This window comes from Symphalangus syndactylus, chromosome 7 (genome assembly GCF_028878055.3).
Source record: "Symphalangus syndactylus isolate Jambi chromosome 7, NHGRI_mSymSyn1-v2.1_pri, whole genome shotgun sequence".
NCBI classification, from domain to species: domain Eukaryota; kingdom Metazoa; phylum Chordata; class Mammalia; order Primates; family Hylobatidae; genus Symphalangus; species Symphalangus syndactylus.
The window spans coordinates 35,242,810-35,517,693 of NC_072429.2; the positions used below are offsets into that span (position 1 = coordinate 35,242,810).

The 274,884-nt window shown below is 44.0% G+C and overlaps 3 protein-coding genes and 1 pseudogene across 12 annotated transcripts; 2 read left to right on the forward strand and 2 right to left on the reverse strand.

Annotated features, from left to right (window-relative positions):
- The first annotated feature begins 11,588 nt into the window (after window positions 1-11,588).
- On the forward strand, window positions 11,589-98,282 carry FAT2 (FAT atypical cadherin 2). Of its 3 annotated transcripts, XM_055285568.2 has the most exons (24): window positions 11,599-12,181; window positions 34,557-37,835; window positions 39,840-40,154; window positions 45,825-45,883; window positions 47,603-47,914; window positions 48,894-49,104; window positions 50,663-50,802; window positions 51,398-51,679; window positions 52,781-52,991; window positions 55,892-59,944; window positions 61,467-61,663; window positions 64,239-64,392; window positions 67,576-67,809; window positions 70,232-70,615; window positions 72,788-73,002; window positions 74,053-74,190; window positions 74,809-74,952; window positions 76,227-76,424; window positions 80,261-81,071; window positions 84,575-84,720; window positions 89,776-90,217; window positions 92,147-92,300; window positions 94,769-95,226; window positions 96,267-98,282. In XM_055285568.2, exons 2-24 carry the CDS (start codon window positions 34,577-34,579, stop codon window positions 96,797-96,799), a joined length of 13,050 nt encoding a protein of 4,349 aa, XP_055141543.1. In that variant the 5' UTR covers window positions 11,599-12,181; window positions 34,557-34,576; the 3' UTR covers window positions 96,800-98,282. The 3 variants fall into 3 exon arrangements, with proteins under 3 accessions (XP_055141545.1, XP_055141544.1, XP_055141543.1); XM_055285569.2 differs by lacking the exons at window positions 89,776-90,217; window positions 96,267-98,282 and having other exon boundaries at window positions 11,591-12,181; window positions 94,769-94,918; XM_055285570.2 differs by lacking the exons at window positions 84,575-84,720; window positions 92,147-92,300; window positions 94,769-95,226; window positions 96,267-98,282 and having other exon boundaries at window positions 11,589-12,181; window positions 89,776-89,858.
- Window positions 76,431-159,216, reverse strand: SLC36A1 (solute carrier family 36 member 1). Of its 7 annotated transcripts, none has more exons than XM_055285578.2 (12): window positions 159,104-159,216; window positions 149,872-150,019; window positions 145,169-145,259; window positions 144,207-144,295; window positions 143,640-143,735; window positions 141,530-141,614; window positions 140,890-141,108; window positions 135,143-135,241; window positions 131,850-132,016; window positions 129,122-129,291; window positions 104,146-104,197; window positions 76,431-78,521 (listed from the first exon to the last, which is right to left on the reverse strand). In XM_055285578.2, the coding sequence occupies exons 1-12, from the start codon at window positions 159,171-159,173 to the stop codon at window positions 78,494-78,496; spliced, it is 1,314 nt and encodes a 437-aa protein (XP_055141553.1). In that variant the 5' UTR covers window positions 159,174-159,216; the 3' UTR covers window positions 76,431-78,493. The 7 variants fall into 7 exon arrangements, with proteins under 7 accessions (XP_055141553.1, XP_055141554.1, XP_063498754.1 ...); XM_063642684.1 differs by lacking the exon at window positions 76,431-78,521 and adding an exon at window positions 88,530-90,094; XM_055285579.2 differs by lacking the exon at window positions 104,146-104,197.
- Window positions 159,217-190,365: 31,149 nt separating this feature from the next.
- On the forward strand, window positions 190,366-266,259 carry SLC36A2 (solute carrier family 36 member 2). 2 transcript variants are annotated; one of them, XM_063642687.1, is made up of 11 exons: window positions 190,366-190,618; window positions 226,327-226,444; window positions 233,187-233,355; window positions 236,442-236,532; window positions 237,111-237,199; window positions 237,726-237,821; window positions 241,590-241,674; window positions 245,249-245,467; window positions 247,484-247,582; window positions 255,360-255,526; window positions 258,592-259,091. In XM_063642687.1, the coding sequence occupies exons 3-11, from the start codon at window positions 233,192-233,194 to the stop codon at window positions 258,767-258,769; spliced, it is 1,188 nt and encodes a 395-aa protein (XP_063498757.1). In that variant the 5' UTR covers window positions 190,366-190,618; window positions 226,327-226,444; window positions 233,187-233,191; the 3' UTR covers window positions 258,770-259,091. The 2 variants fall into 2 exon arrangements, with proteins under 2 accessions (XP_063498757.1, XP_055141558.1); XM_055285583.2 differs by lacking the exons at window positions 190,366-190,618; window positions 226,327-226,444 and adding an exon at window positions 263,507-266,259 and having other exon boundaries at window positions 232,965-233,355; window positions 258,592-258,761.
- On the reverse strand, window positions 211,630-213,805 carry LOC129485723 (RUN domain-containing protein 1-like; annotated as a pseudogene).
- Window positions 266,260-274,884: the final 8,625 nt, after the last annotated feature.

Sequence of the window (274,884 nt, forward strand, 5' to 3'; positions counted from 1 at the left end):
CCCCTTCCAATTGATATACATCTCTACCTTTCAAGGTAACCACTATTCTTTCTGCTGTCACCTGAATCAGTTTTATCTGTTCTTGAACTTCACATTCATGGAATTATACAGCATAGGCTATTTTGAGTCTGGCTTCCTTTTCTCAAGATTTTATCTGAGATTCCTCCATATCATCATGTATAGCAGTAGCTTGCTGTTTTTCATGGTTCTGTAGTATTGCTCAATTTACCTACTCTACCGTTAAAGGACATTTGGGTTGTGTCCGGTTGTTGGATTTTATGAATAGCAATGCTATGAACATTCCTATGCATGTCTTTTTGTGGACATAGGCACTTTTCCCTTGGGTATCTCCTCAAGAGTGGACTTGCTGGCTGTATGGCTTATGTGCATGTCAAAGGAAATGCTGTGGCTGCTGTCTGTGGTTTCAGGCTCCGCTCCCAGCCCCCCAGAAAACCAAGTCCAGTCTCTTTTGCAATTAAGTGCCCTTGGTGGGAAGTTTGGGGCACACTGATGTAAGGACAAGGGTAAGGAATGAAGATCCAGAAGACAGAGCTCAACATATGCTACCGTTGTTAGTACTGTTTTGTAGATAAACACACTGAGGTTCAGAGAAGGAAGCTGATTTGTCCCAATCAAGTAGCTATTGAGAAGAGACCCTGGATTTAGTCCAGATTCATCCAACTCCAGAGTCATGTTATTAACTACTCTACACTAAAGCCTCAGGGAGTGGGCACCTGTATTTTCACCTGTCTGGCATCCATTCTGCTCCTTCTGCTAACAGTCGCCAGTCATCCTTTGGGGAGGCACCAGCTGCCACCTGATGCAGTCTCAGTGGGCTGTCACTTCAGGTGCCTTCTAAGTTGGATCAGGACCAGCACTATGGTGGGGCAAGTATGGTGCCCAAAGCACCTGTGGAGCAAAATATAAGAGGGCACTCATTTTCAGGGTCAGCAAATGCCTGGTCAGCCTGACTCTCCTCACAGCCCTGCATGGGACCCAAGCTTAAGCAGCCTAACCCCTCTTTCACAAATCTGGATCTTGAGAGGACCAACTCCGGTGCATCTTTCTGGTGGTGATGGGTGATCACCTGAGCAGATTGCACATGTGTTGTTCCTGGTTCTTTCCTAACTATGAGCCCTATGCTGTCTTTTATTCTCCATGTCACCCATGGCTGTTCATTAAATCTCCCTTTTGCTTAAGTTAGGTGGGGTTGGTTTCGGTGGCTTTTAGAGAACCTAACAGAATATGTGCTTTGGAGCATGTTGTCATGTTGCTAAGCACTCTTCCCTTGGGTATATCCTCAAGAGTGGACTTGTTGGCTGTATGGCTTATGGCTTTACATATGTATGGAGTGGGCTTGGGTGCCTGGGGGCTGGGTGCATTGTTTCCATCTGGGAAATGGGGATTCTATGCTTGGGACTTCAGCTGGAAAACACAGAAAGCCCCTAGGCAAGGATCCTCAGCTCCACAATGGCATCAGCTGGGGAGTTTTAACAATCTGATGCCCAAGCTTGTATCATATCCCAATTAATTCAGAATCTCTGGGGGTGGGCCCAGGTATCAGTAATTTCTAAAGCTCCACAGATGATTCCAATGAGCACCAAGGGATGAGAACAACTGCTCTGAACTACCGGGGGATTTCTGTGGGTAATTAGCAGCTCGACTTCACCGACATAGCCCACACCTTCGTGCCTGGGACTTCAGCATAGGCATTAAGTGGCCTCCATCTGGGCAGCAGCCAGATGGGAGGAGAACAAGAACCACTTATCTCCATTAGGCCTCCTTTATCCCCAGGTTCTGCGAGGATCCCCACAGAAGCCTGGTGAAAGCTGGAGGGCTTAGCTCAAAATCCTCAGGCAATTTGAGTGGCTTGTGTCTGGGAGCTGCTGAGGAGTCTGAAATCTTAGGGCCAAGGGCTATGGAGAGGTCATTGAAGTTATTTTCTTGCCCCTGGCCAAGAGGCACTGACAGGGCCCTTGCAATAGTGAGATGGAGAGCTGGGTTCAAATCTCAACCTTGCCAGATGCCAACCAGTAAATGTGGGCAAGCAACATCAGCTGCAAAACAAACAGATGTTTATGGAACAATCACTGTGTGCAAAGCACCAAGCCAGACAGCCTCAATCTGGACACATCAAAGTACTCTGATTTAGGGGACTGAGGTAGAACCCCAGAATTTGCCTTTGTCAGTAGGCATCTGTCTTAGTCTGTTCCTGCTCCTATGACAAAATACCTGAGACTGGGTAATTTATAAAGAACAGAAATTATTTCTCACAGTTCTGGAGACTGGGAAGTCTAAGATGAAGGTGCCAGGCAAGTTCAGGGTCTGGCAAGGTGTCTGCTTCTGAGATGACAACTTGTTGTTGCATCCTCCGGAGAGGATGAATGCTGTGTCCCCACATAGCAGAAAAGATGGAAGGGAAAAAGGGCCTAGCTATTTCCCTACAGCCCTTTCACAAGGGCACTAATCCCATTCATGAGGGTGAAATCTTCTTGGCCTAATCAACTCCTAAAGGCCCCATCTATTAGTACAGTTGCATGGAGGATTAAGTTTCAACAAGAATTTCGGAGAGGACACAAACATTTAAATGATAGCAGCATCCAAGTGATTCCAACATAGGTGGCCTCTAGATATGAACCCTGAAGCTGGTTTATCAAAGTGATTCTAAAGAAGGAAGCCAGCGTTGAGCATCATAGCAGAAGATGTGGTATCAGGGAGGAACGGCATGGTTTGAATGGCAAGATAAAGTGAGTAAGCCAGATGCTGACTTCAAGCAGCCCCAAAATATTAGGCCCTCAGCTTTCTCAACTGTTATTTGATGGAGTAGGACCTACTGTTGTGTAATATAAATTCCAGCTCCTACATCCTATTCCTCTAAAAGTCACACTTCATATTACCAGCTCTGAATTCCTTGCATTGCCCTGTTGGTGTGTATCTAGGACTGAGATGTTGTTTAAATGTGTTTATAACCACTGTCCTCTGACAATGGCATACAGCTTTGTGCAGAACTCCCTACCATCTGCTATTTCAGGTGATTCTCATAATTTCCTGGGGTGGCAGGCTGGACTGGTTATCTCTGTTTTTCAGCACAAAATCCATATTATCACATGGCCAGTAAGAGTCAGTAAGCAGAAGGGCCAAATTCAGACTTGGATGTCTGGGCCAAAACCAGATAAACCTGGACCAAGATTATCTGTCTCTTTGTTTGCCCAGCAATTTGTTCATCATCCATCCATCCATCCATCCATCCATCCATCCATCCATCCATCAGTCCATCCATCCTTGTGTCCATGAATCTGCACATCTGCTTATATCTGTCATCTATTTAATACATTCATCTATTTCTGTGTATTCATTTATTATGACTTGGTCTCTATAAAAATCTGCCTATTCAATTTGGCAAACATTTACCCAGAGCCTGCCATGTGCCATGCACTCTCTCTACTTGTACCTCCTGGCCCCACGCTCCATCTAGCTCATCTTTCCTGACTACTCCAGCCCCCACTGAATGCTTTCTCCTCTGGCCTTTTTGCAGGACCCTTAGTCTATGTGACTACGGTCTCTGCTGTCTCCTGGGCCGCGTTCTTCTTTGATTGATTGTGAGTGGACCCTTTGTCCTTCCTTGATTGCCATGATCTGGCTCCATTCCTGCCCTATGTCAGACTCCAGGGAAATACTCACTGGGTGGATGACTGGACCCCCAACTAGACTGTTTGCAACTCAAAGGCAAGGACAATATGTTTTCAAGAGTTTCATTCCTTCCTCAGTTTCCAGTCTAGGGCTACACACAATGGCAAGCATTTTGCTCACAATAGAGGGCTTAAATTCACAGTCCTTAGGAGGTGGAAGGAACTTTACAACTTTTATTCTTTCAACAAATCTTGCATACATATGTTTGCTAGATGCTCTTGCTAGGCACAGAGATTAGTGAAAACAACATTTTACAGAGGAGGGTGGGAAACCCAGAAAAGGACAGCCTGATGACAGTGAGGAGAATACCACCTCTCTGCACCCAGATAGTTCCTAAGCCCTCACAGAGCCAGATGGTGTGTGCCTGAAGATCCCCAGAGAGGAGGTATTGGGAAACCACAGCTGCCTCACCAAGTCAAACCAGTCAGGCCCCATCAAGAGCCCCAGAAAGCCAGTTTCCGGGTGGCAGAGAGAGCCTGAGTCAGCTCTCACCTGCATGGATCACATCAGGATGACCAGGGGCTGGCAAGGGATGGAAGGAGTGGCCCTGAGAGTGCTAAAAGAAGGTAAGTGGAGGTGCCCCAGCTGGATCTTGGGGAACCATACCTTTGACAGGGGATATCTGAGCCATGAAGTCCATGTGCAAGTGCCGAGGATACTCCAATCAAGCCAGGCTTTCCCTCGCTCTTGGGAAATAGCTTGCTGATTTTGCCCTCCATATGTTAAAAGCAGAGACTCCAAAGATGTCAGTTTGTCAAGCACAGCGGTTCTTAAACTTGAATGAGCCCCAGAATAACCTGGGAAGCTCAAAGCATGGGTAGATCTCTGTGTACTCCATGATAGAGACCTTAAGACACACTGTAGAGTAAAATAAAAAGTTGCAAAATGACACATAAGATGTTATTCAGCAACCCCCCCTTGCCACAACCAACCCATTTCCGTATATTTCCCCCTGGTATATTTATATATGAATGTAAATATTTAGGAAGATTACATACCAAAATGATTATATTGGCTGTCTTCAGAAAGGGTATTGGTAGTGATGGCAGAGAGGGCTTTAGCCTTAAATGTAATGTTTCATTATTTTGATTAGGAAAAGGTATCATGTATTATTTGTGTAAATACATTTTTTTAAAGTTCAGATTTCTTCAAAAATTTTCACCCATTTCGTCTGGCTGGAGGTCCAAGAATCTGCATCATAGCAAAGTTTCTGGGTGCTTCTTTGGAGTGCTTCTGTGGAGATGATCACTTTAAGAAAAGCTGGTCTAGTCCAACCTCTTATCATAAAAAAGAGCAATTTGAGGGTCAGAGAGGGTAAGGAACTTGCCCAAGACCACACAGCATAGTGTGGTGAATAAGATGGAGTTTGATCCTAGGATATTTTACTCCAAGATGGTGTGTTCTCTTGCATACAATGACAAGAGAGGAAGCTCACTAGGAGAGGTGGGTGGTGGATGTCCACAACCAGAGTGTGAGGGGTCTAGGGCTCTGTGCACTGCTGAGTTAGTCCAGTTAGCAGTTTCTGGCTGGGGGAACAGGGATAATGATGGGGCAGGAAGGGTGAAGAAGGGGAAGGGAAACACTGCTCATCTTCTCAACTTTTCTTTGAGCTGCTCTGTTCCCAGACCTCCTCCTGAGGCTCCTTCCTGTTTCCAGCAGGGGCAGTGGCTCAGAGAGAACCACACAGACTCTACCCTGACAGCCTTGTTGCTGGGTGACCTGGGGCAATCTCCTTCCCTCTCTTAACCTCAGCTTCCTCATCCATACAGTGGATTGAATCAGTCTCCCAAACCTGGTTTGAGCATCCTCTTGGAGGCTCAATTAAAAATACAACATATTTCAAAATGACATGTTGTACACCATAAATGTATACTTTTTGTCAATTAAAAAAGTAATAAAACTCAGAATCCTGGGCCCCTTCATAATGCGCGTGGGGCCTGGAATGTGCATTTTTCAACATCTCCAAGTCTCCCACCTCCACGGATGATTCCTACAAACTCTGAAGTTAGAGAACCACTGGGCTACTGAGTCTCTTTTCCCTGAGCAATCCTCCCTGCACTGTGGGCCTTGGGTGGGACTGAGGCCTGGCCTGTGAGGAGAGTTTGGAGTGGCCCAGTAATCCCCACTCCCCAGGAGACCCCTGCCTCTCTTCTTGCTGTCTCTGTCTAGGTTGGGGCTCCCCATGGTCTCTCCCCTCAGGGCCAGCCTCTTCCTAGCCTGGGCAGAATGTCTGGAATGTGGCTGCCCAGGGAGACAGGGCCAGTCCAGCTGTCAGAGCTGCCTCAGGAATTTAGGCAGCAGAGAGCAGACTCCTGCCCATGAGGGCCCCTGCTCTACCGGCCTTGAGGTGACCTGCGGAAGCCAAGCCCCCACCAAGGGAGGGCTGTAGGGCTCTGAACAGACTGGGATGTCTTGTTAGGCCTCAGTTTCTTCACATAAAATCATGTCCTCCTCCTCTACACAGGTGGTATTTTGGCACCTCCAAAGCAATTTTGCATCTATAAATCCTCTGCCCCATCACATATCATCAGCACTGTGCAAAGAGCTATGGGAAATCTACAGATAAATTAGACACCAAATGGATCCAGGAAGCTTCCACTTTTTGGCCCTAGGCATGGTGCTTAGTGTATTACCACCAATTCATCACCTTATGTAATCCTCATGATAACCTATGCAAGATAAGAACTGTTATCATCTCTATTTGGCAGATGAGGAAACTCCTCAGAGAGTTTTAATTGCTTATCCAAGGCCACACAGCTGCAAAGCTGGGTTTGAATCCAGATCTGCCCAACTTCAAGTTCAAACTTTACCCTGTGCTCCGCTTCCCTGACAAGCGCAGCAAGGGAATGAGGACTACACAGGAATATCTTGTCCTGATTTCACTGTGAGGCCTGAACAGAGCAATCTGTGCTCCACGATGGCAGGAAACCTCTAGTAATTCATAGAGATGGTCCTGAGCAGACGATCTTATGATGAACCTGGTAGGTGTGAGTGAAAGACAGTCTAGGCAGAGGGACAGCATAGGCATTAGAGGGTGATAGGCTGTAGCTGGGGACCCACAGGCTAGCTGATTTGCAGAACTAGCTACATAATTTGAAGGGCTCAATGCAGAATGAAAATATGGGGAACCTTATTCAAAAGTGATTGAGATTTGTAAGACAGAGACAGCAGAGTAGGAATCAAGTGTGGGTCTATCTACAGGTGCAAGTGGCATGTCCATGAATCCAAATCCTGTGATTTGGTTGGACTATAGCCTAACAGTGGTAGCTAAGAACATATATCTTGAAGCCAGATAGACTTAGTTCAAATCCTAGCTCTACCACTTAAAGGTATGATAAACTTAGACAAGTCACTTAAATCTCTCGGACTCTGAGTTCCATCCTCTGCAAAATGAGAATGATAATAATAGTATTATTATTTTCAATGGCAAAAACCGCAATTACTTTTGCACCAATCTAAGGCCTCATAGGGAAGATCAATTTCAGGATTAAATGAGATGATGCTCAGCTTAGTACATAATAAATTAGAACAAATATTGTCATTATTACTGCAAATATTGTTATTGTTATTATTACTATGCAATCGTGAAAAATGGGAGATGATGCTGGAAATACAGTTCATGGTTATGAAGAAAGGGACAAGGAGGGGGTACTGGTTCCCTGGGCCATGGCCACATCAGAGCTGCAAGTCTCAGGGCAGGTAAGGGTGGGGATAACATCAGAGGTTCTGTTTCAAGTCTTCAGAGTGGCGTCCCACTGGGGAGACCTAACCAAGGCCATTGAACCAGCAGCCCAGCTCCAGTGCACTCACCCTGGAGCCCCACCCACCAGCAGCAGCCTGGGCCAGGCCGACTGAGGACTAGGCTGGCAGCAGATGAGCTCATGCCCACAGACCTGGCCAACAAGGCCGGACGCTTCTACTGGTAGGAGCCTGTCAGAACTGCCGGCTGGGGGTCAGGATGAGCTGGAGAGCCCGGTGGTGCCCAGATGCCTATGGCCAGCAGGTCTGCTGAGTGTTTGATTACATTCCCGGGCACCCCAGGCAATGCCAGGGCTGGCCGTTCCCACTCCTGCTGAGTTCCGTCTGTCAGCCACAGAGCTGCCATCCCAAGCCCGGCCCCCACGGCCCACCTACCTTCCACCTTCTGCTTCTCCTTTTCGGCAGCAGCCCTGGCTGCAGAGCCAGGTGGCCTCATCCCCCGATGACTTCATCCTCCTTAAAGGCATCAAGTCCCTTTGACAGTCAGGCCTCTAGAGGCTTTTCTGCCCAAAGACCAGGCTTCAGGGTCTCTGCTTTGTTCCTGTCTCCCAGCTCCATTCTCATCCTGCTCTATGACCTTCCCCAAGGAGAATGCAGTGTAAAGGAAGGGGCCTCAACCTGGAAGAACAGTTTGCACTTCATAGTCACTGAACGTGTCGCAATGTAACCAGTCCAGCAGCCAACTGTCCCCAGTGGGCTGAATCCTCTCTTGAGACTGGTCTTCTAAGGTGGACGACACTCACTTGGCACCTGCCTTGTGTATGCTATGCATGCGGTGCAGTCATGCAGCAGTTCCCTCAACTAGGGTGACCAGCCATTCTGGTTTTCTTGGGACTGTCACAGTTATTGAAAGTTCTGCATCCTGGGAAACCCCTCAGTCCCAGGCCAACTGGGACAGTTGGTCAGCCAACCCTGTACATGCATCCGTGACATGCCTCCTCTGATGATTTGTGTTTGGTTTGCACTGAACAAATCTGAGCATTCAGCCTGCCCCAGAAGGAGTCAAGGGGGTTCAATCTTAAAAATTAAAATAATGTGGTCTATGCTTCCAGACTTTATGGGCACCCTGAAATCTGCTGCCTGGTCAGAGTGCCCTCTGCTCCGTCCCCTCATTTACATCATTGCTCATTAGGTGAGTGTGGCCATATTGCTCTAGAAAGAAAAGCCCAGGAGGGAGGGAGAAAGAGCTCACCCAGTTCATAGGGAAGAAGACAGCCTTCCCCAGGCAAATAGGGGAAATGGACATGACTCGTCTAGTTCTTTCTTTAGAAGCCTACAACACTCCTGTAAAAACTTTAGAACTCTAGAATGTTAGAGGTGGATGTTAAAGATCAGAGTTCAATACCTCCTTTATTGAAAGAGGGACGCTGAGGTCCAGGAAGGGGCTTCGGAATCAGTTATGAATACTGATGCCTGGGTCCCACCCACAGGGAGTCTGATGTAATTGGTTTGGGTCTGGGGCCTGGGCTTCCCAGGTGATGCCAATGTGCAGCCTTGATTGAGAACCACTGAGTTAGACATAGACCCATCCCTGAGGAACTTCCAATAGAGTAGGGAGGGAGTTAAAGTGATGAGAGGCACACGCAACGCCAGGGTCACACGGGGTTGTGAGGAGAGGGGAGACCCAGGCAGTGCACAAAATGCTGGGTTAAGGGCTTCAGACAGACCGGGGCTTGGATCTTAGCTTAGTCTAGACCAATGACCTTGGCCAAGTAATTAAAGCTTTTCTGAGCTTCAGTTTCTTCATCTGAAACACAGAGAATGATAATAGCACCTAATCCATTGTGGTGGTATTCAGAGAAATTAGATAATTCATGCAGAGTGCTGACATAAAGATGAGCTGTTGTTGTTGTTGTTGTTTTATTATTATTATTATTTGAGACGGAATCTTGCTCTGTCGCCAGGCTAGAGTGCAGTGGTGTGATCTTGGCTCACTGTAACCTCCACACTCTGGGTTCAAGCGATTCTCCTGCTTAGCCTCCTGAGTAGCTGGGATTACAGGCACACGGCACCACACCCAGCTAATTTTCTGTATTTTTAGTAGAGACAGGATTTCACCATGTTGGCCAGGATGGTCTCGATCTCCTGACCTCGTGATCCACCCGCCTCAGCCTCTCAAAGTGCTGGGATTACAGGCATGAGCCACTGTGCCCAGCCTATGATTGTTATTATTATTACTTCTTGGTCAGGTCAGTGGCTTGGTCAGGATGTGCTCACAAAGGGGAGTTGAATATGAGCTATACCAAGACAGAGAGGTACAATTTCAGCAGGAAGAGAGAGAATTTTAGATATCAGGGAATGAGAAGTTTCTGAGCATGCTTGGAGGGCACTAGGAGTGAATTTCCCTGTTGTACAGGAGACTGGAGGCTTGAAGACCCACCAGAAAGGTCCTGGGGCCAGCAGGGAGAAGGACCAGGAGTGGGTCAGGAGAGTGGTAAGGGAGCTGGGGAGAAGGGGATGGATACCAGCAGCCTTATGAGGCTCCGAAATCCATCCTGATACCCATCTCCCCCTCCTGCAATAGGCTGCAGACAGTCCCTGCACTGGACAGGCTGGAGCCCAGCCTTGGCCCCAGTGAGGGCCCCCGAGGGAAGACAGTCGCCTGCCACTCTGCACATGACTAATCAAAGGGCCCGTGGGGCTGCCCCACCACCATTCCTCTGGTTAATGCCTAATTGGACCAAACTTGGAGGCTTGGGTGGCAATCAGCCAAGTGGATAATTGCTCAGGTTAGCCTTGATCACAGGCTCCCTGGGAGTCGATCACAGTAGCTCCTCTCACACTGCAACTCCCTGGGCCTCTCATCTGGGGTGGAGGCAGTTTGTAGGAGGGAAGCCTCAGAGAATCCTACCGGTGGGGAATCCCTCTGGACATCTTGAGCAACACACCATAGCAGCCTGCTTGATGCCTGTGGTCATCCTGGATGCTGGTGACAGGTCCCTGAAGGCACAACTCACAGTGGCTGCAGCAGCTGCATAAACATCTCACTGAGAGCCAGGAAACAGCAAAAAGCCTCATTGCTCCTGTATAAGCAACAAGACCAGAACCTTCATGGTTTCACTAATCCATAGGGTCCAGCCTAAACTTCTAGACACCTAAGTCCTAGCCATAGAACCAGGCCTCAGTTTTGTCACATGGCAGGGGAAACAGATCTGTTCTGAGTGGTCCCAGCACAGCTGTGACCCCATTTAACAAATGCGGAGACAGAGACTTAGCAAATTTAAGTCATTTGCCTTGGGACACATAGCTAATAATAATAAAAGCATTAACAATGATATGAATAATTCTTATTTATTAACCAGGTGGAAGAGTTGCTGCTCAGCTGAACATCAACTAGAATTGCTAAGAGTTCAAACTGATTGCTGGGAGAGGTGATAAGCTCCTTGTAATTAGAGGTATGCAAGCAAAGACTCACTTATTTGCCAGGAATGTTGCAGAGGGGCTTCAAGACCTGGGGGGAGGGAGGGGATTGGACAGAATGATTGCAGAGTTGCTTTCAGCTTTGTGGGGCAGGAGCCACTTCGTTTACCTCTGTGGCCCCAGGGCCTAGTATGGGGTCTGGGAAAAGGCAGACATGGGCCTCACCTGTGCGTCAACACGCAAAACAAGCAAACAAATGTGTTCTATAACTAAAAACGTGGTAGCAGGGGAGAGGAGTGCTAACTCTTGTCTAACTCTTCTCCCTTTCCCTTAAAACACTGGTTCTCAACACAGGGTGCATAGTGGAATCATATGGGGAGCCGGAACAGAGAGGCACCTCATAAAATGCATCAAAGCCGAGGCATCCTGCACCCCAGTGAGCCATTACTCACCATGCTTTGTGATGCACACATAATCGGTCTCATGAATCTGTACAACCTTATGAAGCAGGTATTCTTGTTACCCCCATTTTATAGATGGGGGAGCCCAAACTTAGAGAGGTTAAGTCAGGTATGGGGAAGTCACAGCTGAAAACAATAAGAATAAGAATTACCTTTTATGGGGGACTTTCTCAGCTAAGTCCTTACTGGTTTCTTAGCAACCTTTATCTCATTTAATTCTCATAACAACCTTATGAGGTAGGAGCTATTATTATCCCCATCTTTTCAAAAAAGGAAACTGAGGCTCAGACTAAGTAACTCACCCAAGCTTACTGAACTAGTAGGTGGCAGTGCCAGGGTTTCGAACTAGATCTGTCTGGCTCCAAAGCCTTGGGGAAGGGGGTGCTGTGGTTGTCAATCTCAGATCCGAAGCATGGAGGAGTGGAGAGAACACTGTTCTGAGAGCCAAGTGACCTTTTCTAGTTCTCTCGTGGTCTCTGTGTGAATGTGTGACCTGGGGCAACACTACCTGTCCAGGGCCTCAGTTTATCCCTCAGTGAAACCAAGAAGGGAGGTGGAGATGGGCCTGATTTCTCAGCTCCTTTCGTTTTCCATGACTCGATTCCCCACCGTGAGTTCTGGGCCACAAACCAGTTGGCTTCCTCCCTCCCTCTCCGTGAGACAGAGAGCTGGCAGGAGGGGATGATCCGCCTCAATTCTCCCACCTCCTTTTTCCTCCTCCTTCTCCTGGGCTGGGACACACCTACTCCAACTTTCTCAGCAGCCTCTCCGGCTGCTGCGGCTGCGGGCTGCGCGCCTTCCTGCTCCGAGTCTCTGCACCTCCCTCCGGAGCCTGTCAGCCTGGCCCTCGTGAGAGGGGCGCCAGCCCAGCAGCCCGCTCTGGGGCACCCTCCCCTACCTGAAGGGCACAGGTAAGAATTGCTGGAGGAGGGGAAGATGCGGGAGGGGGGCAGCAAAGTTAATCCATTCTTGAGTCTGGTTCCAAAGCAGGCTGGAGTTGGGGGCTCCTGGAAGGTAGAGAAGGAACCAGGAGATGGCTGGAACAGGCACAGAGAGGGAAGACAGGGACATCTGGGCCTGGATCATCTAGGTACACTGAAAGAAGCCAGTGAGGTAGCCAGTCCGCGGCTGGGGATCGGGGCCCAGCAATGGGCAAGGCTGAGACTGTGATCTTGTGGAGGAGGAAGGTCACATTTGCACACGTGGAAAGTTGGATTCTTGTCCTGCAAGAATCAAATCCCCCACTTGAGCTTTCTGGAGATGAGCCTTTAAGAGGACATGGAGGAGATTTCCTCTGTAGTTTTAGGGGGAAGTGCCAGGGCCAGGAATTGAGAGTTGCTGGCTTCTTGTGTGTGTCCAGGTGGGCATAGGAACCTTATCACAGACAAAGCTACCTGGCAGCTAAGGGAGAGTCAGATAGTCTGGTCAGCCCTGGTTCTCCTGTGGCTGCTGAGATTAGGACCTCAGCTTCCCTGACTGTAGAATGGGGTCATGCATAGTCTCTAAGGGCTGTGAAAGACCGTGAGTCTGAGTGGCACCAAGACGGCCCTGGAGTTGTTGGGGTGGGAACAGCCCTGTTCCCCTGTCTTGGGGAAAGCAGAAATCTGATGCATATCTCTGGAGGCAGGAGAGCCAGAGTGGAACGCCGAGCAGAGCCACTGGGCTAGAGTTCAGTTCTCAGAGCGGGTGCAGTGCCATTTGCCCCAGCATGGGGAGCAGTGAGGCAGAGCAGAAGTTTGCCAAGGGCTCAGAAATGCTGCCTCTGTGCCCAGCCTCAATCTGGAGCTGGTGCCTGGACTCAGGGGAGAGGAGGAGGTGGAGAAGCAGGCTGGGAAGTAGGTGCTTCTAGTCCTTCAGCCCTGCTTTATAGGTGGGAGCAGAGACTGGACAGGTGAAGATGCCTTGCTTGCAGGACCCTCCTAAGAGTTATCACAGCTTATGCTCGTTGAATGCTTCCTGTGCTCTGGGGAATATGCTGAGCATGCAAGGTCTTTTGAAATTTTTGAGTTTTCAAATCCAGGCAGCGTGGCAGAGTGGGAAGAGAATTTCATTAATCATGTCTCTGTGACTCACAGGCTGTGTGGCCTAGGACAGTTTCTTACCTCTCTGGGCCTATGTCTGAACATATAAAATAAAGGCAGTTGGATGTTTGTTAAGATCCTCTCCTCCCTTTATTTATTTATTAAATATTTATTTATTTTGAGACAGGGTTTCTGTCACCCAGGCTGGAGTGCAGTGGCATTATCATGGCTTACTGCAGCTTCCACCTCCTGGGCCCAAGCAATCCTCCCACATCAGCCTCCTGGGTAGCTAGGACCACAGACAAACACCACCACACCTTGCTGATTTAAAAACAAATTTTTTTTGTAGAGATGGGGGTCTCACTATGTTGCCAAGGTTGGTCTTGAACTCTTGGGCTCAAGCAATTCTTCCACCTTGGCCCCCTAAAGTGCTGGGGTTACAGGCGTGAGCCACCACACCCGGCCAAGATCCCTTCTGAATCCATTCTGTTGGGTAGACAGAGCAGGAGTGATTGTCTCCATCTTGCTGATGAAGAACCTTGAGAGGCTCAATGTTCCATGTCCCTGTAAGAGGCAAACTAGGGTCTTCCCCCAGGGCTCTCCATAGAGTACATGTTAGACTTCTGGCAGGAAGATGCTGAATCCATGATGTCAGCTAGCCTGATGCTCAGCTTCCTGCATACTCTAACTGAACTCACCTTGGCCTGTAAGTTCTCCTTCCAGATGCTTTATGACAGGCTGTGGCATTGGCCTGGTGCTGGCCAGTTAAGGCCAGGTGGGAGAGGCTGTCAGGCAGGCATTAAGTTTTAGAGACAGCCTGTGTGTGTCTGGGGGGAGATGGAGTTGGTACGGTTGGGGACATGCCTGCACCCCCGGGATAAACCCTGTCTTTTGGATTCATGTTGAGTGGGGAAGAACATGACCTCTAAAAGCCTCCTATGATCCCTGGGCCCCTAGAATGCAAACTGAGCTAGCTCAGAGCCTCAATACTAGTATTTCTAGGACTAATAGTACTAACACTCACATTTATGATGGAGGTTTATAGACAGGTTTACAAAGTAAAGTGTGGGTCCAACTCCCGGATATTATTAGCCATGTGACCTGGGCCTCAACTTCTCTAAAAACCTCAGGCTCCTCATTTGAAAGATGGGGATCATCACAGTTCTTTCTTCAGAGAATTGATGTGAGAAATGAGGGGGTGCATGGAAGGTAATGCAAGAAATGTGTAAGGCCTTATTTATTATGTTCACAGTCATCAAATAATTGATTCTTCTCTCTTCCTCCTGGAGTGGGTAAGTGTGACCTAAGACTGGTCACAATTATAACTATTAATTATTTGTGTAACTTATTTTATATTGGCTCTCCTACTAAGATAAGCCATGGGTCTATCTTGCTCACTGCCCTAGGGCCTGGGTCCAGCACAGTGCCTGGCACAGAATAAAAGCTCATTGCCTACCTGCTGAATGAATGAATGAATCTTCATTTTGAATTCATAGATGAGAACTGCTGCTTACTGGAGGACTAAGTATTAGCCCCAACCCATTCATAGATAGAGTCCAGTGGAAGGGCCCTTAGAGATCACTGAGTCAGACAGTTGGTAACGGTGAGGCCTCACCAGGGAAGTCTGGTAACTTGACTAAGGTCACACAGCAGTGGGGAAAACCAGACCACTAAGCAGAACTTGGACTTGCCTCTGTTTCACTTGCCTAGCCCAGTTCAGGAGATGTTCCTGTTTTTCATGTAAGTGGCAGATCAGTCTTGAAGGCCAGCTGGCTCCCACATCCTCCAGAGGCAATGTGGGATCAGCAACGAGGTTGATCTCTAGATTGCAAGCTGCCCTCCAGGGAACAAAAACATCATCAATCAGACTCCTCTCTCTCAACATGCACCAACACACACATACACACGCACACACATACACACACACAACTCCATCACTATTGCCAGTGAGTTAACAGATAGCTGTAACTGTACAACTTGAAGAACCCTTGGGAATTCTCTGAAGTCTCCCTTGAAGAATCATTGCTCCCATTTTACAGATGGAACCATAGCTTTTAAACTAGTTGCCTAGAGTCACATAGCCAGTTTGCCTGGGTCGGCATGCACTCAACAGTGAGCTATTTGTGGGAATTCTCAATGACTTAGACCCTCTATGTGCAGGTCACCAGGTTAGGCCCTTTTACAAACTTCTCTTCTACTCTGCACAACTGCCCACATCACCCTCTACTGCTTCTTGTCGTTGTCATTGTTTTCAGTGTGGAGACCATGAATAGAGACTCAGAAAGGTTAAGCTAATCCCTGCAAGTCACACGGTTCTGTTATCTTAATAGACACTTAATGAGCAGTTACAATGTGGCAGACCCCCAAAGACTCACAGTTGATAGAGGCAGGCCCATAATGGGTGGTTTAATATCTCGAGATAAGTGGTAAAACACAGGCAAACTCAGGCTGGCATGGGGACCCAGAGGAGTGACAGACAGTAGCTGGGTTATAGATTCAATGAAGCTCTTGGAGGAGTTGGCACTGAACATCAGTTTTAAAGGCTGAATGAGAGTTAAATAAGGAAAGAAAAGTGGGAAAGGCATTTAACAGAGGGAAAATAACATATGCAAAGGCGCAGCAGTTAAAGAAAACAGCAGATGTGTGCAGGAACCTATAAACTGGGTGGGGAACATCTGGAGACATGGTCTGAGAGATAGGTTGGGGCCAGATCATTGAAGGCCCCAACCTACCTCTTTTTTGTATGTGTCAGGCCAAGGAGCACGGCATTTTCAAAAAAATGTCACATATATATAATGTACTATTGAAGGAAAATTATAGACATACACAGAAGTAAACAGAATGGTGCAAAGAAGCCCTATCACTCAGCTTCAACAATTATGGTTTTTGTTTTTTTTTTTTTTTTTGAGACGGAGCCTCATTCTGTTGCCCAGGTTGGAGAGCAGTGACATGATTGATCTTGGCTTACTGCAACCTCCACCTCCTGGGCTCAAGTGATTCTCATGCCTCAGCCTCCTATGTAGCTGGGACTACAGGCGTGTGACATCATACCCAGCTAATTTTTGTATTTTAGTAGAGACAGGGTTTCACCATGTTGCCCCAGGCTGGTCTTGAACTCCTGACCTCAAGTGATCTGCCTGCCTCGACCTCCCAAAGTGCTGGGATTACAAGCGTGGGCCACTGCGCCCAGCCTGAGCCACTGTGCCTGGTCAACAATTTTGTGTCCTCTATACCTCCACCAACTCTTCCCCTATCAGATTATCTTGAAGCAAAAATCCCAGATATATGATTGCACCTGAAAATATTTCCATATATCTCTTTAAAACAGAAAGAATTCAGAAAGTATTTTCAGGAGCATGGCTTTTATTTTATAAACATTGGAGCACTCTAACTGTTAGGAGTATAAGTTAGAGTGCTTTGGCTAGGTAGACCTACCTGCCCGTGAGGTAGAACACCAATTTAAGGAAAGGAGTCAGATTAGAAGGCTAAGATATCCTGTTTTTTCCCCCTTGGCTGATCACAGTGCCTGATACTCCACCACTACCCATTGATTAACAAATTATCTTCTGAAATCCATCTCTTCCTGAAAGGGGCAATGTCATAAGCATTTTTCCAGTGTGGGTCTGCAAAAGACAGAAATCCTGCCTTGCCCCTTTTTCCGTTCCTGGGCGGCCCCTGCAAGACCACCTGAGGCAACAGGAAAATGCCATCTATCCTTCCGCTGGCTGGGGGCAGGGAGCTCACAGAGGAGAATTCTCTGGTTCCCATTTGGCTCCAGTGCCCGCAGCAGTTGGCCTGGGCACAAGCCAAGCAGGATGAAACACGCCAGTGGTACGGTAACGTCAGCATGTGTGCACGTGTTGGCCTGCATGTGCTCACGTGTCCAGTGTCAGAGCTGCTGCCTGTCCCTGCAGCATCCTCTCCCCTCAGGGTCTTCCCATCAAATGCAAGGCTCAATGGTGCCAAACGTATCATTTTGGACCCTTGGAAGCTTAGCCTGAGGAAGTGGTAGCGATCGCTATCAGTATGGCACGTGAGCTCTGGAGTCGGGGTGCTTGAGTTCCAGTCCTGGCCTTAACACTTTCCATCTCTGTTACCTTAACACATGATTCCACCTTTCTGAGAGTTGTATAATGCAACCTATCGCACAGAGCTGCTGAGAGTTGATGTGTGTAGAGTGTTTAGCATAGTCGGCACAAGCTAAGAGCTCTCTAAATGTTAGTTACTATTATAGATTTGGGGGCTCCTGAAGTCTTGGGAATTGACTCAGAGAATTATAGCATCTTGAAAAATTCCTAGAAGCTCAAACTCTTGGAAGCGTATATTAGAGAACCCTGTTGGATCCCTGGTACACTCTCTACTCTGTCCTGGTAGTGTCTGACAAATTCAAAAACAGAGTGCATAAATTTTAAGTTACAGCTGATAATTTTTTTTTTTCCTTGAGACTGAGTCTTGCTGTGTTGCCCAGGCTGGAGTGCAATGATGCAATCTCAGCTCACTGCAACCTCCACTTCTCGGATTCAAGTGATTCTCCTGACTCAGCCTCCTGAGTAGCTGGGATTACAGGCATGTGCCACCATGCCCAGCTAATTTTGTATTTTTAGCAGAGATGGGGTTTCACCATGTTCGTCAGGCTGGTCTCAACCTCCTGACCTCAAGTGATCCAACCTGCCTTGGCCTCCCAAAGTGCTGAGATTACAGGCATGAGCCTGGCCACAGCTGATAAATTTTTATAAAGTGAACTCGAATGGTGGCTAACCAGTAACTGGCACAAAAAGCAGACATTCCTAGCCCACTGAGACCCCCCTGGTGCCCCTTGCCAGTGACTGGCCCCTGTTGAGTGACTCTTATTCAGATGGCCCGGCTATTCTCAATGCCTCTGAGGATGGTCATGTCACTCTTTCTTTAGGGGCTATTTACTCTTGTTAGGAGAACTCCAATTATTAGAGAGGTCCAGTGAGTTAATTTGGAAGTTGCTAAATTAAACTTTACCTTAAATTATTTCATTTTTACTGTCATATTTCAGGGGCAGCCTAATTTAGAGGCAAGTTTCCCAAATGTCTGGGGGCTGTTTTTTAAAAAATACAAATTACTTAGCCCCACCCTAAGTCTACAAAATTAGATGGAGGAGTGTGAGGGTGAAGGACAGGAATCTATATATTTTTTTAAGCTCCAAGGGGGCTCGAGGTGAGGTCTAACTGGGCTTGGTAGCCATTGGACTAGCTGTTCAGAGTGTGGACTCAAGTCAGATAGATCATTTGTTCCAATCCGTGCTCCACCCTGACTGGCCATTGACCTTGGACAAGGCACATGGCCTTTCTGACCCTCAGTTTTTTCATTTGTAAAATAGAAATAGATGAAAGGATAGTACCTGCCTTTGTGGGTTGCTGAAAGGCGCTGAGACATCCACAGCACAAGTGCTCACTAAGTTCTAGGTGCTATAATCAACGTTACTATTATAATGGGCAGAGACCGTATGTGGTGCAGCCAAGGGAGTACTGAATCTGGCATCTGAAGTTTTGTGTTTGGGTCTTGACCGGGCCGCTTGCTAGCGGTATGACCTTGGACAAGTCTTTTGAGCCCCCATCTCCTGACCTTGACTTCTCCATCTATAAAATGGAAATACTCCTTGCTTCCTTCATGGGGTCTTTGAAGGAATTAAATAAGAAAACGGACCAGAATATTGCTCCAAGAACAGAAAAATGCTGCAGAAAGTAAGCCCCAATGAGCTGGAACCCAGCTAAGCCTGGGAACCCTGTGGAAAGTGGGCTTGCCATTGTCCTCGCAGTTCTGTGTGGGCAGGCCGGGCAGGGGAGGGTAAAGGGAATCATTGAGGTGTCGGTTTTCCACAGCCCTGGTATGCCCTGGCATGGTTCCTGAGCTTCTTGGTTTCTGAGAACTGTCTCCTTCCTGGTTCGTAGGGCAGAAAGGGTCCAAGATCCCATAGCTGTGAAATCCTATGCAATTTGCAGGTAGTCCAAATGCTTTTATTATTTTAATGTCTTCTTCTTTTTTAATTAAAGTCTTCTTTGAAGTCCTTTACTAGTGTTTAAAAACACTTTTTTTTTTTTTTTTTTTTTTTGAGACGGAGCCTCACTCTCTCACCCAGGCTGGAGTGCAGTGGTGCAATCTCAGCTCACTGCAACCTCTGCCTCCCAGGCTCAAGTGATTCTTGTGCCTCAGTCTCCCAAGTAGCTGGGATTACATGTGTGTGTCATCACACCCAGCTAATTTTTTTATTTTTACTAGAGATGGGGTTTCACCATGTTGGCCAGGCTGGTCTTGAACTCCTGATCTCAAATGATCCACCCACCTTGGCTTCCCAAAGTGCTGGGATTAGTGGTGCAAGCCACCATGCCTGGTCCCTAAAAAAAAAACTTTTTAATGAAGTATAATATGCATACAGAAAAGTGCACAAATCATAAGTGTACAGCTCAATGAATTTTCCAGAAACTAACCAGCTCCCAGATTAATAAATAGAATATTACTACTATTCCAGAAGCCCTCTTTGTACCCTTTTCAGTCACTCACCACTTCCCTCCCATGTAAGAGTGACATTATCTTAATCTAATCTATAGATTTGTTTTGCCTGTTTTTAAACTTTATAAACATGGACTACCACAGTATGTACTTTTTAATACATGACTTCTTTTGCCCCGTATTATGTGAATGGGATTCATCTCTATTGTCACCTAGAACAATAGTTCATTTGCTTTGCTGTATAGTATTCCATTATATGACCATACTGAAATATACTTGTCCATTCTGCTCTTGATAGCCATTTGGTTTGTTTCCAATTTGGGGCTGCTATAACTAGTGCTGCTTTGAATAGTCTTGTGATGAATCTTTTGGTGAACATATGTTCACACTTCTGTTGATCTAGGAGTGGAACCGCTGGGTCATGAGGTGTGCATATATGAATGGAACTCTCTTATTTTCAGGTTAAGTTCTATTTATTACAAGTAGAACATGGGTCCCCAGAGTTCAGTCTCTATCTAGGAGATAGAAAGACCTCAGGAAGATGAACAGCTGCCTCTAGGGTTGGAGATGCTGATGAACAGAGGCGTGTGCAGACAGTGATACGTGTAGGCTCAGAGACTTCCAGGTGATAAAGTTAGGCATGAAACTCAGATCTGTTGCTTTCTCTCTCCCGTCTGCTCTTCTGTTTGACTTTAGTGGTAATGTTATGTCCACTTTGCTTGAGGGCCAGTGTTCCCCCCACCAACAGTCAGCAGACCACCTACAGAGGAAATATGAGTCCCACTTTGAGTCCCACAGCAGCCCTCCTGAAACAGGCTTTTTGAGGAAGAGATTGTGATTTTTAACACAGTGATGTTTGGGAATCACTTCTCTAGCCTGAGCACTTTCTAAAGACTGCAGTCTTTTCCTGATGTCCTCCATCCCCTCTCCGCCAGGGCATAGGATCAGGCCACATTTGGGATATCAAGTTTGAAAGTAGGCGTGGTAGAGCCTAAGATCCTAAAGAAAGAGATGGTTCCCTTGTTCAGCAGATCTCAAACACCAGTCACACCAAAATCACCCAGGGAACTTGTTAAACATCTATTTCTGAGCCCCACCCCTAAGGATTTTGATTCAGTAGATCTGGGGTGGGGCTGGGAATATATATATTTTTAACCTTCACCCCCATGCCCTCAGGGAACTCCTAATGGTGGGAATCACCAGTTCAATTCACCAGCCAGCTTTGTAGATGAGAACACAGACGGGCCCAGCTGCTCTGTTGAGTTTTGTGTCTGCTGATGGCTGGGTGGAGCAGTTACCTTGGCTAAGAAAAATCGGTGTATGTGGACAGAACCCAGGGAGGCTTGAATGTTGAACACGGGGACTTGGCCTGCAGCCCACCAGCAGAGGCTCATTTGCATCTCATTAGTATGCACCTTGGGTTACTTAGGGTGCTCCCAAATCATCTCTGACCTCTCTCGTGCCTTGGCTCTGCAGTCAGGTTCAGCCAGCTCAGCAGCAGGACTGGGTGCCTCAGACAGCTGAAAGCCTGTCTTGCCCCACTGCCAGAGCTCAGCTTCCACCTGCAGCAACCCGCCTGCCTGCCTGGCTTTGTCCTAAGCTGTTCTACTCAGAGGGGAGAGGACAGACAGATGGCTGGGCTGGGCTGGGCTGGGCCAGGCTGGAGGAAATGGGAATGAGAGAGAAGATTGGAAATTAAACCTATGCCGAGAATCTGTGTTTGCTGGCAGGAGTGCATCTGAGGTTATGTGAGCCCTGATATGGGGGAGGGATCATATCATCCCCCCCTTCACAAATGCTCTTTCTAACCCATGGGCATGGGGAGCAGGCCAGGGGGACTGTTGGACACACAGGTGATCTGAGTTTTATCCTGGCTTGGCCCATGCTAGCTGTGTGATCTCAGGAGTTAAATAACCTCTCTGAGTCTCAGTTATCTCATCTACAAAATGAGGATAATTATAAGGTTGCTGTAAGCTAGCTTAAAAGAGATAATGCCTGCCAAGTGCTCACCACAGGGCCTGGCACCCAATAAATGTTCAATAAATGTCAGCTGTGAGCAGCTGCATGCGCCTCTGCAAGCACTCCATAGTTCCAAACCTCACCATCTTCAGGGCATCTGGTGATAGCTCAGCAGAGGGTTAGCCCAGGGAGGTAGGAAAGCAGGGACTAGTCTCCATTCCCAGATGGATGGGTGGAGTCTCCATGAAATGAGGGGATTTGCTCGGGGCTCTCTCACTGGGCCCCCTGCTTGGCCCTCCGATATAATACCAAAGGAGTAGGGGCTGAGGTCCCTGGATTGTCATCTTCATCATAGCAGCTACCTCAGGGGGGCTCACATGCAAGGCACTGTGCCCCCTGCTTTGTGCCCTTCATCTTAGTTCTGATCCTCATAACACCCTGATGATTATGTTCCCTCGTTTATGTCTGAAGAGACCAAGCCTCTGTCAGGTCCCATGATTTGCTCAAAATCATGCACAACCAGCAGTGGGCTGGGGCAGGACTCCAACACAGGCAGCCCCTCTCCAGAGCCTGAGTGTGTGGCCTGACTGTAGGCACCCCACCTCCTGCAGGTGCCTGAGTTAGAGGCAGAACCTGGTTGGGAGTGGCCACGTGAGACTGATGGGCTCACGGAAGGGAACAAGGAGAAACTTCTGTTTCAGCAGTTAAGAGGAACAGTATTCCTTTTGCTGTTGGCCACAGGGCCTGCTGGATCGTGGGAAGGCCATTTATTGTGTCTTGGATACAGACAGGAAGGGGGCCTAGAGTGGTCACCCCAACATGTCAGTGGCAGAACACAAAAGATCGGGAGATGTATGTTTTTATAGAATGTGCAGGACATTTTCTACCTGGTGTTTTCACTGTCAATACTCTTCTGACCACTTCACACCCACCCTCTGCCCCATCTTCAACTCTGAAGGAGGTCACATCTGTTATTATTTTAATTCTGCTCAACTTGCTGCTTGAGCTTTGCTGCAAATCACTGCAAAGAGAGAAGGAATGTCACAAAGACCCACGTGTGTGTGTGTGTGTGTGTGTGCGCACGCATGTGTGTTAAGGGACCCTCCCACAAGGGTCCGAGTGAGGGTCCGCACACTTACAGAAAATAATTCCTACATTCTACACATATTTTTTGAGCACCTACTGTAATGGTAATAACAACCACCCACTAGCGACCTTCTGCATGACTGGAGCTGTGCCAAATGCCATCCATGCATGTGTTCATTAAATCCTCCAGGAAGGTTAAGTGTTACTAGCCCCATTTCACAAATGGGGAAACTGAGGCTTAGATAAGCTCAGCTTTGCCCCTCAATGCAAGCGGAGGCAGTACTGAGGGCAGGTCTCACTCTGAAACCAGTTCTCTCTCCCTGCACTCTCCTCTTGACTAATTCAGAAGACCTTGGCCTTGTGGGTTCCTGAGGAGCCCCTAGGTTGACAGTGGAGCTGCTGGGGTTGGGGGAACAGCATGGCCAGTGCCAAAATGCCAGGATGGGGAGCCAGGGTTCTGGTTCCAATTCTGCCACCAACATGCTATGCAAATTAAAGTGACCCCTTCCCTTCTCTGGGAATAGTTTTCTCATCTTTATTAAACAGAGCTTGGGCTCATAGTAGTCTTCAAACTGCAACCTAGGGAGGCTGGGGATTTCACTGACAAAGGGACAATGCATAGGGGATGGGGCTCTGGGGCTCCTCTCACATCTATCATAGCAGGTCTATTTCAGTCTACTTAACATAAGAAGAATGATCGTTATAAAATAACAACAGCTAGCATTTATTTAGCAACTACTAGGTGCCATGCATGTGCTGAATGTTTAACAGGCACCATCTAGTTCTACCTTCAGAACACTATCTGAGGTGGGTTCAGTTAGTATTTTTCTCCCTTTTTTTTTTAAATGTATTTGCTTATTTATATTTAAATTGACAAAATTTGTATATATTTATGGTGTGCAACATAATGTATTGATAATGTATGCATAGTGGAATGGCTAAATCAAGCCATTTAACACATCCATTAACTCATATGCCTTGTTAAAATTATTTATTTATTTATTTATGTTTAGATATAGGGTCTTGCTCTGTCACCCAGGCTGGAGTGTAGTGGTGTGATCATTGTTCACTGCAGCCTCAAACTCCTGGGCTCAAGCAATCCTCCCACCTCAGCCTCCTGAGTAGCTGGGATTACAGATGCAAACCACCACACCTGGCTAATTTTTAAATGTTTTGTAGAGATGGGATCTCGATATGTTGGCTAAGCTGGTCTCAAACTTCTGGCTTCAAGCAATCCTCCTGCCTTGGCCTCCCAAAGCTCTGGTATTACAGGCATGAGCCACCATGCCTGGCCCCTACATGCTTATTTTTTTATGATGACAACATTTCAAAGGTATTCTCTTAGCAATTTTCAAGTACAATATACAATGTATTTATTAATTATAGTTACCATGTTGTACAATAGATCTCTTGAACTTACTTCCCTTCCAACCAGAGAGCCCCAGAAGTGGGGCTGGATTTGTTGGTCCCTCAGAATTCCTACTTTCCCTCCCTCCTACCCCAAGCCCTGTGTTCCTGGTCTTCCCTCTGGCTTAGGAATTTTTCACCTCCAAATGGAAGTTTTGTATTCTTTGACCATCTCCCCAATCCCCACCCTCACCCCAGCCACTGGTAACCATCATTCTATTCACTGTTTCTATGAGTTTAACCTTTTTAGAGTTCACACAGAAGTGAGTATATGAGGTTTCTAAAAAAGTATTTGCAGTATTTGCCCTTATGTACTTGGCTTATTTCCCTTAACATAATGTCCTCCAGGTTCATACGTGCTGTCACAATTGACAAAATTTACCCACCTTTTAAGGCTGAATGACATTCTTTTGTGTATATAGTCCATATTTTCCTTATTCATTCATCTGCTGATGGACATTTAGGGTAATTCCATATCTTGGCTATTGTGAATAATGCAGTAAACACGGGCGTGCAGGTATCTCTTTGACATACTGATTTCATTTCCTTTGGATATATACCCAGTGGTGGGATTGCTGGAGCATGTGGTAGTTCTATCTTTTATTTTTTGGGGAACCTCCATACTGTTTTCCGTAATGGCTGTACTAATTTGCATTTCTACCGACAGTGTCTGATGGTTCCCTTTTCTCCACATCCTCTTCAACAGCTGTTATCTCTTGTCTTTTTGATAATAGTCATCCCAACATAATCTAATTGTGGCTTTAAGCATCTCTCTTTCAAAGGTGAAGAAAAACATAGGCTCAGAGATCAAGTTATTCAAGGTTACCCCAGTTGGGACTTGAGGTCTGTGTTTGAAAACTCATCCTTTTGCGAAGGATTCCGTTGGATCGAAGTGGCAAGAACCACAGGAGAGTAAGCACCCCACAAAACGAGGCCCATTCAGCAGGGACATTCTGGCCTTTGCATTTTGTTCTCTTCTGCATCTGAAAGAAGCTTTCTGGTCCTCCTGGAGACTCTATCAGGGCACAACCTTCCTCACCTAGAACCTAGGGGAGGATCCCCCGTTCCCCTGTTCTGCGTTTAGAGCTTCTAATGAATAAATACCAGGCAGTGTTCTGCTAAGCTGGAGTTGGCTTTGATCTTTTTTTTTTTTTCACCTTTCCCTTTTCATGGATTTCAATGGTTTTCATCTAACAAACTCCTCCTACCGGAGAGCCCCAGAAGAAGTGGGGCTAGTGTCGTTGACCCCTCAGGATTCCTCCCTTCCCTCCCTGCCACCCCAGGTCCTCCAGTTCTAAGGTACCCTCTGGCTTAGGGATTTTTCAGCTGCAAATGCAAAGCTCATAGATCCATATAGACAGCCCTAAGAGGAAGAGACCCCAGACACGCCTCCTCCTCTCTCTGGGCCTCACTGAGTATCAGGATCTGCAAACTCGAAGACCCACAGCAGCGTTTCCTTGCTGACATCTCAGGGTCTTTGCATTGCCTCTGTCTGGAACTCTCTTCCTGAAGATAGCTCTCTGGCTCTCTTCCTCACTCTGTTCACTCCCTGCCCAAATGTCACCTTGTCATATAGGACTTCCTGACTCCCCTTTAAAAAATAGCATCTCCCCTCCGTGCTCTACCCCTTGCCCCACATGACGTTTCTTTATATCGCTTTTCATCACCTGACACAGTCAATATTTTCTTGTTTATTGTCTCTCTTTGCTACTAGAATACAATACCCACAAGAGCAGAAACCTCATCTCTCTTGTTCTCTGCTCTAGATGCCTGGCACAGGGCAGGCCCTCAGTCAGTATTAAATGAATGAATGAATGGCTTTGGTAGAGGAAGCTCAATAATAAAACACTTTCTTCACATCCCCCACTTTGTTCCTTTTCTTCCCCAAAGCCCAGGCCACTGGAAGCCCTTTTCTTCCTTCAAATATTCATTTCTCCAGGGTCATACTATGACTTTTGAGAGCTCTAAACATCTTAGTCTTTGTGGGCCCCTTCTTCCGTGAAACAATTACAAATGATAATTATGAAGTAATACATTAAAAATTATGTTCTATGACAGCATTGGTATAAAGATGCATATATAGTCATGTACCACACGACATTTTGGTCAGTGTGGGACTGCATATATGAGAGTGGTCTCATAAAATTTTAATACCATACTTTTACTGTACCTTTTCTATGTTTAGATACACAAATACTTACCATTGTGTTACAATCACCTACAGTATTCAATAGAGTAGGATACTGTACAGGTTTGTATCCTAGGAGCAATAGGCTGTACCACATAGCCTAGGTGTGTAGTAAGCTTCACCATCTAGGTTTGTGTAAGTGCACTCCATGTTTGCACCATAACAAACTTGCGCAAACTTCTCAAAAACCATGAATGGTCACAGTCTTCAAATTATCCAAGCCTCAATTTCACAGTTACAGATTCAGAGTAATGAATGTCATAGTACAGATGATGATGGTACATCACTAACTGGTACTGAGTGTGTTCCATTTCTCTCCCTACTACTAAGGAGAGAAATTATTTCAGTGGCTAAGACTTGACTAGCAGGTACCTAGAATGTCACCATTCTTTCACTTACAGTTTTTATTCTGGTTCAAATAATGACATATTTCTCAGAATGTATTACCATCGTTAAGTGAGACATACCTGTGTTATTATATATCCAAACTCTTCAACCTAAAAGTTTTTCTTTCTTTTGTATTTAAAATAAACTAAAACATTTATTGTTGATTCAATTTTCAAATTTAAAAGGAAATTCTCAATAATTTATTGACTATAGTAACTTTCTACAGTAGTCCTCATTCCTGAAAAGATGTTTAAAAACCCAAAAACCTATAGTATAACTTAATTGATTTAAACTAGGGGTGAGTGAAAAGCTGTTTTTAAATGTTCTCCTGGTAATTCTAATATGCATTAATAGTTGAGGCCACTGTTCCGGATAATATATCCCAGTTTGCTCCCTCAGATCATTCCCATCCTCCTCTAAGACATAATTTGAGGACATACGCATTCCAAAAGCCAACCATTTTAAAAATACCCCCTTGTTCCTACACCATACTGCTAAATATACATGAATTTTAGCTTTTTCCCTTCCGTATCTTTCTAGCCCACATATTAAGATCTCAATTTTTCTTAAGAGATTCTCCCTTTTCATTCTGCTTTAATAGTATGTGTAGTCCTGGGTCCTGGGTATGCCCTCTCTGCCTTATAGATGAGTGGACCCGGCATTCTTCTCTGAATCTTGTGAATCCTGTGGTTCCTATGCCGTGCTCTTTAGAGCTGGGCTGTCCAATGTGGTAGACACAAGTCACATGTGTCTTTTAAAATTTAAGTTAATTAAAATAAGATGAAATGAAAAACTCAACTCCTCAATTGTACTAGCTGCATTTCAAGTGCTCAATAGCCAGCCATGCATGGCTTGTGGCTCCCACCCTGGACAGCACAGAGACAGAACACTTCATCACTGCCGAAAGTTCTGCTGGAAAGTGCAGCTCTAGAGTGAGCTCCAGCTACTCCAGGTCTCTGGGATGTCTCTCCTCTTAGAATGTGGATTCTTATTCTGTGCCGGTGCTTGCATCCATCACCCTACTAGATGAGTGAACCTGGGCACAGTCTTCAAATTATCCAAGACTCAATTTCACAGTTACAGATTCAGAGTAATGAATGTCATAGTACAGATGATGATGGTACATCACTAACTGGTACTGAGTGTGCTCCAGTGCTAGTATATTTGCCATACTTTAACTCATTCAGCCTTCTCAACAACTCCATGAGGTAAGCACCATTATCTTCTCCCTTTGGCTGAAATCAGCAAGGTTAAATAACTACCCAGGGCCACACAGTTGACAAACTGAGAGCTCGGATTTGAAACCAGGTCTGTCTGATTCCAGAGCCCGCTTTCTTAACTTTTAATTCTGTCGAGTACTGCATACTCTACCCGAAGACCAAGTGAGATAACACATGCAAATGCTTACTTGAAAATGTATAGGTTATCATACAGATGTAAGACAGAATAATTTTTGTCATCAATAATAAAAAAATACTAATAAATAATGGGACCTCGTGTCCCAGCTCTCTTTCATCCACATCCTAAATAAGGATTTCCTTTGTAGTCATGTCTAATTCCAGACTAGGACAGGCCTGACTTTTACAGTCAACCCCCCTAAGATGGCCTCTCTGCCAGCTGATACTTCAGACTGCTGTTTACTGCGCCATTATTTGTTCTAATGAGGTGTTACTCTGCATCTTTCCTCCCTGTGCTTTCACTGTCAAATTATCGGTTTTCCCTGCAGTCCTGGGAAGTAGGTAGGAGGAGCTATTATTATCTCCATTTTATAGACAGGCAAATTGAGGCCCAGGAGAGATTCTGTGGCATTCTCAAGTCACAGGACCCATCAATGGCTCAAGCCACTGGCTCCTCTCCTGGCCACATCCAGTTATTTGTTTTGTTATATGAGAATCTGACAGTGGCTGCCTACAAACTAACAAATGACTCACATGTTCATCCAAGTTTCTTGGAAGTAAATTAAGTCTCTCTACCCTCAGTGAATTCCAGTTGTCTTAAACCAATAGAGCTGGTGTTCAAGCCCTATCCACACCAGAGTGGGAGACTTGAATGCGAAAATCCCTTTCTTGGTCTAATGTCAGATTATTCATCCCAGTGATGTAGCCCTGTCCTGGTTCTGCTTCTCAAAAATCATCAATGACTGACTCCCTACTACTAAGAAGAGAAATTATTTCAGTGGCTAAGACTTGACTAGCAGGTACCTAGAATGTCACCATTCTTTCATTTACAGTTTTTATTCAGGTTCAAAGCACAGTCCCTCTTAATTTATTTATCTCACCTTTTTAAGGTTTTTCATAAACAGAATATGTTAAGGATTCTTTCTTGAGAGCCACAAGAGCCAGTCTTAGCACTGAACACCTGGGGCAGAGGGGTAGGACAATTAGAGGGGTTTGGAATCACCCGTCCATTACAGCCCTTCCCTCTATATGCACACACATTATTTACAGACGAGAAAAAGGGTCCACGGGGCTTAGGTGACTTACTTGACCAAGAACAGACAGAGAATGAGTGACTTTAGGTCTCAGCCTCCCAGAACCCAGGTCAGGGATCAACTTATTACACTGACTCTCAAACAAGCATTGGCAGGTGTATAACCCTGATCCACAGAGAGGAAATCCCTTCGCTGCCTTTGGGGGGCTCGTTTAGGGTCTGATAGAGACCATAGGCATGCACAGGCCAAAGAACTATGCCTGTATGAGTTGGAAGGGACTTCCGAATGCTTCTTATCTCCCCCAAGGACAAATATCCTCCTACAGTAGAATATGCTCCTCAGGTGGCCACCCTGATTCTGCTTGGATTCCCCCAGTGATGAGGAGCCCTCCACGTTCAAACTTTTATCAGTGAGTTGGATAAAGACATGAGTATTACAACAATCAGGTTTCTGAATGTCAGAATCAAGATCCTGAGAAGCTGGAGTAGAGAGCTGAAACACAGGGTGAACTCAATCACAGCCTCTTTAAAGCCCTATGGCACTAACCTGCAGAAAATCAGCCTGCACAAGCAGAGATCAGGGATGATGGAATAATTTGTCTGAAAGTGTTTTTTGTTTTGTTTTGTTTTGTGATGGAGTCCTGCTCTGTTGCCAGGCTGGAGTGCAGTGGCACGATCTCGGCTCACTGCAACCTCCAACTCCCTGGTTCAAGCAATTCTCCTGCCTCAGCCTCCCAAGTAGCTAGGATTATAGGCACATGCCACTGCGCCTGGCTAATTTTTGTATTTTTAGTAGAGACGGAGTTTCACCATGTTGGCCAGGATGGTCCTCATCTCCCGACCTTGTGATCCACCCTGCTTGGCCTCCCAAAGTCCTGAGATCACAGGCATGAGCCACTGCACCTGGCCTGAAAGTTTTTATTATCCACAAACTCAACAGTTAATAGTATAAGCCGGGTGCTAAAAAGTAGTATTACTGGGTAATATTTGTTGAAAACTGTATCACGTATTGTGCTCAGCACTTATGTGCATTAACTAACTTTCATTCTTGAAATGATCTGAGGAAGTAGGGAAACTAAGGATCAGAGAAGGCAAGCCATTTGCCCAAGGTCACACGGCCAGAGCCTGTGTGTTGTTAACCACCTTCTCCTGCCTTTCACATCTTTGAAATGGGGCTAGGAGTTACATGGAGGCAGAGTTGGTTCATACATATATCCTAAAAGGGCCCATTCATGGCCAGGTAGACACAGAACTAATGTACCCACACAATTATTCAAAAAATTGACTACTGAGTATGCATGTGTGCCCTCTTGTAAATGTGCACATTCACTCAGATGCAGGTCTCTTTCTGGGCCTGAGGAGCCAAGGAGCATGAGGCCCCACCCCAGACAAGCGCCTGCTCGCAGCTTCCCGAAACAGTCTGTGGCTAGGCCAGCAAGCTTAGACTCGACCAGAGACCAGTGGCTTCCTGCTGTGTTGGGGCACAGGCTGGACCTTCTCCAGAGGCTTCAGCGGACCCCACCCTCAACCCAGCCCAGGCTTTGATTCTGCCTTGGCATTAAAATCTAATAACGAATATATCTTGAGTTTTGTCTACATACCAGGCACTGTGCTGAGTACATTAACGTGCATGATCTTATGTAGTCTCCATAAAACCCTATGAATATGAATGCAGTACTCTTAATAGCCCTCTCTCACAGATGAAAAAGCTGAGGTTCAGGGATATTGAGTAACTTTCTAAGGTTGAACAGGTAGCAAGTGGTAGAGCTGTGATTTCAAATCAAACAGTCAGATTCGTAAATGACCACAGCTCTTTCCAGAAGCACAGTCAGGAGGAAAGAACCTGGCTCTAATTCTCACCCTGTGACTTTGGGCAAGTCTCTTTCTTTCTTTGGGACTTTATTTTCCAGCTTCCAAAAGGAAGGAATGATCATGAAAGGCTCTTTCAGTGTTCATTCTGTCACTGTGTTTCCTAAGTCTAGATTCTTCCATTTTTCAACTAGTATTGATTGAGCCTGGTTCTATACCAGGCACTGTTCTAGGCACTAGGGAATTCATCTGTGAATAAGATACACAGAGCTCCTCTCTTCGTGGAGTCCATGAAGACAGTCATTAAACAAATAAACAAGAAAATATTGGGTAGTGATATATTTCATGAAGAAAATAGGGCAAAGTGATAAAGAGGGGAATTGGAAGCCTACTCCAAACAGGGGCTCAGGAGGTGACATTTAAGCTGAAAACTGAATGACAAGAAGGAACTATTCATGTGAGAATCTTAAGGGAGGCAGTAAATGCAAAGGCCCCGAGGCAGGTCCGGGTTTTGCATGGCTGCAGCTTGTGAACTGGAGAAGTAGCATGGGCCCAGGTGGTACAGAGCCTTCTAGGCCAGGGCAAGGAGTTTCTATTTTAATCTAAGTGCTATGGGAAGCCACTGGAAAATGTTAAGCAGGTAAGTCATATGAATTGATGTATGTTTACACAAGATGTTTTAAAATAGTGGTCCCTGGGTGTCGTGAACTAGGAAGGTAGTACAAGGAGCCCAACGTGCCTCTGCGCCCTGCAAGCTTGTTCACTCATCTAAACCTGGGGCCAGGAAACAGCTGTGCAGACACTGTTTCCTCTCTCAGCAAACTACTCCCCAGGTGTGCAGGTCCTACAGCCTGGGCAGGCCATGGGCACCAAGCCACCATCCAAGGGTGCATTCTCTCTGCATTTTATCCTCCTCCAGGGAGACCCCTCCCCTTCCCCTTCCCTACAGCTCATCTTAACGGCGCCTGCGCTGCAAGGTGCCAGTGCAGCCATGGAGCAGAGTATCTTGCTGGGGCCTGCCCAGTACGGGTGCTGACCTGGTGAACAGGAAGCTCTCCACACAGCAGGGCAGGCAGGGCTGGGAGGCTGCCTGCACCCTGGCCTCATAGAGCTGTGGAGCCAGTGGACCTGGGACTGGGGTGAGGACTCATTTTCCCTTGGGGTTTCAACTTCAAAAGCAATGCCATCCTGCAGGGGTTGGGGGCCAAATGACTCAGGGGTCCCCTTCTGCTTATGGGGGCTGGGTCAGGGGTAGGGTGAGTGTGGCTTTTGCCTGGGGCTGGCCCCACTATGGGCTGCAGCCCTAAGCATGGAGAGACAGCAAGGGGCAGGCAGGGTGGGAAATGTACAGCAGCTCTTTCTGCCACTAGCTTTCAGACCTCGAATGAAGAATCTGCCTCCTTCCTGCCCTCTCTTCTCTGAGGTGCCTGAGCTTAGGGCACCACCAACAGAACCTCAAGTCGGGAGGCAGGTGGTAGGGAAGCTTGAAGGGTGGGACATATTGAAATTATTTTCTGTCACGGGCCTTCAGACCCCGATTTAGGCAGACTTTTCTATTCTTGCCTCTTACCTCGGGATGCTGTCAGCACGATCTTGGGGAACCCTGTGCCCAGTTCACACAGGACTCTGGCATGACACGGCTCCAAGCCTCTCCTTCCCCCTTTGCCTTGGAAGCTTAACTCTTCCTTGGCTTTGAAGAGCAAGGCAACTGGAAAATCAGGTCTGGCCAGTTTCATCCAAGAATGCTCCAGCACATCTGGCTGGCAGCCACGAAGCTCCTAGGAATCAAGGCTCCCAGGGGCAAGCCATGCATCAGCCTGGTGCACCAGCCCTACACATGGCCCTTCCAAACCCTGCCCCGCTTCTCCTGCCCCTTGCCCCATCCTTGGCCCTGGTGAGTCTCACATTTTCACCCAGGCTGGAGTTCAGGGATGGGCTCTGTGGGAAACAGCAAGGGTCTAAGAGAGGCAAAGCATTTATTTATTATTAGTTCAACAAGAACTAACTCCCAGGGACTAGTTCTTACCTGGCCACACACTGTGTGACCTGGAGCTTGACTGATCTCGACTTTGGGGCTCTATTTCCCCATCTATACTCATCTATGATGAAAAGCAGGGACAGAACCCCATCATCTCTAATGTCCATTTCAACTCAGACATTCCAGGAGCCTGGGAGTTTTCAGGTTCCAGGTTATAAGATGAGTCAGTCATGCCCTGTCTATAAGGGACATGTGGTGAAACAGGTATAAATAGGACTGGGGCGGGGAGGCAACCCTGGTCTGTGCAAGGAGCTCCCACTAGCTATAAGGCCCTGGGCAGCTCCCTTCCTTTTATGAACCTTAGTTTCCTATTATCAATAATGGCTGATATTAAATTAGAACTGACAATAAACTAGGCACTCTGATAAGTCATTTACCTTTATTATTTCACTGAATTTTCACAACAATCCTATGAGATTGATGATTTCCTTATCCTTATTCTACAGAAGGTCAAATGAAGGCTCATTGAGGTTAAATAACTTGCTCTAAAAGTCACCTATCTAGCAAATGACGGAGGCAGGGCTGAGAGCCAGGCAGCCTGATGCCAGGCCTGGGATCTTGGTCACTTTGCTTTCCTGCAGCCTCTGCATATGTGGAAACAGCTCAGTTTGGCTAGAGCTCAGCCCTAGTGGAAAGGCCTTATAGGAAGGAGAGAGAGAATAGTAGTTTAGAACCAGATTGCTAAACTTGGTTCCTGGCTAAGAGTTGGTACTATCTCACCATCACCCAAGGAGTCACAGAAAGTTTTTGGGAAAAAAGAGTAAGAGTTGAGGACTGTGTTCTAGCTGCTGAGTGCCTTTGAGAGAGCATTTTGAACTAGTCTGCTATTCTTCAGCCACGGGGTTTCTCAACCATGGCACTATTGACATTGGGGCTGGATAATTCTGTTGCAGGGCTGATACGGTTTGGCTGTGTTCCCACGCAAATCTCATCTTGAATTGTAGCTCCCATAATCCCCCAGTATCATGGGAGGTATCCAGTGGGAGGTAATTGAATTATGGGGGTGTGTTTTTCCTGTGCTGTTCTCGTGATAGTGAATACGTCTTATGAGATCTGATGGTTTTATAAAGGGGAGTTCCCCTGCCCACGCTCTCTTGCCTGCTGCTAAGTAAGATATGCCTTTGCTTTTCCTTTGCCTTCTGCCATGATTGTGGGGCCTCCCCAGTCATGTGGAACGGTGAGTCCATTAAACCTCATTCCTTTATAAATTACCCAGTCTCAGGTATGTCTTTATTCTCAGTGTGAGAACTGACTCATACAAAGGCACTGTCCTATGCATTGTAGGTTGTTTAACAGTATCCCCAGCCTCTACCTGCCAGATGCCATTAGCACCACCACCCCCAAGCTGGGACAGCCAAAAGTATCTTCAGACATTGCCAAGTGTCCCTTGAGGGTCAAAATCACCTCCAGTTAAGAACCACAGCAGTAGAAACCATTTTTTTTTTTCCTAACTTGTGCCCTGTCTTTTATTTTCTGCCCAGGGTTTCGGGAGTTTTCCACCATGACTATTGCGCTGCTGGGTTTTGCCATATTCTTGCTCCATTGTGTGACCTGTGAGAAGCCTCTGGAAGGTATTCTCTCCTCCTCTGCTTGGCACTTCACACACTCCCATTACAATGCCACCATCTATGAAAATTCTTCTCCCAAGACCTATGTGGAGAGCGTCGAGAAAATGGGCATCTACCTCGTGGAGCCACAGTGGGCAGTGAGGTACCGGATCATCTCTGGGGATGTGGCCAATGTATTTAAAACTGAGGAGTATGTGGTGGGCAACTTCTGCTTCCTAAGAATAAGGACAAAGAGCAGCAACACAGCTCTTCTGAACAGAGAGGTGCGAGACAGCTACACCCTCATCATCCAAGCCACAGAGAAGACCTTGGAGTTGGAAGCTTTGACCCGCGTGGTGGTCTACATCCTGGACCAGAATGACCTGAAGCCTCTCTTCTCTCCACCTTCGTACAGAGTCACCATCTCTGAGGACATGCCCCTGAAGAGCCCCATCTGCAAGGTGACTGCCACAGATGCTGATCTAGGCCAGAATGCTGAGTTCTATTATGCCTTTAACACAAGGTCAGAGATGTTTGCCATCCATCCCACCAGCGGTGTGGTCACTGTGGCTGGGAAACTTAACGTCACCTGGCGAGGGAAGCATGAGCTCCAGGTGCTAGCTGTGGACCGCATGCGGAAAATCTCTGAGGGCAATGGGTTTGGCAGCCTGGCTGCACTTGTGGTTCATGTGGAGCCTGCCCTCAGGAAGCCCCCAGCCATTGCTTCGGTGGTGCTGACTCCACCAGACGGCAATGATGGTACCACCTATGCCACTGTACTGGTCGATGCAAATAGCTCAGGAGCTGAAGTGGAGTCAGTGGAAGTTGTTGGTGGTGACCCTGGAAAGCACTTCAAAGCCATCAAGTCTTATGCCCGGAGCAATGAGTTCAGTTTGGTGTCTGTCAAAGACATCAACTGGATGGAGTACCTTCATGGGTTCAACCTCAGCCTCCAGGCCAGGAGTGGGAGCGGCCCTTATTTTTATTCCCAGATCAGGGGGTTTCACCTACCACCTTCCAAATTGTCTTCCCTCAAGTTCGAGAAGGCTGTTTATAGCGTGCAGCTTAGTGAGTTTTCCCCTCCTGGCAGCCGCGTGGTGATGGTGAGAGTCACCCCAGCCTTCCCCAGCCTGCAGTATGTTCTAAAGCCATCTTCAGAGAATGTAGGATTTAAACTTAATGCTCGAACTGGGTTGATCACCACCACAAAGCTCATGGACTTCCACGACAGAGCCCACTATCAGCTACACATCAGAACCTCACCGGGCCAGGCCTGCACCACGGTGGTCATTAACATTGTGGACTGCAACAACCATGCCCCCCTCTTCAACAGGTCTTCCTATGATGGCACCTTGGATGAGAACATCCCTCCAGGCACCAGTGTTTTTGCTGTGACTGCCACTGACTGGGATCATGGGGAAAATGGATATGTCACCTATTCCATTGCTGGACCAAAAGCTTTGCCATTTTCTATTGACCCTTACCTGGGGATCATCTCCACCTCCAAACCCATGGACTATGAACTCATGAAAAGAATTTATACCTTCCGGGTAAGAGCATCAGACTGGGGATCCCCTTTTCGCCGGGAGAAGGAAGTGTCCATTTTTCTTCAGCTCAGGAACTTGAATGACAACCAGCCTATGTTTGAAGAAGTCAACTGTACAGGGTCTATCCACCAAGACTGGCCAGTAGGGAAATCGATAATAACTATGTCAGCCATAGATGTGGATGAGCTTCAGAACCTAAAATACGAGATCGTATCAGGCAATGAACTAGGGTATTTTGATCTAAATCATTTCTCCGGAGTGATATCCCTCAAACGCCCTTTTATCAATCTTACTGCTGGTCAACCCACCAGTTATTCCCTGAAAATTACAGCCTCAGATGGCAAAAACTATGCCTCACCCACAACTTTGAATATTACTGTGGTGAAGTACCCTCATTTTGAAGTTCCTGTAACATGTGATAAAACAGGGGTATTGACACAATTCACAAAGACTATCCTCCACTCTATTGGGCTTCAGAACCAGGAGTCCAGTGATGAGGAATTCACTTCTTTAAGCACATATCAGATTAATCATTACACCCCGCAGTTTGAGGACCACTTCCCCCAATCCATTGATGTCCTTGAGAGTGTCCCTATCAACACCCCCTTGGCCCGCCTAGCAGCCACCGACCCCGATGCTGGTTTTAATGGCAAACTGGTCTATGTGATTGCAGATGGCAATGAGGAGGGCTGCTTTGACATAGAGCTGGAGACAGGGCTGCTCACTGTAGCTGCTCCCTTGGACTATGAAGCCACCAATTTCTACATCCTCAACGTAACAGTATATGACCTGGGCACACCCCAGAAGTCCTCCTGGAAGCTGCTGACAGTGAATGTGAAAGACTGGAATGACAACGCACCCAGATTTCCTCCTGGTGGGTACCAGTTAACCATCTCGGAGGACACAGAAGTTGGAACCACAATTGCAGAGCTGACAACCAAAGATGCTGACTCAGAAGACAATGGCAGGGTTCGCTACACCCTGCTAAGCCCCACAGAGAAGTTCTCCCTCCACCCTCTCACTGGGGAACTGGTTGTTACAGGACACCTGGACCGCGAATCAGAGCCTCGGTACATACTCAAGGTGGAGGCCAGGGATCAGCCCAGCAAGGGCCACCAGCTCTTCTCTGTCACTGACCTGATAATCACATTGGAGGATGTCAACGACAACTCTCCCCAGTGCATCACAGAACGCAACAGGCTGAAGGTCCCAGAGGACCTGCCCCCTGGGACTGTCTTGACGTTTCTCGATGCCTCTGATCCCGACCTGGGCCCTGCAGGTGAAGTGCGCTTTGTTCTGATGGATGGCGCCCATGGGACCTTCCGGGTGGACCTGATGACAGGGGCGCTCATTCTGGAGAGAGAGCTGGACTTTGAGAGGCGAGCTGGGTACAATCTGAGCCTGTGGGCCAGTGATAGTGGGAGGCCCCTAGCCCGCAGGACTCTCTGCCACGTGGAAGTGATTGTCCTGGATGTGAATGAGAATCTCCACCCTCCCCACTTTGCCTCCTTCGTGCACCAGGGCCAGGTGCAGGAGAACAGCCCCTCGGGAACTCAGGTGATGGTAGTGGCTGCCCAGGACGATGACAGTGGCTTGGATGGGGAGCTCCAGTACTTCCTGCGTGCTGGCACTGGACTCGCAGCCTTCAGCATCAACCAAGACACAGGTACTGGGGGTGGGGTAGGATGGGGTGCCAGGGCCTGGGGTAGATGGGCTGAAGGAAAAAGAAGTCAGCCTGCAGGCTGAAATGAAAGGCAATAAATAGGGATTCTTTTTCTTGTGTATTTTATTTTTAATTTGTTTTTACTGGGAATATATGTCTATATATGTGCATATACACATACACATATATGCACATATATTGCATATTCTGTTTATAAAAGTAATACATCTGATTATAAATTTTTTATATAAAATTTAAAAATGAATGCTCCCCCATGTTCCATCACCCCAGATATAATCTTTATTAACAATTTGGTCTATAATCTTCTAAAGTTTCTTTCTTTGTATCTTATATATCATATATTGTTCATTTTATTATTATGAAAATACAGTATAATAGACACTATTCTAAAATTTACTTTTTTCATGTCATATAACATCAAGACATTTTGTCAGTTCATTTGTTTTAATTTGCCACATATTATTCTACCATATAGGTGTAATATTCTTATTTATATACTTTTACTTACATGCCTGAGTCTCTACAGAAAAAAATTCTTTTCTTTTTTTGAGATGGAGTCTTGCTCTGTCACCCGGGCTGGAGTGAGGTGGTTCGATCTCGGCTCATTGCAACCTCCGTCCCCCGAGTTCAAGCGATTCTCCTGCCTTAGGCTCCCGAAACTAGCTGGAATTACAGGCACCCACCACCATGCCCGGCTAACTTTTGTATTTTTAGTAGAGACGACTTTTGCCTTGTTGGCCAGCCAGGCTGGTCTCAACCTCCTGACCTCAGGTGATCCACCCGTCTTGGCCTCCCAAAGTGCTAGGACTACAGGCATGAGCCACCATGCCCGGCCGAAAAATTCTTAAAAATGAAGTTTCTAGGTCATAGGATAATGTGCATTTTCTGTGTTAATAAGTATTTCCAAATTGCTCTCCAAAAAGGTGACACAACCACGTTCCTTTTTTTAAGTTTCAAGGAAAGTAAGTGTGAGTCAGCACTGTTTGAGTGCCCACTACTGGTAAGGCCCTAAGATAGGTACCTGGGAGAGATCCAAGGTGAATAAAGGCAGATCACTGCCTTCAAGGAGTTTGCAATTTGGTAGGGGATTTATTTCCACCAAAACCAAGTTGTAATAACTTGTTCTCAATGTTGGCTTTCAGCAACTTTTGTCTCTTAACGCCAGCCACTGAAAGAAAACAGCTTAATCTAATTAAGCTGTTTAATTAGAAAGAGCATTAGATTGAGAGTCAATCCCAGACCCAGTTCTTCCACATACTTGCTACATGATCTTGGTCAAGTCATGCTCCCTCTCTGAGCCTCAGTTTCCCCAGCGGTTGTCTCTGTCATGCAATGGCTGTGAGCATGGGCCACGCCCTCTCACACAGGCCCTGTCAGTACAGCATGATCCAAGAGAGCTTGAGGTGTAAGCTTCTTTTACTCGTTCTTGGACCCTCAACTTCTAGAACAGTGCTAGCCCATCGTAAGCAATTTGTGGAGGGAATGAACTAAAAAATGAAGCTCAGCCCCTTAAAATCATGAAAATGATGGAGAAGGGAATGGCAATTTATTCATCAAATTCCTAACCCTGAAATTGATTATCTACCAGGACATAAAGTGTGAAGGAAACAGTTTAAGGACAAATATAAGAAAACCTCACTTACAGAATGTGAAATAGATCAATGGAACTTGGGTTTAAGTAGTCAAGAGAAAGTAGATAAACTACCACTGTCTTCTGAAAACCCTAAATATGCTCACCTGCTAAAGGCATGGGTCCATTTTAGCAGAGGAAGGCTCTGAGAGGTTCTAGAATAAGGATATTAATTCCCCTGTGTTCAACTCAGCACCTCCCACATTATATTGGTAGAAGCAGTTCCTTCTTTTCATAGAAAATCTACTTATCAATATCCTTTCCACAGTGCAGTTTGGGGAATGGTGGGTAAGGGTGATTTCTAAAGCCACTTTGAGCTCTAAAGCATTTTGGGTTTGCTGACTTACTGTCCCCAGGAATGATTCAGACTCTGGCACCCCTGGACCGAGAATTTGCATCTTACTACTGGTTGACGGTATTAGCAGTGGACAGAGGTTCTGTGCCCCTCTCTTCTGTAACTGAAGTCTACATTGAGGTTACGGATGCCAATGACAACCCACCCCAGATGTCCCAAGCTGTGTTCTACCCCTCCATCCAGGAGGATGCTCCCGTGGGCACCTCTGTGCTTCAACTGGATGCCTGGGACCCAGACTCCAGCTCCAAAGGGAAGCTGACCTTCAACATCACCAGTGGGAACCACATGGGATTCTTTATGATTCACCCTGTTACAGGTAAGGATCCAAAAAGCTGGGTGAACAGGGATCTCTACAATGGTGGTTCTCAAATTGTGGGCCCAAATCAGCACCATCAGCATTACTGTGAACTTGGAAATTCAAATTCTCCAGCCCCACCCTAAACCCACTGAATCAAAATTTTGAGGGTGAGGCCCAGCAATCCGTGTTTTCACAAGATATGCAGGGGATTCTGATGTGTTTCAAATGTGTACTAACATTTGACAATGCTGTTCTACAAAGTCCATCTCTGTGTGAAAATGAAAAGGATCTGTCTTCACGTTTCTTTCCTTGGGGCTCAAGGAAACCAAGCAGGTTGCCCATTGGTCAACCTGAGACTAGTTCAGACCTCCAAGTGGTCCCAATCTGACTCTCTCCTGAGTCATGAGCCACAGGTTGAATCCCTTAACCCTAGTTCCAGACTGATTTCAACCCCGCCCAGAGTGTTGGCAATGTGAATCCACTTATGTTGTCAACCATCTCAGGAGCACCTGCCCAAAGCCTTCTGGGACAAGGATGGTGGATGGCTGGGAGAAATCCAGACGTTGGAAGCTGGCAACAGTGAGTCAGACATTGCCCATAGAGGTGTTTTGTTTGATTTGCTTAAACTTTAAACAATTATTTTTAAGTTGCAGCCAACACATAAAATTAGAAAATTCCACAAAACGTGCCAGATTTCTGGTTGTTCTTTAAAAATGGGAGGGTCGGGGCACCCTGTCTTCACAGTCCCTCTGGGCCACAGTGGTCCAGAGCCAACAGCCGCTCCCTTTGTAGACCTGGCACAGATGCTCTGGTCCCTGCAGGTCCTGCCATCCCCTGTTGTGTTATTCCCAGCCTGCGTCCCTCATTGACACCACCTGCCTGGCTTTCCTTGGTGCCGCAGTGTGAGAGCTGGGTCCGGTTGCTGCAGACACTTCTTAAAGCCTCATCTTCCTCTTGGGGGATGAACAACAATCCGATTGTAAAGAAGGCTGACATATTCCCCACTGAACCCAACATCCTGTTTTCCGTCTCCAATAATTTACTCTTGTCGGAGAAGGATGGAACCTGGTGAGATTGGAGGAAAGGAAGAATGCAGTCCCTTTATTCTTAAGACAAAAGGTAACCAAGAGGAGGATGACGCTGGGAGTCCTGGAGCAGACAGAGGGGTGGGTGAGATATAAGTGCCTATTTGCCTGGTAACATTTATTGCCAACCTTTCCTGTTAACCTTTGACCTCAGGGTGTGGAGTAGTTCTAGGAGGAGGATGCTTTTCTCCTGGAAAACAGGCTGAAGCTGGCTCTCTACCTGGGCCTACCCTGTCCCTCCCTCTTCAGGAGTGGGAAGAGATCTCTCACCTAAGGCATTAACTTCTCAGCTTCTTCCAAATCATTGTTCTGTTTACTATCAACAGTTCCCTGACAGCAGGTCTGGCAAAATGCCCTAGAGGGCAGAGATGTTCTTAGCCTTCCTGCAGTTGAAAGGAAGAAATCTTTATAAGCATGAACATTTTCAAAAGTAGAACAAATCACCAATGTGCCCCCAGCCCACCTTTCTCATCACCACCATTACTCTGTCCCACTTCCCTACTTGGATGCCTTGTATGGCTTCCCTGTGCCCTTAAGATAAAGTCAGTAAGCCAGACACAGTGGCTCACACCTGTGATCCCAGCACTTGTGGAGGCCGAGGCAGGAGGATCGCTTGAGCCCAGGAGTTCAAGAGCTGCCTGGGCAACATGGCGAAATCCCATCTGTACAAAACATACAAAAATTAGCCTGGTGTGATGGTGTGCACCTGAAGTCCCAGCTACTCAAGAGGCTGAGGTAGCAAGATGGCTTGAGCCTGGGAGGTTGAGGCTGCAGAGCCTGGGAGGTTGAGGCTGCAGTGAGCCATGATCACATCACTGGTCTCCAGACTGGGTGACAGAACAAGAGCCTGTCTCAGAAAAAAAAAAAAAAAAAAAAAAGATTCTGCTGTGTCCTACAAAGTCATGCCTGGTCTGTCCTTTCTGACCTCTCTGGCCTCATCTCGCCCCTCTCCTGCTGCCCCTCCCCATGTTCCAGTCACATGGCCTGCCTCAGTCCGGACCCCTCCACGCAGGACTTCGCATGTGCCATTCTCTCTAACAGGCGACTCTTCAATCCTTTTGTCTGGTTAATTCCCGCTCTTCTTTCAGATTCCAACCTAGCTGTTCTTTCCTTAGAGAAGTTTTTCCTGATACCCTAACACGCTTTCCAGCACCACCTACTCCTTTTTGCGACGTTTATCCTACAGGACGTTATATTCACTTGTGTGATTATCCCATTAATCATCTGTGTCCCTCACTAGACTTCAAAGTTCCCTGAGAAAAGGGACCCGAACTGTTGGTGCCACCATAATTTCTTCAGTACCTGTCACACAGTAGGAGCTCACCAAATAATTGCTAAATGGATGAATGAGTCTCTGCCAGCATCCACAATGTTTTGTTAAGCCCAAGATTCATTCACATACTCAGCAAATGTTTAAATGTGTCTGACCTTACTAGGCTTCTAAACAATGTGCCGTGGAGTTATATGAAGATAAATAAAACACAGTTTCAGGTCTTGAGAAATTCAGTCCATTAGGAGCATGAAGATTTGGATATAAACACGATAGAACCAGTTTGAAAGGGCATAACATTGTAAAATATGTGTAGATACAGTGCCCTGGCCACTCAGAAGAAGGAGGAAGCTGCTCTGGGTGGTGGATCTGCAAGGGCTTCACGGAACAGGGGTGGTTATGCTGAGCTGGAGGGTGGGAGGATTTTGAGAGGCAGCAGTCTGGGAAAGCAAATGGGCGAGGATGATGACACAGGTGCTATCTGAGAGGGAGGAAGACCCTGATCTTGTTGAAGACATGCAAGTAGATGGACTTTCTCAAGGTTTATCTCAGTTCCACCACTTATAAATAATGAGATCTTGGGAAAGTGAGTTACCTGCTCTATGCTTGAGTTTTCTCACCAGCGAAATGGAGATTATAACAGAGACCACCTGGGCTGTTGTGAGGATTAAATGAGTTAATATGCAGAGCTATAGAAAGAGCTTAGCTGAATGCCTGTGCATGTGAGAGTTCCAAAAGGATTGGTTCTTTGATGCTGCAGGAGGGAAGAAGAGGAAGATGAAGATGGAAAGGCAGCTGGGGCAAGACCTAGATTGTGGTGACTCAGGATAAGAGGAGTTAAAGATCAGGAATCTATCAGAGGTGGAATCAACAACAGTCAGAAAACTGTTGGATGTGGGAAGATGAAGGGTCATATATGGATCTGAGATAGGGTGTTGGGGAAACATTTGTTTGGAAGAGAAAAATGGTAAGAGTGAAGTCCACTGAGCGCCACCTTATCCAGGAAGGCTGAGAGGGGTTTTCTATGCACCTTAGTGAACATGCACACAGCCCTATGGAGGTGGTTCTGCTATGTCCCCATTCTATTCAGGCACTTCCTGGGAACCCTGATACTGACTTCAGAGAGGAGGATGAGGATGAGAATAGGGGCAGGTAAGCCTTCTATCTTGGCTCACTGCAACCTCTGCCTCCTGGGTTCAAGCAATTCTCCTGTCTCAGCCTCCCTAGTAGCTGGGACTACAGGCACACGCCACAACATCCAGCTAATTTTTTTGTATTTTTCGCAGAGACAAAGTTTCACCACATTGGTCAGGCTGGTCTTGAACTCCTTACCTCAGGTGATCCGCCTGCTTTGGCCTCCCAAAGTGCTGGGGTTACAGGTGTGAGCCACCATGCCCAGGCGACAAGCTGCCTTTTTTACTCAACAATACATTGTGTGCAGCATTTCCCCATCTACGGAATGTATTTTGAATAGTTGCTTAAGATTTCTTTTTATGTAAAATGTATACAACTCTTCCCTTATATGGATTGTGTCCAATTATTGGCTTTTTAAAATGTGACTCAGGTGAACACCGTGTGAACTCATCTTCCCAGATGTATGCACTGATTTCCTTAGAATACATTCCTTAAAGTGGGATGAGAAGTTCAGAACTTAAGCCAGAAAGATGTTAAAGGTCAGCCAATTCAACTCCTTTTGCAGAAGAGGCTGGGGTTGAAATAAGGTTGGGAGAAATAAGCAGGAGCTTCCTGGAGTCAAGGCGAGGCACAGAGGGGATTAGTGGGTCCCCTGTAAGGAACCTGAGGCTGGAGTTGGGGGTTGGCAGGGCCATAGGAGGGGAAAGGAGAGGCTGAGGCAGGAGGTAGCGTCCTTCCTGGAGGCCTCCCAATCCCAAAGACCCTGAATGCTTTCCCAGCCTCACCATGACCCGTAAGCCATTCCTATCCCAACATATGAATTCTCAGAATTGAATTGGTTGTCAGGAGTTTTTCAGATGTAAAGATAGAAACCCAATGCAGATTAGCTGAGGCAGTAAAAGACATTTGTTTTCTTACTTTACAGAAAATTCCAGACATAATATGGCTGCAGGCACAGCTGTAGCCAGCATTGGAATAATGTAATGAAGGTGCTGCCTCTGCTTATCTCTTGGCCTCATTTTCTCTGAGTGGGTCTAGCCTCAGGAGTCCCTCGTCTTGTTGCTGTCAGGCTTCCTCCTGTTCTCTCAGCACAGCAGCAGAAAAAGTCTCTTTCTAGAGCTCTTGCAAAAGTCCCAGAATGGATTCTCATCAGACAGACTGGTCCCTTGTCTATTGCAGAGCCAGTTGCAAGGGCCAGGGGGATAGTCTGCGCTGACTGGCTATCCTTGGACTATAAACTTCTCCCCAGGTGGGTCAGCCTCACCCCAGATAATGAAGGACTAAAACTAGGAACGGTTTTAATTCCTAATTAGAACCTAATTCTCCTGGTTTCCCGTCAGGAGAACTGGGGTTTGTTTATTAAAAGAAGAGGGAATGAATGATGAGCAGAAGACATCCAGATGCAAACATGTTCCATAGATTTTAGTGACAAGGAACCAAAACTGCATCACAGCAGTGCTGACATTGACCCTTGTGCACCAGTAACCCTACTGGTTGCTTCCAGCTGGCAACCATCCTGACTGGGGAGGCTGCTCGTGGTGGGCCGATTGCTGAAGTTTTGATGTATCACCCCTGCCTAATAGAGAAAGCAGGAAGTAGCTGGGAACTTCACCTGACACATTATCTCTGCTGTTCTCTCCCAGCTCCTCACTTCCCCCTTCCTTTCCCCCGAGTTTCATTTCCCCTTAGTGTTCTGATGCTCCTCAGCCTACAGTGAGGTCATATTCCAATAGATCCATCATAAGTTGAAAATGCTGTAAGACTAAACTGTGTTTAAACACCAAACCTACAGAACATCATAGCTTAGCCTTGCCTACCTCGTATGCGCTCAGAACACTTGCATTAGCCTACAGGGGGCAAAATCATCTCACATAAAGCCTATTTTATAATAAAGTATTAAATATTTCGACATTTCAGTATTTGTACTCAATGCTTCAGTATTTGAATACTGAAGTGAAAGTAAAAAACAGAATGTATGGGTACTTGAAGTATGGTTTGTACTGAATGTGTATCACTTCCACACCATGATAAAGTAGGAAATTTAAGTTGAACTATCCTAAGTCGGGGATGATCTTTACGTGTTCTTCAAAGATCAGAAGAATTCTTATCTGAGATTTGAATGTAATTCTTGAAGTTGCCTCAGTAAAGTGGCCCTGAAAGCCTTTTGCTCATGTCTCTCCGCTATCACCTCTCTCCCAGGTCTCCTATCTACAGCCCAGCAGCTGGACAGAGAGAACAAGGATGAACACATCCTGGAGGTAAGTAATGGTGGTGAATCCATCCACTGGGTTTGAATGCCTCCTACAGAAGGTGATTTGTGGAGCCACGTTAGGCCTTGGAGCCACGTGCATGTCTAGCACTGTGGCTGAGGACGGTCTGGGTTCAGGGAGGAAGATATATGTGAGCTGAACCTTGCTGGATGATCCTTGGATCTTTGCTAGCTCCTCAGCACGGAGAAGGGAAGGAGTCTGAAACTGTGCCCAGGCTGGGTAGGCACCATTGATTGATTAGTGATGCCTGCAGGGAGTGAAGGAGAGGGGAGCAGTACATGTGTGGTATGTACTTATCGAGTCCAGTCCATCCCTCCTGGCTCAGGGAGACAGAATCATTCTTGGTCAAACACTAGGTCAGTAGCAGAGCCAGGATGAAAACCAGACCTTTGCCTTCTAGATCTGTGCTCTTTCTAGGATGCCTCTAAAATCGCATAGGCATTCCTGGTGCCTATTCCAATGATAGGCTTTGGTTAGTGACCTAGAGGGAATGAAATCAGAAGAGAAGGAGATCAGGTGGAAATTAACTATTTCCCCTACTGAGCTGTCTTTCACTGATGATCTCTTCTAGTTTTAAAAGTATCAGGAGGGGGGAATACATATTCCTCAGCAGGAAACAAATTTTTGCCTTTGATACTTCCAGGCTCTGCATATTCTTTTTCCTTTGGTAAGAAACAGGTATTATTGGTCAGGTGCCGTGGCTCATGCCTGTAATCCCAGCACTTTGGGAGGCTGAGGCGGGCAGATCACTTGGGGTTAGGAATTCAAGACCAGCCTGGCCAACATGATGAAACCCCATCTCTACTAAAAATACAAAAATTAGCCAGGTGTGGTGGCAGGTGCTTGTAATCCCAGCTACTGGGGAGGCTGAGGCAGGAGAAGCACTTGAACCCGGGAGGTGGAGGTTGCAGTGAGCTGAGATCGTGCCACTGCACTCCAGCCTGGGCGATAGAGCGAGACTCAGTTTCAAAAAAAAAAAAAAAAGAAGAAACATATTATTAGTAAGAAGTAGCTAAATGGCCTTCTAGAATTCCTAGGGACTGAAAGCATTCTCCACAGTTCAGTAACAGATATTTACCTTTAAACACCAAAGTGTTTTTTAAAATTCGAAACCATTCCAGGTGGAAGTGTTCTGTCTGATGTGATGCCCTTGGGGCTATTGATGCATGTGATTATTTGCCCCTGCGTTAAATAGCTACTGGTTCTGAAATGGTTTTGGGGCCTTTTCTCACTCTGGATTTCATTGCATGCATCAGGCCACGTGTCTGACTCAGAAAGTACCACTCATTCCCTCATAAACATTTTCTCATTTGTTTTCTCTGATCTTGAGCAGCTTAAGGAAACCAGAGAGCTAAGATTATGAGGAACACAAGCAAGTGAAAAGTAGGTAGCCTCTGAGAAATGGCCCAGGGGTTGTCCCACATAAACAGCACCAGCTTTTGTGTAGAGACTCTGACTCTGTCTTCTTCCAGTTCTTTCTGCTTCCTTTCTCTGTTCTCACTGGCTTTCCCAGAGGCAAAGTTGCCAGAGAGCTGAGTTCCAAGTAGGTGAAGTTATGATAATAAAAAGTACAAGCTTATACCAAAGAATAAACTGACTACTATTTCCAGGTTGTTAAAAGTGGTGGTAGGGCTGTGGTGGGTGGCAAAGCATAGTCACTAATTTGCAATTGTCAGTTCAGGTGCTTATGCTCAATTCTGCTCCCAGGTGACTGTGCTGGACAATGGGGAACCCTCACTGAAGTCCACCTCCAGGGTGGTGGTAGGCATCTTGGACGTCAATGACAATCCACCTGTATTCTCCCACAAGCTCTTCAATGTCCGCCTTCCAGAGAGGCTGAGCCCTGTGTCCCCTGGGCCTGTGTACAGACTGGTGGCTTCAGACCTGGATGAGGGTCTTAATGGCAGAGTCACCTACAGTATCGAGGACAGCGATGAGGAGGCCTTCAGTATCGACCCAGTCACAGGTGTGGTGTCATCCAGCAGCACTTTTACAGCTGGAGAGTACAACATCCTAACGGTGAGCAGACAGAAGGAAGCCACGGAGGCAGGAGTGGCATGCTGGTTAGTGGCCTTCTTTGAGAATTCAGGAGGAGGGAGACAGCCCGCCAGCATAAGGGAAATGGTACTCTCCTTCCTGGCCTTCTCCCAGAGAAACTGGGAGTCCCAGCTTCAGCCAAAGGATCAAATTCTGGGTCCTTCTCTTTGAGGGCAATAAGGTCTTTGCCTGGGAAATCCCCTCTATTCTTAGAGAGAAGGATTTAGTGAGAGTAACAGGGGCTTTGCAATCAATAAGCCTGGGTTCCAACCCTAGTACTGCCATTTTACACCTGTGTGACCTTGGACAAGTCATTTAACCTTTGTTTTATCATTTGTAAAATGGAGATAAGAACATCTTTCTTATGAGAAGCCAATATGTCGGGTAGCTAGTGCATGGGTGCTTACATCAGTCAGCCTGAATTCAACCCCAGTCTCATTGCTATCCAAGCATTTCAGCTGGCAGGTGAATCGACCACGCTGAGCCCTAGTTTCTTCTTGTAAAAGACAGATGATAACAGGACCTCTTCCAAGGTTATTGTGAGGATTAAATCAGATATTGCTCACAAAGCTCTTAGAACAAGGCCTGATAATAGTGAGTGCTCAATAAATTCTAGCTTGTTAGGTTTATGGTAGTTGGGAAAAGCAAAGGGCATATGTATGTAAAGTTCAATTTAGGAAGTAGCACACAGTAAGTCTTCAGTTAACAGTGGCATTTATTATTTTTATACTAACCATGAGGTTCTTGAGCACAGGTTATATGTTTTGTTCACCACTGTGCCTGCAGCAACTGGTAGGGTGCCTGTTTACAGCAAGCCCTCAAGTGTGCATCAGATGAATGAATGACTGGATGAGAGGCCTGCTTGGTCAGAATCACAGGACGCTCTGGTTCTTGTCCTGGCTGCTTGGGTCTTCTTGTCTCTTGGCCCCAACCCTCAGTTTTGGTGTTGGCCTCCTTTCAGATCAAGGCAACAGACAGTGGGCAGCCACCACTCTCAGCCAGTGTCCGGCTACACATTGAGTGGATCCCTCGGCCTCGGCCGTCCTCCATCCCTCTGGCCTTTGATGAGACCTACTACAGCTTTACGGTCATGGAGACAGACCCTGTGAACCACATGGTGGGGGTCATCAGCGTAGAGGGCAGACCCGGACTCTTCTGGTTCAACATCTCAGGTGAGGCAAGTCCAAGGGCCCAACAAGGGCCAACCCCTCTCATCCTTATACACCAGCTCTAGTTTTCCTACTACAGTCCTTCTGACTCTTCTCAAGGTCAGGCTCCTTGGCAGCCCCTCTTTCAACCCTGAGTGGGGACTGCCTCTTCCCTGGTTCTCTGGGAGCATAGGCAGTAAGAACGCCATGTCTGCCAAGCTTTCCTTTCACTCCAGCCACGATCTCTAACCCCAGCCAGAGTTGGCAGTGCCTCAGTTACCCCAAGAGCCTAGGAGACCTAAGATGGTTCAGGAAGACCCAGAGCAGAAATGCTTTGTGTTTCCTTTCCTGCCTCAATGTGAAAATCATAGTTGACTGTGAGCCTGCCATAAGCTATACCCTGGAGCCATGCTCAATGTTTTGGCTCCAGGTTTCGCCCTTGAGATCAGGGGAAAGTGCCCATTCTCATTCTAGGAGGCACTTGGATCCGGGCTCTGATGGCCTTCTCTGAAATTCCTCTTTGTCTCTAAATCAAGGTTTTGCTTCAACATCTGGGGGTCACAGAACCCTTCAGGAATCTGACGAATGCTTAGGTCCTCTTCCAAGAAAGTTGTGTGCACAAACACACACAAACATAAATCTGCATACAATTTAGAGGATTTATAGGTCCTTTGAAACCCATCCAGGGATTCCAGGTTAAAAATCTCTAAGAGTTTCAGCACCCACATGAACATGGAGTCCTGGTACAGTTTTCCATCCTGGCTAAGAGTAGGATAGGATATATGCCCTTGACCCAAGCTCTTTGAACCTCCTGGACTTACTTCCAGTTCTGGTTTACTGCTCTTTTGTTTGCCTTTTTTTCTTTAATACCAAATTAATGCGTGTACCGTCTAAAACATTTCAAAAACATAAATGGGCTGGGCACAGTGGCTCACACCTGTAATCCCAGCTACTTAAGAGGCTGAAGTAGGAGGATCACTTGAGGCTGAGTCCAAGGTTACAGTGAACTATGATGGCACCATACACTCCAGCCTGGGTGACAGACTGAGAGCCTGTCTATAAATAAGTAAATAAGCACACACAAATGAATGCAGAGAAGAAAATAAAAATCACCTAAAGTTCCACCAATCAGAAGATAATCCACTGTTATAATGTTGATGTGTTTCCTTCTTGTCATTTTTCCTTTACACACACACACACACACACACACCCCCTTAGGGTTATATTAAAATATTGTTTTATAATATTTTTAAATGTAATATATCATGAACATATTTCCATGTCACTAAACATATTTCTATATACTAGACATTTTAAAAACATGTTATTTTATATTTGGATTCTTACAGTTTATTAATCAATTTGATTTATTAATAAAATTCAAATAATAACTTGACAACAACTTGACAGAATAAATTACAGTTTTGGGACTCCTTGGTGGAATAAACTACAACCTGTCACTCAGATCTTGTACTGTGGAATTTACCACCATGTCCTCTGAGCCTGACAACCAAAGCCTATCTTATGCTATGCTGCCTAAATCACTGAGGTTGTGTGTGCTTTCTCCCCACTCCCACTCTAGGTGGGGATAAGGACATGGACTTTGACATTGAGAAGACCACAGGCAGCATCGTCATTGCCAGGCCTCTTGATACCAGGAGGAGGTCGAGCTATAACTTGACTGTCGAGGTGACAGATGGGTCCCACACCATTGCCACCCAGGTTAGAGGCCTCAGCTGGGGACCCCTGTATTGAGAGGAGATGGAAGGCCTTCTTGGTTGGGATGAGGCTACAGAGGTTTTCTGTGGATGTGGTGTTCCTCAAGGAACACTGAATTTAGAATCAAAGTTCTTGTCTCATATACTCTCTACTTCTGTGATCCTAGGAGAATTCTTGCTCCCACTCTGGATCTGTCTATAATTGGAAGCTTGTTTAAATGAGCAGTTTTAATTAAAGATAGAGTACAATGGGGCTACCATAGGTATAGGGGGATGATGGTTGGGTAAGTGGGGCTCTGAATTTCTATTCTGGCTTCAGCCAGAGTTTTATCTGTTTCTTACATTTGGATTTCACACAACATTTCACTTGATGGAAAGGCCCTTCAGGAAAATTTTTGTTTTTGAGAAACACTAGACTGTGCAGCATCTGAAGGTCTTTTGATTTTGAAATACTGTCATTCATTCAACAAATATTTATCAAGTGATGGCTGAGTGCCAGGCACTGTGCTAGGCCTGGGTGGTACAGGGAGGTCCAGACAGACCCAGTCCCTCTTCCCCTGAGGCTCGCAGTGCACCTTCTCCCTCACCTCCCTCCCTAGGTCCACATCTTCATGATTGCCAACATTAACCACCATCGGCCCCAGTTTCTGGAAACTCATTATGAGGTCAGAGTTCCCCAGGACACTGTGCCAGGGGTGGAGCTCCTGCGAGTCCAGGCCATAGATCAAGACAAGGGCAAAAGCCTCATCTATACCATACATGGCAGCCAAGACCCAGGAAGTGCCAGCCTCTTCCAGTTGGACCCAAGCAGTGGTGTCCTGGTAACGGTGGGAAAATTGGACCTCGGCTCGGGGCCCTCCCAGCACACACTGACAGTCATGGTGAGTAAATGGAAAAATCTGGTGAGAATACGTTTGCATGTAGATGTGTAGGGGTGGACATGCTTGGAGACATGCTGAAGGTCCCCCTTCCCCTGGTGAGCCAGGCGTACCAATGCTCATAAGAACCATGCACGAGACAGAGTTGTGACATTTCACAGCTGGCTAAGGGCACCTTCCATAAGGGATGCCTGGAAGTGAAGGTAGAGATGGGACGGCTGCCAGGGAAACTCCTGTCAACCTCAGCTTTCTCTGGACTCACCCCAGATATTCCCCAAGAGCTCTCTCCCTGCTCAGTGACTTCATGACACAATGTGGATTCATATAGTGTCAGAGATGGAAGGGACACGGAGCCTCTCCCACTGAGAGCAAGGACTAGGGTCAGGCCAGCAAGGCATGCAGGACACAAAATGTAAGGAGGGCTCACTCTCTGGGCCATGTGCCTGCATTTTTATCACCCCAAGAGTCAGGGCCTCTTTAAATTTTGCACCCTGCTTGCCTCACTTGTTTCCCCCTAGTTCTATCCCTGACCCTGCCCATTTGTCTCATCTTACACCTGAGGCCCACAGAGAAAGACAGACTTCCTCACTGTCATACAGTTATTTATGATGGAACCGGAATTGGAGCCTGGCCTCCTATCTTAAAGATCAGGGTTCTTATGTGCTACTTGATCATCCTCTGTGCATATAATATGTATTCAAGGCTCTGAGAAGTCCTGCAACAAAGAAAACTGACTGCATTTAATTCAGTGCTCCCCAAATTTATGTGACCATATAATTTTTTTCCTGCATAACATGTTAACATCTTGAAGAATGAGTATTCTCTGAGATGTAATTTGGAAAACACTGCTTCTCTGCCTATTTCTGCCTTTCTCCTAAAATAGAATTATCCATTAAAACAGCTGAGCCTAGGAATCATTGACTGATCCATTTACATAAATGAAGAAAAAGAGCATATAGATTAGAACAACATTTAAAAGAATACGGAGAGTTAGTTTCAACTGGGCATATTTTCAATTGGCATTCTAGTTCATTGACCTTACCCTAAACCCTGCCTCCTCCTATTCCATTTGCTGCTCACCCAATTACCCCTTTGGGCCCATAGGTCCGAGACCAGGAAATACCTATCAAGAGGAACTTCGTGTGGGTGACCATTCGTGTGGAGGATGGAAACCTCCACCCACCCCGCTTCACCCAGCTCCATTATGAGGCAAGTGTTCCTGACACCATAGCCCCCGGCACAGAGCTGCTGCAGGTCCGAGCCATGGATGCTGACCGGGGAGTCAATGCTGAGGTCCACTACTCCCTCCTGAAAGGTGAGAGGCCTGGCCACGAGCTCAGAGGATGGGTCAAGATGCCTTAGAAATAAAAGAAAGCTCTAGAGGCATGAATTCGCAAATTAATCAAGTACCAAGCTCATTAAGCCTTGGCAAACAATAATTCTAGAGCACTCCCTGGGACTACCTAAATTAATGCACTTCCAAAGGTAGTAATAACATGATTACTACAATATGAGTAAGGACCATTCATGCCATGGGAGAATTTGCATATATATTATATAAACCCACCATGCAACATTTAAAAATGTAATAACTTCATGCATGTATGTTAGAACATTTTATGAAGTGTATGGCATAGTTTTAGAAGTAATTTTTATTTTCTGATAAGGCTCTACAGTGATTTAGTATCTATTATATGGATTTCTTCATCTCAAAAACGGGAATAATCTTACCTGTGCCAGAAAGTCACTGCAAAGATTAAAAGAGAAAATGTATGTTGGCCAGGCACAGTGGCTCACGCCTGTAATCCCAGCACTTTGGGAGGCCAAGGTGGGCGGATCGCCTGAGGTCGGGAGTTCGAGACCCGCCTGGCCAACATGGTGAAACTTCATCTCTACTAAAAATACAAAAATTTGCCGGGCATAGTGGCATGCACCTGTAATCCCAGCTACTCGGGAGGCTGAGGCAGGAGAATCGCTTGAACCTGGGAGGCAGAGGTTCCAGTGAGCTGAGATTGCACCATTGCACTCCAGCCTGGGCGACAGAGCAAGATTCCTTCTCAAAAAAGACAATGTATGTTAATACATGTTGTAAATTGAAATATTATACAAATGCCAGGGCTATTACTATCATTGATAAGTGTTAATTATAAGCAATTACTATAACAAAAGCGATAATATCCAGTATCCAACTAATTATTAATAATTTGTAATAATTGTAATACATAATTAATATTTAATAGTAATAATTATATTTAATAATAATACTTCATAGAGCTAGTTGCTGCGAGAAACCAAGAAGGACATAATTTGCTGTCTGCCCTCGCAAGACCTAATGTTCATTTATTGCATGCCAGTAGCTTATACAGTAGCTACTGGTACTGTATAAAGCCAGTAGCTTTACCTTTTCTTTTTGGAAGAAATAGTTGCCATATAACAGAAGTCTATTCACCCCTGAAGAAGAATATGGATTATAATGCATTGCTTGCTTTTTGTGATTTATGAAATGAAATCACACCTTTTATCTCATTGACAACCTCACTGATGAAGATAATGACTTTATTGTCCAGAAAAGATTAGTTTTAAAATATTATTCTGATTATAGAAGTAACACATGCTCATTTTTGAAAACATGAAAAATGCAGGAATGTATAAAGAACACAACACATAACCATCATTTTTATCACCCCAAAAGAATGACTTTCTGTCTTTCCCTCTCATCTTCCCCTATGCATATTTTTGTAATATTGAGATCATAATGAATATACAATTTTCTGCCCTGATTTATTTATTTCAGCAGTGTGATATTATATAATAAATTATAATCGGAATTACATCTAGGTTGTTGACTTAGCTGCTTTTAATGGAATCACTTTAAAATGGCTGCTTACTCATTAAAACCATGTTCTTTGACTGAATTTAGCGGTTATATGACAAATCAACTAACCAGTCAGCTGGAGAAAGGCTTCAAAGGTGGAAGAATCAGATTGAAAGTTTTATGACAAAACTTAGCCATTTGCTTTGCCATTGAAATAATAAAATATGCACTTATGTGATAGAGGGAATAAGACATGTAAAGTGCAATATTTTCTCAAGTGTAAGGCCTGTACCTGTGGTGGTGAGCAAAACAATTCAAGTATTACTCATTTAATGGCATTAAAAGATTATTGGGCATGGAGAAAGCACTCCTCTTTAAATTATTCAAGCTCCCTGATAGAATGAAGAACAAAGCCTCCGTTGGGTTCTAAAATGTCTTTTAGTCTTCTCTAACACCTGCCACTCTTTGTTTACCAAAGAAAGAGGGTAGCTCACAGGCTCAGACATTTTGGCAAGCAGTAGATTTTATCTCAGTTTTAATACGGTATTTTCTCTTTGACTTCTTTTTATGGTAACTTCTGATTTATGGTAAGCAATATGGTGCTTTTATTTAAAGAAGCAACATAATGTTACCTTTAAAAATATTTATCAAATTTTGAGTGAATTAATTTAAACGAAAACATCAATTAAATAATAGTGTAACATAACATAGGCAATGCATGGATATTGAAAAAATTATAAAGATGATGTGAGAATGCCTAGAGTTTAGGAAATACAGGCATGGGGCAAAGATATTTGCTCAGGAGCCTCGAGATATGGGTGTTCTATATAACCAAAGCTATTAAAAATTATACAAAAAATGTAGCCAGGCACGGTGGCTCACACCTGCAATCCCACCAGAGGCTGAGGCTGGAGCACCACTTGAGCCCAAGAGTTTGAGGCTGCAGTGAGCCATGCTCACATCACTACACTCCAGCCTGGGTGACAGGAAAGACCCTGACTAAAAAAAAAAAAGTTATACAAAAGATGGTTAAAAATTCTGTATAATGCAAACTGAAGCTTTTCCTACAAAAGGCATCACAGAAATTCAGGGTGGAGTGTGCTTTTCCTATGGAGTCTCCTTTTTTGGTTTCAAAGACCTACTATAGCTTTGGTTTGTAGCTTAAGTTGTGTCCCAGAAACTTAGTGATAATTGATAGTGATATGAAGTACCTACTACGTGCACCATATTAGAGATTTTATAAAGTATCTACTCTATACACTATATCCAGGGTGGATATACACTATATGCAGATTTTGCTCTGTCCAGGTTTTGTGTGATAGCCCCTTTACTGATCTAGAAAGCCTAGGTGATACCTGTGGAGGGTGTGGCAAACTTGTTTGTCTTGTCTTCTGTTTCAGGGAACAGCGAAGGTTTCTTCAACATCAATGCCCTGCTAGGCATCATTACTCTAGCTCAAAAGCTTGATCGGGCAAATCATGCCCCACATACTCTGACAGTGAAGGCAGAAGATCAAGGCTCCCCACAATGGCATGACCTGGCTACAGTGATCATCCATGTCTATCCCTCAGATAGGAGTGCCCCCATCTTTTCAAAATCTGAGTACTTTGTAGAGATCCCTGAATCAATCCCTGTTGGTTCCCCAATCCTCCTTGTCTCTGCTATGAGCTCCTCTGAAGTTACCTATGAGTTAAGAGAGGGGAATAAGGATGGAGTCTTCTCTATGAACTCATATTCTGGCCTTATTTCCACCCAGAAGAACTTGGACCATGAGAAAATCTCGTCTTACCAGCTGAAAATCCGAGGAAGCAATATGGCAGGTGCATTTACTGATGTCATGGTGGTGGTTGACATAATTGATGAAAATGACAATGCTCCTATGTTCTTAAAGTCAACTTTTGTGGGCCAAATTAGTGAAGCAGCTCCACTGTACAGCATGATCATGGATAAAAACAACAACCCCTTTGTGATTCATGCCTCTGACAGTGACAAAGAAGCTAATTCCTTGTTGGTCTATAAAATTTTGGAGCCAGAGGCCTTGAAGTTTTTCAAAATTGATCCCAGCATGGGAACCCTAACCATTGTATCAGAGATGGATTATGAGAGCATGCCCTCTTTCCAATTCTGTGTCTATGTCCATGACCAAGGAAGCCCCATATTATTTTCACCCAGACCTGCCCAAGTCATCATTCATGTCAGAGATGTGAATGATTCTCCTCCCAGGTTCTCAGAACAGATATATGAGGTAGCAATAGTGGGGCCTATCCATCCAGGCATGGAGCTTCTCATGGTGCGGGCCAGCGACGAAGACTCAGAAGTCAATTATAGCATCAAAACTGGCAATGCTGATGAAGCTGTTACCATCCATCCTGTCACTGGTAGCATATCTGTACTGAATCCTGCTCTCCTGGGACTCTCTCGGAAGCTCACCATCAGGGCTTCTGATGGCTTGTATCAAGACACTGCGCTGGTAAAAATTTCTTTGACCCAAGTGCTTGACGAAAGCTTGCAGTTTGATCAGGATGTCTATAGGGCAGCTGTGAAGGAGAATTTGCAGGACAGAAAGGCACTGGTGATTCTTGGTGCCCAGGGCAATCATTTGAATGACACCCTTTCCTACTTCCTCTTGAATGGCACAGATATGTTTCATATGGTCCAGTCAGCAGGCGTGTTGCAGACAAGAGGTGTGGCGTTTGACCGGGAGCAGCAGGACACTCACGAGCTGGCAGTGGAAGTGAGGGACAATCGGATACCTCAGCGGGTGGCTCAGGCTTTGGTCAGAGTCTCTGTTGAGGATGTCAATGACAATCCCCCCAAATTTAAGCATCTGCCCTATTACACAATCATCCAAGATGGCACAGAGCCAGGGGATGTCCTCTTTCAGGTATCTGCCACTGATGAGGACTTGGGGACAAATGGGGCTGTTACATATGAATTTGCAGAAGATTACACATATTTCCGAATTGACCCCTATCTTGGGGACATATCACTCAAGAAACCCTTTGATTATCAAGCTTTAAATAAGTATCACCTCAAAGTCATTGCTCGGGATGGAGGAACGCCATCCCTCCAGAGTGAGGAAGAGGTACTTGTCACTGTGAGAAATAAATCCAACCCACTGTTTCAGAGTCCTTACTACAAAGTCAGAGTACCTGAAAATATCACCCTCTATACCCCAATTCTCCACACCCAGGCCCGGAGTCCAGAGGGACTCCGGCTCATTTACAACATTGTGGAGGAAGAACCCTTGATGCTGTTCACCACTGACTTCAAGACTGGTGTCCTAACAGTAACAGGGCCTTTGGACTATGAGTCCAAGACCAAACATGTGTTCACAGTCAGAGCCACGGATACAGCTCTGGGGTCATTTTCTGAAGCCACAGTGGAAGTCCTAGTGGAGGATGTCAATGATAACCCTCCCACTTTTTCCCAATTGGTCTATACCACTTCCATCTCAGAAGGCTTGCCTGCTCAGACCCCTGTGATCCAACTGCTGGCTTCTGACCAGGACTCAGGGCGGAACCGTGACGTCTCTTATCAGATTGTGGAGGATGGCTCAGATGTTTCTAAGTTCTTCCAGATCGATGGGAGCACAGGGGAGATGTCCACAGTCCAAGAACTGGATTATGAAGCCCAACAACACTTTCATGTGAAAGTCAGGGCCATGGATAAAGGAGATCCTCCACTCACTGGTGAAACCCTTGTGGTTGTCAATGTGTCTGATATCAATGACAACCCCCCAGAGTTCAGACAACCTCAATATGAAGCCAATGTCAGTGAACTGGCAACCTGTGGACACCTGGTTCTTAAAGTCCAGGCTATTGACCCTGACAGCAGAGACACCTCCCGCCTGGAGTACCTGATTCTTTCTGGCAATCAGGACAGGCACTTCTCCATTAACAGCTCATCGGGAATAATTTCTATGTTCAACCTTTGCAAAAAGCACCTGGACTCTTCTTACAATTTGAAGGTAGGTGCTTCTGATGGAGTCTTCCGAGCAACTGTGCCTGTGTACATCAACACTACAAATGCCAATAAATACAGCCCAGAGTTCCAGCAGCACCTTTATGAGGCAGAATTAGCGGAGAATGCAATGGTTGGAACCAAGGTGATTGATTTGCTAGCCATAGACAAAGATAGTGGTCCCTATGGCACTGTAGATTATACTATCATCAATAAACTAGCAAGTGAGAAGTTCTCCATAAACCCTAATGGCCAGATTGCCACTCTGCAGAAACTGGATCGGGAAAATTCAACAGAGAGAGTCATTGCTATTAAGGTCATGGCTCGGGATGGAGGAGGAAGAGTAGCCTTCTGCACGGTGAAGATCATCCTCACAGATGAAAATGACAACCCCCCACAGTTCAAAGCATCTGAGTACACAGTATCCATTCAATCCAATGTCAGTAAAGACTCTCCGGTTATCCAGGTGTTGGCCTATGATGCAGATGAAGGTCAGAATGCAGATGTCACCTACTCAGTGAACCCAGAGGACCTAGTTAAAGATGTCATTGAAATTAACCCAGTCACTGGTGTGGTCAAGGTGAAAGACAGCCTGGTGGGATTGGAAAATCAGACCCTTGACTTCTTCATCAAAGCCCAAGATGGAGGCCCTCCTCACTGGAACTCTCTGGTGCCAGTACGACTTCAGGTGGTTCCTAAAAAAGTATCCTTACCGAAATTTTCTGAACCTTTGTATACTTTCTCTGTACCTGAAGACCTTCCAGAGGGGTCTGACATTGGGATTGTTAAAGCAGTGGCAGCTCAAGATCCAGTCATCTACAGTCTAGTGCGGGGCACCACACCTGAGAGCAACAAGGATGGTGTCTTCTCCCTAGACCCAGACACAGGGGTCATAAAGGTGAGGAAGCCCATGGACCATGAATCCACCAAATTGTACCAGATTGATGTGATGGCACATTGCCTTCAGAACACTGACGTGGTGTCCTTGGTCTCTGTCAACATCCAAGTGGGAGACGTCAATGACAATAGGCCTGTATTTGAGGCTGATCCATATAAGGCTGTCCTCACTGAGAATATGCCAGTGGGGACCTCAGTCATTCAAGTGACTGCCATTGACAAGGACACTGGGAGAGATGGCCAGGTGAGCTACAGGCTGTCTGCAGACCCTGGTAGCAATGTCCATGAGCTCTTTGCCATTGACAGTGAGAGTGGTTGGATCACCACACTCCAGGAACTTGACTGTGAGACCTGCCAGACTTATCATTTTCATGTGGTGGCCTATGACCACGGACAGACCATCCAGCTATCCTCTCAGGCCCTGGTTGAGGTCTCCATTACAGATGAGAATGACAATGCTCCCCGATTTGCTTCTGAAGAGTACAGAGGATCTGTGGTTGAGAACAGTGAGCCTGGCGAACTGGTGGCGACTCTAAAGACCCTGGATGCTGACATTTCTGAGCAGAACAGGCAGGTCACCTGCTACATCACAGGTAAGAACACCTGTCATAGACTTCAGGTTCTGAAATGTATTGAAAAACATCCAGGAAGAGGTGCTCTAAAATGGGTTCATGTCCTGGATTTGCCACTTATTAGCAGTGTGACCTTGGGCACACTTAACCCCCTAGGACCTCAGTTTCTTCACCTATAGACTTGGCATGCATGTTCTCATTCACCTCACAGGCATGCTGGTAAGATCTGTAATTTATAGAAAGCACCTATATTTTAGAAAGTGCTTTGCAAAAAGTATGTCTCATTATTTTATGTGAGTCATACTCTAACTGCCGTCAGTTGTCTTTTGAAAGATGGAGGAGGCACCAAGAAAGTTGCATGATCCATGAAAATTCTGTCAAGTGACTGTCTTTATGGAGAGTGTCCTAGCCAGGTAAAGTTGTGAATGATAGAAAACACTTCTTAGTCAATCACAGGTCCTAAGTGTAGGAATGACAGCACTTCCTTAGATATAATTCCCTCATTTCACATATATGGAAACCAAGGCCCAGATGGAGAAGTTCAACCAAGGTCAAACTCTTGTGCTTGCTCCAGGGCTGGGATTAAAACCCTACCCTATAAGCTGCTTTCATTAGTGGATACCTACTGTAAAACTAAATTACCCTATCCCCAATCCAGTGGCTAAGCCAACTTACCAGTGGCCATGAGAGAGTTTCTTCACTCCTGTGTCCTTTTTTTCTCATCCCCAGGTGCCATGTCCCCCCATTCCCATGAACATGGCTCCTTCTGCTATCACAGCTGTCCAGTGAAAAGCTCACGAGCCTGAAATTCCAACCAAGAACCACAGACTCCTGAAGACATAGGATCAAAGCTGTTTGAAATACAGAGTTGTAGAAAAACAGAATCTTATCATCTTAAAATATCAGACTCCTAAAAACACAGAAGTCTTAAAATCTCAGGATAATAGAGTAATAAATGTCAACATGTTATCAATTCTTGGAGTAGTTGGATCTTAGAACTCTGGAATCTTAGGATCTCAGAGTGAGAAATCCATATTCCCACATTCTTGTCAGTGATTAGTGTCAAGGAAAGAAAGATGACTTACAAGCAAACCCTAGTGCTCCTACAGAACCTCCACTTAGGGTGGGTCCTTAGTTATAAAATAAAACCTTGGAGTGTTTAGTGTTTTTGATTGCTTCCTATCTCTCCACTGTTGTATAGCTATGCATCTTAGACATTTATATAGAATTGAAATTTGTTTCCCTTCAACTTCCTCCCATGCCTTCTGGGCCACAAAAACAAAAAACCCTGCCTTCAGCCACATATTTTGAAGTGATGCTCCTTGCATTGACAATTTCATTTAACAGGAGGCATGTGAAGTAGAAGTAGCTTCATAACACCAAAAAGTGGACTCAGTGTAGAATCGTGGGTTCCTGGTTAAGGAAGGAAATGTTTGCTTTCCCAGCAATTCTAAAAAATGCGTCCAATGGGCAACCACCTGTGACACAAAGCCTAGTTCATTCCTATTGCTTGGCTTCTGAAAGCTCTGCCCCATCTGTTTAGAGGGAGACCCCCTGGGCCAGTTTGGCATCAGCCAAGTTGGAGATGAGTGGAGGATTTCCTCAAGGAAGACCCTGGACCGCGAGCACACAGCCAGGTACTTGCTCAGAGTCACAGCATCTGATGGCAAGTTCCAGGCTTCGGTCACCGTGGAGATCTTTGTCCTGGACGTCAATGATAACAGCCCACAGTGCTCACAGGTGAGAGCCTGGCGAGGGGCAGAGTGGGTAGTGAAGGCAAGGAAGATAGAGTGAGGGGTGGGAGAACAGAGAGTGAGGAGCAGGAGAAGGGAGATTGAGGGGCAGGAGAACAGAGTGAGGGGCAGGAGAAGGGAGATTGAGGGGCAGGAGAACAGAGAGTGAGGGGCAGGAGAAAGGAGGACTGAGGGACCCATCTCTGAGGCTGGCCATTACTGACCTCACCTCCCTTGCTTCTCCCCAGCAAGCCTCCGACTTGTTCCCAGGGGCAGAGACCATTCTAGGTAATTCCTTGGCCCCCACAGGGATATACCAAGCTGTTCAAGACTCATGGCCCACATCTCTCCCCTTACATTGCCAACAAAGGTCTATTTCTCTGCAGAACATATCCAGAAGGAAAGTAACATATGCATTCTCCAAACACAGCCAGCCATGCCCAATGGGCAAAACCCTGGCACTGCTCAACTTGTTGACATGGCTCACTATTATCAAATACACTAACAGCGACCTGACCCCAGACAAACTCCTCACCCCATGCCCATATATGCACCTCCCCACATCTCCTGGGGTAATTTAGCCCACTGAGATGCCTTCCTTCACTTATACAGAGACACAAACATGAGACAGGGCAATTTCATTTGGTGAGGGATACTTTCCTAAGGATCTCATGTAATTGAACTCTAAATTTCCAGCAGGAACAAATGTTGAGTGGGGTGTGTGTGTGTGTGTTTGTCAGGAGAGGAGCTGTGTTCCGAGAGGCATAAACCAACAATTGCTGTCATGGAGCTTTGCTTTTAAACATATTTTTTAAAACACAGTAAGTAGTTTTTAACTTTGGGAGGATTTACATTCTTTCAAAGTTTACAGATAAACTACTAACATTTTAATTTTATAACATCTCAAATTATCATAATCCAGCCATTCAGTATATATATAAAAATGCACAGTTATACATACCCACACATATACACAAAGGATCATCTACAACCCTATACACACAGGCAAATACCTATACATATATACACATAAACATATAAGCATATACCTATATACCTAGCACAATCAACCATATGCTCACCCACACATGCAACTATACATAACAAATTCACATGAACATACTTACATATGCATTTGCATATATACAAACTTCGACTTGCTTGCACACACATATAAATGTATAGACACATACCTTGCAACACACATAAATACATATATCTCCTCACCTTTTCTTCCTCCACTCTTCTACATGCCAGTCACATAAAAGCACAGTAGAAAAAGAGAGTCTGGTTATTGGTATGCATGCAAAATGTCTTTTCGGGATCCAAGATGACCATATCTGGGGTGGTCTCAGAAGGGAGGCTTTTTTGGGGAGAATGGTGGTCACCTTCCTTCTCTTTTCCCTCAGCCATCATTACGAGCAACCTCTGTCCTCCCCATTCTTGGAGAGGCTGAGATCAGGCTCACCCTGGCCCTCCCAGAGATGGTTCACAGCATCACTAGAACCAGAAAAAAGAGGCCTGGGGAACCATCTCCACACATAAAACTTCCATCCACATCTGTAATACAAGCACTTTGGGTGGCCGAGGCAGGCGGATCACCTGAGGTCAGGGGTTCGAGACCAGCCTGGCCAACATGGTGAAACCCCGTCTCTACTAAAAATACAAAAAAAAAAAAAAAAAAATTAGCCAGGTGTGGTGGCACGCACCTGTACTCCCAGCTACCTAGGAGGCTGAGGCAGGAGATTGCTTGAACTTGGGAGGAGAAGGTTGCAGTGAGCCAAGATCGTGCCACTGCACTCAAGCCTGGGCAACATAGTGAGACTCTGTCTCAAAAAAGAGAAAACAAGAAAATAAATAAGGCTTCCATCCAGGGCATGTAGGGGTCCATGCTTGCCCACACTCCACAGTGGTGGAAACCATAATGCTTGGAGGCTGGCTCACAGCCAGCCACTGAAGAAAAATTGAATTCTCAGGGAGCTCCAGCCTTTCCCCTCTGCCACTCCCTCAGATGCCATGATGGTACCTGCAGCAAAGGGAGGGTGGGCCAAGCGATGGGGTCACTGGAGTCCAGACCCAGCTCAAAAGTCAAGGGTCTGTCCTGGGGATACGGTCAGGGAGATGAGCTTAATAGCATGGCCTCACCACAGAGGCAGGGGAGCTTGACCTGACACCTTCCAGAATGCCTATATCAGGCCCATCTTGCCTTCCTTCTCCAAAAGCCTCAAAGGACTGGGTGGAAGAAGTTGTAGCAGTCCCTTCTAGCCCTGCCTGGGGCTTTTGGATGACGGAACTTCTCCATTCTCTCTTTTCTGACTCGTTCTCTTGTCATCCTCTTCCTGTTTTAAACCTCAATTTTCCTTGCGTGTTTCATCTTATTCTACCCCCTTCTGTTCCCCTCCCTCCCTCTCTCTGCTTCTCTTTCTCTCTCTCTGTCTCTGTCCTTTTTTCTGTCTCTGTTCATCTCTGCCATCTCAGTGTCTCTCTTTCTGCTTCTGTCTCCCTCAGTCAGTCACTCTGCTTCTCTCTGGATCTGAATGCAGTTCCCACAATTTCCCTCTTCTTTGTCTTTCCATCTCTAGCTTCTCTATACTGGCAAGGTTCATGAAGATGTATTTCCAGGACACTTCATTTTGAAGGTTTCCGCCACAGACTTGGACACTGATACCAATGCTCAGATCACATATTCTCTGCATGGCCCTGGGGCTCATGAATTCAAGCTGGATCCTCATACAGGTGGGTTTCCTGAGCTGCAGGATCAAAATAAGAACTTCTTTACTGAATACCAAGTGCCCAGTGCCATGGTATTCTCCTTGGAAAAGAAACAGGAATTCACTCATCCGTCAGCAAACATATATTGGCCCTATGTGCCAAGCATTGTACTGGGGACATAATAAATAGACTGATAAGACAAGATTTGGGTCTTTATAATCTAGTGGGAAAGGGGGTCATTGAATCAGTGATTTTAAATGTGCTAAATTAAGAAAAAGTGCAGAATGATAAGGGGATTTATTTTATTCTTTTAAAATTTATTTTAGCACAGCTGACACCTTGGTTTCTCCTTTCCTTCCCTCCCCTCCCCTCCCCTCTCCTTTCCTTTCCTTTTTTCCTTTTCCTTTCTCCCTTTCCTTTCCTTGTTTGTTCGTTCTGTCTTTCCTTCCTTCCTTCTCTTTCTTTTTTCTTTTTCTTTTTTCTTTCTTTCTTTCTCTTTCTTTCTTTCTTTCTTTCTTTCTTTCTTTCTTTCTTTTCTTTCTTCTTTCTTTTTCTTTCTCTTTCTCTCTTTCTCTTTCCCTCTCTCCCTCCCTCCTCCTCCTCCACCACCACCGCCGTCTTCTTATTATTCTTTTTCTTCTTCTTCCTCCTCCTCCTCTTCTTCTTCCTCTTCTTCTTCTTTCTCTTCTTCTTCTTTCTCTCTCTCTCTTCTTTCTTTATTTCTCTCCCTCTTTTTCTTTCTTTCTGTCTTTTTGCTAGCTATGGGAATATTTGACAGCAGAACTTGACTTGGGCTACGGAGGGGGTTAAGTAAAAGTCACTGAGGAAATGCCACTTTATGTGAGACTTGCGGACACAGAAGTGTTAGCCAGGGGTAAGAGAGTGGGGGAAAGGGCACTCAAGGCAGGAGAATTTATACAAAGACCTTCTTTGGGGAAATAGTACACACACTGAGGACCTGACAGAAGGCCAGAAACTGGTGCCCAGAGAGGGAGGAGAGAGGACAAAGAATGAGGCCCCAGGGTGGGCAGAGCCAAATCCCACCTTTAGAGCCACTGGAGGATTTAGGCAGGTGAGTGTCATGGCCAAGAACATGATCTCCAGGTATCTATGCCGCAAACCAGGGATAGAATTGTTATAACACAAGTGAGAAAGCATATGGAAGCCTAGCCCAGGTCTGGCTCAGTGGATGGGTTGCCATTATCATTGTTACTCGCCAAGAGACAGAGCAGAGTGGGAAGCAGAGATTCCTGCAGGGTAGGCCAGGAGTAGCCAGGAGAGGCTGGGCTGTGAGAGTCTGGTGGAGTGGACTTCCTTTGGAAGAGCAGCCCACCTAGGAGGGATTCCTGCCCTGCTGCTGCAAGGGAGGGTGTGGGGATGGGCAGCACAGAAGGCCCAGGTCACAAGAGCCAGCTGCTGACATTTGGCTTGGGACCAATAGCTCACAGGATGACTTGGAGATACCTGAGCAGGGGGTGGCAGGGGAGAGGGGTGTCGCAGGAAGCTGTCTGGGTAGATAGGGGACAATGTTGTCCTTCCTAACCCCAGCAGGGACAGGCAGAGTGACCCAGGCAGGTTATTTAACCTCTCTCTGCTGCTCTTTGTTCAGCTTCAGGATGAGCAGTAAGGACTTAAAAAAATGGCGTTTTCTTCTGAATATGGAAATAATACATGTTCATGGTATAAAATTCAAGCAATGTAGGCATGTATTATGTAGAAACTGGAACATCTGCATGATAACTCCTTCCTCCACAGATAAGGACTCTTGGTATATATTCTATCTGACTGGTTTTCCATGCATCTCCAAAATCTCTATATAATTACTTCATGAAAGTAGAATACTATTTGTAACTTGCTTTTCTTCACTCAGCAGTATCTCAAAGCTCTATCATAATTCATTTTTGGTTATATGGTGTTTCGGAAAAACCTCTGTCAAATGAGGTTTTTCCTCTGCCCTCACACCACACCAATCATCAGCAAAGAAGACTTCTGTGACCAAATGTGTGTGGGTTTTCCCCATACAACAAGCAGTGGAGACCCCTCAGGTGTCCTCTAATTCAATTCCAACACTATCTACCTGGAGATAGTGTCAGATCCCACGGGTTTAGGGCTCTGTCCACAAGACTGTACCCCCTTACCCAGACACCAGTTGCAAGTCCAGGCCTTCAGAATGTCTGACCAACCAGCTTCAAGTTGGGGCTCCCACGACTCCTCCTTTGGGTTCGATTAATTTGTTGGGACAGCTCACAGAACTCAGAAAAACACATGTGTTTACTGGTTTATTACAAAGGATACTGCAAAGGATACAGGCGAAGAGAGGTGGAGGGCGAGGCATGAGGAAAGGGGCTCCCATGTCCTCCCTGGGTGCGCCACCCTCCAGGAACCGCCATGTGTTCAGCTATGTGGAAGCTCTCGGACCCCAGTCGTCTTGGGTTGTTATGGGAACCTCGTGATGTCAGCATCATCTTCCCCGGGGTATAAAAGGCAGGAGCCTTTCTGGGGAGGGTCTTAAAACCCACAATCAGAAAAGGGGGGAAAGATGGGAATCTTGCCTTGGGGCAGGTGAAAGGAGAGCAGGAGAAGGTCAGAGAGATTGTGCTTCCTGAGGCCTAACATAACACACCCAACATTATAACAAAAGACTGTGTAACAAGGGCTGTGAGAGTTACGGGCAGGAGCGATGCATGAAAACCAAGATACATGTAACACCACACATGGTATTTTACTGTGTGGCTGAATCATAATATACTTAACCAGTCCCCTTTTGAAAGTCATGTAGGATGATTTCAATAGCTGCTATTATAAACAGTGCTGCAGAGAATATCCTTATATGTAGATTTTTATCTTTGGGTTGATTATTCTACAGAATATATATATATGTTCCTAGAAGTGGAATTATGAACCAAAGGATAAATGCATTTTATATATTGTTAGAAATTCCCTAATTGGCCATTAAGAATATTCCTATTTTTAGCTTGTTGATGATTATCTTAAACTGGCAATGTGATGAAGTGTGTTTTGGAGAATCAGGGAGGTGAATGGGTGTGGGGGGATACAGGCTTAGCTGCTTTCCTGACTGTATTGATCCCTCCTTGCTGTGAACAAAACTCTGTGTGGCTGGGTTTGTCTCCTGTAGATATCTAGAGGGCACATGCTTGGGTAATATTTCCCCAGAGAAAGCTCAACTTTTGTCATTTCTCTGGCCAGGAGAGCTGACCACACTCACAGCCCTAGACCGAGAAAGGAAGGATGTGTTCAACCTTGTTGCCAAGGCGACGGATGGAGGTGGCCGATCGTGCCAGGCAGACGTCACCCTCTATGTGGAGGACGTGAATGACAATGCCCCACGGTTCTTCCCCAGCCACTGTGCTGTGGCTGTCTTCGACAACACCACAGTGAAGACCCCTGTGGCTGTAGTATTTGCCCGGGATCCCGACCAAGGTGAGTCTGAGAAAGATTGAGGCCATTTCCAATGATCTCCTGGGTCACCTTGGGCAAGGATTTGGTCCCCTTTGTGTCTCTCTAGGACTGGTAAGGGCGGTGCCTCCTTGTTGAGTCTGTGGACACTTAAAAGTAAAAAGTATTTATCCTCAAACTGCACACCTAAGTGCTAAATGACAAATGATTTTAGCAATGTTTTGAAGCAGGAAAAAGGTATTTCAGCCTTGTTTCTCCCCTTCCACTTAGACCTGGGGACTTTTCAATACTGCCATTTAACCACAAAGGCATTTTTAAGTACAAACATTTAATCAGAAATATACCAATCAGACTTCTTCAATTCTGACTGATTTGCCTCAAGAAAGGAATTTTGGGCACCAACCCCAGTAAGCCCATTAAATTCCTTGATCAATTTTCTGAAGAGTGAAGCTGAACCACTTTCAATATTTTACATTTTAACTCCATATTTTCATTGGAGTTAATTCTTTTTCTTTTAAAATTTATAAGGTAAATTGCATTCATTCAAACATATTTGTTCCATATTGTACCAATTATAGCTTCTGCTACAACAAAGTGTTCTATTCTGATTGTATATATATACGTGCGTGTATACATATATATATAACTCATTAAGGTGATATATATATATCACATATATATCACACACACACACATATATATATATATATAAAACCTGTCCAATTTTCCTGAGTCAAATTTTATAATTCAGATAGGGTAAAAAAAAATGCTCTCAGCATCAGAATAGCCAGGTCAACACAGGAAAATGATGATGATAAAAGTGGGATCAAAACGCCGTGCTCTGTTTGACACCAGCAGGGTAAAATTAAGATTTCCTAGAGAAAGTGAGTTTTAGCTTGGCATTGAAGGAGGTGAGATATTCGAGGGATGTAGGGGTTCTAGGGAGGGCAAACAGTCAACACAAAGGCAGGGTAGCTGGACCTGGAAAGCGTGTGTGTGTGTGTGTGTGTGTGTGTGTGTGTGTGTGTGTGTTGGAGGTAGCAAGTGCAAGTGGAATAGAATTGCTTGAGATACAGAAATGGGTTTGATAGGAGAGATCTGGAATACATCAGAGCTGGAGTGACCCATAAGCCATCTTATTTACCTCCCCATCTCATGGCTGCAAGGCTCCATAAGTGCTCCATTAGCCACTGCTTACACACCTCCAGGGACAGGATGCTCCCTATTTCCTAAGCAGCCCCTTCCTTCTATGGTTCCTCAGGCCATTATCAAGTGGGACATCTGTCAGTCCTGGTCCTGCCCTCTACAATCACACAGATCTCCTAGACAGCTCCTAGAGTGGCCTTATATCAATTTACCATTAATCTTTCCAAAATGGTTATTCCAACCCAAATATTTCAACTAAATAATCCAGGTGTGGTTTGACCAGCATCTCTCTGTCTCTAGAAAAATTATGGTTTCTTCATATAAGTGCCTATAGGGGGAAGTTGCATGGCATGTGCATTTAACAGATATAAATTCAACTCTTCTCAGAGGCTACTCCTGTCACCGTTCCACCAGAGGAGTGTGTGTTCCACGTGTGTGGGAGACGTGAGACCCTTAGGCTCAGGGCCTGTGTTCATCTCACTAGAGGAGGACCTCACAGCTGAGCCTTAAATGTTGGTATTTTTCATACACTATGGCCAACTGCTTCATCTGGTACTTAACCAAAGAAAATAACAGAATTGGAGACAAAGCTGGAGAAACACTGTGTGTTTTGATTTACTAAGAACTTCCATGGGTCTTTTCTTAACTTTTTATGTTGACATAATTATAGACTCCATAGGAAGCTGCAAAAATAGGACTGGTGGGGACTGTGTGCCCTCTTCATGCAGCTTCCCTAATGGGAGCATCCTACATAGCAGCAGGATAATATCAAAACTGGAAAACTGACATTGGTCCATTGTTGGTAACTAGACTACAGCCTTGCTACTCAGATTTCACCAGTTTCTATATGTACTCATTTGTGTGAGTGTGTGTGTGTGTGTTTGTACACGCACACTTAGTTCTATGCAATATTATTCCATGTTTAGATTCTTGTAACCAACACCACAATCAAGATACACAGCTGTTCTATCTCAGTCAAGGAACTCTCTATGGGTGGTTTTATCTGCATGTTTTTCATTAATAAACTGATATTAGACCTTAATCCCCACATAATATTTTCGGATAGTTTGATAGATTTGCAGATTAGGTTCCCCCAAAAATCTCTTAGTGAGGCCTTGGGTCTCCCTGCCCCAGTCAAGACCCCCTGCTGGAGAGACCCTCACTCTTCATATACCCAAGCCAGCTTGTCGGCCTTCATGGGAGCCCCCTCCCCAGCCCCTCCTGTGGCTGCAGGGTTTGCTGCAGGCAGGTCCAGAGGAGGCGCCCTCAGTGTGGATCACACCGTTGGTCTCCCTGCCAGGCGCCAATGCCCAGGTGGTTTACTCTCTGCCGGATTCAGCCGAAGGCCACTTTTCCATCGACGCCACCACGGGGGTGATCCGCCTGGAAAAGCCGCTGCAGGTCAGGCCCCAAGCACCACTGGAGCTCACGGTCCGTGCCTCCGACCTAGGCACCCCAATACCGCTGTCCACGCTGGGCACCGTCACGGTCTCGGTGGTGGGCCTAGAAGACTACCTGCCCGTGTTCCTGAACACCGAGCACAGCGTGCAGGTGCCCGAGGACGCCCCGCCTGGCACGGAGGTGCTGCAGCTGGCCACTCTCACTCGCCCGGGCGCAGAAAAGACCGGCTACCGCGTGGTCAGCGGGAACGAGCAAGGCAGGTTCCGCCTGGATGCTCGCACAGGTGAGAGCCTGATCCACCAAGCCCCGAAGCATCGCGTACAGGGTTTCTGGGAGCGCTGCGTTCCTCCCGTGTGGGTATCTACCCTGTGCAGCGCCTCCCAGAGCAGACCTCCTCTGGTCGTTTCTCCATTCTCTTCTGCTTCTCTCTGAGTACCACGTCCCTCCTTCCGCCCTGGGGCCAGCTTATGTGGGAGCCTCCCTTAAAGGGAACCCTCCCACGTCCCCAGCCAGGTCTCTGTGTCCAGGATCCTCAGTGATCCACTCTCTTCCCACACAGTGAGCGGCTTCATGGTCTCAGCTCAGGCCCAGCGCAGGAAGCAGAAACGGCTTGGCTGCAGAGGCAGGGAGCCCTTGCTGGAATCTGGGGCTTAAGCAACCCTGGACAAGGCTGCCTGCTTCCCTCCTGGAGTCCCCACATCTGCTCCAAACATCCTGGCACCCCTTAATTTTCCCTTATTCTCGTGAAGAGAGAAAGAACTAGGAAACCGTCTCTCTTCTTTCCTACTAGCCGCAGAAGAGTCAAAGTCAGGCTCACAGAAACTCACCGAAGGGCCTCAGAGGCCACCCAGGTCAGCCTGTGTCTCACGCAGATTCCTCCCCGTGGCTCCCCTGGAATGGTGCTCTCTACCTCCCCAAACAGCTGCCTTATCATTGAGCAATATTTTTTAAAATTTACCATGGAGATTTTGAACATATTAAAAAATAGAATAGTACAATGGGCCCCATGTTCCCACCACCCAGCTTCAGTAATCATCAGCAGAGGCCAGCCTGGTTTCCTCTTTACCCTTTGGCCCCCACATCCATTCAATCGCAGACACTGTGTCATTTCATTCGTAAGGACTTCAGTGTGTATCTCTGTATAATAAGAACTCTTTTTCTAAACAAAACCACAATACCTTATCACACCTAAAAGATAACAATTTCTTAATATCACCAGGCCATTTTTCAGATTCTCATAAACGTCTTTTCGAAGTTGGTTTGTTAGTATCCCCAAAACATCTACATATTGAATTTGGTTGATATGCAAGATTTTAAGTGTCCTTAAATCTCTAACATTTTCTTCTTCCTCTTTATTTCCCCCTGCCATTTATTTAATGAAACAGTTGAGTCATGTGTCTGATAGAATTTTCCATCGTTTGGATTGGTTGGCTCTTTATAGTGTCATATAGCATATCCCTCGGGTCCTTGTATTTCCTAGGAATGCCATTTGGATCAAAGGCCTTGATCAGGTTTAGTTGACAGTGCTTGGTCAACACAGTGCTTCATAGATGATGCTATGCTGTTTGCATCATGTCTGGAGGCACATAAGAGCTAACTGGCTTTTTTGTTTTTCTGGTGTTAAGATAGATGGTAAGTTCAGGTGTTGTCAACCTGATCCATTATATATAAATATATAGTTATAATTTGGGTATATAAGGCCATTATAGACTTCTTCATCAGCCTTTCTTCTAATGGTTTTAGCAGGCTTTGCTGACCATTTCCTAGATAGATACACCTTTTCATTAAGGGCTGTAAAATGGTGATTTTCTAATCCTATTATTCCTCATTATTTTCTGACTGAATTACAAAAAGATGTTCATTGGCATGTGATGCTGTTGAAAGAAAAATAAAACAAAAAGCAGAGTGTCCACCATTAACCATTTGGTTAGCCAGGAAAGGCAGGATAAATCCTTGTTCTTTTATTTCTTTTTTCCAGTTTTCAGAATAATAACCTATGCCCTAACAATTTGTTGGCAACTTTGAGTATTAATGAATCTCATTTTATGACCTAAGGTCTGTCATTTACTAGCTGGGTGAGGTTGGACAAGTCATTTGCCTATTAGAGCGTCTAGGTCAATGGACTGACCTATAAAATGGGAATCATCATTGTTCCTGCTCCACAGGGTTTTCATAGATCTCAGTGAGATAAATTTAGCATCACACATTTAAATGAGATTTAAATCAAATATTACAGAAGTAAGTGAGGGAAATATAGCTGTCGTGAATAATAATAAGGAAAATAAGGGAGATGACGGGGAAGGGAGTCAAGGGGATAGCAAAGGGAGATGACAGAGGACACTCACCTTGCCTAGCCGTGTTGAGCTGCCTCTCCTAGGGCTGGGCTCAGACCCTCAGTCCTGCGCCTTTGAGGGCCCAACTGCCTCATTGCTGCTGTCATCTCTTGCTTCTTCAGGGATCCTGTATGTCAACGCAAGCCTGGACTTTGAGACAAGCCCCAAGTACTTCCTGTCCATTGAGTGCAGCCGGAAGAGCTCCTCTTCCCTCAGTGACGTGACCACAGTCATGGTCAACATCACTGATGTCAATGAACACCGGCCCCAATTCCCCCAAGATCCATATAGCACAAGGGTCTTAGAGAATGCCCTTGTGGGTGACGTCATCCTCACGGTAAGGATCTGCCACCTTGCTCTTTGTGGGGCAAGAACTCTGGGGTGGGTTCTTATCTCACCCCCACACCCAGCCATCTATGAGCATGGATTAGTTTATTAAGTTAATACACTGTGGACTTGACTCTGGCTTGTCAGAGGTTTATGTGAGATGTGAGTATAGCCAAACCATGCTCGGCCAAACTTTCTCTCCTGAGAGAATGTCTCACAGCCAGATGATAAGATCAGAGACGATGGAATGGGGCATGGGATAGGTGAGGTTTATTAGGAGAAGAGAGAAAAGAGACAGACCCCGGAGGACTGTCAGAGGCTCCCAAGCCTGGGAAGAGCCTGGTCATAGCGGATGACATGGAATGACAGTTGTGGGGCAGGGACTGAGGGGACATCAAATAATACCTCTTTGCATTTAAATATGCAATAGCTCCCTCATTCAATGGAGTGAAACCCAATTCTGTCCACCCATACTCCCACACTCTTCATCCCACCTTCCAGTCTCTCCCTCCACTCCCTGCTATGGTGCACCCTATGCTCCAAGCACACAGGAATATCTACCTTTCCCCAAAACATCGTGTGCACTTCCACACTCTCGGCTCACAGTATTTCCTCTGCCTGGAATGCCTGCTTCAGCCCCCAAAGCCCTCCTGATCCTTCAGGGCTTCATGAATCCTTTTCTAATCTCCCCATTGTAATGTATCACTGTGTGCTCTGTGCTCTTATAAGGCTGATCATACTTTACCCCAAATTAGAATTACCCATAAAATTAGACATTAAACTTCCTGCAGGCATATTCATTTTAGCACATTCCTCACATTCTAGGACAGGGCCTAGCATGCTATTAGCAAGAGTTAATGGTGAGTGAATGAATAAACCATGGCATGCTGAAGTCCACACGAGGATGTAAGTGAAGAGATTACTTTGGCAGGGATAACTGTGATCCAGGCACTGCTAGCCCAAAGGCAGTCACTGGGGCAGGGACATATCTGTTTCCCCCTACACTCCCAGGGGTCAAGATTCCTGTCCCTCCATTTACAATCCCCCTACCCCACTGCAGGTATCAGCGACTGATGAAGATGGACCCCTAAATAGTGACATTACCTATAGCCTCGTAGGAGGGAACCAGCTTGGGCACTTCACCATTCACCCCAAAAAGGGGGAGCTACAGGTGGCCAAGGCCCTGGACCGGGAACAGGTGAGTCATGTGGGAGGGGCGCACCCTGAGCTCATTAGAGCACAGACACAGTCCCACTGCAGGTCCAGAAGATGAATCGCAGTCAAGACCCCATCCTGAAACTTCCTCAGACCTGCCCAGAATGTCTCTCACTTGTTTTCTCTGTGGGGCCTCTGTGAACTGTGAGGCCAGAGGCAGGAGAGGGACTGAGTGACCCTGTAACCTTCCCTAGAGGACCTCAGGTGGCTTCTCACAATTGAGCAGGGATCATTAGATCATTATAAAATAGCCATATTTTTTGAGAACCTACTGTGTGCCAGACAATTTCCTAAATGTTTTATAAGGATTTATGCCATTTGATCCTCAAAATAATTTAAGGAAGTGCATCCTGACATTATCCTCACATAAATTCATTCACTTTCCCAAGGTCTCATTGCTAGCAAATGATTGAGTAGGGAATCACTACCTATTTCTGTCTGACTCCAGAACCTAAGCCCTAAAATGCTATGGGTGGGCAGTGGGGGTGGGCATAGGAAAGTGTCTCCATCTTATTTTTTTGAAAATATTAGTGATGACTCAGGGGGCAGAAGTGAGGGACAACTACCTCATTGCTAACCTCCACTGGACATTTTGCAATAGGCCTCTAGTTATTCCCTGAAGCTCCGAGCCACAGACAGCGGGCAGCCTCCACTGCATGAGGACACAGACATCGCTATCCAAGTGGCTGATGTCAATGATAACCCACCGAGATTCTTCCAACTCAACTACAGCACCACTGTCCAGGTAAGCTTGAGCCTCTAAGGCACCCTGAGCCCTTCCTCCCTTCATTTCCCTCCTAGCAGAAGATGCCCCTCAATGGTATTAGTCCACATGAACAATGACTGTGACCTTGCCACTGATGTCCCCAAAGGCAACACAGGCTGCTGGAGGGCATTATAGAATTGAAAGGAATCAGGCACTGTGTTAGGCACTTTCATATCCATTACCTCATTTGAGACTCATAACAGCCATATGAAGTAGGTAGTACCCATTTTACAGATTTAGAAGATTGAGGTATGAAAACATGCTGTACCTAGAATGTGGCAAACTTGGGATTTAACCCTAGGGATTTTTTTGTTTGTTTCCAGAACCCAAGCTATTCCCTACTAATGGTTTGCAAATAGGATTTGGAGAGGGCCTTGGGATTCTGAGTAATTTTCAGGGCTGTAAGTGGTGAAGGGAGGTGAGGGAGTGAATAAAAAGGCAGAGTTCTGGGTCCCACTATGCATTACCTAGGGCTATTCCACTTTTACCTGTTTTATATATTATGGGCATGGGTTAGGATGCTTTGGTTGCAAATAATAAGTTACCCGACTAAAACGATCTTTTCTGAGAATATCGCCAGTCCACATCTGAATAAAAGCAGGATTTTATAAGAACGGAACAGAGAATGTCTGTTGGATAGGCAACAATCAGTTTCTGCCCATTAGATTCTGTTTGTAGATAATATTGTGATGCTAAAATGTTAGCAACCATTGTGTTATAGTATACTAAATGCTCATGTTATACAACAAAGGCTAAAATGATACTCAGGGAATCTGGTTTTTCTTAATTAAATTCCTAGTCATCTTTAAGTGTGCTTATCAGATGCATATTCCATGCAGGTCCTCTAAGGAAGAAATCATTTATAAGTGTTCAATTGGCTTTGCAAATCACAACATTCCCTTATGTAACCCAGGTAATAATTAATTTAAATACATGATTCAGCAGTGTGTGATCTTGAGCAAGTCATCTCTCTACAGAATAAAGGGTTTAACCTTTGTTCTCTAAGGATCCTTCCTGCCCCAGTGGGCTGTGTTTCTAAGACCCAACACTGCCCTTGGGGAACTCCTGGTCTAGACAGGAAAGTCAACAACTACCTCAAAGGCAGGCAGAATGACTGAGCAGCAGCTTGATGTCCAGGCACCATCTACAAGCAGAGTGCTGAGGACTCATTCCAGATGACATACCCAGACAGGTACGAAAGGAAGGACCAGGACTCATTCTGCTCTTTGCCTTCCTGTCACTCTCGGTCTCAGGAGAATTCCCCCATTGGCAGCAAAGTCCTGCAGCTGATCCTGAGTGACCCAGACTCTCCAGAAAATGGCCCCCCCTACTCGTTTCGAATCACCAAGGGGAACAATGGCTCTGCCTTCCGAGTGACCCCGGATGGATGGCTGGTGACTGCTGAGGGCCTAAATAGGAGGGCCCAGGAATGGTATCAGCTTCAGATCCAGGTGAGAGCTGTGCTAGGCTTCTGGTGGTGACCATGGGGACAGTAAAGATGCTGGCAAAAGCCCCACCAGTGCTTCTATCATTAGGGAAAAAATGTACAAAGCACTTAGGATGCATCAGGCACTGGGCTAGGTGCTTCTCAGGACTAAAGCCTCATAACACTCAGGGCAGGTATAATTACCACCCCACTTTACAGATGAGGAAACTGAGGAACACAGGGGATTTAAGTGACTGGCTTAAAGTAATACTGGTAATAAGTGGCAAAGGTGGGTTGCTTCAAACCCAAGCACTCTGACCCCAGAGTCCAAATTCTTAATCCCTGCTCTGTGCCTGGGCAAAACATCCTCTGGCTGTAGCTCCTAGAGCTGAGCCAGAACAGCTCTCTGAACCTCAGGAGCTAAAACAACCTACCTCAGAGAACTGGCTTGGGGCTCAAGTGAGATATTGTATGCACATGTGTGTAGGGGATTCTGGTGGTGATGTTATGGGTTGCATAGGAATTGCTAAAGAACAGTGGCCAAGATGGTGGTCCGATATCTCGCCCTCACTTTATTTCCCCAAATCCCTTTCCTGAATCTCAAGTCCAGTGGACCCTACTATTCTGTAAATTTGTGGGCTGGGAATGATGTATTCATTCTTTCAGTCAGTCAGTGCATCTCTCAACAAGTATTTATTGAGCATCTACTACACGCGAGGCTCTTTGCAAGCTGCTAGGAACGTAGCAGAGGGTAAGGAGGGAATGATTCCTGTCTCCAGGGGCTTTCCATTGTAATCATGGAGATAAACAATAAACAGATAAAGAAATAACATCCTTACAAATGATGATAAGGAAGTAAAGTGATGAGAGACTCATAAGACAGGGGGACACACATTCAGAGGGAGGCTGCCCCCAGGAGGTGACATTTGAGCAGAGAGCCGAGCTGCCAACCACGTGAAAAGTGGGCAGGAGAGTCTTCTCCTGCCAACCATGTGAAAAGTGGGCAGGAAGAGCAACATGAGTTGGGAAAGAGCCTGAAGTGCCTTGAGGTATGGCTGAGGTACTCAGAACATCATGAGCAGGGGTGGGAATGAGACTGAGGAGATAGGCTGGGTAGATCGTGTGGGCCTCGTGGCTTGGATGACTGTATTATCTGAGGTCCAAACTGGGATCTTTTGAGAGTGAGAGAAGCACTGACTTAGTCCATTTGGGCTGCTGCAACAGAATACCATAGGCTGGATGGCTTAAAGGACAGAAATGTATTTCCCACAGTTCTGGAGGCTGGAAGTCCCAGATCGGGGTGCCAGCATGGCCAGGTTCTGGTGAGCGCCCTCTTCTGAATGGCAGACTGTCAGCTTCTCATTGTATGCTCATATGGCCCTTCTCATAAGGGCCCTAATCCCATTCACAAGGGCTCCACCTCCAAATACTGTTACACTGGGGATTAGACTTTAACATATGAATTTTGAGGGGACACAAACATAGAGTCCAAAACAGGCACTAAAAATAATACTTAGTAGTAGCTGATTTACAACAGGTAAAAATCAAAACTGTCCTTGACAAACCAGGGCATACAATCTTCTAAGTATAAGCCTTGGTAACACTTTTAGATTCTAATCTAAGTACAATGAGAGGTGGTTGGAGGGTTTCAGATGGAAAAGGGATCCTCTTTGTGTCTCAGGAAGCTCATTTTTCAAGCTCTATAGAGTGGGTGAGGGAGACCAGTGAGAAGTCATCCAAGCTGGAGATAGTGGGGCTGAGACCATGGAGTGATGGAGAAGATGCAGGAAGTGGACAGATTTGGGACATATTTTGTATGTAAATTGATAGGAGTTGGTGGAGTGGATGTGCAGTCAGAAAGAACAGAGACGATTCAGGGATGATTTCTAAATTGTTGGCTCCCGTGAAGACTTGGGTGGTAGTGCATTTATGAGACTGGAAAGGCCCAGACAGGAAGGCAGGACAGGTTTATGGGCTAAATCGAAGCTCTGTTTTGCACATTATTTCCCACTTGTTTGTGAGACATCCAAGCGGAGGTGTCCAGTGGGTAGCTGGGAATTGGAGTTGGCAGCTCAGAGGATTGGTAGATGGCCCTCAAAGCCAAGAGCATGGATGTGATTGCCTAGGGAAAGATGAGAGAGAACGGCTTCCTGACCTCTGTATTCTCAGACCCAGGCACACGCCCTGCCTAAACAGAAGCTTAGTAATGACTGGCATCATCACCATCAATTGCATTTGTCCCATATTTCCACTTCCATGCACTGGGAGGCACCATAAGCCAGCAAAGAAAAACACAGGCTATAGACACAGATAGGCATTCAGATTCTGCTCAGGCCTTACCTGCTGTATGACCTTGGGCAAGTTACTTCACCTCTTTGAGCCTCAGTTATATTTTTTGTAGGATGGGTGACTTGATAGTACCTATCTCATAAGAAGGATAAACTAGGATAATGCATTTACAGCATTATCATAGTTTATCTATGATAATGACCAGCACATGGTTTGTACTCAATGTTAGCTATGTATTATATATAATCAGTAGTAGTAGTATTGTAACTAATGTTAGCTATACATTATAATTAATAGTAGTGTTAATAATTGTTGCTATTAATATCTCTTCAGTGTTATGCATGACTTCCAGCAGTAGGTGTAATCTTAACAACTTTCTTGTACATTAAAAGTGTTGGAGTGCAGGTGAACGAGATATTACTACAGGGAAAATTGTGGAGACCCTTGTTGACAGCTGAGGGAGTGATAATATCACTGAGGAGAGGAAGGCAAGCTTGTCCTTTCTAAGTCAGGCAGGAAGTTGCAGGGATGTGTGGTGAAACATGAAAGGAAAATGTGTTTATGATTTACATTCTTTTCCCTACTTAAGTGAGGTCCTGTCATCCTCACGGCTTTTCACAGTTCTGACATAAACTGCAACCCTGCGCGTGCCAGCCCAGCAGTGAGGTCAGGCCTGCTTCCCTGCCCACTTGCTCCAGCACCAGTGGCCCCGTCTGTGCTGTTGAACACACCGCCTTCATTCCTACCCCAGGACCTTACACTTGCTGTTCCCTCTGTCACCTCTTCTTCTCATCCCTCAGGACTCAAATGTCACTCCACAGAGACTCCTTCCCTTCTACCTGATCAAAGTTAGGTCTCTGTTTATTTCCTTCCCAGCATTTTATCCAAGTTATTTGGTAACTTATTTATTGTCTCTTTTCTCCTGGCCACAACAGAAGACTTCGTTGACTGACTAGAAGGACAAATCCCGACTCCCACTCCAATCGCATAGCAAAAGGGAATCCAAGGAGAATTTTCTTAGGCTGAGCAGGGTGCATGGTGCATCAGAATCGCTGAGACATCTGAGGGCGCACTTGAGAACAGGGACGTAATGAGAAAGTTCATGAGGAAGTTAGCCCAAGTCTATGGCTGGAGAGATTTAGGAAGAGGCTCAGAGAGCTGTCACATGAGGAAACTGCATTGTTTTACTGCATGGTATAGGATGTAACTCCCTCCTTCAATCTCTACAAAACCTTCAGAAAATCTTTCTTTTTTTTTTTTTTTTTTTTTTTTTTTTTTTTTTAGGAGACCTAAGATCTGTAACTTTTATTGCATGTGGTTTTTTTTTTTTTTTTTTTTTTTTTATTATACTTTAGGGTTTTAGGGTACATGTGCACAATGTGCAGAAAATCTTTCTTATATCTCAGTGCTTTTGGAGTTAGACTTTTTTTTCTAAATGTGACAATGCACTGAGCCAGCCCTCAAATTGGGTGTGGGACAGAGAAACATAGCTCCACAAGGAGACCCTGCCTCAGTCGGGCCCAAGAGCACTGCAGTTCTGTTGGGTGACAACAGTGTTTGTTTTGCCCACAGGCGTCAGACAGTGGCATCCCTCCCCTCTCGTCTTCGACGTCTGTCCGTGTCCATGTCACAGAGCAGAGCCACTATGCACCTTCTGCTCTCCCACTGGAGATCTTCATCACTGTTGGGGAGGAGGAGTTCCAGGGTGGCATGGTGGGTAAGATCCATGCCACAGACCGAGACCCCCAGGACACGCTGACCTATAGCCTGGCAGAAGAGGAGACCCTGGGCAGGCACTTCTCAGTGGGTGCGCCTGATGGCAAGATTATCGCCGCCCAGGGCCTGTCTCGTGGCCACTACTCGTTCAACGTCACGGTCAGCGATGGGACCTTCACCACGACTGCTGGGGTCCATGTGTACGTGTGGCACGTGGGGCAGGAGGCTCTGCAACAGGCAATGTGGATGGGCTTCTACCAGCTCACCCCCGAGGAGCTGGTGAGTGACCACTGGCGGAACCTGCAGAGGTTCCTCAGCCATAAGCTGGACATCAAACGGGCTAACATTCACTTGGCCAGCCTCCAGCCTGCAGAGGCCGTGGCTGGTGTGGACGTACTCCTGGTCTTTGAGGGGCATTCTGGAACCTTCTATGAGTTCCAGGAGCTAGCATCCATCATCACTCACTCAGCCAAGGAGATGGAGCATTCAGTGGGGGTTCAGATGCGGTCAGCTATGCCCATGGTGCCCTGCCAGGGGCCAACCTGCCAGGGTCAAATCTGCCATAACACAGTGCATCTGGACCCCAAGGTTGGGCCCACATACAGCACCGCCAGGCTCAGCATCCTAACCCCGCGGCACCACCTGCAGAGGAGCTGCTCCTGCAATGGTAAGTAACACATCTTCCCTAGGGACGAGCAGCACTGCTGGGCTCAGCCCGCCTGACTCTGAGCATGGAGAGTCCACTGAGGCTCTGTGGGAGAGTTCAGGGAAGTTTTAATAAGCCCAAAGGCCACCGATCACTGTAAGACAGCTAGTGGCCTCACGAAATCTAGTTATGGAATAATACCCAATTCTCAGCTCCCTTTCGAGATTTAGAAAATAACAGTAAGACCACAATATGCGGTTTAACATCATGGCTAAGAACATAAGCTGTGGCTTCAGTCCTCATGGGTTAAAATCCCAGCTCTACCACTTACTAACCAGGTGACTTTAGGAAAATTAACCTCTCTGTGCCTTGGAGCCAGGCTGCTATAGGAATTACATCAGTACTATGTATCAAGGGCTTGCTTAGAACAGTGCCTGACATATAGAAAGTGCTCAATACATGTGAGTTACTAATACTGCTACTATTATTACCGTAGTCTGGTGGTTATAAGCTCAAGGCTTAGACTCAGACAGCTCAGGTTGAAACCCTAGCTCCATCAGTCACTAGCTGTGTAATCTTGGGTGTGTTGTTAAAACCCTCTGAGCTTTTTAGTTTCCCATCTATAAAATAGTGAAAATAAATACATCTGCCTCCTGGAGTTGGGTTCAGGGGGGAAATTACATAAGAGTTATAAAAGCATTTAACCCATGGCTGGCCCACAATAAGCCCCAGATCAACGGTGACTGTCATTCCCGTGGTAGCAGTTGTTGCTATAAGGAGCCTGCTGTATGCCACGCTCCTTGTAGATGTCACCTACACTAATCGGCACCCCAGCCCTACCAAGCAGGGTCGTTAGCCCCCTCTGCAGTTGAAACTGAGATATGAGATTTAGTTTGCCTGAAACTGTACAGCTTCCAACGAAGGCCTCATTATTCAAATATCTGTGTGTCCCACTCTAAAGCCTGAACTCTTCACTAAGCTCTTCAGGCACTCCAAGACTTACCCAGCACCCCTGGCATTAAGACCAAGGGAGCAGCTCAGGAGCCTTGGCTAAAGGAAAGTGACATGACCTTCAGCTCACCAGCGCTCCTGCCTGGCCTGGCCTGGCCTGACCTGCCCTTTATGGGTCCAGCTGCCTGGCATTCGGGGTATCATTTCTCAGAAGATTTGTGGACTTTGTCCAGGGACCACTCGATATAGGCTGAGTGGGCTTCTCTCTGTCGGGGAGAGGATTTCCTTCTCTGTGTTTCTTGCCCCAGGGCCTGCTGCAGGGAAAGCCAAGAAAGCTGAAGGGTCTCTCTCAGCCACCTGGCATCAGACAGCAGAGGTTCTAAAATTCAAGATTTTGCAAAGTCTTCTGGAGAGCGTGATTTTAAAGAGACATGCTTCTGGTTGTCACCTCCAGAGGTTTTTATTTAGAAGGTTCTGAGTGAGTCCTAGAATTGGCATTTAATTCTGAAGCAGCAGGTGCAAGGGCTTGCATTGAAGAAATACTAGATAAACTCATGTATCACCAGAATCAGTTGAAAAGAGGTTTTTTATTTTTTAACATTTTAGTGAAATATAAAACATACAGGAAACCAATTCATGTATCATAAGTACACACCTCAAATAATTTTTATAAAGCAAATATATCTATGTAGCCAACACCCAGATCAAGGAAAGAATATGACCACCATCTCAGAAGCCTCCCTTGGGCCCCCCTTCCAGTTGTTACACCCATGATGATAAGATTTTTAAAATACATATTTCCACGTGCCACCCAGAACTACCGAATCAGACTCTCTGAGAGAACTTAGGATTCTGTGTCATAAAGATTCTCCAGCTGATCCTGATATCCAGCCAGGGGTGGGAATTTCTGATCTAGATCGTCTTCAATATCCCATCCAATAAGTACCTACTACAATGGAATTGCCAGTGTCAGGGAATTTTGGATTTCTTTGGATTTTTGTTTTTGTTTTTGAGATAAAGTCTCGCTCTGTCACTCAGGCTGGAGTGCAGTGGTGCGATCTCGGCTCACTGCAACTTCCACCTCCCAGGTTCAAGCAAGTCTCCTGCCTCAGCCTCGTGAGTAGCTGGAATTACAGGCGAGTGCCACCATGCCCAGGTAATTTTTGCATTTTTAGTAGAGACGGGGTTTCACCATGTTGACCAGGCTGGTCTCGAACTCCTGACCTCAGGTGATCTGCCCATCTCAGCCTTCCAAAGCTCTGGGATTACACGTGTGAGCCACTGCATCCAGCTGGAATCTGTGGATGTTATAATCCCTTGTGCCTCATCTTTTCTGGTTCTTTCTTCTCCTTTTGGCTTTTGTTCTCTCCCTTCAACAATTCCTCTTTGCTAGGTATCTAGAGGCTGGACCGCTCATCCTCTCCCCTGACAACTGACAAGCTTATTTACACTGGGGTTTTGGGGATTTCATAGCTGGACTCACTTCTGGGGAGGGTGGATTTTTTTTAAATCTGGGGAGGGCAGTGCTTCCCAAAGGGGGTTCAACAGAATGCTATTCCCAAGAGTGGTCCACATAAGAGTGTCCCACAGTCAAAGAAGCTTAAGAAACTCAAGTTTACTCCATACTATGCAACTGTGCATTAGCCATTGCTAAGGCGGGATGGAGGATGCCAGACTTTACAAAAGTTTTGGCCATACAGTCTATCACTGCCCCTCTCTCTATCATAGAGTGGCTCTTGACCTCTCAGCCGCATTTTATTGTTTACCTAAATGATTAACTCCTGCTGATACAAGGAACTATCCTGAGGCAAAAACCCTTGTGGGTCTAAAATCACACACACATGCAAAATCTACATTCCCAGTGTAGATTCCCAAAGCCAGAAATAACATGGAAAGTGTGTAGAATAAAAATTTTGATTTTCACACACTTGATTCATTACATTTCTGGCCTGATTTTTACTTTCTTTTAAAAATTATTATTATTATTATTATTAGAGACATGGTCTCTCTCTGTCACCCAGGCTGGAATACAATGGCAAGATCATGGCTCACTGCAGCCTTGACTTCTTGGGCTCAAGTGATACTCCTGCCTCAGCTGAGAGGATGTCATTCCAAGTAACTGGAGTTAGAGGCATGAGGCACCATGCCTGGCTATTTTTATTTTTATTTTATGTTTTAGAGATGAGGTCTTGCTCTGTTGCCCAGGCTGGTCTCGAACTTCTGGGTTCAGGTGATCCTCCCACCGCAGCCTCCCAAAGTGCTGGGATTATAGGCATGAGCCACCGCACCTGGACAACTTTTGCTTTCTTAATGGTTTAAATTCATATTTCTTGACCCAGGCTGGGACCTAAGGCAGGGGTCCCTGCAGCCAACAAAAGGTAGGGTGAAGGCTCCTGTCTGGCTCTGTGTGTGAGACTAGAAAGGTATGGCACACCCCACACCCAGCCTAGTTTCTTCATGTATAAAATATGAGCAATGATTCTGTCTGCCACCCAAGGATTAAATAAGACAAAGTCCAAGGGCTCAGTGGGGACCACTTCAAGTAGAGGTGACAGCTTTGGTTGCTTTCTCAGGTACTGCTACAAGGTTCAGTGGTCAGAGCTATGTGCGGTACAGGGCCCCAGCGGCTCGGAACTGGCACATCCATTTCTATCTGAAAACACTCCAGCCACAGGCCATTCTCCTATTCACCAATGAAACAGCGTCCATCTCCCTGAAGGTAAGGCACTGCCAGCCTGAGAGATTTCACGTGGGTGTCCCAGGCTAGGGAGGTAGGGGGTGAGGCATGAGGAATGTCAGGAAGCCCATTTCTGCCAAAGAAATCCCTGCACAGTTTTCAGGGATTCTGGGTGTGACTGTTGGGCCACATGATTATCCTGTCCTGGATGGCCACAGCCACCCAACCTGGAGATATACGTCCAAGGACAGTCACAAGTGGGGCTGCTTACTCTGTGGGGTAAGATAGAAAAGGAGATGGATGAGGTCAACTAGCCCTGGTGCCGTTATCATTTTTGCTGAGTAATAGGCCAGGGTTTCCCAGGGAGCGGGGGGATTGCTTACCACTGGGGGTGCTCAAACCCCATGGAATCACATGGAAGAAAAATAAATTTCCTTTGTAATAATCATTCAGTTATTTGGATTATGTCATGTGGAAGGTCACAGTCTGCCTGTCTGATTTTAACACCTCTATCACATATGCCAATCTACCATTTCTTTCTTTCTTTTTTTTTTTTTTTTTGAGATGGAGTCTCTCTCTGTCGCCCAGGCTGGAGTGCAGTGGTGTGATTTCAGATCACTGCAACCTCCGCCTCCCAGGTTCAAGCGATTCTCCTGCCTCAGCTTCCCGAGTAGTTGGGATTACAGGCACACGCCACCATGCCTGGCTATTTTTTGTATTTTTTTAGTAGAGATGGGGTTTCCCCATGTTGGCGAGACTGGTCTCGAACTCCTGACCTCAGGTGATCCGCCTGCCTTGACATCCCAAAGTGCTAGGATTACAGGCATGAACCACTGCCCTCAGCCCCAACCTACCATTTCAACAAAGAGAAAGCCAACTTTGGCCATTAGATTTTAATTCATTCAACACAGATTTATTGAGCATCTACTATGTGACAGGCACTGTTCTAGGTGCTTGGGTTTTATCAGTGAAAAAGACAGAAATCCCTTTTAAAGCTTTTGTTCTATGGGGGAGAGACTGACAATAAACATAAACATAATAGCTCAGAAAATTATAGAATTTTTTCAAATTTGATAAGTATTATGAGCAAAAAGGAAAAAATGGAGGGGCATCAGGGGTGAGGAGAGGTGCAATTTTTATTTATTTATTGATTGATTTATTGAGACAGAGTCTCACTCTGTCACCCAGGCTGGAGGGCAGTGGCATGATCTCGGCTCACTGCAACCTCTGCCTCCTGGGTTCAGGTGATTCTTGTGTCTCAGTCTCCAGAGTAGCTGGGATTACAAGTGTGCGCAACCATGCTCACTAATTTTTTTCTTTTGCATCTTTAGCAGAGACGAGGTTTCACCATGTTGGCCAGGCTGGTCTCAAACTCCTGGCCTCAAGTGATCCACCCACCTTGGCCTCCCAAAGTGCTGGGATTACAGGCACGAAACACCACGCCCAGCCAGAGTCACAATTTTATAATTTTAAATAAGGTGGCCAGGGAAGCTTTCATTGAGATAATAATTGAGCAATAATTTGGAGAGGGTGAGAAAGTTAGCTCTATGGACATCTGGAAGGAACAACATTCTAGGTAGAGGGAATAGCAATGCAAAAGCCTTTTGGCAGGAGAATGCTTAGCATGTTTAAGCAATGGGTTGGAGTTCTACCTGGCTCCAGTGAAGTGAGTAAAGGGAACAGTAGGAGGAGGAGTTGGTCAGAGATGTAATGGGATGGGGCATATCTATAAAGGTCTTGTAGGACATTGTAAGGACTTTGGCTTTTATTCTGAGCAAAATGGAGGCATTAGAAGGTTTTGAGCAGATAATTGCAATGATCTATTTTAAAAGGGTCATCATGGCTTCTTTGTTGAGAATCAACTTTAGAGAAACAAAGATAGGAGCAGAGAGACCCAGTCAGGAGGCCACTGCAATAATTTGGATAAGAGAGAATGGTGGTTTAGACCAGGATGATGACAAAGGAACTGGAAAGAAGATAGATTCTACAAAGATTTTGAAGGCAAAGCCAACAGGATTTCCCAGTGAACTGAATGAAGGGTGGGAGAGAAGGCAAGTAGTGAGATTTTGGCCTGGGCAACTGGAAGAATGGAGTTTGTGCCAGCAGGCCTGGGGAAGGGTATGGGTGGATACAAAGTTTGGGGAGGGGAGATCAGGGTGCAGTTTTGGATGTGTAAGTTTCAGATGCCCATTAGACCTCCAAGTGGATCTGGAAAGACAAGCCTAATGTTGTGAGGGGTGTATGCTGGAGATGGAGGGAGATGGAGATCTGGGAGTCTTCAGCGCATACATGGTACTGAAAGCCATGAGATGGGAGGAGATCACCAAGCAATGTAGACTGAAAAGAGAGTAGGCCAAGGATTACTCCTTGAGACCCTCCAATATTAGCAGGTCTTGGGGAAGAGGGGATTCAACAAAGGAGACTGAACATGAGTAACCGGTGATGCTGGAGGAAAACCCAGGGAGTATTGTATGCAGGAAGCCAAGTGAAGAACATGTATCAAGAAGGAGGGAGTGATCTGTTGGGTGATCTGCTGCTGAGAGGCCAGTAAGATGGAAAGTGATTTGGCAACACAGAGATCATTGAATCCCCTGACACCAATGGTTTCTGTGTATGGTGGGTTGGGGTGAAATTTTGCTGAAAAGGGACAGGAAAGAAGGAAAATATCTGGCTGGAAAACTGAGGTGAAGGCAATCCTTTTTTAAAAAATAAAGATTATCATCTGTAAAGAAGGTATATTTTTGAAAATAAAGATTACAGCAATAACAGCATGTTTGTACGCTGTGCAATGATTCAGTGATGAATGAACAAAGATGTAGGAAAGAGGAAGGAGAATTAGTAGAGCCTTGAGGAGGTGAGGAGGTAGAATCTAGTGCATAAATGGAGAGATTGGCTTTAGCTAAGGTGGATAGACGTGGTGGTGAAAGTGCCTGCAGGTTCCCCCATCTGATGACTTCAGTAGGATGTGAGATGATCAGCTGACAGTGGGAATGAGGAGGGAGGCATTAGGGATCTCAGGAGAGAGACGTAGTGAAAACAGTCATCTGGAAGAATGGATGGACTCAGGAAGGGAGTGTGATTGCTGGGCAGCATTAAAGGCTCATTTGAGAGCCATGGTCGTGAAATTAAAGAGAGGCTGGTGAGCAAAGCTGCACGTTTTTCTCCAGCCATGTTCTGCTCCATGTCTGTATAGAGCAGGTGGAGAGTTAGCTTCTTCCATAGTTGTGGGTTTACCAAGAGAGTTCTACAAAGTAAGAAAGAGATAGGTCAAGAGTATGTGAAGGGAGTAGTTAGGATGATTGACTATGGAACTTAAACTAGATAAGGAGAGGAACGAGGACATTACAGAGGTGGGAGACAATGAAAAGACGGTGGGATCAACAGATTTGTGGTCCCAGACAGATAAAAATAAATGATTTCATTGCAATGTTTTACTTGAGTTGCATTCATTTTTGTTATCCCCCTTTCTTAATGGCAAGTGTGTTGGTTTTCTATTTACCCTAATAATAGTGTCTCCTTTTTAAGTAAATAAAGGTATAGGTAGTACTCAACCAGGGCAAAAATCTGAGAGGTGGTCTACAGATGGCCAATGTATAAGAAACACTGGGTTAGATCTTCAAATTTCTACAGAGAAAACTCTACCCAGCCCAAAGTGACCAGAAAAGTATTTGGTCACAGGCAGTCCTACCTCTTGGGAATGAAGTGAATTAAAATGTTTTAACCCAGTGGTTCTCAGACTTTTTGACTTCAGGACTTTTTACACCCTTGAAAATTATTGAGGATTCCAGGGAAGTTGTGGTTATGTGGATTATAACTATTAACATTTTCAGTATCAGAAATTAAAACTGAGATATTTAAAAATATGTATTAATTTATTTAGAAATAATAAGAAACTATATGTCAACATAAATACCTTAATTTTTTTTTTCTTCCAATTTTTAGTTTAGGTTCGGGGGTACATATGCAGGTTTGTTATATGGGTAACCGATGTGTCATGGGGGATTGGTGTACATATTATTTCATCACCCAAGAAATAAGCACAGTACCTGATAGGTAGTTTTTTGGTCCTTACCCTTCTCCCCACCCTCTGCCCTCAAGTAGGCCCTGGTGTCTATTGTTCCCTTCATTGTGTCCCTGTGTACTCAGTGTTTAGTTCCCACTTACAAGTGAGAACATGTGGTATTTGATTTCCTCTTCCTGTGTTAGTTTGCTTAGGATAATGGCCGCCAACTCCATCCATGTTGCTGCAAAGGACATAATCTCATTCTTTTTTATGGCTGTATAGTTGTCCATGGTGTATCTGTACCATATTTTCTTTATCCAGCCCACTGTTGTTGAGCATCTAGGTTGATTCCATGTCTTTCTTTGCTATTGTGAAAAGTGCTGCAATCAACATATGAGTGTATGTCTTTAATTATACATTTTTATGAAATATAATTACTTTCCAAAAGAAAAAGAGTGGCATTGTTTTCCATTTTTGCAAGCCTCTCTTTTGTCTGGCTTAATAGAAGATAGCTGGCTTCTCATATTTACTTCTGTATCCATCAGTTGTGACAACATGTGTCTGCAAAACTCTGTTGTATACTTGTGAGAAAACAAAGGCAAATCAACTCTTAGGATTACTATAAAAATACTTTGCCCTTGTGGCTTCCCTGAAAAGGTCTTGGGGACCTACTTTGAGAACTGCTAAGCTGTTGAATAAGGAAGTGGGAGTGGGAGGGAGGTTTTTCAAATCCCTGAAGGCCGATATTCACAAGTGTGGAACTCTGGACAGGCCTGTGAAGAAGCATCCAAAATACAGAGTCTTGATCAGCAAAGCATCTCTGGGCCTCAGTTTCCTCATCTGTGAATGGAGATGTCACCCCCTACCCAGACCATCCCATAGGGTGTGGTGAGAGCAAAGGAGACCATCAATACAAAAGCACTTTGAGGGCTTTTATGCTCTGCAAATGCCATGTCTAAAACAGCCTTGAAAATCACCAGACACCCCCCTCCTACCCATAAAAATACAAACAACATTCTTTGAACTGGCAGCCTGTTAGCAGGTTTACAAGGACTCCTTGGCTTTGCTGATGGCTGTTTGGGTTTCCTTTGCAGCTGGCCAGTGGAGTGCCCCAGCTGGAATACCACTGTCTGGGTGGTTTCTATGGAAACCTTTCCTCCCAGCGCCATGTGAATGACCACGAGTGGCACTCCATCCTGGTGGAGGAGATGGATGCTTCCATTCGCCTGATGGTTGACAGCATGGGCAACACCTCCCTTGTAGTCCCGGAGAACTGCCGTGGTCTGAGGCCTGAAAGACACCTCTTGCTGGGCGGCCTCGTCCTGTTGCATTCTTCCTCGAATGTCTCCCAGGGCTTTGAAGGCTGCCTGGATGCTGTCGTGGTCAACGAAGAGGCTCTAGATCTGCTGGCCCCTGGCAAGACGGTGGCAGGCTTGCTGGAGACACAAGCCCTCACCCAGTGCTGCCTCCACAGTGACTACTGCAGCCAGAACCCATGCCTCAATGGTGGGAAGTGCTCATGGACCCACGGGGCAGGTGAGGGCTGGGGTGCCAGGCTGAACCCAGGGTTTATCCCAGAAGGTTCTTCAGGTGGGAAAGGCATGTCAGGGTGGGGATCTCAGAGCCTCCTGGTTCCAAATTTCTCTCTCTTCCCCTATCTTGTGAGTAACAGGTTGGAATCTGCAATATCTAGACTAGGGGAAGCCAGGAGTCTTCCTTCCCTCTCAACAAAAACTATCTTTCTACTTCTGGGGGGATGAGGGAGGATATGAATGGGGACCTCAGGGACAGAGGGTTGAATTAATCACATACTTTAGTGTCATAATTGGTCTATGCACAGTCTCCTTCTCATTCCCCTTTAACTTATATTCCACTCCCTTCCCCTTCCCTAACACTAGAGGCAAACATTTACAGTTTTTGAATGAGTTCTTGCAAAATACATGTTGTTTTTCATATGCTTGAATTTCCAATTTATATAAGTGGTATATGTTGTTTACACTTTCGCTCAGCACCATATTTTTAAGATCTGTCAATGCTGCCATGAGCAATTCTCATTAATTGCTTCTAATTGTGGCTCAGTACTCCATGATGTACACGCACTCACATTTTCCCTCTCTCCATCCTTGCACTCCAAACACCCATCTCCATCATCAATGCTGCAGGGAGCATTCTCCTATATGTCTCCTTGTGAAGCTGTGTGAGAGTTTCCTTCACACACACACACCCGACACCCAGGGGTGGAAGTCACAGGCTCACAGTATGCAAATAATTATTTTGACTAAATAGGGTTACGTTGCTCTCAGCATGGCTGCAGCCAACTATCTGCATATCACACGCAACATGAGAGGTTCCTATGTACCCACATGCCTGTCAACACTTCGCATTACCCCATTTTCTGATTTTTGTCTGGCCAATCGTGTCATTTCTACCTGCAAAATATCCAAGGAATCCATCACTTCTCTCCTTCCCCACTGCTGTCCCTCTGTCCCAAGCCCCTATCACCTCTCACCCTGGCACCAGCCTCCTCCCTGTTCTCCGGCTTCTATCCCTGCCTTCCACCTTCCAGCAGGAGCCAGGGTGATCTTTATCCAGCGCAGACCTGTGCATGGCACTCTTCTGCTGAGAACTGCTCAGTGGCCACCGTGCTGTTAGGATAGAGTCCCAATCCCTGCATGTGGTTCCTGTACCTCCCAGGCCATAGTTCAAACTCTCCCTGTCCCTCACCAGACTGGCCCACCCTGGTGTGGTTTGAGTTCCTTGACTGTGCCACACCCTTCCCTAGCCTTTGCACACACTCTTCTCTTCCGCCTGACACACCTTTCTCTTTGCCCTCTATCTTCTTGCCTAGCTAATTTCTACTCATCCTTCAGATCTCAAATGAAATAGCTCCCGGGTCCCTAGAGTAAGCTAGCCTCATCCCCCACCCCTCCCAGCATTTCCCTTTGATAAAACTAATTTTATTATAATTACTGAGATACTGATATTATAGCTAGCTGTCTAGGTTTGAACCCCAGCTTTGCCATTTACTGGCTGTGTGACCTTGAGCAAATTCTGTCCATTCTCTGTGCCTCCTTTCCTCATCTGCCATCCCTTTGTGCCTGTCCCCTGATGAGGATGGTGACAGTCACCAACCTCAGGGTGGTCGTGAGGATCAAATGAGCCAACACAGGAAGATCCTTGGAACAGTGACTAGCACTAAGTTAGTGTCTATGGTTATTATCCTGTTTATTACTGTTCTTTAGGTGACTGTTGTCTATGGTGGGCTGTAAGTTGTTTGAGGGCAGGGACCAAAGTGCTCTTGTTCAGCAGGGCACCAATGCCCAGCATGGTATTGGGCACAGAGGGGAGCAACCAAATAAATAAATGGTAACTGAATGGCTGCACGAACACATGAGTCTGCCAATGCCAGGTCTCCTTTAACTGCTAGGCCAGTGCGGTCTCTCACCTCTCTTCTTTTTCTCCCAGGCTATGTCTGCAAATGTCCCCCACACTTCTCTGGGAAGCACTGTGAACAAGGAAGGGAGAACTGTACTTTTGCATCCTGCCTGGAAGGTGGAACTTGCATCCTCTCCCCCAAAGGAGCTTCCTGTAACTGCCCTCATCCTTACACAGGAGACAGGTAATCCCAGGAGAGGCCACCTGCCATGGGCTCCGGCTCCTTACCTTGGGTTTTGCACCATTAGGGAAAGCGCTCTGTACTCTGACCTCTAGAAAGTCCAATGGGAGGCCAGGGGAGAGTGCTGTAGGGACCTGGCTTCTAGGTTAGGGCAGTGGTCCCCAACCTTTTTGGCACCAGGGACCGGTTTCATGGAAGACACTTTTTCCATGGACCAGGCAGGAGAAACGGGAGATGGTTTCAGGATGATTCAAGCACATGACATTTATTGCACACTTTATTTCTCTTATTATTACATTGTAATATATAATGAAGTAATTATACAACTCACCATAATGTAGAATCAGTTGGGAGCCCTGAGCTTGTTTTCCTGCAACTAGACAGTCCCATCTGGAGGTGATGGCAGACAGTGACAGATCATCAGGCATTAGATATATGCTCCTTATAACAAGCATGCAAGCTAGATCCCTCACATGCACAGTTCACAACAGGATTTGTGCTCCAGTGAGAATCTAATGCCCCCAGTGATCTGACAGAAGGCGGAGCTCAGGTGGTAATGCTTGCTCACCCATTGCTCATTTCCTGCTGTGCAGCTCGGTTCTTAACAGGCCACTGACCAGTATGGGTCCGTGACCCAGGGGTTGGGGACCACTGTGTTAGGGCATCTCTCTCTAATCACCTGCATTACAACACTTCTGGAGGAGGAAGCTGCTTATCAGAGATTTCCCCAGCCCTGTTCTGAACCTACTGCCTCAGATTCACAAGCTGGGGCTTAGGAATCTGTACATTTAACCAGCTCCTCAGGTAGTTCTGGTCCTTGCTGCAGTCTGAAAATGGCTGAAGTGCTTATTCTCTCACTCTGGACCCGAATTTCCCAGTGACCTGGGGAAAATGGTTCCACTTGGGCAGGTGCTGCTGTGCCTGGAACCCCACTGCCAGCTGTCTGTGCCTCATACTGTGGGGGGCTGCGGCAGTTGCAAGGGAAACTATCATTCCTAGAATCCTAGAGGGAAAGAGACTTTGACAATTACCTGGTTTTAGGGCTCCCAAACTTGGGAGCCTTTAAGGAATCATGAAAGAGACATGAAAAATATAGATTCCAAGATCCAGCCTAGACCAACTGAATCAGAATCTCCAAGAATGGGCCTAGCTTCTATTTTTAACAAGCTCCCAGTGGATTCCTTTGCTATTAGCCCGTGTATAAGAGTCAGTGATGTAGCGATGTAGTTCACCCACTCATTTTACAGCTGCAGAAACTGATGCCCAGGCAGGGAAAGGGCTTTCCCATGATTACTCTGGGTATGTTGATCACCCCAGTCCTTTTTTTTTTTTTATTTTGTTTTGTTTTGTTTGAGAAAGAGTTTCACTCTGTCTCCCAGGCTGGAGTGCAATGGCACAATCTCGGCTCATTGCAACCTCGACTCCTAGGTTCAAGCCATCCCCCTGCCTCAGCCTGCCAAGTAGCTGGGATTACAGGCATGCACCATCACACCTGGCTAATTTTTGTATTTTTAGTAGATATGGGGTTTCACCATACTGGCCAGGCTGGTCTTGAATTCCTGACCTCAAGTGATCCAGCTGACTCGGCTGCCCAAAGTGCTGGGATTACAGGCATGAGCCACTGCGCCCGGTCGACCTCAGTCCTTTTTCTCAGCAACTGGTGTGTCCTGCCCTGCTTCCTGCCCTGCTTTGCAGTAGGGAATGCTATTCGTTCATGAGATGTGTTGGGAGGACATTTCACAGCTGAAAGTGTTGTCTGCATTTTAAAAGAGGACCTTGGGGAAGACAACATTTAACCCAGAATAACAACTGGTAGTGAAATTTCAGGCACTGAGAAATGTTTTGGACTCAAATGGGATGGGGCAAACTTTCCCAATAGCCCTCAAAAGTGGATAAAGCTGGCCACGGAAGTTTCCCTGGAGCTTCACACCATGGAATGCCAAGCTAGAGGTACCCTGAGAAATCGCATGCTTTCTCTGAGCAAGCTGCCCATTGTAAGGTGGCTGATCTGTGCAGTACCACGTTGGCTCCTGTGACCTCCTGGTGAAGCACAGCAGGGAACATGGGTGCCTGGCTGCTATAACTGGGCAATGCTGACTTGTATCTGGAACCCTGACATCATTGCTAGAGGGCAGCTGGTATGTCGATGTCTCTACTGCAGTGATATGGGAGGAAATCCGACCTCATGATGGAGAGTGTATCCAGTGCCTAGATCTCATTGCTGGAAAAATAATAGACATTCCCAGATCCTAATGGTCACAAATGAGGATGTAGCTGAGACCCACACTTTACTGGTGGAAGGTGGAAAGTTTTGATGTTGATATGCTTGATAATTACTTTTTTGGGGGGTGAAAAACAGGAGACGGTAGGTTCTGGGGGGAGCAGTCTCTATCCCATAGATCTCTGTAAGAGGGGACATGGAAAGGGCAATTTCATGACTCGGCCCCCTGACTACTTCTCTGTCTCTGCAGGTGTGAAATGGAGGCGAGGGGTTGTTCAGAAGGACACTGCCTAGTCACTCCCGAGATCAAAAGGGGGGACTGGGGGCAGCAGGAGTTACTGATCATCACAGTGGCCGTAACATTCATTATCATAAGCACTGTCGGGCTTCTCTTCTACTGCCGCCGTTGCAAGTCTCACAAGCCTGTGGCTATGGAGGACCCAGACCTCCTGGCCAGGAGTGTTGGTGTTGACACCCAAGCCATGCCTGCCATCGAGCTCAACCCATTGAGTGCCAGCTCCTGCAACAACCTCAACCAACTGGAACCCAGCAAGGCCTCAGTTCCAAATGAACTCGTCACATTTGGACCCAATTCTAAGCAACGGCCAGTGGTCTGCAGTGTGCCCCCCAGACTCCCGCCAGCTGCGGTCCCTTCCCACTCTGACAATGAGCCTGTCATTAAGAGAACCTGGTCCGGCGAGGAGATGGGTCAGTATAGCCAGAGATGCTTAGCCTCCGGGATTGATGGAAGTGGGTGGTGGTCCTAAACACTCCGTTATCTGAGGCACAGGCATTTTTAGCTACCACGCATCCAACCCTTTGGGATGGGACATGATGAGATGTGTTCAAGGTTACAGGGCACGGATGCTGGAGCAGATACCAGGTTTCTGGGGCTCATTCTATTGCACTCCTCTAAATTCCAAGTCACTCCATGGGATTGAGGTTCATGACAGAAATGTGTAGACCCTGGATAGGGTTGGGTAGAACCCTTGGAGTAAGAAGGGGGCTTCTGCACATTTGTGCTTTTCTGGGAAGGGAAAGGAGAAGTGGTCTAAGCTTCTGGTTGCCCAGTGTGAAAGTGCAGCAGCCTTGGGCCAGACCTGGCTGACCTAGAGGGGGAATATCACCTTCCTCTCGTCTTTGGCTCAAAAGGAGGTGCATTAGTAAAGCACTTCATGTTTTGGCATAATCATCAGCAGTTACAATAGGTATTTTCACTATGTGTCAAATAGGGAAACCGAGGCCCATCAAAATGCAGTGACTTGTTCTAACTAACCCAACTAGTCAGTAGCAGAGGCAGGGCTAGCACCAACGGCTCCTGGTCTCCTGATTTCTGAGCCACATCTCATTTCATCACTCTCCATGATAGACTCCATCACACCTGTGAGTCCAAACTGTGTGTGTGTTTCCTTCAGTTAAGGGGATGAAACTTACCAGTAGGACTTGGGATGGAGTTACTGTATCCAGCTGTGGGGGTGGGTTGCATGGAGACATCCAAATCCTTCCCTTGTTCACTGACCCTCAGATTAGTGGCAGGGATTTGCAAGATGGGCTGGCCTTGGGTCAAACCTCTAGCCTTGAGCTTGTCCCATTGGATTCTATATATCAACCTAAGCCACCAGAGACAACCTGCACTATACCCACCCACTCCCATCTCCACCACGCTAGGTTATATATAGTTGCTATAGAGCCAGCTGAAACCTTCCCTAGGGAAAATGAGCTCACCCTATCTCGCTGTTCCCTTTCAGTGTACCCTGGCGGAGCTATGGTCTGGCCCCCTACTTACTCCAGGAACGAACGCTGGGAATACCCCCACTCTGAAATGACTCAGGGCCCTCTGCCGCCCTCGGCTCACCGCCACTCAACCCCAGTCGTGATGCCGGAGCCCAGTGGCCTCTATGGGGGCTTCCCCTTCCCCCTGGAGATGGAAAACAAGCGGGCACCTCTCCCACCCCGTTACAGCAACCAGAACCTGGAAGATCTGATGCCCTCTCGGCCCCCTAGTCCCCGGGAGCGCCTGGTTGCCCCCTGTCTCAATGAGTACACGGCCATCAGCTACTACCACTCGCAGTTCCGGCAGGGAGGGGGAGGGCCCTGCCTGGCAGAGGGGGGCTACAAGGGGGTGAGTACGCGCCTCAGCCGAGCTGGGCCCTCTTATGCTGTCTGTGGGGCGGAGGGGGCACCTCTTGCAGGCCAGGGCCAGCCCCGGGCGCCCCCCAACTATGAGGGCTCTGACATGGTGGAGAGTGATTACGGCAGCTGTGAGGAGGTCATGTTCTAGCTTCCCATTCCCAGAGCAAGGGAGGCAGGAGGACAAAGAAAGACTGGACTTGGCTTATTTCTTCCTGTCTCGTAGGGGGTGAGTTGAGTGTGGCTGGGAGAGTGGGAGGGAAGCCCCCACCCCCAGCCCAGGCTGCTGTCCCTTGAAATGCGCTCTTCCAATCCCCCAGTTTTAGTCCCTGAGTGTGGAGGGAAGCTGAGGATAGAGCTCCAGAAACAGCACTAGGGTCCCAGGAGAGGGGCATGCCTAGAGCACTGACCCTGGAAGACCAGGAACAATTGACTCCCAGGGTGGGCGAGAGATAGGCAGTCTCCCTGATCTGCTATCTCTCAGTCCCCAGGGCAGAGCCTGATTGACTGTGCTGGCTCAGCTTCACCAAGATGCATTCTCATACCTGCCCACAGCTCCATTTTGGAGGCAGGCAGGTTGGTGCCTGACAGGCAACCACTACGCGGGCCATACAGAGGAGCTCTAGAGGGCTGCGTGGCGTCCTCCTAGGGGCTGAGAGGTGAGCAGCAGGGGAGCAGGCACAGTCCCCTGTGCCCCTGCCTCAGTCGAGCACTCACTGTGTCTTTGTCAAGTGTCTGCTCCGCGTCAGGCACTGCTTTGCACCAAGGAGAAAATGGTGATGGAGGGCAACAAGGACTCTGAGGAGCATCACCAGGCCTTGGGCCCCAGAGATCCCGCTCCTCAGCCTACACACAGAGGAACGGGCCCACCTCAGAGTCACACCACTATCCACCAGTCAGGGCCTGCCAGGAGTCTACGCAGCTTTGAACCTTCTTTGTTAAAGAATTCAGACCTCATGGAACTCTGGGTTCTTCATCCCAAGTTTCCCAGGCACTTTTGGCCAAAGGAAGGAAGGAACTAATTCTTCATTTTAAAAATTCTTAGGCACTTTTTGACCTTGCTGTCTGGATGAGTTTCCTCAATGGGATTTTTCTTCCCTAGACACAAGGAACTCTGAACTCCTATTTAGGGCAGGTTGGAAGCAGGGAGCTGGACCGCAGTGTCCAGGCTGGACACCGGCCTTTGCCTCCTCTCCATTGCAAACGCCTGCCCATCAAGTGTTACCTGCAGTGACTCAACCCTATGCATGGAGGGTCAATGTGGGCACATATCTACACATGTGGATGCCCATGGATAGTACGTGTGTACACATGTGTAGAGTGTATGTAGCCAGGAGTGGTGGGGACCAGAAGCTTCTGTGGCCTTTGGTGACCTCACCACTCCCTCCCACCCAGTCCCTCCCTCTGGTCCACTGCCTTTTCATATGTGTTGTTTCTGGAGACAGAAGTCAAAAGGAAGAGCAATGGAGCCTTGCCCACAGGGCTGCTGCTTCATGCGAGAGGGAGCTGTGTGGGCGAGAGCCAATTTGTGTGGGTGGTTTGCGGCTGTGTGTGTGACTGTGAGTGTGAATGACAGATACATAGTTTCATTGGTCATTTTTTTTTTTAACAATAAAGTATCTTTTTTACTGTTATTTTCTGTGTCATTTAGCCTGTTTCGGGTCAGGGGGACGATGCAAGGGTCCACAGGCCCTTCCAATATTCATGGATTTTGGGAGTTGGAAGGGATCCTAGAGATTGTTAAGCAACAGAGATTCCCAGCCTGGCAACATTACCTACCCCAGACACAAAACCAGAACTTCTGGGGGTGGCGCCCAGGAAACTATTTGGAAAAAACCCTCTGCCTCTGATACAACTGTCTGCAGTGGTTCAAGCTCCTCCATTTAGATGGGGCTCTGAGGCTCTGAGTGATGAGTCCACTAACCAGCAGGCTAGCTAAAGCCCGGAACAAGACCTGGGGCCTCCTGCCCTTGCCAGCACCCTTTGCACTGCATGGCATTACTTACGGAGAAGGGACTTAACTATCACAAGTCTTGGGAAGCTAGCCTTCCTGGGACCCAGAGTCAGCCTGTGGCTGCTATTCAATGTTAGGTAACATGGGGTGCCTTAAAATGGCGCCGTACCTTAAGATGGGGCCGGTTCCAGGTTCTTCTCCCCTCCTTGACTGGGCACTGTCTGAACCCGCCAAAGGAGGGCCAATCAGAAAGAAGCATCTCCCACCTTCCCTTCGGCCCGCCCCCAGCCCAATCCACGTAGGCCCAAGGGATATAAAACCCAGCACACCAGCAGCCCTCTCTCTCTTCTCTTCCTTCTCCTTGCGTGGTGCTGCTTGATACCTCCAATAAAGATCTCTTGACCGCGACCGGTGTAGTTTGGTCTCCGCCTGGCCCCTTTCATTGGTGCCGTGACTCGGATCGGGACGCCCCACCCCCCTCGGTGGGACCCCGATCCCTTTCGGGCTCAGTCCAGACCCCGGCCGGTCTTTGCTCATTCTCCTGTTCGCCAAGCTGTTCGCCCAACACCGGCCTCGTCTCGGTAAGTCTTCCCCTCCGGGGTCTACCTCTCTAGGCAGGCAAGAGACCCCACGAAGCGCCTCGCCTCAAGCCCCTAAGGCCACAGTAGACCCCAAATAGCAAAACTGGCCCACATATCCCCTAGACAACCAAAGCAAATGGCCCACTTATGGGTCTCTCGATCCTAACATTCTCCAGGATCTCTACAATTATTGCGAGCGAACAGGAAAATGGGTAGAGATCCCTTATATCCACGGCTTCTTTCTCCTACGGGATAGACCTAACCTTTGTCTCCCTTGCAAACTGCAGCAGCTCCTTGCCGCTCTTAAACCGCCAACCTCTCCCTCTGCCCCTGACTTCGACCCAGCCGACGAACCGCCCCCATACCACCACCCTCCGCTGCACCCTCCGGCCGCCACCCAACCGGGAGTTGCCCAGCCTCCCGCTGCCCGCCCCCCCCACGCCCTCAACTGCCTATCCTGTCAGCCCCAGCCTTCAGCCCCCCCACCACTCGCTCAAAGTCACACCCCCCCCTTGCCCCCCTTAGAGAGGTGGCAGGAGCTGAAGGTATTGTCCGAGTCCATGTCCCCTTTTCTATGGCTGACTTATCACAAATAGAAAAACGCCCAGGCTCCTACACTTCGAATTCTGCTTTATATATCAAAGAATTCCAATACCTCATCCAAGTTTATAGCCTTACCTTCCATGACATCTATATGATTCCTTCTAACACCCTCCTCCCCGAGGAGCGTAGGCGAGTCTAGGAACAAGCTCAAACTTATGCAGATGAGGTTCATCAAACAACCCCAGCCCTACCGCTAGGAGCGCAGGCAGTACCTGAGCATGAGCCCAACTGGGCAGCCCAAGACCATTTCGCTACTTGAATCATAGCCGGTCTACGGAGGGCAGCTCAAAAGGCAGTTAACTTTGAAAAACTTCATGAAGTCATACAAGATAAAAATGAAAACCCGTCCGCTTTTCTAGACGGCCTTACACAGGCACTCCAACAATACACCAACATAGATCCTGAAACCCCAGACAGTAGGCAACTCCTCATGTCCCATTTTTTTGCTCAGAGTTTTCCTGATATCAAAGGTAAACTAAAAAAACCTGGACAAAGGCCCCCTCACCCCTCAAACCAAGATCTTAGCGACGGCATTTAAGGTGTATCACAATCGAGATGAGAAGGCAAAGAGGCAAAAGTACCAGTTACTGGCACAAGCCCTTCAAGCCTCCCCTCGATCAAACGGCCATAAGTTGTCATTTGCCCATCCATCCCAACGTCAGCCCCCAGGGCCCTGTTTCAAATGCGGAAAGGAAGGGCACTGGATCTGAGAGTGCCCAAATCCCAGGCCCCCCAACTGGCCATGTCCTAAATGCCACCAATCTGGGCATTGGGGCGTAGACTGCCCAGGCTCCCGAAGGGGGGCTGGGCCGACCACCATCCCAACTCCCGATCTTCTAGGATTGGCCATTCAAGACTGACGGGGCCTTAGGACTTCCTTCCCAACACTAATCATCACCACACAGGAGCCCAGGGTCTCTTTAACAGTGGATGGATGTCCCATCACCTTTACCTCCATCACCTTCAACCCAATCACCCTCCCACAATCCACCTCACTCATTGCCTTGGTGGCGAGTTCCATAGATTCGCTCCCAGCCAGCATCCTTAAAAACCCACATCACTTCCCCAGCCAACCCCAATATCCTCTCCCCGTCTCCAGCCTGAAAAGATTACAACCAATTATTTTAGACCTCTTAAGAAAAGGGTTCCTCAGGCCAACCCATTCTCCATTTAACACCCCTAAAAAAACCCAATGGTACGTTCTGCCTCATCCAAGACCTCAGCTCTTATCCTCTATTCCTCCTAGTGCCACACATTTCTCAGTCATAGATCTTAAAGATGCCTTTTTCACCATTCCCCTCTCCCCTCAGTCACAAGACCTGTTCGCCTTCACTTGGCACAACAGCTCACATGGACAGTGCTTCCCCAAGGGTTCAGAGATAGCCCCCACATCTTTGGTCAAACTCTTGCCTCAGACCTACAAAAATTACACTTTCCCCAGTCCACCCTCCTACAATACGTTAATGACCTCCTCCTATGCAGTCCCTCTCTAACTGTCTCACAAACTGACACCACCTCTCTTCTCAACTTCCTTGCTGACCGAGGCTACCGAGTATCCCTCCAAAAGGTCCAGATCTCCCTCACTCAAGTAACCTATCTAGGAGTCCTCCTTGCCCATGACTCAAAGGCCATCACCCTAGACCGAAAGTGCTTCATTAGAAGTCTTCCCATCCCAAAAACCAAACAAGAGATACTTTCCTTCTTAGGACTAGCAGGCTACTTTAGAACTTGGATCCCCAACTACTCTTTATTAGCAAAGCCCCTATATGATCTCTCCCAAGGTACCCCATCCGAGCCTGTAGAGGCCACAGTCAAGCAGCCCTTCCTGTCACTCCAACAGGCACTACTCAAAGCCCCAGCCCTACATCTTCCAGACTTACAACAACCTTTCATTCTATATGTACATGAGCACAATGGCTTGGCTCTTGGAGTCCTAGGTCAGATGCACAGACCCACCTTTGTGGCAGTTGCATACCTATCCAAACAATTCTGAGAGCGAACTCGGCCTGCAGGGAACAGAGTTTTCTCCTTTCCCTCCTCACTCATCCGGCCTGGGTTTCTTCCCGTCTCTCGCTCAAAAAAATCCTGGTACCAGGTAACCCACGGCCCTCGGCCTTACAGAGGCCCATCAGTTCGTTTCGGTGATGACCGGCTCGAAGGTTCTGACTCACAACACGGCCATCGGCTAATAGGGGACGCCCTGTTCAGCCAGCCGCCGTATACATATACCCCTTCCTCTCTCACCATGGGAGGCTCTGCATCCCTGCCGGCGACTAGACCCCACCGTGTGAGGGTGGGCCCCCTGCCTTCGGGCCCTGGCTGCAGCCTACCTACTACTTCAAGAGTCAAAGAAATTAATGTTTAGGGCAGCTGTTGTCATTACCTCCCCCCATCAACTCAAGGAACTCCTGACCTACAAAAGTCTACAAACCCTTCCCCCTTGCCACGTACTGTCTCTCCTAGTTTCCTTCCTGCACGATTCCGCTGTAACTTTCCAAACATGTGCACCCCTCAATCCCGCCACCCTCCTGCCTGTCTCTCCTTAAACACGAACCCACAAACCCCTCTAAAGCCAGGCACGCCCGTACCCCACAACCCTCTCAAAGTTCACATTTCTAAAACGCCCTCCCTTCCTACTATTCCTAAGGCGTAAGCTGCCGCCCTCATGCCTGCTCCGAGCCTGCTCTTCTGGCTCTCCGCCTCTTACATCTTCTTCTACGGACCCTCCTCCGCCAACAGTCCCACACTAACAATCCCGCAGCGCCTGTAAAACTGAATGGCCCCAAAACTATGGGTGTCCCTGGACCAGCTGTGTTATGAATTAAATCACCAAAAAAACCAGACAGACAGACCCCATTCATATATTATGTCATCAAAACAATGCCTCATCACATCACCGACCCAGCCAACGCAATCTGGGGCCAGGCAGCCACAGGGGGAATATACCCAAGCAACACCTGGTCTTATCCAGCACAAACTATAACCATCACCCGTAACCTAAAAACTGACTCCCAACAGGTTCTAGCCAAAATTAACACAACACCTCTCAGGTCCCTATTTCCGATTGTTTCTTACACGCAAACATCAACAAACCCCCTCTTGCTGCGGTTCCACTATCCAGCTCCATAAACACAAGCAACTCCTCCCCGCCGACCACCGGCTTTGTAATCTCCCATGTCCCCCTCCTTGCCAACCTCAGCGTCCCTATTCCTACCTGTTACAACACCAGCTACCACCCCCCATTGCCCCACAATGTAACATGCAAACAAACTGTCACCCCCCCCCAACTTTCCAGCTCCAGACGGCCTTTTTTTTTTTTTTGGTGTAACGGCCATTAATTCCTCTATCCCTGGCCCCTGCATACCCACCACACTAGTCCCTCAACTCGCATTGCTCTCCTTCTCTGAAGGCCTTCAAGCCTATCAGTTTAATCACCCTAAACCAAACTCTCCTGAGGACTGTCGGAAAAAAAGAGCAATCTTCCTACCTATCATGCTTGGAATCTCTCTAACAATCTCTCTCATAGGTACAGGACTAGGAGCCACCTCTTTAGGATACAGTGTATCCCAATTTTCAGATTTCCAAACCGAGATGCAGACAGCCATTAAGGAAACGGCTCAGTCTCTAGCCGCCCTCCAACAACAAATCACATATCTAGCTGGTGTCACCCTTCAAAACCGCTGCGCCATCGACCTACTCACAGCCGAAAAAGGCAGTATTTGCATCTTCTTACAGGAGAACTGTTGTTATTACATTAATGAGTCCCAAGTAATCGAAACTAGCATTAAAACCTACATCAGATAAAACGTAAACTAATGAATGCTAGCACTACTCCCTCCCTTTGGGAAACCCTCAAAACCCCCCTCTTAGCTTGGCTCCTTCCCTTTTTAGGCCCCCTAATGGGTATCCTCACTTTCTGTGCACTACTCCCCTGCCTCATTAAGTTTCTCTTCCATATCTAACCAAACACTTAACCAGCTTCTCCTCAGAAACTACCAACTTTTAGCCACCAGAGAGGATGGGACAGATTCCACAGATGGGCTCACAACCTGCTAACCCAAGCCAGTCATGACAACCGCCAACCGATTCCACAAATTTCTCAACGATCTCCGTGCCGACAGCTGGCTCATCGCCAACCCATCCCTGCCCTTCAACTGGCTCACGGCACTGGAGGATCTATACCTACAAGGAACATTACCCCATGCACAACCCTGACAGTTCTCCCTGTGCCCCCTCCCCACAGCACCCCCACTCAGCAGGAAGCAGCCAGATGAACCCCGACGCCCATTTTCCCCCATTTAAGAAAACAAAAAGGGAGGAATGTTAGGTAACATGGGGTACCTTAAAATGGCGCCGTACCTTAAGATGGGGCCGGTTCCGGGTTCTTCTCCCCTCCTTGACCGGGCACTGTCTGAAACCGCCAAAGGAGGGCCAATCAGAAAGAAGCATCTCCCGCCTTCCCTTGGGCCCGCCCCTAGCCCAATCCACGTAGGCCCAAGGGATATAAAACCCAGCACACCAGCAGCCCTCTCTCTCTTCTCTTCCTTCTCCTTGCGTGGTGCCGCTCGATACCTCCAATAAAGATCTCTTGACCACGACCGGTGTAGTTTGGTCTCCGCCCGGCCCCTTTCACTCCACAGCGCACCCTTAGTCGCCAGCTAAATGTGACTTCACCAGGCAACCATGACGACGCTGAGTCAGGAAAGCCCAGTCCCTGCCTTCAAGTTCCCAATCCAGCTGGGCAAAGAAGGCACACCCATGGGAGACACCACGCAGGCGGTGGCTCTGAGGTTGGACAGGCTTGGTTCCAAGCCCAGCTCTGTCACACACTAATTATGTGGCCTTAAGCAGATATGACTTGGCCTCTCATTTTTCAAAGATAATTTTTAGAGCAGTTTTACAGCTCATAGCAAAATTGAATGGAAGGCACAGCGATAGGCCTTCTCTCCCATGCACAGCCTCCCTCATTATTAACATCCCCCACCAGAATGGTATAGTTGTTGCAACTGACAACTCTCCATTGATGGGTCATTATCACCTACAGTCCACAGTTTACATGAGGGTTCCCTCTTGTTGTTGCACATTCTGTGGGTTTGGACAAATGTATAACATGTATCCAGTATTACAGGCTCTTGAAGATAGTTTCACTGCCCTAAAAATCCTCTGTGCTCTGCCTACTCTTCCCTCCTGCCCCCTAACCCCTGGCAACCACGAAACTTATTGCTGTCTCCATTGTTTTCCAGCATGTCATATGGTTGGAATCATACGATATATAGCTTTTTCAAACTTGCTTCTTTTACTTAGTAATATGCATTTAAGATTCCTCCATATCTTTTCAGGACTTGATAGTTCATTTCTTTTTAGTGCCAAATAATACTCCACTGTCTGGATGTACTACAGTTTATTTACCCATTCACCTTCTCAAGGACATCTTGGTTGCTTCCAAGTTTTGGCAACTATGAATACAACTGCTCTAAACATCTGTGTGCAGGTTTTATGTGGATATAGGTTTCCGACACCTCTGGGTAAATACTGGCAAACAGTCTTCCAGAGTGGCTGAACCATTCTATGGCCCCACCAGCAGTGAATGAGAGCTCCTTTTGCTCCACATTCTCACCAGCATTTGGTGGTGTCTGTGTTCTGGATTTCAACCTTTCTAATCGGTGTGTGGTGCGGTATCTCACTGTGGTCTTAATTTTGCATTCCCCTGATGACATATGATGTGGAGCATCTTTTCATATGCTTTTTTTTTTTTAAATCTATAGATGTGCTTTAGTGACATGGCTGTTAAGATGTTTGGCTCATTTTTAAATTGGTTTGTTTTCTCAATGTTGAGTATTAAGAGTTCTTTATATATTTTAGAAAACAGTATTTTATCAGATATGCCTTTGAAAATATTTTCTCAGTCTGTGCCTTGTCTTCTTGACACTGTCTTTTACAAAGCATAGGTTTTTAATTTTTTTTTTTTTTTTTTTTGAGACAGAGTCACATTCTGTTGCCCAGGCTGAAATGCAGTGGCGCAATCTCGACTTACTGCAACCTCTGCCTTCTGGGTTCAAGCAATTCTCCTGCCTCAGCCTCCTGAGTAGCTGGGATTACAGGTGCCCACCACCACACCCAGCTAATTCTTATATTTTTGGTAGAGGCAGGGTTTCACCATGTTGGCCAGGCTGGTCTTGAACTCCTGACCTCAGGTGATCCACCTGCCTCTGCCTCCCAAAGTGCTGAGATTACAGGCATGAGCCACCGCACCCACCCTACTGGTTTTTAATTTTAAGGAAGTCCAGTTTATCAATTATTTCTTTTATACAGAATGCCTTCGGTGTTTTATTTAAAAAGTCATTGCTAAACTGAAGGTCTCTAGGTTTTCTCCTATGTTATCATCTAGGAGTTTTATAGTTTTGCATTTTACATTTAGGTCTATGGTCCACTTTAAGTTACTTTTTGTGAAGGATGTAAGAACTGTGTCTAGATTCATTTTGTTTGCATGTGGCTGTCCAGCTGTCCAGCACCATTTGCTGAAAAGGCTGTTTGCTCCATTGTGGTGCCTTTGCTCCTTTGTCAAAGTTCAGTTAGGCCTCTCATTCCTCAGTAAAATGAAGATAGTAAATAATACGGGAATAATAGCTATCTCATATTGTCATGAGAAATACATGTAAATGGAAAGTTTATTAAAGCATAAACAATAAATGGTGGCCAGTATGATAGGAAATAATACTAGGCCGGGTGTGTGGCTCACACCTGTAATCCCAGCACTTTGGGAGGCCAAGGTGGGCAGATCACCTGAGGTCAGGAGTTCAAAACCAGCCTGGCCAACATGGGGAAACCACATCTCTACTAAAAGTACACAAATGAGCCGGGTGTGGTGGTGGGCGGCTGTAGTCCCAGCTACTCAGGAGGCTGAGGCAGGAGAATCCCTTGAACCCAGGAGGCGGAGGCTGCAGTAAGCCAGGATTGTGCCACTGCACTCCAGCCTGGGTGACAGAGCAAGACGCTGTCTCAAAAAACAAAAAAGGACAGATAGGATACAGATAGGATTGATTTATCAGGACTGTGCAGGAGATCACAAATTGTCCAGTGTTGCCCAAATTTCTGTTGTTTTGCTTATCACTTTCACAATTTTTGCCCTGATAGAATACAACTTGTACTATTAATACTTAAAATATATATCTCAATGTTTACAAAATATTCTCTATTCATCTCTAAACAATAATATCTCTACATTAAAGGATTTGAGAGTATTTCTTCCTGATGCCATGAAAATATGTAACTATTCAGATTAAAAAATGACTGTCAGGGGCCCCCTCTTCATCTTTGGGAAACAATGACCTGGTCCTTCTCATTCCTGATGTTTCACATGCTAAGGCCCATAGAGAAAGGGTTTGTCTGAGGTCTCACAGCCGGAATTCCAGGGGCAAGACCCCAACGCAGGTCCGACACCCGGTCTGGGGATGTCCACACAGCACCTCCCTGCCTCCCATTCTCCTGGATGGGGAACGCCTTCTTAACCAGCCTACCTCCATCCTCTCCCCACCAGGCCCCATCTTCTCCTTTTCTTCCGCAGCCTGCGCCTTCACAGATTAGCCACCAGAGGGCTCTCTGGGATAAAGGACCAGTTTACTGGGCCTGCGGAGAGGCCTAAAGGTTTTCAGGTAAATCCCGGCATCCTAAACCACTGGGGCTCAGGCAGATTTGCAGTTCACCATCATGACCATCACTACCATCAGCCACCACCTCTACTGCCTCCTTTTACTGAGCATTTGCTATGCCAGGTGCTGTGAAAGCACTCAGCGTCTTATCTCACTTAATTCTCACAAAAACCTAATGAGGGGCCAGGCGCAGTGGCTCCCACCTGTAATCCCAGCACTTTGGGAGGCCGAGATGGTTGGATCACCTGAGGTCAGGAGTTCGAGACCAGCCTGGCCAACACGGTGAAACCCCGTCTCTACTAAAAATACAAAAACTAGCTGGGCATGGTGGCGTGTGCCTGTAATCCCAGCTACTCAGGAGGCTGCGGCAAGAGAATCACTTGAACCCAGGAGACGGAGGTTGCAGTGAGCCGAGATCATGCCACTGCACTCCAGCCCGGGTGACAGAGCAAGACTTTGTCTCAAAACAACAACAACAACAACAACAACAAAAACACCCTAATGAGATAGGTACTACCATCCTTTACAAATGGAGAAACCGAGGCACAGATAAACTGAGGGACCCGTAATTTATGTTAGTAACTTAAATAAGGTAAGTCACAGAGTTCATGAGTGACAGGGCCAGGATTCCAATCCAGGTCAGCCTGACTTGGGAGGTGCACCTTACGTTTGGGTTCGCGAAATAAATTACAAATACAGGGGACTAATGAGCAGCAGCAAGTGCAACAGAGCAGGCTGAGTTCAGAACAAGCCAAGAGAAGGCCATGCTAATTTCTAGGTGGCACAGAGCAAGAGTGCCCAGATTTGGGGAGGTGGGGGTCTGCTCACCTTAGGGCTCAACCCCAGGCCTCTCCCGAAGCCCTACATCCACTTTTGGGGCTGGACCTTAAGAGTGGCACAGCAACCTTGAGCATCACTAGAGGAGCAGGCCAGAAGGGAGGGGCAGGGTGGGGACTTGCTGCCCTGCTGTGAGGAGTGGTTTCAGGAGCCAGACGAGGCCTTGCTATTGGAGAAGGAAACACAGCTGGGATTGGCCAGGAGAAACGGTGTAAGAATTGGGAAACAGGAGAATTGGGAAACTTCCTTCAGGGGCTGGCGGATGAGGGAGGGCTTGCACAGTTGTTGTCACAGGGGTGGTTTTCAAGCCTTTACAGAAAGGGCACATATATTTTCCAGGCATCAGGGCAGTGCTCTAGAGGGAGGCAAATGGGATCTCCGAGGCCGGCATGAGGTCTGGGCTAGAACCCTCAAAAAGTGAGTATCTGGGGATAAGGAAGGGCAGAGCCAAAGGCCTTGTGGGGAAAACGACCTCTGTTGGACTGAAGATTATGTACGAAGATTCTAAAAGAGCTAGAGGGCAAAAAAGACCCAGCAGGTAGAGTTTTAAGGCATGGAGTGACGTGCCCAGGGCCCGCAGCTGGTCCAGTATAGAACAGTCAACTCAACCTCTTTGCACGACTTGAAACACTGGTGCAATGCCAGCCTGCTAGGGCGCCAGACCCAGGTGCTGATCCATCACCTGTGGTGCGGTGTCTAAGGACAGGCTTTGGAAACCCTCGGGCAGCCTCTGACTGCTTCTAGAAGAGGGGCACTGGCTGTTTCACTGAATGAAAAGCAGGAACTTTCTCAGGCACCCAGCTGCAAAAAGACAATTTTAAAACTTTTCTCAAAATTCCTCAATGAATCCAAAGGGTTCAACCAAGAAAATTACCTGGTTAGATTGATACAAAGCTGACAATATAGTGATGCCACCTCCTTACCAGGCCAGGGCACTATTCACTACAGAAGGAGACTACACTGAATTTAGTAATCAAAGATTTCAGATACATAATTAGCCCCCAAGGGCAGAGTGGGAGTAGATTTCATCTGATTGATCAGTGCCCTCAGGCAGCTCACAATCTGGGGAAAGTGGCCGAGCGGTCACATGTCTCCAGCACAGGCAGGTATGAGGATAACCAGAGGAGGGAGGTGACAGCATTGCTGAGGGAGTTGTAAGTTCTAACTGAACTGGCCAGGGAAGGTCTACAGGGGCCCAGCCATCTGAGCTGGGTCTTAAAGCAGAGCTTCCAATTTAGCACAGAAAGGAGGGTCAGCTAGGCTAAGGGAAAATCCCAAAGGGAAGGCCTAGAGGTTTTAAATATTTGGGCAATGGTGGGTAGTTCTGACGGCTGGGAGTGACTTATGGAGGGCAGGGTGCAAAGCAGGCTGGAGTCAAAAGACAGGCTTGGAAATGTGCTGTGCTCACTGAAGGAGGTGAGGTAAGGAATGAAGGAATTAACTGGCAGGGGAGAAGATTCCAGCAGCAAGGACATGAGGTTTGATGTCAGACAGACCTAGCTTCACCACTTTGGAAACGTGATCTTGGGCAAGTCATTTAAACTTTTATGCCTAGTTTGCAAAGTGGGGATATTACCAGCACTTTCCTTCACTGGATTTGAGTATTAAAGGAGACAATATACATAAAGGGCTTAGCGTAGTTGGTATAGTGAATGTTCAGGAGATGTTAGAGATATTTTACCATTACTACTGAAAAAGCAGCTCTTTGTGTAGTATCCATATTGACACACTTTCCTTTGTTCCATGGCCGTAATAAAAGGACATTCCCACCCCCCCGGCTGGGCACAGTGGCTCACGCCTGTAATCCCAGCACTTTGGGAGGCCGAGGTGGGTGGACCACCTGGGGTCAGGAGTTCGAGACCAGCCTGGCCAACATGGTGAAACCCCGTCTCTACTAAAAATACAAAAATTAGCCAGGCGTGGTGGCAGGCGCCTGTAATCCCAGCTACTTGGGAGGCTGAGGCAGAGAATCACCTGAACCCGGGAGGTGGAGGTTGCAGTGAGCCGAGATTGCGCCAGTGTACTCCAGCCTGGGGGATTACAGCAAGACTATGTCTCAAAAAAAGAAAAAAAGAAAAAAAAAAAAAAAAGGACATCCCTCCAGCTAAAGGTGGGTGGGAGCTAAATGTTCTCAGGCATTGGTTCCTGGCAGCTGAGGTGGGCAATTTCCACCCCATCCCCCACTCTAGCCAAAGGGATATTTGGCAATTCTGGAGACATTTTTAGTTTTCACAACTTGCAGGGTACAACTTACATCTAGTGGGCAGAGGCCCAGGATGCTGCTAAACATCCTACAATGCACAGAAAAGCCCCTCAACAAAGAATTCTGCAGCCCCAAATGGCAATAATAGTGAGGTTAAGAAATTCTGTCCTAAAGAAACCCATGCAGCCTTTCTGTAGCACCAGAGCAGCTGGAAATCCAGCCTGGGGCAAAAGTACACTTATTCCAAAAATAGAAGTTATGCATATGGCTTTGCTCATTTCTAAAAAGGCACTATTCTGGATTCTACATCTGTCAGAGTAAGTATCAGGGTGAGTGAAAAATGAAAGGCAATCTAACAATATAAAGAATAGTATACAATGATCAAGTAGGATTTATTCCAAAAGTAAGCAAGGCCAGTTCGATATTCAAAAATCAATCAATGGAATCCACCATATCAAAAGGTGAAAAAAAAAACTACACGATCATATCAGATATAGAAAAAGCATTTGACAAAATTCAGTACTCACTGATGATTTTTAAATATCTCGATATAGGAATAGAGGGGAACTTCTATAAAAATTATACTACTTACATCATACTTAAAGTGAAAGACTGAATGCTTTCCCTACAAGATCAGGGACAGGACTAGGAGGTTCACTCTCACCACTTGTTTTAAACTGGAAATTTGAACCATTGCAATATGACAAAAAAAAAAAAAAAAAAAAAAAGAAAGAAAGAAAAGAGATACACACACTGGAAAAGAAGAAATACATCTATCTCTATTTGCAGACAACATGGTTGTCTAAATAGAAAATCTCAAGAAATCTAACCAAAAACTCACAGAATTATTGAGTACAGAAAGGTCACAGGATACAAGATTAAAATACACAAATCAGTTATATTTCTATGTACTACCAATGGACACACAGAAACTGGAATAAAAAAATACCATTTATAATTGCTCCAAAGAAAATTAAATACTTCAGTATAAATCTAACAAAACACAGGATCTGATAAATGGTTAAAGTAACAAATAGTGTTGGGAAGGATCACCTGAGGTCAGGAGTTCAAGACCAGCCTGACCAACATGGCAAAGCCCCCTCTCTACTAAACGTACAAAAATCAGCTGGGCATGGTGGCACGCATCTGTAGTCCCAGCTACTCAAGAGGCTGAGACAGGAGAATCACTTGAACCCAGGAGGCAGGGGTTGCAGTGAGCTGAGATGGTGCCACTGCACTCCAGCCTGGGTGACAGAGTGAGACTCTGTCTCAAAAAACAAACAAACACCACAAATAGCGATAACACCAAAGGCTGGCAAAGTTGCAGAAGAAATAGATCACTTATACATTGTTGCTGGAGTAGTAAAATGGTAGTCACTCTGGAAATGGTTTAGAAGTTCCTTTTAAAACGAATAATGGGCTTACCATATGTATTAGTCCGTTTTCACGCTGCTGATAAAGACATACCAGACATACCAGAGACTGGGCAATTTACAAAAGAAAGAGGTTTAATTGGATTTACAGTTCCACATAGTGCGGAGGCCTCACAATCATGGCGGAAGGCAAGGAGGAGCAGGTCACATCTTAAGCGGATGGCGGCAGGCAAACAGAGAAAGAGTTTGTGCAGGGAGACTCCCCTTTTTAAAACCATCAGATCTCGTGAGACTTATTCACTATCACAAGAACAGCGCAAGAAAGACCTGCCCCCGCAAATCAGTCACCTCCCACCGGGTTCCTCCCACAACATGTGGAAATTCAAGATGAGATTTGAGCCAAACCATATCACCATACAATTCAGCAGTTGGGCTTCTGGGCATATATCCCAGAGAAATTAAAACTTATTTTCAGGCAGGAACAATTGCACAAATATTTATAGTACTTTATTTGTAATAACCAAATCTGGAAACTGCACATTTGTTTCAGTGAGTGAATGGTTAAACATCAGTACCATGGAACCCTACTCAGCAATAAAAAGAAACAAACTATTGATAAATGCAACAACTTAGATGAACATCAAGGAAACTATACTGAGTGAAAGAAGCCAATCCCAAAAAGATACATATAGCATAATTCAATTTATCGAATTATTATTAATTTCATGAATAAACTTATAGAGATGAAGAACAGATTCGTGGCTTCTGGGGAAGGTTAGGGATGTTGGGGGACTGAAGGGAGTGGGTATCTATAAAGGGGTAGCATAAAGGAGTCTTGAGGTGATGGTACAGTTAGGCATCTAGATTGTGGTGGTGGTGTATACAAAGCTACTCACGATAAAATTGCATACAGCTATACACAAACACACACACACAAATGAGTATAACTAACGAAATCTGAATCAGCTCTATGGATTGTGCTAATGTCAATTTCCTGGTTTTAATAATGTACTACAGTTATGTAAGATGTTAACACTGGGAAGCCCAGCTGAAGAGTGCTCTGGACCTGGACCTCCCTCCCATGCCTTTGAATCTTCCTGTAATCTACAATTATTTCCCAATAAAAAACCTATATCAAAAGAAGTAGATGACTGAATTTTAGGAGGCAAAATATTTGAACAAATACTTCCTTAAAGAAGATAGGCCAATAAGCACGTAAAGAGGTGCAAACCATCACTAGTCATTGGGGAAATGCAAATTAAAACTGCAATGAGATGCCACTTCACACCTATTAGAAGGGCTAAAATTTAAAAGACCACAATATTAAGTATTGGTGAAGATATGGAGCAACTGTAACTGTTATACATTAGGAATCCAACAGGGAATGGCCACTTTGGAAAATAATTTGCCAAAAGTTAGCACACATTTCCCATACGACCCCATCATTTCACCTCTAGGTATTTACCCAAGAGAAATAAAAACATAGGTCTACACAAAGACCTGTACATGAGTATTTATAGCAGCTTTATTCATAATAGTAATTTTTTTATAATTAAATATAGAGTATATTTGAGTCCAAAACTTGAGAATGGCTACTGGGGAGCACAGATTCAAGCTGCCCTCATAACATACTCTGATAAGCAGCAGTTAGAAGTGAGTTTTAAAGGAAGAAAGAAGAGGCAGTTTCTAAATTGTTTACCAGAAATTTACATTAAAATAACATAAGCCATAATAGCTAAAAATTTGAAGCAACCTCAAAGACTATCAACTAATGAATGGATAAACAAATTATGGTTCATCCACGCAATACATACTACTCAGCAATAAAAAGAACCAATTACGGATACATGTAACAACACGGAGGAATATAAAAAGGATGATTATGTTAAGTGAAAGAAACCAGACACAAAGAGCTACATATGTAATGGTTTTATATGACATTCTAGAAAAGACAAAACTGGAGACAGATAAAACAGATTAGCAGTTGCCAAGGGCTCAGTGGTGTAAGGATGGGATTGATTGCAAAGCGGCACAAGGGACCTTCTGGGGGCAAAGGAAACATTTTATATCTTGATTGAGATGGTGGTCACATGACTGTATGCAAAACACATTGAACTGCACATTTGAAAAAGGTAAATTTAAATTTAATTACATGTAAATTATACTCCATTTTTTTAAAAAGGAGACCAATGGCCAAGGGTCTAGTAAAGCATACCCATTAAAGACACACATAGTTCCTCAGCACAACTGCAATGGGCTAAGTATAAGGAAGGCAACCTACATAGCAAAGAGCCCCAGGCTTAGGGTCCAAATTCAGTCCACTGTCACTCAGGTTTATGCCTCCAGTAGTAATGCAGTAATGCAATGGGCTTACCTGAGGGCCCTGGCTTTCTGGAAGAAGGGGTTACAGCCATTAGGTATAAATGTGAGCAGAAATAAAAAATTCAGGAGGTAGACAACCTAAAAGAGGAGAGTGCCCTCCACAGAGGAAGTGAGCAAGACATCAGTGCATGGATGGACAGCCAGAACAACAAGCAGAAGTACTTTGGAGTCCTGGTTTTCTACAAGTCAGCTAATATTTCAGAAAATGTTTAATAAGCCCTTTGCGATTACGACATATGGCACTTTACAACATTCTCTCTAACCCTCGCGACAATTCCCAAGGCAAACCTCCCTCTTGAGGCTGCAACAGACAGGCAGCCAGCACCCTGGGAAGCACTCAGGTTCTAGAACCAGAAGACTTGTGTGTGTATCCCAATGCTGCTACCTACTAGTTGGTGGCTGGGCATAGCTGCTAAATCTCTTTGACCTTCCTGTTCCAGAAATGATAATGACAATGAAAATAGTCAGACTACATGCCCACCTTCCTGTCTTGGTAAAATGTTATACTTTAAGAGTGTTCTTTGAAGGCTCTGTTTTTAAACTTATACTGGTAAATGTATTTTCCTGAGTTCTATGAGCTACTCTAGCAAATTAATCGAACCCCAAAACAGAGTCATGGGAACCCTGATTTAAAATTTTTAGCCAGTCAGAAGCACAGGTAAACAACCTGGTACTTGCAATTGGCACTGGAAGTGGTGGTGGTGGGGGGTGTCACTCTTGGGGACTGAGCCCTCATCCTGTGGGATCTGATGCCATCTTCGGGCAGGTAGTGTCAGAATTGAATTGGAGCACACCTGGCTAGTGTTTGCCACAGAACTGATTGTATGCTTGCTGTGGGAACAAATTCTCAAGTATTTTGGGGGGCGGGGAAATGTATTGAGTGACAGAATAAACATTTTAAGCCTTAAATGTGTTTTCCTACTCAGTGACAAAAAAGGAAGGGAAGGGGTGTCATCTCTTCCATTGTCCTGTCCTCAAATTAATCTCCACATTTCAAGAAAATTAAGTGTTACCTGTTGTGTCAGGTTTCTTCAGAGAAACAAAGCCAGTAGGAGATATATATACACATACACACACACACACACGTGAATATAGATACACATAGAGAGACTGAGAGAGAGCGAGATCAAGGAACTGGCTCCCATGACCGTGTGAGCCGGCAAGTCTGCGAGTCATAGGGCAGGCCTGTAGGTAGGAGCTGATGCTGCAGTCTTGAGGCAGAATTTCTTCTCCAAGGAAACCTCAGCTTTGCTCTATACTGATTGGATGTGGCCCACCCACAATACTGAGAAAACCTATTTTACTTAAAGGCAACTGATGGTAGATGTTAACCACATTTACAAAATACCTTCGCAGCAACACCTGGATTAGTGTTTGACTGAATTATAAGTTGACACATATAAAACTGGCTGTCGTGTGGGCTCATCTGCTATGCAAGGAGAGGACTGAAAATTCTTACTCAAGTTTTCCAGAGAAGCAGGAGGAGGTTTAGGGAGGGGAGGATTGTCTAACAGAAAAAAAATTAAAAACCATTCCTGGTCTGTTTCTTCTTGGGCAACTCTTAATTCCATGGATGGGTCTACTGCTTGTGCCACTTTCCCAAATGAACTCTGTGGCATAAGCCGGAAACATTTAACCCAGTATCTAGTAAAGGGATCTGAGTGGTATAAAAAGAAAAAAAAACAAAGATACAGACAGCAACCTCTCAAAAATAAAAAATAAAATTCATTTATTGAAAAGAAAAAGCTTAACATATGATCCATGTGCAAACCCCAAAACAGGATCTATGAACTCCGGCATGATCCACATCGCTACACATACCATGCCAGAAGTGCACATCCACACAGGCACATAACATACACAGTACTGTCTAGTTATCAACACCTACTGATTGGTTGATTTTTCTTCACATACCATTGACATGTTTTACAATAGAGTTACCAATTTTGTTATCCACTGAAAGAACATAGCTTCCCCAGAATCACTTTGATTTAAACCAAATAACACAGTGAATGACAGGCACCCTGCACCTATATCTCCTACCTTCCTTACTCTGATAACCTCCTATCAGCACCATTTATGTCCTCTGGCCAGGGAACGACTCAGTGGCACAAAGGAAAGAGAAGAAATGTTACAGGCTGATGCTGTCAGGGCAAATAGCCCTGCAACCAGCTGGACTTATTGTCTACAAGTATTCACCGTAATTGCAAAGACAAACCACACCCCTTCCTTTTCCCCTAATGGCCTCAGAGATTTGTAATGTACTTTGGAAAATTAACTTCTAAGGCAGAGTGGAAGCCAACCTCAAGTCCTGCCACTTGGACTCTGTGTCTTCTCTTTGAGGAAGCAGCATTGTGGACCCAACGGGGGCAGATGCTGAGGCTTGCCTTAACATCTCAGCAGCTACAAAATAAAATCCACTGATACAGAACCCCTTGCTGTGAGCAGTGAGGACAGAGAGCTGTAAACAGACATAAATTGAGATTTTTGCACTTCCAAAAAATATGAGGTGAACATTAGTGCTAAACAGAGATAATGTTCTAGGAAGGGAGAAATCTGAGAAGTGAAAAGTAAGATGAGAGAGAAGAAACATGATTTTTCTAATGTACTTGTTTGGGATCAACACTTTAAGACTACTGAAAAAACTAAATTTCGTGGGGTAGACAGTGAACGGTGAGCATCAGCCAGTGAATCTGGCTACAGAGGAGAGATGGAAGAGGGCGGCTGAAGTGAAATGATGCCACACATTCACACATATCTAGCCAGGGCTTGTGCAGATGAAGGGATCTTAGCAGCTGGACAGCAGCACAACATAAATAATGCCACTTGTGAATGGTGACAACTGCTAGGCAGAGTGAACAGAAGATGCCAGCTCACACTCTTCCTAGCAAGTGTCTGCATTTAGGAGGAGGTGCACTGCCCACTGAGAGCTGGAAGCCTGCTCCCAACAGCAGCATTTGGAGGAGAGAACCACCAAGGGGTTCTGAGAAAGCTACCTCTGGCTTGGGGAAATTGGGGTGACAGGAGCAGGGTCACAGAGCTCAAGAGTACCTGGCCAGAAAAGCCCACGGTTTCCCTTTGCTCCAGCAGATGCAGCCTCACACTCGTGAAAGCCTTTGCTCCGTTGCTCTGTGATCATATTTCTACTTATCCTGGGAAGACACCGGGGAGGGTTCTCTGCCTCAAGAAGCCCTTTGGGCTGCATAAGAGATTCTGGGCTGGATGCGAGCTGCTTGCATAAGAGGAGGAAGGGCTTCCTCCCACTACTACTGACTGGCTGACCCTTTGCTTGATGCCTAAGAGCCGTGCACCTGCATAGCCAGGAAGGTCCTCTGGCTGAAGCTGCCCTTCCTGGGTCTTCTGAAAGAGCCACGCAATCAGTCTGTCAGTGTAGCAGGAGCACAAGCCAGAGATCAAACAGGCCATGCCAAATTGGCTTCCAGAAATCCTAAAGCTACAGCCAACTCTCCTACATACCATGTTCTCACGGCCAGAGGTGTGGAAGCAATAGCCTGCATCTTGCTAAGAGCTGGGGGACCCCAGTATTCTACCATCCAGTCCTCAGGTCCCAACATCACAGTCCCAATCTCAGAACTCGGCTGGGCAGGATGGCCTCTAGCAGCTCTGAGTAAACAGAAACGTCCACCAAGGAGGACATGGGCAAGACACAGGTCTGGCCTTCCAGTTGGCATCTACCTTCTCACTGAGACCACTCTTAGCACCGCTGGGGAAGACAGCTAAGATAGTGGCTGGGCTGCCAGAGCCTGAACTTGGAACCAGGAGATGACAGTTTCTGAGCCCACTTTGGTAACTTCTAAGCCTGAGACTTCAGAAGACAGGGCCTCTGCGACTCCCAGCTAGATTCTTGGTCACATAGCACCTGTTAAGAGTCCACCATAGAACAGAAAGGGTGGGTGAAAAGCATCCTTCTCCTAAGGAAGAACAAGTCAACAATGATGGCATGTTCCTAAGTTAACAAATTATTAGGTAGGTTGGGAGTCACTACAATGAGAGTCCACCTTTCCCATCCCTGCACCTGGAAGTCAGCTCTCCTGGCTTTGGAACAGAAGAGACAGAAAAAACTGGGGCCATGTGGGTGGGTCACAGCCGTTATGAGCTTTGGTGAAATACAGAAGCAAAACCCCTGATACATTTTTGCTGCTCTCCTTCAACCAACTTTCAGAGCGAACTGTAACTGCAGTGAAACAAGAGCCTGGTGACAGGACAGAAGAGAAAAGGAGTCTGGTCTGTTACTTACACAGGAACACACACACACGCACGTACACACACACATGCACACATACACAGCTAAGGAGGGGGAATTCATCAATGGCCTTCTGAAATACTTCGCACACCAAGAGGAAAGAAGAGGCAGCCCACAGCAAGGCAATGTAGCTTCCTCTGCCTTCTCTGAAGTTTGTTCCCAAATCTGAAGGCTGACCTTGAGGAGAGCCAACCTCAAGGCTGTTTGCGAAACCCAGGGAGGCATTCTGGGGGAAAGACAGGGCTCATAATTAGTGTTCAGTGGTTCCTTTCAAAGTCCAGGCCACAGAGGCAGTGTGGGTCTGGGCACTTGGTTCTGCCCTATTCCCCACTGATTGTAAACAACCAAGCACTGCACGTAGTGTCAGACCAGCTGCTGTAAAGTCTATTAACTTAATTTCAAACTCTGTGCACACTGACCTCAGCTACTCATTGGTGGCAATAGAGCGGGTGTCGTCCCAGCACGATGGCAACTGAGCACTGCTGATCCTTTCACCTGGCATGGGCTGAGGCTGAAACATGGGCCTGCACACACACAGCCCCATTTTATACGCCTCTCACTCAGCCACCCTTCCCTCGGCCCAGTGCACCCATACATTTCTGCAGTCCTTCAATGTCTTTTTGGTATAAAACCAGGCTGGTCAACAAGAGGCAAAATCTGTGCCTCCTCACCGAGGTACATTTTTAGATGATCCTGATTAAAACCTTTGAGTCCTCAGCCAAGAGTGCAGAGGACCCATGCAGACATCTCCTGGAGCAAGCTTCTTTTCAGCAGAAGTCGAGTCAAAATTTACTGAAGAAGAAGTGATTCGTAATAGCCCCAGATCTAAGACAGTCTAAAAACAAAAATCTGATTTTAAATAAAAGATAAATATTTTCAGTTTAGGCAACACTTCATATGTTTTAAGAGCTAAAGCAACGAAGAATACAGTACTGTGACCCACATTAAGGAATCCAGGGAAGAGAAGCATTGCCTTGAGGGTCACAGCAAGCCAGAGAGTCAAGATTAAAAACTCCAGCTTGGGGGGCCTGTTTCAAATGACCAGGTAGGTCCAGCCACCCCCTGGACACTCGAATAGGAAGAATACCGAGATACAACATTTGGGAGAGAGATGAGAAAGCAGCCCAGCTTTATAAAGAGGGGGCGTTCCCAGTTAATCTATGCCTGGCCCAGAAAAGGTGAAAACATGAGGTGGGGGACACTAAAAATGTTAAATAAAGTGAACTGTGCAGTAAGAATGAGTTGGGTGAGGTGCACTAGCAGGGGGCAGGCAGGTAGGAAGGAGGAGGCATGATGAGGGGGAGCTGGAAAGTTCTGGGTGTAAATAGGTACAAGTGAGCGATGGCAGCCCTGTCACTAGTGGCACTTCTGTGTGTCTGCCACCCTACCTCTCCCCTGCCCTCAGAGTACCTGGCCCAGGGTATCCAGGTGCCAGGCAGAGGGGTTCCCACACAGCAACCCTGACTTTCCTCAGAGCCTGGACCATACCTGAGGCTCTGAGGACAGGTAACAGGGGACACACAGGGCAGGGGTAGGCAGCTGCAGAGACAAACCCAGATTCCTATATGAAGGCACGGGTGGAATTGATGAAGATGGGAGCATTGCTTGGCTGGATCAGCTCATAGAGAGCCTCATAGGTCCCCACCACAAAGCCCACGAAGCCCAGGATGCTGATCAGGGCATCCTTGAAGATGGTGAGGGGGCTCATGCCCTCTGAGTAGAAGGTGGTGACCTCCAGGAGCGGTGGGATGATGAGGGCCAGGGCGCTGCTGCTCACGGAGCCCACCAGGGAGATGACCAGGTCCAGGCGGGGGATGAGGATGGCCAAGATGCCTGCAGGGAGAGAGGACACGCCTGTTTAAGATGCCCAGAGCTGGGAGAGGTCTGTTTCCCTACTGTTGAGTGAATTCAGCATCTGTCCATCTTAGAGGATTGAGAGCTCTAAGAAAACTTAGACATTGTCCAGTTCAATCTCTGTGAAATAGATGCCCAGAAACGTGGAATAACCGGTGTCCCACTGCAAGGTCAGCAGAACTGGGAACGGAACCCGGATCTTCTGGCTCCGGTCCCCAGGCTTTCAGCTTTTCCTGCTACAGCACATGACTTCCATCTTTCTGCGCAAAAGGAACCAAATTACATTTCAGGTCAATCTGGTTTCTACCCAAGGAGGGAGAGTAGGGAGAAGAAAAGGAGGTGGACATTTCTGAGCAGCTGCTCATTTTCTTACCACTCAGGGAGCCTCCAACACAAACATCTCTACTTGACTGACAAGAAACCAAATAGGAAAAGAAACCCCGCCTTCTGGAAAGACACTGTGATAAAACCGCATTTCACAGAGCATTTTGATACAGGTGAAAAAAAGCAGTTCTATCTGCAGGCTGACCCCTGGCGAAGCCCCACACAACAACCGTATCTCTGTGTCAGGACACCCACTGGCTCTCACATCTGAAACTCAGCCACGGGTGAGCGAGGAAGGAGGAACTGACAAAGACCAATGGTGCACTGCTGCAGGAGGTGCCATCGGCTTCCGTGCCATACCAGCCATTGTCAACACTGCCAGACAGTGCTGTAAGCAGGAGGAGGCTTCACCGAATACACCCATCCTAGTGCCCACTGACCCCATGCTTCCCATCTCACTGATCTTTCCACCAGGTGGGCAAAGGCCAGTGTTTCACAGGTTTATTGAGGACTGTGGGCTCTGGAACTAGGTTCTTGTGTTCAGATCCTGGCTCTGCTGCTAATTAGCTGAGTGACATTGGGGAAGGTATGGTACCTTTCTATTCCCCAGTTTTCTTGTTGGCAAAATGGGGATATTAACTGTTCCTGTATCATAGAGATGTGATGATGGTCAAATGAGGTTATGCAGGTGCTTCGCAAAAGGCCTGGTGTACAGTAGGGATGTCTTACATGTTAATGTTATCATTAGTATTCATCTTTTTGGCCATGAAAAGTACATCCTGCTACAGTGCATGACTTCCTGTTAGTTACTAACCTGTTAGTAATCAAATGTAGTTTGACAGATTGTCTTTCCTACTGCTGGGCTACAGCTGGATGCTCCCAGCCTTGATACAGACATCCAGAGCTTATCTACTACCTCATTGATTCCTACGAGAGGGTTACATTTTATACGAGAGGTTTGCTTCTAAGTTCATTTTGTAAAGCAAAAATGTAGTCGAGTCACTCTAAGGAAGGCACCACACTGGTGAGATTGCCAGAACATCTCAGTCCAAGGCAGCCAATGTCTATATCGATCACTGCTTCTTTGGCTGAGCACCAGAAGAAAGGACTGGATTGCATTTAGAGACCAGATTTTGTAAGAAACACTTTAAACTGAAATGTCTAAAGTTGATTTTTGAGGAGCCATAAAAACAAACAAGAGAGAATAGCACTCCCTGCAGTAAGATGAGAGACATGTGGAAACAAGGACTTACCAGGTAATATGGTTTGGATATTTGTCCCCTCCAAATTTCATGTTGAAATGTGATCCCCAATGTCGGAGGTGGGGCCTGGTGGGAAGTGTTTGAGTCATGGGGACAAATCCCTCATGAATGACTTGGTGCCCTCCCCGAGAGAGCTGTTGTTTAAAAGAGCCTGGTACCTCCCTTCTCCTTGCTCCCTGTCTTGCCATGTGAGGCCTGCTCCCCCTTTGCCTTCTGCCATGATTAGAAGCTTCCTGAGGCCCTCACCAGAAGCAGATGCTGGCATCACACTTCCTGTACAGCCTGCAGAGCCATGAGCCAAAATAAACCTCTTTTCTTTATAAATTACCCAGTCTCAGGTGCTTCTTTACAACAACGCAAATGGACTCACACATCAGGGAAAGAGTGGATTCATGCCTCCTGCCTCACACTTACACTGCAGCTGTGCTGTCCAACATAGCCACGGATGGCTATTTACATTGAAATGAATTAAAATGAAATTAAATCCTGTTCTTCATTCGCACTAGCCACATTTCAAAGGCTCAACAACCACTGGTGCCTAGTGGCTGCTGCAATAGACAGCACACACATGGGACATTTCCATTCATTTCCATTACTGCAGAATGTCTAGTGGTACCCAGCAGAGAGCCCTGCTAAGCACTCACTAGTGGAGGTGAATCTGCCTCTGTTTCACAGGTATGTAACTCCACAATATTACTACGGTCCTATGGAAAGAGAGGCCCAGAGGGTGTAAACGACAGGAAGCAACAGAGCTGGAACCAGGATCCAGGACCTCAAGCCCCTGGCCCATAACTTCACAGACCTGATGGGCAAGGAAATGCAGAGGGAGGGGAGACAGGGAGTCTGGCAGATCAGTGGAAGGATCCTGCCTGTGAGGAAATGGGAGGTAGATACCCAGGCTAGCTTTCCCAGGGACGCACCATGGCGTGTGGTGGAGAACCCAGCACACGATCAGCCCTGACCTCTTACTGCTTTGTCAAGTGGAATTGGACAAGGGATCCAAAGCCTGACAGCAAAGGGGTACAAGGATATCGGGTCTCAGATCCATCTCTGCCACAGTGTTATATACTATGGGGCAGTTCTTCATCTTTCCTTCTTCTATTAATCAACCATAATGGCAATTCTCATTAACATCTTCACTGATCTCAAGGCTTTGAGAAGTGTGCAAAAAGTTTAGGCTTTCAATTTCCCTGCAACTCAAAAATACTATGTTTTCAGCCCTTAGCTGCTTCTAAATAGAGTTGGTGACATCCCCCAAACCTTGAGGGTTGAATATGGAAAAAATTGGAGGTAAAATTGTAGGCTGATGACAAAACACCATTCTCATCATAGGTCAACTAACGCTCAACAAAAGAGCTGGTCTGCTGTGGTACCGACACCAAGACACTTGCCCTCTCTGGGGTCTGGGTCTCCCTGCTAATGTCATCCTCGCAGTGATGGCGCCAGGTGTTACTGTGGGGTGGAAACTGCACTGAGGCAACAATCGGGAGAACTGAGCCCCAGGGAGAAAGTGGTATAGGAATGGGTGTAGGCTCTGGATTTGGAATGCCCAGGCTCTAACCTCAGCTCTACCACTCAGTGGCTAGTTACCTAAACTCTTTGAGACTCATTTCCCCAACTACGAAACAGGATGGTCAAACGATATCACTCATGTAAAGAACTCAGCGTTCTAAAAACCAACAATAAATGCTTCAATATTATTACCAGTCCCTGCTCCATAACAAGCTGAGCGGTGCAGGGCAAATCAGCTTACTATTCTGAGCCTCAGTTCATTCGTTTACCTGTGAAATGTGGTAACTAGGTGATGTCTGAAGTCTCGCCCAACTCTGAAATTCTAAGGAACTATACACTTCAGTGTTAGTCACTTAAGACTGTTCTGGGATATGTTCCTCACCTCACTGACAACTGGGAAGCACCACGTCCTGCCTGAGGGTGGCACAGCAAAGCGATGGGGCTCCTTTCCTGGAACACATGGCTTACCCAAAAGGGAGCTTCTAACTCACTCGGTTTTGTATGGATAAAGGAAGTGTGAGTTATTCCTTCAGTCCCAGCCACACGAGCATCTCCACAAATGCTGAAGTCTGCTCAAGAGACAGGAGGCCTTTATTATCAGAGAAAATGAGTCCCTGGCAGGAGACAAATCAGAGCCTCTCCCAGCCCTGAGAGTCTGTCATCTCCTCACCCTGTCCCATACTGACCTAGCAGGACATATGGGCACTTCATGACAGTTAAGTGGAGTCAGAGAGATGTTCCACTCTGTGGTGAGAGTTAAGTGGAAACAGAAACAGAAGATTGGGATCAGAATTTTTCTTCTGATTGGACAAAGATCTTCTGCTTCATCATGATATTTTATAAGTAATCTAAAAACTTGTTCTTGTTTTCACCACTATATAAGATAAACATGCCTAATAAAAATATCCTTAATAGAGATTTTAAGAACATTTCTCTCCTCTTAAAGCTAGGACCACAGGGCTGCAAAGGGAAGTCCTTCTTCCTGTCCTAGCTGAACCACATACCACCACTGAACCCTACATGAAGTGTGACACCACAGAGGGCAAGAAGAGCGAGCCTCCCACTAACACGAAGTGGGAAGAAGAGAAGGATGTCCAAACCAAATCAGCATCAGCAGCCCCCAGGGTTCAACAGCACGGGTATCTATTTTGCCACCATAGAAAATGACTTTAACTAACTGCAGAAGCAGCAATCGACTATGCAGACATGTGGGGCAAATAAAACCCCTTCTGGCACTAACCGTCTTCTGTGAGTTAAAGTGCCTACAAAGAGAAACTCAACAAGGTAGAGAGATCTCCGGAAGCAGCCAGCCAGGAATACCCCTCTCCCTACTCTCCCCTAATCCCCGCCCCTGTCCCCCACACACAAAAAGACCCCAGCCCAGACAAAAAGGAAGACATTTATATAACAAATGCAATTATACACTTCTCAGCAGCAGCTCAGCTGTGGCACACAAAGGGGGGGACAGAGGACAACCTCAGCTCAACCACATGATTCGTCAAGAGGGCTCCAACAGTATTACAAAACATCTTCCCTTCGGGTGAAGAGACACGAAGAATATGACCTTTTAAACTGCTGAAGCAACATAAGGCCAACAGTCATGTTCACAGAAGGAACTGGATTCTGGAGCCTGTGGTTTTGAACCAGCATCAGAAAGAGCTGACTTATGCACAAGACAAGAGCCAAGCACTGAAAAGAACAAACACACACGAAATACGCTGGCCATTTACAGCTCCTGTGCTGGGAGCTCTTGCTGCTATTTTATTATGATCAAAGCTGTTAAAACTTACCATATTACTTTTATTTATTGACTTATTTATTTAATTTTTTTTTGAGACAGAGTCTCGCTCTGTCACCCAGGCTGGAGTGCAGCGGCACGATCTCGGCTCACTACAAGCTCCGCCTCCCGGGTTCACGCCATTCTCCTGCCTCAGCCTCCCGAGTAGCTGGGACTACAGGCACCTGCCACCACGCCCGGCTAATTTTGTTTTTGTATTTTTAGTAGAGACGGGGTTTCACCATGTTACTTTTAAATGTCTATAAATATGCCTTTAAAATTCACAATAGTCTTGGACAGAATACAAAATTTGACTTAGTGGGGGTATAAATTTAAAAAATACGAAAACAGGCCGGGCTTAGTGGCTCATGCTTGTAATCCCAGCACTTTGGGAGGCCGAGGCGGGCGGATCACGAGGTCAGGAGATCGAGACCACGGTGAAACCCCATCTCTACTAAAAATACAAAAAAAATTAGCCAGGCGTGGTGGCGGGCGCCTGTAGTCCCAGCTACTCGGAGAGGCTGAGGCAGGAGAACGGCGTGAACCCAGGAGGCGGAGTTTGCAGTGAGCCGAGATCGCGCCACTGCACTCCAGCCTGGGCGACAGAGCGAGACTCTGTGTCAAAAAAAAAAAAAAAAAAAAAATACAAAACAAGGGAAACAACCTCCATGTCCAACATTAAAGGAGTACCTTAGTTAATATGATCTACCAATACAGTGGAATACCATGAGGTCATGAAAAGATTAGTGAAAGATATGAATATTCATGATATAAAATTAAATAAAATGTGAAAGACAGTTATGTGTAAACTACAATTGCAACTATTTTTACAATGCACCCATGAGGATTAACACACAGAAGATACAATGCAAAAAAAAATTACTTTGTTAAATTGGTGGAATATTGGAATTTCTTCGTTTATTCCCAAATGTTTTTACATTGACTTTCTTTTTTTAGAGTAATATTTGTGTAGAAACTTAAAATCAAGCGCAAAGCACCTATACAGAATCACAGAATTTTGGAGTTGAGAGAAAGCTTAGAGGTCAGACACCCTTCCTATCTTACAGTTGAGGACCCTGAGGCCTTGTGAGGGTTCCTGGGCGGGGAATGCAGGGTGGGGGGATGGCAGGGTTACACAGCTAATTAATGATGCTGCTCTTCTTCACTGTAGCTGCAAGACTAAAAAGTGTGAAAGGCCTAAAGGTACTAAGAAGCTACTCTGTTTGGACCTGGAAGCTTCATCCTCTAAAAATCTGACTGCTTCGAATGTTTTGCAGCTCTGCATTCCCGTCTGAACAGGCTTCTTGGATGATGCGATTTTATGTAATTGTATCTTCAGAAATAGGTTTCTGAAATTTTCATAGCAAACTGAAGTAAAATGTTTCACATGGCAAATGCCACAGAGAATCGGTATGAATCACTGAAGGATGGATGGGTTATTGCTTCAAAGAAATCTAAAAAACCGTTGATCCTACAACTCCAGACTCCACAGGTAGGGCCAGCCTCTTCCACACAAGGTCTGGACATAAGGTGACCTGCTAAGTCTGCATTTCCAAAAATATGGGCTGGAAGTAGATACTGTCCGATACGAAATCATAACAAAACGAGCACTATCCTATGAAATACTTGTTTTCCCTCCCCCTCTTCTCCAACAGTTTGAAATTAAGCATCACAAAGTCCATATCAGCCATAGTAATCTTTGGAGGATGGGGGAGAGTGGGGAGAAAGTTGAATTCCAAGAGGGAAAAAAAAATGAAACTACACCAAATTCCTCCTGTTCCCCTTGGAGGGTGAAGAGGAGGAGGAAACATTGGGGAAAAAATAAGAAAACACCAGAAATAGCAATAAAAGAAGCTGCTGTTAAAATTTATGAATACAAATGAAAAAAATCAATTAAAGATCTAAAATCACATACTAATCAACGGTGCTGAAAGATCCGAAAGAACAGAGAAGCAAGACCACAATGAACTTGCATAAATACATTTAAGTTGCTGCTGCCATGAAAGGCCTCTACTGAGTCCCACAATTACTTCAAAGTCTCCAAGGAGGGTGAGAGAGGCGAGTGCTCTCAGAGATAAAGGGGGCTGCCTTTTTGAACAGGATGACAATGCAATGCTAAGTCACAACAGATCACAGAAGGCAAAAACAACTGCACACACTTGAAGACCAAAAGCAGCCGTGTCTTCTGAGCATCGTCCTGTTGAAGGGGGACAAGACTCACAGACAGGGCCAGGAAAAGTGAAGCAAAATCCAAGAGGCATCTAAGGATAACATGAGGTCTGTGAATCAGAGACTGCTGTCTCCTATGGGGTGTTGCAGAAATAAACCTGGCAGGAAGTGTGACATATGCTACAGGGAGGCTGAGCCAGGCTGGAGGGGAAAATTGGGCAGGGAGAGGAGTCAGGCTCCTGTCACTGCCCCAGCTCAATAGGCAGGGAGGAGGAGCTGTTTAGTCAGGAAGGCACATTTTACCTACAAAGACCTACTTTTTCTGGAGGGAACACTTTGGAGAAAAGCAAATTATTTGAACTAACCATACTCTTTCTTCCAGTGCCCTTTAGATTTAAGAATTGGGCCCTCAGAGTTTACATTATAAATACCGTACACGTGAAAGCTGTCTCCTCAGCACTTAGAGCTACTTCATCCATGGTGGAAACACACACTTTGGAATCAAAGCATGGAGAGTTACTTGCACAAGATAGGATTAAAATTTACAGTCCAAGCATCCCATCTTAGCAGCACACATTAAGGCAATCTACTAGAAAAGCAGGATACATCATGTTCCTTCTTTTTCAGTCGCTGTGGGAACAGCAGCTGGCTTTCAACGGCCCTGGGCCCTGGATTAGCTGCTGCGTGGGCTGTTTCTATAGGCTGGTCTAGGAGAGGGCCTGAAGGAGTGACTAAGAGCAAATGCTAGACAACATTCCCATCTTTCATCCTTAAAACATTCAACCCTAATTAGAATTTAAAAAGTCATATGGATCTATCTTTATCCCAAAGACAGAGGCTCAGACTGAATAATTTAAGAAAATTCTCAGGGAAGTCTCAGTATAATAAGCAAAGAGGTTCTTGTTCTGAAAGAATAAAACCTAAAAAGAAAAAAAAAAAGCTAAATAGAGCCAAAAAGAGGAATCTATGCTTTTAAGCATTTGAATTTGGAAAACAATTGCAAATCTCTTAGAAACTTAAAGTAGCTGTTATAGACCAATTTGCTCAGGGGTTCTCTACCAACTCACAGAAGCTACAAAAAAAAATTTACTTTTATTTTCTAAATGTCACTAGTTTTCAACCACAGTAAACAGAAGGATATCCTGTCTTTTAACTTACACTCCTGGGAATGGGGTTGAGAGAAGAAGAATAAAACACAAGTGAGCAATCAAATACCTAGGTTAATCAATAGAAATTTTCTGAAACATATTTAGTAAGATTGACATTAAAAAATGTCTAGAATATTATCATATAGCATCTAAAGGAAATCTAAGGAGCAACTTGTCACAGTGGAAAAACAACTATTTGAAAAAGTAAATAAGTACCCTTCATCAAAGTAACTTATACTCATTACAGATATGGGTTAAATGGCTTTCAGACCTTTACCTTATTTAATATGGGATAGTAATTGCATGTCTTTACTCTGAATGATAACCGTCTCCACAGCATTTCATACCCTATCTATACATAAACCACTGTCCTCATTCCCATGTTCTTTACAGTACATATGTAATTAATTCACTTCCCCATCTGGAGGTGCCTCAACTCTGAAAGTGAGGCCATGGGTCAGGTTCTCTGTCACAAACATAGCCAGCTTCACTACAACACATACCATCTTTTCTCATGAAAGCCTGCAGACTGGGTGCCCTTTAGGGAAAAACAAACAAAGCAATTATCATCTTCTACTCACATGTCAGGCAGACCAGCACTGTGCGCACAAACAGGTCCACCACTAACTCACAGTGCTCGGGCGCTCGGGACACAAAGAAGGGGATGATGATCTCAGCCGGGACGTAGAACTGGAGCGCGTAGGTGAAAAAGATCCCGATGGAGTACAGCAGCTTAACTGACTGGTACAACCTGCCGAGACAGACAGGAGACATTCCAAGCCCGCTCAGCACACATCATCAGCAAGAGTGCAAAATGGTCCCATTGCGATTTGTTGACACTTATGAAGGATACAAACCCACATGTCCTTCGGACCCAGCAATTTCATGCCTAGAAATTTATCCCACAGATATCCTCGCACAGGTACACAAAAGCTTATATTCAAAATATCTCACTGCAGCATTATTTAAGAAGGAAAGACTGAAAACAATTTAAATATTAACCAGTGGGAACTGGTTAGATAAATCGTGGTGCCCCCATATAGCTTTCAACAAAGTATGAGGCAGAACTCTAGGTGTGATAGTGTGATAGGAAACTATCCCCACGATATATCACTCTATCACATGACATAGTATATCACTATCATGGGGACAGTTTTATATCACTTTTTTAAGTGAAAAAAGCATGAAGCAATACAGTATCTACAGAATGCTACCATCTGTCCTAAAAAAGAAAAAGGAGGAAAAAACACACCCTCGCCCCACATGACAATCTTACATACACTAAACATCTCAAAAAAAACAAACAAACAAAAAAAGAAACTGGGAATATGGTTGCCTCTGAAATGGGAAATTGTAAAATTCAGAACTAGAGTGGAGGGCAAGGGGTGGAAGCTTAACGCTGTCTATATACCTTTTGAAAATCTGAATCTTTGCCATGGGCATATCGGTGTATATGCCTTCAAAAATAAAAACAAAAATGCAATTAAAATGTCTCAAGCCTATTTATACCTGTCCCATCCAAGTCAGTGTCCCTAGAATTAGATGAAGACACTGCAGGACCAAGAGGCCAGAGCAGAATTCCATCTTTCCATACCACTATGGCTGTCTTCCTACTACTGCTTCAAGTGTAGCTTCCAAAAAAGAGGTAACTCACCACGGGATATCCCTATTTTATCACTCCAGTGCCTTGACTGCACAGAGTAGGAAAAAAGTCTGTGATCAACTTACAGATCTGACTTGGTCATTAAAAGGAAAGGTCTCTGTCCCTAAGCAAAGCTCCACTTTAAACCAGACCCTCATATGTTAAGCAGCAAGAAACATTTGTCCTCCCTTGTTGGAAATCTATTTAAATGTGCTAATACAGACTGTGTATATGTGCCTTGAGTTTCTCTGTGGTTGAATTTAAAATCTAGAAGATGTTCTCATGCTATAAGCAGGAGAACAACCTTGTAAAGACTGAGTATGGCAAAAGGTAATACTTGCTCCATGAATAGACAATAAAAACTCTTTGGAAAAATCATCCAGTGGCTCTATCATTAAACTCAAAGCAGCCCCAAAGCCTCTGGAGAGCTGTGAAGTCTGGACTCAGGAGAGTGACACCTGCAGGGATAGCCAAATAAATTACACCCAAATGGAGACAGAAGAGTTATAGCAGCTGGGTTTGGGGTGTTAGGAAAGAAGACACATGCTCCTCTATGGCTTCAGATCATGTGGGCTGCTTCTGTTGCTCCCAATCCATTTATCTTCCAGGGAAAGGTGACACAGTTACACCAAGCTACCACCTGCCTCTTCCTTCTTGGAAGGGCAGAAACATTTGGAAATTTAAAAGTAGGCACCAGACGTATATGCCAATTACCCTGATTTGATAATTGCACATTGTACATATGTATCCAAATGTCACACATACTGCATCCATATATATAATTAATATGCCTCACGAGTTAAAATCAACTGAAAAAGAACTTAAAAAAATAAAAAGCGAATCCAGGTCTATAGCCATACCATTCTGAATGTGCTCAATCTCATCTGATCTTGGAAGCTAAGCAGGGTCAAGCCTGGTTCGTACTTGAATGGGAAAGCCCCTGGAAATACTGAGTGCTGTTGGCTTAAAAAATAGAAAATAATAAAACAATACAAAACAAAATAAAAAGCACACCCAGGCAGATCAGCCAGCCTAGACTGAAAGCTGATTCTGATCCGCAGAGCACTCAACAAGCTTCTCAGTGTCTGCTAACAGCTGCTCTCCACCATGAGATGATTCATCTTCAAAACAGGATGGTTGCTCTGCACATGCCCTGGGACATCTACCTTTTCAGGAAGCATTTCAATATGGCTCACTATTTCCCTATAATACATTCACCAATGCAAGAGAGGTACGAAAGGACTCCCAACAATCCCCAGCTCACAGTGAGATGCTCCCACCTGCACATCAAGCCTGTTACTATGAAGGGAGAGGCACGATCGATGCTGGGAATCAAATGCAGGTTTGCCCTCCCATCTCCCTGTCTATTTGGAATGGTTTACCATGAATGGACCAGATACTTGGTCCTTCTGAGCTTAGGAATTCCAAGGAGAAATGGCTTATCCATTGGCTGATCAGCACCAATGGCTTCAGCAGAAGGCTCTACATGAATTCCCCAAACAGAATGCAGTCCAGGGCAGCCAGTGAGGGCTGGCAGTGGCAGGGGATGGTGGGCTAGAGTGAAGTGGGCTGGTTTAAGAGATAAGTAAGAGGAAGAATCCACACTGTGACCCATTAGTTTTTAAAAATATCCAGTGTTCCTAGGTTTCCATCCTCCCTCCACGTACCAGCAGTTGGGCAGGTTGAGGGTTATGCTGCCTTGGATATTAGCTCCAAATTGCAGGTACCCTAGACACCCCAGGCTGATGTAGAGGATGGTGACGATGACCATGCCCAGGTATAGGATGAGTGGGAACTTCCGAGGATCCTTCATTTTGTTTTCCAGGGGCAGAACCTGTGAGAGAGTAGTGAGAGAGGAGAGAAAGTGCAGAAAAAAGCAAAGTTAATGGCCAAGAAAAAAAACAATCCTCAGAAAAAAAGTAACTCTTTTAGCCCCAGAATTCTCCAGAAGCACATCTGCTCTTTAAATAAAGTTATTTCATCAGACGTTATGCTCTTGGGACTAGAAGGGACTCTGCAGCCCACTGCCTACCTAGGAAGTCCTACAAGTAAGGGTGGGCAGGACACGAGCCCAGGACTCCCAGCTCAGGCCAGTGCTCTGTCCTCCTGCTGCAGGATCCCTGCAGGCTGGGAATGTCCCTTGCCCTGTGAGTGAGGCCACATGGCAACCAGAAGGCCCTCTCACGTCATGCCCACCTGGTATCTAACCTGAGATCACAGCTTCCTGCTAACCTGTCTAAAGAATGCAAAATATAGGTCAGGGAAAACTGCCACTCTAGCTCAACAGGGGCAAGCACGAGCAGTGACAAGTTAAACCTCCAAGTGAGAGAAACTGCAGTGCAAATGGCAGCATGGCTTCATAGAGGATCTCGAGACATGGGTGCTTAACAATGCCCAATTTCCAGACTCCTATTACAAACCACTGACCTTTGCTGCCTCCTTTCATAACAGAGGACATTCTTTAACTTTGGTAAAAGCAAAGGAAAGGCCCCTATGAAAATGAGTTCATTTAGGAAATGGGAAAATGGCAGGTGTGACTGTGAGGATCTTCACAGTCTGTCATCAACTGGGTCTGGCACGGCTAATAAGGAAGAGCAACACTGGGCAATGTCTAGCTGTGCCACAAACTTTGATCTTGTTATTACACTTATTTTCCTGCAGCGCCTGCAGCCATGAGGCACAATAGGTCTGTGCTGCACACACCAACACGATCCTGCTGTAGGCCTGGGGCTCCCAGGGGCCCCCAGTGTCCCCCACCACCTGCTCCAGCTTCAGTTAATCCACATCTATTAGAAACAGCTTCTAAATGTATCTGTCAGCTCCCTTCATACCAAGAATACAAAGAGCCAGAGGGCAGGGAGCCCATATCTGGCCTGTGACAGCTGCATGAACACACAGCACATGGTGAATACACAGTGTGCAGCCTGGCACTTTACCCTGATGCAGTGAACAAGCCCTAGATCCAAAACTAAGAGTCAATCTAGCAGTGTTCTCTCTCTATTGTAAAAAAATAGAAATACAAAGAAATCTTGAAAACAAATAATGTTTGCAGAATAACTTTGTGTACAAGTCTTGAGTAATGAAACCAAGCAAACAATTTCTGTACTGTGCTGTTAGGGAAAGCTACTAAAAATTTAGCACAAAGTCCCTTAGGATGCCCAGGAACCTGAGGTCTCTGGGCATCTTTCCACACTTTCTCAGCCTCTTCTTTCCAGTCCTGAGTTCTTGGGATCTCTTTCTCACTGCTGAAATATGGGCCCACTCAGGCCTCTGCCCCAGCAGCAGGAAACCATTTGTGTTTCTGAATTACAGTGAGACACTCTTCATGGGCAATGAAAAGCCCTAAGATAGAGCACAGGGCAAGGTATAAAACCTCAAGGAGACCAGTGATTTACACGTGATCACTCCCAAAGCCTCTCCCATGATGTCAGAGCTTCAACATGTTCCATCAACACCACCTGGGTGATTTCTCACGATTTTGACAAAAAATGTGTACAGCTTCTAGGTTTTCTTAAAAGCAAATAAGGTGTCTCGGAAATCAAAAAAGAGAAAGAAGTGCCATGCAGGGAGGAGGCTCTTCCCATTTGTGGTGCCCTTGGCCAGGAATAACTTTCTTCAGAGAAGAGTTTTGTACCATTATTATGAAAAATACAAATAAAATTCAAATTAGGTAAAAGTGAGGGGTAGATTCCTTTTTAGGAAAAGCATTTGGTGAAATCACAGAATGCTGAGCTAGGAGTGAAGGCTGCTCTTTTGAATGCAGAAAATACACCAAACTAATGTTGTAGGGCAGAGAAATTATTCATACATTTATTGATTCAATAATAAAATAACATTATTAATAAAATAAAAATCTATTAAACATTTACCATGTGTCAGGGTCTGTGCAAAGCACTTTGCACATATCTCATTTAATCCTAATAACTACGTATCATTAAGCTCACTTTACAGGAACAAATAATGAAGGCTCAAAGAGATGAAGCCCTTGCTCAAGGTGACACAGCTACTCTATGGCAGAGCCAGGACTTACCACCATGTCAGTCTGACTCTAGACCCTGCCTTCCTGATTGCCATATGCTATTCCTTACTGCACACATAGGAGATGAGTGTGCAGTGAAGGGGCCTTGAATGTAAACATTTTAAAATTACATATAATTTGTCTTGAAAAGTTGAAGCTGGGAAATCTCAATGGAATCCCCGAAACACTATTCACTAACTGACCAGTGAGTTACAGAAGATAATTTCTTTTTTTTTTTTTTTTTTGAGACAGAGTCTCGCTCTGTCACCCAGGCTGGAGTGCAGTGGCGTGATCTTGGCTCACTGCAACCTCCGCCTCCCCGGTTCAAGCAATTCTCCTACCTCAGCCTCTCGAGTGGCTGGGATTATAGGCGTGTGCCACCATGCCTAGCTGATTTTTGTATATTTAGTAGAGATGGGGTTTCCCCATGTTGCCCAGGCTGGTTTCGAACTCCTGACCTCAAGTGATCCACTGGCCTCAGCCTCCCAAAGTGCTGAGATTACAGGCGTGAGCCACCGTGCCTGGCCTCAGAAGATAATTTCTTTTTTTTTTTTTTTTTTTTTTTTTTGAGACAGAGTTTCGGTCTTGTTGCCCAGCATGATCTTGGCTCACTGCAACCTCTGTCTCCCAGATTCAAGCGATTCTCCTGCCTCAGCCTCCCGAGTAGCTGGGATTACAGGCACGTGCCACAACGCCCAACCAAGTTTTTTGTATTTTTAGTAGAGATGGGGTTTCACCATGTTTGTCAGGCTGGTCTCGAACTCCTGACCTCAGGTGATCCACCCGCCTCGGCCTCCCAAAGTGCTGGGATTACAGGCGTGAGCCACCGCACCCAGCCAGAAGATAATTTCTAACAATGTTTCCTCAGCATTCCTTGAAACAGACCTGGAGGACACCAAGGGCACTAGAGAACACTAGCCCAAATCACAGTGCAGCTCTTACCATTCCAATGCCTTCAAATGAAAAAATCGCTGTGCCAAAGAAGAGAGGGTAGGTCTTCCAGGGGGCCACCAAGGGGAGGTGGCTGGGGTCTGGGATCCTCTGAAAGAGAGAAAGCAAAACAAAGCAAAAGGCTATACAGAAATTCAAGATTTGAACTCTGAATCAGAGAGGTCATACCTTTTAACAAATCCAAGATTCTCTAAAGGAAGAAAGTCTAATACCTGACAGATGATTTAGGGACATTTAACCTTTGTATGTTTTTCTCTTCAGGCTAAGAAAAACCCACTTGTTTGGGGGAAAGACAAGCCCAAAATACTATTAAAAACTCAAATGTTGGGGCTTGCATAAAAAGAGTCACATGCTTTCACTAGGTAATCCTATCCCCAGAAACTGAATTCAAGTAGAAAAAAAAATCAAAAGATGAAAAACACTGAGCAAACCTATTTAATAAAGTAACTGAAAATAACGTAAACGCTCCAAAACGAGGGATCAGTTAAGTAATTAACAACATACCAGCTAAACCACAGAATATATACTCTATCTATCTATCTGTCTATCTATCTATCTATCTATCTATCTAGAGACAGAGTCGCCTTATTTATTTATTTAGAGACAGTCTCCTTCTGTCACCCAGGCTGGAGTGCAGTGGTGAGATCTCGGCTCACTGCAACCTCCCTCTGGCCTCCTGGGTTCAAGCAATTCTTCGTGCCTCAGCCTCCTGAGTGGCTAGGACTACAGGTGCGTGCCACCACACTCGGCTATTTTTTGTATATTTTTGGTAGAGACAGGGTTTCACCATGTTGGCCAAGCTGTTTGTGAACTCTTGATCTCAAGTGATCTGCCTGCCTCGGCCTCCCAAGGTGCTGGGATTACAGGCGTTGGCCACTGCGCCCAGCCAGTATGCACTATTAAAAAGTAAAAATTGATGTAACTGAGTAGAACATGAAAAACTACTTATGAAATATTAGTGAGAAGAAAATATTAATTTATATATTCACTTTGATACAACTACATAAACACCAAAGATAAAGCTGGAAGGGAACACAAAGTGGTACATTTTTAGACTGGTTCTCTTCCTTTTTCCTCTTCTTTTCTTCTCCTTTTTAAAATTCTCATCAATGAACTTGAGCCGTTTGAAAGTATTACCAAGAAGCACACAACAGGAGTGCTGGAACATGTGGGGAGAAGGAGCAAAAAGAATGTTTTAAAAAATAGGCCAAAAAAAGGGCAACTGTTAACTGCAGGTACAATGTTAAGGTTGTATAAGGAAGGAAGTTGTGATGGTTAATACTGAGTGTCAACTTGATTGCATTGAAGCAGGCAAAGTATTGTTCCTGGGTGTGTTTGTGAGGGTGTTGCCACATTTGAGTCAGTGGACTGGGAAAGGCAGACCTACCCTTAATCTGGATGGGCACAATCTAATCAGCTGCCAGCTCGGCCAGTGGCCAGATTAAAAAGCAGGCAGAAGAATGTGAAAAGGCTAGACTGGCTTAGCCTCCCAGGCTACATCTTTCTCCTGTGCTGGATACTTCCTGCTCTTGAACATCAGACCCCGAGTTCTTCAGCTTTGGGACTCGGACTGGCTTCCTTGCTCCTCAGCCTGCAGACGGCCTATTGTGGAAACTTGTGATCACGTGAGTTAATATTCCTTAATAAACTCACCTATATATGTACATCAATCCTATTAGTTCTGTCCCTCTAGAGAACCCTAAGACAGAGGTATAGTCACAAAATCCTCCACCGAACAACAGTCTCCAGTAACAGACTGTGTGGAAGGGGCAGGGTGGGGAGGAGGGATTCAAAGCTGCTGTCTTTTTACAATTTGGTTTTCTAAACCACATGTATACGTTGCTTTGATTAAAATAAAAATTGATGTTAAAACAGCCTTTTACAATGTTTTAAAATTGACTTAACTGTATGGATATTTGGATAATACGGGGCATGCTCTTAACAGGCTTCGGAATAATTTCAGGCGAGTAAAAGGAGATCCATTATTAATCTCTATAACAGTCTTCTCTTTGAAAGATTTCAAAGCAGTGATATTGCTTTTGAAAAAATAAAAACAATTAAATAAATACGTTTCCCTGGGCCCCTGCTAAGAAATCTGTTAGATCTCTTTGTAAGAAGCATTTCAATACCTGGAATGAAGACAGGGTAATAGGTATTTTTCCTCTACAATGGGATTTGAGAGCAAGAGTGCCCTGTAATTATTCCTGAGTCACAAATATAACCTAAGTTATTGGAAACAGGTGCTATCTGTTGGTTACGAATGACTCCTGCTCTTATTCATACATCAGATCAGATTCAAGTATCAGACTGGGAATTTCACAATCCATATGTGGGGATATTGTGGGAATGAGGCCAGCAGAAGAAGTGTATTATTCTACATATTTACTGATTGCTACTGACCCAACCAACTAAACGAGAAAAGTCTAATTTATAAAGAAATATACATGTTAAAATCAGCTCATTATCAACATATCTCCTCAATTCTACAACACAGTAAGTCCTCCCTTGTCGTCAACAGGTTCTTGGAAACTGAGACTTTAAGTGAAATGACGTACGGTCACTTCCTTCAACACTGTTTTGTTATAACATTGATGAGAAAAAAACTGATTTCGCTACACATACATTTAATGTATTGCAGTTTCTAAGAACGTATCAATGATATTAAGTGAGGTCTTACCATATTATAATAATAACAGTATTTTCAGCAAATGCTGTTAAAGGTACACATGGATTGTGAGATGTACTCTTGCAATCCTGAAACTGTTATAACTATGAAAAAATACATCTCAGAAGCAACGATATGCAGTGATAAAACATTTATTGGGAGCCCCCTCTGTGCAAAGCACTCTGCCCAGAACTGTTCCATTTGAGACTCCAATGCTCAAGACAGAGAGGAACCTGCTCTCTGTGGAAGACCTTGGTCTGCTACCTACAATGGCACATGCACGAGAGGCAAGAGGAACAGTCATGTACATGCTTAGGATTAGGGAAAAAATTCAGAAACATTGAACAGTAGGGGAATCCTCACGGTAAGTGGAGCAAAATGCCAAAACAGAATAGTAGTAACAAGCAGCAGAGGCAGCAGCAACAAAAATGACCTAGAGGGAGCATCTTTAGCTGTATGACACATCAAAATGAAGCAATTACAACACTATGGGCAGTGACTACGTCAAAACACAGCCAAACCTCTTCCCCCATGCCGTACTCCGGGCAGACGGCACTATTTGATCACAGCACAACTTCTGGCTAAGCTCAGAGGAAGACTCGGAATTGCTCTCAAGAAATCAGCAGGGCTGCCCTTATGCAGACATTGCTCTGTGTCTTGGTTGTACTATGCATAGACATCACTCTGAATGGATACTACCAGTTGGTTGGGACTGAGATGCTACAAGAACACAAATTCTTATCCCAGCCCTCTGATCATAGCAACCACCACAGCCCGACTACCTGCAATGATTTAAAAGTAAATGCAGCAGGCGTGTCTGTCTATGGTGGGTGGCCTCACTCAATTCATCTTTAGTGTACACTGGAGTATATTCCTAGGTGCTCTTGAGAGTTCCAATTACAACATGAAATCATGGGTAAATATTTACCCTTCCTTGTTTGGTAATGGAAATGGTCTATAGTGCATTCACAGGCCCTCCTTCCAGTCTCATAAAAAAGGGACGTGAAGAACTATTTATGTTTAAAAAAATAGTTCTGCAATAGAATAGTCAATATCTGCCACTCATCTGACTTACCATGATGAAAAAACAGTCAATACTCACAGAGCACAATGTTAATCTAAATTATTAATGTCATTTGCTTAGCACAAGAAGTCCTGCTTTTTATGAGCCACTGTCTTCCTGGAAACTATATCAGTGGGTGACTGGGTCACTGTTAAGCAGACTGTATGAAAATGAGATAATATTCACCTGTCAGACTGACCAAAATAATACTAATATAATTATACTATATATAAATACTAATATATCATATATATAGATAAAGAATACTAATATAAATAATATTAATACATCCAGTATTAGTAAGGGTGGAAAAATGGGCACTGAAATACTGTGGAAGGGAGTCTCTACGAAATTAGGAAATAGCTTTTGGAAAAAACAACTTGGTAACATAAAAAAATCAAAAGTGCACACTCTTCAGCAATTACACATCTAGACAAATATCTTAAAGAAGTATTTATATAAGTCCACAAAAAGGAATGTATAAGAACATCTCACTGTCTTAATACTGAAATAATACTAAAAATTATCCATGACCTGATAGCCACTGAGTGGGGACTGGTTAAATAAATGGCAGCAAATCTCTTTGCTGTGATACAATGTGGCAAGTAACAACAACAAGGTAGAGCCAGGAATACTAACCTGCCAGGCCCGCTAAGGCATTCTTAAGGCAGAAAAAAGCAAGGTAGATGAACATGTAACTTTAAAAAATTATGTTTCAAAAACGAAAACAAAATATATTTCAATGTATTTCTCAATATACTTACTATGGGCTGTAAATCCATTCACAGGATCTAGAATGAGACAGACCAATCACATACAGCGGGTCCCTGAGAGGAGACTCAAGGTGGGGACGTGGTATTCAAGAGGTATTTGTATTGTCTGCATTTTAATGAATACGTACTGATGAATTATTTGGAGAATTGAATTTAAGTATTTTTTTTAAGTTATGCTTTTATTTACCCGCTTTTACTTTTTTTTCTCTTTCTCAAGGCTTAGAAAATGCACTGTCATTTTCACAAACAGCCATAGTGTTTAAGGGCACATTTTTCTCAGCCTGATTTTCTACCCATCTATATACAGATGTTCTCTCTCATGCCACCTCAAAGACTTGCCTGCATGGGCTAAGTGAGGGCAGGGAACAAGTGAATTTATAATTTTGACAAATAAAAATTAACTGGAGTTGATTAGGAATTACTTATCTAAATACAGGTTAGAAAAATTATTTTTTATTTTAATCTTAATATGTTCCTCTATTTTCCAATTGTATACAATGATCATGAATTAACCATCTAATTGAAAAAAGTCTAAACCAGTACTCCCTGGGTTGGGGGGCGATTTTGCCCCCCAGGAAGGTTTGGCAATGTCTAGAGACATTTTTGGTTGTCATAACTCATGGAGGGATTGCTACTAGTACCTAACGAGTAGAGACCAGAGATGCTGCTAAACACCCCACAATGCACAGGACAGCCCCATAGCAAAGAATTATCCATCCCAAAATGTCAACAGGCCCAAGAACAGAACCTCTAATCTAGATATACCAGTAGTAACATATAACTATTTACATTCTACTTACATATAATATTAATATATTACATATATATGTAAAATATACATGTAAATATATATGTAAAATATAATAATATATACACATATATATGTAAATATATATATATATATATATATATATTTTTTTTTTTTGAGACAGAGTCTTGCTCTGTTGCCCAGGCCAGAGTGCAGTAGCATGATCTCAGCTCACTGCAACCTCCGCCTCCCAGGTTCAAGTGATTCTCCTGCCTCAGCCTCCTAAGTAGCTGAGATTAGGCCCACACAACCATACCTAATTTTTGTATTTTTAGTAGTAGAGACAGGTTTCTCCATGTTGGCCAGGCTGGTCTCAAACTCCTGACCCACCCCGACCTCCCAAAGTGCTGGGATTACAGGTGTGAGCCACCACGCCTGGCTTTTTTAAAATATTGAATCAAGATGATAGGGGAGGGCCTAGGCATGTACCTGAACAATGAACTGGTAGATCATGACCAAGCTGACCAGCATGGTGATGTTGGCCAACAGAGAGAAGACGGACAGAGCTCGGAGGTTCCTGATGAAAACCAGCAGCACCAGGAAGGGCAGGAAGGAGAGCATGTAGAGTCGTGAGTCCATGGTGGGTGTCAGAATCACCGTCTCATTGTTGTGGCAGTTATTGGTGGTCCCATTGGCTGCTTCTATCACCTAGAATGAGGGGAAGGAAGAAAATGGACACACCTCTCAAACAACAGAGGCCGGTGGATCCTCTGCTGAAGAGGTTCCTGAGGAAAGGCTCAGGTGTGTGAACAAGGCCTTTTAGAATCTGTGGCCAGTGAGCCATCTTTAGAGATCTTCACGACTATCATCAGCAACCCAATTGTCTGAGCTAGGTTTGCTCATATGTACCTAGGACAGGAGGATGGATAAAGACATGTGGCGGTTTCTCTATGCCCGAGCTCTTTCCATGGGAATCAAATAGAAGACGTAGTTCTATGTAAAATATGAAAACTTTAACTCTTTTGTTGACAAAAGCTGGTTTGGAAAAAATCCTAAACAAAAATTTCAATAATCTTTTGCCATTCTCTCTCCGTTTTTTTTTTTTTTTCTTTTTTAACCAGGTGCTTACCTGTTTAAAGTTGTCAGCCAGAAACACAAAATAGACACAGCAGAATCCCAGCTGGGTGACAATCAAGAAGAAGTCCACAACACGTCTGGAGATGGGGAAGGAAGGAATACAAAGACTGTTACAATACAAATGCAATGCTCCCAGAAGGGGAGGTGTTTTTTGCTTTTGTTTTTTAATAGATTTAGGGAGTACAAGTGCTGTTTTGTTAAATGGATATACTGCATAGTGGTAGCATCTGGGCGTTCAGTGTAACCATCACCCAAACAGTGTACGTTGTACCCATTAAGTGTTTTTTTAACAGTGCTTTTCCCCAAGCCATCACAGACCCTTCCTGGCAGTGACAAGAATGAGCATGCCCCGGCAGGAGAAGAAACTATGCTAGGTGCCACTGGTCTGGGGCTTTGGGAAGAAGGTGAGGGAGGTGCTATCTGCATGGTTTCCGACATCCCCTTCCTGGCTTCTCGTCTGGAATGATGCATGAGGTCAGAAACATACACAGACACCATGACCACTGCCCAGCCTCTTAGCCTCCTCTCTACACATCTGCCCACCTATCCCATCTCACACTTTTTTTGTTACAGGGAGCCCTTGACATAAAACACCAGGAAGTAGTCCCCTTCACTGTCTCTAACTTGGATTCAAGAACCAACCAAGTCCCACATTAAGGACACAGAAACAGAAACTGATGTACCAAAAACAGACTGCTGGTTGAACAATGGCAGCTGGTAACAACCTAAAGGATCATCAAAAGGAGAGTGATTAAATTATAGACCATTCTTAAATGGAACATTACATTGCAGTTAAAAAGAATGTGTTAAATCTCTATGTGCTGATAGAGAAAAACGTCTCAGACGTTTAAGGGGAAAAAGCAAGTTTCCAAACAGTATACACAGTATGGTCAATCTGTGCAAAAAACTTTAAGAACACGTGTATGTTTCTACTTATACAGCAAATTCCAAAAGGCTACCCATGCAACTGTGACAAAATTTTCTTTCGCTTTTTACTTTATCTCCTATCTTGATCAAAACAAAGTTTTTACTATGAGCACACATTAAAATAACACACATTTTATTAAAAGGAAGGAAGGAAAGGAGGGAAGGAGGGAGGAAGGAAGGAAGTAGTAAGAAAGAATGAAAGGAAGAATTAACAACCACCCCACTCATGGTGGTCACTTGGCAATCTAGCTTCTCCCAGTTACAGAAAATAATTTGGCCAAAAGAACTATATAATCTGCATCACAGGATAAAGGTGACTATGAATGAAAGTAAGCTTCCTCTATGACCACAAAAAGGAACTTTTCTAGAGAACATAGTTTTAATGTGGTTCATGTTTTTTTAAAGAATTTTTAGCCCTTGATAGTATCAATTTCCTACATTTAAATATAGAAAACAAACATAATATTTCCCTCCAAACATCTAAGAGTTACCATAAGGAGAAATTTGCAAATACTTCCTACCTCCATCTCATCTCCACACCCTGCTCTAGTTTACCTCACCTTCTCCTGAAGCCTTCTCTCCTAGCTCTCATGTGCATTTCTCACCTGGCACAGCCAACAAGGGAATCTTTAAAGTTCCTCCCTCTCTGAGCACTGAGGATGTACTCCTAGCTCACGACACTTTCTTCTTACAGGTGTCTCCCACTACTGGTCTCTTATCTGGTTCCCCGGCTTCTCTTCCCACATTATCTTTTTCCTTACACAGACTACAAGCCTCTGGAGGGTAGGAACCACATAATTTACTTCAGGAAATCTTCCCTTCTTACCTAGAACTGTTTGGTTCCATTTATAAGATAGTGCTTAAATACATTTGTTGAACAAATGAGTGAATCAAAAACAATCACTGGTCATAGACCACCAAAGCTGGAATGGCTCTAGAGACCATTTAGGCCAGGCCCCATGCTTTCCTAATGAGAAAACTGAAACCCAAGGGAAAAAGGGGTTACCCAGCCCCAGGTCACAGAGCTTACTACCAGCGGAGCTGAGCCACAGCCCTAGGCAACTGACCCAAACAGCACTCTTTCCACGCTTTACACTGTCTCCCACGTCGCACCTCCCCATCTGAAGGCCTCCCACCGGGAGGCCACAGTTGAAAGGAAGGAGGAAATCAGTTACCTTCCCCAATGTGCGTGGTTCCGGAGCCAGGAGCAGGGGCTGGATTCTAGTCCATACATCACAGTATCACCATAATCCACAAAGGATTTATTCAGCCTGGAAGAGGAGGAGGGAAGAGGAAGGGCAGAGCACGTGGATTAGACAATGACAATGACAGAACAAATGGAGCCACTGAGACCTGGGCCGGTTCCCATCTCTCACCCTGGAGGTACCACTCTGAGTCCTGTATCTCATGCTTCCAAAGATCAGAAGTATTCAGTCGACAGGATGGTTACTTTTATTATAATTAACAACCATCTGGTAGAATCATTTCAATGGGGTAAACATTACAACGCCCATGAAATTAGAATGTAGTATCCACTGGGCATAAGTAAATTTAACAGAAGATAATGAGCCAGAAAAGAACACAAAAATAACCCGGGAAAAGAAAACGCTGCAATCATAAGCCGCTACCTCCAACCAGTGTAAAGAATTGAGAGTGGTCTGCATCAGTGCTCATTTTCAGGGTTGATAACAGAACCCAAAAGGACAATGTGTCACTTGAGAGGTGGCTCAGAGGGCTCTCACCTGCGGCAGAAGTGGTGAGCACATTTCACCAGGATACCCATGCAGTGCACGGCCACGATGCCTATGATCAGCAGGCTGATGGGACCCATCTGGGGACAGATATTGCAGGCAAAAGAGAGACAGAAAAGTAGGTAGAATTAGGAGTGAACCCAATGGACACTCAAGTTTGCAAAGGATTAAAAAGCTACTAAGGCACTTTTCAGTTACAAAACTTTGGGCCCAGCATTAGAGAGAGAAATGTGATCATGGAGATTAGCTCTGTGAGATGGGCGCTACTGAACTTTAGCACATTTTCGAGAGATTTAGTCATGTGGAGAAGAAGGACATGAGATAAGTCTGTTCCGAGAATGGTGCATGTCAGCAGAATAGAAGGCTCCTGTGACTGTGGGAAGAGCTGGGCTAAGGGATGTGAGGTGAGACAGGTAAGTTATCTTTACAGCAATGCCAGATCAAGAAAAGACTGCACTTAGCTAAGGGCAACCCACATCTCTGAGCATCTCTTCAACTCCAAAAGAAACCAGAATGGCTTTGGACAGGCAGTCAACTGGAGGTAAATCACAAAAAGAAGACATAAGATTCTTGCAGTTGGCCATTTAGGAACAGGGCATGGGGGACCGTGTAGAAAATGGGCAGACATCTGTAACTAACTCATTAGTTCATATTATTGACAGAAACTGCTTGAGCCATCTCAGTACATCCTCTCCACCATGAAGTAAGCTCCATGAGGGCAGGAATATTTAATTCACTGATGTATTCTAAGAGCTTAGAACAGTGCCTAACACACAGAACACTCTCAATAAATATCTTTAAGTGAATGAATGTCTGAATTCCGCTTTTTGTCAACTGATTTTAAAAAATTGCTTCTCTATTTAAAATGTTTTAAAGCAAGTACATTTTAACAACAACAAAAAGCTACCTCCTAAAATTTGTCACCACTCCCCCGCACTGATGGAGACCCTTACCACGATGCCTGCATTTTTCACCGCCAGAGGGAGTCCCAGGAGTCCTGTGCCAATGTTGCCTTTTAACAGGTGGATCAAGGTCTGGAACCATCTGAAGTGAAGACAGCCAAGGAAATGATAACCATGACAGTTAACTTTTATTAGGATCTCAGTGCTTATATGCATTATCTTGTTTTATTTCCACAACAACCCTGTAAGATTTTATCTTATAGATGATGAAGCAGTTTGCTCAAGGTCACATACCTAGTAAAGGGCTGGGGCAGGATTCAAATCTGGGCAGTCTGACTCCAGAGCTCCCCCTCTTATCCACTGTGCTGTAAGTCTCCACTCTCTGTGACATTTCTGAGAATCCCTTCTCTCAGAGATTAGACCAGAGGGGTGCTCCAACTTTCTTCAGACACTCTATCCTTTCCAAGTGTATTTGGGTCTGGTTCTAACCACTGAACTGACCACTATAAAGGCTCAGACCTGGCCGGGCACAGTGACTTATGCCTATAATCCCACTACTTTGGGAGGCCGAAGCAGTGGATCACCTGAGGTCAGGAGTTCGAGACCAGCCTGGCCAACAAGGCGAAACCCCGTCTCTACTAAAAATACAGAAATTAGCCAGGCATAGCGGCATGCACCTGTAATCTCAGCTTCTCAGGAGGTTAAGGTAGGAGAATCGCTTGAACCCGGGAGGCAGAGGTTGCAGTGAGTTAAGATCGCGCCACTGTACTCCAGCCTAGGCAATAGAGGGAGACTCCATCTCAAAAAAAACAGAAGACTCAGATTCCAAAACTGCAACAGAGGATGACAAACCAAACAATGACGGACAAACACTGGTAAGAGAACAGAGGAAATTAAAAAAAAAAACAAAAAAAAACAGAAGCCCCAAACCCAGTAACAGAAAGACACAAAGTGAACAGCATAAAAGTCACACCATACCATAAGGGGCCAGAAGTCCCTGATACACTTAGTATTAAAAAAAAAAAAAAAACTCAAGCCAGGTGCGGTGGCTCATGCCTGTAATCCCAGCACTTTGGGAGGTCTTGATCACAAGTCAAGAGATTGAGACCATCCTGGCCAACATGGTGAAAGCCCATCTCTACTAAAAATACAAAAATTAGCTGGGCGTGGTGGCAGGCACCTGTAATCCCAGCTACTTGGGAGGCTGAGGCAGAAGAATTGCTTGAACCCGGGAGGCAGAGGTTGCAGTGAGCCAAGACTGTGCCACTGCACTCCAGCCTGGATAACAGAGAAAGCCTGTCTCAAAAAAAAAAAAAAAAAAATCCATTGGTGATCTTGCTCTTTCAATGGATCTTTTACCCATGCAGAATTCCTAACATCATACTTTGGTTGAGTTTATACAGATCTTCCAAATGCTAACATCTTCATTGTATATTAATAATATCAAAAAGTCACATTTGTTAATATCACCACTAATCTCATCAGAAAAGTCTTCAAGGAGAGGGGCTATCAAGCTCATGGCACTGGATACAAGTTGGGTTTTTTTCCTAATTTTGCTTGAAAGCTTGAATTTTATTCTGGGCAACAGATGTGTATTGTCTATTGTTTTCCTTGAGGTGATGGGCTGATTTCTTTCATTTTCAAGAAAATGTCTTACAAGTACTCGGGTCTGAATGACCTACAGTTTGTTAGTTGTTCTTTCCAGTTCTATGAAAAAAAAAAAAAAAAAAAGCAGCAAGTTTGGTTGACAACTCATATAATCACTCGAGGTCTTTGCCTTAAGACAAGTAACATATTTTGGTACTCATAGAAGTACTTCATGCATACTTCCCATTTTGCCACATAGAATATTAAAGACCTATACTGAAGGGTCTCAATTTTTTAAATATTAGTAATCCTACTGTTTCATCAAAGACATTCTTAAGTGCAAAGGGCTTTTTTCTTTGCGCATGTGTGGCAGTGAAAAATACAATGACTACTAGTATAATTTGGTGCCACTGCCTTGATTCATTCTACAGTGCAATTTTACCCACCATTGCTTCTACATTATAAGTGCAAATATCCACAAGTGAAAAAGCAGATAACATCTTAGTATTATTATAAAGAGTTTTAGCCTCATAGACTTCTTGAAATGGTCTTGGGAAGCCCACAAAGTGTGCAGACCACATTTTGCAAATGACTACTCCAGCTCACCTTTAGAGAGCCAGTTTCAGTCTGCTGGTTTCAGTTTGCATGGGGAAGAAGCACGGAGCCTTGATATATATATAATGGAACTCAGAGGGGCAACAAGAAGAAAAATTTGCCCAACAGCATAAAATGAGGCTGTCTTCGAAGCAGTCAATAGCTTGATAACATCAAGTGTTAGTAAATAACCTCACTGAACACACTAAGAAATAACTCACAGGTCGGGCATGGTGCTCACGCCTATAATCCAAGCACTTTGGGAGGCCGAGGCAGGCGGATCACTTGAGCCCAGGCATTTAAGACTAAGTGGGCAACATAGCAAAACCCTATCTCTACAAAAAAAAAAAAAAAAAAAAAAGTAGCCAGGTGCATGCCTGTAGTCCCAACTACTTAGGAAACTAAGGTGGGAGGATCACTTGAGCCCAGGAGATGGAGGTTGCAGTGAGCCATGATTGTGCCACTGCACTCCAGCCTGGACAACAGAGCAAGACCCTGTCTCAAAAAAATAAAAGGAAATAACTCATGAAACTCATGGAAGTGTTTGGCATTCCTATTTGCACCCCCTAACTAGGGGTTTTTGCTGAGCCCTTGACTTCTAGAAGAGCCAGGCGTGTGCATGCATATGTGCAGTAGGTGCAGAAGTACTTCCATGTATTTTGTTCCTTGGCAAACTAGATAAAAGGGTAGGGCAAAGCAGAAATATAAAAGGAACTCAGCTCAACAACTTGTCCCTAACACTTCCAACATATTACAAGATTAATTTAGGTTAAGAAGGTCCTCAAAATCAACCTCTACCTTAATCATACCTGGCATGTTTTCTACATAAATCCTTGCGTGGATCCTACGCCCCAGGTTGGAAGTACTCAACCAGTCCTCTATGCCCCAGCAAATTACTTTATCTTGTACCACCTATGATGGGACTGTAATACCTGCCATCAACTACAGATGGGCTTTCCTGGTCACCTACACTGTATCACAACATCAAGGCAGGAAAGGAACCTCGGAACAAAGTATACCCTGGAAAATGTCACAATACAAGCCCGAGGAAGGTATCTTCTGATTTGTTCAATTTCCAAGAAACAAGGACATAATTTTGTCCAAAACCTATGAGCTACTATCCTAAAGTTGCTAGTTGGTAGGTTTTGAGCTTCAGAGATGTCTCTATAGACATAAAAATCCAGACCTCATCTGCTAAATATTGCTTAGACAAGTCGATATCTGAGATCAAAAAGGAGCAAAAACTGCAAAGGAAACTACAGAAAGGGAAGCTTAGAAGTATCTTACGATAACGAGCATGACCTCTGAAGGGAAGCCATCACATGCCATTGGCTGTGTGTGGAGATGCTTCTGCATGGGGGCTGCCAATGCTGATAAGGTTGGAGGAAAGAGGGGCAGGGTGATCCACACTGCTGCCAGCTGTGCTCTAAGCAATCTACCACCAGCTAACTCCCACTGCAGGCTAATGGGGAATCTACAAAAGCATACCCCTGAGAAATAAGCTACAGAAACAGAATCTTAGAGGACTGGTTGAGTACTTCCAGCCTGAGGCATAGAAATCAGTTAGTGGTGGTGATGGGCCGGGAATGTGGACAGACCACATCTTCTAGTTCCACCCCAGTTCACAAGAGAAAATGCCCTGTACCAGCAGACAGTACAGGCAGAGGGAGCTTCTCCAGATGAGCCCCAGGAGAAGCTTCCATGGTCCGCGTGGGCAGTCATCAGGAATGGCATAAGTCTAGGACATGAAAGATCTCTCAGTAAGTCACACTCAGTCCACAAGGAAACACAGAAAAGGTAATAGCTAAGCTTGAGGAATAAACAGAAGGACTGCAAAAGCTGAGATGCTGGGACACAGAGGAAAGTCAGAGGTCTGCTGAGAGCAGGAGTAGCTGGGAAACTCAATGGAGTAGCAAAACTTCCTCTGAATTTTCTAATTCAAGTGGTGAGCCCACACAGCCAGGATAGCTTCACGGTGGAGTCCTCAATTTTTCCTTACATTTGGGGAAAGTGAGACCTGAAGAGGGTCAAACTCAGCCCAAATGAGTCCGGGGTTCCAATTTCTGAAGACAAGACATAAGCCCTCTTTGGAGAATGCAAAGTCTATCTTCCTTTCCTACCAACCCTGAATTTTTTAAGTGCAGAAGTTAATTCTTCTCTTTTCCCACTTCTTCAGTCAAATGAATACTGATTTGGTGATGGGGCAGAAGTCGGGCGGAGACTTTGCAAAGGAAGCTTCCGATTATGCTTGGAGATTATTTGGGGTTCTAGCACAGATGACACAGTTTTAAATTAAAAGAATGTCCCCTGTAGAAGCTTTTCTTAAGTCCAAGCTCTCACTTGGCACCAGCCTTGTGGGGCCAACACAGCTGAAAGGAACAAAGAATAAGAAACTGCCTAGAGAGTGGCGGCCCAGGAAGGCAAATCTCAGCGCAGTCACTCGCCCAATCTCTTCACTGCTGACCTGCCTCTGTAAAGTGGAGGACTGATGAAACCGGGGAGGAAAAATAAGTCCAAGGGAGACTTAGGAACACGAATCCCACCCAGGAGAGGAGAAGGTAACAGCTACTCACGTTGTGCTGTTGCTTTGACCAAAGCGCTGGTAGGAGCCCGGGGAGGAGAGGTTGTTGAGGCCTTCTGACGGGCTCTCCTCGGGGCTCACGTCCGTGGAGCTGTAGTCGTGGTAGTCTTCATTCCGAAGTCTCTGCGTGGACATGGCAGCTGGGGGGACAGGGCCAGAATTAAGACCTCCCGCAGCTGGAGCCTTTAGCTCCATGTTTGGGGTGGCCTCTAGGGTAGAAGCTGTCATTGTCAGAGTTGCTCACTGTGACAGCTGCACTATGGATTAAGTATGAAAGTGTCTGGTACCAAGGGAAATGGAAAAGTGCAAAGTACACAGAGGCGGGCTGAGTTCACTTGACTTCTGACTCCCATCCTTCCCACTGGTATACTTGGTGCTACACTCATAAATTTCTTAATTTTCCAGAGTACAGCTAGACAAGGCAGAAGTGAGGCACTGCTTGGGAGGAGGGGGGAAAATGAAAGAGAAGTGCTTCCTGGAATTCCGCATTCCCCATTCCTTAGGTCAGGATTCTCTACTCCTTTCTCTGAGCTAATGTCTTGGACCTTGTACAATAGTTCAATTGTATATATATATATATATATATATACAAGCTCTTGGGGGGATGGAAATCTGGGTATTTCTCATTGTATACTCTTTTTCCTCTGCCTTCAATAGAGAACACGTTTCACTCAAGAAATCCTCTCTGGGCCAGGTGCAGTGGCTCACGCCTGTAACCCCAGCACTTTGGGAGGCCGAGGCGGGCGGATCACCTGATGTCTGGAGTTTGAGACCAGCCTGACTAACATGGAGAAACCCCGTCTCTACTAAAAACACAAAATTAGCCAGGTGTGGTGGTGCATGCCTGTAATCCCAGCTACTCGGGAGGCTGAGGCAGGAGAATCGCTTGAAACCGGGAGGCGGAGGTTTCAAGAAAATGCGGCCGGAGATCGCATCTTCTCTCACCAACTGCAATGCAGGAAGGACCTCCAAACTGTCTCACAAGGGAAGTACCTGGCAAAATGCCAGCAAAGGACCTGGAAATCCCAGAGAGGATCCTGCCTAGCTTCACTGCCAGAGCCACTTGGCTAAAAATCTATGAGAGCTTCATTTACTCATGAGCTAGAGGAATTCAAGGACACCAGCCAGCTCTGGGGCAATTAAACTCACTAGAGGGCCGGGAGAAAAAGAAAAAAATCTCTGAAGTATCTTAATACCAGCATTGAAACCTCTTGCTATACAGGCATAAGCTTGTAAATCAGTTTATAGGTATGTCAGGAGGCCCAGGAGCCAAGCCTGCCTCTGTCAACAGTTTGCTTAGTACCTCTGAACCATTTTCAAATGTGCAAAAAGCATGGGGCATAAACTATCTCTCAGCTCCCTCTAGCACTAATATTCTAGGCATCAATGAACATAATTATTTATGCAAACAGCAGCTGAGTGCAGTGTCTCACACCTGTAATCCCAGCATTTGGGGAGGCCGAGGTGGGAGGATCACTTGGGCCCAGGAGTTCAAGACCAGCCTGGGCACCATACCGAAAAAAAGAAAAAGCTGCTAATTTCTAGTCCCTTCCAACATACCAAAAGCATCTGAAGACAGAACCTTCCAAGTGAATCTTGTGAGAAAGAAAAGAAACCTTTTATCTGAGGAATCCCTTTAAATTACGGGTCCAGAGAGGCACTAAAATGTGACAGCAGTCACGTGTCACTCCCCCCTTGAGTTAAATAATTACCTCTTGAAGCCACTTGCTATGTGGGTTCTAGACTAACTGACACCACTAAGTCATAAAATGCTAACACTGGACATCATAACTCATACCCTATAGTCCAACAATGTACAGCCCATCACTAATCCATGCTATTTCTGTAAACTGACGAGAATTCCTGTCAAATCACTTTGTATCAGTCCTCTCCTTGTTCGCTTTTGCCTTTAAGAACCTGTGGTAACAAAGGCCGAAGGAAGCACTCCCCCAGGCAACTTGGAAGTGTGTCCCAGGCAGCTGTCCTCACTTTGTTCAAGTAAACAGTTCAAGTACACTGTTAAAAATTGCATTTCGTGTCTCAGCTTCTTCCTTTAGGTTGACACCTATATATTACTGAAGGTGAAAGGATGGAATACAGGGACTCATTAATTGCCCAATCCTTCCCTAGCAACCAAGAAACCACTCTGTTGTCTACTTGGTACAGATGTTCAATTTATCTCAAACACTGTAAAGAGGCTTCTTTATGTTGTGTATAAAAACCGAAGTTACCCACAGCAGAATATTGCTAAGAAAGCTTCTCAACAAGAAGCTGAAATCTATAGATCTAAGGTCCGATAAGCCTGTGGGATATGGAAGATGTGGCTAAGCAACTGCATGCATACTGAAAACAGAAAAAAAAATTCTGCTTGGGAGTTCTGGTTGATGATAAGCTCAACAGAAGGCAATAATATAATCCAAGATGCCAAATAAACCAACACAATTCTAGGTTGCATTAGGACATGAGAGAATCATGGGTAGACATCAGCTCCATCCATCCCACATGCTAGTAAGTGGACATCGGCTCCATCCACTCTACAGGCCTGTAAGTGGACATCTGTTCCATCCACTCTGCATGCTAGATGTTACACATGGGTACATGTTACACAACTCAGAATTGCCAGATAATGTGTTCTCTTCCAGGCAACATGCTATAAAGGGGATAATGACAAACTGTGGTATATCCAGGGGTCAGAACTAGGATCAAGAGGGGTAGGAAACCAACTAAATGAGGAATGGTTGAAAGCACTGAGAAGGTTCCACCTAGCAACTTGAGGGGTACAAAAACTGTCTTTAAAAGCTGTCACATGGATTAGACTTGTTATTTGGGGCCTCAAAGGTCAGGCAGAGCTAGGATCAGTAAGTGGAGAGTCAAGAGGGCTGATTTTTTGCTAGGCATAAGGAAGAACTTTCTGTCAAAGACAGATCTGTTCCAAATAGAACAGATCACTCTGAGAGAAAGCCTGTTCCCTTATCCCTGAAAAAATCCAAAGCAAAAGCCCTTTCTCAGAGCAGTTATGTAAGGATTCAAGCATCAGACAGTGGGAAGAGCCACTCCCTGGAGTTCTTTCTATGGCTCTTTTTGGAAACCAAGGCCTCCTCCTCCTGCTGTCTGCCCCCTTGAGTGATGGCATCCATGGCCACGCTGCCCTTGGGCTCCCTTTGATGAAATCTGATAGCCAAGTCTATTGCTGCAATTGCCAGTTCCCGCCTTATGGGAGATTTTAATAGTACCTGTTAACTGTCCAAATGAGGGTTGTACTATGTGAGAGTTGAAGGGAAGCTTGTCCTTCAGATTATTGAGGACAGTGAACAGAACACAAAGCCAAAATCTCCATTAGATATTTAAACTCAGAGTGTGTGAGCAACTGAGTAAGAAAAGTCTGCAAGTTTGATGGCCAAAAAAAAAAATAAAAAAAAATTTAAGTGTACAAACCTTAAAACATTTCCTTCTTTTTCCTTATGTAACTATTGTTTTAGCTGTATAAATAGACAAGCATTGCTCTTCAATCTACAAAATATGCCATTTTTAGCTTGGCACTAAAAATGAGCAGGTGGAATCACTTTGTGCAACGGATGCAATATGGAAAATGTATGTGCAAATTGAATTTTTATTTTTAAAAAGAGAATAAAATTTATTCTGTTTTTAAAAATAAAAATTTGTATGTGTTAAATTTTCCAGAAGTGGGCAATTTTAAGGGGAATTCTATAGCGATTTTTTTTTTAAGGCAAGGCCAGAAATTTTTCTAATAAATTCAAATGCTAATGTTACCATTTTAACAGCATGGGATTCAGGACTCAGGAGAACATAACCTGGCTGTCATTCTAGTCCCAGAGTTGTTTTCTTATTTTGATACAGAATTGAGAAGACTGCATTAGATGATTTCTAAATACACTTTCACTGCTAAAGTTTCAGGATTCCAATTTCAACTTTTTAGTGACTGGGTTTGTCACTAAAAAGTTAAAGGAAGATTGAGATCAATAGATGGTAACATATTCTAAAGTTGTACCATCCAGTACAGTAACCACTAGCCATAAATAGCTATCTTACACTTGAAATACACTTGGGTAAAATTGAAATGTGCACACACTAGATTTCAATGAACTGGTACCAAAAAAATTGTGAAATATCCCATGAATTAATAATCTTTATACGGATTATATATTGCAATGATAGTATCTGGGATATATTGAGTTAAATGAAACATACTTCAATGAAAAAAAAAACAAATAGATTTCTGGGCCCAACTTGATTCCACCTTAGCATTTTATTTTATTTTATTTTATTTATTTTATTTTTATTTGTTTATTTGAGACGGAGTTTCACTCTTGTTGCCCAGGCTGGAGTGCAGTGGTGCGATCTCAGCTCGCTGCAACCTCTGCCTCCCAGGTTCAAGCAATTCTCCTGCCTTAGCCTCCCTAATAGCTGGGATTACGGGCGTGCACCACCACACCTGACTAATTTTTTTGTATTTTTAGTAGAGATGGGGTTTCATCATGTTGGCCAGGCTGGTGTCAAGCTCCTGACCTCAGGTGGTCTACCCACCTTGGCCTCCCAAAGTGCTGGGATTACAGGCGTGAGTCACCATGCCCAGCCTATGTTTCTTGTTGTTGTTGTTGTTTTTGTCTTTTTTTTTTTTTTTTTTGAGATGGTGTCTCCCTCTGTTGCCCAAGCTGGAATGCAATGGTGTGATCTCGGCTCACTGCAACCTCTGCCCCCTGGGTTCAAGCGATTCTCCTGCCTCAGCCTCCCGAGTAGCTGGGATTACAGGCGCTCACCACCATGCCCAGATAATTTTTTGTGTTTTTAGTAGAGATGGAGTTTCTCCATGTTGGCCAGGCTGGTCTCAAACTCTTCACCTCAAGGGATCCACCCATCTCAGCCTCTCAAAGTGATGGGATTACAGGCACCAGGCATTTTATTTTTAACTAGCTTCCTAGGTAATCTTGATTATAGGTATATTTATAGAAAGCACCACAAAAAATATATGATCTTATTATGATAGGTACACCCTAGGCCTCGCCTCCTACCAGAATTCATGCATTGGTGCCACTTGTTTGCAAGCTAAGGGTCATCCATTATTCTGAAACAATTACATTGGTTTGGACTTTGGAACTCAGAGCAGCAGCAAATTCCCCAGATGTATTTTCTCCTCTCTGTCGATGGAATTCTAAAAACATGAACAAGGACACAGACTGTGTTGCTATGTGTGGTCTACAGGGAGGGAAGTAAAATGGTTTGACTTCTACATAATTTGTTTTTAAAACAGCATCGGATAGAATTCCATCCAACTTACCAGAGCAGAACATTCCATATATTGAGACTTTTTCCTGTAGGAGTCTGACGCTAGAACAGGTACAGGGCAGCTGCTGACCTCAGCAGGTTCTGCACAAAGCAGCTGCTGAACAGGCAAACATGCACACTTTTACTCACAACCATGAAGATCACTAAATGTTAGCACCAGGTATAGCTTTAGAGAAGATCAAGCTCCAGGTTCCTTCTTAGGGATCAGAAAACCAGGGTCCACACACAAAGGCTGACTCATCCAGGCCCCAGGTAATCAAAGATTTGAGATGAGAATCTAGCAAACCAGCATCCCAGTCCAGTGTTCTTTCTACCACACCTTAAATTATATACCCTCCTTAAAATCTCCCTGCGAACAAAGCTGGCCTCAGAGCCTGGGGCAGGATTAGGTCTGCAGGGGTATTTTGCGTAATAAAAAGCACCTGAGTTTGTAGTCTGGTAGTGTAACTCTGAGCAAGTTAATTCATCTCCCTTTGCCGCAGTCTCCTCATCTGAAAGATGTCATTAATAACATCTACATCACAATATTGTTATGAAGATAGGAGGAAAAAATAAATAAATGTTAGATATGTTGTCTGCAACATAATAAACCCTCATTGATGAAAGCAATTGTGATTATTACTACAGAGAAGTTCAAGGACAGGAAGTGAGAAAGTTCACTAAACAAAGTCTGCAGTATGGGCTCCATTTAAAACTCTGGATTGTGAAGCCATGTCCCTATCTTGGAGATGGTGATCTAAGTGACATGAACATCTCAGTAACCCACAGACAGATTTCCTAACTTCATGGAAAAGGAAAGCACAGAGGGGCTCTTGCTACTAGAGATGGTCATTAAGAACTAGCCCTGGGGCCAGGCGTGGTGGCTCACATCTGTAATCCCAGCACTTTGGGAGGCCAAGGTGGGAGGGCTGCTTGAGCTCAGGAGTTCAAGACCAGCCTGGACAAAATAGTGAGACCTCATCTCCAAAAAAATTACAATAATAAAATAAAAAAAATAATAATAAGTACAAAAAGAACTGGCCCTGGGTGTCAAGGCTTCCAAGAGAAATGTTTTGGGGGATAAAAGAAGAGACAACCCCAAATGCAGCACTGTGTGGTTCCTATTTCAGCCTATTTACAACGCCCCATCCATCGGCCCCCATGCCCATTAAGTAGAGGCTACCTTTATGTGCTCATCACAGTAAGGCCTGGCCAAAGGAGAGAGGTACAGGATTCTTCCAAGGCCTGGTGGAAGTAAACAGACTCAGTGAGAGCTTCTTCTATGGGAAACAAGAGAAGTCCTGGATGGAAATAAACAGATTCCATGTGAGTTCCTCTACGGGAAAAAGAGGAAAGCTAGCCTAGGTGTGAGTAATGTTAATCAGTCATGCACTTTGAAAGGGGCTATCAGCACCAGGCCAGGAAAAGCAGAAACAGAAGACTATTCACTCTTCTGACCTTTGAAGAGATATCAAGCATTTAAAGAACTGAGATACTCACTGGAGGGGAGGTGGTGGTGATAAAAAGAAAGAAAAAGCAGGAGTACTTAACATGAGAATAGTTACCTGAGACAAGGTTATAAATAGAAACAAAGTAATCACAAAACTGGCATCAGCTCCATCCACTCTACATGCCAGTAAGTGGACATCTACTCTATCCATCCCACATGCTAGTAAGTGGACATCAGCTCCATCCATCCCACATACTAGTAAGTGGACATCTGCTCCGTCCACTCTGCATGCCATTAAGCGGACATCTGCTCCATCCACTTTACATGCTAGTAAGTGGACATCTGCTCCATCCACTCTACATGCCAGTAAGTGGACATCTACTCTATCCATCCCACATGCTAGTAAGTGGACATCAGTTCCATCCATCCCACATACTAGTAAGTGGACATCTACTCCGTCCACTCTGCATGCCAGTAAGTGGACATCTGCTCCATCCACTCTACATGCTAGTAAGCGGACATCTGCTCCATCCACTTTACATGCTAGTAAGTGGACATCTACTCCATCCACTCTACATGCCAGTAAGTGGACATCTGCTCCGTCCATCCCACATGCTAGTAAGTGGACATCTGCTCCATCCATCCCACATGCTACTAAGTGGACATCTGCTCCATCCACTCTACATGCTAGTAAGTGGACATCTGCTCCATCCACTCTACATGCCAGTAAGTGGACATCAGCTCCATCCATCCCACATGCTAGTAAGTGGACATCTGTTCCATCCATCCCACATGCTAGTAAGTGGTCATCTGCTCCATCCACTCTACATGCTAGTAAGTCCAGCCCTAGAATGTCACAGACTCTTGAGTTGAAAGAAAACTTAAAACTTTGTCTAGTCCAACCCTCTACCCAACAATCTAATTTCATCTACAACATCCCCGAAGTAATTGCCCAGAGACGATTACCTCCAGTGACAGGGAGCTCCGTGCTCAGTGTTCTAATACAGGAGACCACTAATTCTTTGAAAGTTTTCAACACTTACCAAACACCCTTCCCTTATGGCACTTTCATCTATTGGTCCCAGTTGTAGTCTCCAGAATATTACAAAATAAATGGAATCCCTTTTTTCTTACACCGCCTTTGGAACAGAGACAACTCTTGAGCACTTCGAATTGCCACAAGAGGAGGCTGAATAAACAGCTACACGCCTTAAAGGGAAAACAAGGACTATGTTTGATATGCATCCTTTTGTTTGTATGTATTTTTAGAAAATGTTTATTGTTTTGTGTGCAAAAAAAGAAAAAAATTAATAGAAAAAAAGAAAAAAAAAAAAAAACAAGGACTCCAGAGCAGGCGAATATAAATGATACAATCAGAAAACAAAGAGAGAGGCTTAATGCTGTTATCAGCACAGCCTCTGCTGCACGTAGCCTCCATCCCCAGACAAACACAAAGTTTGTCCCTTTCCACTTGACTTCAAGAACATCTTTAAAGAAAACATGTTCTAAATGTACAAGTAAGTTAATTACTGTAAACGAGGCTCTAGACAAGAGTCAGAAGAGGGCCCTGATCATGTTTAAAATAACAACAGACAGTTAAAAATCATTTTCAGCTGTTAGTATTTAGCTTAGACATAATACAGAGATAGGAAGACAGAGGAGGAGGATTTTATGGCAACAGAGGAATAAGCAGAGGAAACTGCTTCCTAGACAATTAGATTAAGTCTTGCTGCAAGGCTGATACTCAGTGTACACAGGGGGTAAAATCTCTCTGAATAAAAAAACAAACAGACCCTGGTCAGGGGCACTGGCTCACACCCCTGTAATCCCAATACTTTGGGAGGCCAAGGTGGGAGGATCACTTGAGCCCAGGAGTTTGAGATCAGCCTGGGCAGCATAGTGAGACCTCATCTCTATTAAAAAACAAACAAACAAAAAAACAAAACTAGAAAGATGCACAACATCCAGATCACAGCAGAAGGGCCCTTAAGAATTCAATTCCATCACTGTCTAGAGTGAGAAACCCAAACACAAGTCACTTAAGGTTGCCAGGTAAGCGGCAGAGCTAGGACAAAATGTCCTGATTCCCCAATCTCTGTTCTGTCCATTGCACCATGATGCTATCTTCAGCAAAATTCAAATAACTGCAAAACGTCCATCCAAATAAGCAATCCCAAATCTGACAAGTTACAGAAAAAATAAAGCAAAGGTCTTTACATTCTTCAAGTTAATGCCAGGGCTCTCCACAACCTCGGCTCAGCCACCTATCTTCCCAGGAGCACATTCCGATTCATATTTCATATTTTGGTGTGACTTACATAGAATGCAGGACGGTTAGAAACCAAACCTACAGAAGAATGAGTTTGCAGAAAAATAATGAACAAACACGGAACCACACCCAGAGCCAATCCAACCCCAGCGGTGGAAAATGCAGACAGCTAAAAAGGGAGAGGACTAAAAGAGAAGCGGACAGAAAGGAGTGCCTTTTCACCTGTCAAGTTTCCCGCAGGAGGCAGTGTGGTGAAAAGCAAACAGCTGCTGAAGCTTAGGAACATTTGCATTCTAGTCGCGGGTCTCCCATTAACTCACTGGATGACCTTAGGCAAGCCCTTACCCCTTCCTGGAGTAAGGGCTCAGTTTCTCCAACTGTCCTAGGAGGGAGCTGCACCAGACGACTTCCCAGCGTCCTTGCAGTTCTGACCCAAAGACCCATTATTAGTCTGTCTCAAGCAGCGCTCCCGCAGCGGGCAAGACATTTGCTGGAAACAGCTGGAGCCCTGTGCGAAGCGTGAAAGACGCCCTAGATGGTCCTTTGGGTTATCTTCACCATCTACCCCAGTTTCCCCCACCTGTCAGTCAAATAGGACGGTGAGATCCCAACCCCACGAGGTCAAGGGAGATAGCGCGAGGGACAAGGGATCTCCACGCTTCGCCCAATTCACAGAGGGGTGCCAGCGTCGTACCGCAGCTGCGGCCCGGAGACGCCGAGGAGTCGCGGACCCACAGCCCGGGCGGGTCCAGTGCCTGACCTGGAGCATCTGCCACGCCGGGAGGAAGGCAAGGTGGGTCCTGCCCAAGGCGGCGAGCGCCGCCAGCCGGAACTCGTCAGTGGAGAAACTCACTGCTCAGGTCCTGGCCCCAGCTCAGGCTCCGGCTCTGGCTTCAGCACAGCCCACCCTTCCCGGCTTCAGTATCAGCCCCTCGCCATCCTCCTTTGCTGCCCGGCAGCCGCTTCCGGGCCTCATCACGTGATCCCACCGCCCACGCCAGAAGCCGAGGTCACGTGCTCCCTTGAGCTGCCGCGCCTTTTTTCTCATTGAGCTCCGGAGCTCTGCTCCACAGCACCACCTGGCGACCTGTTACTGCCACTGCTGGGAGGACTATGTTTCTGGGCGCTGGGGACTGCGAATAGGAACTGAACGGGGCATTGATCTTGGGCATGGGGCAGAGTCCAGTAGAAGAGCACTGTCCCTTGAGTTGTGAGTTTGTGAAATATTGCTAATTTTTACACTGGCTGTATTTTCTTTTACACATCTCGATGAGTTCGTGTTGCTTTTATAATAAGAAATATGCATATTTTAAAAACTTCTAGTCAATTTTTCAGAAGCATACACAAACTATCATCTGTGGTTGCTACTGGAAATGGAACTGTGGGGTAGGAAAACATTATCTTTTAATACATTTAAATTTTTAAAGTAACATTTTTAAATGGATGGCAACATTTCAGTATCGTATTATCTAGGCTTCTCCTTTCACCTCCTTGTTACAGATTTTTCCTTTAACAATTATGTAACAAATAGGCTTCAAGCCAAAAACTGTCACAAGAGACAGAGAAGATCATTGTTTAATGATAAAGGGGTCAATTCATCAAGAAGACACAACTTTAAATATATATGCCTGCAAAATTGGAGCACCTAAATACATACAACTAATATTAATGGCCATGAAGGGAGAAATAGATAGCAACGCAATAGTAGGAAGGTCAATATCCCACTTTCAACAATGGATAGAACAACTAGAGAGAAAATAAGGAAATAATGAACTTGAATTGCACTTTAAACCAAATGAACCTAACAGATATATACAGAACTTTCCATTCAACAGAAACAGAATACACATTTTTTCTCGAACACACTTGAAACATTCTCTAGAATAGACCATATGCTAGTCCAAAAAAACAAGCCTTAAATTTAAGAAGATTGAAATCATATTAATGTTCTTTCAGACCATAATAATATGAAGCTAGAAATCAATGACAGGAGGAATCTTGGAAAATTCACAAATATGTGGAAATTAAACAACACGCTTTTTTTTTTTTTTCTTTGAGACAAAGTTGCGCTCTTATTGCCCCATCTGGAGTGCAGTGGTGCAATCTTGGCTCACTGCAACCTCTGCCTCCTGGATTCAAGAGATTCTCCTGTCTTAGCCTCCCAAGTAGCTGGGATTACAGGCATGTGCCACCACGCCCAACTAATTTTGTATTTTTAGTAGAGACGAGGTTCACCATGTTGGTCAGGCTGGTCTCAGACCTCAGGTGATCTGCCCACCTCAGCCTCCCAAAGTGCTGGGATTATAGGCGTGAGCCACCGTACCCAGTCCCATGCTTCAAAACAACCAATGGGTCAAAGATGAAATCAAACGGGAAATTTTAAAAATATTTTCAGACAATTGACAATGGAAACATAACATACCCAAGCTTATGGAATGCAGTAAAAAGTAGTTCTAAGAGAGAAGTTTATAGCAATAAATGCCTACATTAAAAAGAAGAGACCAATTAAATAGTTTAACATTATACCTCAGGAACTGGAAAAAGAAGAACTCACAAAACCCAAAGTTAAAAGAAGAAAAGAAAGAGCAGAACAGAAATAAATCAAATAAACAACAGAAAAAAAAACAGACAAAATCAATAAAACTAGAGTTGATTTTTTGGAAAAAATAAAATTGACGTACCCTTAGCTAGTCTAAGAAAAAAAAAGAAGACTAATAAAATAAAAAAATGAACGTGAAGACACTACAACAGATGCTTCAGAAATAAAAAGAATCATATGAGGCTATTGTGAACAATTATTTGCCAACAAATTGGATAACCCAGATGAAATGGAGAAATCCCTAGAAAAATACAACCTACCAAGATTGAAATCAGGAAGAAATGGAAAGCCTGAATAGACTAATAACAAATAAAGAGATTGAAGATGAGACAGGGACTATTTGACTTTCTGGTTTTCTGTTTAAACTTCCCAACAAGACCAGATGGCTTCACAGCTGACTTCTACCAAACATTCAAAGTAGAAGGTTTGTTACTAAACTATTCCAAAAAATGGAGCTAGAGGGAATACTTCCAAACACATTTTATGAGGCCAGCATCACCTTGATATCTAAGCCAGAGAAAGACACCACAAGAAAAGAAAATTACAGGCTGTTTCACTAATGCACATTGGTACAAAAATCTTCAATAAAATATTTGCAAACAGAATTCAACAACAATCAAAAAAATTATATATCATGACCAAGTGGGATTTATCCCTGGCATGCAAGGCTGGTTTAACATACACTAATCAAGCAATATAATACATCATATTAACAGGATGAAAAATGAAAAACACATGGTTATCTCAATTGACCTGGAAAAAGCATTTGACAAAGTCCAACATCCTTTCATTCCCTAACCCCCACCCCAACATATCTTCTTGATAAAAATAACTCTCAATAGTTTAGGTATAGAAAGAACATTCCTCAACATAATAAGGTCGTTTATGAAAAACACACAGTTAACATTTTAATTAATGTGGAAAAACTGAAAGCTTTTCCACCAAGATCCAGTAGCAGTCAAGGATACCCACCCTCGCCACTTCTATTCAACACAGTACTGGAAGTGCTAGCAAAAGCAATCAGCCAAAAAAGCAAAAGAAAGAAAGGCATCCCAATCAGAAAGAAAGAAGTAAAATTATCTTTATCTGCAGATGACATGATCCTATATGTAGAAAACCCCAAAGATTAAAAAAAAATACTGTTATAATTAATGAATTTAGTAAATTTTCAGGACATAAAAATCAACATACATGACTGGGCGCAGTGGCTCATGCCTGTAATCCCAGCATTTCGGGAGGCCAGGGCAGTGGGTCACCTGAGGTCAGGAATTCAAGACTAGCCTGGCCAACATGGTGAAACCCTGTCTCTACTAAAAATACAAAAGTTAGCCCAGCATGGTGGTGCATGCCTGTAGTCCAAGCTATTTGAGAGGCTGAGGCAGGAGAATTGTTTGAACCTGGGAGGCAGAGGTTGCAGTGAGCTGAGATGGCACCACTTCAGCCTGGGTGACAGAGTGAGACTCCATCTCAAAAAAAATTATAAAATCAATAATATTTTTATACACAAATAATTACCTACCTAAAAAAGAAATAGAATGATTTTATTTGTGATAGCATTAAAAAATACTCGATAATCAATTTAACCCAGGACATGAATAGGGTGTACACTGAAAACTATAAAACAATGATTAAATAAATTGAAGAAGACACAAATAAATGAAAAGATATCCCATGCACATGGACCAGAAGAATTAACATTGTGGAAATGTCCATACTATCCAAAGCAATATACAGATTCAATGCAATCCCTATCAAAATCCCAGTGGCATTCTTTACTGAGATATAAGAAACAATCCTAAAATTTGCATGAGACCACAAAAGACCCTGAAGAGTCAAGACAATTCTGAAAAAGAAAAACAAACTGGATGCATCACACTTCCCGATTCAAAATTATATTACAAAGATATAGTAATCCAAACAGTATAGTACTGGCACAAAAACAGATACGATAGACCAATGAAACACAATAGACAGCCCAGAAATAAATTCAAACATATATGGTCAACTAATTTTAAAGAAGGTTATCAAGAGAACACAATGGGGAAAATACAGTGTCCTCAATAAATGGTGCTGAGAAAACTAGTTTTTATGTGAGAAAGAATGAAATTGGATGTCTATCTTACACTGTACATAAAAATCAACTCAAAGTGGATAAAAGAGCTAAATGTAAGATCTGAAACAACAAAACTCCTAGAAGAGAACATAGGGCAAATGTTCCTGGACATTGGCCTTGGCAATGATTTTTTTGGATATCAGACCAAAAGCTCAGATTACAAAAGCAAAAATAAATAAATAGGACTGCATCAAACTAAGAAGCTTCTGCACAGCAAAGGAAGCAATGAACAAAGTGTAACGGCAGCTTATGAATTGGAAAACATATGCAAACCCTATGTCTAATAAGGGCTTAATATCCAAAATTTATCAAAACTCATATAACTCAGCAATAGAAAAACAACCCAATTTAAAAATGGGCAAAGGACCTGAATAAACATTTCTCTAAAGAAGAAATAAAAATGCTCAGCGAGCATATGAAAAAGTGTTCAACATCATTAATCATCAGGGAGATGCAAATCAAGACCATTATTAGATATCACCTCATACATGTTAGGTTGACTATTATCAAAAAGTCAAAAGACAACAAATATTGGTGAGGATGTTGAGAAAAGGGAATTCTAGTACACTGTTGGTAGGACTGTAGATTGGTGCAGCCATTATAGAAAACAGTGTAAAGGTTTCTTTTTTTTTTTTTTTAAACAGTATAAAGGTTTCTAAAGAAATTAAAAATAGAACTACCATATGACCCAGCAATCCCCTTTCTGGACATACACTCGAAGGAAATGAAATCACCACCCCATAAAGATATCTGCATGCCCATATTCATTGTAGCTCTAGTCACAATAGCCAAGATATAGAAACAATCCAAGTGTCTATTGACAGCAGAATGAATAAAGAAACTGTGGTATATATACAAACATTTTTCTAAAAAAAGAAGGGAGTCCTGCCATTTGCCACAACATGGATGAAACTGGAGGACATCATGCTAAGTAAAATAAGCCAGACACAGAAAGAAAAAATACTGCATGCTCTCATTTATATGTGGAATCTTTTTTTTCAAGTCAAATACACAGAGATAGAGAATCAAACAGTGGTGACCAGGGCCCAGGAGTGTTGGAGGCCCAGGAGTGTGGAGAAATGCAGGTGAGAGGATACAGAGTAGCAGATATGTAGGATCCATAAGTCTAGAGATCAAAGGGACAACATAAGGACTATAGGTTATACAATTGTACTGTACAAACAGTAAAACAGAGGTTACTAGTAGCTGAGCAGGGTGGAAGGAAAGGATAGGGAGAGATTTGTTAAAGGATACAAAATTACAGCTAGATAGGAATCAGTTCTATAGCTCTGTAAGATTAGCATAGGTAACAATAATATAGGATGTATTTTCACATAGCTAGAAGAGGGGTTTTGAATGTTCTGAACACAAATAAATAAGTGTTTGAGATGATGGATATGTTAATTACCCTGATGTAATCGCTCTACATTGTATACACCACTGCGTACCTCATAAATATGTATAGTTATGTCAATTAAAAATAAATTTTTAAAAATAAAAAAATCACAGTGTATTTAAAATTCCTGTGAAATGAGTAAATTTTAGCTGCTCTTGCCACAAAAAAAGAAACCCCAAATAATGGGTAGCTATGTGAAATGATGGAGATGACAATTCACTTCACTATAGTTACGATTTTACTATCTATATGTATTGCATAACATCATGTTGTAAATGCTAAATATACACAAAAACATTTATTTGAAAAATAATTTTAAAACAAAAATTATGTTCTGAACCAAAAAACTATTAATACAGCTATAAAATGGATAAATGTCAAAATAATTATACATGGATAATCATAAAATAATTATGCTAAGCAAAAGACATTAGGAAAATATTTCATTTATATAATATTCTAGAAAATACAAAATAATATAAAGTAACAGAAAACACACATCAGCCATTGCCTGGGAATGTGGAGGAGAGACAGGAGAGAGGGTGATTATAAAGGGGCATGAGGAAATTTTTGAGGGGACAAATTTGTTCACCATCTTGATTGTGATGATTTCACAGGTGAATATATATGTTGAAACTTATCAAGTTACATGCTTTAAATATGTGCAGTTTATTGTATGTAAATTATACTTCAATAAAGCCATCAAGATATTCAGTAAAAAATTATATAAGTAATAGGTTAATATATTCTTAAAAGTTAGACAATATGGAAATATATAAATTGAAAATCCCCTTTCCCCAAATTCACTCCCCTCTCCAAAGGTTTACAGGTGCCAGCATGTGTGTATTGTTCTCCAAACCCTATATTATACAGTTACAGAAATATATATCTATGTATAGAAATGTACAGGTTTATGGTGTTTAAATTTAAAATCATAAATACCGGTACTTATTGTTTTGCTTAAGACTTTTACTCTTCACAATTTTCTCATTTCTCCCCCTTCTAACCCCACTTGTCTCCTCCACTTTCAATATGTGCAGAACTGTTTTTTCATAGGTCTTCTTAGAAGCTCTGATGTATATTAACATACATTAAATACAACCTCTTGTTTATAGCACATACTATTAAAAACTTTGCCTTAGAGTAGGCACTCCATTTCTTTGTCTTTTGTTTCATTTTTTTAGAAATGAGGTCTTGCTATGTTGCCCAGATTGGAGTGATCATAGCACACTACAGCCTCAAACTCCTGGGCTCAAGTGATCTCCCATCTCAGCCTCCTGAGTAGTTGGGACTACAGGTGCATGCCACTGTATATCGCTAGCATGCATTCTGTTTTAACCATTGTGCCAGTGCTTCTCAAAGTGTGGTTCCTAGACCAGCAGTGCCACCATCACTTGGGAACTTGCAGAAATGCAAATTCTGTGTCCTACTCTACACCTACTGCATCAGAAACCCTGGGTTGTGGGGGGACAGCAATCTGCATTTTGACAAGTCCTCTAGGAGAGTCTGATGCTCTCTCATGCTGTAGAATCACTGCCCTAAAGGACAAGCTTCTGGAGGGACTTGCCTCAGCCATGTGCTAACATGTTGTGTGGTCAGCCCCTGGTAGTGACTTATTTCTGCTGAGTGGTAGAAAGTAATTTGAAGGTTTTTTTCCCCTTACTTCCCAGCTGGGTGACCTGGGCAAGACTTTTGATCTCCGTTTGGTTTCATCATCAGGAAAGTGAGATTGAAAACCCTCCTTGGTTCTGCCTGCCTCTCTCTCTGGATTGCTGGAAAAGCAGATGAGATCAGGCGCTTAAAGGTTCTATGTATAACATGAGGGGTTATGCTGCTGAGAGATATTAGGGAAATTAATCCTTTTGCGTTCAATAATCTTGAGGAATGTAACTTCTTTTTTTTTTTTTTTTTTTACCACTCTACCTATCCCAAGCCATCAAGGGTACCAGCCCCTGAGATGTCATAGCAACCCTACCCAGTTTCCCCTTTCCCTCTCCTTCTCTCTTTTTGAGACCCTTTGGGTCCCTGATCCATCCTCCTGAACATTCTGTGACTGATCGCCCTACTGTCAAGCCTCTCTCTGTTAAGACCACTGCCCCCTACAGTTGCTTCTAGCTCTAAAATTCTCAGGTTTTGTATCTTAAAAATAAATAAATAAATAAATGCTTACAATGTGCCGGGAACTAGTTTCTTGTTGATTAATTGAGTCAATCTTCATGGCAGCCCTATGAGGCATATAGGAGATGCTGTAGGTGCCCTTCCTGTATCTCCTTTACCAGAGCTGCAGCCCCATCCCTAGCTGCGGTGAGTGTTGCCTGCTACGCTGTAAAGCATGCTACGCTCTTATTGCCACACAGTGGACACTTCAGCTGGGATACAAAAGGCCCACCTACTTTTGTCACTGTACAGAGAGCAATGCCGTTATTCACACTCATGAAACTCCTTTCGGTGGTCTGGGTAATTCTTCGCTGTAATATAAGCATTCATCAGCATTATGATTTCAATATTTGGCAACCCAATCACAACAAAATTCAAGAATTTATTAAGTGGCACAAATGCTGAAAAATGAATTTGAAAATTCCTTAACTTTGGAATGGAAATTAGAAAAAATAAAATTGCTATAAAGAAGACCAAACACCATCAGATATGACATGCTGGTGCCTTAGGAGGGTGTCTCCTATAAAGTAAATAAGCACTGGAGTGGAACAGATGAAAAACAGCCACTGAAGCAAGAAAACATCAGCTCAAGTACATAGGAAAAGTGCTGGGGCCATATCAACACAACTGGAATGTGTCTCAGGCCATGCTATTGTTTTTAACATTTCTTTTTCTTTTCTTTTCTTTTCTTTTCTTTTTTTTTTTTTTTTTGAGATGGAGTCTCACTCTGTTGCCCAGGCTGGAGTGCAGTGGCATGATCTCAGCTCACTGCCACCTCCACCTTCCAAGTTCAAGCAATTCTCCTGCCTCAGCCTCCCCAGTAGCTGGACCTACAGGCACACACCACCATGCCTGGCTAATTTTTGTATTTTTAGTAGAGATGGGATTTCACCATGTTGGCCAGGATGGTCTTGATCTCCTGACCTCATGATCTGCCTACCTCGGCTTCCCAAAGTGCTGGGATTACAGGAGTGAGCCACTGTGTCTGGCCTGTTTTACACATTTCTTATTGCAATTTTTTGATGATTTGAAAGGAGGTAATTATGATATAATATGGTTTGGCTTTGTGTCCCCACCCAAATCTCATCTCAAATTGTAATCCCCATGTGTCAAGGGAGGGGCCTGAGTGGCAAGTGATTGGATCATTAGTGGTTTCCCCCATGCTGTTCTAGTGATACTGAGGGAGTTCTCAGATCTGACGGTTTAAAAGTGGCAGTTTCCCCTGCACTCTCTCTCTTGCTCTCCTGCTGCCATGTGAGACTTGCCTGCTTCCCCTTCACCTTCTGCCATGACTGTAAGTCTCCTGAGGCCTCCCAGCCATGTGAAACTGTGAATCAATTAAACCTCCTTTCTTTATAAATAACCCAGCCTCAGGTAGTACAGCAGTGTGAGAACAAACTAATACAGTGTGAGAACTAATACCCAATAAAACATTGTATCAATAGTATTTTTGTGGTAAATGAAATATGTTTAAAGAAAAAAAATGTGACAAAGGTAATAGATGCATGCACTCTGAGGACTCAGAAAAAAAATGTTGCAAGTAATTCAAGATCCTGTCCTGTGATTAAACAGGACTGCTCTGCCGCCAATGCCAGGACTCTGGTGCCTGGGAGAGTGCATCAGAGATGGTGAATTTTGCAGGGACAGAGACCTGCAGAGCATATGTCAAAGGATGCCAGAGAGCACCTCTGCCTGACAACCTGCAGGCAGGATCACAATGACAGGAGTGTCAGAGCACATGTATGAGACCCAGGTACACTCCTCTTCTTGGAACAAAATGCTGCTCACACAGGCGCTCATCAAAAGAACAGGCTTTAAACACATTATATTGCTTTAACATAAGGAATACTTTCCCACTCATGTGCAGTGGCCAATGGGGTACCATAAATGAGTTATAGGGGGTGCTGGGTGCCAGGTGGGTCCTAAGGTAGCTAGAGCACCTGAGGTGTTTTTTTTTTTTTTCCTAGTTAAGAACAGCCTGTTCTTTGATCTCAAGGACCTACAAAATGTTATTTCTTTCATGTTACGATGTGAAAAAGATTGGGAAGCACTGGATAAGTAGGGTGTTCATATAATTTATTTGTTCAAGTGGAGACTCTTTTAAGAATAAAAGGGGCTGTGTTAACATTTCACCAGAACAACGGGCACACAGTGAAATTGTCCCAGGTAAAGTGGAATGTATGATGTGGTAGGCAGAATAATGGCTCCCAAAGACATTAATTAATCTTGGGAACTTGTTACCTTAGATGGCAAAAGGGACTTTGCTGATGTGATGAAGTTAAGGATCTCGAGGTGAGATGATTATCCTGGATTATCTGGGTGGTCCTAATCACAAGGGTTTTTAACAGGAGGGAGGCAGGAGGGTCAGAGAGAAGAGAAGTTTCTATTCTACTGGCTTTAAAGATGGAGGAAGATGCCGTGAGCCCAGGAAATGCAGGAGGCCTCTAGAAGCCGGAAAAAACAAGGAAACAGATTCTCCCCTAGAGCGTCCAGAAGAACACAGCCCTGTTGCACCTTGATTTTAGGACCTCTGACTTCTAGAACTACAAAAGAATACATTTGCATTGTTCTAATCTACTAAATTTGTGGTAATTTGTTATAGCAGCAACACGAAATGAGTATTATTTGTAATCTAAAAGAAATTTAGCTTTATGTTTATATCATTATTAAAGTTACAAAGGTAAGCAATAAAGAACGAAAACAGTAAAATAATTATATTGAGAAGTAAAGTAGGGGACTTTAAGAGGTACAGATTTTCTTCTAATATAATGTTGATCAATTGAGAAATATCATTATAGATATATTGTATAGAGAAATGAAGAACTAAAGAACTAAAACAAACCACTGGTTTTACTGCACTTGATCTTAGCCAAAAGACTAAGAAGCGATCAAACCACTGATTAAAAAACAGAAAGATAGTCCTAAAAAGAACAGCTTTAGATAGAATAAGTCAGATAAGGAGACTATAGCTTTTCATTATAAATCCTTTGGTTAAAATAAATCATAGTTTAATCATGAGCATTTTTTAAAATGTGAATATTAATTGTTAAAATAAGATTGTGTTAGGGGACAACTTCAAGGGCTTATTGGGCTCAGGTTCTCCAAAGCTGTAGCCCCTTTCTACCTAAAATGTGTTCACAGCTTCCACCCAACTCAGAGCCTCCCCTAAACTCTTACTCAGCCAAAAGCTTCCTTGCTGTCAGTCTTGGCACAAGATAGGGCCAACTAGTAGATCCTTCTGAAACAAGGCAGGAAAAGACACCATTGAATGAGGAATAGTTCCAGGGTTGGACCCAGGCGGATGAAGAGCTCTGGAGCAAACCCCCAAAGCCCCATCTGTAGGGTGGGCAGACCTCAGGGTTACCTCACAATGGGAACAAAGGGCCTGGGAGTGCTCAGATGAGAGGAGCACCACCCATTGCCACTGAAAAAGTGATGACGTAGGAGCCAAAAAAAAAAAAAAAAAAAGTCTGAGACCAGCCCTGCCACTTACTAGCAGGTCCCCTTCAGTTTGGGTTTCTGTTTCTCACCAATGAAATGAATAGGAGAAGTTCAGCTCTCAGATCTTGCAACTCTGAGAGTCCTCCTTTTCCCAGCTTCAGCTACATTTCTCCTACCAAACGTGACTGGATAGGTCCTATGACATATATAATGTATCATTACATATGATACTGTGGCTTTAGAGTTTAGAATTTCTTTGAGATGGTCTATGGCAATTCATTCATTTTACTCATTGGAAACCGAGCCTCAGAGAGACAGAGGCAATTGTTCAAGGTCACACTTTATAACGAGCATGAGAATCTGTGGGTTCTCCTGTCACCGCTCACATAGACCCTAAGATTCCTTGGTCACAATTTGCCATATGGTTGTGTGAGAACCTGTGACCCCTCACTTAGACCCTTGGAGTCCTTGATCATAATTTGCCATAGGAAGGTGCAGAATGGTGGATATGGTGGGGTGGCTCTCAACATCCATTCCAACCTCCCTTCAATCTGCCTTTCAGTACTGTAGAGGCTGGAAAGGTTAGAATACATACTGTATTATCTCATTAATATAAAGTTCCAGAGCAGCAAAACTAATTTATGGTGATAAAAATCTAGACAGTCGTTATTGGGTATGTGAGGGAGGTGATGTTTGACTGCAAACAAGCAAAAAGAAACTTTCTGGGTAAGTTGCACCAGTGTATTCATTTGTTAAAACTCATTCAACTGTACACTTAAGATCTGTGCATTTTATTGTATATAAACTATACTTTAAAAATTTCAAGTAACTACCTTAGAGGGATGTTGTTAAGATTAATTCATATATTGCCTATTACATAGTAGGTCCTCAATAAACAGTAGTAGCAAGGGCAGTAGTAATAATTATTGATATTAATATTAATATATTGGCTTTCTTTTGGTAAAATTTGCCTGCTAAATCTTTCCTATCCCTTTTACTTTTAAACTTTCCGCATTCTTATATTTTAGATATGTCTTTTATAAATATTATTTTGATATTTTTAAAATTATTCTATTTCTATTTATTGTATTAATAATTACAGATATATTTACAGTCATATTTACCTTGTTATTTTATTCTATAGCTTCCACCTATTATGTTTTTTTCTCCTTTATTGAGTTTCTTTTGGATTAGTTTTCCCTTATTTTATTTTGTTTTATTCTCTAACAATTTGGAACTTAAAGACTTTATTTGTATTCTCTAGCCATACCCTAGTAATTTTAACATGCATAAATTAATAAAGTATTAACAAAAAGTTAAGCAATATCTTTAGTCACTGCAGAAAATATAGGCACTTAAAAAAATCTCTATTCACTGCATTCCATTTTTTATAATAATAATGTCACATATTTTAAGTTGCTTTTTCTTATGCTCCATAATACTTTATTATTAGAATCAAGATTTACCCATACATTCACCTCTCTTGGGTTCTTTATTTCCTTTTGCATCTCAGATCTTCTTCTGAATATGGACTTTAAATTTTCCTTTAGTGAAGTTCTCTCCAATTTCTTTTGTTTGAAAATGTCTTTATTTGCACTTAACAGATAGTTTATATCCTCTCAGCATATTGAGGTAATCATTCCAGTATCTTGTGGCTTCCGCTGCTGTTGTTAAGAAAACAGCTGACAGCCTGACTGCAAATCTTTTCTTTTCCTTTTGAAATTTCTTTTACACTGCAACCCTTTTGAATGTAATACTTTTCACCAATCTGGCTGACTTTAGATCCCTTTAATGTTCTGAAGTTTCACTATAAAGTGTCCAGATATGTGCGTCCTTTATTTATCCTGCTTGGAATTCACTGGGTCTCTTGAATCTGTGGGTTGGTGTCTTTCATCATTTCTGGACAATTCTCAGCCATTATCTTTTCAAATATTTATTCTACCACATTCCCTCTAAACTTCTCCTCTGCGAGTCTGATTTGATGTTGTCTTAGTCAGTTTGGGCTGCTATAACATATTACCATAGGCTAGGTGGCTTAAACAACAAACGTTTATTTCTCACAGTTCTGGAGACTGAAAAGTCCAAGATCAAGTTGCCAGCCGATCCTGTGTCTGGTGAGAGCTCACTTCCTGGCTTCCATGTGGCTGTCTTCTCATTGTATGCTCACATGGCAAAGAGCAGAGAGGACACAAACTCTCTCATGTCTCTTATTTCAGAGCACTAATTCTAATCATGAGGGCTCTACCTCATGACCTAATTACCTCCCAGAGATCCCCCTTCTTAATACCATCACACTGAGGGTTAGGATTTCAATACACAGTCCATAACAGATGTAGGATATATTCAGGTCTTTCATTCTATTCTCTATTTTCCCTCACTTTTCTTTCAGATTTTTCATCCCTTGGTCTCTGTGGACTATATTATGAATACCTTTCCCAGATCTAGTTCTGATTCACTAATTCTGTCTTCACTGTGTCTAATCTCCTATCAAGCCCATTCATTTCAACTAAAATTAACTCAACTAAATTTTTAAAATTCAATTAATATTCAGTTTTAAATTTCAACCATTATAATTCTATTTTCTAGAAGTTTTATTTAATTAACTTTCCATTTCACCTGATTACTCTTCAGAGTATCTTTCTCCTTGTACATATTTTCCAGTACATTTTTTTCTGTTACTAAATATGTTAAAAAGAGCCGCTTTTCATTTGTATCATACATTTCTCTTTTGCAAAGTTCGTGTGCTGTATTTAAATTTTCTCTTGTTTTGCTGTTCCTTGGAATTTTACTTACAGAAATTCTTTGAGATCTGAAATGAAGGTGAGTTCCTCCTGAAAGACTTTGTATTTGCTTCTGCCAGCAGCTGGCAACTATCAGTCTAGGTTCTTGTGAACTACATTCTCGACTGGAGGTATTTTGGACCACCATGGTAGATGAAGTGGACTGTGGAACTGAGTGAAGCTTGAATTCTCATTCCACATTTTAGCCACAATTTTACTCCATCCTCTGGGCACTAGGTTCAGGACAGTCACTTTTTTTTCCAAGTCCCTTGATTGGGAGGTAGGAAAGGAATAGGGTGGGGGTGGGATATTGGTTTATTTCTAGTTCACTCTTACTCTGAGGAAGAGGTCCTCAGCTCCGGAATTTGTCTCATGCCCCATAAGGCCATGATATTAAAGCTCATCTTCACTGGGTTGAGCAAATACCCGTGGGAGTGAAGCTGTAGCTGCATTCCACTCAGGTCTTGGAGTTCCTGTCTTCACCTGGCTGAGTGAGTACTCACCTAGAAATTCCTTGCTCTCTTGATCTCCCCTCAATACTATTAAGAATTTTTTAAAAACATGTTATTCAGGCTGGGTGCAGTGGCTCAGGCCTGTAATCCCAGCACTTTGTGAGGCCAAGGCGGGTGGATCACCTGAGGTCAGGAGTTCGAGACCAGCCTGGACAACATGGTGAAACCCCGTCTCTACCAAAAACACACACAAAGAAACAGCTGGATGTGGTGGTGGGTGCCTGTAATCCTAGCTACTTGGGAGGCTGAGGCAGGAGGATCTCTTGAACCAGGGAGGCAAAGGTTGCAGTGAGCCAATGGCCTGCCATTGCATTCCAGCCTGGGCAAAAAGAGTGAAACTCCACCTCAAAAAAAAAAAAAAAATATATATATCTATATATATATATATAGATATATATATGTTATTCAGAAGTTTTAGTTATTTTCAGCAGCAAGGCCAACCTGGTTACCTAGACTGTCATATTACCATGGTAATAATTATAATGAGTATTTTATTTCAAAAATTATAAACTGGAATCCCAGAATCACAATGCTTTATTGAGTGTATTCATTTTCTACCTCCATGTAACAAACTGCCACAAACTCAGTAGCTTAACACAACACACATTTATTATCTCACCATTTCCTTAGGTCAGAAGTCCAGGTATGGCTTTCACTGGGTCCTCTGCTTAGGATTTCATAAGCCTGCAATTACAGTGTTTCCAGGCTGTATTCTATCTGTAGAAGTGACTGGGGAAGCATTTTCTTCGAAGCTCATTCAAGTTCTTGGCAGTAATAGAACTAAGGGCTCAGGCTTCTTGCTGTCTGGCTGCTTTTTGCTTCTATTCCTTGTATTCCTTGAAATGTGGCCACCTCCATCTTCAAGCCAACAATGATACATCAAACGCTTCTCGTGCTTCCGGTCTCTCTGGCCTCCCTTTCTGCCCAGCCAGAGAAAATTCTGCATTTAAAGAGTTCATCTGATTGGGTCAAGCCCACCTGGATAGCTTCCTAGCTTCCACATCTTAAGGTCAACTGACTTCAGACTTTAATGACATCTGCAAATCCCCTTCACAGCAGTACCTAGATTAGCGTTTAACTGAATAACCAGGGGATAAGAGTTTTGGGGATCTGAAAGCAAGGGGGAGCAAGGATGCCTACCCCCTCCCGGCCCTGTGATATGAATATGAGGGGGGTGAGGAAAAAAGACACTTCTCTCAGGGGCCTGCAAAGGCAACAGTGACCTTACGGGGAGCCACCTTTGAGTGGGAGCAAGAAGGTGGGGAAGACACTGCAATGCAAGGGATTTTCCTCGTTCTTGGGGAAAGCTTTGCTGACCGCCTTTGCAAGAGCAACTGCTTTTGTTATACACTCATGCCTCTCTTCATTTTCCTTCAAAGTGCTTTATCACTGTTGAATTTTTAAAAACTTAGTTATGAGAAACTATGATTAATATTTATAATTTCCAAGTTCATCGCCTCCAGGGACTGCAGTACCTTGAACTGTTTCGTTCCCGACACCCATCAAAGTGCCTGGCCTGTGATACTCAGTCATTTGGCAGGAAAAAAGAAAGAAAAGAACAGATTGTCCGAGCAACTGTGAGCCTCTGTGTGAGCAGTGAAGAAACCCATTTATCCATCCATTCATGCTTTTGGCCATTCATTCTTCCTAAGCTGCAGAGTCTGTGCCACTCTGGGCAAGGAAGGTGAAGCTGTATTTAAGCTCCTGAACTTACTAAGGCCCAAGAGCTGAGATCATATTTTGCAGCTCCTACATGCCAAAGCTATTCTTGCTCACAAGCCTCTGCCAAAGCCATGTGTATTAGTTCATTTTTCATGCTGCTGATAAAGATATACTTCAGACTGGGTAATTTATACAGGAAAAAGGGCTTAATGGACTTACAGTTCCACGTGGCTGGGAAGGCCCCACAGTCATGGCGGAAGGTGAAAGGCAGTTGCACATGGTGGCAGAGCAGAGGGCTTGTTGCAGGGAGACCCCCTTTTATAAAACCATCCAATCTCATGAGACTTATTCACTAATACGTGAATAGCACAGGAAAGACCCACCCCCATGATTCAATTACCTCTCACCGGGTCCCTCCCACAACACATGGGAATTGTGGGAGTTATAATTCAAGATGAGATTTGGGTGGGGGCACAACAAAACCATAACACCATGGCTGCTCCACACCCCTCACCTGCCCAATATGTGGAGCTAAACAGCGAGGTATCCACTTGCCTGGGCCTGAGGGTGCCTCCACCAGCTGCCAGTCCCTGGGTGATGCAGCCCAAAGTATACCCTGCCAGCCCCAAGGGAGGGTTCAGCAACTCCTCCACCCGGGGCTCCTGCTGCCAGGACAGGGCCAGCAGGACCTCGTAAGTGTCCTTTGCTCCACAGAAGTTTCTGGGCCTAAGACCTTGCACCTGAAAACTTTTGTGGAATTTTTTTTTCTTCTTTCTAGTAATCCAAAGAGCTAAATCTGTGCTCTCCTGTAGTTCTTGACAGACAAGCAAAGAGGTGTAGAGAAGTTGTGTTAGTAGCAAAAATAATGCTCCATGAAGTGATGCTTTGAATCCTAAGCATAACTCTTTAGAGGTCCATTCATTCAACATTCAACACCTGGGAACTGTTGAACTAAAGCAATGAACACAACATACCATTTGGGTCCCTGCAGCTAAGGATCTCACAGCCTAGGGAGGAAGATATGTACACATAGAAGTGAAATTCCAGGGAGTGAACTCAGTGTTCTACAAGGATTCAGAAAAGGAAGGTGTTATTTCCAGATAGTGAAAATGGGCAAGGCTTTGTGTTAGAGGAGCCAAGACTGATCTAGTCCTTGGGGAAATGATGTTGCCAGTGAGGATACCCAAAAAGCATTATCTACCTCCACTGAAGAAGATAGATCAAGCTTTATGCAGCAGAATAATAACAATGGTATTGATTTCAGACAATAAGCATCAACTGAAATAATCCATGCAACAAACAACACAGTACCTGGCACACAGTAACTGTTCAGTGAAGCGTTAGCTAATTCTACGGATGGGCACGGTGGCTCATGCCTGTAATCCCAGCACTTTGGGAGGCCAAGGCAGGTGGATCATGAGGTCAGGAGTTCAAGACCAGCCTGACCAACATGGTGAAACCCTGTCTCTACTAAAAATACAAAAAAATTTAGCCAGGCATGGTGGTGGGCACCTGTAATCGTAGCTACTCAGGAGGCTGAGGCAGAGAATTGCTTGAACCCAGGAGGTGGAGTTTGCAGTCAGCCGAGGTCATGCTACTGAAGCCTGGGTGACTGAGTGAGGCTCAGTCCCAAAAAAAAAAAAAAAAATTAGCCAAGTGTGGTGGCACACACCTGTAATCCCAGCCACTCGGGAGGCTGAGGCAGGAGAATTGTTTGAACCCAGGAGACGGAGGTTGCACTGAGCCAAGATCGTGTCACTGACTCTAGCCTGGGTGACAGAGCAAGACTCCGTCTCAGAAAAAAAAAAAACAAGTTTAGCTAATTCTAGCCTGACTCAGACTAGCTGCCCAGATGGTGAGAAACCCAAAGGCAATGACCAGGCCTTATTTATCTCTATATCCTCCTAACACAGAGCCTGAGCACAAGGAGCTCAGTAAAGATTTGTAAAATGAATGCATGAACAAAAAAGGGATCTTCTATATCAACCTCTTAAATTACACAGGAGGGAAGATCTTTTTTGAGAATGAGTATCGTTGAATCTTGGAATGGGTTTCTGAAGAAGTCTATGTTATTGCCAAAGGTCTTTTAAGAAGATAAAATGGTCATCTGTCCTTGAAGGTCTAAGAGGCCAGCCTGCTTGAGGTCTGTTTCTACATGTGTTCAAGCACTGGCTGTAGTAGGAAAAAGTCAAGCATTTTATGAGAGGAAGAGAACGTTGAGCTAAATGGCTTCTAAGGATGCAGAATAACATGTGGCTAAGTCACAGAGAAACACTCAGATTCCAGTCCCAGCTTTGCTATTCCTATATTAGCTGTGTGACCTTGAGCAGGCTCTCCCCATTCCTGAGCCCAAACCTTTTAAAATCATTGGTAACAACAATAGACTGGATTAAGAAAATGTGGCACATATACACCATGGAATACTATGCAGCCATAAAAAATGATAAGTTCATGTCCTTTGTAGGGACATGGATGAAACTGGAAACCATTATTCTCAGCAAACTATCCCAAGGACAAAAAACCAAACACCACATGTTCTCACTCATAGGTGGGAACTGAACGATGAGAACACATGGACACAGGAAAGGGAACATCACACACCGGGGACTGTTGTAGGGGAGAGGGAGGTGGGAGGGACAGCATTAGGAGATATACCTAATGCTAAATGACGAGTTAATGGATGCAGCACACCAACATGGCACATGTATACATATGTAACAAACCTGCACGTTGTGCACATGTACCCTAAAACTTAAAGTATAATAATAATAAAATTTTAAAAATAAAAATAAAATCATAGGTAAAATGCTGAGAAGAATATCCATTGCTTAGAGTTGTTGAGAGAGTGAAATGAGGCCATGGGGATAAGCATCGTGCAAGTAGCACTTATACCTGGGATTTCTCCCTACAATCCTGTGCAAAGCAGTATCTCAAACTGGTTCAGGCATCCTGTGGATTTTCTGCCTATTCCAGAGATGTGACAGCTTTACCCATTTCGCAAGGAGCTTTCTCCTCAAGACCTCAAAATGCAGCTGAGGGACAGCCAGGCGCAGCGGCTCACGCCTATAATCCCAGGACTTTGGGAGGCTGAGGTGGGCGGATCACCTGAGGTCAGGAGTTCGAGACCAGCCTGGCCAACATGGTGAAACCCCGTCTCTACTAAAAATACAAAAATTAGCTGGGTGTGATGGTGCATGCCTGTCATCCCAGCTACTCAGGAGGCTGAGGCAGGAGACTTGCTCGAACCCGGAAGACAGAGGTTGCAGTGAGCAGAGATGGCGCCATTGCACTCCAGCCCGGGCAACAAGAGCGAAACTGTGTCTCAAAAAAATTTGTACCAATATTACCAAATGGCAGAATTTTTAGTCTTCCCGTGTACGTTTCTTAAATATTCAAGGTTTTTTGTTTTGTTTGTTTGTTTTTTAATAGACGGTATTTTTTCTAGTAGTTTTAGGTTCACAGCAAAATTAAGAGGAAGGTACAGAGATTTCCCATATACCCTCTCCCCAGACACACTCACTGCCTCTCCCATTATCAACATCCACTACCAGAGTAGTACATTTGTTGCGTCAGGGAAGCTACCTGGACACATCATTATCACCCAAAGTCCTTAGTTTACATTAGGGCTCACTTTTGGTGTTGTACATTCTATGTTTTTTGGACAAATATACAATGGCATGTGTCCACCATTATTTGTATAGTATCATACAAAGTAGTTTCACTGCCCTAAAAATCCTCTGTGCTTCATCTGTTCGTCTCTCTCTCTCCCACAACCCCTGGCCACCACTGATTTTGTTTACTGTCTCCATAGCTTTGACTTTTCCAGAGTGTCATACAGTTGAAATATATAATATGCAACCTTTCAGATCGGTTTCTTTCACCTAGCAATATGCATTTAAGGCTCCTCCATGTCTTTTTATGACTTGATAGCTCATTTCTTCTTAGTGCTAAATAATACTCCATTGTTCCTGTGTGTCATTGTTTATTTATCCATTCACCTACTAAAGGACATTTTGGTTGCTTCCAAGTTTTGGCAATTATGAATAAAGCTGCTATTAACATTCACATGCAAGGTTTTTTGTGGATGTAAGTTTTCAGCTCATTTGGGTAAACACCAAGGAATGCAATTGCTAGATCATATGGTAAGGGTATATTTCATTTTGTAAGAAACTGCCAAACTATCTTCCAAAGTGGCTGTACCATTTTGCATTCCTGAACCAGCAACAAATGAAAGTTCCTGTTGCTCTACATTCTCACCAGCATTTGGTATTATCAGTATTTTTGATTTTGATTGTTCTAATAGGTTTGTAGTGGTAGCTCATTGTAGTATGGATTTGCAGTTATCTGATGACATATGATGTGGAGCATCTTTTCATATGCTTATTTGCCATCTTCTTTGGTGAGGTGTCTGTTCAGGTCTTTTGTCTATTTTTTGTGTGTTGGGGGAGTGGAGTGGGGGACAGGGTCTCACTCTGTTGCCCAGACTGTAGTGCAGTGGTGCCATCTCAACTCACTGCAACCTCTGCCTCCCTTGTTCAAGCAATTCTCCTGCCTTAACCTTCCAAGTAGCTGGGATTACAGACACGTGCCACTACTGCCCAGCTACTTTTTGTATTTTTAGTAGAGACGGGGCTTCACTATGTTGGCCAGCCTATTATTATTATTGTTATTATTATTATTATTTTTAGATGGAGTCTCTTTCTGTCACCCAGACTCAAGTGTAGTGGCATGATCATAACTCATTGCAGCCTCAAACTCCTGGACTCAAGCAATCCTCCCGCCTCAGCCTCCCAAGTAGCTGGGACTACAGGCACACACCACCATGCCCAGCTAATTTTTAAAATATTTTTAAGAGACAGGGTCTTTCTATGTTGCCCAGGCTGGTCTTGAAGGAAGACTAAATACTCTGCCATTTCAGAGATTCCTGCCTCCACTTCCCAAAGTGCTGTGATTACAGGCATGAGCCACTGCTCCCAGCCCTTTTGTCCATTTTTTAATCTGATTGTTTCTTTTCTTATCATTGAGTTTGAAGAGGAATAACAGCCCTTCATCCCACATGTCTTTTACAAATACTTTTTCCCAGCTTATGGCTTGTCTTCTTATTCTCTTAACAAATCTATTTTTGTCCCATGTTTTTCATTCTAACATACCTCTTCAACTCTCTTCCTTCTGCCCACATCCCGTCTCCAGCTGGTTCCTGTCAGCCTGTTGGTAACATGCCTCCTGGCCACGCACTGTGTGGGTGTCCTGGTGAAATGTGCCTGCACTTTCACCACAGGTAAGAGCCTCTAAGTCTCTTTGCAAACGCAACTTTCTTTGCTTTACCTCCCCCAGCATGTTTTTCCCACTCTCCTGCTATCTGTGTTCATGCACCTGCCAGAATAAGGCCTCTTGATCACACCCCACCAGCCACGAGCGGGCTTAGTTTTTTATTCTGCAGTTTCCATCACAAAGGTGGTGTCTTTTTTTCCACTTTCCACGCAGTTTAAAAAATAACATTAAACATGCTTTTAAAAACTCTACAAGACGGCTGGGCGTGGTGGCTCACGCCTGTAATCTCAGCACTTTGGGAGGCTGAGGCGGGTGGATCACAAGGTCAAGAGATTGAGACCATCCTGGCTAACACGGTGAAACCCTGTCTGTACTAAAAATACAAAAAATTAGCCGGGCATGGTGGCACATGCCTGTAGTCCCAGCTACTCGGGAAGCTGAGGCAAGAGAATCCCTTGAACCCAGGAGGCAGAGGTTGCAGTGAGCCAAGGTCACACCACTGCACTCCAGAGCCTGGGTGACAGAGAGAGACTCTATCTAAAACAACAACAAAAAAAAAAAAAAAGAAAAGAAAGAAAAGAAAAGAAAAAAGAAAGAAAAAGAAAAAACTCTACAAGATTTGCCTGGAATGCTGGCTCATATCTGTATTCCCAGCAATTTGGGAGGCTGAGGTGGGTGGATCACTTGAGCACAGGAGTTGGAGACCAACCTGGGCACCATGCTGAAACCCCATCTCTACAAAAAAATACAAAAACTAGCTGAGTGTGGTGGCTCATGCCTGTATTTCCAGCTACTTGGGAGGCTGAGGTGAGGGGATTTCTTGAGCTCAGGAGGTGGAGGTTGCAGTGAGCCAAGATCATGCCACCACACTCCAGCCTGGGCAACAGAGCCAGACCTTGAAAAAAAAAAAAGAAGAAAGAGAAAGAAAAAGAAGGAAAGAAAGGGAGGAAGGAAGAAAGGAAGGAAGGAAGGAAAGAAAGGGCGTGGTTGCTCACGCCTATAATCCCAGCACTTTGGGAGGCCGAGGTGGGCGGATCACGAGGTCAGGAGATCGAGACCATCCTGGCTAACATGGTGAAACCCCATCTCTACTAAAAATACAAAAAAAAAATTAGCTGAGTGTGGTGGCGGGTGCCTGTAGTCCCAGCTACTCAGGAGGCTGAGGCAGGAGAATGGCGTGAACCCGGGAGGTGGAGCTTGCAATGCGCGAAGATTGCGCCACTGCACTCCAGCCTGGGGTGACAGAGTGAGACTCTGTCAAAAAAAAGAAAGAAGAAAGAAAGGAAGGAAGGAAGGAAGGAAGGAAGGAAGGAAGGAAGGAAGGAAAGAAGGAAGGAAGGATGGAAGGAGGGAGGGAGGGAGGGAGGGAGGGAGGGAGGGAGAGAGAGAGAGAGAGAGAGAGAGAAAGAAAGAAAGAAAGAAAGAAAGAAAGAAAGAAAGAAAGAAAGAAAAAAACTACAAGATTTCTTAAAAAATAATCCCTTTTACATTTATTATTTATAAATATATTTTAAAAGGTCTGTACTTAATCACTCCACACAATAAAAAGAAGTGGTGAGGAGAATTACTTTGGGATGAGGCAGGGGAGGATATGTATAGGGACATTCCTTTCTTACTTTATAGACTTCTGTACCATTTGACTTTTTATAATAGGTACTATTACTGCTATATTTTTTAATGAAGTTGGGAAAATAAGCACATTCCCTCTCATTTCCTGAAATTCTGATGCACTCTTAGGATTATGAGCTCCTGCGCTCCTGGTAAAAATCATTACTCCAAGTGGTGGCATGCACGATCATCCCCATCATTAGCAGGAAGACCAGCAGTGTGCATGGTCTCAGGGAAGCAGCAGCATGTCATAGGAAAATCACTGTTATGGGAGGCAGGAGGCCTAGGGTCAGGTCCTGACTCCATCCTCAGCTCACTGTGTGGCTTTGGAAAAGTGCCCCGCCTGCCATAGGCCAAAGTGACCCAAGGCATTCAGTGAATGCATGGGACTCATTAATTCATTTGATTGAAAGCTCCAGAAGGATGGAGCCCTGCCTATTTTATTCACTGACATGGACCCTAGGGCCTTGTACAACTCCAGCACTCAGTAGCTATTCAATACTTGTTCAACGAGTTGGTACATGATTTTTGGAGCCCTTCAGGGAAATGAGCGAGGTTCAGTGGGCACCAGTGGGTATTGGCACCTACCACTTCTGCCAAATTTCCTACTATACATCTTTCCATTCAGCCTTGTACTAGGAAAAGATCTACCTTTCTCTCTCCCTGTGTTATACTTCTGAACCTAACAAAGTATCCTGCTCTCTCCCACACTCAATAAGCCCTTGATGGACTATGGAGATACTGTAATGCAGTGCTAGAGGCCAGCCCCCATGCCTGGCTCCCTGACCATGCCCGGCTCCCTGACCATGCCCACTGGGGGAGGTACCTTGTCCTCTCCTTGCCTGGGATGGGGAAGGATGGCGGATCCCGTCAAAGTCCCACAAATCCTGTAGTCCAATGTTGATATCTGTCCCTCTGGAAATACAGTTATAATTAATTTTAATACTTTCAGATATCCTAAAGAGTTGTTCTCAAAGTTGGTCCCCAGTCCAGCTGCATCAGTACCACCTGGGAACTTATTAGAAATGCAAATACTTCAGCCCCACCCAGACATACTGATCAGAAACTCTGAGGATGGGACCCAGAAATCTGTATTTTAACAAGATATCCAGATGATTCTAATTCACCCAAAAGTTTGAGAACCACTGCCCTAAAGAAACTACTTTACATTGTTGACAAAAAAAAGCAGCTTCTGAGGGCAAATTAATATATCAGAAATTGCTATTTCCTGTGCTTAGCTTGAGAATTTTCTTTAGTCCTAAAATCAAGACAGCCATGGGACAATAACCAAGACTCAAGATGTGTACACGGGTCCAGATGGATTCCTACAGGGACACAGCAAGATGCTGCTGGAATCCAACCTACTAAAAGTACAGATGGAGAAATCAGGCCCTAAAGACAGAAAACAACCTTCCCAGGGGTACACAGCAAATCATGACAGGGCTGAAAATCACGATCTGAGCAAAGGTGTTATCGAAATGTGGTCAACTCCTGGTGTATTAGTCCATTTTCACACTGCTATAAAGAACTGCCCAAGACTGGATAATTTATAAAGGAAAGAGATTTAATTGACTCACAGTTCAGCATGGTTTGGGAAGCCTCAGGAAATGTACAATCACAGCAGAAGGTGAAGAAGAAACAAGGCACTTTCTTCATGTAGAGGCAGGCAGGAGAAGTGCCAAGTGAAGGAGTAAAGAGCCCCTTATAAAACCATCAGATCTCATGAGAACCCACTCACTATCACAAGAACAGCATGGGGGAAATGGTCCCCATTATTCAATTACCTCTACCTGGTCTCTCCCTTGACATGTGGTGATTGTGGGGATTATAGGGTTTACAACTCATGATGAGATTTGGGTGGGGACACAAAACCTAACCATATCATTCTACACTGGCCCTTCCCAAATTTCATGTCCCTTTCACATTTCAAAACCAATCATGCCTTCCCTACCCTACAGTCCCCCAAAGTCTTAATTTATTCCATCAGTAACCCAAAAGCATAAGTCCAAAGTCTCATCTAAGACAAAGCAAGTCCTTTCCATCTATGAGAGCCTGTAAAATCAAAAGCAAGTTAGTTACTTCCTAGACACAATGGTGGTACAGACATTGGGTAAATACACTGATTCCAAATGGGAGAAATTGTCCAAACAAAAGGGCTACAGGCCCCATGCTAGCCCAAAATCCATCTGGGCAGTCAAACCTTAAAGCTCTGAAATGATCGCCTTTGACTCCATTTCTCACATCTAGGCCACACTGATGCAAGTGGTAGGTTCCTATGGTCTTGGGCAGCTCCACCCTTGTGGCTTCACAGGGTACAGCCCCCCTCCTGGCTGCTTTCATGGGCTAGCGTTGAGTGTCTGTGGCTTTTCCAGGTGCACAGTGCAAGCTGTCAATTAATCTACCATTCTGGGGTCTGGAGAATGGTGGCCCTCTTCTCACAGCTCCACTAGATAGTGCCCCAGTGGGAACTCTGTGTGGGGGCTCCAACCCCACATTTCCCTTCCTCACTGCCCTAGTGGAGATTCTCCATGAGGGCCCCTCCTCTGCAGCAAACTTCTTCCTGGACATCCAGGCATTTCCATACATCCTCTGAAATCTAAGCAGAGGTTCCCAAACCTGAATTCTTGACTTCTGTGCACCTGTAGGCCAAACACCACATTTAAGCTGTCCATGCTTGGGGCTTGCACCCTCCTAAGCAATGACCTGAGGTCTATGTTGGCACTTTTAGCCATAGCTAGGGTGCAGGCCACCAAGTCTTGAGACTTCACAAAGCAGTAAGTCCCTGGGCATGGCCCACAAAACCATTTTACCCTCCTAGGTCTCCAGGCCTGTGATGAGAGGGGCTGCCGTGAACACGTCTGACATGCCCTGGAGATGTTTTCCCCATTGATTTGGTGACTAACAATTGGCTCCTTATTGCTTATGCAAATTTCTGCAGCCAGCTTGAATTCCCCCCACCAAAATTGGTTATTCTTTTCTATTGCGTCATCATGTTGCAAATTTTCTGAACTTTTATGCTCTGCTTCCCTTTTAAACATAAGTTTCAATTCCAAGCCATCTCTTTATGAATGCATAAAACTGAATGCTTTTAAGAGCACTCTAGTTACCTCTTAAGTGCTTTGCTGTTAGAAATTTCTTCTACCAGATACCCTAAATCATCTCTCTCAAGTTTAAAGTTCCACAGATCTCTAGGGCAGGGGCAAAATGCTGCCAGTCTCTTTGCTAAAGCATAGCAAGAGTAACCTAGGCCTAGGAGGAAAAAATGATTTGGTGGGTAGGGCCTAAGGCCTTGGTGCTTTGTGCAGTCTCAGGACTTAATACCGTGTGTCCCAATTCCCAACAAGTTTCTCATCACCATCTGAGACCACCTCAGCCTGGACTTCATCGTCCACATCACTGTCAGTATTTTGGTCAAAGCGATTCAACAAGCCTCTAGGAATTTCCAAACTTTCCTACATCTTCCTGTCTTCTTCTGAGCCCTCCAAACTGTTCCAACTTCTGCCCATTATCCAGTTCCAAAGTCATTTCCACATTTTCAAGTATCTTTATAGCAGTGCCCCACTACCTCAGTACCAATTTACTGTATTAGTTTGTTTTCATACTGCTATGAAGAACTGCCCAAGACTGGATAATTTATAAAGGAAAGAGGTTTAATTGATTCACAGTTCAGCATAGTTGGGGAGGCCTCAGGAAGCATACAATCATGGCAGAAGGCAAAGAGGAAGCAAGGCACCTTTTCCACAAGGCACCAGGCAGGAGAAGTGCTAAGTGAAGGGGGGAAGAGCCCCTTATAAAACCATAGGATCTCATGAGAACTCACTCACTATCATGAGGACAGCATGGGGGAAATGTCCCCCATGATTCAATTACCTCCACCTGGTCTCTCTTTTGACATGTGGGGATTATGGAGATTTTGGCGTTTACAATTCAAGATGAGATTTGGGTGGAGACACAAAATCTAACCATATCACCTGATGATCCTGGATTATCCTGAGTGTGGATGGAGAGATTCTGGTAGCTGAAGTTTGTAGTCACCTATCTCAGCAGCCAGGGGACACCCTGACACCCTGACAACAGAGCTGTTTCGTTTTCTTCAACAGCTCTTCTTTTTCTTTAGTCTTTAGTTATTAGGTGGCAACAGATTGAACAATGAGGTTATTTCTTTGATACTGCTCTCATAGTGCAAAATAAATCATTGTCAATTTAGCAAAGGTCCAGTTTTGATAAAGCATTTACCAGCAATCGTGCACAAGAAATACATTTTGACACCACATTGTGTTGTAACTGTCCTTCCTCACTTCTATTGGCTCTGTTACTTGTGATCAAAGCAGAAAGAGTCCAAGTCCAAGGCAAGCTAGGCCCCAGGACTTGGGCAGTGGAGATCATCCAGCTCTAGTGGCTGCAGTAAGCAGGGCAGAGAAGCTAAGAGGTGCATGTAAGCATGAAGAGGACAGGATAAGGAGGCTCCTGGGATGCCTGAGATGGTTCCTGAACCTGGGCATTAGGGGATGCCAGGCAGCATGTTGGGACTCAAAGTCAGATAGACTCTGTGTACTTTCTTTTTTGTTGTTGTTTTTTGAGATGGAATTTCACTCTGTCACCCAGGCTGGAGTGCAGTGGCACGATCTCAGCTCACTGCAACCTCTGCCTCCTGGGCTCAAGTGATTCTCCTGCCTCAGCCTCCCCAGTAGCTGGGATTACAGGCACCCACCACCATATCTGGCTAATTTTTGTATTTTTAGTAGAGACAGGGTTTCACCATGTTGGCCAGGCTGGTCTCGAACTCCTGACCTCAGGTGATCCACCCACCTCAGCCTCCCAAAGTGCTGGGATTACAGGCGTGAGCCACTGTGCCCAGCCTGACTCTGTGTACTTTCTAGAAGATCAGTCTATTCATAGAGAAACAGGACCTCATTCATTCCTTAATTCATTCATCTACTGATTGGACAAACATCAACCGGGTAGCCAGTATGGGCTGAGCATCATGCTGGGTGCTAGGAAAATAGAGACAAACAAAATAGACACAATCTCTACCTCAATGGAGTTTTATGACCTTGTAGTAAGGACAGAAAATAAATAAGAAAAGATACAAATGTATAATTATGAATTAGGATAAAAGGTGCAAAGAGGTGGGGAAAACTTCTCTGAGGAGGTAAAGTTTAAGCTAAGCGTTGAAGGGTAAGTGAGAGCCAGCCCTTTGAAGAGGGGTAGGAAGAACTTCCTAAGGAAAGTAAGAACTTTCTATCGGCAAAAGACTGTGAGGTGGAAAGAGCTCAGAGGACTGCAGGAACTGGCAGAGCAAGGAGGAGAAGTAGAAGGGAAGAATGGAAATGTCAGCAGGAGTCGAACCACTCAGTGACTTGTAGGCAAGTTAATATATCAGAATGCTGTTCTTAGAGTAGACAGAAGTCCCAGAAGGCTTCTAAGCATAGGAAGGACATAATATAATCAATAGTCTTCAAAAGATCCGTCTAGCAGTCTAGCTGCTGTGGGACATAGATTGAGGGGTAAGAGTGGAAGCTGATTTTTGCATGGGGGAAGGGACAGCCAAGACCAAGCAGAGATTCGGTGTCAAAGTCAAATCAGTCAGAATTTAGAACAGAGCCCCTCCCTCTCCAAGAAGATAAGGTTGGGTGGTGGATGATAGGAAGGGAGATCAAGGCAGACCCTCTTGACTCCATACCTGGACGCAAAGGCTCTGCCTGGAAACATACCTGGACATAAATGTAATGAGCCTGCCAGGGTATTCCTGCCCCTTCTGGAGCTGGAGGAGGTCTGAGGCTACAAGCCAGGCTTCTACCTGTGGCTGTGAGAAGTGAGGGCATCAGATAAGAGAGGTAAGGCTGGAGCTGAAAACACCAGCACATCAGATGGCCACATATTCACTTTCCCTTCCGTCTTTTTATAACAATCTTCTCCCAATGCCCGGGGACATTGTGTTCTTCCTGACTGTGGACCAGCTGGGCTTCTGCTGTGTGTTCCTGATGTTTCTGGCAGATAACCTCAAATAAGTAGGGCAGAGAACTCAATCAGAAATACAAGATGACACGAGATAGCCCAGCTTGAGTTTTAAGCAACTCCATCCAAATCAACCAAGTTTGTGAAAGCCTGTGAAATTCAGCCTTTGCTTAGGACACTCCAGGTCCTTGTCTCTGAGCAAAAACAGATGAAATAGGATATTTTTTCAACTTGAAAATTGTCAATATCTCCTTATTGGACAAGATATATTCTAAATACCTTAATCTGGCTCACAAGATCCTAGGTGCTCTGGTCCCTACCTGCCCTCCAGCCTGATCTTTTACTTCTCTCTATATGCTTCAATACATCTGGGCTATCTACCATTCTCAAATAGATTGTGTGTTTTCCCAACACTGAGCCCTTACTTATGCTGTTTTTCCTATAGGTAACATGCTCCCTTCTCCTCTCTCATCTCCACATATCCAAATCACACCCATCCTAAATGCTCACCTCCTCTGGGTATCGTTCCCTGAGTCACACAGCGGAATCACTACCTTATTTTTCTCTTCTTAATTTAATCCTACTGTTTAAATATATTTATAGTTTTCCTTGAATACAGTTATGTCTTCTTTATAGCTAGCCTGTGAGCTCATAGAGGGTAGACAAGTTCCCTTGGAGCTCTTAAAACAAAGTAAGTACTCAGCAAGTATTTGTTATATGTGTATTTTGAGCAAACAGGTCTGTACATTCTAATGCTTGAAGAATTTCAAGTGGTATAGCCACTTAGGGCAGGCCACAAAGCACTGTGTTCACTTAGATCTTATGTTTATAAATATATTATGTTTGCATATGTATATATACATATATTATGTTTGCATATGTATATATATACATATATATACGTGTATAAATAAATATAATGTCTACTGCCAATATATAATATACCTTTCTGAAATGAATCTACAGGTGCATCTTTTATCTTCATTTTAAACTCTTGTTTATTTTTTACGATGTCTCTTGAGTGATATAAAATCTTCATGGTTGGTTTTTTCCCCTCAGAACATAAAATCAACACAGCTCTTTCTTAAACAAAAGCAAACAATAGCATGAGACCATAAAATATAAAAGGTCCCCATAAATTTCTCCTCCAGCAAAAACACACATTAAAAGTTATGTGACCATCTGTAAAATGAGGGAATAAAAAATAAAAAAGCAAAAGTTATGTGAATAGTTTTTCAGTTTTTTTCATAAATATTCAAACATGCATATATAATAATTTTTCAGACTATGATATTGATATGCTATTTGCTTTTTTCCATGCTTAATGATATATCATGGACTCACTGTATATAATTTATTCACCAAATCCTTAAGGACAGACATTTTGGTTATTTCCATTTTATTTTATGTTATTGATATCATAAACAATACAAAAAACTCTGTAAAGAGTCTCCAAAGATAATTTTTCTCTCTTTATATTTTATATTTGCTTCTTTATATTTTCACCATCATAAAACAAAATCCATATTTGGAAAAAAAAAAAGATGCCTAGGTCATCTCTCTGTCCCTGTTCAGAATTTCACTACTCTCTTTCAATGAATGAATTAATTCATTCAACCATTACATATTGAATTATCTATCCTTGAGCTGGCCACTGTGCTGGTAATACAGCCGTGAACAAACCAGATAAAGTTCCTGCCCTCAGACACTTACATTCTAGTGGGAAAGATAAACATTTAGCAATAATCATGCTAGTGTAAAATTACAAAGCATGATAAGCCCTATTGAGGCAATGGACTGGTACTATAAGAGTAGGGACCTGATGGAGTTTGGAGGGAACATTGTCTCTGAAGGCTGAGCAGTCACTAAGAAGGGAATTTTGGAAGAGAAGGTTTTCGGCAGTGAGAAAATCTCCAGAGACTGGTGCTTTTAAGGGCTGAAGATTGACAGCAATGGCTGGAGGACACAGGGGTTGGAACAGGCAGGTTGCAGCTAAAGTTCACATCATCCTTTTTTATCCATAGGTTATCAAAACAACTGATGAGATCATAGCTGACTGCCAGGGCAGAGGGGTGGCGATTCCCACACCCACCGTGGATGCCACATCTACACAGTGTTCACATGTCCCTTGCTGTTGCTGCTGGTGTTCCTCCAGAGCCTCTGTGCCCTGCCTACTTTCTCGGTGCTGAACAGCCTTCACGCTGGGAAGCCTCGTCCTCATCCTCCAGCATTTCCTCCAGGTAGATTCCCCACCCCATGCCATCACCTTGATAAGGGTGCGTGTGTGTGTGTGTGTGTGTGTAGAACAAAGCCCGGAAGCATGTCCTCCAGACTGTCAATGATTTCCTCTAGAGAGGGAAAGTTCAGGTGTTGTATATTTTCTTATATGTGTCTGTATTGTTTGACATATATATGGAATTATCACACAGAAAATTTCTGTGTAATGCCCAAACTCCAGGGAATAAATATATCTCTCTCACTACAATTTTTCCCCATGTTTATATAGGAAATATTTACATTTCTGTCCCCAAATGCAATATAACATATTTAACAAAACAACGTGTGGGAAATGTCTTGAGACATTCCTTACATTGTCTTACCTTCCAGATTTAGTTAAATGTTAGGACCCACACAGAGAGTTTGGAAAGAGAACAAGCATCCACAAAGAGGATGTGGAGGATGTGACCAGAGACAAAGCAATTTCTTCTGACAACCATATTCATTTGTGTTTAGTATCAAGTTTTAAGCATTCATAGACTAATGTCATAGTTTGTTGCTTACATACAGGCATTTTACTTGTTTTAGTTACGTCTTAAGAATTGGTTGAGTATTTGGGGTGGATGTTCATCTCACAATTTCTCCTATTTAAAATAGTAGGAACTTGGTTATCAGTGTTTTTGCCCAGATCATCAGATTTTTAGAGCAGATTAATGCTATGAAGGAGGTTTTGTTTTGTTTTGTTTCAACAAGCAGGTATTTTCTTATCCATGGGAAAAACTGTACTAAGGACCCTTGTTCAACTCAAGTTGAAGTAACTGGGGGAAAAAGAGACTATTAGAAAGATTCTGGGAGGTGTCAAGGAACAGTCAAGCCCTGAAAGGATCCTGAGGCAGTCAGGCTTTGCAGGTCATGCCAACCCAGGGGTGGACCCACATTAGGGCTCCCAACGCCTTTGCTCAGTTTGGCTCTGTGTATTGGCTTTATTCCTCTCTCTTGATGTGAGCTGGCTCTATCCACAGCTTCTGAGTTTTACATTTTACAATTTAGCCACTAGAAGGAAACTAATCTGATGTTCTCTCAGGTCTCAAAATTTCAGGAAAGGAATTCATTGGTTCAGCTCAGGTCAGGTGCCACCCCTGGATCAATCTCCTATAGTTGGGGGCAACACCAATAGAAACCATACCTGATACAGAGGGAGTTCAGGTCACTTAACGAATGTGGGGGACGGTTGCTGAGCAGATCATCCTATAGGTATCCATGACAAAGTCTTGAAGAAATAAGATGAATCAGGAGTAAATACTTCTCCTTCGGCTTTGCTCATTTATGAGGCACAAATCTTCCTCCTGACACCCACCATGGGTGAGAATCAACGGACAGGTTTGAAATGTGGATATGAGTCCTAGCTTTGCTACTTATGAGCTCTGTGACCCTGGATAAGTCACATTTTTAAAATAAGGCTAATAACTTCTCTCTTGATAGGCTGTTTTGGTGTAAAACTACAAGTGAGAACACAATAGTTAGAGTCAGCAGAGTGGGTACAAGTATAGACTTTAGACCAGTGGTTCTTAATTGGAAATGACTTTGCTCTCCAGTGGACATTTGGCAATTGCTGGAGACATTTTTGGTTGTCATAACTGGGTGGAGTGGATAGAAGCAAGAGATGCTGTAAAACAGCCTGCAATGCACAGGACAGCCCCTCCCAACCAAGAAGTATCTGGCCAGGTTACCTGAATTCTGATTACAGCTCCACCATTCAAACTTTGGCAAGTTATCTCTTTGCCTCAGTTTTCCCAAGTGGAAAAGAAGACAATGCTAATACCTATCTCTGAAACCTATTGTTAAGATCAAATGGATTTATCCATGTAAAGAGCTTAGTGATTCTGCCTAGTATATAGTGAGTGCTCCCTAAACAAATGCAAGCTGTTATTTCCCCAAAACCTGGATAAGCACCAGAATCACCTTGAGATTTTGCTTAATAACAGATTCCCAGGCTCTGCTCTGGTTGTCTTGGATCTGAATCTTTGGAATTCAGAACCCAGGAAACTTCCTGTAGAAATACATTTCCCCAGCTGATTTGGATGATCAGCCAAGTATAGAGATGGCTGCTCTGAATCCTTGCTTTGCAGAGTGTGGCCTTTGGACCAGCACAATCGAACTACTCAAAGTTTGATGTGCACACAAATTTCCTGGGGGCCTTGTTACAATGCAGATTCTGGGTCAGGAGGTCCAGGGTGGGGCCTGAGATTCTGCATTCCTGACAAGCCTCTAGGTGATGCTGATGCTGCTGGTTCATAGCCCACATTTTGAGTCAAAATCTCCAAAGCACTTTGTACATGTATGTTGTGGTTTCCATGCCCTCAATCATGCGAGGGGACCAAAATGCCTGTTGAACACTTGGTTATCAGTGTTTTGGAGATCAAGAAATGAGATCAAATAGCTGCCACTGTTTCTTCTTTTTGATAGTCAAAAGCAATGTTAAGTAAAAGGAGACTTGATGCAAACTCCTCGGATAGTCTTTGCCTCCTGAGGGCCCTCCTGCCTGAGCAACAGTGAAAATTTATCCCCCTCCCACCCCAACCAGATGCATGCAGATTACATGCATGCCTGTAATCCTAGCACTTTGGGAGGCTGAGGCTGGTGGATCGTTTGAGCCCAGGAGTTCAAGACCAGAGTGGAAAACATGGCGAAACCCTGTCTCTACCAAAAACACAAAAAATTGGGTAGGCGTAGTGGCATGCACCTGTAGTCCCAGCTACTTCAGAGGCTGAGGTGGGAGGATCACCCTGAGCCTGGGAGGTTGATGCTGCAATGAGCCATGATCACACCACTGCACTCCAGCCTGAGCAACACAGTGAGACATTGTCTCAAAAAAAAAAAAAAAAAAAAAAAGGAAAGAAAACAAAAGAAAAGAAAAAAAATCCACCCTCACCATGTTTCACTCCAAGAAGTCATTCACTTACTACTCCTCTGGTTGGAAAACTTTCTAACTGTTCTCAGAAAAAACAAACAAACAAACAAATCCTTCCTGGAAACCAGTTGCTATAAATATCCTGGAGGTCATCCTGTTTGCAAGTGGATTTTTATTGGTGCTTCTTTTCATGGCTGATATCTCTTTAAAAGCATTGTTCTCCAGCTGTCAGGCCTTATCAGACTCCAGAATTCTGCATTCTTACAGAAGCAGAGATAGGGCTGGACTTACAAATCATTTAATTCAGTGGTTTTTCAAGGTGCATTTCCATGCTTCTGGTGGTGTGTGTAATAAATTTGGGGAGGGGACATACAATTTTTTTTTCTTAATTACGTATTTGTATTATGTATGTATGTATGTTCTCTTCTATTAATGGAAATGAGAGAATTGCATTATAATACTTCTTTGTAAAATTAATCTAATGTTAAAACACTGACTTGGCCGGGCACGGTGGCTCATGCCTGTAATCCCAGCATTTTAGGAGGCCGAGGCAGGCAGATCACAAGGTCAGGAGTTCAAGACCAGCCTGGCTAATATGGTGAAACCCTGTCACTATTAAAAATACAAAAATTAGCCAGGCATGGTGGTGTGTGCCTGTAGTCCCAGCTACTTGGGAGGCTGAGGCAGGAGAATCACTTGAACCTGGGAGGCAGAAGTTGCAATGAGCCGAGATTGCACCACTGCACTCCAGCCTAGGTGACAGAGTGAGACTCCATCTACAAAAACAACAACAACAGCAAACAAAAACAAAAAAAACACTGACTTGATGAGAAAAATACAATAAATGACTGAAGATATGCTGTTTTAGTTCAACTTTCGTACTTTATGGAAGGAGAACCTAAAGCTAGAGTGACCGTGAGCCTCGATTTCCTTATCCTTAAAATGAAGATAATAATCTCTGCGTTGTAGGGTTGTGGTGAGAATTAAACAGTGCATTTAAAGCACTAACACAGTGCCTGGCCCATCACAAGAACCTAAGAAATATTCACTGCTTATATTATCTTATTAGAGGAGGAACTTTATTATGATAATCACTGTTAGCCTTCCTGGGCTTCAGGTTCCCAGGTGTAAAATGAAGCATCAGACCAGAGGATTTCTAAGGACCTTCCTTCTCCTTTCCTAAGCATCTCTGGTCATCCAGCATTCTCATTCTCTCATTGACCCCAAAAATTGGCTCCAGAGAATGGCAGAGGGCAGAAGGCCAACTTCCATCCCCAGATCCAACACCCCACTGTATTATATACATGGAGAAACTGAGGTTTAGATGCTTGTGTGGTTATTTCAGCCCTAGTGAGAGGTGAAGCCAGCTGGGCTTCCGGGTCGGGTGGGAACTTGGAGAACTTTTCTGTCTAGCTAAATGATTGTAAATGCTCCAGTCAGTGCTCTGTGTCCAGCTAAAGGTTTGTAAATGCACTAATCAGCACTCTGTAAAAATGCACCAATCAGCACTCTGTGTTTAGCTAAAGGTTTGTAAACACACCAATCAGCACTCAGTAAAAATGGACCAATCAGCATTCTGTAAAATGGACCAATCGGCAGGATGTGGGTGGGGCCAAATAAGGGAATAAAAGCTGGCCACCAGCGCCAGCAGCAGCAACCCGTTCCGGTCCCCTTCCACACTGTGGAAGCTTTGTTCTTTTGCTCTTCACAATAAATCTTGCTGCCGCTCACTCTTTGGGGCCTCACTACCTTTATGAGCTGTAATATTCACTGCAAAGGTCTGCAGCTTCACTCCTGAAGTCAGCAAGACCATGAACCCACTGGGAGGAAAAAACAATTCCGGTCGTGCCACCTTTAAGAGCTGTAATACTCACTGCGAAGGTCTGCAGCTTCACTCCTGAAGTCAGCAAGACCACCAACCCACCAGAAGGAAGAAACTCTGGACACATCTGAACATCTGAAGGAACAAACTCCCGACACACCATCTTTAAGAGCTGTAACACTCACGGCGAGGGTCCACAGCTTCATTCTTGAAGTCAGCGAGACCAAGAATCCACCGGAAGGAACCAATTCCGGACACACTAGAACTGGGCCTCTCTCACTCTCGATTACCCTCTGAGCCTGAGGGTTTCCTGCTGCTGCTGTCTTCTTAAAGAGACAAAGTCCGCCCACCAAAGGACGAAGGTCAGCAGAAAGTTGAGCCCATTGTGGAGCTCTGCTAGCTGGCTGTTTCACTTTTTGCTTTATTTCCACTGGGTTTTCTCAAGTCCAGTTTTATGGTAACCGTTACCATTTTTCCTGTGTTTCTCTTTTAAGAAATCCCAGACTCCAGCAGTCTGCCCCTAGTGGCAAACTGGAAGAACTAGTCCCTGTTCTTAGGGATAACTGTCTTTGCCTTTGAAAGTATTGAAGTGGTAAGGTTTGAGATAAAATAAGTGCCCCCATCCCCTATGCAGACTGAAGAAGTTGCATGGGGTAGATAAAGAGCACTGGCTCTGGAGCCTGATAGGCATGGATTTGAATATGGTTTTTTTCATCCTTTCAAGCTATTGGATCTTGGACAGCTGTTTTAAAATCTCTCTGAATCCACAGACATACTTCACAGCCTGCTCTGACTCTGCCAAGCTCAGAGGACCTGCAGGTTTCTAGGGACCTGCAGGTTTCCTGGTGACCTAACCTTCAGTTCAAGCCACCCCAAGAGAGGAAGGTGTGCAAACTGCCAGGGCCCTTCCTGGGGCTAAGGAAATGCATGTGCAGCACCAGTGATTGGAGGGGGCACTCCTAATGCCCAGGAGCAGACTTGTTGAAGGGATCATCTTTTACCCTCTCATCCCCCTTTCCTAGAGTGCTGCTGCAAAGGCACTGAAACACAAAAGAGGCACACAGTTGAGTAACAGCCTATCAGTCAGCCCTCATTGTTAAGCACTATCTACTGGATTGCAGCCTGAATTGTACTACCAAAGATAAATTTTGTCACCAAGCAACACCTTTAAAACCCAATGCAGGTAAATAACCAAAACTAAGGAAGCCAAACAGAGCCTTGGCCCTCTAAAAGCACCCATAAATGAAGCCAATTAACTATACACAATGTATACTACAGTCAAACCCCCAGGAGTAAAAAAGAACACAGAAGGAAAAAGCCCCATCCAAATAACAGGAAATTCAAAAAGATAAAGAAACATCAGCCCCCTAAGATGAGAAGGAATCAGCATGAGAAAAGCCAGAGCATTTTCTTGTCTCTAAAGGTTTTCTTATCTCTAAAGGTTCACACTAGCTCCCCAGCAAAGGATGCTAACTAGATTAAAATGTCTGAGATGATGGATATAGAATGGCAAGAAAGCTGAATGAGATTCAAGAGGTGTTGGGTGCAGTGGCTCACACCTATAATCCCAGAACTTTGGGAGGCCAAGGCAGGCAGATTGTTCAGCCGGGGAGGTTGAACCATGATCATGCCATTGTATTCCGGCCTGGGTGACAGAGCAACACCCTATCTCAAAAAAAAAAAAAAAAAGAGAGAGAGAGAGAGAGAGAAACTTAAGAGAAAGTAGCAATTCAACCCAAGGAAGTCAGTAAAGCAATTCAAGAGTTGAAAGACAACATAGCCATTTTAAGAAGGAACTAAATTATTCTGGAATTGAAAAATTTACTACAGGAATTTCAAAATACAGTTGGAAGCCTTAATAACAAACTAGACCAAGCTGAAAAAATAACCTCAGAGCTTAAAGACCAGTTCTTCAAATCAACTCAGTCCCACAAAAATAAAAGAATTTAAAAACTGAACAAAGCCTTCTGGAAATATGGGCTTATGTAAAGAGACAAAACCTACAATTCGTTGGCATTCTTGAGAGAGAAGGAGAGAGAGTATACAACTTGGAAAACGTATTTGAGGACATAGTCAATGAAAATTTCCTCAATCTCACTAGAGAAGCCTATGTGCAAATGCAAGAAATTCAGAGAACCCCTGCAAGATACTATACAAGACACACAGTCATCAGACTTTCCAAGGTCAATGAGAAAGAAAAAATCTTAAAGGCAGCTAGAGAAGAATCAGATCACTTATAAAGGGGAAACCCCATTAGGCTAAACAGTAGTCTTCTCAGCAGAAACCTTACAAGCCAGAAGTGATTAGGGGCCTATTTTCAGCATTTTTAAAGAAACGAAATTCCAACCAAGAATTTCATATTCTGCCAAACTAAGTTTCATAAGCAAAGGAGAAATAAAATATTTTCCAGAAAAGCAAGCACTAAGGGAATTTGTTACCACTAGACGAGCCTCGCAAGAAATCCTTAAGGGAGTTCTAAACTGGAAATGAGAAAATGATACTAGCTACCACAAAAACACACTTAATTACATCACCCACAGACCCTATAAAGCAACTACACAATCAAGGCTACAAAGTAACCAGCTCACAACATCATGACAGGATCAAAAATCTCACCTATCAATATTAACCTTGAATGTGAATTGTCTAAACACCTCACTTAAAAAGCACAAAGTGGGAAGTTGTATAAAAAATTAAGACTTAAACATCTACTGTTTTCAAGAGACCCATTTCACATGTAAGGACACCCATAGGCTCAAATAAAGCGATGGAGAAAGGTCTATCACACAAACGGAAAACATAAAAGAGCAAGGATCACTATTCTAATATCAGATACAAAGACTTAAAACCAACAGCATTAAAAAAAGGACAAAGAAGATAATTACATAACGATAAAGGGTTCAATTCAAAAAGAAGGCTTACTATCCTAAATACATTCACACCCAATATTGGAGCACGTGGATCCATAAAACAAGTACTTCCAGACCTATGAAAACACTTAGCCACACAGTAATAGTGGGAGACTTTAATACCCCACTCACGGTGCAAGACAGATCACCAAGGGAGAAGACTAACAAATTCTGGACTTAAATTTGACCCCTGACCAATTGGACCTTATAGACATCTACAGAATAATCCACCAAACAACCACAGAATATACAGTCTTCTCATCTGCACATGGCACATACTCTGAGATCAACCACATGCTTGACCATAAAGCAAGTCTCAATACATTTTAAAAGACAGAAATTATACCAAGCATACTCTTGGGCCACAGTGGAATAAAAATAGAAATCAATACCAAGAAGATATCTCAAAATCACACAATTACATGGAAACTAAGCAATTTGCTCCTAAATGACTTTTGGGTAATGTGTTAGCCCATTCTTGCATTGCTATAAAGAAACACCTGAGACTGGGTAATTTTTAAGAAAAAAGGTTTTATTGGCTTATGGTTCTGCAGGCTGTACATTGCTTCTGGGGAGGCCTCAGGGAACTTTTACTCATGGCAGAAGACAAAGCTGAAGCAGGCAGGAGACATGAAAAGAGCACGAGCTTGGTGCTGGGAGCAGGGGGAGGTGCCACACACTTTTAAATGACCAGATCTTGTGAGAACTTACTCACTATTGCAAGAATAGTACCAAGGGGATGGCACTAAACCATTCATGAGAAATTCACTCTCATGATTTAATCACCCCCACCTGGCCCCACATTCAACACTGGGGGGATGACAATTGAACATGAGATTTAAATGGGGACACAAATCCAAACTATATCAGGTAAACAACAAAATTAAGGCACAAATCGAAAGATCTTTGAAATAGATGAAAACAGTGACACAACATAGCAACATCTCTGGGGTGCAGCAAAAGCAGTGTTAAGAGGAAGGTTTTTAGCACTAAATGCCTACACCAAGAAGCTAGAAAGATCTCAAATTAACACTCTAACATTGCACCTAGAGGAACTAGAGAAACAGAAACAAACTAACCCCAAAGCTAGCAGAAGAAAAGAAATAACTAAAATCAGAGCAGAACTAAATGATATTGAGAACCCAAAGGATCAATGAAGCCAAAAGTTGATTTTTTGAAAGGATAAACAAGATTGATAGACCACTAGCAAGATTAATAATGAAAAAGAGAGAAAACCCAAATAAGCACAATCAGAAATGATAAAGGTGAAATTACAACCAATCCCACAGAAATACATATGATCCTCAAGACTATTATGAACACCTCTATATACACAAACTAGAAAATCTAGAGGAAACTGATAAATTCCTAGAAACGAACCACCATCCAAGATTTATTCAGAAGGAAATCGAGACTCTGAACAAACCAATAACGAGTTTCAAAATTGAATCAGCATTTAGAAAAACCTACCAACCAATGAAATGGTTGGTTTTATTTTACCCTAGACCAGATAGATTTACAGCCAAATTCTATTAGATGTACAAAGAATAGCTGGTACCAATCCTACTGAAACTATTCCAAAAAATTGATGAGAGACTCCTCCCTAACTCATTCTATATAGCCAGTATCATCCTGATACTAAAACCTGGCAAAGACACAATGATAAAAGAAAATTACAGGCCAATATCCCTAATGAACATAGACCAAAAAGTCCTCAACAAAATACTAGCAAATCAAATAGAGCACACATCAAAGATTAATTCACCAGGATCAAGTAGACTTTATTCCTGGGATGCAAGGTTGGTTCAACACACACCAACCAATAAATGTCATTCACCAAATAAATAGAATAGAATTAAACATAAAAACCATAGGATCATCTCGATTGATGCAGAAAAATCTTTTGATAAAATCCAACATTGTTTCATAATTTAAAACCTTCAATGAACTAGGCATCGAAGGAATATGTCTCAAAATAATAAAGCCATCTGTGATAAACCCACAGCCAACATCGTCCTGAATGGGCAAAAGCTGAAAGCATTCTCCTTAAGAACTGGAATGAGACTAGTATGCCCATTCTCACCACTCCTATTTAACATAGTATTGAAGTCCTAGCCAAAGCAATCAGACAAGAGAAAGAAATAAAAGGCATCCAAATAGGAAAATAAGTCAAATTATCTCTTTGCCAATGATATGATTCTACACATAGAAAACCCTAAAGACTGCCAAAAGGCTCTTAGAAGATTTTGAAACGCAAAATCAATGTACAAAAATCAGTTGCATTTCTATGCATTGATAATGTTTAAGCTGACAGCCAAATCAAGAACACAATTTCAGGCCGGGCACGGTGGCTCACGCTTGTAATCCCAGCACTTTCGGAGGCCGAGGCGGGCAGATCACGAGGTCAGGAGATCGAGACCATGGTGAAGCCCCGTCTCTACTAAAAATACAAAAAATTAGCCAGGCATGGTGGCGGGCGCCTGTAGTCCCAGCTACTTGGAGAGGCTGAGGCAGGAGAATGGCGTGAACCCGGGAGGCGGAGCCTGCAGTGAGCCGAGGTCGCGCCACTGCACTCCAGCCTGGGTGACAGAGCGAGACTCCATCTCAAAAAAAAAAAGAACACAATTTCATTTACAATAGCCACAAAAAGAATAAAATACCTAGGAATAGATCTAACCAAGGAGGTAAATGGTTTCTACAAAGAGAACTACAAAACTGCTGAAAGAAAACATAAATGACACAAACAAATGGAAAAACATTCCATGCTCACAGATTTAAAGAATCAAGATGGCTATACTGCCAAAAGCAATATACAGATTCAATGCTATTCCCATAAACTACAAATGTTATTTTTCACAGAATTAGATAAAACTATTCTAAAATTCATCTGGAACCAAAAAAGAGCCCAAGTAGCCAAAGCAATCCTGAGCAAAAAGAAAAAAGGTGGAGGTATCACATTACCTGACTTCAAACTACACTACAAGGTTACAGTAACAAAAACAGCATGGTATTGGTACAAAAACAGACACATAGACCAATGGAACAGAACAGAGAACACAGAAATAAAGCCACACACCTACAACCAACAGATCTTTGACAAAGTTGACAAAATTAAGGAATGAGCAAAGGACTCCCTATTCAATAAATAAATGGTGCTGGGATAACTGGCTAGCCATATGCAGAAGAATAAAACTGGACTCCATACCTATCACTATATACAAAAATTAACTCCAGATGGATTAAAGCTTTAAATGTAGGACCTGAAACTATAAAAATCATAGAAGAAACCCTAGGAAATACCATTCTAGGCATTGGCCTTGACAAAGAATTTATGACTAAGCCCTCAAAAGCAATTACAACAAAAACAAAAATTGACAACTGAGACCTAATTAAACTAAAGACCTTCTGCACAGCAAAATTAACTGTCAACAGGATAAACAAACAACCTACAGAATGGAAGAAAATATTCACAAACGATGCATCCAACAAAGATCTAATATCCAGAATGTATAAGGAACTTGAATAATTCAACAAGCAAAAGAACTAAATAACCCTATTAAAAAGTAGGCAAAAGACATGAACAGACACTTCTCAAAAGAAGACATACAAGTGGCCACCAAACATGAAAAAATGCTCAACATCACTAATCAGAGAAATGCGAATCAAAACCACAAAGAGCTACCATCTCACACCAGTCAGAATGGCTACTGACTGGTAGCCGTTTACTTTTTTATAAAAAAGTAAAAAAACAAAACAAAAAACAGATATTGGCAAGGCTGTAGAGAAAAGGGGATACTTATACACTGTTGGTGGAAATGTAAATTAGTTCAGTCACTGTGGAAAGCGGTTTGCAGATTTCTCAAAAAATTAAAAATAGAACTACCATTCAAGTCAGGTATCCCATTACTGCGTATATACCAGAGGAAAATAAATCATTCTACCAAAAAGACACATGCATGCATATGTTCAACACAGCACTGTTCACAATAGCAAAGACATGAAATCAAACTAGATGTCCATCAGTTGTGAAATGGATTTTTAAAAAGTGGTACATATACCCCATGGAATACTATGCAGCCATAAAAAGAATGAAATCATATCCTTTGCAGCAACATGGATGCAGCTGGATGCTATTATCCTAAGCAAATTAACTCAAAAACTGAAAACCAAATACCACATATTCTCACTGATAAGTGGGAGCTAAACATTGGGTACTCGTGGACATAAAGATGGGAACAGTAGACACTGGGAACTACTAGACGGGGGAGGAAGGGGAGCAAGGGTTGAAAAACCACCTATTGGGTACTAAGATCGTTACCTGGGTTATAGGATCGTTCATACCCTAAACCTCAGCATCATAATAATATACCCATGTAACAAACCTGCACATGTACCCCCTAAATTTAAAAGTTGGAAATTAAATAAATAAATAAAAACCTCTTTTAGACTCATTCTCATCTGTAAAATGGGGATTATAATACCTACGAAGCATGGATGTTGTAACAACTCAAAGAAACAAGGAAGGCAAAATGATTAGCATATTGCCAGGCACAAAGTAAACAATGATTATTATTATTTTGCTTCATGATCCCTTACTATGTGTATGCAAAATATGCTAATGTGCTAGAGAAAATATCGGATAGAAAGCTGTGGAATGTTAGGCAAATCTTCTCTTTTCAGTGGGTCTCATTTTATTCATCTGTAAAATGAGAGAACTGAAAATCTCTGTACGATAATCCCTGCCAACAAGTCACCCTATTTACACACTATGATGTTCATATTTAAAATTACTATTTAATTGGGTATGGCCTCATCAGCATATTTGGGAGCTACAGCTATTTTAATCCAGCATGAGAAAAATTACTAAAAGTCAGCACTAAAAGGAGTTTAGCAGTGGTTTCCAAATATTTCTTTTTTTTTTTTTTGAGACCGAGTCTCGCTCTGTCGCAATCTCGGCTCACTGCAAGCTCCGCCTCTCGGGTTTCCGCCATTCTCCTGCCTCAGCCTCTCCGAGTAGCTGGGACTACAGGCGCCCGCCACCACGCCCGGCTAATTTCCACCACGCCCGGCTAATTTTTTTTTTTTTGTATTTTTAGTAGAGACAGGGTTTCACTGCGGTCTCGATCTTCTGACCTCGTGATCCGCCCACCTCGGCCTCCCAAAGTGCTGGGATTACAAGCGTGAGCCACCGCACCTGGCCCAAATATTTCTTATCCTTTGAACCTTTCGAATGAAATCACAAAAAGAACAAAGTATTTAAAATAAATCAGGGTTATTCTTACATAGCTCAGAAAAAATACACACATCCCTCAAACATAAATGTATGGGGATATAAATATATATGTACATTACGGTGGCTCACGCCTGTAATCCCAGCACTTTGAGAGGCTGAGGTGGGCAGATCACCTGAGGTCAGGAGTTCAAGACCAGCCTGGACAACATGGTGAAACCCCGTCTCTACCAAAAATACAAAAATTAGCCAGGTGTGGTGGTACACATCTGTAATCCCATCTACTTAGGAGGCTGAGGCAGGAGAATCGCTTGAACCTGGGAGACGGAGGTTGCAGTGAGCCGAAATCGCACCACTGTACTTCAGCTCGGGTGATAGAGTAAGACTCTGTCTCAAAAAAAAAAAATATATATATATATATATATATATACACATATTTACATACACACACATTCATATATATATACACACACATTAAAATACACACATGCAGAGCGAGAAGGAGAATATGATAAAGCAAATGTGCTAATCTTTGGGGAACTGGCAAAAAGTATATGGAAATTCTTCATACTATTCTTCCAACATTTCTGTAAGTCTGAAATATTTCAAAATAAAGTGATCATAATTTTATCCTCAATTTGAAGTGGTGCCCACATCCGTGCACAGATAACGAAGCCAAGGGCTAGAAGTGACATGATTGTCCAAGAGCATATGTTAAATTCCAAAGCCAGGGCTTACACCTGCACCCACCAGCTCCCAGACCAATTCATTTCCCACTCAAATTCTTCTCTGGTTTTCCCCTGTTGCTCTTTTTAAACAGTTTTCCTTTTAGTTCTCTTTTGACAAGACTGAGTTATTGGGAGCTGATGCTCCCACATTACCACGTTGGAACACAGAATCACAGATCATGAACAGCTGGGGCTGGAATAAAGGATGAGCAATTGGAGCTTTTTCTAGATAACCATCTCAAACCACAAATAAGGAAACAGGTTTCTTTAGTCCTGGTTCCTGTACAATATCTACTCCTTTTCCATCCTTTGGTCAGGAGCTGCTATATATTCTGATATATATGATACTTTCTTCTTAGCACCCCAAGCAAAAGGAATCCAAAATTATATTTCAGCCCACACACCTGCATTACTGCAGGTGACCTTACACCCGAAATTGGGATGGTGCTCTTCCTGGTGGGCTGAGCATAGAAACAGAACTCTGCAAAGACACCAGCTTGTACATTCTAATTGCCATTTTCCATGACAAAAATTATAATAATGATGATAGTCCTTACCAATGGGACACAAAGCTACTCGGAAGCAGAGGTAGAGGGTGATTCCTGTTAACTCAGGGGGCAATGGTTGCTGGGTCAGTTAATCCAACGACTGTCCATATATAATTTTTTCTTTTGAGATAGGGTCTCACTCTGTCTCCCAGGCTGAAGTGCAGTGGTGCGACTTTGGCTTACTATAGCCTCAACCTCCTGGGCTCAAGCGATCCTCCCACTTCAGCCTCCTGAGTAGCTGGGACTACAGGCACATGCCACCATGCCTGGCTAATTCTTGTAATATTTTGTAGGGATGGGGTTTCACTACATTGCCCAGGCTGTTCTCAAACTCCTGGACTCAAGCAATCCTCCTGCCTCGGCCTCCCAAAGCACTGAGATTATAGACATGAGCCACTGTGCCCGGCCACATGTAATAATTTTAGTTAAATCTGGAGGCCACAGATCATTTGACTTTTTTTTTTTTTTGAGTTGGAGTTTTGCTCTTGTTGCCCAGGCTGGAGTGCAATGGCATGATCTCGGCTCACTGCAACTTCTGCCTCCCGGGTTCAGGTGATTCTCCTGCCTCAGCCTCCCCGGTAGCTGGGACTACAGGCATGCACCATCATGGGTGGCTAATTTTGTATTTTTAGTAGAGACAGGGTTTCACCACGTTGGCCCTGGTTTCGAACACCCACCTTGGCCTCCCCAAGTGCTGGGATTACAGGCATGAGCCACTGTGCCCTGCCCACTTGACATTCTTACCACTTCTCAGTAAGTCAGGCAAGATGTGGGAATATTTGAAAATCGTGTTGAGTGGGATATCACTACAGAGTGACCAGCAGCTTCTTCTGCCTTTTGCTCACCATCTTGACTTTCCAAAAGCACTCAGGTTCTCAGGCACATAAACCCTTTTTGTTCTGCTCCCCACTTTGTGCTCTTATGTTAACATCCTCACTGGGAATGGGCTCCGTGTGTATGCATGGGGTGAATACAACAGAGAGTGTTTGGACCTTAAAGGCAGAGATGGGAAGTTTTAAGTGTGAGCTTCAGCTGACAGCTGTCTACATGGAGCCAGGAGCTGGTATAATGATCATGTGCAGTATTGGGAATTAAAATGTTTTATAAACTCCACAAATGAGATTGGGTGTTAATTGCTATTAATTTTACCAGGCCCACAGAGAGGTCCATGTGGACTGACGCTGCTCTGTCCAGAGTGCTTATGGCACACAATTCACATCACTAACAGGGATGATGGGTCACAGAGAACTCAGATGAAAGGAGAGGTGGCCTAGCTGAGCCCTTACAGAATGCTTAAGTGTGACTTCTGAAGTCAGTGAGACTTGGGTCCAAGTTCATGTTCCTCACTTGCTAGCTTCAAGAACTTGGGAATATTGCTTAACCTATCAAAGGCTCAGCTTCCTTACCTGTAAAATGGGATAACAGTGCCTGTTTCATAGGGTTGTAGTCAAACAATATAAATCCAAGTAAAGAGCTCAGCACAGTGCCTGTCACATAGAAGTGACTCACTAAGTTACTAATTTCCCCTTGGAAATGCAATCCCATTCATGTCATTCCTCTTTCTTTAAATAAAAAATCTAAACCAACATACTTCTTTTTTCTTGTGTGTGACCCCTAATTAATTTTTGGCTACTGTAAGACAATGGCCCTAAATAATGGAAATCTATATTCTTGATCTAATTTATAAAGAATAAAGACTTAGAAAAATATAATGGAGTAACTTGGATTTCACTTTCTGAGTAGTTTATACCCGCCAATATGGTGAAACCCCATCTCTACTAAATTAGTTGGGCGTGGTGGTGCACACATGCAGTCCCAGCTACTCAGGAGGCTGAGGCGGAAGAATCACTTGAACCCAGGAGGTGAAGGTTGCAGTGAGCCAAGATTGTGCCAAAAAATATATATATGTATGATAATAATAATAACAGTAAGAAGAAGAAGGAGGAAGAATAAGTCTAGGTGCAGTGGCTCACACCTGTAATCCCAGCAATTTGGGAGGCCACAGTAGGCAGGTCCCTTGAGGTCAAGAGTTTGAGACCAGCCTGGGCAACATGGTGAGACCTCATCTCTATTAAAAATACAAAAATTAACCAGCCGTGTTGGTGCACCCCTCTGCCTTGTAAAGGTTTTACCAGTCTGTTGAGCTTCTCTACTTGGGTGGCATCTGCCTTACCTACCCCCTGCAGTTCTACGTCTCTGCCAAGATCATTGTGCCTGTCACTGTTTCCTGGGAGTGCAAGTGCTGAACCCTCATGGTAGACCTGGGCATTGGCTCTGCCATGCTCTGTAAGACATGTGAGTAAAAGGCAGAAAGACTTGCTTCTTTTCTGTCCCTCCACCAGGCCCCAGGAGTTTACAGGAGTTGGGCCACCAGGAACTCCCTAGAGCAAGTGCAAAATTCCAGGCTTAGTAAATGTTTGTGGAATTAACCTGAACCTAAGAGAAGCACCTCGGTTAGGTTCTTTGGAGGCAAACAACAGAATATAACTCTGGACAACTTAAATTAAAACAAATGGATTTGAAGATGCCTCACAGAGTCAAGGTAAAGCTAAAGAAGCAGACATTGAGAAAGACAGGGACCGGGCAGAACCTGAGACTGAAGTCAGTGGGACTTTGCCTCTGGGATAAATTTCCACCAATTGTTTTCTGTTCTTGAGTGCAATGCTCAAGATGCAAATTCTATGAAGAGAGTGACCAATTGCACGAGCCCATCTGTTGGGCAAGGAAAGTCAGGGCTTTTTGATTGACAGTGCCACCAAGACACCCATGCAGTGAGAGGGATGGTACCTCAAAGCAAAAATGGGTTCTACACTAAGAACGGAGAATTGAGGAGTGTTAAAAGCAACAGATGTCCACACAAGTGGACATCACATGACAGAAGTCACCAGGTAAGGGTAACTGTGAAAAACAGGACGGATATGACATTAACCAAGTTAGAGAAATGGTCAGAGTTATTATCTTCAAATACTAAAAGTAGTTAAAGCTCTGGATCAGGAGGCAACTAAGTTCAAATTAAAGTATGCATCTCTCAAACCTCTCACTCAGTAGTGCTTATTCCAACCTCAGAGTATAAGCCATTCCACACTTGCTGTTTATAGACATGAAGCCAGCTTGGTGAACAGCCAGTAGGGGACCCTGAAGATCTGACAACAAAATATAAAGCCAAAAATATACAGAAGGGGCCAGGTGTGGTGGCTCATGCCTGTAATACCAGCACTTTGGGAGGCTGAGGCGGGTGGATCATGAGGTCAGGAGTTTGAGATCAGCCTGGCCAACATAGTGAAACCCCGTCTCTACTAAAAATACAAAAAAAAAAAATTAGCGAGGCATGGTGGCGGGTGCCTATAATCACAGCTACTCGGGAGGGTGAGGCAAGAGAATCACTTGAACCTGGGAGGCGGAGGTTGCAGAGGGCTGAGATCGCGCCATTGCACTCCAGCCTGGGAGACAGTGCAAGACTCTGTCTCAGAAAAAAAAAAAAAGATACAGAAGGAAACCTCTATGCTTAAGAGGTTTCATCTTAGAACCTGAACAACGACCCATAAACTTCCTAGAATTGTGTGCAAAAATGATATGTAAAGGTAGTTGTTGCTGTTTGTTTGGTTTCGTTTTTGTCTCTTTTTTTATTGTTTTGTTGGGGTTTTGCCCTAAGATTCCCTAGTTCTCCCCAATTTGGCAAAAGGGGCTGTGAAAGGTTTTGAACCTCTGCCAACAAAGAGGCTGCCCTCTCAGATGGTCTCAGTCAGAATCTGCTTCCTCAGAGCTACCTGGCCCCATCCTGGCCACTATTACTACCAGAGACAAGGATGAAAATGTAAATCATTTCTCAATTTGGAAAATGAGAATTTGTAGGAAGCCCTCTAAGGCATTTCCAGTTTGGATGGAGATTCTGGGTTTTTTCCCCTTGGAAATTCCCAGGATCTCCACAGTCTGCTCAGAGAACCAGGTTTAAAAATGCGACTTTCTCTCCCTGCCTGCCATGGCCAGGTGGAAAGAGTAAGTGAGTGACTGAGCAGGGGCCATGCCCAGGAAACAGCACATGGCTTAGTCTAAAGTTACCCATCTCCAGCTGGAGAGGGTCCATGCTGGGTCATTTCCAAGTCTCAAAGAAGCCAGGAATTCTGGTTTTGTGTATGTCTGTGCAACTTTTCCAGTTTTTAAATGGTGGCAGCTAATTCAAAAAGTGTGGTACTCAGGTGGCCAATTTGCAACAAGGACCTAGATTTTATTCCCAAGGTATTTATGAAGGCCTTTAAGCAGCCTCCCGCCCCTCTTTCTCTCTGTCTTTCTCACACACACACACACACACACACACACACACACTATCTCTCTCACACACACATACACACCTCACTTAAAGAAAATAAGATTGCCTAATAAAACAAGTTTCTTTCTGTATCTTTTTGACTTTATATTTTGTTACTGGAAGATCTTTAGGGTCCCCTACTGGCTGTTCAGCAAAATGGCTTCATGTCTGTAAATGGTGAGCGTGGAATGGCTTATACTGTGAGGTTGGAATAAGCACTGATGAGTGAGAGGTTTGAGGGTTGCATATTTTAAGCTCAACATAACAAAGAGCTTTCTTATACTGGGTGAGCAGAGGATAGTGAGTGCCCGATCTCTGAAGGTATTTAAGCAGAGGCAGGACAACCACTTTTCAAGAGAGGAATAGTTTTGCTATATAACCTATGAGAAGCTCCTTCCAAGTCTGAAATTCTCTTCCTTGGTTTTCCTTATAAGTGAAAATCAAAAATGAGTGATTAAATTACTGAATCTGAAGGATGATGCTTTTGAGCTATTGTCTGATGCACTGTAAACTGCAGATTATAGAAGGCATGAAACATATATGTTTGCCTTGAAAATATTCACTCTAGATGTGTAAACTGCTAGCTCTCATTTGTTTTAAATATACAACCCATAGATTTCTCTGCCTGCATTGTTTCTTCCTGGCTCACGCCTAATACGTAAGAACTGTTTTGGAGGCACCCTGAGTCAGACCTCTCGGGCAAGTAGCTAATAATTCATGGAGCACAGATAAGGGAACTGAAAGTGCCTCTAGAGCCAACACCCTGAAAGGAGAGGATACGTGTTGGGTCTCCCAGAGAGTTAGTTTCAGAGCAAGGACTAGAACACAGGTCTGATTCCCAATCTAGGGTGCAACATGTTATGCAGCTCACACTAGGAGACTTTTTTTGGAAGATAAAAACATTTTAGAGAGAAAAATTTGAAGAATTTCAGAAATGAAGACATTTACCTTCATGGGATAGGGTTCTCTTTTTTTTGTCACAAAACACTATGATTTTATTAGCAACCACATATGTATCATTTTCCACTACCTTTTACAATGGACTTGTTTCACAAGGAAGGTGAACTAATTCTAATGAAATACCAATAACGTATCTTAAACAAGTAACATGTTGCTGAAAAAAATTTAAGTTAAAGGCCGGGTGCAGTGGCTCACACCTGTAATCTCAGCACCTTGGGAGGCCGAGGCAGGCATATCACCTGTGGTCAGGAGTTTGAGACCAGCCTGGCCAACATGGTGAAACCCTGTCTCTACTAATAATACAAAAATTAGCTGGGTGTGATGCCAGGCGCCTGTAATTCCAGCTACTTGGAAGGCTGAGGCAGGAGAATTGCTTGAACCTGGGAGGCGGAGGTTGCAGTGAGCTGAGATGGTGCCGCTGCACTGCAGTCTGGGCAACAGGGCGAGACTCTGTCTCAAAAAAAAAATTAAGTTAAAATGCACTACGTTATGTAGTGCAGAAAAAAAGTGCAGCTGGCAATTTAAGACATGATAACAATGCTGAATCAGTAGTGTTTGGAGTGATGTATTTTGCCCATCTTTGGCCATTCCTAGAGTAGTACTCATCACAAGCTGTATGACAAATGTGAACATCATAAGCTGTATGACAAATGTGAACTAATGAGGCTAAAGTACTGAAGACCAAATAGAACCATTCTAGAGTCAGTTTCACAATGAAATACTCCACCCCCTGGCCTGGAAACAGTGATCTGCTGCAGTTGCTATCCTGCTGTGGCACCTATCCCTGCTGCAGTACTTATTACCAGATCAGGTGTCCTCCAGCCAGCCAGCCTCCAGGACAAGTGGTGCCCAGTGAGTCATAACCCAAAGAGGAACAGCTGCAGGTTAACCAATTTGTATTCCTGTACATACTCGACTTGGGTGGCAAGGATTTTCTCGTTTAACTTGAATATATTTACTTCTAAAAAGACTGTGGGCCAGGTGCAGTGGCTCACACCTGTAATCCCAGCACTTTGGGAGGCCGAGGTGGGCAGATCACGAGGTCAGGAGATTGAGACCATCCTGGCTTAAATGCTGTTTTCAGATATCCCCATTCCTAGTTTTAGAGGTAGCCATGGAATATATAGTCTCCTCTGGCTTTGGGGTCAGGAAGAAAGGGAAATCTATTCATAAAAGGAATTTAAATTCTGGCCTTGGCCTCTCAAACATGCTTCAAGTGAAAGAAGATGGCTCAACTAACAGGTTCCTCCAGGCAAAATTATTCTGTGACCAATGACTCACTCATGTTGTCACTCATGGCCATAAAGAGAATGGTTAAAGCAACCCAGGTTTTCTGAGAATCAGATTTGGCCCAATGAGTTGGGGTACTATGTGCCACAATTAATTTCTTTAACACGGGCTCAAGCACATGTGCCCACATGTATGTACACTATGGTTACACACCAGGGCAGAACCTTCTTAACAAGAGAGTCTCCAGCACATCTTTCCAAGATGCTAAGTTGGTGGGGAAAACACACTTTGCACTCATTTGGCTGATGACCTAAGCAGGGTCTGGGAAAAATGCCTTTAACCCCATCTTTGATTCCTTGCTTCTATGCTAGAAGACTAACACATCTATCCCTACTGAGCAAGGAGCTTGCCTGGGGTCAGGGCATTCTCATCAAAAGGCATGGCCAGATCTACAGGGAGGCTGAACTTGAGGCTGCTGAGGCGACTGTGCAGGTTGAGGGCACTCTCAAAGCCTGTGTGTACTACGTAGCTCCCAGGCTGGTAGTGAGGCTCGATGAGTGACCCGGACTTGCAGATGAGGTTCACCCATGACATCAGACGCTGCTCATTCAGTGCCATGCACACCAAAGCCTTCAATTCAGAGTCTGCACTGTGCGTAAAAGGGTCGTGCTCTGTCAGCACCATGTGGATGACTGTCAGTAGGCTCTCTTTGGGGGTCACATCAGTGCCTCCTGTAACAGGAAGGGCGAAGACTGGGAGAGCTCCTGGGCTGGGCATAAGCACCGCCATTTTTAGCATGGTAGTACTGTAACCCCCCAAGGGGTTTACCTTGCTGGCTGCCTAGACAGAGCAGATTCATCAAGACAGGGGAATTGCAACAGGGAAAGAGTAATTCACACAAAGCTGGCTTTGCGGGAGATCAGAGTTTTATTATTACTCAAATCAGTCTTCCCAGGCATTTGAGGGCAGAGTTTTTAAGGATAACACGGTGGGTGGGGGGGCAGGGCCAGTGAGCCACGAGTGCTGATTGGTCAGGGTTGAAATCACAGGGAGTCAAAGCTGTCTTCTTGCACTGAGTCAGTTCCTGGGTGGGGGCCCCAAGATCAAACGAGCCAGTTTATCAATCTGGGTGGTGCCAGCTGATCCATCAAGTGCGGGGCCCGCAAAATATCGCAAGCACTGATCTTAGGAGCAGTTTACGTAGGGTCACAATCTTGTAGCCTCCAGGTACATGACTCCTAAACCATAATTTCTAATCCTGTGGCTAGTCTAGTCCCCAGGTAAGAAGGAGATCTGCTTTGGGAAAGGGCTGTTACCATCTTTGTTTAAACTATAAACTACAAACTAAGTTTCTCCCATAGTTAGTTCAGCTTGTGCCCAGGAATGAACAAAGACAGTTTGGGGGTTAGAAGCAAGATGGAGTCGGTTAAGTTAGATCTCTTTCACTGTCTCAGTCATAATTTTGCAAAGGCGGTTTCAGTACTTTACAAAGAACTCCCAGGGGTGCATGGGCTCAGGGGCTGAGGAGAAGGCTGGCAGCAAACGAGCAATAAGAGCCATGATGAGGCTCATTCCTGAGGAGGAGGCATATAGTCCATGGGCTAGCAGGTCCCTCACAGCCACCATCAGCTCCTTCCACACAGCCATGGCCAGCTCATCCTTGCCTGCCAGAGAGAGGTCCTGGAGGATGGCAGAGGTGGTGACACGGTTGTGTGGCTGGTGCCTCAAGGCTAGCTGCTTCACTCTGTCCACTGACACCTCCAGCCTCTTCAACAAGGGAGCGTAGTCTGTCACCTGGCCCCTCTGTTACAGGGTTGGAGGGATCTGGCCTGTGGCACAACCAAATTAGCTAACAGTGAAATCTGGAGCATTGCCAGCACTTGCGGCATCAGGTGCAGCCCTGTCCCTTGGACTTTCTTCCCGTCCCCTGCATTTGTTTTGCTGTGTCCTGGAGGCAGTGGGTCTGCTGCTGCCAGTTCTGGTGGAGGCATTTCCTGTCTTCCCAGAGGCCTTGCGCTCACAGTGTCCACCACCTGTCTGCAAGGGGCTTCCCACTTCATCTTGGATGAAGTCAATGAACATCTAGAGGTCTCCAATCTGAGTTTTCAGTTGCTCAACCAACTGATCTTTGACTAGGGCTGAGTTGACGATGTGAGCCACTACTGCATCTACACACTGACGAAGCTCTTCAGTGGACAGGGAACTGATGTCCTCATTCAGATGCATGTCCATTTTCTTTATTAACTTGTCTAGGATCACCCACTCTCTTTCCAACACACGAACTGCGGCAGGGCATCGTAACTGCTCTTGGATAGGCAAATGTTTCCAAGTCATCTAGCTGGGTCTTGAGCTGCAGCATCCGTTCTTTCTGCTTCTTCCTTTGGGTTTCCAGACGCTCTTGTTTTTCCTGCTCACTCTGGTCCTCGCCCCCAACTGTGGCCGGTCTCCTGGCAGCTAATTTGTATATTTTTGGTAGAGAGGGGGTTTCACCACGTTGGCCAAGCTGGTCTCGAACTCCGGACCTCAGGTGATCTGCCTGCCTCAGCCTCCCACCTAGGGTTCTTTTTAACCTTTCCTCATTATCCTTTTAATGCCAATAGGATCCAGAGTGATGTCCTATTTTTCATTTCTGATATTGGTAATCTGTGTCTTCTGTCTTTTCTTTCTTGAACAGTCTGGTAGATTTTATTGATGTTTTCAAGCAAATAATTTTCTGGTTTATTAATTTTCCTCTATTGTTTTTACACTGCTTTCAATTTTGTGCATTTTTTCTTCTTTTTCTCCCCTTCACCTTGCTTTGAGCTAATTTTTTTTTCTAGTTGCTTGACATCAGAGTTTAGATTATCGATTAGAGACCTATTTTCTTTTCTAATATAAGCACTTAATGCTGTAATATTTCTTGTATGCCTGCATTAATATAGTAGTTGCTAGCCACATTGAGCGCTTGAAATGTGACCAATCTGAATTGAGATGTGCCATAAGTATAAAATAAATACTAGATTTTAAAACTGTAATACAAAAAAATGTAAAATATTTTAATAGTTTTTACATTGTTACACATTGAAAGAGTAATATTTGGGGTATATTGTGTTAAGTTAAATATAATGTTAAAATTTACCCCAGAGAGGGCAAGCTGGTCCCTGTGGCCACAATTAAAGTGAGGAGAGCCGGGCACGGTGGCTCATGCCTGTAATCCCAGCACTTAGGGAGGCCGAGGCAGGCAGATCACCAAGGTCAGGAGTTCGAGACCAGACTGACCAACATGGCAAAATACCATCTCTACTAAAAATACAAAATTAGCTGAGTGTGGTGGCGCATGCCTGTAATCCCAGCTACTCAGGAGGCTGAGGTAGGAGAATTGCTTGCACCCGGGAGGCGGAGGTTGCAGTGAGCCAAGATCATGCCATTGCCCTCCAGCCTGGGCAACAAGAGCAAAACTCTGTCTCAAATAAATAAATCAATAAATAAGAAAACCTATAAATTTCAATTAAAGTAGGAAAAAAACATTGACTGCTGGGCTCATAAAATGGTATCCAGGCAGTGAGGCAGCAGAAGGGCCAACGTTAGGCTGGCTCAGCAAGAGACAACACAAAGATGGAGCCAGAGAATGGTCTGAGTCTGCAAATTCTGCCACCATTGAGGAGACTATAGGCTTAAGGACATTACCATTGCCAGGCTGGGGGCCTGGGCTTCTCTCCCCATTCTCAGCTTTCCTGCCCCTGTGCAAGCACCTCCCCACCTGGGAGAACCCTCCAGGGCTTGGGCTTTGCCAACTCTGACCCAATTTTGATTATTTATTGTGTAATTTATTATTGTTCCTGTGAAAAGGCCACACATCTCCTCTCTCCTTCCGAGAGATACGGGTGTCCGTCCATTGGCTCCACAGTCCAGCCTGCTGGGTGAGTGCAGCATGGCCCTCCCACTCCGGCCCTCAGGCCCAGGTGGCTGTGTGCCAGCCAAGTGGCAGTGGCTGCTCATGGCACTGGCAGGGGGTGGGTAGAGGTGGCAGGTGGCCCAGCAACCTCCTTTTCCTCAACTCCTCCAACCACCACCCACCTCTCACTATCCCCGGTGTCAAGTGTTTCTATCTGTGGTTGGCGGCGGCAGTAATGGCAGATGGTGGCTATGGTGCTGGTGGCAGCTACTATGAGAGATGATGAATTCCTCCTTCATGATGAACCAGGCCAGCCTGGAAGATGGTCACCATGACCTCTTCTGCCTGGCTGACTTGACAAGGATTAAATGGAAAAGATATGTATGGCAAGGCCCAACTTCTGCCCCTATTGTGCTTCCCACGACTCAAAGTGACCCTAATTTGAACAGCTTTAATCGCTGCCTTAAGACAGATATAGTTGGTGTTTGGCAGCAAGATCAAACACCTAGAAGAAGAGAATTGTCAATATTTTGGTGGGGCAAGGACCCCAATTTTGCTGACCTTATTTACCAGGATTTAACAGACGAGGAAGATGGAGTGTGGGAGAAAAGACTTTACTCTGAATGCCATACTCTGCTTTTCAAAGCAGTTCACAGTCTGTTGGGATGGTGTTTAATGAACCAGAACTTTGTACATATTGGCAAGTGGTTTGTATAGTCTCATGAAAAAGATTAAAAACCTATAAATAAAAGTGAATGATTGTCTTGCTCTTTCACCTTTTTCTTGCATGGAGACATCAATGTTTGTACCAATGTGGAAATTAGCCAGTATCAGCCTGTATACCTTCTTAGTGAAGATCACATCACCCTTGCTCAACAGCTTAATAGCCCATTTCAAGTTATCTTAAGCCAATTTGGACTAAATAAAAACCCCACTTCAAAGATAGAGATTATGGGATTGAGCTTTAAAATGAACCAACTATATGCCACTTATAAAAAACTCACTTTACTGGTAAAGACACTTAGAGACTGAAGATTAAAAGATGGAAAAAGATATTCTACATGAACAGAAACTGAAAGTGAGCAGGAGTAGCTATACTGGTATCAGATAAAATAGATATTAAATCAAAAATAGTTAAAAAAGAAGAAAATAATTATATAATGGTAAAGAGATCAATTCAAGAAGAGTATATTGCAATTCTAAATATATATGCATCCAACACTGGAGCACCAGATTTATAAAACAAGTATTACTAGACCTAAAGAAAGAGACAGCAATACAATAATAGTGGGGGTCTTCAATACTCCACTCATAGCATTAGACAGGTCACTGAGACAGAAAATCAACAAACAAACACTAGACTCAAATTGGACTCTAGGCCAAATGGACCAAATAATATTTACAGAACATTCTACTCAACAATTGCAGAGTATACATTCTTCTTATCAGCACATGGAATATTCTCCAAGACATTTTGTATGTTAGTCCACAAATCAGTCTCAATAAATTTTTAAAAACTGAAACCCTATCAAGTGTCTTCTCAGACCACAGGGAAACAAAACTAGAAATCAATACCATGAGGAACTTTCAAAACTATCCAAATACATGAAAATTAAACAATATGTCCCTTAACAATCTTTGGATCCATGATGAAATTAAGATGGAAATTTAAAATTTTTTGGCTGGGTGCGGTGGCTTATACCTGTAATCCCAGCACTTTGGGAAGCCGAGGCGGGTGGATTACCTGAGGTCAGGAGTTCAAGACCAGCCTGACCAATATGAAGAAACCCCATCTTTACTAAAAATACAAAAATTAGCCGGGTGTGGTGGCATGTGCCTGTAATCCCAGCTACTCAGGAGGCTGAGACAGGAGAATCACATGAACCTGGGAGGCAGAGGTTGCAGTGAGCCAAGATCAAGCCATTGCACTCCAGCCTGGGCAACAAGAGCAAAACTCCATCTCAAAAAAAGAATTTTTTGAAATGAATGAAAATGGATATACAACATAATCCTGGGATATATAAGAAAAGTAGTGCTAAGAGGGATGTTTATAGAGTTAAATGCCTACGACAAAATAAAATAGAAAGATCACCAATTAACAACTTACTATCACACCTCCAGGAACTAGAAAAACAAGAACAAACCCAACCCAAAGCTAGCAAATGAAAATAAATAATAAAGATTAGAGCGGAACTAAATGAAATTGAAGACAAAAAAAATGATAAAAAGGATCAACAAAACAAAAAGTTGGTTCTTTGAAAAGATAAGCAAAATTGACAAACTTCTAGCTAGACTATTTATTAGTTTATCTAATCAATAACTGTGATTTATCACATAAACAGAATTAAGGACAAAAACAATATGATTATCTTAATAGATGAAGAAAAATAATTTTGTAAAATCCAGCATTCCCTTATAATAAAAACCCTCAACAGAATAGGCAAAGAAGGAACATACCTCAAAACAACAAGGGCCATATACAACAAACCCATGGCCAATACCATACTGAACAGGGAAAAGTTTAAAGCAATCTCCCTAAGAACTGGAGTAAGACAACAATGCCCACTCTCACCATTCTTATTCAACATGGTACTGGAAGTCCTTGCCAGAGCAATCAGGCAAGAAAAAGAAATAAAGGCATACAACTGGAAAAGGGAAGTTAAAGTACCTCTGTTTGATGATAATATGATCTTACGTCTAGAAAAACCTAAAAATTCCTCCAAAAACAAAAAACTCTTAGGTTTGATTAATGAATTCAGCAAAGTTTTAGGATACAAAATCAATATACAAAAATCAGTAGCATTTCTATACACCAATAACAATCAAGCTGAGAACCAAATCAAGAAGGCAATCCCATTTACAGTAGCTACAAAAAATAAAATACCTAGGAATATATTTAACCAAGGAGGTGAAAGATCTCTACAAGGAAAACTAGAAAACACTGATGAAAGGAATGACACGAACGAATGGAAAAACACTCCATGTTCATGGATCAAAAGAATTAATATCGTTAAAATGACTATACTGCCCAAAGTGATCTACAGATTCAATGCAATCCCTATTAAAATTCCATGCTCATTCTTCACAGAATCAGAAAAAAAACCCTAAAATTTATATGGAACCCCTCCCCCAAAAGCCCAAATAGCCAAAGCAATCCAAAGCAAAAAGAATAGAGCTGAAGGCACCACGTTACCTGACCTCAAATTATACCACAAAGCTATAGTAACCAAAACAGCATGACACTGGTATAGAAATAAACAGAAAGACCAATGGAACAGAATAAAGAACCCAGAAATAAAGCCACATGTCTATAGCCAAATGATTTTTGACAAAGTTGACAAAAACATACACTGGAAAAAGGATACCCTTTTCAATAAATGATGCTGATAAAATTGGATTACCATATTCAGAAGAATAAAACTGGACCTCCTATCTCTCACCATATACAAAAATCAACTCAAGTTGGATTAGAGACTTAAACATAAGACCTGAAACTATCAAAATGCTAGAAGAAAACCCAGGGAAAACATTCCTGGACATTAGACTAGGCGAAGAATTCATGACTAAGACCTCAAAAGTACAGGCAACAAAAACAAAAATAGACAAATGGGACTTAATTAAGCTAAAAAGCTGCTGCACAGCAAAATAATAATTAACAAAGTGAAGAGACAATCTGCAAAATAGGAGAAAATATTTGCAAACTGTGCATCCAACAGGGGACTGATATCCAGAATTTACAAGGAATTCAAACAACTAAAAAAAAAAAACCCAACATTAATAACTCCATTAGAAAGTTGCCAAATGACATATGTAGACATTTTTTAATATGAAAAAATGTTCAACATCACTAATCATCAGAGAAATGCAAATTAAAACCACAATGAAATATCATGTTACACCAGTCAGAATGGCTATTATTAAGAAATCAAAATATAACAGATGTTGGCAAGGAGCAGAAAAAAAGGAATGCCAATACATTGCTGTATTTGCATTAGAGAATGTAAATTAGTACAGCCTCTATGAAAAAGTATGGAGATTTCTCAAAAAACCTGAAAATAGAACAATCATTTGATCCATCCACTACTGGCTATCTACCCAGAAGAAAAGAAATTATTTTATGAAAAATATATCTGCACTAGTATGTTTACTGCAGTGCCATTCACAGTAGCAAATATACGGAATCAACCTAAGTGTCTGTCAATGGATTAATGGATAAACAAAATGTGGTATATATATATATATACACACACACATACACATACACATTGAAAGGTTCTTGTATCTGTTCGAACCCCAAAAGCGCACCAACAGACAACACGAGGTGGTGTGGAGCAACATGCTGTTTTAATGAGCTCCTGGGTGCAGGCGGGCTGAGGCCTAAAATGGCGTCAGCCCCAAGTGAGGACAGGACAGGGGTTTCATAGTCCTCTGTAAACACGAAGTGTCCCAGTCTGACGTGACTGGTACATAGTACCCGGACGGCCTCTTTCTCGATCTTCAGGGGTACGTGTCTTCTAGCCAGGGTAGGTGTCTTCCGGCCAGGGTAGGTGTCCTCCAGCCGGCTCTCTTCCTGCTTCTGCTATCTTGCTGACGCATGCTGCTGGCGCAAGTGGCCTTGCACCTTGAACTAGACCTGAGAAAGAAGGAGTTACTCATCCCTTCAAGCTTTCAGGCCCTGGGGAGAACATTTCACGCATACATACACACCACCCCATAGGCCATGGTTTGCTTGTATCTGCTTTAATCAAATCTCTTTTAGAGCAATTTAAAATAAAGAAGAACAGGCTGAGCACAGTGGCTCATACCTGTAATCCCAGTGCTTTGAGAGGCCCAGGGAGGAGGATTGCTTGAACCCAGGAGTTTGAGGTTGCAGTGAGCTATGACTGTGCCACTACACTCCAGCCTGAGCAACAGAGCAAGACCCTGTCTCTAAAACAATTTTTTAAAAAATTAAAAATAAGGAAAATCTATCTTTTATACTTTAATCGTCTCCAAAGATTGTCATTTCTTTTTATAGATCTAAGTTTCTGTCTGGAATAATATTTCTTCTTCCTGAAGAATTTAACTTTTACAGAACAGATCTGCCGGTAATTAATTATCTTAGTTTTCATTTGTTTTAAAAAAAAAAGGCTTTATTTCTCCTTCATTTTTGCAAGATATTTTCTCTGGGTTGACAATGCTTTTGTGTAAACACTGACAAGCTATCACATCAATGTCTTCTGATTTGCATAATTTCTGATAACTTTAATTCTTATATCTGTTTCTCTGTATCTAAATGTCTTTTTCCCTTAGCTGCCTTCAAGGTTTTCTCTTTATTTTTTATTTACATCAGTTTGAATATGATGTGTCTAGGCAGGTGTGTGTGTGTGTTGTGTTGGTCTTTATCCTTTTTATTTTGGTATTTTTCTCTGCACTTTTTTTTTTAGATGAGGTCTCATGATGTTGCCTGTGCTGGCCTGAAACTCCTGAACTCAAATCATCCTCTTGCCTTAGCCTCCAAAGTAGCTGGGACTACAGGCATACACCACTGCACTCGGCTCTGAACTTTTTGATCTATAGTTTTATGTCTTTTATTATTTTTGGAAAATTTTTGGCCATTATTTCTTTATTTCTACAAATATTTATTTTATATTTTTTAATAGAGATGGGGGGGGTCTCACTATGTCACCCAGGCTGGTCTTGAACTTCTGAACTCAAGTGATCCTCTTACCTCATCTTCTCAAAGTCAAATATTTCTTTTGCCACATTCTGTCTTCTTCATCTGGGATTCCAGTTACTCATATGTTAAACAGTTTGACATTGTCCCACAACTCTTGGATGTTCTAGTTTTGTCACTCTTTTTTTCCATTTATATTTTGGTTTGGATAATTTTTATTGACCTATCATCAAGTTCACAGATTATTTCCTTGTCTTTATTGAGTCCACTGATAACTTTATCAAAAGAATTCTTAGTGGTGGCTCATGCCTGTAATCCCAGCACTTTGGGAGGCAAAGGTAGAAGGATTGCTTGGGGCCAGGAGTTCAAGATAAGCCTGGGCAACACAGCAGGAACCCGTCTCTAAAAATATATATATATGAAAATAGATGGGCGTGGTGACATGTACCTGAAGTCCTAGCTACTTAGGAGGCTAAGGCAGGAGGATCAGTTGAGCCCAGGAGTTCCAGGATGCAGTGCGTTATAATTGTGCCACTGTATTCTAGCCTAGGGAACAAAGTGAGACCCTGATTCTAAAAAAAAAAAAAATTTTAATGAATTATTTATCTCTGTTACTATTTTTTTATTACTCACATTTCCATTTCACTCTTTTGTATGATTTCCATCTCTCTGATGAATTTTCCATTTGTTCACACATGTTGTCCAAATTAATTTTAGAAATGCCATGAAGTATCAAAAATAGTCGTGTCCCTCAATTCCCAGCATGCTGGGAAGGTGGGAAGGTGGGAAGCCTTACTGGGGTTGATTGTGTCTTGAGAGTATAGCCTTTTGTAGAGAAAGACCAGGACAACTGAGAGACTCTGCTGGAGTCCCAGAATCTCAGAATTCTAGAAGCTTGTAGTTTTGGAATCACGGAAACTAGGGTTCCAAAAAATATTTCATAAGATTTTAGAGTTGAATTTTAGAGGTTGAACATTGCCAGAGATGGGAGTTCACCAAACTCACAAGGCAGCTAAGGTCAAAGGGAAGCTGTCTTCCTTCGGGTAGAATAATGCTGTTAATGTGCTATTAAAAGGAGGCCAGTTCCCATCCAGAGTGTAACAGTCACAACAAAAGCAGAATCTCCCTCCCCTTTCCCTGTCTCCGGCTCCCATATATACCAGAGTGAGATAGCCCCAAACATGAAGAAGAAAAACCAAGCAAGATCAGTACACATTTATCCTCTTTAACATGTTTGTAATGCTATTAGGTAGAAAGTTTTAGTTTCTTCCATAACTAAAAAGGAAAATATTTTTTTAAAAAACTAAAAACTATAAGAAGAGATTTTTTTTAAAAAAACCTATTCACTAGACTTGTTGCACATCCTTTTTCTAAAATTTGCTTTTCCAAATTTCTGTTGATAGTGGGAGTTGATAACAAGACAGAATATTAGAAATTCTTTTAACTTCACTAAGCCTCAATGACCCCATCTCTAAAGTAGAATAAATTTCTGTTCTGTTCCCCTATTAAGCTTTAACATATTATAATGTGACATCAAAAAAAGCTAATGATATATCATTAAGTGAGAAAGGTAGGTAGTAGTACAATATTATAGTGCAAGGTTGTTTGTAAAAGTGAATATGTGTGTGTCTGGGGCTAGGGGGATAATAGTTAATCTCTGGCTGGTAGAATTATGTATATGTTTGTTTTCCATTTGCTTATGTACAGTTTCTCATTTTTTACAATGAATATAGTTTATAGAAAATTAAAGTACATAAGAACTCCAAAGTTCTATACAAATACAAGAAATGATTGTCAGTGGTCCAGGCAAGGTCTCTAACTGAATTTATTTATTTATCTTCCCCTTGTATTTATACCGGTGGTTCTCAATGTCCCTCTTGCACCCTTGGAGGACATTTTTCAATGTCTGGAGACACTTTTTGATTGCTACATAAGGGAGGTGTGCTACTGACATCTAGTAAGTACAGGCCAGGGATGCTGCTAAACGTTCTACAATGCACAGAATGATAACACCACTTAGAAGCAATTTATTATTATTATTATTTTGAGACAGAGCCTCTGATGCCCAATCTGGAGTGTAGTACTGCGATCTTGGCTCACTGCAACCACCGTCTCCCGGGTTCAAGTGACTCTCCTGCCTCAGCCTTCCGAGTAGCTGGGATTACAGGCGCCTGCCATCACAACCGGCTAATTTTTTATTTTTAGTAGAGATGGGGTTTCACCATGTTGGCCAGGCTGGTCTCAAACTCCTGACCTCAAGCAATCCACCCTCCTCAGCCTTCCAAAGTACTGGGATTATAGGCCTGAGCCACTGCACCCAGCAGATAGTAGCCTTATTTATAATTGCAAAAACTTAGGAGCAACCAAGATGTCTTTCAGTAGGTGAATGGATAAATAAACTATGGTACATTCAGAGAATGGAATATTATTCAGCATTAAAAGGAAATGAGCTACCAAGACATAAAAAAACATGGAGAAAACTTAAATGCATATTACTAAGTGAAAGAAGACAATCTGTAAGGCTACGGTCTGTATGTTTCTAGCTGTATGACATTCTGGAAAAGGCAAAACTATGGAGACAGTGAAAATATCAGTAGTTGCCAGGAGTTAGAAAAGAGGGAGAGATGAACAGGTGGAGCACAGAAGATTTTTAGGTTAGGGCAGTGAAATGACTCCATGATACTCATGGTAGATACACACCATTAGACATCTGTCCAAACCCACAGAATGCACCCCACCAAGAATGAACCCCAAAGTAAACTCTGGGTGATAATGGTATGTCAGTGTAGGTTCACTGATGTAACAAATGTCTCACTCCGTTGCTGGATGTCAATAGTAGGGGATGCTGTGAATGCATGGGGCCAGGGGTATATGGGAACTCCCTGCTCCTTCGGCTCAATTTTGCTGTGAACCTAAGACTGCACTAAAAGAATAGTCTATCATTTATTTTTAAAGATAACATTAGGTTTTTGTAGACAATCTCTAAACTGGGAACCATATTTTAGATGCTATGCCTGGTTCTGTCCTAAACATAGTGTCTTTGTGTGTGCTCACTTCTCCTCTCTGGGCCTCAGTTTCACAATTTGTAGAATGAAGGGACTATTATGCCTCTAACTAAGTACTATGAGTCTATGATATCTATATCTATATCTATTATGTATATATACATATGCACACACACGTACATATATATGTTTTCATTCATGGTTTTCAACACATATGTTTTCATCCATGGTTCTTGGCTCATAATTCCCATAGCCCTTGTAAGAGTAAAGAGAATCTCTTTATCTCTAGCTTTCTCCTGCCCTCCTTTCACCTGCCCAAGGCAGGACTCTAATTTGATTGTGGGTCATAAGACCCTTATTCCAGAGGGGGTCTAGCCCCATACCCTGGAGTAAGGAATGCTGCATAGAGAGGCCAAGAAGAATCTGGACAGCCCTTGCTGGGTTTAAATCATACCCTTTTTGTCCAATCATATTCCAACATGACTATCCATGCTTCAGTCACGCCTATCAAATGAAGTCTCCGTAAAAAACCTAAAGGGATGAGGTTTGAGGGGCTACTGGATAACTGAACACATGGAGGCTGACAGGAAGGTGAACAAAAATTAATCTATGTCCCAAGAGGATGGCACATCCCAGCTCCCCAGGAACAGAAGCTCTTGTGCTCAGGACCCTTCCAGACCTCACCCTATGTATCCCTTCATCTGGCTGATTATTTGTATCCTTTAAAATAGTCTTTGTAATAAACTAGTAAGCATAAGTGTTTTCCTGAGTTCTGTGCGCTACTCTAGCAAATTAATCAAACCCGAAGAGGGTGTTGTGGGAACTCCAACTTGAAGCTCGTGGAGGCCTGAACTTGCAACTGGTGGAAAGGAGTGGGTGGTCTTGTGGGACTGAACCCTCAACTTGTGGTTTCTAAGGCCATCTCCAGGTAGACAGAGTCAGAATTAAGTTGAATTGGAGGACAGCCAGCTAGTGTCCACTGCAGAATTCATTGTTTCTTGATGTGTGGGGAGAAACCCACACATTTTGTCACAGAAGTGTTTATTGTTGTTGAGTGAGAGAAGAGAAAAAAGCCTAGTTTAGGTTTGTGTTTTTTCCAGGAAGAAAGGAAGGAAGGAAGGAAGGAAGGAAGGAAGGAAGGAAGGAAGGAAAAGAAAATCACAAAACCATTAAGTGGTAGCTAAGGGAATTAGAGAAGAAGTCAGATTGAGCCAAAGCCATCAATGGTGTCCTGTTTGGGACAGAACAGTATGCTCTTTGGGAGAAGGAAATGGGTTGGCCCAGGAGCCACATCTTGGTCTTCAGTTCAGATTGAATGAGAAAACCTCAATGCCCCAAAAGAGAATGTTACATTTATGTGATGAGTACTAAGTGGGCACTTATTGTGTGCACAGATTTATGGAAGGTGCTCTAACCCAACCAGGAAAATACATGCGTGCAAATACTACAGCCTAATGGTCAATGGTTTGCTTCTGAAGTCAAACAGGTCTGGTTTGAATATTGGCTGTATAACTGTGATAGGCTGAGTAACAGCCCCCAAAGATATCCATGTTTTAATGCTCAGAAACTACAAATATTACCTCATATGGGATTTTGCAGATATGGGCAAATTAAGGATCTTGAAATGAGAGGATTATCCAAGTGGACCCTAAATGTAATCCCAAGTATCCTTATAAGAGAGAGGTGGAAGGAGATTTGACTGCCAACAAAAGAGAAGAAGACCATGTGATAGAAACAGGGTCAAAGAGAGAAGATGCTATGTGAAGATCAAGGAAGGGTTCATGAGCCAAGGAGTGCAATTAATGTAGTTCGAGAAGCTGGAAAAGAGAAGAAAATAGATTCTTCCTTAGAGTCTCTAGAAGGAGAACGGCCCTGCCAAAACCTTGACTTTAGCCCATTAAAACTAATTTCAGATTTCTGGACTCAAGAACCATAACAGAATAAATTTGTGTTGTTTTAAGGCACTGAGTTTGTAGCAATCTGTTACAGCAACCATAGGAAACTAATACAGATTTTTGCACTGGAAGTGTAGTGTTGCTGTAAGAAATATCTAAAAATGTGGAAGTGGCTTTGGAATTGGCTGATGGGCAGAGACTGCAAGAACTTTGAGGCATATGATATGAAAAGCCTAGAGTTTTTTGAATAGATGGTTGGTAGAATTATGGGTGTTAAAAACTCAGGCAGTGAGGACTCAGGAGAAGTGAATGATAGAAAAAGCCTATATTAGCTTAGAGAATTCTATATTGTCATAACAGACTGTTGGTAGACATATGAACACTAAAGGTGCTGCTAGTGACAGCTAAGAAAGAAATAATGAATATGTTTTTAGGAACAGGTGGAAAGGGCATCACTATGGACCGAAGTGTGTATTCCCAAAATTCATATGTTTACTTTAAATCCCAATGAGACTACATTTGAAGATAGGGTTTTAGGGAGGTAATTAAGGTTAAAGGAGGTCACAAGGATGGGATCCTCATCTGGCAGGATTGGTGGCCTTATGAGAGAAGGGGAAGAGAGAGAGCTCTCTTTCTTTTTCCACATGCACACAACAGGGAAAAGACCATGTGAAGACACAGCAAGGAGGCAGCTGTCTGCAAGCCAGGAAGAGAGCTCTGACCAGGAACCAAATCAGCCAACACTCAAATCTTGGATTTCCCAGCCTCTATAACTGTGAGTTAGTAAATATATGTTGTTTAAGCCACCCAGTCTATGGTACTTTCTTATGACCAGTCCAAGCTGACTAAGACAGGGATTCTTACATAGTGACAAAAAGCTTAGCTAAATTTCATCCTGTAGTTTTGTAGAAAGCAGAACTTGTAAGTGATGAGCTTGGATATTTAGATGAGATGATTTCTAAGCAAAATGTTAAAGTTGGAGCCTGGTTTCTTCTTGTTGCCTATAGTAAAATGTGAGAGGAAGGAGATAAACTGAGAGACCTCTTAAAAAGAAACCAGGGCTTGATGATTTGGGAAATTCTCAGCCTATCCATATTGCCAAATACACTAAAGTCATATTCATTGTCAGGAAAGTGTGCTCTGGAGAGAAAGCCAAGGTTGTAGCTTAATTATCTTTTGCTAGTGTGTTGGAAGGAGCAAAAGACCAAACTATTCACTCAAACAGAGGGCTCTTTGAAGAGATCCAGTATGTGAGTCATGGATCCCCGCAACCATCTCAGCAGATTCCAGAAACAGAGATGGAATTTTCCAGGAAGCATCTGTGTGGGACCCTCTTATCTAATGAAGTGAATCCATGTGCTATACATGAGAGGCCCACAAGGTTTTGAGAAATGTTTTACCAGCAGAAACACTTTCAGTTTGGACTGAAAATGACAGAGAGAGGACAAAATGAATGAAGGTTATTGGATTCCCCAAAATTCTACAAACACAAACAGGTGGATAAAGCTACTCAGCTCAAATATATGTTATCCTTCAAGGAAAAAGGAAGATGAATCCGAAAATAGAACCTTGAGCCCAGAGGAAGCCCCAAGACACAGAGGATTATTCCCAAGCCTGGAAACCTAATGAGGTTGCCTGGTTGGGTTTTTAAATTGCTTGAGGCTGATGAATCCTTTCTTCTATTTTCTCCCTTTTGGAATGAGAACATTTGTAACTATTATCCTATGACTGTGCTGCTGTTGTATTTTAGAGACAGGTAACTTGTTTTCTAGTTTACAGATCAACAGATGAAGTAGAATTTTTTCTCAAATGAATTGTATTTCTGGTTTCATCCATACCTAATTTAGGTAATTTAGATGATGTGATCTGGAACTTTTTAGCTGATAGTATTTAGATAAGATTTGGGACTTGAATTGATGATGTAATGGATTGAGACTTTTGGAAATGTTATTATAGCATGAGGTCAATGTATTTCACATGTAGGATGGATGTGAATCACCGGGGGTCAGAGAGAAGACTGTGAAAGATGAATAATGATTCCCAAATACATCCACATCTTAATCCCCAGAAACTGAAAATATTACCTTATATGGAACTTTGCAGATGTGATTGAGTTAGGGATCTTGAGATGGGAGGTTTATCCTGGATTATCCTTATGTTTAATCTCGAGTATCTTCATAGGAGGAAAACAAAGGGAGATTTGACTACAGACAAGAGATAAGAAGACCATGGGATAGAAGCAGAGTCAGAGAGAGAAGACACTATGGGAATATCAGGGAAGGAGCCACGAGCCAAGGGATATACAGAATGCTCTAGAAGCTAGGAAGAAGGACAACAACAACAAAGGAAACAGATTCTCCTTCATAGCCTTTGGAGGAAGCATAGCCCTGCTGGCATGTTTACTTTGGCTCATTGAAACTGATTTAGGGATTCTGGCCTTCAGAACTATGAGAACAAATTTGTGTGTTGTTATATGGCACTAAGATTGTGGCAATTTGTTAGAGCAGCCATAGGAAACCAATACAGGCAAAGGAAAGGACCTCTGAGGCTTACTCCACATCTGTCAAATGGAAGCAATAACACATTCATTCACTGAATATTTTTTGAGAGCCTACCATGAGCCAGGCCTAAGAACTGGGAAGGTGACCAAGTACTTCCCACTTTCATGGAGCTTAAATTCTAGGGGGAGGAGATAAACAACAATGGGGATACACATACATAATCAAGATAATTGCAAATTGTGAGAAGCAACATGAAAAAAAGCAGGGGTATGACTGGGAGTAACTAGTCAAGCAGAGGGGCCTCTTTTAGATAGGGTGGTCAAGGGAGGTCGTTGGAGCAGAAAAATCTTGACCTAAGACCAGCATAACAAAAAGCAGAGGATAAAAAGTGCAGGCATGGAGAGCAGCAAATGCAGTATCCAAGGAGGGAAAGGACAAAGTTTATTGCAGGAAAAAAGGTCCTTGTGACTGGAGCATAGTGTTCTAGGGAGAGACATGAACAAGGTGAGTTGGAAGAGAGGCAGCAGCTCGATCATGCAGGACCTTGTGGGTTGTGGTTAGGAATCCTGATATGTTCTCAGGTCAATTTGGAGCAGGAGGAGGTTTCAGGAATGGGAGTTGCATCATCATTTGCTATTGTGAGGAAATAGATTTTAAACAGGGAAGTGGAGAGGCCAGGAAACTAGTTAGGAAGCTAGTTTTCCAAGTGAGGGATGATGCTGGCTTGGATGAGAATGGAGGTGGTGAGGATGAAGGATTGCTGTGAATATTGTATAACACAAAATGCTTAATAAATGGTAGCTGTCATTATGGTATGATGATGATGATAACTGTCATTATCATTATTAGCTTTTGCTGAAAAAAGAAACAGATAAATGAAACTCAGTTGGGTCATAAGAGCAGAGTTGACAACTGCAACAAGTGAGAGACCCCATTCCCGTTCACCAGAAGAAGCCACTTGCTGATGCCACTGACCGCTCCTCATCCCCAATTCACTCTCCCCAGCAAGTTCAGAAACCTAGAAATGTGTCAGAGCCTATACCTACACACATGAATATGTGATTAGGCCACTTAGAGGTTCTAAGGAATAGCTTTTTTTTTTTTTTTTTGAGACAGAGTTTCACTCTTTTTGCCCAGGCTGGAGCGCAGTGGTGCGATCTCGGCTCACTGCAACAGAGCTTGGAAATCAAAAGACCTGGGCTGGGTTAAAGTCCCTATCTCACCACTGAAGCCCTGTTCACTCACTGTGTTCCTTCTCCTATCTGGGCCTCAGTTCCCCAATCGATGAGACAGTATGAGTCAACAAAATGACCTTTCAAGTTCCCTCCAACAATAAAATGATATAATAAAAATGGCTCTCCTCTCTGGGCACTGACTGTGACTCAGGCACTGTACTTGTTTATTTTCTCATGTAATCCTCATGCATGCCTAAAGACACCCTCATTACTATTTTACAGTTGAGAAACACCAAAGCACAGAATGCTGGCCATCAGAAAGGGAGCAGTATTGTTAGCATTAAAAACACTGTTCTTTAATCCCAGCACTTTGGGAGGCCAAGGCGGGCTCAGGAATTCAAGACCAGCCTGGGCAACATGGCAAAACCCCATCACTACAAAAGATAAAAAATTAGGCATGTTGTCATGCACCTGTAGTCCTGGCTACTTGGGAGGCTGAGGTGGGAGGATCACTTGAGCTTGGGAGGTGGAGGTTGCAGTGAGCCAAGATCACACCATTGCACTCCAGCCTGGGCAATGGAGTGAGACTCTGTTTCAAAAAAACCACAAAAAAAACTCCATTATCTTTTATCCTGATATTATGTTTTTCCAGCTTTAGGGGGTTGAAATATTCTCTTTTTTTTAATGGTGATATTTTAAAGGTTTTTAATGGAGAGAAATGAGAATTTGCCCATCTATATCAGTCCCTAACATTTATTTAGAAATTTGATTGATGCATGAAGTCCCAGTCTTGAATGGCATAAAGTATGCGCAGGAAAGGGTTTTCAACTATTTCAGAATTCCTACTACGCCCTAGTCATAGCAGAGGAACACAGAGATAACTCAACTGCAGCTTCAAAGGCACATGCCAAGAGGCCTGGAATCCAATCAAAGCTCTGCCTCTAGTACTAACTAGGTCGCCTTAGGCAAGGGAGGTAACCCCTCTGAGCCTCAGTTTCCTCATCTGTAAAATGGGGGTAATTATAGTGCCTACCTCATGTAACACACCTCATCTAGAGCTTGGCACATAGAATAGACTCAATAAATGTGAGTCACTATTATCATTATTATTTAGATGGGGGTAGGAGGAGTCACAGTCATCAGCCACAGACTATGAGGAGGTACCCGGCGGGGGGAAAGAATAGGGTGATGAATTTTCATCCGGGTAGAGGTTTCATTTTGTCTCTGAAGTCTCTGACTTCTAGCCCAAAGGAGTACTAGTGATCATTTCTACCAGATTATACGACCTCAGGCAAATATTTCCCAGCTCTCTGCCTTGGTTCTCTAATCTATTAAAAAGGAAGCAATTATTCCCACTCCATAGAACAGTGGACTCAAACTTCAGCTAGTATCAGAATCACCTGATGAACTTGGCAAAAATGTCATGGCACAGATTCTATCCTACTTCAACAAGTCTGAGTCTCTGTTCTTTATTATTTCTTCAGATGCTTTGATATACACCACGTTTCAAAAGTGCCATAAGCCATGAAAGGAACAAGGCTCTGTGTTTATTATAAAGGATCATAGGAGATTATTATCATTATTTACATCCCATTTGCGCCACCCTTTTTGGAGATGTCTAGTGGGCAGGCTGTCTTTTCACCAGTTGCCTGCCCCACCTAAGAAAAGCTGGCCTGCATCTCAGCGTTACCGAACACCCCATCCAAGCCCTTGCGGTTCTCATGCCATTGGAAATCATCTACAATCTAGTATCCACCTTGCAAAGGGGAAACTGGAGTTTGAAGGGAAATAATATCTTTCCAAGGGTTGCCACAGCTTCATAGTTAGAGCCATAGTGGAACCCAGGGCTTCGGATGCCTGGGCCACTCGTGTTAGAAGGGCTTATTTTGGACGTCCCCACCCTGGGAGAAGACCTCCTGCCTGCTAACATGTGGTGCAATGAGTTGGGGTCTGGAGCCCTACCCTACAAGCTTTTTTTTCACTGACGATGCCTGGGAAGAGCTCTGGCCAAACACTGATATTCCAGCCACCCCTTTCCAAAAGGCCTGAAGATAATTCAGAGTTCTTCTCACAACCTGGAGAGGAAGGCAAGAACTAGCTCATATCTAAACATAGCAAGCTCCTCAACAATCTTATTTACTGACCTTGCTCGAGCAGGAACACAGAGCTCCACCTGCGACATCAAATCTGAGATTACAAATTTAAATTGTGGAATCTCAGGCTGTAAACGAGCAGGTCACAGGATGCAGCCTGCTACTTCACAGACCAGCAATACTGCCATGTAATGGTGCCAGATAAGGGCATAACACTTCTCAAATCACAGCAAGTGTTTCAGTTGATTCAGGACAAGAAACTTGCAGGGTGGGGCCAGCATTAAAACAAAGGAGACAGTGCTGTGGTCAAAGCTGCAGGCTTCAGACAAAAAAACAAACAAACAAAACAAAACAAAAAACAAACAACAACAACAACAACAAAAAACCTGGCTAGCGGGGAGTTCGGATTTAACAAGTTCCAGCTGTGACCTCCAGCAAGTTATTCTTTACCTCTCTGAGCCTCAATTTCCACATCTGTAAAAACAAACTAACAAAGCTACCCCACAAAAGTAGCCAGGCTTTGTGGAGCTTGAAGCTTATCCCATGGAGAAGGGGAAAGTGGTGGTAAGGAGGACCTCTTTGGGAAAAAAGCAATACAAAATTGTCCATTCAAAATTGCATGCAGGACCTTGGAAAGAGCCCCATGTAAGGGAGGGGCCTGACAAATCTGTCTTGGATGCTACCAGTCAGCAGTGACATTAGCTAAGCAAAGCTCGTGGCATGTAATAAGCCCTTAAGAAATGTTAGTTTTGGGGATGAGATGATGGAGGAGAGAGTGGTATGGCTTGAGTCGAAAGCTGTAATTTTGAGGGAGGAGGAGATTTGGGCCTGTTCATCTGCACTGAAACAGAGATAATGACAGAGTGGAATACTAGAGAAACGCCCAAGACCGTCTTTAGCTGCAGAATTCTATCCTGGATTTCATGTGTGACCTTAGACAAATCTCACCACCTCCTGGCGCCAGTATCTTGCCCAGCAAAATGTGGCTGGGAGTCATACAATCTCAGCCTCTTCCCCGTTTCCAGAAGAACACTATTTACTCACTCCATGGAGCCTCACAAAAGCTAAGAATTAATTAGAAATGAGTGAATGACTGTCCCTTTTTTGTTCCAGCTTAAGAATGGGATGCTCCCAGAAGGGATGTCTTAGAGCGAATTGTGGAGCCAGTGAGATATGGAAACCTCTACCCTGAGATGAATAAAAGGAGAGGGATTTGTAGGTATTTTCTCGGAGGCAGAAATAGGTTACTGGTTGAAAACCTTGACAAATTGGGCTAGGTTCCAACTCTGTCACTTTCTAGCTATCTGACCTCGGGCAGATTCCTTTACTTCAAGAAACCTCAGTTTTCTCCTTATTTAATTGATGGGGTTAAATGAGAAAATGTAGATAAAACACTTAGAGGATTGCCTATCCCTTAGTAAAGGGCTTAATAGATATTCGTTATTAAAGTTATCAGTATAATAGTTGTTATCATTATGAATATTATTAAGTAATATCAGTAAGAATGGGTGATGCGCTTTCCAAATCCGTCCTTCCTCTCCTCCTCCTCCCAGGAGTCCTCTTCCACTGGCTTCTCCAGGCAGGAAGAGGTGCCCTCCAGGGAGGTAGGCGGGGCCTCGTTCCAGCTTGGCAGGAGCCAGCCCGGGCACACACCACTGTGCTGGGGTGTACATCTACACTAGACACCTTCCTGCTTCCCTCCTTCCAGAGCAGACCTCTTTGTCACCCTGAGCTCCTCGTTTCTTAAGCAGTCATGTCTGAGACAAAAAGTACCGAGGGTCCCCAGGGAGCCGTTGCCATCAAATTGGACCTTATGTCGCCTCCTGAAAGTGCCAAGAAGTTAGAGAACAAGGACTCTACATTCTTGGATGAAAGTCCTTCAGAGTCAGCAGGCTTGAGGAAGACCAAGGGCATAACGTGAGTGCTGTTTTCTGCCATCCCTATTTCTGCTTTCTAGCCTGAAGCTTGCATTGGCAAAAACCCTGAGGTGGGTGTGTCTGACCCTCAACCTATTGTGCAGATGAGAAACCAAGGTTGCAAAAAGGTGCAGTCATGGGCTGAGTCAAGCTGAGAGATTAAAGGGGCAGAAGTAAAGGCTGTCAGAAAAGCCCTTAGGGACATAGTGATCCAGCCCCTAACAGGAACAGGTGGGGAAACTGAGGCCCAATTACCCTGGACCACATACTGAGTCATTGGCAGGATAGGGGCTAGAATTCAGTGCTAGCCCTAAAACCACATTTTTGTTCCTGGCCAGCGATGTTAATGTTGGGGATAGAGGTAGAACCCCTAACTTCTTGGAGGAGAAGGTGAGTCCTGAGCTTAAAACCACAGTGGCCTCACTGACCACTAAGTATTTCCTCCTCCCTGCCTCCTTCCTGCAGTAAACCTGGCCTCTACTTCAACTGAGAAGCATAGATGACACTAAAAAACACACTTTGTGGAAAGTTCTAGTTTTTTCCACTTTCCAGGGAGTGGGGAGTGGGGTTTATTCACAAGGCTTCCAAAACATAAAAAAAGAGGGAAGCCAAGCTACAGGGCTGCAGCTCCCTTCCCCACACCTGACCCCACCACCCAACCAGACTTGCTAGTTTACTTAGGAAAAAAAGGTGTGGGGTGTGGTAGTGAAGAGGTTCTGCTGCTTTAAGAGGAAAGTTTTTGCACCACTAGCATAGTAGAAAGAGCACTGGACAGAGAATCAGAAGACCTGAGTTCAAGTGGTGGCTCTGCTCCTTCTCTAAGTCCCAGTTTTCTGATATGCAAAACAGGTGGCGGTGTGAACTAAAGGAGGGTGCATGGAAACAAAATCGGAGGATGTGTTTTTTGGGGGTGCACTGCAGGGAGGGACTGTAAGGGGCAGGCAAAGCCCTTCCCCACAGCCATCCAGCAGGACAATTTAGGGATGGACACAATGACTGGTCCTGCTGCTGTCACCCCAGGGCTAGTCCTGGAAGTTGCTAAGTATTAGTGACCCTGAGAGTGAGCTTTCTATAAGTTGGGGCCAGCCACTGCTAAGTAGAGGCATTTCTCAGTCAGAGGCCTTGAGGGAACCACCTATCTCTTGTGTCCTGAACTGACACAAGGTCTGATGGCAACTTCAGCAACTTAAGGATCAAAGGAATAAAGCAAGTGAGAGCTAAAGGGAGACATGTGGCTTGAGGAGAAGCCAAATAACGGGCTAAGTAAGCGTGGCAACGATGGGGTTGGCTCACCCAGGCTCGAATTCCCATTTAGCTGCTTCCCAACTAGAGCAAATGCTGGAACTTCTTTGTGTCCAGTTTCTCCTCTGTCAATGACAGTTCTCTCCTCCTGGGAGATTTGAGCATAAATACCCCAGACACAGTGTCCGTAAGTGTTGGCTGCTGTGAATAAGATGACAATCCAAGGTGACCAAAAAGAAAGGAGTTAGAGTTGGAACCCATGTCTCCCAACTCCCAGTTTGGTGCTTTGCATGACTTACCACACTATGTTTTCAAGTTGGTTGAGTGGCCCAAAGTTAAATTCTGATTTCCTAAGTACTTTAGTTAGAAATTTCCAAAGTAACCCGCTGACCCTTTCCTAGTTTCAAAACAAGCCCATTGCTGGCCTGGTGAGTAGGGTGTAGTGCTCAGTCAGCGATGTGGACACCCACAGGGAGAAAGGCATGCAGGGACTCTCCACCCCCTTTTCTCCCTCGATTGTTCTCTTTAACCCTTGATGAATCTATGTACAGAGGCTCAGGAAGCTAGAGGGTTTAGAGCTTCAATATGAAGCTTCCTGAGCCTCTGCCCATAGATTCTTTTAAAATAGCATCTTTTAAAAATAGCATCACTCCTGACATTTACAGAGGGTCAACAAAGTTGAACACGTTGCCCAAGATGACACAGCTAGTTAAGTCGTGGCCTTGAGGTTTAATCCCTGGTTTGTCAAATCCCAGAGACCGGGCTCCTTCCAGAGTACCTCTGCTGTTTTACAAAGAAAAAGTCTCCGAACCAGAAGGCTCTCATAGGGAATTTCCAAGGTTTCTAAAGTTGCACGTGTAAACCCCATGCTCACCTTGACTTAACCTGGTCCAGGTACAAAAACGTGTAGAAATAGGTTGCTTTGTAATTCCACTAATAGAGAGAGTACCTCCCCGGAACATTTTTTCTCCTGATGGTTTAGACCTTGTACTCCGGGCAAACCTTCACACCTGTCTTAAAGGAAGGGTCTGAGTTTTTGTTTGGGGGAGGGGAGAAGTGCATTCTCCAGCCCTGATGCCCTGAGCTGAGAAAAGAATCCCTCTGGAGCCCAATCCCAGAATGATTATGCCCCGCCAGACCTCATCTGGGGACCCAGTCATCCGACCTGTTTATTCAGAAGTCACAATGATTTCTTGTTTCTGCCTGCCCTTTCCCCTTTTCTCTGAGTTCAAGCCTGTCTCTACTACTAGTTTTATGACACTGAGCTAGTTTCTGCCCCCCTCTGAGCCTCCATTTCCTCAGTTATGAAATGGGGTTGTTTCTTTACTTATGCTGTCTGAGTTTGTCTCTGGGAGGCAGCTCAGCAGAAGTAGGGGTGAAGAACAGGGACTCTGAAGCAGCCCTGTGTTAAATCTTGGCTCCCCAATATATCCTGGATAAGTCATTAACAAATCTCTGTGCCTCAGTTTCTTCATCTGCAAGATGATAATCGTATCTTTGTCAGAGCCTTGACAAGAAAATTAAATGAGATAATACTCATTTAAAGCACCTAGCACAGTGTTTCATATAGTCTCATATAATACTCATTTAAAGCACCTAGCACAGTGTCTCATATAGTAAGTGTTGCAGCATATATTGAGTGTTAGCTGCTAAAACCAGGACAGTTCTGGGCAAACTGGGATGGTTGGTAACCCTACAGGAGACCCAGATGTGCCAGGCAAGGACTCACGGACTGAGAGATGGCTAGGAGCCTGCCTATCAGGTGCTGGCATGCTGCAAGGGAATGACTGCTGGATCTTCTCACCTCCACACACCCATACTTCACATCTCCTTCCTCTCCTTTAGAGTGTTCCAGACCTTGATTCACCTGGTGAAAGGCAACATGGGCACAGGGATCCTGGGACTACCTCTCGCTGTGAAGAATGCTGGCATCCTGGTAAGAGAGGTGCCACATGTTGGGGCTTTATGGTCAGTTGCAGAAGGGAAGTAAGAGGAGAGGCTCTAGCGGTTTAGCAACCTGTGGTGAGCAGTCTTTCTGGGAGGCAGCTTGGTGCGGGGTTAGGGTCTAGAAATCTAGCCTGGGTTTGAGCTGTGGCTCTGCCACAGACTTTAGTACCCTTGGTAAGTCGTTTGCCTGCTCTATGGGCCTTAGTTTCCTCCCCTGTAGAATGCAAGGATTGGACTATGCCCAGTTTTCCAAGTATGCTCTATAGAGCACCAGGTCCCCTTGGGGATGTTTCAGGGGCCACAAAGGGCACACATGGTCAGGATTCTGTGTTCCCCTACTCCCATCAGTATACCCCATTGTAATTGCTTTATGCGATTTATTGGAATATTACTTGAGGTCATATTTGAAAGAATAGCTGTTGCTGCTACAAAAGGGTTTTAAACCCAGTTTGCTAGAGAGTTCTTTGAGTTCTGCATGATATCAGCACTACCAAGCCCACCTTGCAGTATTCTTCATAAATGCATTTTCTTCTCTCCTCCCCCGCCCCTTGCCTCCCCTTCCTCCAGATGGGCCCACTCAGTCTGCTGGTGATAGGCTTCATCGCCTGCCACTGTATGCACATCCTGGTCAAGTGTGCCCAGCGCTTCTGTAAGAGGTGAGGAAAACAGCCTCCTTGTGTCAATTCCTTTGGTACATGGTTCTCAGGGACAGTCCAGAAACATCATATGCATAATAGAAGTTTACGTCCTAGTTTTCTCCAATAAGGCCAAGAAAGAGTGAAGAGCATTCAAGGGCAGAGAGCTCAGGTGAGGCTCTTCTGTATGGCTCCTTAGGAGATCTCAGTCAGGCTATTGTGCTTATCTGGTTGGCTCCTCTGGAAATTGGGCATAAACTATGCAGAGAATGGTTATGAGGATCCAATGGGATCATGGATATGAAAACTACCGTCCCCATGCAAGGTGTGCATTAGACTCTTGCTGTGTAGTCTCCGCCTCATTTAACAGGTAAGGAAAACAAGCCACTGAGGAATTACTGCTGAGTGTCAAAGCCCGAGGTCTCTGCCCCTGTGTTCTTTCTGCTCTTTAGCTGTGTCCTGCCTTGTTCTGTGTCTCCTGACTTTTGACCATGTGACTTTAGGCTAAACTATCTCTTGGAAACTGTTTATGCACTCTCTCCTGCAGGCTTAACAAGCCCTTTATGGACTATGGGGACACGGTGATGCATGGACTAGAAGCCAACCCCAACGTCTGGCTCCAGAATCATGCTCACTGGGGAAGGTAACCTGTTCTTGCTTTGCCTGCAGTGGGGTAGGACACAGGAGGAGAAAATGCTGCTATCAGGGGTGACTTCTTCCCTGGAAAGGTGGTTTGTTTGGCACTTCTGTGTTAGATGTTGTACATGGAAGGGGTTCATTGGCAACATCCCTGATCAACCCCCACTTCTTGTATATCTCCAGTGACAGGGTGCTCATTCCTTTGCTATGCAGCTTTAATGTTATTTACTCTTTTATTAAACCACATTTATCCAGTTACTCCTATGGCCCTGGAAATGTCATGGAGACCGAGAAGAACAAGACTTTGCCCTCATAGAACCCATAGTCCAGTGAGAAAGGCAGACATTAAACAGCCTAGAATAGAGTTATTTAATAGCCACTTGGATATGTATGATGAAGGAAAGAAGGGCTGGTTGCTGCCACGCAGGTTAGGAGATGTGTCTTGGCTTGGGGGAGAGGAGGGCTTTCTAGGATGGAACAGGTGAGACGAGTTCTGCAGGAAGGAGTCCTGAAGAATGAGGAATCACCTCAAAGAAGGTGGACAGGGGCCTGGAGGGTGGGGCTGGAAGAAGGAAGAGACGGTGTGAAGGCCCCTGAAGCAAGAAGGTATAGGTGACAGATTCAAGGTACAACAAGACCAGGTAGCTTGAGGGCAGAGAGTCAGGGAGGTGGAACTGAAGAAGGAGCCAGGTGCACAATCAAGTGGTACATTTTAGACCCTCTGAGACAAAGACTCTATTTGTTCTTTTCTTAAAACCAACCAGGAAGCCATTGGAGGGTTTTAATCAGGGAAGTCATCATATTTGTATTGTTTAAAGATCTGTCTGGCTTCTCTGAGGAAAATAGATTGTAAGGGAGCAAGAGCAGATTTAGTCAGATCCATGAGGGGGCTATTGACAGTATCCAGCCAGGTCACAGTGGTGGCCGGGACCAAGCTGGTGGCAGTGGGATGAAGAAAAGATGACTTGATCATGAACTGGATCCTGGGATTGGGAGACAAGGAAGAGTCGAGGTTGACTCAGATTTATGATGACTTCTATTTTGGACAAGTTGAGTTTGGGGTGCCTGAGAAACATTTAAGTGGAGATGTCTAGTGGGGATATATGGGTTTAAGCCTGTCTTCACACACCAATCCAGAACTGAAGTCATCATCCATGAAGCCAGGGACAGAGAGGTCTCTTAAGGAGAGATTATATGGTGAGAAGAAAAGAGAGGAAAAGACCAAGACTTTCAAAACCCTTTGTTGAGCTGAATGAAGTCTTCCTCCCTGAAAAATCCCACCTTTTAGCTCTCAGGGGTGACACAGAACAGGTTAACACCCTTTGTCCTCTGGTACTTGGGACTAAATCTACTCCTTTCTCCTTGTTTCAGACCTGTCCCCACCTGTCTGTCTCCTCTTGTTGAGCACCACCTAGACTGTCAAAGTCTCTTTTGAACTGTGCTTCCCTAAACTGCTGCAGTACTCACAGTGTGCTCCTGCCCATGGCAGGTAGTCTGTATGGTATCATGGGCCTGGCACCACCCTTCGCTCAAAGCCCATACTTACAAGAGTAATCCACAAATTCAGTCTGTGAACAGACAAGGAAGACTACTGGATAATAACCAGAATTTTCCCAGTTGTGTGACCCAGGAGGAGACTTGCCTGTCACAGACCGTCAAATCCTTCTACTTGTTGTTGGGCGTATAAAGAAGATTTCCCTGCTCCATTTAGGGATCTTCTTTCATTAATTACTGCCTCTCCTATAACTGGAATTCCTTTAGTATGGGTTCTTCCTCTCAGCATTTAATGTGTTCCTATATCTCCAGCAAACCACCATGGCACATGTATACCTACGTAACAAAAGTGCACTTTCTGCATATGTACCCCAGAACTTAAGATATAATAATAATAATAATAATAGTAATAATAATAATAATAAAGCAAGTAAATAAAACTTCCTGGACCTTACCATTGTAGCCAACATCTTATCTTACATTCAATATATATTATTCAACAAATGTCTACTGAATACCTACAATGTGTCATAAAGTGCTTTAGACAATGGGTCTACAGTAATGAGCAAATGGGCGCCATCAACACTGGACCACCCTCTGACTTTATTGCCTTACATCCCATCCACACCTCTTTCACAGGCCACCTGGCTTTGCTGTTCTTATAATTCTTCTGAAATTCTTTCAAGCAATGTCCTAAAAGACCGTCTTGTTGCATCTTCCTTGCCCTAAAGAACCTTTCAGCAGTAATGTGTATAATTGACCATTCTCTTCTTTCAACATTCTCTCCTCACTTGGCTACTATTAAACCTCTTTCCCCCTAGTTTCCCTCCTACCTTTCTAGCCACTCCTTTGCATTTGTTGTAAGCTTTTTTGTTTCTATTAAGTGTTGATGTTCTCCAGGGTTGAACACTGCCTTCTACTCTCCTCATTCTGCACGCTTTCTAACACTGCTCTGCCTTTGCAAGGCTTTATCCACTACTACAACTCAACAGTTCCAGACCCTAATATCCAGTTGTGTCCCGAATGTCTCCTATGGAAACCTCAAGCTCAAAGATTCAGATTCTGAATGTGTCATTTCTTCCCCTTCTCCTAAAACTGTCCTCCTCCTCCTCCTCTTCCTTCTTGTTGTCTTCTTCTTCCTCCTCCTCCCCTTCCTCTTCCTCTTCTTAGTTCTTCTTCCTCCTCCTCTTCTTCCTCCCCTCTTCCTCTCCTCCTCCTCCCCTTCCTCCTCTCCTCCTCCTCCCCCTCTTCCTCCTCTCCTCCTCCTCCTCCATCTTCTTCTTCCTCCTCCTCCTCTTCTTCCTTCTCCTTCTCCTCCTCTTCTTTCTCTCCTTCTCCTTTTTCTTCTTTTTCTCTCTCTCTCTTTGTCCCTCTCTCTTCCTCCCCCCAACTCTCTTTCTTCCCTTTCCCAAAGGGGCTGTCTCTTAGGTATTAGGTTTTCTAACAAGGCTTTCTGTCTGCCCATAAATTGGATAAAATGCCCTTTTCACCATGGCCCTTAATGCTATATCATAAGAATTTTTGTCCACCTAACCCATTAGTCTAGAAACCACAAGAGGAAGGGACTGTATGTTATTTGTCTGTGTATTCTCAGTGCCCAACATAGTTCTGGCACATGGCAGAAAAAATTTCAAATGTGAATGGTAGCTAATAAAAACATTGTGCCTGCTGTCCCACATTAATTAGTATCAATGATGTGGAATGCCACCAAGCCAGGTATCAGGAGAGGCTCATGATCAGGAAGAATTTTACCACTTGCTGAGCTGAGAGTGTGAGGGTGGTTAAAAATCATCTTTTAAAAAGAACTATTGTTGGCCGGGCACAGTGGCTCATGCCTGTAATCCCAGCAGTTTGGGAGGCCAAGGCGGGCAGATCACCTGAGGTCAGGAGTTCGAGACCAGCCTGACCAATATGGAGAAAGCTTGTCTCTACAAAAAATAAAAAATTAGCCAGGCATGGTGGCACATGCCCGTAATGCCAGCTACTAGGGAGGCTGAGGCCAATCGTTTGAACCTGGGAGGCAGATGTTGTGGTGAGCCGAGATCGCACCATTGCACTCCAGCCTGGGCAACAAGAGCAAAACTCTGTCTAAAAAAAAAAAGAAAGAACAATTGTTACCTCACTTCTTTGCCCCATTGTTGATTGTGGTGGAAGGACCAAGTGTGCTGATACAGGGCCACCAACCCCTAAGAACAGAGGGCAGAATGGCAAAAAATGGAACTGACAAGTTGACTTATTTTATAACAAGTTTTCTTTTTCCCTCTCTTCTCCCTTCTAGGCATATCGTGAGCTTCTTCCTTATTGTCACCCAACTTGGCTTCTGCTGTGTGTACATTGTGTTTTTGGCTGATAATTTAAAACAGGTAGAGGCTTCTAGAGAAAACGGGAGGGGAAAAGATGGACAAGGACACGCCACTGCTAGTTGTTTGACAAACTGCTTCTTCTCTCTGGGTCCTCATCAATATAACAAAGGAAGTTAAACTAGATGTTGTCAAACTTGCCTCCCCTAGTTCACATATCTGCAGATTTCTGTGTGGTTACTTTTGCCACAATACCCTTTGTCCAGTATCTTAGACCTGTCCTCAAAGTTGATCTCTACTGAACTGGAAAGACCCTTGGATTTTGTTAATCCTCCTGCCTTGAAGCTTAATTATACTTAACGCTTCTAAAATTGATATGGGTCTTCTTTTGATGATTCCTAATCTTCTTTAGGTCATCTTTCTTTCTTTATTTCTTTCTTTTTTTTTTTTTTTTTTTTGAGACAGGATATTGCTCTGTCACCCAGGCTGGAGTGCAGTGGTGAGATCACAGCTCACTGCAGCCTCAAACTCCCAGGCTCAAGTGATTCTCCCACCTCAGCCTCCCAAGTAGATGGGACCACAAGTGTGTGCTACCATGTCTGGCTAATTTTTTTTTATTATTTGTAGAGCCAAGGCCTTGCAATGTTGCCCAGGCTGGCCTCAAACTCCAGGGCTCAAGTGAGCCTCTCACCGTCTCCCAAAGTGCTGGGATTATAGGCGTGAGCCACCACATCCAGCCTTGGGCCATCTATATCTACCTTTAGCTACTTAATCTATGGCTTAATAGTTATTGTCCCTAGGAATTCTTTCTGATCTAACCTATAAATTATCTTACAGCAATTTGAGCAAAATAATATGGGTAATAGCAGAGGCCATCCTTAATCAGTAAGTTTAAAAAGAAAACTATTCTTTAGGGCTCTTTTTCTGCTTATAGCAAAAAATTAAAAAATGTAAACTAGCTAGAAGAAAAATATAGTAAGCTTTCAGAGTTAGCTTCTATTATGTCAGGTACAGTGCTGAGCATTTTACATGCTTTCCTTCATGGAATTATCTCCATGACCTTATTAGAGCAGGTACTGTGGTTATTCCCATTTTGCAGATGAGAAAACTGAGATTATAAACTCTATAATGTATGTAAGGTCACAGAGCCAGAGTTAAAAACCCAGGCCTTCTGACACCAGTGCTCAAGTTCTTAAACCTATGCTGTATTTCTGCAAAGAAAACAAAATAAAATAAAATAATTCTTAATCCGACTATTCATGGTTATAATTTAATGTAACCTTAATTGGTCAGCATTTTGCAATATCCTTATATTTAATCATGTAATTTTTATAGTTTCATAACATTCCATCACACAGATGATCATAACCTAATCGATCTTCTATTGCTGTACATTTCCCTTATTTCCCTTTGTTTCTCTACTATAATCCGTTGGCACAAAGGTCTTTGTGTGCTTCTTTATTTCCTTAATGTTTCTTAAAGTAAAATTACTGAGTCAAAGAGTTTGATTGTTTTGAAGGCTCTTAAAACATTGCCAGATTGCTCTTTAGAAAGCAATCTGACATGTACAGACCTATACTTATCATCTGCATTTATTATTATCTGCATTTATTTATCATCTGCATTTATTATCAAGGCAAACACTGTATCAAGGAGTTCACAGGCCAAGTAGAGTGTGTTCTAAAACCTAATAAGTTAAATATCAATATGATATTTCGGTGCCAGGCTAGGATGCCACTAACAACAACAACATGAGGTCAGGGTGCAAACTACATTGCAGAGATCACTGGAGCAGGGAAAGCTTCCTCCATGGGGGTGGTGCATCTCAGCTGGGTATTGACAGGTTGGAGAAAAAAAGTGGTGGCAGCCAAGGTGGGAGAAGGAATCAGTGAAAACCGGGAGGCAGGAACGTATGGGATTGCCCAGGAGAAGCAATACAATTGGTTCAAGGAGGAAGAGTAGGTCATGGGAGAGGAAGAAACCTTGAAGGTTTGATAGGGCCCACTTATGGAGGGCCTTGAGTACCTAGCTAATGTTCCAGTTATTTTTCCAATTGTAGTGAGGAATCAGAAAAAATCAATACTTAAATGATTCATTTATGTATCCACAGTGTATTGTTAAGTGCAAGGGACATTTCAAAAGAAAAGAGTGAATGCTATGATTGAAGTCTTGTAAAATAAAAAGAATGTGTATAATATATGTAATTTGTGATATTGTATAGAAAATATATAGATGAATATCTTCCAAGATGTTAGCATCTTGATACTGAGATTATCAATGCATTTGCGTTTTCCTCCTGCTAAACTCTAGTTCCTAATTGTTCTGCAGTGATTTGTATTACTTGTCCAATAAGACTGTATCAGTTAGGTCATGCTGACTTTAAGCGGAGGGTGGTAGCATCCACCTACCCCTGACTTTACAAGGGAGTGTTTATAATGTGTGGGAGAGTGGGGGATGGTTTCTTGTTTATCACAATGATTGGGCATGCTGATGGCTTTCATTGGGTGGGGTCCAGGGCTACTAAATGTTCTGCAATGAATGGTCCAATCCACACAAGGAAGAGTTTTCTTATTTAAAATGCCAGTATTGTGTCAATTAGGAATCAGTAAGCATATGTGTTAATTAGGAAACAGTAAGTGATGGAGTTTTTTATTATACGCAAAAAAAAAAAAAAAAAAAAAGATTCTGAGGGAATTTAAGCAGAAAATAAGTTCCATGGAAGGATATTACCTTCCACTAAATTAAAAAGCAGATCTGAAGGAAGAACAGGAGCCAGGGTAGCAAGGAGGATGTAGATGGAAGAACTAGTGAGCAGCCTCCAGTATTGGAATTAATCTTTACCCTTTTCTAGTCCATCCTTAGGTCCCTATGCTTTAGGTTTACATTCAGATTCCTGGAAGAGGGTCTGAATGCCCCAGCTTGAGTCAAAGGCTAATCCCCTAGCTCTGCCACATGACTGTGATTTACAGTCCTCCAAGGCTGCATTCAATGACAAGAGAGAACTCACCAAAATCAAATTGGTATCAGGAGAAATGGATACCAGTTGCTAAAAGCTAAGAAATAGCCACTGCGAATCCAGTTATTTATTTTGTATTACACTTATTTTTTAGCTATTTTTACAACCTTTTTTTTTTTTTTTTTTTTTTTTTTTTTTGTGGATACAGGGCCTTACTCTGTTGCCCAGGCTGGAGTGTGGTGGCAAGATATCGGCTCACTGCAACCTCTGCCTCCCAGGTTCAAGCGATTCTTGTGCCTCAGCCTCCCGAGTAGCTGGGATTACAGGCATGTGCCACCACACCTGGCTAATTTTTGTATTTCAGTAGAGATGGGGTTTCACCATGTTGGCCAGGCTTGTCTTGAACTTCTGACCTCAAAAGATCTACTTGCCTCGGCCTCCCAAAGTGCTGGGATTACAGGCATGAGCCACTGCGACCAGCCTGTACAGCCTCTTCTGAGGTAGTATGGTGTAGAGGGTTTAGAATAAGTTCTACTTTCAACCTAACTCACCGTGAGATTTGGCACTGTGGGACACTCCCATTCATTGTGAGGGAATTTGATTAGGGGCAAGGCACTGAGTCAACCATGAGATTAGAAGAGTCATCATCTCCCCCTTTTGCTTCTCCCATTCCTTCCTCAGGTAGTGGAAGCTGTTAATAGCACAACTAACAACTGCTATTCCAATGAGACGGTGATTCTGACCCCCACCATGGACTCGCGACTCTACATGCTCTCCTTCCTGCCCTTCCTGGTGCTGCTGGTCCTCATCCGGAACCTCAGGATCTTGACCATCTTCTCCATGCTGGCCAACATCAGCATGCTGGTCAGCTTGGTCATCATCATACAGTACATTACCCAGGTGAGTGCACACCATGCACCTGCCCACTCCACTGGGCAGGGTTTTTGTATCAAGAATAGACTGAGCTTTAGATACCTGGAGCCAACCCTGTAGGTGGGTAAGAGTGTTATGAGAGACATGCACCTCACTGTAGCATTTCTTCTACAAGGATGTCTCCATGCAATCCCATTCTTCTGATTGTCTCCTTATTCACGTTCTTTCTCCAAATATCTATTTTTTTGTCAAATTCTGGCTTTTTTAAAAAAATGTTCTTGCAAGGAAAACATCTTGGTTGGTGAACTGTAGACCATTCCTATAATGGTTGGCTGGCAGCAAAAGGTAGGTGAAAACAGATTCTTGTACTACAGCTAAAAGTTATTGAGTTACCCATAGGGTACAATTTCAGGTACCCAATATTACCCCTAAGGAAGGCAAGAGGAAAAAATCTAATATTTAGTCACAGAGGTATACATAGACAGTCTCAAAAATCATAAGCTTTCAGTAAGTGTCTTGTTACTAATTAAAACAACTATAAGCAAATCTATTATAATGTTAGTTATAATGTCTTTGATGTTGAATTATGGACATTGGTTTTCTCTCAGTTTCCTAATTTGCTATCCTTTCTAATTTTTCTTTTATTTATTTATTTACTTACTTATTTATTTATTTACTTACTTATTTATTTATTTGAGATGGAATCTCGATCTTTCACCCAGGAGTGCAGTGGTACAATCTCAGCTCACTGCAGCCTCTGCTTCCTGGGTTCAAGCGATTCTCCTGCCTCAGCCTCCCGAGTAGCTGGGATTACAGGCACCAGCCACCACACCCTGCTAATTTTTGTATTTTTAGTAGAGACAGAGTTTCACGATGTTGGCCAGGCTCGTCTCAAACTCCTGACCTCAAGTGATCTCCCTGCCTTGGCCCCACAAAGTGCTGAGATTACAGGCATGAGCCACCATGCCCAGCCTAATTCTTCTTTTATAATAGACAACACTACACAGAAAGTTAAGTCTCAGAAGCCCCTTGGCATATTTAATAAATTCCAGATGTTCTTCCCTTTAAGAAGCCACAAGAGAAAAAAAGTTATATTGTCCGTGAAATTTAGTAAAAATAATAGTGAAACATTTTAGAATAACTGCAGATCAGCCTTATGTTCCTTAGAAGATACTGATGAATTCTATAAAATTGAATTTCCTAAAGAGATAGCTACCTTTAATACATTTTTGGACAATTCCAAAGGTTGCCCAGTTAGAAAAATGGCTCTGTCATCATTTTCACATTCTGGGTCACAAGGTGTATAGAATATTTATTCTACACAGTTTACAGCTCATTAAAGAAGAAAATGGATCTTTCATATTTAACTCATACTTTGGGCTCCTTAGATTATTACTATGACTGCAGTCACAGGAATTTCCAACACCCATGACCACTGTCCATTCAAAGGTTTCGTGGGCTCGTGGGGTTGGTGCTAATCTGTGGTGTATAAGGTTTTCTTTTGGAGGATTGTTTTGTTTTGTTTTTGACATGGAGTTTCGCTCTTTTACCCAAGCTGGAGTGCAGTGGTGCAATCTCCGGTTCACACCATTCTCCTGCCTCAGCCTCCAGAGTAGCTGGGACTATAGGCACCCGCCACCACACCCGGCTAATTTTTGTATTTTTAGTAGAGACGGGGTTTCACCATGTTGGCCAGGCTGGTCTTGAACTCCTGACCTCGTGATCTGCCTACCTTGGCCTCCCAAAGTGCTGGGATTACAGGCGTGAGCCACTGCACCGGGCCCTTTTGGAGGTTTTTCATAAACCAAACTCCCTCCATGAGATACTATTCCTTCAGTACTTTAACAATACCGTCCTCTGGCTCTTTGGTATTGTGCAGTGTTGAAATCAACTTTGATCGTGGCCTACACCCCTTTGAAGTTTTCTAAACTTCTTGATATTCAATTTAAAAAAATTCAGGTCTCATTTCAGAGTACCCTTCTCTTAAAGGAGCTCAAATGTGCTTTAAGAGTGACTGTCTCATGGCATTTCTTTCTTCTTTAGGAAATCCCAGACCCCAGCCGGTTGCCACTGGTAGCAAGCTGGAAGACCTACCCTCTCTTCTTCGGAACAGCCATTTTTTCTTTTGAAAGCATTGGTGTGGTAAGGTTTGAATTGAGGTGGCCTTATCCCTAGTGCTTGTGAGTGACCTTCTGGAAAGGACCTGTGAGCTCTGGGTTTCTGTGTCCCGCTGGCCGTTGTTTTGGGCCTGCTAGAAAATGCCCATGGGAGAAAGTAACCTCTGGCCTCACTTGGGACAGTTGTCACCAGCATGAGAAAAGTTTATTACAACAGAGAGGCAGTCAGGAGACAGTTTTATTTTTGTCCCCACATGCCTATTAAACATCTATCCTCCTATCGACATGAGTTTCCAATCTTTTAAAATCAAGACAAGCCATGGTGTCCAATTTAAAGGATTTGATTAAACATAAAGGAGTTTTAACCTGGAAAGTTCTGTATTTACAGTCTATAGTCTCTACTTCCACAATTGTGGAAGGGTAGTGTTGTTTATATATTTTTAAAAGTTACTTTTAGTGTACATACAGTAACATTCACTTTTTTGGTGTACATTCCTGTAAGTTTCGAGAAGCATGTAGAGGCATAAATGCACCAAAGTCAGGATGCAGAACAATTCTCCTTCTGTTCTCTGCCTGCACTGTCTTCTCTTTTCCAAAATGTCACATATATGGGATCATACAGTATGTATGAGATTGAGACTGGCTTCTTTCACTTAGCCTAATGCATTTTAAATTCATCCATGCTGTTGCACACATCAATAACACCTTGCTTTCTATTGCAGAGCGTCCACTGTCTGGGCAGTACCAGAGCTTATCAACGCACCTGTCAAAGAACATTTGGGTTGTTTCTAGTTTTTGACAATCATGAATGATACTGCCGTAAGCATTTGTGTACAGGTTTTTGACATTGAACATCTTTTCATTTGCTTGTTGGCAATTTGTACATCTTCTTTGGAGAAACCTCAAGTCCTTTGCTTATTTTTAATTAGGTTGTTTGTCTTTTTGTTTTGAGTTTAAGAGTTCTTTATATATTCCAGATACTAAACCCTTATCAGAAAAATGATTTGCAAATATTTTTTCTTATTCTTGTCTTCTCCCCTTCTTTTTTCCTTTTAAATTTTTTCCTCTTAAAAATGAGAAGGAGCCAGGCACGGTGGTTCACGTCTGTAATCTCAGCACTTTGGGAGGCCGAGGCGGGCATATCACTTGAGGTCAGGAGTTCGAGACCAGTCTGGCTAACATAGTGAAACCCCATCTCTACTAAAAATGCAAAAATTAACTGGGAGTGGCAGCATGTACCTGTAATCCAAGCTGCTCAGAAGGTTGAGGCAGGAGAATCACTTGAACCCAGGAAGCAGAAGTTGCAGTGAGCTAAGATGGTGCCACTGCACTCCAGCCTGGGTGGCAGAGCAAGACTCTGTCCCATAAAAAAAAAAAAGAGAGATGAGATATTGCTATGTTGCCCAAGGTGGGTTTTAATCCCTGGGCTCAAGTGATCCACCTGCCTCAGCCTCCCAGGTAGTCGGGATTATAGTTGCATAACCATAGTCCATCACACCTGGCTTGTCACTTTCTTGACAGTGAACTGTGATGCACAAAAGTTTTTAATTTTGATAAATTCCAATTTATCCTCTATCTTTCTGGTTGTGCTTTTTGTGTTATGTCTAAGAATCTATTGCAAAATCTAGGGTCATGGCTAGATGTGGTGGCTCACACCTTTAATCCAGCACTTTAGGAGGCTGATGCAGAAGGATCACTTGAGGGCAGGAGTTTGAGACCAGCCTGGGCAACATACAGAGACCCTGTCTCTGCAAAAAAAAAAATTTAAAAATTAGCTGGGTGTAGTGGCACACATTTGTAGTCCCAGCTACTCAGGAAACCAAGCAGGAGAATGACTTGAGCCCAGGAGTTCAAGGCTGCAGTAAGCTTTGATTGTACCACAGCACTCCAGCCTGGGTGACAGAGCAAGACCCTGTCTTAAAACAAAACAAAACAAACAAACAAAAAACAGAAAAAAAAAAAGAAAGAAAGAAATCATAGGTCATAGAGATTTACCTCAGAGTTTTCTTCTAAGAGTTTTATGGTTTTAGCTCTTACATGTAAGTCTTTTATCCATTTTCAGTTAATTTTTGTATGTGGTATGAGGTAAGGGTCAAACTTCATGTTTTCATATGTGGTTATCCAGTTGTCCCAGCATAATTTGTTGAAAAGGCTATTCTTTCCATATTGTATAGTTTTGACACCCTTGTCAAAAATCAATTGACCATCGATGTATAGGTTTATTTCTGTACTCTCAATTCTATTCCATTGGTCTATAAGATCATAAGTCTACCATCATGTCAGAACCACACAGTTTTGATTACTATATTTCTATAGTATTCCACTTTAATTGGCCTATTGACTTTTTGACTATATCTTTTTCTATAGTACTTTTAATAGTTTATCTGGGTACTATAATATACGTTTTCACAATTTACTTTCAGATAATATTTTATCATTGCTAGTAAACTGTCAAAATTTTACAATTATATAGGGCCCTTCCGCATTTATGTTGTATCGCCATATGTATCTAAACACACTGAAACACCAACAGTGTTATCATTTTTGCTTTCAATAGTCATACATAGTCCTTGTAATAAACTTACTAGGGAAAAAAATAGGCTATTATATCTACTCAGATATTTACCATTTCTGTCGCTCTTTCTTTATTCTTGAAATCCCATTTCCTTCTGGCATCATTTCCCTTCAGCATGAAGAACTTTCATTAACATTTCTTTTAAAGCAGGTCTGCTAGTGACAAATTATCTTCATTTTCTTGATCTGAGATTGTCTTTATTTTGCCTTTATTCCTAGAGGATACTTTTGCACAATATGGAATTCTAGGTGGACAATTTTTTTCCATCATTTTGAAAATATGATTTCCTTTCTTTTTGACCTCAGTGGTTTCTGATGAGAAATCTGCGATTGTTTGAATCATTGTTCTCCTATGTGTTTTTCTCTGGTTGCTTTCATAATTTTTTAAAATCTTTTTTAATCAGCAGTTATACTGTATTATATTTAATATAGTTTCTTTGAGTTTGCCCTGTACAGAATTTCTTGAATCTGTAAAAGTTTGTCTTTTACCTAATTTACCTAATTTCAGCCATTATTTTTTTCAAAGTTTTTTTCTTCACCAATCTCTTTTTCTTCTCCATCAGAGATCCCAATAACCTGAATGTTAGACTTTTTGATATATAGTCATCCCTTAGCATATATAGGAGATTGGTTCCAGGACCCCACTCCCCCACCCCCACAAACACGCACACCCAGTGTATAACCAATCTGCACCTACTCAAGTCCTGCAGGTGGCCCTGCAGAACCTGAGTATATGAAAAGTCAGCCCTCCATACATACAGGTTTTGTAGCCCATGAATACTGCAGTTTTGTTGTGCATTTGGTTGAAAATATCCACCTATTTGAGGGCCTGCACGGTTCAAACCCATGTTGTTCAAGAGTCAACTGTATATCCCACAGGTTTCTGAGGCTCTATTCATTTTTTTAAAAAATCTTTTTGCTCTTTGTTGTTCAGATTTTGTCATTCCTGTTTATCCTCAAATTTACTGACTTTGTTTTCTGTTATCTACATTCTGCTATCAGGCCCCTACAGTCAGGTATTTAAATTTTTCTTGTTTTATTTTCCAGTTATAATATTTCCTTTTGTTTCTTTTACATTGTGTCTACTTTGCTAAGACTTGTATCTGTCCATTTATTTTAATAGCATTCTCCCTTACTTTTTGAAGTACGGTTATATTACCTGCTTTAAAGTCTTTGCCTAATATTGCCAACATTTGAGTCATCTTAAGGTTGGCATCTGTTGTCTTTTCTCTTGAAAGTTGATGAGATTTTTCTGGCTCTTTGTAGGTTGAATAATTTTAAACTGTATCCTATGCATTTGGAATATTATTTTAGGAGACTCTTCAGAATGTTGATTTTTGGTTTTAGCAAACCATCTACCTAGTTAGATTCAGCTCATAAGTCCTTGCTCACCTTCTGTGGGCCATGGTTCCAATATCCAATTAGTTTTCAAAGCTCATGAAGTGATATTTGGCTCTACCCTGCTCATGTGCTACACAGTGCCATTCAGCAGACAGGACTCTACACAGTAGTTCAGTTCTCAAAGCCTTTGCTTTGATGCTTCCCATCAGTTCCTCATATGTACAGCTCAGGGCTGGGCCCAGGATATTATTCACAGATTTTAGGAGATTGCTTTTTCCAGTTACCTCTTCTCTGTGTTTTCCCGCACACTTGCCAGCTCTCAGTGTCTTCTTTTTCCCATCCTCTGGCTAGAAAGCCAGGCTTTTAGCCTCCTACACTGCCATGTACTTCCTGTGACCAGGTCTGCCTCTGGGGTTGAGCAATGAGTGAAAAGAGAAAGAAAAAGCATAATAGTGATTCTTTCCTGGGCCAGTTTCATGAGCAGGCGAATCATGCAGCCACATAGGGTCCAACCTTCAGAAGGATCTCACATTTAGTTTAACACTCTGCTGGAACCATCTTTCACCAAGGAACCCTGCATTTTCATTTTGTACTGGGGCCCATAAATTAGGTAGCCAGTCCTGATTTCCCACACTCTTCAGACTCCTAAAGCCCATTTTCCTAGTACTTCTGTGTGGAGAGAAGGATTTCTATCTCAGATTTTTAGGTGCCTGTGTGACCACTACAGCCACTGATACACCAGAATGCTGCTTAGTGAGTAGGACTTGCCTTGAGGTCATGGCCTGGAGATAAAACAAAGAAACAGAAAAATAGAGATTCTCTCCATGCTCTTCATCCCACAGGGGACCCTATTCTAAGTCATCTGTCCAAAAAGAAGTTTCTCTTGGTGTTATTTTCTGTCCGTATGCATCTCATAGTTCTAAGATTTGGGTGTCCCTTGAGGTTAAACTGGGATGTATGGGAAGAAAAAAATCAGGAAACTCACCACCATGACAGTCGTTTTTTCTTTTTGATTTCCTTCCCCATTCTGCCTGCTACTATTTACTCTTCAGAACCTGTGCACAATTGCTTTATGTATTTTGTCCACGATTTTTAGTTGTAATCAGTGAAAGAGATATTGTGAAGTGTGCTTGCTTCATCTAGATGGAATTGGAAGCCCTTTGTTTTTAGAATTTGGAATAGTCATGGACAAAAGCAGAGTGCAGAGGTTGAGCAGGTGACTTTGGAGGCAGAATGTGCTGGAATCTTGCTTTGGCCGGGGCTACTCTCTGAACTCTAATTCTCCAACTCTAAAATGATGACAATATTTGTTCAGTAAGTATTTCTTGAATGCCTACTATGTGCTGGTGATTCTTAGTATTAGTTGAAATTATCTTAAGAAGAATTCTGCTAGCCCAGTCTCCAATTTTACAGAAGAGGGACAGCCCCAGAGAGAGAAGGGGACTTCTCTCTCAGTTAGATCACCAGCTGGGAACTGTGCGGATGTGAATAAAACCTAGTACGTCTGACTCTCAGTCTAGGGACCTTCCCACTGTATGTCAACAACCATTTATCTCTTTGACTGATTGATTGTGGAGAGAGAGAGAGAGAGAGAAAGGAAGCCAGCTACCCAGTCTGAGCAGGCCTTGTGAAAAGATCATTTTTGGCCTTGAGAATATATGCAGCAAAATTGTGTTACAAGGTGCAAGAGCTCAGGCTGGATTGTCTGCTCTCCATACAATTATTGTATAAGTGTCAAACATCCTCCTGAACACCTGCTGCAACTAGACCTAATCCAGAAGAAAGTGGAAAGGCACCGGGATGACCCAACATGACACTGCCCTCAAGCATCTTCCAAATGCCTGGAATAGAGAGAGGATTAGGGAGTTTCAGGGCTGGAAGTATGCAAGTACGACAGAAAAGAATTCAACAGTATAAGGGAAAAGATGCTAAATTCCTTAGTAACAAATATACCCATTGCTATAGGAGTAGAAGCAGGTACTTGGACTTTGGATAACAGCCCTGGTCTACAACCTGAATCTGACAATTTCTGGTTCTGCAACTTGGGATAAGTTATCTCATTTTCAGAGCCTTGTTTTCCTCAACTGTAAAACAAGAATTATGGAGGTACCAACTTCATAGAGTTATGGTCTTCACAGTATTAAAAAATAACAACTGCCAACATTTACTAAGCCGTTGACTGTGCCATTATGGTGCTTGTGTAATTCTCCACAAAATTTGCAAAATTCGGCCACATGTGATGTCTCTCACCTGTAATCCCAGCACTTTGGGAGGCCGATGTGGGAGGATTGCTTGAACCCAAGAGTTCAAGACCAGTGTGAGTAACATGGCAAAACTCCATTTCTCCAAAAAAATACAAAAATTAGCCGAGCATGGGAGCACATGCCTGTAGTCCCAGCTACTCAGGCGGCTGAGATGGGAGGGATCTCTTGAGCTCGGGAGGCAGAGGTTGCAGTGAACTGTGATTGTACTACTGCACTCCAGCCTGGATGACAGAGTGAGACTTTTCAAAAAAAGAAAAAAAAAAAAAGAAAAATTCATTTGAGCCTGTTTTCAGATAAGAAAACAGGTCAGCTAAATAGTGCATGTAGAGAATGCTTAGCACACAGCCTGAACAAGGAGTAGGAGAAGGTGGGGGTGGTCTCTGGGACAATAAGAGACTGAGGAGGAAATTATGGGATGAGAGACAGGAAGATTGCTTTCAAAGACAGAAGAGACCTTCAAATGTCCAACTGGCAAGAGGCAGACTGGCCTCAACTTGGATTCTCTTAGAACCAAGTATGCATTTAGGGGAAGAAGGATTCTGAGAACAGAAGAGTGAGAACCTGGGGTGTGGGGAAATGCACTGCTAGCAGAACCAGGAAGCTCTCTCTGGTCCCAGCTGCCACCAGCGTCCTGTGTTACTGGAGTCTCAGCCTCCCCACTGTACAGTGATGGGGTTGGGCGAGGGGGAGTCTGCACTGGAATTAGGAGTTTCAAATGCAAATGCCTTTGGAAGGCAGGTATAATTCACTGGCAGGTGGGGGTGAGGGGAGGTGGGCCTGGTGAATGGGAAAAGAATGTTGTGCCTAAAGGCATTCATATTCAATTGTCGAAAGACTGTGCTGTCAAAACAAAACGCATCTGCTGCCCCAGAGTGTTGAGATCTTTGGTCTGGATAAAACCTCAGTGGCCCTTCCAGCTCTTAAGGGTCCAGGCCTCATCAGGTGACTGCAGGCCTTTCTTTTTCTCTGCTTTCTCCTCCTTACCCTCATCTTCCTACCTTTTTTCCTCCTCTTTTATTTCCTTTTTTTCTTTAATTGAAACACATCTAACATAAAATTTACTCATCTTAACCATTTTCAAGTATACATATATATTAAGTAAATTCAGAATATTGCACAACCATCACTGCCTTTCATCTGCAGAACTCTTCAGCTTGCAAAACTGAAACTCTATACCCATTAAACAATAACTCCTCATACCCTCCTCATGCCAGTCCTTCCCAACTAGCATTCTGCCTCTTTGGACCTACCTACTCCAGGTACCTCATATAAGTAGAATCAGGCAGTCCTTGTTATTTTGTGACTGGCTTATTTCACTCAGCATAATGTCCTCAAGATCCATCCTTGGGGTAGCATGAGACAAAACTTCCTTCTTTTTAAGGACTAAATAACATTCCATTGCATGGATACACCCACATTTTGTGTATCCATTTTCTGTCGCTAGACCTTTGGGTAGCTTCCACCTTTTGGCTATGTGAATAACACTACTGTGAACATAAGTGTACAAATATCTCTTTGAGGCCCTGCTTTCAGTTCTTTGGGGTAGACATCCAGAAGTGGGATGCCATTTTTCTTTATGTTCATGTTACTCTTTCTCCTTCTTACATTGTGATGTTTCTGTAGGTCCTGCCTCTGGAAAACAAGATGAAGAATGCCCGCCACTTCCCAGCCATCCTGTCTTTGGGAATGTCCATTGTCACTTCCCTGTACATCGGCATGGCGGCTCTGGGCTACCTGCGGTTTGGAGATGACATCAAGGCCAGCATAAGCCTTAACCTGCCTAACTGCTGGTATCTTCATGGGCTGTCAGGTGGTGGGGACTCAGGAATGGGTGGAAATGTGTAGGTCACTTCCTCCTCCCTTCCACAGCTGGGAAACTGAGGTCTAGAGAGCCTCCCACAGAAGAAGCAGAGTTGTCATTGGAACCACAGTCTCCAGATTCTCTGTCCTGGGAGTTCCTCCTTCAACAACAAGCCTCCCAAATGGAGTTAAGCCTTGACATCTTAGTGTGAAGGAGGACATGACTTAAGAAGAGAGGACAAAAGCGAGAGCCCTTGGTCTCCTAAGGAGAGAAGAGAAGGGCACTGGGAGATGGCAAGAGACAGACAGAGGAGTCAGGAGGTGGCCACACTTCCCATAGTCTTGTTTGCCACAGCCAATGGTTCACATTCCCCAAGTCAGAGTAACCAGATAAAAAAGTGGAAAACAAAAACCAGTTGGGCCAACCTGGGCAACATGGTAAGACCCCACTTCTACAAAAAAATTTCCATAGCTTAGGTGAGTATGATGTCTCATACCTGTAGTCCCAGCTACTTGGGATGCTGAGGTAGGAAGACCACTTGAGCCCAGGAGTTTGAGGTTACAGAAGGCTGTCATCGCACCACTGTACTCCACTCCAGCCTGAGTGACACAGTGAGACCCTATCTCTTAAAAACAAACAAACAGGCCAGGTGTGATGGCTCATGCCTGTAATCCCAGCACTTTGGGAGGCCAGGGTGGGTGGATCACCTGAGGTCAGGAGTTCAAGACCAGCCTGGCCAACATGGCAAAACCTCGTCTCTACTAATAATACAAAATTAGCCGGGCGTGGTGGCGGGTGCCTGTAATCCCAGCTACTCAGGAGGCTGAGGCAGGAGAATTGCTTAAACCTGGGAGGTGGAGGTTTCAGTGAGCCGAGATGGTGCCATTGAACTCCAGCCTGGGCAACAAGAGCAAAACTCCATCTCAAAATAAACAAACAAACAAACAAACAAACAAATAAATAAGCCAGGCATGGTGGCACACACCTATAGTCTCAGTTATTCAGGAGGCTGAGGCAGGAGAATCACTTGAACCTGGGAGGTGGAGGTTGCAGTGAGCCAAGATAGCACCACAGCACTCCAGCCTGGGCGGCAGAGACTCTGTCTCAAAAAAACAAACAAACAAGCAAAACAATTTGGGAAGACCATTGGAATCTGTAAAAGTCTTATGTTCTAGCATACCCAATTCATGCAATAGTTAGCAGCCCCACAGACATCAACAGTGCCATATTGAACAGACACATGAACCCACATCCCATTGTGCAAGATTTTCTCCCACACCAGGTCATGTCATTAATTACAGGACATTTCGGTCTTCTCAAGCGGACAGTCACACTCACTTGGAGCCCTAATTTGCATAAACGTGGCTCCTTTCCCAACATGATAATGCCACTCATCAATCATTTACTGCATGCCAATTCTAAGCAGATGCCAAGCAGCACAGATGTGAGTAGACTATGACCTTGGAGGTTCACTATCTTCGCCGACTCCTGATTCGGTGGGAATGGGGGAGGAACAGATAGTGTATGTACACAAACTATAACATAGAAAAAGAAGCTCTCCAGAGTAGCCAACAGGCCTTGGGGATCTCCAAGGAAAGAAAGCACATCAGAAGGAAACAACAGGGAAACTCATTGTCCGGCAGGTCAACTCAATCCAAACATGGACCATTCTGGTACACCTGAGTCCAAGTCCCAGTTGCACTGCCTACAAGCTTGTGGTGGTGGATGATTTACTTCACCTCTCTGAACCTCAGTTGCCTCATTTATAAACTGGAGTTGTCATGAGGATTAAGTTGAGCTGGGTCTACAAGCATCTGTCTGTGGTACCTGCTCAGAAGAGGGGAATTTCAAAAACTTGGAGGGGTTTGAACAGATGGAAATGGAGTAAAGAGGATGCCCAGGCAGCAGGACTAGTGTGAGCAAGAAACACAAAAATGTGGAAGTTAGCCTTTTTAAGGAATGGGCTAATGGGCTAAACACACACACACTTATTTATTTATTTATTTATTTATTTATTTATTTATCTATTTATTTTTGAGACAGGGTCTCACTCTGTTGCCCAGGCTAGAATGCAGTGGCGCGATCTTGGCTCACTGCAACCTCTACCTCCCGGGTTCAAGCGATTCTCCTGCCTCAGCCTCCCGAGTAGCTGGGATTACAGGTGTGCACCACCACACCTGGGTAATTTTTGTATTTTTGGTAGTGGTGGGGTTTTGCCATGTTGGCCAGACTGGTCTCGAACTCCTGACCTCAGGTGATCCACCCCACTCGGCCTCCCAAAGTGCTGGGATTGACAGGCGTGAGCCACTCTGCCCAGTGTCACACACACATTTATTAAACATGGAAATGCATCTACCACATTAGTGGACTGAAGGAAAATAGTCACATCTCAATAGATCAAATAGAAAAAAACTTAGATAGAACTCAATATCCCTTGAAGCCTCACACACTCTCTGCCCCTAGCTTGAGGCTGGCAAGTCACCCTGTTTCTCCTTATAGTCCACTCTGACTCCCCCTAACTTCCACACAGCCCTATTTATAAACTATCTCTTCCTCCAAGGATTTGAGATTCTGCACTTCTCTCAACTAGAGGCAACAGTTATGTGCCTAGAGCTTTGGGGAATCCAGATAATCCCTAAGGACTGATCACAAAGGACTAAAGTCTTTTAGATCCAGGGCTTTGGGTCTTAGCCACTTATCATCTGTGTCTCCCTGGGCAAAGTATCTGGCCTGAGCCTCTCTTTTCTAAAACATAAGATTGAGCATCAGATGGTAGCGATTTGCGAAGGTGCAATACATACCCAAGCTCAAGGTGGTTTTTATTTCATTTAGAAATGATCCTTTCCATTGTCTCCACTGAATCCAGAACCCCACTATTTTCACTGCATGTTCTGCTGTGACTCCCTCTTGATTCTTAGAAGGTCCCTCTCAGTCATTTTCAGAAAGGGAAACAAAAGCCCAAGTCATTGTCCCAAGGTCAGAGGTTAATGTTCCAAGGAGGCCAGTGTCAGAACACAGTGGCCGTGGAGAGCAGCTCTGTGGTTTGTCTTGCAGGCTGTACCAGTCTGTCAACCTTCTCTACATTGCCGGCATCCTGTGCACCTATGCCCTGCAGTTCTACGTCCCTGCAGAAATCATCACCCCCTTTGCCATCTCCCGGGTGTCAACACGCTGGGCGCTGCCTCTGGATCTGTCCATTCGCCTCGTCATGGTCTGCCTGACATGTGAGTAGAAAGGAGAGTACAGTGTTCCTGCTGATCTTTTCTGAGGGCTATCAAGAATCAGCCAGATGGGCCGGATGTGTTGGCTCACACCTGTAATCCTGGCACTTTGGGAGGCCGAGGCGGGTGGATCACCTGAGGTTGGGAGTTCCAGACAAGCCTGGCCAAAATGTTGAAACCCTGTCTCTACTAAAAATACAACAATTAGCCAGGCATGGTGGCACGTGCCTGTAATCCCAGCTACTCGAGAGACCAAGGCAAGAGAAGCACTTGAACATGTAGGGCAGAGGTTGCAGTGAGCCGAGATCGTGCCACTGCACTCCAGCCTGGGCAACAGAGCAAGATTCATCTTAAAAAAAAAAAAAAAAAAAAAGAATCAGCCAGATGGTAGAGGGCAGTCATTATAATCAGCATTTACTGAGCACTTACTATATTCCAGGGACCATTCTAAAGCTTTACAAGTATTCGCTCATCTAAGCCTCAGGGACAACCCCATTCTTACATGTACCTAATTAGACAGATTTGTTGATGTTCAGCCTAAGGGATTGACACAGCTTATCAAACAATAATTGTAAGAACTTGCTGGGCACTCTGGCACACGCCTGTGATCCCAGCACTTTGAGAGGCCAAAGCAGGCAGATTGCTTGAGTTCAGGAGTTTTGAGACCAGCCTGGACAACATGGTGAAACCCCATCTCTATAAAAAAAAACAAAAAAGAAAAGAAAATGGCCAGGCATGGGTGCCCCATGTCTGTAGTCCCAGCTACTTGGGAGGCTAGGGTGGGAGGATTGCTTGAGCCCAGGAGGCTGAGGCTGCAGTGAGCTGAGATTGAACTACTGCACTCCAGCCTGGGCAACAGAGTCAGCCCCTGTCTCAAATAAATATATTAATAAATGAATAAATAAATCATAAGAACTGACATGTATTGAACACTTACTGCGTGCCAGGCACTGTGTTCAGCTCTTTCTAGTCTAGATTTCATAATATTTTATTCAGTCCTCACAACAATTCTCATGAGGTAGAACTATGATAAACCCTACTTTATGAAAGAGAAAACTGAGGCAGTGAGTGATTAATAATTGGCCAGAAAGTGTCAGAGGTAGGATTTGAATTCAAGTCATGTAAGTCTAGAGCCAGTGCCCTTCACCTCCAGGGCAGACATTGAAAAATGGGACTCTAATTTGGCAACAGGTGTTGTTTGAACCTCACAATGTTGTATAAAGTGGGCCAACATTTAAAATGTGGGCAATCTTCCATACAAATGCAGATTTTTAAAATTTTTTGGTGGGGTTACTATAAAATGATTGGGCAAGCCTGGGATCACATTCCCCATTGGCAACAATCAGCTGGGGCTCCTTGGCCCCTGGACGGTCCTGTGCTTGCCTATTGGCTGAGGTCATTCCCACTCCCTGGCTCACAGCAGCCCCCATGACCCGGAGTACCTCTTTCTGCAAGTATTCCACCAGAGGCCGAAGGAGATGGCTAGAGATTCCTGTATAGAGTAGAGGTGGCCCAGCTATCCCTAAGATGCCTTTTGATTGTAATTGCAAAAGTGTCTTCTTTTTAAGGCCAAATTGTATTCTACTGTATGTACAAACCACATTTTCTGTATCCATTCATCTGTCCATGGACATTTAGGAAATTCTTTTTTTTTTTTGCATAACAAAGTGTTACTTTTAGATAATTATCAGTACACCGAGTAATAACATGTAACAAGTTCTTGAATTCTACCATCTAGTAATTTTGATTAAGAGAAACTAAAAGCAGCCCAAACAGTTATGCTAGTATTCATTCTAACCATTAGCAGGAATGGACTAATTTAAGGGTGGCTGCTGCTTCACACAGATTACAAATAACTATTTACTACTTTTTCATAGTTAGAATCCTGACATTCAAGAAAGCACTACAGGGAAAAAAAAATATATTAATCTCTTTCTTTCTCCAAAGGACTTTTTTTTACTAGATAAAAGAAAGAAAAAGTCAACATTCATACATTGATATATATGTTACTTCAGCTAAAAGGCATGGGAAAACATGACATATACCCATTACATTTCTACAAAATAAGATGTAAAAAGAAAATCTATATATAAGTTCTAAGTCTATACAAAGAAGCTAGATTTTATATTCTCTAAGAAGTGAAGGGACTTGCTATATAATATACAGAAATCATTTAATGCCTTTTCATAAGAATATAACTCGAGCTTCATATTCCTCGAGGGCATCTAAAATGCCAATCCGTGGTACAGGCGCTTCTTTCTCCCACTCTTCTTCATTTATGCAGCAGTTTTCATGGATTTCTGTCCAGGTGTCACAGACAAAAGCCAAGAGGCTAGCCAAGCCTTCACCCCCGTTCTGCTGGAAGTAGTTCTGGAGGCTGGTCCTCTTCTGACCCTCCTGCGCCACTTCAGTGCCACGGCTGCTGTGAGATTCCAGGGCTGCAGCTTCCTTGGTCTTGAACTCTTTCTCCCTCTGCAGGCGGTGCTGTTCAGTTTCAGCCTCAGCTGTTTCCTTGGCCTGCTTCAGCCTCTATGTTTTTGCTCGCAGTGGCTGCGTCTTGGCCTGCAGCAGCTGCTGGATCCCCTGAGACTGGCTGAGGTGGCTGCTGATTTTCACTTTTCTAGGCCAGCCCACAGCATTTATTTGACACTGATTTTCTTCTTTTGAAGTGATTCGTTCTCAATTTGACCTTGAAGGCAGGAACCATCCAGTATCTTAGATATTCCAGACAGATCAAGGAATTTGCCCCACAGTATAAAGATAACAATCCCTTAAGCCTACACTACACTTCTTCATGCATTGTCAATTAGCATGTATGAGTAAATAACTTGGAGTAATAGCAAGATAACTTTTCTGAATGCTTTACATGAAAAATCTCATTGAAGACTTTTATGTTGTATGCAGAATGAATCACAACACCTAAAAGGATAGTAGCCTTCATCTCCATTTTGCAGCTGAGGAAACAAGCTGAGGAAGGGGTGGGACTTGGGCAAGGCCATACAAGAATGAACCAGACTTCTGCCTTCCAGACCTGTTCTGTTCTACCACACTCCTCCAAAGGAGGCCTGCTCAAGGCTCCTGGGATTTATTGGTGACCAGGAACATTTTTCATCAAATATAATAAAAAATGTAAAAGCCCAGGTCTGTAAAACGTCCTGCTAAAAAAAATATAATTTCAAAATTTTTAGCTTTTCGTGTTTCTTTGTTAGGTGTTTTCTGACATGTGTATAAAACCTGGAGAAGACACTTCTTTAAAGACACCTTGTGGATTTTCTTCCAACTGAAGATCTCTTTGTACTATAAATGATTGCATATTCTAATTGTTTGCAAGTAAGAGGTTCTTATACTCATGTTAATTATTTATTAAAATGCTAGGCATTTTAAAAATTATTTTATTCATTTATATTATTTTTATTTATTAAAATGCTAGGCATTTAAAAAAAGGGAAGACTTCTAAAAAATTTGTACATTGATACAAATTTTGATAGTACAAACATTGACAGTTTGTACATTGATATATTCCAAACAGCTTGAATGGTTCCCAGCAATGTTATTTAGTGTTATTTATTAAGTAAGAGCTTAAGTTTTGTTAGATATGTAAGGATCCAAAATGCACCTCGGTAGCATAAAGATTATTTTAAGCTAAAAACGTCTGAACAAAAAGAAGCTGCAGGAAGAAACTTTATCTAATCTCCTTTTGCTGATGTAAGCAGGACCTCCTGAAAAATACAGCTGCCATAAATCCCTTCTCTGGGAAGTTTAGAGCCAGAAAAGAGACTTAGCATTATCATGGGAATTACTAACTGTTTAACAAATTTTATCTGAAACTGTCATATCTTCCATTTGTTCTTCCATAAAAGCCCTTTCTCCTCCCTCCTTTTCCCCTTATTAAGTGGGTATCTTTGGCTGTTCTGGAAGCCAATTCATCTCAAGGCTCTGGAGCTTATACATACACTTTGTCTTTTCTCTTGTTAATCTTACCTATTGTCAGTTAAATTCACAGGCCCCCAACCACTGACCCTAAGTTGACAGGGGAAAAGTTTTTGAATGAATACATTTCCTCCTAACAATATGAATGAACAATATGAATGAGTACAATTAGACAGAGACTCACCAAATTTTGTTATTGTGTTGTTTTGAGATGGGGTCTCACTGTGTTACCTAGGCTGTCCTTGAACTCTCGGATCCTCCCACCTCAGCCTCCCGAATAGCTGGGGCTATAGGAATGTACCACTATGCCTGGCTGAATTTTTAATGTGTAACTTCTAGGGAATATGATTAGGGATATTGGAGGACTTTCAACTTTTCTTTCTGTAATTGAATTTCTGAGAAACAACTAGTTTATTTTTTAAGAAGAGGATTTTTTTTCTTTTTTTTTTTTTAATGAGACAGGACCTCACTTTGTCACCCAGGCTGGAGTGCAGTGGCACGATCTTGGCTCACTGCAACCTCCACCTCCCAGGTTCAAGCGATTCTCCTGCCTCAGCCTCCCGAGTAGCTGAGATTATAGGCGCCCACTACCACACCCGGCTAATTTTTGTATTTTTAGTACAGATGAGATTTCACTGTGTTGGACAGGCTAGTCTTGAACTCCCAACCTTCAGTGATCCACCCATCTCGGCCTCCCAAAGTGCTGGGATTACAGGTGTGAGCCACTGTGCCTGGCCAAGAAGAGGACTTTAAGAACAAACTTTCAAAGCTTGGCTAAGCCTGGAATACTCCATCTCTCCCCTATCCTCTCCCTGCAGGCCTCCTGGCCATCCTCATCCCCCGCCTGGACCTGGTCATCTCCCTGGTGGGCTCTGTGAGTGGCTCCGCCCTGGCCCTCATCATCCCACCGCTCCTGGAGGTCACCACCTTCTACTCAGAGGGCATGAGCCCCCTCACCATCTTCAAGGACGCCCTGATCAGCATCCTGGGCTTCGTGGGCTTTGTGGTGGGGACCTACCAGGCCCTGGATGAGCTGCTCAAGTCAGGAGACTCTCACCCCTTTTCCAACTCCACCACTTTTGTTCGGTGAGCCTGGCACTGCTCCTTGCCCACCAGCACCCAACATTTAATGATATGGATCTCTTTTTTATTTTTATTTTTTTTTGAGACGGAGTTTCTGTCTTGTTGCCCAGGCTGGAGTGCAATGACACGATCTCAGCTCACCACAACTTCTGCCTCCTGGGTTCAGGCGATTCTCCTGCCTCAGCCTCCTGAGTAGCTGGGATTATAGGCATGGGCCAGCACACCCGGCTAATTTTGTATTTTTAGTAGAGACGGGGTTTCTCCATGTTGGTCAGGCTGGTCTCAAACTCCCGACCTCAGGTGATCCACCCACTCGGCCTCCCAAAATGCTGGGATTACAGGCGTGAGCCACCTCGCCTGACGGGATCTCTTTTATATGCATTATCTTTATGTCACTGCTTTGCCTTTTCTCTGGGCCAAGTCATGGTGAAACAAGAAAGCTACAAGTTCTAAATGGTAATTTTTTTAAATTTTGTTTTGTTTATTACTTCTTCTTTTCATACCTCTGGCATTCCACTACATTGTGAGCTTTCCCTTGGAAGGCTCTGGACTCTATCCAAGCTTATGGTAATTCGCACAGTGAATTTCACACCTAGCGTGGAGCTATGCAAGAAGAAGCCACCAGAGGGCCCCAAGTGGCAGCAACTGGCCGAAGGAGGTGCAGCCAGCTAAGACTGTCCACGTTTTGGCAGACAACCGGTTTTCCCGTTTCCGGGTCTGTTCAAAAAACAAACGTTAAGGGTGGGTACATAATCCACAAGCCAGAAAGTTGTGCACGGCTCCAGTGTTGAGATGGGTAGGGCCAAGATGACCAGTGTGAAACTCTCGGATAGAAAGGAGCCATGCATTGTTACCCCATGCAAAGGGGTAACAAACATTTCAAACCATTAGATAACATTTTCTCCCAACTCAAAGATCCCAACAATGAATAGGAGGCATGGAAGTAGATATGCCAGTGGGGAGGGATGAGGGGTGAACATGAATATTATTTGAATAGACTTTACGTCTTAATTCTTGCAACATGCATTCTTGATTACCTACTGTGTGCCAAAGAAGATTTTGTAGAATATTGCAAAAATGACCATAAATTCCTCTTGATAATGTGACTTTGCACCTGCTCCTATGAAAAGATGAAGTCTATATCTGTATCCCTTTAATTTTTTTGTTTGTTTGTGGGTTTTTTTGTTTTGTTTTGTTTTTGTTTGTTTGTTTGAGATGGAGTCTCGCTCTGTTGCCCAGGCTGGAGTGCAATGGCATGATCTCAGCTCACTGCAACCTCCACCTCCCAGGTTCAAGCGATTCTTCTGCCTTAGCCTTCCAAGTAGCTAGGATTACAGGCGCCTGCCACTACGCCCTGCTAATTTTTGTGTTTTTTGTAGAGATGGGGTTTTACCATGTTGGCCAGGCTGGTCTCAAACTCCTGACCTCAGGTGATCCACCTGCCTCGGCCTCCCAAAGTGCTGAGATTACAAGTGTGAGCCACTGCTCCTGGCCTCTCCCCTTTAAATTTGATCTTGGCCTTGTAACTTGCTTTGGCCAATGGGACATTAGTAAATGTGATGCAGTCAGAGGTTTGGTAATAACCTATGCATCAGGACTTACATCACTTGCTGCTCTATGGAGTTGAGACCACCAAGTAAAGCATCCTGGGCTAGCCTACCGGAGGATCAGAGACCATGTGGAACATAAATGAGTCATCCCAGTTGAGCCCTGTCCGCAGATCAACCAGCTGCCAACTTCCAGACACATGAGTAAAGCCATCCTAGACTATATCCAACCCCAGTCAGGCTGACACAGACCATAAGAATTGTACAGATAATCCACAGAACTGTGATAAATAATAAAGATGTTTGTAATTTTAATACATAAAGAGTGGGAAGTTTTATGCAGCAAAAGATAACTGATATATCATTCTAAAGAGGATACACTGATTAATGAGAAAAGAATCCCTGCTCTCAAGCAGCCAGTCTACTGTCCATTGGGGAAGAGTAACAGGTAATCAACTAAGAAAATACCATCAAATGTCCATCTAAGGGCAAAGGACACTACCTGCTCTGGAGCACCAAGGAAGACTTTCCACAGGTGGTATCATTTGAGCTGGACTTTGAGTAGAACTTGAATCTTCTACAACTGAGCCTGAACCTCCTTCCACTCTCTCCTGCTGCCTGGACATTACAGCACCTATGCTTGTGTCTGATCTTGGCTGGCAGCCAGAGGCAAGCCAACCTGAGACATCGCCTCCATCTTTCTGGTGGTGACTGCTCTCTCCCCTCCCCGCAGAATTACTAAAATTGAGAAGATGCACGTAGATAACTAAATAGATGTTTAAGATCTATAGTCCCAAAAAGTGGGGAGAGGAGAGTTTCTCATCCAACTCTCTGTGGTTTATGGGAATGATCTATGCTTGTTTCAGCCTCGGTGTTAAGAGAACATATGAAAAAGCCCTGTCCTGCTTATTTTCATTCTTCATCTTCCCTGTGCCCCCCAATTCCCACGTCCTGGTCTGCTCTTTCTGTATGTTATTTTCTATCTGCTGGATTTCCAGAAGATACTTCATGAGCACAAGTCCACTCAGATGGAGGAAAGGCTGGTGCTCCACACCCAGATCCCATAGCCTACAGAGTCCCTGTTGGGCAATAGGACACTCATAGCCTGTGCAGGGGTCCACAGTGCACTTTGCCAATGATCCAATGATCCATTCTGAGTGTTGGCAATGTGATCATCCTCTCTGGAAATATTTCTCTCCCACTCTGCTCCACTATCAATCACCCCACCCATCCTTGAAGTTTAAAGTTATCTTCCCTGTTATTAAGAAAAGTTTACACTCATTCTCTAAAGATAAGCCCCTACTGTGTAATATGATAGGGTTAATTTTATTACTCAGACCAAGCTGGCTAAAGTTAAATCTTGGAAAGAAAAACTAAATTTAGCAACATTGATATAACCAACAAAATCAAGCTAGGGAGACTCGTTAGTAATTATTGGCAACACTAAAGACTACTACATGTTAGCTTTATGTCTGAGTGGTGGTGATATTAAAATTTCTTAAGTGGTTTGGAACTGATTTTTTAATACACACATATGCACACACACACGACTTTCTTCCCCCCATTTAACTTACTATTTATTTAACTTCTGGAGCTTGCTAGTGAGTCAAGGAACATAGAAAATCCTTCCTCCTTTCCTTCACTGAATGCTTACTGAGGATTTTACATGAGATTATCTCATTTAATCCTTACAATGACCCTGTGATGTTTACACTGTCATTGTCTCCATTTTCAGATAAGGAAACAGGCTCAGAGACATTAAATAACTTGTTAAAGATCAAATGTATAGTGAAGGATGGATCCAGGATGCAAACATTTGTGCATCAAAGCTCCTCACTGCATTGTAGGGCCCAAGGGAGGCCATTGAATAGTGGTTATCAAAAAGTAAAATAGGGAGGAGGTAGAGCAAGATGGTAGAAAGCTCCACTGATCTGTCCTGTCCCCCAACCCCTGCTGCAAGGACACCAATTTAACAATTATGTACACAAAAAAGCACCTTCACAAGAACCAAAAAACGTGGGCACTCACAGTACCTGGTTTTAACTTCGTATGGCTGAAAGAGGCACTAAAGAGGTAAAAGAAAAAACAGTCTTGAATCAACCACGCCACCCCTCCCCCACCCCCAGCAGGGGCCTATGGTGCCCAGAGTATCTCTGGGCTCTGGGGAAGGGAGAACCCAGTAATTGTGAGGCATTGACTAGGTGCTGCCCTTGTTACAGCAGAAAGGAAAACTAGACCAAACTCTGCTGACACCCGCCCACAGAGGGAGCATTTAAACCAGCCCTAGCCAGAGGGGAATCACTGATCCCAGAGGTCAGAACTCTAGTTCCCACAAGCCTTACCACCATGGGCTAAAGTGCTCTGGGGCTTTAAATAAACTTGAAAGGCAGTCTAGGCCACAAGGACTACAACTCCTAGGAGACTCCTAGTACTGAATTGGTCCCAGAGACAGTGGACTGGGGGAGCAGGAGACATACTGAGACACCAGTTGGAGTGACTAAGGGAGTGCTTGGCATCACCCCTCTCCTAACCCCAAGATGCACAGCTTGTGGTTCCAGAAGAGACCCCTTCCTTTTGCTTGAGGTGAGGAGAGGGAACAGTGGGGAGGACTTTGTCTTACATCTTAGATACCAACTCAGCCACAGAAGAATAGGGCATGGATCAGAGTCATGATGCTGCGTTTCCAGGCCTTAGCTCCTGGGCATTTCTAGACATACCCTGGGCCTTGAAGGCCCACTGCCTTGAAGGAAAGGACCCAGTCCTGGCAGCATTCATCACCTGCTCACTGAAGAGCCCTTGGGCCCTGATTAAACACCAGTGATACCCAGATACTACATCAAGGGCCTTGGGTGAGACTCTGAGACCTGCTGACTTTAGTTACCAGCTCAGCCACAGGGGTAGAGCACCAAGTAGGCTCTTGGGGTCCCCAGTTCCAGGACTTGGCTCTTGGATGGCATTTCTGGACCTGTCCTGGGCCAGAGGGTAGCCCATTGCCTTGAAGGGTGAGTCCCAGGCCAGGCAGCATGCACCAAAAGCTGACTGAAGAACCCTCAGGACTTAAGGGAACATTGGCAGTAGTCTGGCATTACTCCCTGTGGGCCTGAGGTGTCAGTGGCCATAGGGTGAGGCTCCCCTACCTTTGGAAAGGGGAGGGAAGAGTGAAAAGGACTGTGTCTTGTGGTTCGAGTGCCAGCTCAGCCACAGTACAATAGAACACCAGGTAAACTTCTTAGGTTTTTGATTCTAGTCCCTGGTCTGTCAGACAGATGGCACCTCTGGACCCGCATAGGGCCTGCGGGAACTCTCCACATTAAAAGGAAAAATACAGACCTGAATGGCTTGCCACCTGCTGATTATAGATCCCCAGGACCTTGAGCGAACACAGGCAGTAGCCAGGGAGTGGTTACAGGAGGCCTCGAGCAAGACCCAGTGCTATGCTGGCTTCAGGTCTGACCCAGTGCAGTCATAGTGATGGTGGTCACAAGGGTGCTTGTATCACTCCACCCCCAGCTTCATGTGGCTCAGAATAGACAAAGAGAGAGACTCTGTTTGGGAGAAAGTAAGGGAAGAGAACAAGAGTCTCTATCTGGTAATCCAGAGAGAATTCTCCCAGATCTTGTCCAAGACGATCAAGATGGTACCTCTGTCAGTCTGCAACAACCACAGTGTTGCTGGGCTTGGGTTGTGCCCTGAAGCAGATACAACTTAGATCACAACACCCAAGCCCTTTCAAATATCTGGAAAGCCTTCCCAAGAATGATGGATACAAACAAGTTCAGACAGTGAAGACTGCAAAAAATACCTAACTCTTCAATGCCCAGAAGCTGAACAGCATTTACTAGCATCAACACCATCCGTGAAAACATGACCTCACCAAATGAACTAAATAAGGCACCAGGGACCAATCCTGGAGATACAGAGATATGTGAACTTTCAGTCAGAGGATTGAAAATAGTTGTTTTGAGGAAACTCATAGAAATTCAAGATAACATAGAGAAGGAATTCATCAGATAAATTTAACACAGATATTGAAATCATGAAAAAGAATCAATCAGAAATTCTGGAGCTGAAAAATTCCATTGCCATACTGAAGAATGCATCAGAGTCTTTTAATAATAGAATCGATCCACCAGAAGAAAGAATTAGTTAGCTTAAAGATAGGCTGTTTGAAAATATACAGTCAGAGGAGACCAAAAAAAAGGGACAAAAAATAATGAAGCACACCTACAGGATCTAGAAAACAGCCTCAAAAAGATAAATCTAAGTTACTAGCCTTAAAGAGGAAGTAGAGAAAGAGGGGTAGAAAGTTTATTCAAAAGGATAATAGAGAGCTTCCTAAACCTAGAGAAAGTTATCAATATCCAAGTACAAGAAGTTTATAGAACACCAAGCAGATTTAACCTAAACAAGACTACCTTAAGGCATTTAATAATCAAACTCCCGAAGATCAAGTATAAAGTATCCTAAAAGCAGCAAGAGAGAAAAAAACAAAAACAAACAAACAAAAAACACCACAGAGCTCCAATATGTCTGGCAGCAAGACTTTTCAGTGGAAACCTTATAGGCAAGGAGAGAGTGGCGTGACATATTTAAAGTGCTGAAGGAAAACACTTTTACCCTAGAATAGTATATCTGGTGAAAATATACTTCAAACGTGAACGAGAAATAAAGACTTTCCCAGACAAACAAAAATTGAAGGATTTTATCAACTCCAGACCTGTCCTACCAGAAATGCTAAAGGGAGTACTTCAATCAGAAAGAAAAGGATGTTAATGAGCAATAAGTAATCACCTGAAGGTACAGAACTCACTGGTAATAGTAAATACACAGAAAAACACAGACTATTATAACTCTGTGACTGTGGTGTGTGACCTACTTTTATCCTAAATAGAAAGACTAAACAATGAACCAATCAAAAATAATAACAACTTTTCAAGACTTACTACAATAAAATATAAACAGAAACAATGAAAAATTAAAAAGCAGGAGGATGAAGTCAAGGCATAGAGTTTTTATTAGTTTTCTTTGTTTTTGTTTGTTTGCTTGTTTATGCAGTGTTCATCTGTTATCAGGTTAAAATAATGTGTTATAAGATAGTATTTGCAAGCCTCATGGTAACCTCAAACCAAAAAACATATAGTGGATACACACACACACAAAAGCAAGAAACTAAAGCATATCAAAAGATAAAAATCACTTTCACTAAAGGAAGACAAGAAAAAAAAGAAGGAAGAGAAAACCACAACCAGAAAACAAGTAACAAAATGGCAAGAGTAAATCCTTATTTATCAATAATAACATTGAATGTAAATGGACTAAACTCTCCAATCAAAAGACATAAACTGGCTGAATGAATAAAAAAACAAGACCCACTGATCTGTTGCCTATAAGAAAATGACTTCACCTATAAAAGCATACATAGGCTGAAAATAAAGGGATGAAAAAATATATTCCATGCCAATGGAAATAAAAAAAAAAGCAGGAGTAGCTATACTTATATCAGACAAAATAGATTTTAAGACAAAAACTGTAAGAAGAGACAAAGGAGGTCACTATATAATTATCAAAAAGTCAATTCAACAAGAGGATATAACAACTGTAATTATATGTGCAGCAAACACTGGAGCACCCAGATATATAAAGCCAATATTATTAGAGCTAAAGAGAGAAATAGATACCAATAGTTAGAGACTTCAACACCCAACTTTCTGCATTGGACAGATCTTCCCGACACAAAATTAACAAAGAAACACAGGACTTAATCTGTGCTATAGACCAAGTAGATCTAACAGATATTTATGGAATATTTCATCCAATGGCTTAAGAATACACATCCTTTTCCTCAGCACATGGATCATTTTCAAGGATAGACCATATGTTAGGTCACAAAACAAGTCTTAAAACATTCCAAAAAACTGAAATAATACCAAGCAGCTTCTCTGACCACAATGGAATAAAACTTGAAATCAACAACAAGAGGAAGTTTGGAAACTATACAAACACATGGAAATTAAACAGTGTGCTCTTCAATGACCAGTGGGTCAGTGAAGAAATTAAGAAGAAAATTTAAAAATCCTTGAGACAAATGATATGGTAATATAACATACCACAGCAAAAGCAGTACTAAAAGGGAAGTTTATAGCTGTAAGTGCCTACATCAAAAATAGGGAAAACTTCAAATAAACAATCTAACGATGCATCTAGCTGGGAACGGTGGCTCACGCCTGTAATGCTAGCACTTTGGGAGGCCAAGGTGGGTGGATCACTTGAGGTCAGGAGTTCAAAACCAGCCTGGCCAACATAGTGAAACCCCGTCTCTACTAAAAATACAAAAAAAATTAGCCGGGTATGGTGGTGGGTGCCTGTAATCCCAGCTACTTGGGAAGCTGAGGCACGAGATCACTTGAACCCAGGAGGTGGAGGTTGCAGCGAGCCAAGATTGTGCCACTGCACTCCAGCCAGGGCAACAGAGCGAGACTCCATTTCAAAAAACAAACAAAAAAAATGCATCTTAAAGAACTAGAAAAGCAAGAGTAAACCAAACCCAAAATTAGTAGAAGAAAAGAAATAATAAAGATCAGAGCAGAAATAAATGAAATTGAAATGAAGAAAACAATATAAAAGATCGATAAAACAAAATGTTGGTTTTTTTGAAAAGTTAAACAAAATTGACAAACCAATAGCCAGACTAAGAAAAATAGAGAGAAGATCCAAGTAAATAAAATCAGAAATGAAAAAAGAGACATTACAACTGATACTGCAGAAATACAAAGGATCATTAATGGCTGCTATGAGCAACTATATGCCAATAAATTGGAAAATCTACAAGAAATGGACAAATTCCTAGACACATACAATCTACCAAGATTGAATCAGGAAGAAATCCAAAACCTGAAGAGACCAATAACAAGTAATGAGATCAAAGCAATAATAAAAAGTCTCCAGGTAAAGGAAAGCCTTGGACCCTATGGCTTAACTGCTGAATTCTACTAAACATTTTAAGAAGAACTAATACGAATCCTACTCAAACTATTCCAAAAAACAGAAGAGGAGGGACTACTTCCAAACTCATTGACTATTATAGAAGTTCAGTATTACCCCGATACCAAAACTAGACAAAGATACATTAAAAAAAAAAAGAAGAAAAGAAAAGAAAAGGAAATTACAAGCCAACATCCTTTTGTGTGCTTGCTCTGGGCGATGGTGATTTCCACCGTCTCTGTTTTGTAGTTGTGAGTTTGGCTTTGCCTTGTTTTAAAACAAGCATAACATTTATTATAATCGATCACTGTCTTGTTTACTTGTTTACTGTCTGTCTTCCTACTAAAGGAAAGACAGACTCCTTGAAAATGGAACGACGGTCCATCCTATTCATTGTTAAATCTGCAGCACCTTATATAGAATAGGCATGGGTTAGGTAAGTATTAAAACAATGAATAAATGACCTGGCAAAATCCCACCTCTCTTTTTTTTTTTTTTTTTTTTTTTTCTTGAGACAGAGTCTTACTCTGTCGTCCAGGCTGGAGTGCAATGGCGTGACCTCGGCTCACTGCAACCTCCGCCTCCTGGGTTCAAGTGATTCTCCTGCCTCAGCCTCCTGATTTGCTGGGATTACAGGTGCATGCCACCATGCCTGGCTAATTTTTTGTATTTTTAGTGGAGATGTGGTTTCACCATGTTGGTCAGGCTGGTCTCTAACTCCTCACCTCAGGTGATCTGCCCACTTCAGCCTCCCAAAGTGCTGGGATTACAGGCATGAGCCACTGCACCCGGCCACAAAACCCCATATCTACAAGAAATACAAAAATTAGCTGGGCATGGTGGTATATGCCTGTAGTCCCAGCTACTCGGGAGGCTGAGGTTGGAGGATCGCTTGAGCCCGGGAGGAGGAGGTTGCAGTGAACTGTGATTATGCCACTGCACTTCAGCCTGGGTGACAGTGAAACTCTGTCTCAAAAAAATAAAAATAAAATAAAATAATAAATGAATAAGTGCAACAGGGGAGGGGAAATTATTTTCAACTTGAGAAAAAGTCTTTTGGGCATCAGAGGAGAGAGAAATTTCATTTGATATTCAGAGGAAGAGAGAAGCTCCCAGTGCTGATTTTACAGCAGCACTAAGAGGTGGTGTGGGGAGTACCTTGGCCCCCATGAGCTTCATAAGCAATCTGTGCAGTCATCCCAAACAAACATGCAATCAAAGTTCAGTGCTGGTGCTTGCTCTGCAAAAGCAGCTTCAGGACGCGATTTTGTTAATGCCAGTCCCATTCTTTCTGTTACTCATGTCAAAAATATTGGAGTCTTCCTTGATTCCTCTCTCTTTTATACCCCACCTCAAGTTCATCAGCACATCCTCTTGGCTTTATCTTTAAAAGTATCCAGAATTCAACCACTTTTCACCATCTCTTTCACTACCACTCTGGTTTAAGCCACTACAGACTGACACCTGGGTCACTGCAACACCCTCCTGGATTATTGTAATAGCCTCCTAATTGATATCCCTTGCACCCCTCAATCTGCTCGCCAAAAAAAAAAAAAGTGGCCAGAGACATCCTGTCAAAATGTTTAAGTCATGTCACTTCTCTGCTCAGAACCCTCCATGATTTCTCATCTCTTAAAGTAAAATCTAAAGTTGTTACAATAGCCTACAAGATCCTGCCCACCCACTCCATCCCACTTTCATTACCTCTTTAACCACATCTCTGGTGTGACCATGTAATTTGTCATCGAAACCAGGATATCTTTGTTTATTTTATTCTTTTTTTTTTTGAGATGGAATTTTGTTCTCGTCACCCAGGCTGGAGTACAATGGTGCGATCTCTGCCTCCCGGGTTCAAGAGATTCTCCTGCCTCAGCCTCCCAAGTAGCTGGGACTATAGGTACATGCCACCAAGCTTGGCTAATATTTATATTTTTAGTAGAGATGGGGTTTCACCATGTTGGCCAGGCTGGTCTCTAACTCCTGACCTCAGGTGATCTGCCCACCTCGGCCTCCCAAAGTGCTGGGATTATAGGTGTGAGCCACTGAGCCTGGCCTATTTTATTTTATTTTTAGGGTCTTTTCCCAGGCCTCAATCAATCTTACCATTTCAGCCTCCCGAGTAGTTGGGTCTACAAGTGTGCACCACCTCGCTCAGCTGCAGGATACTTTTAATAATGAAGGGAGGCACCATTAGTAATTATGCCAGGGCAATAGGCACAAGCCAGGAGAATCCATTCTCCTTTGTGCGCTCCCAGATAGCCATATGACCTCATTGCCATTCTTAAAACACCCCAGACACTCTCCTGCCTCAGGACCTTTGCCCTTCTTGCCCCTCTGCTGGGAGTTTCTTACCCAAGACCTATGTGAGTTGTGCTCCCTCACTTTGTTCAGCCCTTTGCCCAAATGTCACTTTCTAGGTGAGGCCCTCTCTGATCACCCAATCTAAAATTGTGACCCTCCCCCTAGCTGACACTCCCCATTACCCTTGCCTGGATTTTCTCTATACCACTTTTTACTAACAGATACTTGATATATTTGTTTTGTTTATTGTCTGTCTCCCCCAGCCCCTCCAGATTGTAAATTCC

Bases quoted from the DNA above. Each gene is read 5' to 3' on its own strand.
- SLC36A1 (XM_055285572.2), bottom strand. From the start codon at position 159,173: ATGCAAATGTTCCTAAGCTTCAGCAGCTGTTTGCTTTTCACCACACTG. The intron at 145,260-149,871 runs GTGAGTAGCTGT...TCTTCACTTCAG, and splicing joins GGTCAAAGCAACAGCACAAC to ATGGTTCCAGACCTTGATCC. The intron at 120,328-129,121 runs GTGAGTAGAAGA...CTCTCCCTGCAG, and splicing joins AGTGCTGGTCTGCCTGACAT to GCATCTTGGCCATCCTCATC.
- SLC36A2 (XM_055285583.2), top strand. From the start codon at position 233,192: ATGTCTGAGACAAAAAGTACCGAGGGTCCCCAGGGAGCCGTTGCCATC. The intron at 245,468-247,483 runs GTGAGTGCACAC...TTTCTTCTTTAG, and splicing joins TCATACAGTACATTACCCAG to GAAATCCCAGACCCCAGCCG. The intron at 247,583-255,359 runs GTAAGGTTTGAA...ATGTTTCTGTAG, and splicing joins CTTTTGAAAGCATTGGTGTG to GTCCTGCCTCTGGAAAACAA.
- FAT2 (XM_055285568.2), top strand. From the start codon at position 34,577: ATGACTATTGCGCTGCTGGGTTTTGCCATATTCTTGCTCCATTGTGTG. The intron at 40,155-45,824 runs GTAAGGATCCAA...CCTCTCTCCCAG, and splicing joins TATGATTCACCCTGTTACAG to GTCTCCTATCTACAGCCCAG. The intron at 52,992-55,891 runs GTGAGAGGCCTG...CTTCTGTTTCAG, and splicing joins CCACTACTCCCTCCTGAAAG to GGAACAGCGAAGGTTTCTTC.